Source organism: Poecile atricapillus, chromosome 9, assembly GCF_030490865.1.
Source record: "Poecile atricapillus isolate bPoeAtr1 chromosome 9, bPoeAtr1.hap1, whole genome shotgun sequence".
NCBI classification, from domain to species: domain Eukaryota; kingdom Metazoa; phylum Chordata; class Aves; order Passeriformes; family Paridae; genus Poecile; species Poecile atricapillus.
The window spans coordinates 18,417,690-18,704,407 of record NC_081257.1 but is presented as its reverse complement, the minus strand read 5'-3'; the positions used below and the strand labels follow the sequence as shown (position 1 = coordinate 18,704,407).

The 286,718-nt window shown below is 44.8% G+C and overlaps 2 protein-coding genes across 2 annotated transcripts; one reads left to right on the top strand and one right to left on the bottom strand.

Annotated features, from left to right (window-relative positions):
• The first annotated feature begins 100,045 nt into the window (after positions 1 to 100,045).
• Positions 100,046 to 191,163, top strand: LRIG1 (leucine rich repeats and immunoglobulin like domains 1). The gene is made up of 19 exons (XM_058844676.1): positions 100,046 to 100,528; positions 134,953 to 135,024; positions 139,644 to 139,718; positions 157,316 to 157,453; positions 158,408 to 158,551; positions 160,784 to 160,927; positions 161,738 to 161,881; positions 166,365 to 166,508; positions 170,129 to 170,209; positions 175,172 to 175,243; positions 176,427 to 176,498; positions 178,505 to 178,668; positions 180,584 to 180,904; positions 181,519 to 181,800; positions 182,743 to 183,162; positions 184,460 to 184,582; positions 185,159 to 185,305; positions 186,468 to 186,776; positions 187,016 to 191,163. Exons 1-19 carry the CDS (start codon positions 100,362 to 100,364, stop codon positions 187,246 to 187,248), a joined length of 3,252 nt encoding a protein of 1,083 aa, XP_058700659.1. The 5' UTR covers positions 100,046 to 100,361; the 3' UTR covers positions 187,249 to 191,163.
• Positions 191,164 to 194,329: 3,166 nt separating this feature from the next.
• On the bottom strand, positions 194,330 to 277,595 carry SLC25A26 (solute carrier family 25 member 26). Its single transcript, XM_058844677.1, has 10 exons — positions 277,493 to 277,595; positions 273,583 to 273,739; positions 271,921 to 272,030; positions 258,576 to 258,680; positions 257,384 to 257,431; positions 220,063 to 220,107; positions 208,971 to 209,040; positions 200,913 to 200,977; positions 199,456 to 199,529; positions 194,330 to 194,782 (listed from the first exon to the last, which is right to left on the bottom strand). Exons 1-10 carry the CDS (start codon positions 277,523 to 277,525, stop codon positions 194,686 to 194,688), a joined length of 804 nt encoding a protein of 267 aa, XP_058700660.1. The 5' UTR covers positions 277,526 to 277,595; the 3' UTR covers positions 194,330 to 194,685.
• Between the last annotated feature and the right edge of the window lie 9,123 nt (positions 277,596 to 286,718).

Below are 286,718 nucleotides of genomic sequence, written 5' to 3'. Positions count from 1 at the left end.
GCACCATGTAGCATTCCCATGGAGGTCTGGGGAGCTCGATTTTTCACCCAGTTCTGCATACTATTCCCTGGAACTCTGAAACACGTCCCTGAGTGAGCTGTGTTGCCTGTGCAAGCTGCTCTGACATCCATAACAGTCACACAGCATATAAATGGCATTTGCATTACATACAAATATTTGAGCCTTTTGTTTCAGAAATTATCAGATGCTTAAAGAATTCTATCTCCCTTCTGCTGCATCATTTTCTTTCTCCTGTCGTTGTTTTGTCTGTAAAGTGATGCAGGCCCATGTTTGAGTGTAGAAGTGAAAAACTGGATTCTTAGCTTGATGCTGCCACAAATTTCTTCATGCTGTTGATCAAATAATTTGATTTCATGAATTCTGGCTTCCCAGGTGACAATGGGGAGCTGTAAATAGATATTTTAATGTAAATCCTTTTATCTTATAGTAGTTTTTGGTATGTATTTTAATAATTTTTGAACTTCTTTTTTTTAGTTCTTCTGGCAGCAATGCACTGAAACCTATTTTAGGATTTTGCAAGAATTCAAAGTCCTTGTTATTGAGGGACTGGGATGCTTTCACTTGTGCTTTAATTTCACACCTAATTTGTTATTCCTGGAGATAGAGCTTGAAAACATACACTTGGTGGTGAAATTTTCTCATTTGATATTCCAAAGGTTCAGAATAAAAATGAAATTATGTCAACTGACAAGGAACACACAGTCTATGTATGTCTTTTATAAGTTACCAGAGAGATCAGACTCCTTCACAAAATGTACTGTGTGTTCTGGGATTCTGGCCTTCAGAATAAAATTGTCTTTGTCATGAGCTCAAGAGAGAAGAGGAAAAGGAAAAAGTTTCATGAGAAAGTGGACAAAATACAAAATTTTTCAGATATTTGAGAACTTAGAAATATCCATAAAAAGAGTTTGAGCAAACAATGAAGTTATTGAGAAGGTTTTCCTTTGTCGTTGCACCTGCAGAACAAGTTAATTAGAAAACTGGTTCATCTGGTTGCCTTCAACATAGGGACAGGGAGAACATCATATCTATGAAATGGTTGGTTTGGGTCACCTGGAAGGACCCTGCCCCAGATTCTACTGCACAAGAGAGGGTGCACAGAGCACTTTTGGAACAAGCATCTCTTGCTACACAGTATTAGGTGTGTAGGAAACTTCCCATGTTTTCTCCTGTCAGCAAAAAGAAGATAAGAAATGCAACTGGACCAAAATTCAAAGAAAGCTTTAAAAGGGAATGAATTTTAATCTACATGAATATTCCCATTTTCATTTTAGATATCATATTTACTTTAAAGTTGTAGGAAGAGGTCACTGTATCCTGTTTTCCTTTTTTTCTTTGCCCTTTTCTTTTTTTTCCACTGAAAAGAGGGCATCATGAAAGGAAGGCACAGCCTATCCCCACATGTGCTATATAGCCCAAAAAGAGGAAACCAGGGGCTGCAGAAGCTCTTTAGTTTTTCATGACAACATTATGAATGGTGACATTTTTTCATGACTCTTGAGTTTAAACAAGCAAACAAAAATCCCACCAAAATAACCCCACTGGGATTTCCAGCAAAATTGTTTACTTATAAAATTTAAATACAAACTAGTAAAAAAACCCAAAAAACAGTATTACTTGCTAACTCCCAAATATGTCTCAATTACTATTTACAGTTCTTCAGTTATTTGTACCTGTTAATTTGCACTGTGACACTGTGAGAAGCAACAGAGCTGATGCAGCTCCGAAAACCCCTCATATTTTAATTGGAAAAATCTTGATATTCACTGTGGAACAATTTAACCTTGAAAAACAATCTCTTACTAGGTTGTCTTTAATGCATAAAACACTGCTCATTTTCTGCAATTCTGTCACCAAGGGGCACATTAATTTAGTTGCACAATAATTTAATACATCGATCCACTGATTGGAGCAGAGAGGTTTTTGTTCAGCGGTTCCAAGAAATCACACATTTCTTGCAGAATCCGTAAAAAGACAGTTGTGGCTGCGGTTTAAGTAGGGGGAATTGCGGATCATGGGGGAAAGTTGTCCTTCAAAGCCGATCGATCCCGCCCCACTGAGCACAGTGGGTGTTACATCAGGAGAGAGGCAGACTGGCAGGGGGCAATTAATGGGGCAGATATCGGAGTGCTTCCCTGATTACCCCATGCCGGACAGTGGGTTCGGCCGTGCTGAGCCAGGCTGGTAGAAACAAGAACCCTGATGAGATATGGTTCTGCTAATGTCAAGAAGTGCCACTTCCTAGCAGCAGGAGCAACTTTATTGAAACCATCTGTTGTTTTGGAAGACACATGTGCATGCACACACGTACTTCCTTCTCCCAAAGTCTTTAACCTTTCTCTTAAGGCTGACTGAAATGGCAGAGCTAATCCCTCCTTAATCTCAGAATGACAGGCTCTGCTGCGGTCAGCAAGTCCCAGCAGCTACTGCAAACCGGGGTGACTGGCGCCATTTAGGTGACGTGATAGTGATGGATCCTGGAGCAGTCATTGCAGAACAAAATAGCCATTCTTCCACTGTCAAAATAAAGTTTGGCAGGAGTAGTGTGTGATTACCAGGAAGCACAAAGAGAAGGCTGGGGTACCTGCACCAAGACAAGAACTCAGCACTCAGCTGGATCTCACTGCTCTGTGCAACACAGGGAACAGGAAGAAGAGACTGAGTAAGTCTGGTACACGTGAAAACCTCATTTTTCAGCAGGTGTAACCCAAAGGCATCTGAAAAGACACAGCCCTCTTCCAGCTTGTCAGGTCTCTAATCATCAGTTTTATGGTGATCCTTCCTTAAGACACCAGGACCCTTAAGCTTCTCATGTTAGAGGTGAGCATCAGAGCCCAGGTTGCCAGCAGAAAATGTGGCACTACCAGAGCATCCCCTGAGACTGAATTACCTCCAGCCTTTTAACAATAAAGTCTTTTTGTTAGTGTTTCATGCATATCTGCACCCTTCTTATTTCTTATTCCTACAAATGGTGTTTAAAAGCACCACTTGAAAAATAACCAGCTCCCAGCTCTTTGGAACAAACACTGTATATCAGACCTGGTATCTCCAAAATCCCTCTTGCCAGCAAACATGACCCATATCCCGTGGGCTTCCTGGTCACTCTGTAAAACAAACCACACACAGATGTCAAATAATGCCCCATCCAGAGCAGGAAAAGGTGTGTTTCTGTCCTTGGCTCCAGGATTTGAACAAGTGGTTCAATCTCATCTCCAAGCCCTTCTGGCTATGTCCTCTCTACTTCCAGACAGCCCAGATCAAACAGACCCTTGCAATTATGGAAGAGGTAAGAACAGAGAAGAGCAATGTCTTGCTGCCCCTTCTTTCCTCCATCCATTTTTGCTTCTGCCTGCATGTGTGTTACTGAAACTCTGCAGCAGGCATGGACAAACCCACAGCAGCCTGCACAGAAATATGTCACTGCTGGCATGACCAGTGACAGGAAAGGGGACTTCAGTGCACTGCTGTGGGTGCAAACTGATCTCGCTATGGTCAGAATGTGATTCGGCTGTGGGAAAGGTGCAGCCACTTCCCAAAGTGCACAGATGGATAGAGAAAGGTGAGAGCAAAAACAAAGTGCCAGTTTTGCCTGGAATAAGCCAAGAGAGGCAAGAGCAAACTAGTTTTCCTCCTTAATTGTGGGAGCCAGTGAAGCCAGAGGGATCTTTTAGCAGAAAGTAAACTTGAATTACTCAACACCATCCTGTACCCCTGGGCTATTCTGAAGTCATCACTCAGAGCTGGTGTGGTTTTGAGTTCTTCCTCTCTTCAGTATTTTTTTTTTTTGCATTTTGAAGAATTTGAATATAAAACATACAATCCCCAGAGCTGCAATAGGAAGGAATGTAGCATTCTCCTTCATCCTTTCAGCCTAAAGAAAACTGGAAGCTTAATACACTGGAGTTCTTTTTATATCTCAAAAGTCCTGTAGCTTGAAAACAAATATCTCAGACTTCTAACTTTTAATGGCTATTTTTGAGTCAGTACTATCTGAAAAGATGGGGCAGTGTGGTGTTACTCAGAATGCAGAAAGGTAACAACCAGAAACAATATTAATATCCTGGAGAAGGTAATGGATAGAGTGCTCATTTTGATAACAGACAAAAGCCCCGTGTGTCAGCTTCCATAAGAGACTAATTTTAATACAGGACATTAGTTTATTTTTTTAAAAATAATGAAATAATTGGTGTGTTACAGGTACCCCAACAGCTTCCCTTATTTACTTTTGTTATCCAAATTCAATTGCACAATTTATATTCAATGGACTATGATTATATTCAATTTGGCATATTTGACTGTAAAGCTTCAGTTTAAATATTTCAGTTTATTGGCATTTGTTACTTCTCCTTGTGGTCAGTATTTTATTATTGAATGGAAGGACACTGAGCTGAGGTCCAGAATGAATGGCTGGATTCCTAGAAATCATGTGCAAAGACTGCATCAGAATATACAAAAAGGAAGATGACTGATTCTGAAATCAGAAGCAGGAAGATGGATAATGGGGTTTTCCATCACTTGACCCCCACCCACAAATAAGGTCACACAGGTTTTGCTCACTCATTCTTTTCCCAGATAAGGCTGTGTCTAACTGCAGGCTGAGTGTCTTCAGCCTGAGCCAGGGAGATTCCAGCAGCAGTGGAGCTGTGATGATGCCAGCTGGGATCCAGACCTGCCACCCAGTTCAGCCTCTAAAGCCTCAGTGACTAAACTGCTCTTCAGTCCGTGGGCTTGTCAGAGTACCTGGCTTCACTTCCCCACACACCTCTGAAGCAGAGGAGCCCTTCCAAACTGAATTCTTTTCAGTGTTTTCATTTCTCCTGTACAAGTCTGTCTTAATGATCTATGGGAGATAATTGCCAGTTTAAAAGGCCATTTGGAAAACTGCCTTTTTGAAGGTCCTGCCACAGCACAGCTTTAAAGCCTGGAACTGTGTTCCACATACAGGAGGCCTTGAATCCTCTCTGGGCCAGAACTCTCATATGCTCTTGGATGGAACACTTTCATATCCTCTGAGCTTACCTATTTCATGGTAATGAGCTGTGGGATTTAACTGTGCTGAGACAACATGCCTGCTCCTTGACCTAGTAGAATAAAGAAGAATTTTCCAAATAAAAATAATTAAGATGAAATGGTTTATATGATACTTAGACCTGGAAGAGCATTCAGTTTTTGCTGTTGGGTGGTAAGGGGGAGGCTGTCCAAGGTTTCAATTCTGACATTTTAAAAATTACACTGAATACCACTACCTTGACTACTGAACATCCCTAAGGTGTTTAGATAAACTGACATATAAATAAAAATAAAAATTAATATATAGATATCTGTATTATCCTGCTGTAACATCCATTACTATTTAAACTTAATTATTTTGGTCTGCTACACAAGTTTAAGAGCAAACACTGAAGGCTGCATTGGAATTGAAGATCAGGATTCTCATTTATTAATTTGCCCCAAGTCACATGCCAGGAAGCACAGGACATACAATCCCCACAGTCACATTAGGGATCAGGAAAGCACCCACCCTGGAGGATCCATCGCTGCTACATCTGCACTTTTTTTACAGCCTGATTGTGGCTCCAGAACTAAACCTGCTGATCAGCCAGAGAGCCAGGGTACAGACTGGTCTGGCTGGGCCAGCCAGGGCCTTGTGTTCCCATGGGCTCCTTGTGAAATCCTCAGCCACTGCAGCAGCTCCTCAGCAGGATCAGCCTTCCCTGCCCACACCTGGCTTGGGAAGCACTCCTGCCCCTGAGAGAAATGACCTTTCTCTCCTGCTGCCCCAAACAAGCAGGAAGGGAAAACTTGTCAGCCACATGAGGAGCCTGGGAATTGAAGGGCAGGGAAAAAGGAAAGAAAGTCTTAACTCATTTTCAGATTTGTCATAGACGTGAAAAACTCGGAGTTTGGTTCTTTTTACTAATAGTAGCAATTGTACAAATGCTAAAAGGGAAAGTCATTTTACTGCCACTTCCTTCTTGCAGAGACTGTTCTCATTTCAAGCATGCACTGTGCAGGCAAGATCTCAAGGCAGTCCCTCTTATTCACCACTCTTTTTACATTTCAAATCAGGGGAAATTAAAATTTTCTTCTATTTGCCAAAGATGGCAATTGCACTTTGGGGACCTGGTAATAAGACAATTAAGTACATTTTTAGCAGCCAACATAGCCACTTATCTAAAAGATTCAAGTCTTTCTAAATAAGGATTTTATAAATTCAGATCTGAATTAAGGTTCATCTTTTTATCATTAAAAAAATTTAAACTCAGTTCTGTCATAGTCAATATAAATGTCCCTTGGAGGCAAAGGAAATGCTGTGAGAAAATTCACTATAAGCCAGTCATTTCTCCACAGAGTAGTGAAGATGAAACTTGAGACAGAACTTAATTCTTTCAGTGACTGAAATATCAACAGCTGGGAAAACAAAAGCATTTGCATGTTGAGAAGGGCTCCTGTGTGCTAATGGCAGCAGTCCTCTATGCCTTCCTGAATTTATATGCAGACTATTGATCCTGGCATTGCAGCTTTTATGTCAGGAGTAATGGACCAAAGCATATGCACATTAAACATGATATACATAATTTGGGCATATATATAATACATTATGTATTGTATCTGCTTTCCATGAAATATGTAGGCCTGTCATTCAGCTAAACAGAGATAGACCTGGAATTAGATACAACACACATTCTTAAGTGTAAAGCATCTGTTTCAACTAATATATTAAACCCTTTACCTTCGAGCCAGGGGCCAGGCTCAGCTCCTGCCTCATTGTTCTCCTCTCGAGCTGAAATGTGGGATTAGTTCCACTCCCTGAATTCAATGCATAGCTAAGCTTACCTGATGTGACTTGAGGACAGCTCCTCAGCAGGGAGGTTTGAAACCTAATAGTGGAACAGGAACAGAGAAACTCCCCAGCAGCTCCAGCGCAGCAGCGTGTGAAAGCCAGAGCTGTCACTCCAGCCACAAGCCAGGTGGGAGCTGCGGGCTGCTCCTGGCAAACACAGGGCAGAGCAGGATGCAGCTCCAGGAGAAGAGGCTGTATCAGTGAGGGAAGGAGGAGAAACTCAGTGTCAGCATTTTGGAAAATTAGCTTGATTGGAAAGTTCGAATTGCAAAGTTTGGGATTTAACGCAGGAGTCTCTTCCAAAAGCCATTTGGTTTTTCAAGAGCATCCTGGTTTTCCTTCTTAAATGTTACGGTATAGAGAGGGAAACAAAGGAATTAGCAATGGCAAAAATGATATGAGCCAACTCTGAGTGTCAGAGGAAGGTGTGAATGTCACACCACAGCAGTCCACACTCAACAGCTGTGGCCGTGTCCTGATTTCTGCCACCTCATTCCCTGCCAGACCTTACCTGGTGTGTCAGATGAAAATTCAGAGTGAAAGAATGAGCATAGAAAATATAGGGAACACACAAAGCAGTGGAGAGCAGAGATGCCTTGCAGAGACAGGGAATTTGTGTCCTGTAGCAGTGATCTCACTCCAACCTCTGCTTCACCAAATCTGTCCACAGAGCGTTGCACATATCAGCATTTCTGTGTGAAATCTGTCAGCACCACAGCCCAAACACTGTCCCCTTCAGTGACTCCTGCCAGCAGGACTTGGCTGCTGCTGCATGTCAGTGATTTTAGTTTGCTCAGACATAAAGGGCTGGAGCAGATCCACAGACAAAGGGGATGTGTCACCAGTTTAGTGACTTCTGGGTCAGGAGCAGCTCCCAGACAAGAGGCCAGGGCAGGGCTGCCTGCTATCATCATCCAACCAGCCAGTGTATGGCAAACCCCCTGGGTTACCTCTGCTGGCCTCCTTCCATGGGGAATACAGGATGGATGCTTAATGGTATCCCTAATTCAAATTTTCACTTTTAATTTACACAAACAAAATAGCCAAAACCAAAAAACCAAAGACTATTTTGCATGACTCTCAGGTGGAAGCAAAGAAAGCACACCCCAACCCTGTATTTGCCCAGGCTGGCATTTCCCCCTCACTTTGCTTTGAGCCAGACCCTTAACTTTTACCTCCATTCTGTCAATTTTGAGGCTGAGTATTTCTGAACTGCAGCTGTGCAGCTCAGCTTCACTTCAGAACCTAACAGAGCTTTGCTGTTTTACAGCAGTGGAGCATCCTTAATCGAAGAAAAAGCTCAGGAGAACAGCAGCATGTAATGAATGCAGCCCAATTTCCAACCAGCAATATTCATTTCAAGGCCAGGATCTTTCAGCCTCCCTGCACTGCCACACATTACCTGCCAAACCTTCCCACACTTGTGGACTGGAACAATACCAGAAATGTTGATTAGAGTTAGTCAGTAAATAACATAGGATGAAAACAAATTAGGTAGTAAAAGGACCCTTGAGAAATTAGGAAAAAAGCTCTCTAGCCTTTCAGCTTATTCTTGATTTACCAGAAAGTTGTATAATGTAGCAGGCTTAAGAGCCAGCTAAAATACTTCTAAGACCAAAATATCCCAGTTTGAATTGTTATGGTACCTACTGAAAGCCTGGGGAAGTGTTTTAAGTAAGTTAAAAAGAAAACTGACACTCTCCCTTCCCCCCACCCCAAGCCTTTGATTAAAAAAAAAAAAAAAAACAACAACAAAAATGCTAATCTTCTGTGGTTAAGCAGAAAGGCTTAAGAAGTGGCTGACAAACAACATGAATTATTCAGGAGCAAGGTTACTGCTATTCCACACACATTGCTCCAGAATGCCAGCGCAAAGCCACACAAGCACAATAATTTCTACGAGTGTTACAGTGATAAAATAGTTTTGAGTAACCTCCTTTAATTGCATCAACATAATATAGCCTTTCTGGATCTTTAATGATCCATAAAAGACTCTCTAAAAATGAAGGGCTTGATCCCAGCTGAAATTGAAAAAGTTTAATATGTTATGGGACTTGAGGAAGGCAAGTATTCCACTGTGTTGAATGGGTATGGTCAGAAGCTGTCCTATTCTTCCATCTGTTATTGTGACTCAGCTTTAAGAGTTTCCACATTCATCATCATTGCCATCTTCCCTAAGTCCACAAGAAACCTTGTCCTGTTGCAGACTGCAGTCACATCTCTATATCTGTACCCAGGTACATTTCTTTAGCAAGAGAAGGGGAGGAGGAGCAGGCGGTTCGGTTTTAGAGAGGAATGACCAGAGCAATTGCCCAGACCTCAAAGCACAGGAGGGAACCTGTGCAATACACTTGCTGCACGTGTTTGGGAGGAGGCATTAACAGCCCCCACAAGCCTACTCTTGGGGGGTCCTGAGAGAAGCACTGGGACACCTTTGTCTCTGTTGAATCTCACTTTGTGACTCACCTGCAGATCTTCAAACCCTTTGGTCTGCTGCCCCACAGAACTCATTAAGTAAACAAATTGAGGTCTGGTTGGGGGAATCAGAATAAGTGACTTACTAATTAGCTTTTCTAAAGGGGGCTGCACATGGCCCAGCATCTCCAAAGCACAAATCACGGTCAAGTCTGTGAATATATCTCTGACCAAACACCTAGAGAAGCAAAGGCCAGTCAGAACCATCCCTGCAGTCCTGTAAGGAGCCCCTCAGACCAGAAAGACCCTTTACTGCCACTCATCTCTACACAGCTGTGGTGACACTCTCGAGGGACACAGCCTGGTGCTGGTGTCACAAGGAAGATCATCTGATGCTGCAACACCTCAGGTTGATGAGGAAGCCAGTGTGGTTGCAAACAGCAATGCTGTTGACTGCACAGATGTATGGAATGATTTGTCTTCTGTCAGTGGGTTTTGGAAGAGGATGGAAAGTAGAAAAAGAGTCAGAGAAGCTCAGTTACAAAAAAAAAAAAACCCAAAGGTAAAGCTTCCAATTAAACACATAGCAGTCAAGTTAAAATTATAGGTGACAATTACTGTAACTTGATTAGGCACAATAGCAAATTCACTTCCCTAAATCACTTTCACAACTCTCCTAGGAGGTCTGAAAGATGTAGTATATGAGGTTCATTTAATTTCTAATGTAGTAATTATCACTACTGAAAAAAAAAATAGCGGTGACAGACCCAGGAAATAAATTTAGCACTTGAGGTTTTAATAAAATTTTTATGTGCAACCCCGTTGCTTAGAAATTGTTTAATCAATCTTATCTGGTTCACAGACTTTCTGCTGAGCTTTTGCTTCATGTTATTACAAGGCAATATGCTGCAGCACCTTCTCAGCATCCCAAGTTGCAAAGCCACAACACTTTTGTATCCAAAGCTGGTGCAAGCTCCTCTTTTGGTTGTGAACAGCCAGAGTTTTGTTCATGTGCCACCAGTTGTTTTCATGTTATAGAGCTGGTTTAAGAGCTGGTAACTCCAGAGTAGGGTCCAGTCACTCTGCTGGAAGGGGTCTCTGCTGTAGATGATAAGAGGTATCTAGTGAGCTGAATCAGGTTTCCATGATAGCAGTGTGTAGGACACACACACTGCCAGTCCTGTCTGAAGGGGCTTTATGTTCCACACTCTGATACAGCACCTTGAGAGGAATTCATCCCAGCCTCTCCTGGCCCCTCCAGGCTCATCCCATGGGCACACCTGGACACCAGTCCAGTGGTTTGCTCAGGGTAGTGGAGACAGATAAAAGAAATTAAGCCTGCAATCCAGAATTAGTGGATTTTCTAAGGTTTTCCTGACTCCAGAGTTTTTTCCTTAAATTTGAATTTTCCCAAGCTCCTGGGCACAGGTAAAGAGAATACTGAGCACAGGTCTCCTATCCTGCTACTTGCAGGGTCACTGCCCTGCATAAATTAAGCTGTAATGGTTTGTTTCTGTTTGCAAACCAGGTCAGTGGGAGTAGCAGAGAAGTTAAAATGCAGTAATTAGTATCTAGAAGGAAAAACCCAGCAGGATTCCTGGACTATATCAGTATTTCTCTTATTTAACCTAAAAAAGTCCAGCTCCTCTGTTGAACCAAATGATTCTCACTGCTGAGCTGCTTAAAAGTGTTTTAAAGTGTGCCAGTGTGAATTACTTAGCACCACTTTAGCTGCTTTTGGTACCATTCTGAAATCTGAGGAATGAGCATGGCACTTACTGGGCTTTCTCCATTTTTGTCCATCACTTTTGGTCTCCCTCAGTCAGTGGGATTTAGCTCTGTTCTTTCTCTTTGCTGGAACTCTCTGCCCCAACACACAGAACAATCAATCATCCAAGCTGGGTATTCTCTTTTCCTCTTTGCAGTTAGTACAGTAATAATTTCTGGAGTGGCTAACAGGTAAATTGATAGCCCCCAGAACAATTTTAAAAATTCAATAAATATTTGGGCATCATCATAAACAAAATTCATTCAGGGCCCCATATTCCACTCCTGCAAAGGAGGTTTGTTAGGGGAGAGCTTCTTAAAAAGACATAGCCTGTGGCCACCTGGCCAAGCTTTTGGTTCTTTGCACAGTTTCAGTGCTGACCCCCCTGAGGGCTTGGCAGGCAGCAGTGGCAGTGCAGGATTGGTGCCAGGGTGTAATGGACAGGAGGCTTTAAAATGATGAAGCCAGAGCCATCCAACATCTTCCAAAACCTCTGAAATCGAGGGCCAAAGATTCAGGATGCAACAAATCCTCACTTACCCACTGGGAGCTCCTCAGATGGTCAGGTATCAATCACTTTAACCAGGCACCCCAAAATCCCCATGACCTTCAAAAATCCTGGTCTTTGCTCTCACTTGTCAGGGCACAAAATGATTAATTAAAGCATGCCTGAAGATAGGAATTCCCTTTCTTGACTTTCTAAGTTGGCCTCTGTGTCATGTTGACACACTAAATAACTACAGCATGTAGATACTCGGTGAAATTTTATTTTGACGGCCCGTGCAGGAGCTGATTGTGCTGAAGGAAAGTAAAGAGGGAAGCTATCCTCGAAAATGCTGTGATGCAGAGAAACATTTGCCGGCATTTTCACCCTGAGCTGGATGAGAAGGCCACTGCTGCCATCTGGTGTCACTGTCACCGATGAGGAGAGCTGGGATATCGCAGGCAGAAGCTGCTGCTGGGTGAGAAGTGACTTGATCCCAGACACTGAGGAAGGACAAAGACTTCTCTGGCAAAGGAGGGCTCTGCATATCCAAGCTACCTCACATCCATCTCCATCTCAAAGGAGCCAGTTTGTGTGCTTGAAGGTAACAGCAGGAGAAAGAAGAAAGAAGGGAAATTGATGACAGGACTTTTTGCTGACAGGAGACACAATCTGACAGTGTGAGTTCTCGATCAGCAGCTCTGGACATCCTGCTCCATGGAAGCCACCATGAAGTGCTCATGAAAGGAAGAGGTTTGCAAAGCTACAGAGCACAGCAAGGGCTTCAGGTCTTTGGGAGCTCAAACTGGGGAGGAGGAGGCAGTATCCCTGTCATGAGTCTGAGATCTTCAGGCCTTGGCCTTAAGTAGTTTTACATAAGAAGGCAACATCCTCTTAAGACTAAAATGCATCTCACGTTTCCCAGAGAGTGGTATCTAATTATGCACCCACTTCATTAGATGGGCTTATGGCTCCAGTGTTTTCCTTAAGTAACAGTTGTGGTGCACATCACTAAAAATCCCAAGGGGGATGGGTTTCAGAACTCATCAACAGGCAAGGGTCCCCAAAATGGCTCTGGGTTTGGACAGCTGAACATTAATCATAACCTGGGTTTTGATCCTCAAATCTCACCAGGGTTTGTCAGCCCCATAGCCACAGACACGTCTACATTTGCATAGGGAAAAATAAAGGGACAGAGCAGTTGTGGTTTGCTGCTGTAAATCCTACAAAGTTGTGAATCCTACAAGGATTTAGATGTGGACTTGACTTTACACACTGTGAAGAGCTCAGAAAAAGTTGCAAAAAGGATAAATGGGGATTGGAGTGTTGGCCACAGGAGGAGCTCTGTTCAATTCCCTGCTTTGGCAGAAATCTCCTGCTCTGCTTTAAGCAAATCGAGTAGGTTCGTCACCTCAAAGCCTCGTGGGAGTCATCCTTTTACATCCCTGGAGACTCAGTCCGAGAGCCACAGCTCTAAAATTAAATTCCCCTGCCTTCCAAAGGTGCCCTGAAACTAAATCTCATCATGGGACTGGGGTGTAAAGCTAATGGGGGAAGAGGGACTGTTAGTCAAGAGGCCTTGGGGAAGATTGGAAAGGCAAACAGACTGGACAGACCTTCATAGCCTGGTTAAACCATGAAACTGCTTTGGGAAAAGAAGGAAATCTCTTAGGAGAGTCTGTATGGGTAGAAATGTGATTTTGGGATCATTCCCTAGCTAGTTTCTGCATCCTCCCCAGTCTTGGTGTAGCCAGTTCCCTGCAGGATCTCCCTCTCAGGAGCCCAGGATCCCAGTGCTGGGGCAGGATGAGGACAGGAGCACTCACCCCTCCACTGTGCTCCCCGAGGTCTGAGTGAGCTCCAGCCTCCCCAGGCTCTCTTGGATACAGCAGAGCCAAAGAACCCCAAGAAATACATACAAAATTTTCCAAAAACCTTCCTTTTGCTGCAATTCCTGTTCTTCAGGCACTGTCCCATAAAAAATAAAAAATAAAATAATAATAATAAAAAAGATCCACAAGTTAAGCATGAAATAAAACCAGCAGTAAGGGAATAGTAATTATTTGATCAGCTCCCAGGGTATCAAACGGCAGTAAATTGAGCTTCAGTTTAAAAAGCAGACAATTTTCAGTGTCATACCACGACATTTTTCAAAGCTAATTTAACTATTCCATTAAAAAATGAAAACATATTCAAATTAAAACACCCATAAGATATGAAAGGTGGGAAAAAAGCCTTGTTGGAGAGAGGACATGAAATGCATCAGTAATTTCCCATCAGGCAACAGTTCCCTTAACTGACCATGACAGTCAAAGATGAAATAGAAATTTCTATATCAAACAGGAACACAAAGGAGAGCTGACCTTTGATCAAATGTCTGTTTGTAGTTTTGACAAGAAAATTTGCATTAAAATAATTTATGCTGGACACTTACAGGAGAAGTTAACTCCCAGCATGTAAAGGAAGAGAGAGGTCAAACCATCCTTAAACAGGCTGTCAGATGAAAGCCACACTCTCCCAGCTGCAGAGCTATGTGAAGTTTCCAGCCATTCAGGCTCTTCTTTTTCTAAAATCCCAATGCTGCAGGTTTTGTGATGCAATTTTTCAAAGTGCTATTTATGCAGGGGTGGGAAAAGCCTGTTTCAGGCAAACAAAGGCTTTCTCACACGAAGAAAACCCACTTTTAGCATAGCAGCAGAAGGCATATAAAAAAAATCAAAAAGCACCAATTAATTATAATATTTAAGCTATAGGCTTAGCTAATCCTCTTTGTCTCCCAGAAGGAAAAAGAAATTTAAAAAAAAAAGCAAACAAGCTGAGAAGGGAGATGTGGATCTGTTTGGACCCAAGCACAGCTTTGCCAGGGAGCTGCAGCGGGGTGAGCTCTGCCCCTTCCTGAAAGCAAATGTGAGTTCCCAACTTACAGCTCAACTCTGCTGTGAGGTGCAGGTGTTGAAATATGCAGCTGAGAAATATCAGTTGGATGAGGTATTTTGAGTTGGTTACATAAATAAGAGGAATTTATAGAAATCCATAAGAATAGGGAGATGTTTGGCTTATCTTGTCAGGAAAATTACTGTTGCTGCTTATTTGAATTCTTACTACAACTGCACAATAAGAAGCATTTTCCATAGAGGGTTTTACAGATGGTCCTACACGGTGCAGCTGAGAGATTTACCAGATTCCTTCAGGGAATGATGCCCTCTTAAATACATGTGATAACCTCTCAGATTTTCTCCTTTCTTATTAATACTTATTTAATACTTCCCAGGTTGCAGTTTCCTCACAGGCATCATTTTGCAGCCCTTAGTTTTAGCCCTAATGTTTCCCCAGTAAGGACTGCAGGACTGAGATGGATTTTTTGGATGCTTCCAGGTCTCCTTTGTCCCTATACTGGGATTTATGTCTGCAATAATAACTCACAATCACAGATGCTTTTAGTTTGGTAAAGATACCACGGAAGATCTCCTGCATGTCCCCAAAGGGTTGGTTTTACCTCTTTTGTCGCCTTTTAACTGTGAGTTAAAAGCAGCAGGAATATTTTCCCGGGAAGGAGTTGGGAGCAGCTGGCTGCGAGTTGCCTGGGTCTGGCCAGGAGAGGTCAGTGAATATCCACACACGGAGCCCAGGGTGTGCAAACCTGCTGGTGGCACTTCTGCACTCCAGGAAAATGAGCTTTTGGCTGGAGCTGCCGGCTCTGGAGGTGAGCATCTCAGCCCAGGCCTCCGGGTGCCCACGGAGAGAAAACACAACATCTCAAACTGATGTTTCCCATCGGTGTCTCTGCTTCCCTCTCTGCCTTCCAACCAAGTGACCTGCAAGAGCACATCCAGCCAGACAGGTGATGGGAACAGTGGTCTCTGTGCCAAGAGAGACATGGTGACACCAGGGATTTCCCTCCAGAGAGGGGTGGGAGTGGGAAGAGAAACTAAACTGGAATTTTACAGCAAGAGCTAAGTAACCAAGGTTTCTCTGCTCCGTCTGTTCCTTGGGAGTCACTACTTTCATTCCTGTTCAATTAATTTTATAGAGTTTGAGGGCTCTCCGTGAGCCCAAAACATCTATTTCCTGAACCTATTATGGTGTGCTGCTTATTTCAAATGTTCACACTCTTGGTGTTTCCTCTCACTGCGGTTTGGGATTTAATTAAAGATTTCTTCTATTTCTTAGTAAAAAAGTCCTTCAAAATTATGGTAGTTTTTTAATAAAGTCCAGTTTGATTCAAGCATCTGCAACACTGTCAACACAGGTCCTTCCTTCCATCATGAGGCCCTTTAAAGGACAGGGTCACAAATATCATGCTGACCCTTGAATACAGTTAGGTAATAGATAGTGGATACATGCTGATAGCAGGCACACACACTTGTCCTGGGGACTGCCAGGATATTAAATTTGTGCTTCGGAAGTGCAAGGAAATGCTTCTGCTGGGAACAGGTGCACAGCTCAAATGCTACCATGGCATTTAAGTCAGGAGAGGAAACCTCCTGGTGAAGCTTACAGACAATTTACAGCACCCACAAAGAGGGAGGTTGGGACTCATGACTGAATTAAAATGAATTAAATCTCAAAGGGTGGGATCAGGGCTGTGATCTCCAAGAGCAGCACAAGCAGATTTGCCTTCACCACCCTCTTTCTGCTGCTTGCTTAGTGCTCAAAAGGAAAGACTTCAGCTGAGCAACTTGAGCTGCTTTTCCTGCAGCTTGGAAATTAGAGCATCTCATTTCAAGCAGATATTATCTGACTTCATTTGAGCTGTAGCATTTCATGCCAGTGATGAATCTTGTTCTCTAAATCAGAGCTGCCATACAAGAAGGAGATTCTTTCCCTAATCCACCTGCTTCTTTACCCCAGGGCAGGAATTCTCATTCTGTGGCATCTCCACTGGGACCCCAGGGATGGTGTCAATAGTGCCTGGGAAAAAAAGTAGCCCATATTCAACCAAGAGAGAGCCTTCCAGAAACCCCAGGACCAAATCTGTGGTCACTGGAAATCACCCTCAGTGTGTCCTCCTGCTGGTGCTCCCTGCAAGTGTCCTGTTAGAGCCTGCTGAGCAGTGACAGGCATTGTACAGGTCAGCTGCAACAGAGGGAGAGCATCAAAAACCAAGGCAGATGGATTTGGTAAGGAAAACTGGCACGTTCCCTGTGCTGTGTGTGAAGTAGGTTCACCTGGAGGAGTGCAGAAAGCTGAACCCCTGCCAGAGGAATAATCTGGTAAACTTCCTAATGAATATTTCTGCAACACAAAGTCTCTTTGTGGATTTAAATTAATCTAAAGCACGTTCATTAATTCATAGCTAGGAATTGAATTATATTTTGTTGCTGACCTCCATGTTGTTTGTCTGTAACTAGATTTCCCCTTAAAGGCAGCAGCACTATTTAATCATAATGTCAACCTTTGGATCTACTTCAGCAGCAATTACCCTGAGCTTTGACTTTGATATAATTTATATTTCAGGATACATCATAAATAACTCTTTCTTCTCCTTTCAGTATGGCTGTGTGAATGTGCACAAGCCCATGGAAATATGAATCACAGCCTATTTATCTCATTCAGGCTGCTGCCCTGGCCACATGTCCCTGGCCACCCCTGTCTGTCCCATGGTGACATTTTCATGTTCTTGTGGAGTGAGAGCTGTGTGTGTTCGTCATGGAGCTCCAGCAGCAATACCAGAGGGTCCTGAAAGTGCCATGAGATGGACCAAAATGCCTTGCTTAGATTCAGAAGAAAGATGAATTCAGAGCAGGTGTCAGTTAGGAAGAGACTAAGAACAAAATTTGAAAGCCAGCAGTATGATATTCCCAACAACCCTAATAAAATTAACCCCAAATCATCAAAAATCCCATGAGATTTTTCTGCTGCTTTGGATCTGGTAGCTACAGAGCTGCAATTAGCAGGAGAGGCAACTCGTGCTAGAGAAAACTTGGTGGCAATGGGCACGTTTAGATGCTGTGTGTTTGCACCCACAAGGGAGTGTTAATCCTGATCCTGCTGACTAACACTCCAACTGTTGTGGAAACACCCTCTGAATGCTCAGGAGGGTTTGCAGGCCTGTGTTCATGAGGGAAAATAACAGTGAAGGTGCAGCACGAGCTCTGTCACGCTGCTTTTCCAGCTGCTGTCAGTAAAGTGCAGGATTTTAAATGTGTCTGTAAAAACTGGCAGGAAAGGGGGGAAAAGCTGCAGAAATCTTCAGTGTGTAATGAGCAGAGTTAGGTCTTCACAGAAGAAGGGGGTTTTCACTGTTCTTTGGTTTGTTCTGGATGAGTTTCACCCAAGAGGATGGCAGATTGCAAAAATCATTATGCATTGATTTTTAATTTTTTTTTCATTCTTATCCTAATGTGAAAATGAGACTACAATGTGCTTCTGCAGGAGTCCAGCGTAGCCTTGCAATTAAATTCAAGTTGCTTTCATCAAGAATGACAGCCCAGTGGTGGGAAGAAACCTGCAAAAACAATGTCTAAGTCTGTCAAAGCAATCAAATAACATCTGTTAACTTCTGCTCAGGAACAGAACTTCGGGCATCTCCAAAAACCTCCTTAATCTCAACAAACACACAATAAACCTGCATGATGAAGGCACAGCTTTCATTAATCCAGTAAAAACCCATGGTTTCCCAAATCCCAGAGTGTTGTTTGACAGAAATGTTTGTCACATCCCAGTGACTGGCTACAGACCCTGGCTTTTGGCTACCCTGGGGCTGCTGCTGCATCCCAGAGGAGGCAGCCCAAAGGGGAACCTGAAACCCCAAACTATCTAAGCCATAAATTTAGGTCTTTTTAAAGGATGAGAAATTCCCAAAAGTGTTTCAAGTTGCTCAGCCAGCACAAGGGAGGACCTAAAATGTGGGGGCAATGGAACATCACGATGCCCCTTGGCTTTACACTGATTTTTCAAGGCAGTTGCTGTCCATCATCTCTTTTCCACATTGACCAGGTGGGCCCAAAACAAACTCCCTGGCGGCAGCTGTGATTGTGACCAGCTTGTGTTGCCATCACTGTCTGGCCTCTGCCACCACTGGGAGAACTCAACCAGTGGCTTCTGTACCAAGTTGAGCTTTGTGCATCAGGCTGGTGGGTCAGGAACCCTCCCTGAAGGCTCCAAGTGGGAGAGACATTATTAATGTAATTAGTAATTACTAATGCTTGTCCTTTCAAAGTGAAACTCCTGTTCAAGTCCACTTTCTGCTTCTCAGCTTGAACAAGGTTCCTTCACCCTGTCAGAACATCAGTCCTGCCTTTCCTGGCCACAAATCTCCCAATGCCTGATACAGCTGCACAATCCTCTGCCACTTTTCGTTGTCTCTCAATAAAAAGCCTTAGAGGTAACAACCTGTGGTTTTTTTCTATCTGATTGTTCTTCATTGGGACGCTTATAAGTGAAGTGCCATCCAGAGACAGTGGCCATGGCCCATAAATTTAATTACTAACCTTTAATTCATGGGTGGCAGAAACAGTTCTTCAAGCATCTGAGTTAATCAGGCTTTGCTGACAGTGGCAATCAATTGTTCAGCAGCCTGTTTTTTGCTTAATTACTGTTGGACTACATTGCATTTTCAAAATGTCAAGAATCCTCTTTTAGAAATGCAATAAATCATTTCCATGTGGTGTTCCAAGCAGGGGTAGGAGACTATTATTCTCTCACACCTGACCTTGGTTACAAGGAACAGAAATTGATCATTTACTGTACCAGTGAAATATCATTTAAGGAAAAATGAGTATTAACTAAGAGCTTCAGCTGACTAAAAGTAAAGAGAGTTACTTTCTGGCCAAGGAAGATGCTGGCAAGGAGATGTGGCTCCATTAAAACTCTTCTGTTAATGAGGCACCATCTACACTGGGAATCAATATCAGAGTATCAATTTCATCAGGAATCCACAAAGCACTTGTGCCCAGGTTTTCACTGTGTCCCAGGCGGAGACACCCTGATTCTTGTTCTTCTGGTATGAGGCCAGGATATTTAAGTATCAACCAAGGAGTTATCCAGCCCTCTAAGTTTCAGAAGGTGAAGGCAATTTAGCCAGTTCGAACTTGTTGAAGAAAAAAACTTGAGTGTTGGGATTGTATTAATTAGAAAAATTAAGGCACTTCTCAGAACACATCTCTGGGGCCCACCAGCCTCAGCTGGAACATCTCACTGCTGGCACCAGGCTGCCACATGAACTCTGGGGGTGTGGGTGCAGGGAGCATGAGATGGAGCTGTGGCCTTCACAGCAAGGACCTGAGACAGGCAGAGAAGAGACAACTTTCCAGAGCCCAGCTCTGCTCCAGCACCTGGCCCTGGTTCTGCCCCAAGGGACTGTGCCAAGGTCTGTCCATTCCCCTCGGTCTTCATCTCTGAGAAGTAGTGAGCAATTTTTAATTGTGTGTATTTACATCAACTAACTCAGAAGAAACCTGCTCTCCACTCAGTCCCCAGAGCCCAGTGGGGTAGATGTAATAAATTACACCTTCCTGGCTGAGAAATGGGAGGTGTTTTCATCAGCAAGGTTGTGCTCAAGTATGTTGAGAGCAGTACATGGGTTGTGGCTGGAGTCAGCCAAGATGATATGAAGATAAAAGACATCCTCTGAGAATAAGAAAAAAGAAGGAAGAGGCTGTGTGGAATCATACAGATCAAATTTCCTTTCTCAATGTGTTTAATAGAAAAGCTTTTCACTTCCCAAGGATACAAATTAAATTTTTCTACAAACCAGAGGTAGGATGAGCTTTTGGGCTTTCTATTTTCATTAAACATACATGCATTCAGAAAAGAAAAACCTTTTTTCCATTCTAGAAAGCAGAGCTGATTAGAGCCAGGAGCCAACAGCAAACAAACTGTGATCAATAAATAAAAATGAAGCAATAAAATGTTCAAAACTTGCAAGACAATAAAAAACATTTCTTAGAGGAAAAAATAAAAGGAAGAACAATACAAAATAATTCTCCAGCTTAAATTAACATTGCTGTTTTCCCAATGCAAAACAGATTTAACTTTTCTCCCCATTTTTGCCGATGGCACCTGTCTCACCAGGAGTGTGACTGAGTGTCCTCACCTGTTGGTTGAGGTGGTGCTCTGGTGGCAGCAGGGTGTGACAGGCTGTGAAGGAGCTTCCCAGCAGGAGTGTGCCACAAGTTTGGAGTCCTTGCCACCAGACTGAGGACGTGAGGCACCACCAGGAGAGGACATCTCTGCAGACCCACCACCCATTATCTGTGTTCTTCCTGTGATTCCAGGGGGAAATCCCAGTGCCTAATGGGCTTTCCTGTGTGTCCCAGCTCTCCACAGTGTCCCAGTTTCTCCTCACCACTGGCTACCACGGCCACCACCAATGATGCTCCTGCAGGGAGAAGGGCAACCACAGCCACCTCATGCCCTGGATGCTGGCAGAGTTTAGGGATTTATTCCATCTGCCTGTGCTGTCAGCTCAGGCCAGAACTTTGCTCTCAGTTTTTCTTGTTATTTAACATTCCCAGCTTTGTCCAAAAGGCAGCAGCACTAGAGGGCACTGCCTGCACGTGTGAGAAAAGGGGACACATCTCCAGACATCTCCCAGGATGCCCAATTTTGGGTGTTTGCTGGCACCTTCCCTTCTCACCTGTGCCCTTTCTCTAGAGAAAAACATGGAGCCAGCTGGGGTCATTAATTTTCCTGGCTTCAGATGAGGTTGGCAGCACAAGGTGATGTAAAAGATCACTTCCAACAAACAGATTTGGGAAAGCCAAAGTGAGACATTATCAGGCAAGTTTGTTCCAGGCCCAAAGCAGGCAGTGAAACAGCTGCACACAGGTTTAGGCCAAAAGATAAAGTCATGCTGGGGGGTGTCCAGGAGCACAAGGAAGACAGAGGCTCACAGAGCCCCTTCCTGGGGTGTTCAGCTCTGCTGGGGGAATCTCACTGCTGCATCTCTGCTCCAAACCCCTCCTGTGCACAGAAATTCCCTTCTGGATCCAGCCACATGGGTAAAAACAGCCCATCCTCCTGCTGCAGCAGAAAAAGACTCATGTCTGGAGAAAGCTGCTAATTCAGATTAACCCAGAGTGTGTGAGCCAAAGCCTTCAAGCAGAGTTGAGCTCTGCAGGGCTGGTTACAGGGAGCTGCTATCAGCCCAGGTGACGGGAACTGAAGCCCTTCTGCTGCCAAAAGCCTCTCAGTGAGCCCAGAAGGAGCCAGGCTCTGCTCCCAGCACATGTCACACATTCAAAGTCCTCAGCAGCGTGGCTGGTGCTTTAGTCCCTCTTTCTCCATGCCACATCCAGCCTCACCTTGCCTCACAGGTCCTCACAGGCTCCCTGAATGTCACTGTCCACACCAAAAAGCCATCAGGCCTGGACAGTCTGCCGTGTTAGATGAAGTCCAGACAGAGCCAAACTCCTCCAATCTTTCCTCTGGGGCCCTGTGCAGCTGAATTGACACTCCCGTGACTGATTTCTTCCAGCCTGAACTATTTCCCTTGATGATCTGCCCTAATGGAAAAACAGCTTTTCCACCTTTCAAATGAAAGCAAGATAAAAAATGCCTTCCTGGTTCAAAAAGCATGTGGAAATGCTGCCAAAGAATATGCATGTTAATAACATATCCTTTGTATGAGAAGACAGTGCTGAAATTTCAAGTGATCTCCCTAGAATACAAACAATACCCAGAGAATGGCAAGGAGATTAAAATAATCCTTGGGATGCCTTTCAGTTTTCATGGCTTTTGTCAAATAAATAAATAAGTACAAATTAGCAGTGTATTACAGTCTTCCAAAAGCTGGCGTTTTCACCCCGAAGGATTTCTCTCTGCAGTTAATACAAACCACTTGCATAGATAGCAGGTCCCCAAGGCTGAGGTGTTATTTCTAAAATAAATTGCTTATTTGAAAAAATCACAGGGAAATCATTTTGTTTGGGATGTTTGAAGACTTTTCTAATTAATCCAGGAGCATGAGGGGAAGGCACAGATTCCCTTGTCAGAGCAGGGTTTCTCCAAGTGCTCACAGCGTAAAGCTGAGCCTGCAGCCCCAAGGAGTCTGGGGACTTGTTCCAGAGGAGAATGACTTGGTGATGCTGTTAAAACACTTTTTTCACCAAGCAGCAATCCACCCAGCTGTTTGGTTTGCTGGAATCAGGATCAGGGAATGCAGCACTGCAGCCACCTCCACACAGAAGATATTTCTGTAGAGAAGGACAAATCTGCCTTCTCTGGGGGAATGCCTGGGCTCTGCTGCAGGAGAGCATGTTTCCTTTTCCCACAGAGGGAAATGATGATGCCTTGACATCCCCTGAGCATTCCTTGGCTGGGAGCTGCAGGGCCAAAGCAGCTTCAGAAATCTGCACAAGCTTCATGAAGATTTTCTCTTTCTCCTGGTTAGAGAAAAAAAAGAAGCACTGGCATTCCCAAGACAGGGAGGTGACATCCTTACTCAGCAAAGTTATCTCCTGTGCTTTGTGAGAGTCCTTTCCACATGCTGGCACTTCCCTGTAGAGCTCCCCCATGGAATCTGCAGCCCAGTGCTCAGCTCAGCCCTGCAGGAGATCCCTGGATGCACTTGGATCTGTTCATCTCCCAGTTCCTGAAATTCCTGCTCAGCTCTGGGAGGCAGGCAGAGGGAGACCATGTTGGTCTGCCATGAATACATGTCATGAGAGAGGTGCAGGTGGACAGGATGTCCTCAGACCCCTTTTTATTAGATGGAAATCACACTGTTTTTCCCACTCATGTCTTATCCCAGACTCCAGGCCTTGCCCCTTTCCTGACTGGCTGGACGCAGCCATGGACAGGGCTGAGAATTTAAACCACCAACCTTCACCCATCCCATTCCACTGGCTGTGCTGGGAATTCCCAATAAGTGTTGGTGTACATGGAGGCAGAGAGAAGGGACAATGTGTGTGCAGCACTGAGGAAACCCATGGCTCCTTTGCTTAATGGCCCTTGCAGTGGGCAGCACAGTATATTTTCACTCATTAAATCAAAGTGGCTGCTCCTTGCCCTTCAAGTCCCCAGAGAGCAACTATTCCTGATAACAGTCAGTCCCCACAGACTCATTAAGCTTTCTGGAAGCTGTTTGCAGAGGCAGGGTGCTAATCTATGAAGATAAGAAGTCAAACCTTTCACTACGAGGACGTTTTTTACTACTTGTCTCCTGCTCTCCCTTGTAATTTCATCAAAGGCCAAGCCTAAAAACCTATCTAATCTGTCAGAAAGGCCAATCTAATCTATCATTATTAACCGCTTTTATGGAGAAAAATAGATTGCAACATTAGAGAACTTGTGATTTAGCACATGAAAGAGATGGAAAAAATGTCTCTGAAATGACAAACAATACAAAATCTGCTTTCCCAAAAGAACAGATTAGCTGGTGACACAAATAAATAAGTGCAGTTAAAACTGCTTAGGTTTATGGCAAGAGGTGTAGAAAATGCCTGAGACTTGCCAGTGATAGCCTTTTATGGCAGAAGTAGATTTTATTGGACTTGCATTGAAATGAACCTTCACCTACTCTGGGAGCTCTGGGAGCCAAGTGCCTTGAAAGGAGACCATGCAAGGTCTGTTCTGGGCTTGGAAAAACCATCAAAAGGTGGTGGGTGAAGAGAGGGGTGGTGTTTAATGTAGGAAGCATGATGGGGAGATTAGTACTCATATAGACTGTGGAGAAAAACGAGCTTTTCCAGAAGACAGTCAAAGATAGGGACAAAATCCAGCTCAAATGTCCTTGTGGAGAAATTCTCAACACTTCCCTCTCCAGGCAAAGACCTGGGAGACATGGGACTTTTCCCTGTAGACACAGAAGAATTGTTTGCTCCATCATTTCCACCTTAACAGGGAAAGAAGAGGCCTGGCTACAGGAATTTTGGATGCTCTGGAAAATTCTGAGTCTGAGCCCTCCTTGCAGCCCCAGCTGAGGTGCTCAGTGAGGTTCAGAGCTGTCCACAGCCAGCAGCAGGGCTCTGGCACTCTGGGTGCCATGCTGAGCCCAGGGCTTTCTGCTAGAACATGGAGTCTGGTTTCAACAAGGGGAAACTTGTCATCATTGCAGACAGATTAATTAGACTTGGCAGGTTTCTCACTAGTTGGAAATGAGATCTGTTGCCATGAAAATGAGTGGGGAAAAAGAGGTGGTTTGTACAGGGGATATGTTTGCCTTGCATGCCTGTGCAGCCTGGGCACTGGTTGGGAGCAGTCTCTGGAAGTCAGGGTCCATCCAAAGCTCTGTGTGTGCACTGCCAGGGCTGCAGATGGCATTGGGATGCAGCAGCAACCCCAACCCTTTCTTCCCCCAGCTCCTGCAGTGCTGGGGCAGGACAGGGGCTGGGGGTGACTTGGGTGTTCAGCCATTCCTTGCATTGCTCCAACATGTGCTGATCCAGGGATTGACTCCAGCTCTGCCACACGTGTGCCACCGGGCCACCAAACTGCAGCATGGGCCATGGCCAGCATCATCTCCCTGCAGAGCAAATGTCCCCACAGCAGGGGACGGATGCTGAGCCTGCCTGTGCCTGCAAAGGGTTGAGATCACGGTGATCCCACCTGCAAAGCAGGATGTGTGCCCCGACCCCTCCACTGACATTTAGGTTAGAAATCTGCTCTTTAACTGCTCTGAACACTTCCAGATTTCCAGCATTTCAAGGGAGATTTGGCAGGGATCGCTTGTGCTTGATTTTATTTCAGATGCCATAACATTTGGGCCTTTTTATGCAGCTTCTGGCTGGTGTTGAAGCAATTTCTGTCTGTTTCTTCTTTCTCTTCCTCCTCTCCCTTGCCATCCATGGTGGGAGGTTGACATAAAGTCAGTGACTCAGCCCTAGAAGAGAATGGAAAACTCCAACAGGGCTTTGAATTGAAATGCAGGCAAGGAAGGAGAGACCCAAAGGGAGGTTGGAGAAAGGGAAGGAAAGGGATTGTAATGAGAAAAAACATGAAGAGAGCAAATAAACACTCTATTTGAATAAGCAAGCAAGAATAACTTCTTACAGGAAAGTCACTTCAACTTCATGGGGAAAGATAAATTTTCACACAAATAATCCCAAATTATTTTAACAACCAAGGAATTTCAGAAGCTTTAGAACTATAGCCTGATTAAGCACAAATTTATGTCTTCTGTGCCCTCACCAGCACCTCCTTTCTCTGTGGCTCTTACCAGGCAAGAAAGAGGCTGTCTTAGAGCTAAAAATGTGAACAGAGGGACAAGCAGGAAAGAAAAGAAGTGCTCCTAAACTTCATGGGGTGCAGGAGACATCATATTAAAATCCAGGAGTGGGTTTGAATGCCAGCCCAAGCCTCAAGTACAGTCATCCAGCGAAGCTGTGCACCCCAGTGCATCCCAGTCTGCAGGGGCAAACACTACCCCCTGCCCAGCGAGTCAGGAAGGAGGCACCAGCCCCACAGACACAGATTTGTCCTGAGGACATCGAAGGACCTCTGTTCGCACTGGCAGGGTGCTGCATGTGCTCTCCCTGCAGCCCTGTGGGTACACAGCCTCCCCTCCAAATGCAGGTCTGTGCCTACAGCAGAAACAGGGGGCTGCTCCAAAGCTAAAGGCTTCTATCAGATCCCCACATATCACACAGGGGCTTTGCAAGTTTTTCAGTTTCTCAGAACAGCTTCTCTGCTCCCCCAGGCATTTGTGTACACCCCAAGCATGCATTGTGGTGGTTGTTAGGATATCCACGTCCTCCCAGGCTATCTCTGCTCCAAATTACTCAGCTCTGGGTCCTTGACATGTCTGTGCAACACACCATGGAAAAATTTCCAAGTCCAAATCTGCCATTTTGGGCTGTGGGTCTCCCTCAATGCCTCATTGTGCCATGGGGAGGGTGACAACCAGCACATTGTCCTGGCAAGCATTTCTCACTGCTCTGGGGCCCTGGGTGAGCTGAGCCCACTCTAAAGAGTTGTTGTCTTTTGCTTGCCACCACAGCACCATAACATATCTCACACATCCATGGCAGCCTACTCACTTCCCATTCACAAATTCCTGCCCTGAACAACTCCAAAGAGTTAAGGCTTTGTCAAAAGGTTGCGCTCTGGGAAGGGAAACTGGAGGGAAAATGGCTTTCAATGCAATGCGAGCATAGACAATACTGTTTTGTAACTGCGCCGTTTGATGTGCAATGACAGGAATTAATCATTTTACTTAACAGAATTACTCTTTGTTATGTAAACTTTGTAAAGTCAGTCTCATGTGACCTCTTTCAATTAGGAACAAATTGTTTAAAACTGTCGTCTTTCTGAAGACGCAGTATTCGTAAGAGTGACCTCGGGGATGGGTTGTCATTTCACCCTGGAGTACTCACAGCTGTGCAGTTCCACACCAAATGGAGACCAAAATGTGCAGAATTACTTTTTTCTCCTTTTTTTTCTGACAGAGCAAGCAATCCCTCTGTGCTTATTCTAATATGGGGTGAACATTTGTTTCCCATTTCATTTTCAGTTCTGACAGAGCTGGATATGTTTTTAGAGGTTTCTCATCACCTCAGTCTGCAAGCACCTCAATGGTGAGAACAGACGTGCATCCTGAGAGCCCCTTGGAGAAAAGGAAGAATTTTCCTTCTACCAAGAGAGAACCCAGACCAGAAAAGATGAAGGAACCCATCGTCAGCAAATGAAAATCATTTCTTCATGAAAAAAAGTAGAGCTAATGTCGTGCAGAAAGTCTGTAGCAGGGCCAAGAAGAGCCTCCAGAAGTCCATGATTTCACCCAACATCTCAGCCTTCTCTCCTGGTTCCCATAACGTTGAGAACTGCTGCAGTTCTCTTTGCTGCCAAACAGCTTCACACCAGCCATTTGACCTGGGAAGGCTGGAAATGTCCTCAGTTACACACAGGGGTGCTCAGACTTTGCTGTAGTGGCTGTGTTAAGGTACAAAGTGAGACTGCCAGGCTGGTGTGGGCACCACAGGTTTGCTTTCAAAGCTGCTTGAAGAAGTGGGGCAGCAGCAGCCTCAGGATGTGCATGCCCTGACAATGCTGGAGATAACTGAGCCACACCTGATGGGCTGTGAGTTCAGCCCTCTTTGGAGATCCCATTTCACCTCTGCTACCCATGGAGGCTGCCCATGTTCCCACTCCAGTCTTCTTTTTCCAAGTGGAAAACTCATTGCACCTCATAACCTCTCTCAGCAGGCCCAATTTTTGTCCTCTTAATGCTTTGTTCAGCTAATAACCAGCCCTGATTGCTCTGGGTGATAAAAGCATTTGCTCTGGTAATGCAAGGTTTATGCTGGGCCCGGGCTCTTTCAGAGGGTGGCTGTGCAGTTTGAGTTAAGAGCCCAATCAGAAGTTACTCTGCTGCTTCGCTTTGAAAGGCTTCAGCTGAACTTTGATCTCAATTCCCCGCCTGCCCTGCCCAGCAGCATTGGCTGCATTAAGAAAAACCAACCTGCCTTGTCCAGACAAGGAGAAGGATCACATCCAAGTGCCTTGAAGTCGAGTTGAGCTGTTATATACATCCCCTTGAAATCAAACATGGTCAGAGATTGCAGGAGCAGTGGCAGCGGCGCCTGGCAGCTGAGCCTGTCCCTCATATGGCACTGCCCTGCAGCTCCCTGAAAGGAGGCTGTGGACAGCTAAGTCTTTTCTTCCAGGTAACAAGCGACAGGACAAGAAGGAACAGCACCAGGAGAGGTTTAGATTGGATATTAGGAAATATTTCTTCACCGAAAGGGTGGTCAGGCCTTGGAACAGGCTGCCCAGGGAGGTTGTGGAATCTCTGGAAGTGTTTAAATAGCAGGTAGATGTCATGCTTAGGGACATGATTTAGTGTTGGGCTTGGCAGTGTTAGGTTAATGATTGGACTCAATAATCTCAGAGTTCTTCTCCAACTTTAATTATCCTGTAATTCTGTAGTGGCCCATATGGACTTCCCCAACCTGCAAATCACCAGCATGACTGGTATGGCCTAGGACTCACTTACTGCTTACCCCAACATAAAGTGAGGATTCTGTGGGGCCTACAAAACTGGATTAAAGCTGCAGCCACAGCCCTGTTAAACAGCCCAGGGCTGCTCCAGGAATTCAACCACTGCAGTAGGTTTTTCTCAGCATCTTCCCATGAAGAATGGGAACACAAGCCTCATCCCCTCCAGGTGAAAGGTGCAGAAGGATGAAGCCCGAGGAGATTAAGCAGGTGCATGAAGGGGTCTGTGGAGACTGCAGCAGGGCTCATATCACAGCTGACATCCCCAGGGACACCAGCCTGGACTTTGCAGGATGCTGTCACAGGATGGAAACCACGTGGGCTCACGCTCCACAATAAACCATACTGCAAACCAAACCCCACGAGTTTATTGAACAGGCAGGATTGCAAGGATCTGCAGGAACTAATAATAGTGTCTTCCTCTAACAAGCTCATTAGCTTCTGGAACAGTGAAATCATCTCTGGCATATCCCTCTTGATCACTGTGGTTGTATCTTGTGTTTCTATCAAGGCATTACTAATAGCTAATATTCATTGTGGTATTGCAGTATGGGATTTACTCCCACTCTGCAAAATAGCCCTGCTTCAGCCTCGGGGAATAAAAACAACAGCAGCTATCAGAAGTGTTAAGTAGTTGAGAATTTTTCTTCTCTGTTTTTGCCAGTCTTTTACATAATTTCATCAGTTCTTTGTGAAAAGGAGCCCTTCCTCCCAGGGACAGAGGCTGTGTGTGCTGGGCAGAGCCTGTCCCAGGGGAGCAGCTGGGCTTAGCTCAGTGCCCCAGCATCGAGGAGGGAGAAGTGCCTTGGCTGCATCATGGGTGGAGACAGGCTTGTATCTTGGCACTACCAGGAATGTATCCCTGCAAACAACAGCCAGTGCTTTTGACCCCCTCGAGCCAAGGAAATCAGCCAAATGGTGGGGAACCAAGCACTGATCCCATGAAAGAATAAGGCTTCATCCCACAAGACTGACCTACCTCACAACTGAAACACCAGACAAGAGGATGCCCACTCTACAAAACCATTCCTCAGCCTTTAGCGTCTTTCTCTGTCCTCTCCTGGTCTCTTTATGTGATGCTGCATTTACCCAACTTCATTCCAGTAATTCCAGTAATGCTCAGGTACTCCTATGGACCCAGACCACACACACTGCTCGCTGGAAGCCACCAGCACTGCTCACAAGCTGCACCATCTGACAGTGTTGCAGTTCCCTTCACCTGCAGCATGGTTTTTGATAGCATTAACAGAAAGTGTTGACACTCTCCAGTCCCTGCTTGGATCCTGTGGATGGAGCCAATGGTTATCTGCAGGGTTTGCCATCATCCCAGCCTCCTGCCATGTTTTCCATTCCTCCAGGGTTTTATTTTCACTAAGAATTCTTCACAATTTGTATTTATTTGCTCAGTGTCAGTTAGATGTCTGCTTTTCTGCATGGACTATCTTTAGCTTCCAAAATATTTTGCATTTCAGGGAAGTATTTGAGCAACTTTTCTGAGAAGAAGTAAGGCAGAGCATCAGCACACAGAAACCATCCTATTTGCTTTTTCTCTTTTCTATGTGGGGGCATCCACGACCTGTCCTGAAATGACTGAGTGAGGCTTGTACCCAAGGTAAGATTAGTGGGGCTCATGGAAATAGGGTGGGCATGGCAGCACACAGCCATGCACAGCACAGCTCACAGTTTTTCACTAAAGAAGGATCTCCATCTAATGCTCAGGGATGGAATGTGAATAAAACTGAACTCCCAGAAAACTTGCAGGATTAGTTTTCTCTTTTTGTTGTCACTGAGACAGTTGTTCGCCTGTAACACTTGGCATGTGGTTTGGGCCCTGGTTTTCCTTCTCAAGCATTTTCCTTTAAGAATCAGTGCCTGCATTATTTGCAGGCAATCATTAGCATGTTACCTTCTGTTTTGCATATGCAAATTAGCTATTTGCCTTTTCTATTTTAATTCTAGCAAATAGATTTAAAAATAACAGGTGAAGAAAATAACAGGAATATATTAGGTTATAAATACGTTATGCCATGTTATCATATAATATGGGATATTTTGGAAAGTGTTCTGCACACAAACTCAGGCATTAATGGTAGGAAGTCCTGTTTGAGATAAGTGAGCAGGAGAGGATTTACAGTGTCTGTCTAGGACTGGCACAGTCCCCAGTCACCCACCCTTCCCATGCAGGCTGTCACATTACAGAGCAGCTCTGGATAATGCAGTCTGGGGTCTGTTTGGACCATAAGCATCACTCAGGCTGGGGCTTAACCCATCCCAGTCACCTTCAGAGGCCTCTGCCACTTATGGCAACTGGCTGAGAGCTGGACCAGAGCTAGATCTTCTCAACCATCCCAGCACACACGGGTGGAGCTCACCACCGTGGGATTGCGCTGATGCCCAGCTCCATCCAGTGCCTGTTGCCGTGGTGATGCAGAGCTGGCAGGACCATGTTCCCCAAAGCCCTGCCTGTGTGTGAGGGGGATACACAGTGGGCTGCAGAGCGACCCAGCAGAGCTTGTCATCGTTAATGAGATTACACTGCCCTAAGCTCACAGCAAATCCAGTTGTCATGCTGTGCGCATTGATGGCGGAGGGTGCACACAGCGAGGCCGGGGCAGCGTGGAGTGGGGCTCAGCAGCACAGGGGAGCCCTGTTTGGTGTCTCCTGAAACCAGAGAGGAGGGGCTGGTGGATTTGCCCTGGACCCCCAGGACTGGGAGCGAGGGTCCCCACGCAGCAGAGGGTAAGGAAGCCCAACGGAGGCGCGCACCTCTGGCCGGGAGCAGAGCGCAGCTCTTGGCACGCCGGCCGGGACAAACAGCTGTGCTGTTTTCTGCAGGGTTATGCAACTGTTTTGTTCCCAAATAATATAACTAGTGTTATGTTTAAATTCATACCAAATCTTGTTTATCATGCTGCAGTTTCACAGAGAAATCATGTGTGAAATTTTAGCGGGGCCTGAGGATGGCTGGCCACAACCGCAGCGCTCGCTGCCTCGCGCGGATCCTTCCAGCAGCCTGGGGGCTCTTCCAGCCCTCCAGCCCCACACTGGGGAGTGGGTTCTGCTCCTGTGTGGGGACACAGCCTCCTGGCTGATCACAGCTTGTCCTGTCTCAATAAGGGCTTCAATCTCAGAGCAACATGCCGTGGTGAAGCCCCGCTGCCTGATCCGTGTGGACATGGAGCAGGAGATGGGATGAGGCCTGAGGGAAAGGGCCTCCCCAAAAAGACCCAGTAGGAAGAGCAAGTGCCCAAACCACAGAACATCCCTCAACCTAAAGGAGACCTTTCATCTCCTGGTAAGCTGAAAGCAACAATTACATCTACCACTGGCTGATCTGACAAAACAGCCACATTTCCTTTCATGCACTCATCAGAAACATGGTAAAATGCCAGAGTCCTGCTTCGAGTGAGGGAAAGAGGTTCCTGTAACCTCTCTGGGCTCCTGCTGCAGCCAAACCCACGCTCCTGTGAAATGCAAGTACAAACTCAGTGTTGGTGGCATCGCTGGAGGTGGGAGCAGCATCCCTGCATGTGCTGGGCAGAAGCTTCACGGGAAGTCATGTGTGTGCAGCTGAATTTTAGGAGTCCCAGCCCAACTGTTCAGCTACATATTTAGGACAAAGTTGCAATAACCAGAGAGGCTTTTGAACTTGGGAACAATAGGAGCTATTTTCAATGGGTGAATAATGTTGAAAATCTGTCCCTTAATGTCAGCTCACAGAATCTTCATTTTTCCCAGCAAATAATATAAAAGTTTATTTTTTTTTTCTCAATGGATTTCAATGCAACATTTACTCTGAGACTGTTTATTCCTCATCCAAGGATAACAGGGAGATGCGCTGAAAAGGGACAAGATGATCTTTATCATTTTAAATAGAGCAATTCCAATTTTTTTGAACTATCTCACTGTAGTTTTACATGCTTAAATGCATGCCATAAAAACAACTTTATGAAATAATTTCTTTTCATGTTTTGCATCACATGCCTTTGATGGGGAGAAATAAAACTGAAACGCACAGATACTGCTACTGTTGATGTAAAAAATAAAATAATTTGTTTTCTATGAGAAAATGGAGCATGTCCAAAGTAATGTACTTCAGGAGGCTGTTTTGATGTTTAAAGGAAAAGAAACATTATTCAACTGGATTTTTTTCCATGGTAATTATTTACAAATGTTCACTGAAGGCTTAAATATTGTAGGAGACACATTTTGACTGGCATAATATTTTGACACTGCTGAAAAAACCTTCTGAATAGACATATCTCAGAAATCCAACTTGGAATGGAAACTAATTTTGAAATACTGGAATCTCTCTGATTTCAAAGTAAGTCTCCTCATTACTCAGTGGAAGTATCTCTTCATAATTAAAAGAATACTTAGAAGCATTTTTCATAGCCTGGCAGCAGTATGCTGGGCAAATAATGAATCTTGCATTGTCTTTTTGGCAGTGTAGCCCTTTCCTGCAACAGCACTTGGACAGAAGTTTATCCCTGTATGAACTAGGAGCAGGCTCTGCTAAAATAAATTTCTGATGCGGATATATTACAAGGACTGAAATTTTATTGTCACAAAAGCAGCTTTGCACAGCAATTAGAAACTAGCAGCTTATTTAATCCTGTGCTTCATTAACATGGGTCTCATTTTGTCAGTTCAGAGATACCATCCTGCTCGTGTCAGACTGTGCTTGCAGTATTTGCTTTTTTGCTTCTTGTTGGACACATTTAAACATCTGTTTTCCACTAGTGACCCCCCGAAATGCAACTTGCCACTGCAGCAAAGGCAAAAGCATTGAGGATGGCCATGAAACCCCAGCTTTTGTTTAGAACAGAGTTGTCAGATAAGATTATTTAAACTGATAAAAGCCCATACAATCTCAGGGTCACTGATGTTGCCTTTCTGGCCCACTTCTCTTTATGGGACAGTTTTGGCCAAGGGGCTCCTGCTGATCTTGTGATTGTTGCTTGTAACCTTCCCAGTGATGATTTCAGCTGCTTCTTGACACCATTCTGCTGTGATTGGAGATGATCATCTGATAACAGGTCTGAGGCAGAGGGATGGGCAGAGCTCATGTCTCAAACAGATGTGGGTAGGGTTTTCTGATGCAATTACATGAGTGATCAGCTGTGACACCCATACCTGTGCTGCATCCTCTGACACCAGCTTGGTACAACAGGAGTGTCCCCATGGCAGTGTCCCACCCTGCATCACCTTCACCTCACTGCTGACCACAGGTTGTTGCTGATATAAGAGGGAGTAAGAAGGTGGCAGCAAGGGAACCAGCAGTGTCCTTTGGTGATGTTCTGCACGTGGAGGGGACTGGAAATCCTTTAAGTAAAGCAAAAGGCGAGGATGGGGATATTGGCTCCCTGCAATGTCCATCCCTTCAGGCCACAGCAAAGCAGAGCTGGAGCAAACTGCATTTTCCCCATAGTGACAAGAGCAGCTGCTTCCCCAAACTTCTGGATGGCTGCTGTCCTTAACAAGCACCTGCTGTAGCACAGCCCCGGGCTGGGCTCAGGGCACATCTGACATCTATGCACCCAGCAATTTCCTGCCAGATTTCCACTGCCATGAGAGAAGGTTATGAATGCCTGGATAGCTGCTCCTCTGCAGTAATTAATTCTGTAACCCTACACAGCCCCACTTTGGGCCAGTAATTTCTTACTCTTGGTAGCCCAAATGCTTTCCCTGCCTTGTTCCAGCACTTTCTTCTCTGACAGGACAGGGCAGAGTCCAGCGAGTAGTTTCCACCTCCCCTCAAGGCACTGACACATGGCAAGCAGGGAGAAGGTCCCTTGAGTTTAAACTTGAACAGAACTGACTGAATGTGGCTGACTTTTACCACAAGTTCAAGAACATGGAAATTTTTAATGCATGTTTTGATATGTCCTGGGATAATCTATGGCCTTTTGAGTCCTTTTATATCCAAAGCAAACTTCAGAACACAATCCTGGCAGATTTCTTGGAATCGTGACGCTGAGTGATTCTACAGATATCCCAAGTGATGCTCTGAGAGGAATGAAAATATTTTCAAATTATGTCCCATTTAGCCAGGGATGAAAGTGAACAGTAAATACTGAGTGCTCATTGCATGGGAAGCTGTCAGAGCAATCCCTTTGTATGTCTGTATTGTGTGTCCTAGTCCCAAAGGAATTCCTTGCATGTTTCTGTAAAATTTAAATAATGCCCACTCTTCAGAAAACAATTTGTTTCACAGTCTTCATGTGCTTTTTGCAGCATTTGGGGGTAGGGAGTTGTGCTCTTTCTCAGAGTTGCAGTTTATCTGAATTTTCCCATTTTACCAGCTCCCAGTGTCCCGAGGCACAGCTGCCTGGGCACAGCACAGTCAGGTGTCCCTGCATGACTGTCCCCCTGGCCAGAGCAATGTCTGCATCATGGCCTTCACCCAGAGCAAATAAACTGTCCCAAAAATGGGATGGGACTTGCTGGAGACAGCCCTGGCTGAGCAGGCTTTACTCAAGGACACCAAGACAGCAAGTTATGTGTTCAAAGCTGAGTTGTTCCCTGAGCATGCAGAGCATGAGGAACTCCTCTTTACTGTCTCATTGTAAAAGTCAATTTTTCCTAACCTATCTAAGCTCCTTGAGGAATTCTTCCTGCAACATTACCATGGAGCAGGGCAGACTTGGTAAAGAGACTGCAAATAAGAAGTTTTTTGCCCAGGATCTCACTGCTCCCCTGCACCAGGATCAGAATTTCTTTCACCCCTAAACTCTTGTGGCTGTATCTAACTCTACTGACAGCCAAGAGAAGATCATTCAGTGTTCCTCTAATGCCAAGAACCCATTTAACATGTGTTCCATTTTCAATACAACCCCTTCAGAAGCCCTGCAAACACCAACTAAATGGGTCACAGCTGAAACCCTGTCTCACATATTTTAAACAAATGCTTGACTATGTGTAGGCAGAGCTCAGCACCTTTCTCATTGATCCTGGTTTCTGGAGTGTTTAAAGGTTTATCTTAGACACCTGCAAGAAAATAATTTGGGTTGGATGAACCTTTCTTTAGCTGCTCCCCTCATCATTGCTAAGGGAAGTCCAAAGGTATTTGCCACAAAGAGGAAGAAGAGAGGACAATGACCTAAAACAACATAATGAAGATATAAACACAGTGGCATCTGTCAGGAGATGTTGTAGGAAACACAGTGTTTGTGTGTTTGTTTACTTCAAAATCACTTTGTTTAGCTGCCAGGAGGACATTGCATGAGGAACTTTCTTTCCAAACATCGTGTAGATGCCATCAGCCCCCACTCCTTCCTACTCCAGATGAGTTTGTTGCATGTGATTCCCAAGCAGAACGAGTGGTTGAAGCTCTCTATTGAACTTGTTCTCTTTCCCATAGTAAAAAACACACGGTCTTGATTCTGGAGAGGACAGCAGCATGTGTGAAAGTCCATCTTTGTTCATCAAAGCACTTAAGCTCATGCTTAAAGCTAAGAACACACTTAAGTGCTTTGATAAAAAGGGATGATCTGATGAATTGGGACTAAAGAGATGCTGCAGTTAATTGATTTCCTTTGAGAGCTGCCTGTATTTTACCCAAAGGGCTAACACTGTCGTTCTTCTATTTAATACTGTAGTTCTTCTATTCAACTCTAAATCTGTTCCAAAGCTGCAGCAAGTTTGATAGGGTTGGCATTTCTTAGAAGCTATTTATTCACCCATGACCAAAGTATTAAGACTCTCTCTCTGCAGTAAATATGCACAAGTGGACACACACTGGGAAATTCTTTGTCTTGTCCTGTTCTGCTGCTGAAGGAAGACACATGGTTTCAATGATGTCTTTGTTATCTGATCAAGCACTCAGTCCAATTTGCAATTTTAATGAAAATCAGACACCTGCACTGCAACTGATCTCCACTCCCAGGATTAACAACAACAAGGAAAAGAAGCAATCCCCCTTATCGGCAGAGCTGAAGCCACCAGTATCCTGTTACCAGAGCTCAGGCTGTGATTTCAGATGTTACCCAGAAGAAAGGAACCCTTTATCCCTCTTTGGGCAGTGATCTCCTCAGATGGAGAACCAGCCCGAAATGGCCAGCTATGGGTAACATTAGCCTGAGTTCAGAGCCACAGGCTGGGGAGCTCTGGCTGCTCCAAACCTCTGCAAGCTCCAGAGACAGGCCGTGCTGGCTGGCCCTGGAAACACAAGCACTGCACTGGCCACAGAGACAGCTCTCCTTTAAACATCATCTTCCCTCAGTTATTACCAGAACATGCAGCTTTTGCTGTTGATTCAAGATTTTTTTATCTCTTTTTAAGTCTGTACAGGTTCATTTTTAGTCTGTCTTGGATATGAAGATGCCAAACACTTTAGCACTGAGATAACCCCCGAAACTAAATTGGAAGAGGACTTGGAAATGGAACAGGTAACCTGGTTCCAATGCCACCAGGAGAGGTTCCCAGCACATCACCTTGTCACAGCTGAGCCTGAGCAATGCCCAGGAGGGAGAATGGGCAGAGGTTGCACAAGGGACATGCAAACATCAGGGCAGCAGCTCAGCACATGCCTGGTACCTGTTTGCAAAGCCACAGCTCCAAATGTGAGCTCCAAAAATCTCCACAGCTCTCTCAAATGGGAGAAGGATATGGTGTGTGCAAAAAAATGGGAAAGCATGTAACAGACTACAACAGAGTGTATCCTCCACTCCAAGACGTGAAGAAATCCACTTCCTCAGAGTTTTAGCCAATGTTTACTGAAGTGCTTTCCAAAATGCTTCCTGATTTCTCCTCTTGCCTGAAGCCCACTTCTTCTTGTCATCTGGGTTGTTTGTGTTTGTTGGTGTTTTTCACATAGGGAGAGAAGGATAAGAGAAGGAAAAGAGGAAGTAACAACAAAGGAGGAAATAACAACATTGAACATCTTCACTGAGTTCATAAACTTCAAAGATTACCCTAAATCAAGCACTTCTATTAAAATAGGCTTTTTTTCACACAGCCTTTGGTGTTAAAACTTGTTTCAATGGAAACCCTGCTCTGCTGTGGAGATGCTCAGGTAGATCTGATGAGATCAGGGGAGTTTCACATGCCAGAACTCTTGGGATCTTCCTTGTCCTGGGACAAAAGTTTTATCTGCAATAGGGCAAGAAGAAACGGCCTCAAATTGCACTGGGGGGGTGGGGTTTCGGTGATGAGTTAGGAAAATCTTCCCAGAAAGGGCTCTATTGGAAAGCATTGGAACAGGCTGCCTGGGGAAATGGTGGAGTCACCATTCCTGGAGGGATTTAAGAGATGTGTAGGTCACCACTATGGTTTAGTGGTGATCGTGGCAGTGCTCTTAGAGTCTTTTCCAGCCTGAAGGATTCCATGATTCCATGAGCTATTGCACAGATGTTGTCTCCTTTAACTTGAGCTCCCTCTTTTGCCCTGCTGAAGGTAAGTCAGGCAGCTCCAAAGAAAGGGCTTGTCAAATTGTTTCAAGCCGTGGCTGTCTTCCTGTCCTACAGCAAGGCAAACAATTTGGAGACCCCAGGTCACATGTATTGCTGAATTGAGCTCTTTATGTGCCTGGGCTTATGTTTCAGAGAGGCAATGATGATTTTTATAGCAAGACTATTTTCTATTCAGCTCTGAGTTGGGCTCTGCTTCCCTGATAAGGATTCTTCACCCCATTTTGCAAAGGAAATCGCACTATTTTGAAACAACATTTAGCCACCCCAGCCTCAGAACATATTCTTGAAAACACTGTGCACTTGAACCTACCACCCATGGAATAACAGAGGGAGCTTTCTCCCCGGGCTGTTTCACTTTCTGTGTGGTTTAGGGACAGCCACTCCACCATACAGTGGTTTGTGTCCTGTGGTAACACACCCAAGCCCAGCAGGCTGGTGCTGCTGCTGAGAACATGCACACTCATAATGTGATCCAGAGCTTATGTAAGTTGATGGAGAAATTTTGCTGCTGATTCCAGGAGAGCTGGACACCCCTATAGCATTCCTGTGTGGCATTTAGACATACCAGTGCAAGTGCTGCAGCACTTCTAATGCAAAGGAGCTCCTTAAGAGCCTGTTTGATGTCTTTCTACTCATCCGAATTACACCTCTCTCTCCCATCAGTTATCTCCCTGCCCCTTGTAAACACCAAGTCTGAAAAAGTTATTAAACAACCACAAAAAATGTTTAAACACCACGTTCAGGTCTCTGTAATGTCTCAGATCTCTTCTCCAAGTCCCACTGGCCCTGTGCATGTTGGTTAAGGAGCATTTAGGGAAGATAGTCAGGAACACAGTGGGACATTAACAGGCAACTAAGAGATGATGTTTGCAAACACCATCCACAGGTGGGCTTATGTGACCTAGTGCTGAACACTGGATGTTTGTGTCCTAAAGCTCAGGGCTGTGATTACCCCATGGCCAGGTCTACCCCGCACAGCAGTCCTAGGAGGAGTCTTGGAGGCAGTGCAGCTGTGTTGGCTCTTTATCCAGTGAGGAGCTGTTCTGATACAGCTACACTTTCTAACAACCAAAGCTGGATTTCTGACAGCTTCCAGAAGGATTTGAGCCCAAGATGAGCAGAAGTGCCAGTTTCAGTTGTGCCTAACTGATTACAGTGCCCAAAGTTGACCCTGTAATAAGGGAGCTTTAGGAAAATTCTATGCAAAAACTTCTACAAGCTGCCATGGAGGGGATGTCACAGGGCTGAACACAGCTCCTGGGAATGTTCCCCTGCTCTAGGAAGGGGCAAAACAGAAGCAAGCCTGTCTAAGAGCTGTGCACATGTCCTGGGCACCATCCCTGCCTACTTGCCACTGGCTGTGCTCAGCATGTCCCTGTGGGCACAGCATGGCCATCTGGGTATCTTCCACCAGAGCCTCGAGGGACCATCACAGTCCAAAACCAAATCAGCACCTTCAACTCTGCCTCCATCCAAGGCTGTTAGCAGTTGTGGTGTAACTCTTGGGAGGGAAAATTTAAAGCTTTGTTTTTATCTTCCTCTCTCTCTCTCTGCTCCTTTTTTCTCTCCTTTTGTTTTCTAAGCAGGCAAACATCTGCAGAGCACTTTGAGATAACCATAGCAATGACATGAGGACAGTTGGCAGGCACTCTCTGTGCTCCTCAGCTGTGATTCACTGGCCCAGCAAGGAGGGACCTCTCTGCATCGGGACCTTGCCCCGGGGTCAGAGATAGAGCAACGGGAACTTTCATTGGAGCAGAACAGGGGAATGCAGATATCAGGGGATTTTCAATGGAAATCACAGGTGTTTCTTCCCTGCCTCCTCCCTGTGAGAGGCCCCTCTATGTTCTGCTACGATTTGTTTTTCTGGCAGCCTGCGTGCTCTATTTTTCTTGCCTGTGTTTTTATGACTTATGTTTGGTTTCTGCTAAAACAACAGAAAACAGCACAGGGCCGGGGGTGGTTTTTTTTTTGAGTGGGTTATTGTCTTTTTCCTTTTCCTTTTAGGAACTATGCAAAGGGTCATTTGGAAGCCCCGATTCCAGTGAAACTTTGCAGAAGGATTGATGGAGGTTTCGGATCAGCTGAAGGTCACAGGTCAAATGGTTTCCCCCCAGGCGGGCGAGAAGATGAGATTTGCAGCCACGCAGCCACGGCTGAGCCCCGAAAGGGGACAGGGCTCCACGGGACACGCTCAGCAGCAGGAGGAGGACGAGCTTTTAGCAGTGGGCTTGCAAACAACTGTTTAAAAATGTCTCACTGAAGAGCCTCCCTTCCGCCCCATCTCAGCAGAGAAAGTGAATTGCAGCCGGCCAGAAATGAGGAATTGGAACGAAGCGGACACAAATTCGCACAAGAGCAGGAGAATAAATATCTCATATTTTAGAGGAAGAGATTTTTTTCTTTTTGGTGGAGGAGAAAGAGGTTTTTTTAAAATATCTGATACTATGTTTAAAAGCAGGATCAATTGTGATTCAGTGCAGACCTGAGCCAAAAATCAAGCAGGGAGTAAGAGCAAGTTAAAATAAATTTTTAGGGGAGTTGTTTTCAAAGGCATCTATGCATTGCTCTAGACAAGAAGCATTGGTGTTGGTAAAATGCATTATCCACACACTTCCATCTACCCAGTGAAGGATTTTGGCTGTTTCAAAGAAAAAAATCAGTGGCATATGGTCTGCATAAAGCATAAACATTGCTTGTTCTTTTGGCTGCTTTTGGCACCGGGGAGGTCACGAAATCATCTTTCAGAAACCCCAGCTGGACCGAGACAGAGCCTTCTCCCATTTTCCTACTTCTCCTACCAAGACCCTTATTCAGAACTGTGACTGTCATTGTCATGTCTTCCCAAAAATTTGCTGGTTTGAGTACAGAAGCATCTTGGTTTTTCACATGGAAGACAGGGATAGAGGTTTTTTAAAAAAACCCAAACAAACCAACAGTTATTATTCCCTTAGAAATGCATGCAATTCCTCTGCATCTTTCATTATCATTATCAGTAGGGTTGGAAAAGACCCCTGAGATCATCAAGTCTAACTGCTAACCAGGCATGACCAAGCTCATGATGTCTCTTAAGAAGTGTCCACGCTTCTTTTAAATACCTGCAGGGACTTCTAACATTTCAGGTTTTTCCCCCAGTGCATCTCCATTGCAGGGAGAGGAGTCCAGGCCCTCCACAGGGCTCAGGACCCAGCTCATGTTGCACATTCAATATTCACACAGTTGCTGCCAGCCCTGCATCCCCAGCCTGAGGTAATGAGCACCCCGAAGTTCCATGAGTCACCCTACCTGCAAGGCAGCTCTCAGGGGGAGGAGGACAGTGGAAAGTCTGGAAACAGGATATGGAAAGGAAAAATCCAAGGCCTCCATGTTATATGAGCTCATGAAGGCGAGCTGCACAGCTCTGTAAGCAAACCCAGCAGTGCTTGTTGGCATCAACAAGCATCCTTGCTCTGCCTGCACAAAAGGTTTGCAAAGCATTAAGGGTTTGGTTACTTGAGATCATGCAGAATGAACAAACCTTATTCCCGGGGTCCTTGAGATGGAAAGAAACGTGTTATCCCCCAGCCCAGCTGAGAAATGTGTTTGCAGGGTGGCCACAGCATTTACATAGCTGGGAGGTATTGCAGAGAGTTGGTTCCTCAAAGCAGAAAAAGAGGCTAGGCTGACTTTTTTCTCTACACAAAAGGTGATTTATTTAAAGCCAAAAGGTGTGAAGGATTATCTTTTGAACCTGCCAAACCGGCTGCAAACATCCTGAAGAGCAGATTTTATTGTTATTATTTTGCATTATTGTCTTTTTAAAAGAATGAAGGGAGCATTAGAAGCGGAGAGATGAAAACTGGCTGTCCCTTGACATATTTATTCCTCAGATTAAGTGTGTGTAACTGTGTGCTATCCACACAGCACTGCAGATAACAGAGGTGTGACTGTGGGACACTGCAACATCCGGGATGGAATTTATATCTCTCCCCACGTCTTCACTCTCAAACACATGTGGCTCATCACATTCGGCATTGCTGGACTCTGGCAGGCCCCAGCATTTCAGCAGTCACTGCTCTTGAGGGGCTGGTGTCAATAGCCATTTCTGCTGTGTTTACCCAGGAATTATTCAGCTTTGTACCACTGAGACAAGCTGGTTCACGCCGGTTCTGTTCCTCATATTGTTTATTCTCTGGCGTTTTTAACCTTTGAGTTCATCCATGAAACGAGTCCAAGCATTCTAGAAGCTGCTGGGAGGCTGCAGAGAGGACAGGGATAAGATGGATAGGATAGGATAGGATAGGATAGGATAGGATAGGATAGGATAGGATAGGATAGGATAGGATAGGATAGGATAGGATAGGATAGGATAGGATAGGATAGGATAGGATAGGATAGGATAGGATAGGATAGGATAGGATAGGATAGGATAGGATAGGATAGGATAGGATAGGAGATGATGTTGGAGAACATCAGTTAGAAAAAGATGAACTTGACATTTCTATTAAACTTGATGTCTGCACATTTAAAACACAACAGAGGCATCACTCCTCTGTCTCTAAACCTCCTGGCATGAAGGTCAATCACAGAAGGCACTTGGCTGACCTGTTGCCAATCCACTGAAGATAAGGCTGGGATATCTCAGGAAGGTATTTTCTTTCATTGTTTTACATTTAACAATCACAGATTTTATTTCAAGGGGAAATTCTGCCCTTTTCCCATTCCAGCCAAGTACAGTTCTGAGGAAAACTAAAGAGTCACAGTACACCAGGTAACTTTTGGAGCCCAACCCCTCTGCCCTCATGGAGCGTGACTCTGGAAGAGCATCTGGGGATGCCAGTGATGCTCCACCAAACCCAGCCTGCAACTGTGAACGTGTCTGCTCCACAAAGACCTCCAAGGACTTGGTCCAGACATTCTACAAGCCCAGTTTCAGAGGATGGATATTCCAAGCTTTCTGAAAACCAAGACCTTTAGAAGTTTCTTCAGCTGGACACCCAATAGCTGAGGCATCCCAAATCCCTGGCTATTTCTGATCATCTTGGCACACAGTGCTGAGCATAGGAAATGCATGAGATTAACGACTTCAGGTCACACATCTAACAGGATATGAAGGGCTACATGTGCTATGTGCACAATATGTCCCTTTTGCCAGTGTCAATCAAATTTTAAAGCACAAAAAAGACATTGTACCCACTTGGAGACCAAACATTTCACTTCTCTGGGTCAAAACTTAAGGGAAATATCCTCTTTCTCTTCATACTCCTGCCATCATCTGAGCTGGAGAATATAATTATCCAATACTAAAAATAAAATTAAATAGACCAGCAAGTTTACAAGCTAAAAATTCAGAGGGAACTTCTTCCTCTCTATGAACTCCTCGTGTTTTTGTTGCCTGAGAGAAGACTGAGGTTTTCCAAAGGTGTATCCAAGGATCTTGCACAAACCTGCTCTGCAGCAGCAGACATTCCTTATCAGCCTGGGACTGTGAAAGCCGTGATAGGAAATGTGCTGTTCATTCACAGGGCTGCTGCTGCTGGGGATCTGAGGCATATCTTGAGCGTGTTATCACACGCTTTGTATTGTCTGCTCCATCCTGAGAAAGAAACTCTGTAATCAGCCCGACATTTTCTCCTTCTGGAAATCACCAGCTCATTTCTGTGCCTTTTGCAGTGATTAAACACCTTCCTGTTAAAACAGTAACTGGACAACTGCAATAGCAGCAAAAAAAAAATAAAATAAAATACTTGGAAACTCGGTATCAGCTTCCCAGATACCTGTTCTCTTTCACATGAGAACAGAGTTATTCTGAATGCACAGGCAGGGAATATGTGGGGAAGGACTGGAAGAAGAAATTTGGGTGCTTGGTTTAATAATGCTCACCTCCTAGTGCTACCCTGTAGCTGTGTACAAATGGCCTGGATTTGGTTCATTTGGGTTTGGATAGTGCTCCCATGCATGATCCTCAGGAAAGGATGTGGGGAAGATCTGCTGCTGCTGCTGCTGAACTCAGGGAGATTTCTTCCATGAACAAATTCATACCTACTTGAAACACTGAGGCCAGAAAATTGAAATTTGACACCACCCAGAAATTCTGGGAAATTTTACAGTTCACTAATTGAAACCAAGTCTGAATTTCTTCCAGCAGAATGTTTTTCCATTTTACTATGGAAAAAGGTTTTCCCACTTTTCTGTCAAAAAGGTTTTCCCTTGCATCAGCTACACTCCCCATTTAGAGATGCTCATTCTGATAAATTTCAGCTTTCCAAATACTTTTAACTGCACTTCCCAGCATGGGATACTTTTGCTGTGTCCTTTTACTTTAGCTGGGGTATAAAAGGATATTTTCTAAAAGGAAGGAGAACTCAGTCATTAAAAATGTACACACACAAGGCTCTGAGGCGGTGCACATGTAAGAGTAACATTTATCTAATCACACCAATATCAACCTGCTGTGACATTGCCTCCCAGAAAGGGAAAAAATTGCACTAAAGTTAACATTGCAGTAAGATAAAGGGGATTTTAAAAGTAATTATGCCTTTCTATTAGCTTTTAGCACTTATGCTTGTAGGCTGCCCTCTTTACAATTGTCCTTTCCTTAAAGGCTGTTTTTAACTTTTTACTTCATGAAAATCCCGTGGAGGAAAACCAAAACTGTTTATCTTTTTTCCTGCACCAGCTAGCACCTAGATCTCAGGCTGCCTCTGGGAATATCCAAGAAAAAAATGCAAAAATGTAACATCCTGTCTATACGGGAAATTAAACATTCTGTGGATAACAAAATATTGCCTGTATTACAATTATTATCAGCAGAAAGAAGAGAAATAATACATTCCAGAAATCATTTTTATTTCAGAAAGCCCACAGCAAAATTCTAACTGCACAGGGAGAATCCTTAACCCTCTCTTGTTATGTCTGTATAATGACCAAGCTGAGCACTTTCTCTCCTTTGCAGGCAAATCCTGCACTGAGGTTGAAGATGCTGCACTGGTTTTGTGTCAGCTGCAGCTCTCTGATAGGGGAACCTGAGTTAAATGGGGTGCAGGTACTTTGGGAGTTTGCAAGACAGTGATATGCAGAAAAAAGGCTGGGTAGAGAAATAATCACATGAAAATGAAAAGGCAATCCCAACATGTTTCCCCAGACAGTGCTGAACTCCATGTGGACATTCAATTGTCCTGGTAAGGAGAGATCCCAAACCCAAGTTCCTCCAGACTTCATCTCAGCTGTGATCTGGATCTCTTCTTTGTTCTCTGCTCATGTTTCTTTAACCCTTATTCCCACCAGCTGAAGGTTTTTCTCATGGTTACAACAGCACTTATTCTGGTATTCTTTAAATGACAATTTGGGATTAGTATCTTTAGCTTGAGCACTGCCAAATATGAAATATATCAAAAAGTCAAAATAGCCCATTGCTCCACTCAGTGCATCACACACTGATGAAAAATAGCAAATAACAAACTGTTTCTTGGTTGAAAACTTATTAGCAGGCACTTAAAACCCTTACAAAATTCACCTTATACCAGAACTCTGCTGAAATTACTTATCAAATTCCACTTAAATCTGAGGAAAATAGTTGCCTAAGCTTTGTCTGGAAGGATGCTGAGCAGGAAGATGGAGCTGACTGCTGCATGCACATGTACACAGATATCCAGGGAAGATTTAAGAGCCACCTTCTGCTGCAGCTGTTTTCATAATTTAGACCCAATGTTCTCACTCATTGCACGTAGTTGAATCAGTCAGGCTTACAGGCATGAGGAGAACCTAAAGATGAGTTCAAATCTAAGCCCTCCTCATCCATCTTAGTCATTTTACAGGCTTACAGCAGGAGTTTGTCCTCAGAAGAGCACATACAAGCCTTTCCTCGGTCAGACCAGGGCTGTAATTTATTGCAATCCAGCCACTTTGGGAGGATGACAGTGTGATGACAGCAAGCCTGTACCATCAGTCTTTCTGGGAGCACCATGGTGATAACATCTTTGATGTCTCATGAAATTCAAAGCTTCTACAGAGTATGTTGGAGTAGCAGTTTAAAAAGGGGATGAAAGTTTAGGCCAGTGAGAATAATCCAACCTTCTGAATTAATGGGACCTTGTTATCTGTATAATTCCTGCCATAATTTGCCTGTCCTGTGACCAGTCCTAAGCAGACTTTGCATCAGTTCTTGCATTCTTAACCAAACTAGACACCCACTTTATAGTGAACACTTACCAAATTATCTATTGTTTCTGATTTCTTTACCTCCCACAGGTGCTGAGTTCCCTCAGAGCAGAGGCTGGGGGTGGGGGGTAACTGCTGTGCACAAGTCAAAGCCCACTGACAAGAAATTATGCCTTTGATCCAATATTTAAGATCACTCCCTAATATTACTGATAAGCTGAGATATCGTTTTGAGACAGACAAAACAACACCACAAGAAGAGATGGAGAACCACTTAGAAAAGAGCCTTAGGCATGAGAGTGAAACTGTCTTTGGTCTGATCCATTTCCATTTAAAATTGCTGTTTTTTTCTGGGAAATCCTGACCCTTGAGACATCAGCATAAGAACTAATTCCTTGTTTTATTTCTATACAAAGCTCCCTCCTCTTAATCTTTCTTTGTAAACTGTGATATCTTCTTCTTTTATAGTTGCTTCCAAATGAAATCTTTATTGCTCTGGGTTTTTTTGCATTTGGGTTTCTGTCTATTTGTCCACAGACCTTTGCACAAATATTGAGTATAATTCAGGTTTAACCATAAGGGATGAGTCATTCCTAGAGAGTTTGCTTTCATGTAGCAGTCCACTTTTCTGTCAAAGAATATCTGAGGTGGCTGCAGCTGAGCACATCCTCTGTAAATTCAGTCCTGGCTCTGGCAGGAGAAGCCAGGCTACAAGGCTGGGTCTCATTTCTTGTTTAGATCACATACAGCAAAAAGTTGCATTATTGCTGCATGTCCCAATTACTTCTGCAGTTTTCCTGGGTTCTGCTGGCCTGTAAATCAATCTGTTGGATATGTGCAGGATGCATCAATTCCCTGCAGCATCTCCTCTTCCTTCAGCAAGAGGAGGCTTTGTCCGAATGCCAAAATTCCATGGCTGGATTTCCAAAAGCACCATTTCTACAGCTTTGTCCTACTGACTGCCCAGTGAACTATTAAAACACCAACCTGCAGGTCTAGAAAACTGAATGCTGGGTGATTTCTTGGGAAAGATCTGGCTTTCAATGTGGGAAAATTCACAGGCTCAGTGTTTGGACTCTGAAGGCTGCTCCTCCATTCCCATCAGAGACCTGGACCTGCTTCCTCATTCACTGGCTGCAGGAGCAGGAGGGACAGAATCCCTAATTTAACACACCAGCATTGGCTGACCACGTCTCTCCAGAGGGCATGGGGCGTGCCATGGTGTGTGCCATGCTGAAAATCCTCACCAAGGACAGTAGCACATCCTGCTCTTTTTACAGCTGTCAATTTTTTTCTTCCTAAAATGGAAGCAAACCTTTGCAGACAAACTCATCCCTGGTGTAAGTACAGTGAAGCCAAGTCCAGTATCAATAAATCAGTGCCCTCATCAGGAAAGCAATCACATGGTTGTTTTTATCTGCTATTATCTGTAAGTTTAATTGGAGTACAAAAAGTAAGTAAATTTTTAATGACAGCTGCATTCCCCATCACAGCCTGTTGTATGACCTTCAGATATTGAAAACAAATGAATAATTGAAAACAATTCGATCATGCAACTTTTAGGTGTTTTTGAAGCTTGCCTAAGAGACCTCAAAAGACTCCTTGCTCCTACCAGAAAGCAAATACTTCAATCAACTCTGATATTAACCATTTCTCTTTTAAAAATAATTAAAATCTATTTCTGTACTTCTCTGATATAGGAAAAAAAAAATCTATATAGAAGCTATGTTCTGCTGGTTTTCCTGTGGCTTAAGGCAAATAAATTGCTGCAGATTTACATGAAGAATTCACTGTCTTTATGTTGGGGGATTTCAGCTTTAGTACTCATAAAGTCAATCTAAATTTCATGTAGAAACACTGAATTTTCTTGCAGAAAGAGGAGAAATTTATTTTTCCATGAATAAATTAGACAGGTCAGAGGTTCTGAACCAGCTCTGGACTATTTTAGCTGAGACTCTGTGTGTCTCTCCCAGGGTGACTCAGGCTGCCCCAGGAATGAAGCTGCAGGAGGAGCATCGGGGCCACACAGGGAGAGCCTGGAGATGTGGTGACAGTCAGGAGACACCACACACCCATTCCTAAGCACTGGATGTGAAAACCAAACTAACATCCAGCTTGTAGCCCTGGGACTACACTGGGAAATGAAGGAAAATGTCAGTGGGAAATGCAGGCAAAAAATGGTTTGTATCCAGTGACCACTTCAAGTGACAGGGGACCAGGAAAGCACCAGTCCAGCAGGATGACAAGAGTTCTTCCATCACATGCCAAGCCATCACACCTGGCAAAGTGATGCCTTGTCTCACTGCAGCACTGCCTGGGGCTGGATTCTGCCCAAACCCTCTTTGTTCAGGGGTGCAGGGTGTAGGAGCAACAACTCTGCCCATGAGTTGTTTCCTTGCAGGAAAAGGAGCGCACAACCAGGAAGTTCACCTTCTATATGCATCCAAAAAACAAAATCCCTCACTTATATAGAAACCCTCCTTTCCTCTGTCTGTGAGTCTCACCCCAGCATGGCCCATCCCAGCTGCTCCCCAGCTGCTGCCTGAGAGGTTGGGGCACATTTTCCAGTGATGAGGCTGAGCTGGTGTGAAATGCTGCACATTGCAGCCAGGCCCAGGGCACTCACCAGCAGTTTACAAGAAGCCCCTGAGATTTCCTTAGTTGGAAGAAAAAACATTCTCTGAATTCCCTGCTTGGGCTTTCTTTTGCTTTGTCTTAAAGGAAAATAGCAGGGGGCAGGGAGGGAGAGCATCCTGCCCGCGCTGGCGTGAGGGAGAGAAATTACTCCTGGAATTGTAAATAATCACCTGTGCATGAAGCACAGAGTGACAGGCAAGTGCTGCCTTCAGCAAGACCTGGGCCTGGTGACAGATGAGCAGGGAGAACAGGCTGTTGACAGCAGCATGAACGAGTGCTTTAATACAAGTGCAGTGGCTCATTGCAGATAAACCCCCCTTAGCTGTCGTCCTTACGCTCCATTCAGTGCTCACAGGTGTCATCGCCCTGCCTGGGCATCCTGCTCATCCCTCTCAGAATCCCTCACTGTTCCTGGAGTTTTCTCAGTTTTAAAAGCCTCTTAGAGAGGCTGTTATATCCTGCAGGACACGTCTTTCCCAGTGCTGCACAGCTGAAAGTTGCCCTGGGCAAAATACAACTGAAAAGATTTTTCTGGCAAAGCTGGAATTTTGTTTCCATTTTCTTTCTTTTAAATCTGAGGTGTTAGAAGAAAATGGTGCATGTAATAATGAGAAATGTGTAATATATATGTATGTGTGTGTGTGCACCATTTTATGTTTGATATTGGGTAAAAATTCAGTGTCATTGAGAAAATAATTCCTCAGGGCAAAACAGTCAGTAACTATTAATTTCCCAGTGTGGCAGGAGATACTTCTAATATCAGATTGAAGCACTTTTACTAGTGAGTCTCATGTAATTGTCTTGTCCTATTTTATGCCAGCAAGTGCCAATTCATTATTGGATTAATCATTATCCTTGGCAAGGAGGTATGGGGTTTTACTGGAAAAAAAGTATGAAACTGATAAGGAGGGTTATTTAAAGTTTAGTGGATTTTAAACTGACTAAACAACTGGTGTTCTAGTTATTAGAAAGGAATATATTCTCATTTTTACCTACATGATCTCCCTGGAAAGAAAATTATCTTTGTTTAAATAGCTAAATCAAGCAGCATTTATTCAAAAAGGAAAATGCTGCATGCAGGATGTGAGTGATCAACAGCTTTAGAAATGAACAGGAACTGAGCATTGTATCCCTAAAACATCTTTGCAAACCTCATACTGAAACCATATTAATAAACCTTGACCCCATTCTGAATGAGGCTTCCAGCTGAGATTTCTCCCCTTACCCTGATTTTTGTTTTTAATGTACCTTTTACCTTTAAGAAATTAATCTTCTAAATATGAATTGCTCTTCTGAGATGCCTGGCTATGATGAAAGTCTCCAGACACTGCCAGGAATGAGATTACGATGAATATTGGTATTTGTCATGATTTACTGCCTCTTTTCCATTTTATTTTATGCTTTGAACAGGAATAATCTGGACCATGCATATTAAGCACCTGTGGATTCTGCATTCATAGGCATGCAGAGAGAAAAAAGGACAAGTTTTGTTTCAGAGTGCTGGGCTGCACCCCCAGCCCATAGCTATGGGAGTAGTCATTTCCATCTGCTCAGCAGGAGATGACTCCCTCCTTTGTCAGATTTTGAGGAAACTTGGAATTCCTGATTTTGAGCGCAGCTGGCCAAAATTCACCCTGCCCATTGTGAGGTTCCAGCCTGGTTTGGGGACAGTGTTGCCAAAGCAGGCATTGCAGCTGTAATTCAGGCCAGGAGCAGCTGGCAGCACTGCTCTGTGCCGAGCAGGAATCACAGCCTGGAGCAGGCAGCAGCTCCCAGGGCAGCCCAGGAGGCACCTGGCACCTCAATCTGGCACGATACCGCAGGCTCAGGGTGAGGAAATGAGTTTCTCTGAGTTTCTCTGAGTTTCTCTGAGTTTCTCTGAGTTTCAGCTGGCTGAAGACTGATGGAGCAGCAGCTGGGGGCTCCTCCTTGCCCACCCCATCCCCATCCATTCCCCAGCCCCTGGGGCACCAACCTGCCCAAACCATTGCTCCCACCAGCTGTGCCCACAATATTCAGAAACGGGCAAGCCAAAGGAAATTGTCTTTTGCCTTCAGTAAGAGTTTCTCAGGCCTTGTTGGCAAAGACAGTATCTATTTTTTTTGGAAAGTAGATGTGTAAAGCCCTATGTAGTGCCCCTCCTTCCTTCCTGCTTGCTGGCCCTTGTGAATTTGGGCAGTAGTGTTTGTACACATTTGGTCTGTTCCCCATTCACTGTGATTTCTGTTGACTGAATAAAGCTTTAATAAGATAATCAAAACAAATACCACTCTTTGTCCCTTAAGCATGCCTGAAGCTACATAAATCATTTGACATGATTGCTGGAAAATGGGAATGGTGTAAAACTGTGCACACTTTGCCATATGGCTTCCATGCAGTTTCACCATCAATCAGCATCAAATTAAAAGCAGGAATTATTATTGAAGTTGAAATGAAGTACAGATAGAGAATGTGAGTGCTTACAACTTCTGGGTCACGCTTGAGCAAGGAAATGATGCTAAGAGCTATAATTGGTTCTTTTTCAAAGGAGCCTTTAATAAGAGCTCAAAACCCTTTGAGAAGGAAAAGAGTCCTGTGGTTTATCCCCAAAGAGCAGCAGAAGGCAGTGAGCTGAGGGGGTGAAAGCTGGAGCCTGGCTTTCCCCACCTGAGCCACCTTTTCTGGTGCTGCCTCAGTTCCTGAAACCTGTAAAATGGGCTGGTATTCCCAGCAGCCTTGAGGGTGGATCGAAGCAAGACACTGGAAAGCGCAGACAGAGCCTTCACACTGCCCAGGGAGTGAAGCATGGCCCACTTTTGAGCACTGGAAGGAGCCTGGAGCTCCTGAACCTGACCCTGGGCCATGCAGCCTCTTCTCAGCAGCCCAGGGAGAGGCTGGAGGGAGCTGCCACAGCTGGGCTATGTTGCATTTCTCCTCTCCACTCTTCCAGTGAACAGCGTTGTTCCCACCCCAGCCCCTGCCTTGCATTGTGCTGGAGAGTTGATTTCATTAGAGATTTTCCAGGAAATCTTCTTTCCAGCAGATTAGCAGCTCCCTCTCCCCACCCTCCACACCCTCTTTAGCCCAGGAATCCTGGAGCAGTAAGAAGTTTTGGTGTGCAGGGTGACGTGTGGTCCTGCTGTTAATTTAACCCACTTTTCCCTCTGCACCAGAGCCCATGAGACACCAAGGGCTGCAGCATGGCCAGATGCCCACTCTCACTTATTTTATTAAAATTTGAGGAATTTTTCTCATCAATTCAAATGGTACCTTTGGGCAATGCCATAAAAAATAAAACAGGTCTCTTTTGAAAAGCAAGAGAGGCAAAGCTAGAGATGTGGGGCTCAGAGGACATTGGGATGTTTTGAGGGTTTGGAGTTTCTTCCAGTCTTTCAGACTGAACTAAATTGAATTGGGGTAAAATGAGGATGAATCTTTTGCCAGGAAAATGACCTTTTTTATACAACTCTTTTAAAGGGACAGTTCTGCCCACAGGCTCTTTTCTGAGACCTCATCAATGCAAAGATAGGCAGAAAAACATATTGACATTTTGAGCTATGGAGATATGGAGCTTTTGAATTTTATCCTCTCACACTGAAATTTTTTTTGTATTTCAAGAAGCTCTTCAGTTGTTCCATCACACTGGGGGAACCGAAGGAGGAAGAAAGAAAGAAAGGCAAAGCAAACCAAGTCCACTTTTGCTCTGTTTTTAAAGGAGAAATCCACCCAACACGCCCACCACTGACTCAGGCAAAAATGCCAGCACGGGGATTCAGTGAATTGTCACCTTTTTTGCAGAGCTGAAAAAGAAATGTTTCCTTATTGAATGGGTAGCTCTGCAAGGGCCAGACCCATCCAAAGAGCTCTGGGAAGAGAGAGCCCCAGGGAAGGGACACCCCATGTGGTGTCCCCACAGGGACACAAAGCCACCAAGGGACCACGGCTTCTTCTGCTTCCCCATCTACATCCAAAGGTGGCTTGGGACTGGGGCAGGGCGGGAAGGAAGAGTGGTTTTTAAGTAATAAATGTATAAATAAAGAATAAAACAAACATTGCTAAAGGCCCCAAGTAAAAAAAACAAAAAACAAAAACCAAAAAACCAACCCAGAGTGAGCTGGAATGCGATGTAATCCAGGGAACATCTGGGAGCACTTCCTTCACTGTTTGCATTACAACCGACACCCAAAAAAGTTCACACCTGTGCTGGGAACCTTGCCTAGAAAAAGCCCAGCCAAATATTTGAAACAAACACATTTTCAGACTTTTCTAACCCCAAGGCATTTTTGCAGGCATTGCCAAGGCTCCAAGTCATAGCATGGAGAGGAGAACAAACAAAACATCCCTCAGCCAAGCCCAGCTCTCCTGCCTTGTGCAAAGCCCCCCCAGTGGGATGACCACAGCCAGGTTGGGAGCTGGATTGGGCTGGGATGGGTTTCCTAAAGAAAAGGCTTCTCCAGCTTCCAGTCCCACCTTCCACCATGGGCATTTTAGGGAGGAACATTTATCAGCTCAGTATCTTCAGGAGGAAGGGAAGAGCCGCCTGATTCCAAGAGTGTCTGAAGCTAAGGAGGACCAGATAAAGCCACTGCAGTACGTTGCCATAAAAGAAAAACAGGTTCAAAATGACAAGAGGCGAGTTCAACAAGCGTGCTGTGCTCAGGGAGGTGTTCTGCTTGCTCTCCCAGGGAGGTTTGACAGTAGCTTAGTAACTCGGTGTCACCAAAATATTGCTGGGGTTTCCAACCTGGCAGAGCCTGCGGGCTGCATGGAGACCAACTGTGTCAACAAACAAAGCAACCCCTCGGTGCTGCTCTCTGTTTAGCTAAGCACATCTTCCTGAGAGAAAGAGAAAGGTAATTCCTCAGCTATTTATAGGGGAATTTACAGCACAAGTCGCTCTCCCTTGCCATGTCCTGCAGATGCCTGGGCTGTATGCTGGAGCCCACCTTGCTCCGTGTGCAGGGGTGGCTCCTGCCAAGCAGTAGCCAGACAGCCGGGCAGACACAAATAATTAGCAGTCCCTCGGATGACCAGACTGTCTGTGTGGTCCTGCTCTTCAAAGCACCGAGCCTCCAGCCCAGCCCCAGCGTAGGAAACGCTCAGAGGTGGTTTGTGGAGAGGACAAACTCTGCGCTGGCCGTGCCTGGAGGAGCTGGGCTGTGCTGCAAGCGGCTCTGTGCGTTTTCTGCCTCACTTGGGAAGGGCACAGGGAAGGGGAGCTGGCCCTGCCACCGCTCATCCTGCCAGGCATGGGGTGGGACATTGACTCAGCCACAAACAAATGTTCCCTGTGGATGAGCACAGGGGTCACTGAGCCAGGCAGCTCCAGCAGATAAAGCTGAGGCTCAGAGTCATCCCTGTGAGGCATTGATGGATGGCAGAGCCACCGAGGCTGGATGTCCCATGCCTGGGAGGGAGGCTTTAGGTCCAGGTCTGTCCTGCTGGGGTGACAGAGCCCCACCAAGAGCTCTGTGAGGGTCGCTGGCCTCATGATGTCAGTGCCACTGCCAGGAGCCCTTGGAGGGGATGTGTCTAACAGTGACATCAGCCCCATTCCCCCTCAGGTGATGCCAAGTGAGAAGCCTCTTGTCAGTACCAATTTCGTGCTTCTTTTTAACACAGAACACCAGGCTCCCTGGGTAGAACTAATGCTTAAGTTACAAACTTTGGATTTAAGGACAAAGAACTGGAAAATACCTCTGAACCTGTCTCCTTCCATCACAAAAAAAAGCTCATAAGATCTCTTTCTAAGCCAAAAAAGCTCCTTTTGGAAAACAGAAAGGTTTTAGCTGTCATTGTTTGTCCCAGGCTTGTAAGAGAGGAGGGTTTCCAAAGGCAGGGTTCAGCCCACAAGCATCCCCCTTCCAGTTAAGGAGAAAAATAAATATACCAAAAGCTCCAAAAGAAGGTGGAACAGGCAGCTCCTGGACTGGCATAAGCCAACAAAGAGATCTTTCTCCTGGGATATCTTATGTCAGCCAAAGAACTGACTCAGAGGTCTACAGGTGAGTAGTGAAGAAGCAAACATCCTCATCTCCTGCTATGACAGGAAAGAAGCAGCAATACCCCACTGCACCTCCAATTTCCAGTTATCTGGAAGAGGATTCAAAACCCTGCTGGAATCTGTCCAATCTGTGAGTATCCAGACCCCATGTTCTCCTTTCAGTGGCTAAAATCTGAATTCCTGACAGGAAGAGCAGAAAGAGACAGCAAGGAAATTAAAGGCACTTTACAAATGTTCCCTTGCAGGGTGGATTTGCTCCCATGGTAGCCCTGCAGCTTGTTCCTGAGCCTGGCCTGTCCTGGTTGGCAGTGTGAGAGGCTGACACAGTGCTCTCCACTGTTGGTGGCATGGAAATGACCTGAGCTGTGGGTCAATGGTGCCAGCATAGGTCTGACTCTGCATGTGCACCAATGTCCCCGTCCCCAGGGCAGCTCCCTGCACACAGCATCTGCTCTGTTTCTCTCTCTGCAGAGAGAGATGTAATGGCATGTTTGTGACTGCTGCACCCTTGCTGGAGTCTCAACAGCTCTGCTGGTGTCTGGGCTCCTGAGGGAATAAACACAGAGGGGAGAAAGAGCCAAAGCACCAGGGGAAACGAGAAAGAAGACAGGGAGCTGCCAACAAAGGCTGCCTCCTGCCTGTTCAGACAAAGCTTGTCTCACTGCCAAAGTGGCAGAAAAATGCTGCCCTGTAAAAGCAGGCAGGGAGAAGTAAAGCAAGAGGTGCCTCTCATTGCTGGCTGGTCACTGGGGTCTGTGTGCCAAGGCTGGCCCTGCATGCCAGGCTCCAGAGAAGGGCACACCAGGCTCCAGGGAATGGGCACACCAGGTTCCAGGGAAGGGCACACCAGGCTCCAGGGAAGGGCACACCGGGCTCCAGAGAAGGGCACACCAGGCTCCAGGGAATGGCACACCAGGCTCCATGGAATGGGCACACCGGGCTCCAGGGAATGGCACACCAGGCTCCAGGGAATGGCACACCAGGCTCCAGGGAATGGGCACACCAGGCTCCATGGAATGGCACACCAGGTTCCATGGAATGGGCACACCAGGCTCCAGAGAAGGGCACACCAGGCTCCAAGGAATGGCACACCAGGCTCCAGGGAATGGCACACCAGGCTCCAGGGAATGGCACACCAGGTTCCAGGGAATGGCACACCAGGCTCCAGGGAATGGGCACACCAGGCTCCAGAGAAGGGCACACCAGGTTCCAGGGAATGGCACACCAGGCTCTAGGGAATGGGCACACCAAGCTCCAGGGAAGGGCACACCAGGCTCCATGGAATGGGCACACCAGGTTCCAGGGAATGGCACACCAGGCTCCAGGGAATGGGCACACCAGGCTCCAGGGAATGGGCACACCAGGCTCCATGGAATGGCACACCAGGCTCCAGGGAATGGGCACACCAGGCTCCAGGGAATGGCACACCAGGTTCCAGGGAATGGGCACACCAGGCTCCATGGAATGGCACACCAGGTTCCATGGAATGGGCACACCAGGCTCCAGAGAAGGGCACACCAGGCTCCAAGGAATGGCACACCAGGCTCCAGGGAATGGCACACCAGGCTCCAGGGAATGGCACACCAGGTTCCAGGGAATGGCACACCAGGCTCCAGGGAATGGGCACACCAGGCTCCAGAGAAGGGCACACCAGGTTCCAGGGAATGGCACACCAGGCTCTAGGGAATGGGCACACCAAGCTCCAGGGAAGGGCACACCAGGCTCCATGGAATGGGCACACCAGGTTCCAGGGAATGGCACACCAGGCTCCAGAGAAGGGCACACCGGGCTCCAGGGAATGGGCACACCAGGCTCCATGGAATGGCACACCAGGCTCCAGGGAATGGGCACACCAGGTTCCAGGGAATGGCACACCAGGCTCCAGGGAATGGGCACACCAGGCTCCAGGGAATGACACACCAGGCTCTAGGGAATGGCACACCAGGCTCCAGGGAATGGGCACACCAGGCTCTAGGGAATGGCACACCAGGCTCCAGGGAATGGCACACCAGGCTCCAGGGAAGGGCACACCAGGCTCCAGGGAATGGCACACCAGGTTCCAGGGAATGGCACACCAGGCTCCAGGGAATGGCACACCAGGCTCCAGGGAATGGGCACACCAGGTTCCAGGGAATGGCACACCAGGCTCCATGGAATGGCACACCAGGCTCCAGGGAAGGGCACTGTCCCTGCTGTGTGCACAGCCACGGGGACACGTCTGCACCCTCCTGTGAGGGATGGGAGGGAGGAGCAGCAAGAGATACCAAACCTTCTGTCTCCTTAAAATGCCCCTCCTGGCACTAAAGCAGTAGGGAGCTTTATAAATTGCTCATTTTAGAGAACTTCTGTCTCCATCTTCTCTGGATTAAACTGTGCTGCCTGTCTCCAATCTGACTGCGAATTTGAATCGGCTACAACGTGTCTGCAGAAGCCGGAGTGGAGCCTGGGACACTGTCTGAGTTTGAAAATACTCCATTTGAAAATCCCCCAAGGCTTGAAGCTCCCGAAGCAGAGCCCACCAGAGCAGCTGATAGACATCCCTCTCCTTCCTGCAGGTTTTTGGCTCACTGCTGAGCCGGGACACAGCGGAGCTTTGACGACAGTCCAGCATTTTGGAGAAGAGCGGGGTGGCCAAGCAGAGGAGGAACCCAGCTGCAAGTCAGGAGACCCAGAATGAGCTACCAGCCCCATGATTCTGGACGTGCTGTGTCCTTTCCCCATTTATTGCTGACAGCTTGATAAAGCCTTTTGCAACATCAATCACCTTAAAACAATAAAACCCATAAAGCAGACCTAACGTATTTCTTCCAAACACACCAGCATTAGTGACTTCAGGTCTGCATCAGCTGTAAGAGTGACTTTATTATAATAAAATAGGTTCTATCAGTCCAATATTCTTTGCAAAGGCTACTTTAGTGGCCTGGAGTTTATTTTCCTGAGCTGCCACACACAGTTACCACTGAGGAAAACAGAGAGGGCTTGATGAGACTCCAGAGCACGCAGATATTTCTTTGCAGCCTTAAAACTGATTTACTGCTTGCACATATGCAACGCTTCTGGATGTTTTGGATTCTGACAAGTTGCACAGAGGGTTGTGCTTAAGGTGTCCAGAGGAAAGCTTTATGTGGGCAATTAAAACACAGAGACACCCCACCCTAACAAGCACAGGGATGCTGCTTGGCAAAGACTGAACTATTACTTGGTGGCTATTACCCTTTTTGTACTTGGCACCCCAGAAGCCATCACAAAGTCAACTTCAACTCAGAGAGTCCAATTTTCCTGGCAGCTGTTATTCAGCAATGTCTTGAATATTTCCTGATTCTTTTTATTTTTTTTTCTTTCTCTTTTTCCCTGCATGGGAAAGTAAAGCCCAGTTTCTACAAATACTTGTGGCAATGACATCCTGGTTTCTATGCTTGCCTGCTCCTGCCAGTAAAATCTGATGGATTGAGTATCAGTGAAAAGTGGATACAAAGGGTGTGATCACAGGCAAATTAATGTAAAAAACCCAATGAATATTCATTACATTTTTGTGGCATTAAACCATCAACAGCATTTTGGACTTCCCCCAGCAGCATCACAGCCAACTGTGGGGAAGGGGAAAAGCTTTGCTCTTCACACAGGGGTTATCAACCCTTCACTTCTAAATTAGGACCAACACAGCTTTACTTTCCAACACTTAGCACAGCCTGTAAACATCCTAAACACAACCCTCAATCCCAATACCCTCCAGTTATCCTTGATGTGCTTTACCCCCCACAGACTCAAAAAAGGACAAACATCAACCTCTCCAAATAATTTCAGAGCCACTGACTCCTCTGCTAAAGATCAGACAGCAAGTGGGGGACTGCCTTTCTCACAGAGCTTTGGAGATCATTTGGCACAGAGCAAGAGCCTGAGCTCAGCCAGGTCCTCTGGGTGCTGCTAGAAGGCTTGCTAGGAGTAATATTTTCCCTTATCAACAAAAATTTTAATAAAATCTTTCGTATATTTGCTCCTTGTTCATGGGAACCTTGTTGACTGAGAATCTGTTGTGGGTGAGGAATAGAAACACTTCCCTCTGGCAGCCTCAGCCACCTGGAATACCATCTCCAGAGAAACATCTTCATTAAGACAGATAGTGTTTGCTTGCTGCAGTGAACATGACAATAAATTATGTTTAAGCACACCATAAAAATTAAATAGTACATCCATTACATCACAGCTACCACATTACCAGGGTGTTTGGTTTGTTGGATCCACAAACCTTTAGCAGGAAAGGCTCTATAAATTCTGTCAGCTTGTGATATTGCAAGATGCCAGGTCACGTCCTTAAAATGTGTTGTTTCATTGTGAAAATTTGATTCACCAGAGGTTAATAAACCAGCTACTGCTGAAGGAAAGTGATGGTGTCTCTCAGTGCTTATTTGCACCAGTTATTTGTGGAATCCTGACCTGGCACAAGGGCAATGGTACCCAGTGAAGGATGTCAGTGGGAGCAGGAACCTCAACCCAAACATCTGAACACATCTGGGAAGCACTAACACATTTTTTGGGTCATAATTTGAGATTTCTTCCTGCCACCCCTCCCACTTCACCAAGTGCTCTAGCAGACCTTAAATCCAGTTTGAAACCCACCAGAGCCCTTTCCAGTCTCTTTGGAGGGATGTGATAAACTTGCACCAGTAGAACTGAAGGCAAATGGCTTCAGTCTGACCTGATGTAGCTCTGCTGGGATCAGTCTGACTTGGCCAAAGAAAAGACAAATATTCTCTCCACACACAAAATAAGACAAAGCTGCAGAAAGTTGCTCGACAGCCTTTTGTCATACAGAGGCACTTTCAGAGTTGTCAGGACATGAAAGCAAGCGCTACTAAATAATATTTGACTTGAGTATTATGTCACATGAAGTAAACATCATCTGTTGCCCTGATGGCTTGCTTCGGGTTGGAAAACAACTACCACTGCCAAGGCAGCCAGGCAAATTCCTAAAAGAGGCTCTTGCCCAAGTGCTCAGAGCAGAGCTTTTTGGCTCCACACTGCACTCGAGCTGGGGATGGACAGACAGATGCAGAGGACATCGGAGAATATTCAAATCCCGTGGGGCTCAGACAGATGAGTAGGATGTATCCTGCTCCTTGCCTGATTCCCAGATGTTCATGGGCAGCCTTTGAGGCTGGGGCTGGCTTTCTAGATATGGGAAAATCCCAAGGATTCATTCATTTGGAGACCAACAGCCATGAGAAAAGTTGAGCCAAGTGTGCAGAACCATGAGGGAAGGTAGAAGAGGTGTACAGAGATTTTGGCTGTGGTAAAGGTCAGGCTTATCTGGGGTTATCAGTTTAGAAATTAAAACAGCAGAGAAGACACTCCAAAATTCACACTGGAAACTAAACTGCTTGAAGGGTGAAAAAAGATGCAGGGGGAAGAGTCAAAACCAGAAGGAAGTGTCAGACCAATGGCTGGACTCGACCTTAGAGGTCCTTTCCAACTTAAACAATCCTATATTTTTGCTTGGGAGAGGAGCACCACCTGATGCATCAAGGAGAAATGAATCCCAGTCTGGAAAATGATGCTATAAAGAGCAACCTGGTACAAACCCAGAAAAGGGTTTTGTTTTCCTCTAAGTATGTCCCTAGAGACAGCAGGAGGTGCAGAGGGCCAGACACTGTCCCCCTCTCTCCAGCACAAGTTGGGATCATCAGGATGCAGCGAGGGTCTGTGCAGTGACACAGACGAGCCCTTGAGGAGATCAGGCCCTGGGCAGGTGATGAGCAGCACCCAAGGAACACCCACACATTGCAAAAAAACCCAGCACCTTCAACTCAGGGCAGTACAAAGAGCACCTGAAAAAACCAGTTTACCTGGGAAAATTCCAGCAAAGCACTGTGGAAGTGACTCCACCCCGTGGAGGTTTTGCACGTGTGGAATCACTCCTGCATGGAGAAGTCACAATTTTGGGGGCATGCATGGTTCCCCCAGAGATCCCTGCAGGAAAACTCCTGCAGGAAATCTGCTGGAGAGTCTGAGCTGAGCCCAAGACAATGGGGTTGGCTTGGGAATGGCTGTGATTTTTACAGCCCTAAATTTGATAGATTACCAAGATTTCTTCTGTTTGTTTTTTTAAGGGAAACGTTTTATGGAACCCAAAAGTATTTTGCTAACGAAAATAAAAAAGCCACTTACAGAAGGCTTTGTGAGCCACCACACAGACAAATGTTACTAAACACAGTATTTAACTGGGATTAGAGACATGGACATTAAATACCAACAGGCAACCTCTGGTGTGGGAAGTCCCCAAGCCATCGATTGCTGTGGATCAAAACAATGCTGAGGGTGGTACCAGGACCCTTTTGCTTTGTCCTTAGGCTTTTTCTCTCAGCATCTGCTCCATAGTCCCAAACACGAGGCAGGACTAAGCTCTGGTCTGACCCACAGAGGGATCCTAACACCCACCACATACAAGATCCCATTTTGTGGTCAGATTGCAAACATCTCCTGGATATCCTGGGGATTTTTCCTTTGGATTGAGTACAAAGGCCTGCTGGAGGTTTACAAACAAATGCCTTAAAGATAAATGCATTACATTTTTTTTGCAGGAAAAGATGTTCTTTCAGGAAGAAAAGGAAAAGAAAATGTGAGCTAATCAGCACAAGGACAGAACAAATGAGTTCAAGGCCAAAAACCTCCTAAATTCATTGCCATAAAAGATAAAAACTGAATGAGTAATGAGAGCACAGCTCCATCACACTGGGAGGAAACTGCATAAAGATGCAGAGGTCCTTTCACCAAACAAATCTTTTCTACAGAAGGAAAAATGAGAAAACATAAGAAACACAATTATCCATCAACTGCTTAGATAATTTTCTCTTAGTGTCTGGTATAATAAGTGCAATTCAACACTTTGGGAATACAAAGTGACAATTATGTACTGGACCTGACAAGCACATGATGGACATTTATAATGGAAATTCAAGTCTTCCCAGCCAGGCAGACATGCCCTGGGAAGGGGCCACACTGTTACCAATGAGGAAAATGGAGAAAAATAGCACAGAAAGATGAGCAAAGGAAGTCATCAATGAAGTTGGGGTAATAGAAAAAAATCCCCAAACTTAAATTAGGTCCAAGCAGTCTCCCTTGATGTCTTGGTGCTGGTCCAGAGGGTCCTGGGAAGTCTGAGCATCTCTCCTAGATGTGCCTAAATATGTCAGGTCAGTGTCAAACCACAGCCCAGAAGGTCTCCCCTGGCTGGGGTCAACCTCTGCCAGTGCCCAGCCTGCCCTTGCTGCAGCCCCTGGACGTGCACAACTCCACATCTGCAGCTGGGTTGGTTTTATGGGAATTGCTGTTTTGAAGGAAGATGAGGAGAAGCGAGTGGCTGCTACCCCAGCAGAGATGGAGCACAGGGATGCTGGCCAGGCCAAGGTCGGGCTGTGCATCACTGCGAGCTCTGTAACACTTCCCTGAATAACAAGAGCGTGGCTTGGTTGCAGCTGGGCTGTCCCAGTGGTCCCCTGCCCCATTGGCCAGTGGGAGACTGTACTCAGTCCAAAATCCAGGAGAAAACCACATGCCTGAAGATATCCTTCCCCATTCATTCATCTGCATAGCCTCCCCTGCACACTAAATGATTTCCCTGCGTTTATTTTATGTTGCACTTTTCAATGGTTACGGTTGTCAGATGCTTTCAGTGAGAAGACACTGGTTTTTCAGATGCTTTTGCCAAAATTCCACTATCGGGGCTTAAATTTTCCAAGCAAGCATCTGCTACAGTCTAAGTCTTGGGGGGAAAACACTTGAAATATGTCTCGTGTTTCGTAGAATGAGCTCATGGAAAACAGAGTTGTTTTGTCTACGTTTACAAAAAATAAAATATAAAAGAATCATCAATGTTTCACAGAGCAACACAAACATTTCCATACAATAGAGTGAAACATTAAAGTCTGCTGGAGGAGAGAGGAGTTTGCAAGTTCAAAGCCACGAGAAGGAAAATATCGCTGCTGGGGAGGCTGAGCCATGGCCAGGACATTTTCTCCGTCTCTCCAAATGGGAATCTGCCATGGGACAGAGCTGCTCCTGGGACAAACCCCAGCAGGAGCAGTTGGAGCAGTCAGTAGACCCTGGGTGGATGGAGCCATTGCTCTGAAGATATTCCAGCACTGTCTGGGTGCAATCCTGTGCCATGTGCTCTGGGACACCCCTGCTTGAGCAGAGAGGTTGGACCTGATGACCCACTGTGGTCCTTTCCAGCCTAATCCATTCTGGGATTCTGGGATTCTGTGTCCACAAGTGCATCTGAGAGGGTCTCCCATGGATGCTTGGCCTGAGCATGTGGTTTTTTGCAGGGCAAACACAACGTGGTCCTGTCTGGAGAGCACTGCTGAGGTATTTTCCAGCTACTTCAAGATGCAGCTGTGATTACAACACTCATTAATTTGTGGTAGAGACAAGTATCCCATAACTCAAGACCAAGAGAGATTTCTAGGGCTTTGACACTAGAGATTAAACAGAAATAAACATCAGTATCAGTAAAAGTGACTGCAAAATAGCAGAAAGGGTAAGTGGTTAAGAACAGATAAAGATCAGTTGTGTTAGCCTATAACAAGGATTTAACTGCAGGGAGGAGAAGGGCACATAGAGACCGTGACAAATTGACAAGTTCTTCACTGTTTATGGATAAAGGAAGTATTTAAAAGAATAAATAGAGAGTTTCTAGAGATGGGAGGTGTGTGCAGGCATGGAGTTGTGCACAGTCCACTAAGCTGAGTGTGCTGCATTTCAGACTTGCCTGGCTTGAAAAATGGCTCCAAGGTACCTCATGGGCTGCTGATCTTAACAGACTAATTAATACCTGTTTGTCCAAACCTAGTTGTCTCTAAGGGACAGTGGTGTTTCTACTGGACTCAGCAGCTGCCTCTGAGGCACACACATATCAGTCATGAAATCCTACTCTTTCTAGATGTTTTGGAAAGAATACATTCTTCTGGATCTTTATAGCCTGTTTGGGATCAGTCATGTGGGCTCTGCCCTGCACTCCACAAGGGATCAAATCCTGTGTTAAGCAATGCCAAAGCCTTCCTAAAACCTCCCTTTGTTCAAGGTGCCTTCCAGGGATTCACCCACCTCCATCCCTTTAGCAGGTCCCTGGGACCATCACAGCTCTGCCCTGGCAATTGTGGCCAGCAGGATTTGGTCACTATGAGCCCTCACCCTGCTCTGCCCTTCACACCTCTTTTGTCTTTTTAAGATCCAAGATTTCAGATGTACTTGACAACAACCCAGTTGTTTTCTGTTTGTGCTGCACATACCTGGACCTTCATAATTTCACCATCATAATTTAAGGATCAAACAGAGGATGGCATGATGCTGTTTCAGGAAGAGAGTCAAGAAAATCAAAACACTTTAAAGTCAATGACTGATTAAACAAAATAAGTTAAATATACCTATTAATGTTAAACCAAAAGGAATGTTTCAGGAAAGCACTCTCATCTCCTCCCTACCCTTTGAAAAACTTCAGATAAAGTCTTCAACACATAATGTGTTTTCTTCAATCAAAATAAAATAGTCTGCATCACTTTTGACTTACTCCAGATTATTTTTAAAAAACTCTTCTGTTTTCAAAATTATGAAATACACTCAAATTTGAAGGATGATAGGTGAGGGTTTTTAAAGAGCTTTAGCAGAAAAATCAAAGACTCAGCAAGTTCAGCCTCAGTTCACAAGAGCTCCACATTTCCAAAACCTGATTTTAAAACCACGTCCTGCCAGGTCCTTTGCAGCACTCTGTGTGTAACCTGATGGAAACAAGACTCAGAGAAGGTGCTCAGGCACATCAGTTTGGGCACTGTCCATGTCCTCCTTGCACCTACAGGACAACATCTTCTTGCTGAGGGACACTGGTGACACGGGAGCAGTGCACAAGTGACTGCCAGCCTTGACATCCTGCAACATCTTGCCCCAACCAAGACAGCCCTTGCCCACAGCCAGAAACACATGCTTAAAAATCTCCAGGATTATGAAAAGAACCCCATAAAGGCACATAATCATGAGCAGCTTCCCTGAACAAACTGGGCACATTCATGTGAATGAACTTCTGCAGGTTCTTCTGTGAGTGTAAAGAAATGACAGGAACTCTCTGTTGTGTAGGGAAGGGCTCCATTTCTTGCAGTTCCTCAGGCTCTGCATCCTGAAAAGCTCAGAATGGACCAGGCTGCAAGGAGGACAGGGACGATTCCCCAGACTGTTCTTAAAGGGTATTTTAAAAATATGGCCAGCACGTGGAAAATATTTGGAACAGCCTTCATAAAAAAGGTTTTGTTCTATCTGTTCGAGTGAAGATATTTATGGTGTCTGCTGTGTCATTCCAGATTTGTCATGGGCCATTAAATATCCACCTGGATATTGCATCATTTAACTACTGGAATGCGTAAGCATTTCTGCTGCCTGTGAAAGAGCAGCTCTGAGCTGTGCTGAGCATTAAGTGCACTGCTCTGCTTTAACAAATAAATCAGAAAGTGGAGCAGATAATACAACTGTGTTCAGTTGTGGTGGACTAACTGTTATGTATATTTATTTCTTTTAACTGCTCATGACAAGAATGTGAGTAGGGACTGCATATATTATTTCTGGCCTTTCCTTCAGTTTGTTAATGTTCTCTGGGTGTCAGCAGCATTTTGGTGATCCATCTGAGAAGGTCTCTTTTCAAACCAGACCCTGCACAAACACAGTCAGAAGCCTCACACACAGCAGATGCCTGGCATAGATGAAAAAAGCTCATCTTGATTCAAGACCATGCTCCAAACTTTGTGCACCTGAGGGTGGAAAACCATCGCTCAGCCCAGGTGGCTCCAGCCTGTCAAGATCTGGAACAGGATTTTGAAACAGCATCTCAAATTCTGCTTTAGTGCAGGAAATGTCCACACAAACACTGAAGTTTTTGGCATGCAATGCCTCTGAGGTGCGTCCAGCCTCAAGCAATGTTCTTCAGACTTGTCCCCATGCCTGCTGGTCCAGCTGCCTCACATTTGTGTTCTAGTACCATCCACCTCTTTCAAGTGTAGCTGGTGACACAGGTGACACACAGGAGGGACTTTGGGGTCATCCAACTCACTACAAACACCAGCACAACATCTAAGGTGGTAAAAAAGCTCCATGGTTACACAAGGCACTGAAATGGATACTCCTCAAGAGAAAGCATCTAATGCCATATGACTGCAGACCTCCTTGGTGGTCCTGGTTTATCCCAGACTTTTAAAAAATATCTCATGCTGAACTGATGGAAACAAGGTGACGTTGTGGTTTGACTGCTGTTAGATGTTGGCACCTGGGGTACAAACAGGGACAGCGCTGGAAAGAGCTGATTCTGCCAAAGCTAGGGGTTTTAAAATACATCTATTTCTTTTCCAACCCTCACTGGGGATGGTGGACAGGAACCTAAACCCTCTCCAAAATCAAAATGTAGTTATAGACGGTTATTAAGGAAATAAAGTGGTTTCAGTGGGAGTGATTTAGCCAGGCTGGGGTGGGAAACTGGATTTTGGGGCTGGCTCTCCTGGGGCAGCCTGTGAGCTGAGTGCCTGCTTGAGGGCCAGCAGCCCCACGGCCTTTGGCCTTGGCACACATCATCTCACAGAGTCCCTGGGGGATGTGGATATTGGGAGCATGTCAAAGAGGTCAGAAAATCTGGCAGGTCTCTGCCCAGATGACATCAGCTTTGGAAGAACTTTGTAGGAATCAGAGTCCTGCTGGGGAGAAAGCAAATGTCTGCAGATCCTCAGCTGCAGGGGAAAGAGCAGCTCTTTCTGCAGAAGGGTTTTCTGGTTCTCTGCAGGCTGCCCAGCATGCCCAGGCTCCACCACATATCCAGTTAATGTCTCCTGGTTGTCACTGGAGTGGCAGCAGCAGCTGCAGAGTTGGTCTCAAGTAGGATGCTGCTCCCTTCCAGAGCAGCAGAATGTTTTCTTTTGTAATTTCAAGGGATTGGACTCTAAACCTGATGTGTTTCCTCTGATAAGATGCTCACAACAGAGGCCCCCACCCTCCTTCTCTGATACCAGCAGCATGGAGCAAGGAGCAGGCGGAGGAAGGAAACTCAGCAAGATCAAGTCCTCTCACAGAACAATTTTATCAACAATTTCTAAGCTCCTCAGCTCTTCCCAAGCCCTGCAGAGGCAGGTGTTCCCAGTTTATTGTAAACCACCAGAGAAGTGTGAAACAACTCTTACTGCACTGGCCCATATGGATAGGAAATCTGCCTCCAGGACAAATGTCTTTCAATAAACCCGTACTCGAGACACACTCTAAGTTTAGCCTATAAAGTAAACTCTGCAGCACTCATTTTGGAGGGGAGAAGGGAACTGTTTTCCTTGGCATTTCCCATCTCTTTCTGCCTCAGCTGCAGACAGAAGGAAAGCAAAACACACATGTGGTCCCTAGGACGGGAGAGGAGAGGGAGATTTTGCAGGGCTTGGCGTTAGGATGTCGTGGTGCTCTGGAGAGCCCCTCTAGTGCCACCCAGCATGAAACCAGCAGCTCACTGTGATCAACCAGAACGAGGAGCCCTGGAGCACCCTTACTGCAGTGAACAGAAAAGGAAAGCCTGGCTAAAATGTGCAAACACAGCCTGTCAATGCAAGGCAGAGGGCAGGCAAACAAATAATGACAGCAGGTAGAAAAGCGAATACAAAATTTCCATCCTAAAAAAATAGTCTTCCTGTTGCTTTGGCCGCTTAGATTCCATTACCTGGATTTCACCAACCACCCCAAAATCCACAGGGTGCTTCAAATTGGTCATTCCTCTAGCTTAAATACAGGAAAACTCCACATGACCAGTCATTACAGAGGAAGCAGGAACCTTGGCAGTGGAACCCATTATAGAGCAACCTGTCCTGATAGCTGTGAGCAAACAGCAACAGGTAAGATCCAGGTTGATATCTGATTTGCTTCTTTCCCAGACTAAGACCTGACTAGTAACAGCTGCCTACTTTGTGTCTGTCTCCTTTTATTACTTTATTTGCCCCTATGCCCCCCAAAAAGGGAGGGGAGGGAAAAGAATGGCTAAAATGTATGGCTAGAAGAAACCGATTACTGTTGGCAAGTGAACTGAAGGGATCAATTGTTCCATACGGCAAAAGCCAAAGAACTCAGGGCTCTATTCACAAGAAAAGACTGATGTGCTAAAGGGCATGGAAATGCCACTTTTATTGTGTGGCAGAGAATTTTCACATTTGAATCCAAATTCCATAGGAAAGCGTGGAATGTGAGAGAGCCAGCTCGGAGGGCTGGCCAGACGGCTGAGTGTGTGAGCAGGGAGCATGTGCACGGGAAAAGCACAATGCCCTGAGCACAAAGGTTCTGTGTTCACAGCCTCCAGCACAGCGTCAGGCTCTCACACAGGCAGGGAATTGTGTGCAAAATGCCTGGAAGTCAGCACCAAGTGTGCTAGAAACAGGCAAAGCCAGAGCAATGTGTTCCCCTTCCCCAGCCAGCGTGGACTGTTAGATCTGTTGCTGGTGGTGGTGTGAGAAATCTTGGTCAAACTCATGAGAATTCCTGTTTTAGGGGTGGGAGAACAAGCTCCTCATGTTTCTGTGCTTCAGGAGAAGGAGCAGCAATTCCCAAGCTGAGCAGGCTGGGGCCAGGTGCCTGCAGGTGGGAGCAGGGATGCGGGACAGAGTGAGCACAGCATCGTTTACAGCATTTCAGGAGAAACCTTTAGAGTTAGGATGGGAAGAAATTCGAGAGCCTTGGCTGCAGGACAGACATGCAAACTGCTTTTGTGTCTGTGGAGAGGGGCATGTTGACAGAGCAGTTAAGCACGATGGGTCTGAAGAAGCCAATCCAAGCTGTATTTTTGGATGTGCATCAAAGGCAGCCCCAGTGAGGAAGAGGAGGGTTTGAGGCACAGCCCTGTAATCTCAACCCCACATGCTGGGCTCACTGGGGTGAAGTTCCCAAAGGTTTTGATGCTGGGTGCTGCAAAGAAAGTGGGAACAGATGGTTCCTGCTCAACACTGGGGACAGCAATTAATTACCAGCTGATTTGGTGTTTTCCCATAGACAGCTGTACAACAGCAGGAAGGAATTTTGATTTTCAGTTTTACAAGCAGAAAATGGGAGCTGGGCACACATTTAATAAATCCCCCAATGATGGCTAGGTACCTCACTCCCCAAAGAACCTTGGAAATCACAGTCCTTGCTCAATTAAGTGAAAAACAAAAAAGTTCTCAGAGCAGCCAAGTACAAATTCTTCTAAAGCAAATGCCAGCGTCGAGATTTCCCAGGTTTTGTTTTGGGATGCTCTGTCTGCCGGTATCTGAAACCCAGGACACACAAGTGTTTATGCATTTTGAAGGAGGCTCGTGGCTAAATTTGGGCAAAGTTTGTGAACTGGAGGAAGGGGAAAGGCTTTGGGGGGGGCTGCAGCAGTTGTTCTGCTAGTGCAGCCCCGCAGATGGGCGTTGGAGCACAGCTCCTGTCGGGCGGGATCGATGGCTCTCTGGAAGGCTGACAGCACAGATGTACTGCAGCTTAGCCTGTGACTAATTTTAACAAGCTGCTTGCACGGTTACAAAAGCCAGATCTGCTGGCATTTTTACTTTCAACCACCTGGTCTTGACAAACATTTTCTGCAAATAGCACATATGTCATGAGGCTGGGCTTGGGGAGGCGTGCAAGGCAGGGAGGAGTTTACATCCTGAGGATGGAGGCAGGGGATGGAAGTGGTGATGGCCAGGATGTCTCACCAAACAGTCCAGGTCAGCAGAACCAACTGTGGCCAACAGGCTGAAGGAGAGCAACACTCATGGGAAGAAGTGAAATATTTATAAGACAAACGAGGCAGTTGGACAGGTCTGTCACTCATGATGGACAAGAAACTCTGTCCAGGCATGGGCTGGGGCAGATTTCCTGCTCAGCATCATCTACAGTGCATTGACGTAAGCCTTGCAGCAGTTCCTGTCCTTGCTGGGTCCATCACTCTTGAATGCCAGAGAGAGAGAGAGACAGCTCGAGGGAAAATGCCCAGAAGATGACAGAGGTTTGATCCTTTGAAGAAGAACATGTTGAACAGTTTTCATAGAAGGTTTTGACTTAAAATAGGTCACTCTGCGTTTGTGCCAGCAAGGGAGGACACAACTACAGAGATTTGGTGATTTCAGGGATAATCCTGGATCAGTTTGCACCCTCAGGCAAGGCTGTTCTTTTTGCAAGAGATCCAGAGCACAGGCTGATCTGGTGCACCTAAACATGCAGCAGTGACCTCCACAGTTCTCCTTTTCCCACCCCACAGGAACATCCACTGCCAAAATTCAGGTGTGAATTTGTGTTAGAGATGAACATCCTCCAATTCAAGCATCATGACTAAGCATAAAGATAACAAAGGAGCTACTAACAGTCTCCATCCCTTGGTGGGACTGGCAGGCCATTTTGGCATAAGAGTTATTGGGCTCATTGCCAGTGTGACTGGTAAATCCTATGATTCATGAAAGGTAAACTTCCAGTTGTTGTTCTTGCAATACTCTCTTGCCCTTAAAACTAACCCAGCTGTTCACAGAAGTGTTCTCTGCTTTCCTGGAGCCTGGCACAATGAGGGAGAGGAAATGCAGGAGAACAAAAGAGTGAAATGACAAACTAGTGGGGCCATGACTCAACTGCTTCATAGGCTTCTTTTTGAGGTGGGGATGGGGAGGGACTGCTGACAAGCTGGGCTTTGATCAGACCAGGGAAGGGAGGAGGACACCAAGTGATGCAGAAACTATCACAGAGAAATGGCTTTTTCTTCTACAAGGATGAAGCTGGCTCTACTCTCTGCACCTAGAATTAATTTACTTTGGGTTGGGTGAGGAGCAGAGAAGTAAGAGAGCCCTGAAAATCTGCTGTGCCTTTCCCCTATTAAAACATGTCCTGGCTCACAAACATGACCTGTTGTTCCAGCTCATTTTCAAGCTACGCTGGAGCCATTTTCAGACTTCAGAGTCAATCAAAAAGTAAACCAAACAAACAACAATCCAAGAGTTTATGTGTCAGATCAGCTGAAAAGCTCTCCTCTGCAGAAAGTGGTTCATATTTTTACTGCAGCATTACCAAACCAGGTCTCTGCTGGCCTATTATATAAAGCTCATAGTCAAAACCACCAAAACCCTTCTGCACACAGCCTTACCCCCAAAAAGGGTCAGTCAGGAGCCTCCACAGCTGGTAAAACACACATTTTCAGTTGCCTGCCCCACACACAAACTTTCATTTCTTGCTCTGCAATAGTCGTGGGACAGAGGAGAGGAATGAGAAGGAAGTTGAAAAGATGGAGATTTAGGAACAAATGATAATTTATGTCTTTCAGAATATGCAAGTCAAACCTTGCCTGCTCTGGCCCTTCAGCACTCCTGATTGGAACAGGATATGTGTTTAGCATATCTTCAAGGTATTCTCATATGAGGAGTTTGACAACCAGGTGCCTACTGCGAGGACAGCTATAACAAATCACCCACATTCTTGTCAAGCCAACGCTGCAATTGTTCTCCTCAGATCATCTGGCTTCAGTGTGGGCTCCCTTCAATTTCTAACAAGGAAAGTATTTCCAATAGTTGACAGATGTCTTTCCTCGCTTTACACTCCTTTCTTACCCTCTTCAGTGTCAGCCTTGCAGGAAATACCGAGTTAATTGGAAAGATTAGGGAAGGTCTCCTACAGCTATTGCAGGAGAAAGTGGGAGCAGACAGAATTCAGTCATGAGAGAATAATTCATTTAATGCTTTATTTTAGTATTAAATTTTAAATGATAACAGCCAGAGGAAGGAAAGGCTCTAAAATTCTGTTAGATATTTGTTATCACTCAGCACAAAGCAAAGCGATCCCTCTCATAATAATTTTAAACTGCTAGGTTAATTTCTTCTTCACTTATGGCAGTTTCCAAGAAGCAAGCATTTGTAAACAGTTTCTAGAAATACAGCTTGATTTTTCTCTGCAGTACTAGAGTGTATGGTCATGCTGACTGGTTTATCCCACACACAGACCTCGGGTTTTTTGCCTATAAATTTCTCTCCTGTGGAAGATGAAATGCTCATTCTCAGCAGATAAAAAAATAAAAAAAAAAAAAAAAATAAACACAGAAAAGAAATTTTTTGAGCATGTAGATAATGAGAATTTCTATAGAAATTGTCTATCATGAACTCATTGAATTCGAGTCAGGGTTTGATGCCAAGATTTTTAAAGGACGAGAAGTCCTTCTGAAGGATCCAGGAGTAGAACTCAGGTTTTCACCTCCACCCCTTCAGAGGCAAAAAGGATATTCTCACACGGGTATCAGCTCAAACTGATAAATCAGTTATACTCTGATTTACAGGCCATATTCAAGTGTGAGAGGTTACAAAGAATTTTCTTCCTAAAAGGACGCAAAACAGAACCTAATTATGTCCCTCAGTGTACAGGAGCCATCTCAGCTGTTTGGAGCCTACAGCTGTAAGGAAGATATGTAAGCATCTCAATTTATTTCTGCTTTGTAATGCTGTTCTTGCAACAAGACAAGCACCATCCTCCTCAAAAAAAGAGTTTTGTAATGAGAGGGAGAGGAGGGAAAGAACATTTCTAAGCTGCAGGGACCAGCTGCACAATCCCTGCATGAGGAAAGTCAAGCAAAGGAAAAAGTTCTGCACGAGCAATGCTGAACATGCAGCACTCAGCTCCTCAGGACCAGCGCAGGAGGACAGAGACTGCCCATGGCTGAGCAGGGATATATGAACAGATAATAAATTAAAGATGAGTTTTGTGTTTAGACCTCCTGAGGAAACAGGGACAATTAGCAGAGACATGGTAATTCAAGGTACGGGTCGGTGACAGTCACTGCAGGGCTCTACTGGCAGGAAATCACGCTCTGAGGGCCAGTCCCAGAGCTGTTACCACCATTACAACCAGTGGGGATAATTTGAGATAATTTTCAAGATTGGTATTATTTGTGTCATGCCAGCCAGCATTTATCCTGCAGGTCAAAACTCAGCACTCATTTAAAACACATTTCAAAGCATTACCTGCTCAGGCATCTGGAAGTGCTTAGTCACATGAACCTGCTTGCTATTTACACTGCTTAACTGTTCCCATGTTAGACTGTGGTGGAAAGTTGGGTGACAGCAAAGAAAACAGCAAACAGCAAGAGCCAGATCCTTTTCCAAGGCGAAAGGATGATAAAAATCCACTGGTAGCTTTGTTTGCTCTTTGGCTTCCCCTTATCTCATGCCTTGAGAGCCCTGGGGAGCAAGTAAAAGGACAAGGGTAAGAAAATGAAAAGTGGCCATGACTTCAGATGAGGAGCCACCCCAATGACATCAGGATGAAAGCTGCCAAAGTCTGATGGAGAACAGGAGCATCCAGAAGGGAATGTGCAGGGAAGAAGACCTGAACAAAGATTGCCTCAGCTGGGACACTGAACAGATGGGATCCAGTGAGGAAGGATTTTCTGCCAGGAGCCATAAAGCAGAAGGAAAGCCCATGAGAACTGCAATGAAGGGCTGCAAGAACACTTCATGAGCACTACTGTACTGCCAGAAAGGCCTAGGCCTAGGCCTGCAAGTCACAGAAAAACTGCCCACAGCGCACCCTGGGTGATGCTGACAAAGCTCAGTGCAGGTTTGTGCTAATGGATCACACCTCCACGTGCCAAATGAGGTGGCTGGCAGGAGAAAAGAGCAAGATTACAGCAGAATGCAGGCCAGGATGTTTAAAACCTTCCAAATAGTCACAGTCCAGAGGCAGGACTATCTCCTTGGGCACACAGGGCAACAGCAGTGGAAGTTCAGTGCTGAGAGAGGCAGTGCTGGAAGGTGCTCACAGCACGGGGCACAGAGTAACCACAGCAGCAGAGGGGCAGGGAACAGCTCAGCTGGATGGGGAACACCCTCCAGCCAAACTCCATCCAGGACAGCAATTCAGACAGGCAGGGATTGCCACTCTGCCACAGGACACTCCATCCCTGCAGGACACATGGCAAAGAAGGATTCAGAGAAGCTGAGCAAACACTGAGGTAAGAAGTTCCCCTCTGAAGAGCCACAACCAGTTACCTTAAAAGGAATCAAAAAAGGAGGAGATAAAGGAATCCACTTTCTATTATTTGAAGAAAGCTGATGAGGAATTCCGGTCTTCCTCCTCCCATGACTCCAGAACTACCAAAGCAAGACCAGAGAACAGTAAAAGGCACAGATATTTTCAGTCTCATCACTGGGACGTGGAGGCCACTGCTGTAAGATGTCACTGAAGTCCCCATTAGCTTCAGGAGACACCTGAAACTGAGACAGGTATGAATATCCCAAATTACCAGGCTGGGCACATGCTACATCTCAGAATTATTCTGTGGAGCAGTTTTAGAGAAGCTGTGCATATTTGCCTGCTGCACAGTTTGAATGCCTTCCCCAGCAGCAGGATGAGCCCCCAGAGCAGAGGCAAGGGCAGGCAGCAGATGTGGCAGTGCTCAGTGCCAGGTGACACACGTGCAGCAACCTGAGGACAGGCTCCTGCCAGCTCCCAAAGCCAACAAATTCCTGAGCCAGCAGCAGGAAAACAAACACAACAATGACTTGCCCCAACAGCAGCTTGAGGCTGCAGTTGCAGCTTGTCTGAAGTATCAATAAATTGTTCCTTGTAAAAGTGTGAGGTTTATTTGCTCTGAGAACGCTGGTGCAAATATTCAGGTGTATTTCTCCTGAGCTCGGGGGTTATTTTAAATCTACCCTGCCAGTCTGCACTGCTTTGCATGCCACAGTGTGCCCATGGGATCTTCCAGCCCAAGTGCCCATCATCCCACATCCAGATTCCAGCCTGGGAATGGATGAAAGGTGCAGCCACAGCCCAGGATATCTTGCACCATGCTGATCTCCACATTGTGAGACCAGGCTGAAAAAAATATTATTTCACCCCTTAATGCACATAAAGATATTCAAAAAAATTGATGACAAAGTCTCAGATTTTTTTCTTTTTCTCTCCTCAATCACTCCACAGGATAGTTGGCAACAAATTTCCTTCATCAGGTCAGTTCTTTCCCTCTTGCTCTGCCAAGGCTCATACTCAAATTCCAACTTTCCTTTGAATCCCACCTTCTAATTGTCATTGTTATCTAATTATTTTTCAAGAGAAAGGAATGCCCCTTGGTCTTTCAATCAGCTCATATTTGTGACCTGACTTTAAATACATTCAGCTGAAAGCCATTAGCAATTATTAAATTGCCTTTCCTGTAAAATGGCTGAAATTACTTGACATTAGTCCCTTATTTGAAGAAAAAATATCAATTAAACCTTCAGGATTAAAGAACTTACATTTATACATTAGAGGCATTTAACAGTATTTTGATTCTAAATTTTTTCCACCAGTTTTGTTCAGAGCACAGTTGTGCCTCACACGAGTTCTGTTGCCACCTGAGGTGATGCTGGTGAGGCTTGGAGCAGCATTGTCTCAGGGCTGGGTCCAAGTGTGCCACACACCTGGGATGGTGCTGGGTCCAAGAGCACACCTGGGACCGTGGCTGAGCTGTGGAGAACATCCCCCTGCTCCCTGCCAGTGACCTACCATACTGAATACTTTGTCCCAACAGTGTTGGCAGCACAATTTGCTCTGATGCCAAGGAGAAGGAATAAAACAAGAGCAAAAGAAGGAAAGAGTAGGAAAGAGTGAAGTGAAGAGTTTGGTGGCAGTGCTGACCAGAGCATCATTCTGTGTCTGCCTGTCCTCCCTGCTGCCTCTTAGCAGTGAATGGAGCTAAATTTTCTCCCCTTCTGCTCTGAGCTTGACTCTTTTTCAGGGCCTGGGATGCTGAAACACTCAGGTCTTGGCCATTAGAATCATCAGCTGTACTCAGCACACCCCTCTGGCATTGTTCCCAAGAAAGAGTAGCTACAATTGTAACTAGAATTTTAATGAAATTGATTTCATTTCAGAAATTCAGTTTTTCCCTAAGAAACCCCGAACTGTGTTTTATTTCTCCAACCCATAGGAAAATACACCAAAATTTTCCAAAAGAGGGAGCTGACAAAGACCTACAGCCAGACTATGTACTCCATCCTGTTTCTTCTGCAAGGCACCAGGTCATCACCCCACTCAGGAGCAAACAGCAAAGCAAGCTCTGACAGCTGGGTTAGGTTTGAGGGGACAGACTGGCCTGGGGACCACAGCATGCTTCTGCCACCCTGATGGAGACACACAGGTGAAAGTTCACCCTTCAGGGGCAGCTGGAGCTGGGTACAACTGCTTGGGGCAGTTGTCAGGTGGCAACATGGGGTGGATATGGGGCAGGGGATGACTGCCTGCATGAGGTTTTGGGTCAATAGCATCTTCTCTCAGTTACTCTGGAACCACACTGTTTAGATGGTCCCTGGATCCATCTTCAATGCACTCTGAAGGCAGAAATGGTCAGTATTGTGATACAGGCAGGTGTTAAACCTCTTCAAATGGAAGAAGACAAGTTCAGGTATGATACCATTACTGATGCTGTGACTGAGGCTGCTGCAGAGAACTTGTTTCTCCAGTGTCCAAATCAGGACAAATTCAGACGTGGCTTCTAAGTGGCACAGATCAAAAGACATTTCATTAATTGTTCGGAAAGAAGGAATGAAAGTTTGCAACGCACAAACCTCCCCCCAGTCCATTCCTCTGATTCCCTCTCAGTTGTTTCCTTAGCAGCATTCTCTGAGGCTGACAGTCCCTGCTGCAGAGGAGGCCAGCATGGATCCCTGTACTGCAGTGGTGGTTTGGCAGCTTTACGATGTTTTACATCACTTTTGCAGAGAACACCAGAGCTATAAAATTTGTAGTTTTCCTAAACCCCCAGAATCCATTTAATCAAAACAGTCCGGTGGCCACACCAGGGCATTATGCAAGTGCATGGCTGCTGCTCCTTCAGCTGCTGGAGGAGGAATTTGCTGACAAGTCAAGATTATACTTTCAGTTCCTTCTGCTCTCTGCACTCATTACGGGCTGCTAAGAAATTTCAAGTTAATTAATTCAACCTCAGGAGAGGAAAATACTTGTAGGATTTAACATGGTGCAGCTATGGAAAGGAAAGGATGAGTGTGTTTGCAGCTGAGCAGAAAACAGTCCTTGTTCCTTGAAACCCTTCTCATCCTCCGCTGCACTGGGTGTTGTCATGGGGTAGCCTCGTTGGAAATCATTTCACATGAAATTAATTTTGTAGCACCTAAACGGATTTGCACCACAAAACCCCTTGGTTTCTGAGCCACTTCTTGTCATGCATTTTGTTTTCTTCCTAGAAACTGCCCGTGTTCACAGCCCATAACTTGGCACGAGCACCAGCAGCCGCACCTCGCCTCCTTCCAAGCCAGAAACTGGTAGGCAGGTGATACAACCCTATAAAACACAATTAACCTTTTCATTAAACAACAGCTCCCCAAGTGAGAACCAGGCCATACTGAAAGGAATGAGACTGCTTTATGTTAACGGTGTGTCTCAAGCCTTAAAATAAAATATTTGTGCTTGAATAAATAGTTGGAAAGGTAGAAGTGTCATAACACTGTGTGTTTGTTATTGGAGTGGGAGCTTGCCTCCTGCCTGCAACAAAATGTCATAACAAAGCCCGCGTGGGGCTCGCTGCGTTTACTCCTCGCTGCAGTGTTTAAATTCTGCTACAAACCCCAGCTATAAACAGATTGTGAGACAATTCACGCACGGGCTCCTGTCAAAGTGGGCTTATTTTAGCATGCCACGGACCCAGCATCATCTCAGGGGATGCAAAGTTTGTTCTGCGAGCTTTGCACGCCCTGAGATGACACCAGGCCCAATGGATTGAGGCGATGGTGTGTCCAAGCACGGGCCCAACACCTCTGCAAAGCTTTGCTCACCACCTGAGCTGATGTCAGGTCTGAAGAATGGGTGGGGTCCTGGGCAGCTGGGAACCTGGAACCACCATCATCTCAGGTTCCTGGCGTGCTTGGACCCAGGATCACATCAGGCATGGTTGGACCCACCACCATCGGGGGTCCATAGAACACTTGTGCTCAGTGTCATCTCACCTGCACGAAGGTTTGTGCCCCCTGACATGACACATGGCAATCTTGAGCCTGTGGCTAGGTTGCCAGCTGCAGAGCACCCTGCTGCTCCCAAAAGTCTGCCCCAAAATCCCCAACAGAGAGCTGACTTCAGCCCATCATGCCCTAAAATCTGCTTTATACAGAGTGCCTTCATCCCTAGTGCAAACTAAGCCAGGCCTTCCATCCCAGCCCGGGGGGGGGCTGGAGGGAGACTTTTATCACACTTGGCCAACAGCAGCATCTTCCCAGCTGCTCACAGCACCAGAGAAGCCAGCACTGGGAGCTGTGAGCACTCCTTGCAGCTCCTCCTCGCCAGCGGGGCCCACTGCTGCAGCAGGATGGTTTGGCAGCCTTTCAGCCTTGGAGTCTATTGATCCCATGGCTGGGAGAGGTTTCAGCTGCAGAGGAACCAGAGTGGTTCTGGTGTGCTGCAGAGTGGAACAGGGGGTTCTGTTGGCTCTTTGGGGATGGTTGCTGTGCCCCCATGCCTTGAAGGAAGAGCAATTGGCAGCAGTGAACTGCACAGGGCTCCCATGAGCAGCTTTGAAGTAGCTCTTCTCTGCTGTTGTTCCAAAGCAAGGACCACTCCCAGCAGTTCTCTGACATTCTCCTGCCTCCACTAACTACTCGTAAACGCTGGAGTCACATAGGTGTCTGTGCCACCCTGGTCATTCAAAACCTGGATGAGGAGAAAGGGGAGATTCAATCCTATATAATTAAGGCAGGAAAACCCAGCACGCATTCTGGCACAGTGTGACTGGGCAGAGGGCAGGAAAAGTAAAAGACAGCTATATCTGAGAAATTACCATGTAATTTCTCTTTTAATGCCATAGGTAACATACAATTTACAACCTGCTTTGCTAGCACAGATCAGTACAGGTTGCTGTCTGGTGTAAGCTGTGTGCAATGGTCTTGGGGAGCAAGTGGCACTTTCCATGAAGCCCAAGGCAGGGACAGCCCACATGGCTGTGCCATACCAGGCAACAGAACCCGTCCTTAGGACCGTGCCTGGCTGATATGTTTCTGCAGCTGTGAGCAGCCAAGAATTAACATTGAGCATAAAGCAGCATGATTCCCCCACAACAGCTGTAGAAATGCTTAGCCTAAATTAAATAAGCATTACCATAGCAGCTAGATGCTTATTTACAAATGAAGGCCTGGAAGCTGCAGCCAGATCTGCTTCCCCTGGTCCCCACAGGCCCCAGAGTCAGCACAGGCAGCTTGCAGGGTTTGCACAGGCATAGGACTGGATGGTTGATTGGAGGAGCAGGGCTGTGGGCTGCACTGCCCTGTCTGCAGGTCTCAGAGGTCATTCAAGAGGTGGAGGTCTCCAGAGGTTGGGGGATCTTTCCCTGAAGGGCTGAGCCTGTGACAGAAGCCACCCTGCTGCTTGGAGGTTGATGCTCTGGGCAGGGCTGATGGCTGTACCTGAGCAGCCCCAGGGAAAGGGATGTCCTCCTTGAGCTGAGGCATCTCTCCATCACCCACCAGCCACTCTCTCTGCCAGCCAAGGAAGTCACCTGCATCCAGAACTGTGCCCTTGCCAGTTCCATCTGGCTCAGGGACCCCGCTCTGACACAGCAGCCTCAGACCAACCCAACCTCACAGATACTTTCCCACGTCCTGCACCCAACTGGTGCCCTTGGCACATATTTTCAGAAGCAGGTGTCTGTCTGGGGGCTCTTCAATCCACACAAAAGCTCCTTAAATTGCCTGATTTCCTGAGCCCCTGCCCACTCAGCAAACTTCTCCAGTCCCCAGAGAGGCATCAATCATGGGCAGCGAGCATCCACAGCAGAGCGAGACCCCGCGGCTGCATTCCGTCCCTCAGGAAAGCCCCAGATTGTTTATTTGCCTGGTGTGGGCTGCAGCTGCCCCACACAGAGCCATTTTCTGCCCCCCTGCTCATGTGGGGAGCAGCTGCAGCCTTGTCCCTGGCCGGGGTGAAGGCCGGCAGGAGCGGACAGACAGCAGTGAGCAGAGCGTGGTTGCAGGACCCCAGGGGAACAGGGGGAGGTTTCTCTTGCCCTATCCCACCCTGCAGGAATCTGGGGTCACATCGTTCCCACCGGGAGAGGACTGCACAGCTGTCCTCCCATGGGGCTTCCCTGGTCCCAAAAACCTGACTTGCTGCAGCAGAACTTCAAAGGGCTTCACTCCTCTCGAGGAACAGAAGATCTGGGAGCCAGCAATCCCAGGCTCTGAGTCTTCATTAAAAGTCCCTGAAAGATGGAGGGAAATCCAGATGCATGGGAACAGGGATGGGTGAAGGCCTTTGGTGTTTACTGAGCTCAGCTCCCTCCTCCCTGCTGCATCACCTGGTGCCTGGAGGTTTGGTCGGTGCAGAGCTCCTGGCACAGCACCGGGGGCTCGGGGAGAGCCGCGGGCCAGGCACAGGTGGGCAGCACAGGTGGGGCTGGGGGGTGCCAGCAGGGCAGGGAGCCATTGCCACTATCACTCTGCAATCAAACCCTCCTCTGTGAAACGCCTGGGCTCCAGCAGGCTGGCACCCTCCTATGGAAAAATGTGCCTGGAAGCTCTCCAGCCACCCCTGCTGCAAGGATAACCCTGCTGCCAGCCAGGTACCCTGGGATCGTTTCTTCCTCCCCCCCTGTGGAAGGACATTTCAGATCCCATCCTCTCCCTGCCTCGCCTTTCAGTGCCTGCCATTTCTCAAAAGAAATTCCTGCGCAGCCAGAAGATTTTACCACTTTGTTCTCAGAGTATCATAATATTTTCTTTTTTAATTAAATCGCATTCCCCATCTGCCTTGCGTACATGTTTTGAGTAGTCTACTTTTGCCAAACATAAGGTCAACATCCCTGCTACTAACTTTCAATAAAAGCTCACTAGTGCTAGAACTCTGTTTCATCTGAACCCGATGTCTGCTCACAATTTTGACCGCACCCAGACTAGGGCTATGTGACTTCACTGCCCCGGATTCCCATCAAGAGCCTTTTAACATGAGTACACTCATTTAGCAGCAGGCATTGTCTTGCTTTCTTCATTAGCAAACTGAAAACTCACAAGAATGATTTACAATATTTCTGTAACAATGATGAACTTGTGGAGAAGAGTGGCCGTGTTTGATTTGAGCTGCAGGCAAATTAGCAGAGATGTCCTGGTTCTTAGTTTTAAAGCTCAAAAATGGACTGAACTCAAGGGAATTCAAGAGAAAAAAAGCTAAAGCAAGGGCATTAATAAGGGAGGCTGAAGGGGAGAGAGCCAGGAAAAGCAAATCCCAACCTGCTGCATACAGTCTAAAAAAAATAAAGTCACAAAAATATAGGTATAGCAGGGTTTCTCTGATAGATGAACTAAAATGAAAAAATAGCCTCACACAACTACTACAGTTTTTTTTTTTTTGCCAGAGTTTCCAAACTTTTCCAAGGGAGGTTGCAACCTCAAACTCTCTCATTTGACAGAACAGAAGCACAAAGATTAATAATTCATAGCAGCTTCCATCTATATCCTGCAGTATGGAAAGGAGAGAAAGGAGCACAGACCGGACCATGCATTACCCAAGTCCAGAAGCTCTATTGAATTCACAGGAGAAGGACTTTGGACATGAGCTCACTCATTCACGTGTTATTGGGAAGCACAGTGCTTTCCCTCCCCGTGCTGAAGCTGAAGTCTGCACTCAGCAATAAATCTGGACTAAGATCTGCAAGGCCAAATCAAGATAAGCACAAAGCAGAATGCCTGCAAGTACAAACTCATCTTCTTCAAAGCATTTCAGGCCCCAGCTGCAAATTGGTTTATTCTGAGAACAAATTGTTGCTCAACTACTTGGAAGAGTCTTCACAAAACTTCAGGCAAAGTATCTTTGATCGAAAAGAACTTAATATCAGTGATAAATAATATCAGGTGAGAACACAGGAGGCCTTAACCTCCCCCAAAAGTGAGATGAGTGACATCAGACATGTTCTATCATTTGCTGCTCCAAACCAGCCAATAAGTTGCCCAAGAGCCTTCCCAGGAATATTGTACAGAATGTCCTTTTTCCCCTGTGCAACTCCTAACAACCTTCTTCCACCAAGAAGAACTCACAGTAAAAAAGGACAAATAATCCCTCTCTGTTAACAAAGAGTTGGCTGGTTTGGGAACTTTGGGTGAACTTCAAGGATGCCCAGAAATAAAAAATCTGATACCCTGTTAATATAAACTCCTGTCCTTGCCAAGGGGAGCACAAACACATCTCAAGTACCTAATGTGCTTTAAGATGTTACACAAGAACAATTCAGGTCATCTGCGAGTTCACCCTCCTTGTGCAGCTGGTGGCACTCTGGATTCAGCATCAGAAGCACCAAGGGGTTCATGCACTCTCCACCTGCACAGTTATGATTCTGCTTGGATAGGAGGAAAGGGGGAGACCAAGTCTCTTCTCTATTGTCCCGCTTGCTGTTGTCCACTGGCATCATTTGAACACGTGTGGGGCTGTAGAGGCAGATGGCATGATACTCTCACCGATTATAGCTTTATCTTTCCTTTTGTTTTCTCCTACAGACTGAGAATTGCAAGAAGAGCATTTTACCTCCAATGTGTTCTGGTTTTTAAGGTGAACAAACAAATGTCAAACTTGTTCCTGAAAACCAGCCATCTCTTTCTTTCTCTTCTACTCCATGTGGGGAAGAGTGCACTAGAAGGAGGGACAGAAAATGTGGGAGAAGAAGGTAGCAGTGAAGGAGGACCAGGAGAAACAGCATGAGAAGGCAAGAAAATAAATAGAAACAAAAGAGGTAAACCAACCCTGATTTAATCATTCAGCTCAGCAGGGTCACAGATAACATGAGCAACAAGCCCAGCAACCTCAAGGAAATATTGTCCAGGTCATGTTAAGACAAGATACTTTCCCCTGGAGCCCATCATAATTTGGGTTTGCCACGATGTTGGGTTGGTCAGAGGAGGTGCTGCTGCTTGGGAGGTGTCTCAGTGGTACCTGTCCCCCACAGAATGGAGCACAGAGCAGATACCTGTGTTGGCAGGGAGTCAGTGAGCTCAGGTACCCCTCAGGTGCCCTCAGATCCTGCACCAGGACTATGTGCACACAGCTCGACACCTGGGCTTGGCCCAGTGACCAGGGCTGTGCAGCAGGGACCCACCTTGCAGCAAACGTGCAAGATAAGCCAGGCAGAACTGCAGCAGAATGAGGAGCCCCAGATCTTTAGGGATCAGGCTATGGGAGCTCTCTGGAGCAGCAGAGCATCATCTCCCTGAAATTACTTTGTTGTTTCTCAGAGAAATGACAGACAGCGGAGCTGCATGGTCCACAGCCTCTCTCCACTTGGTGGCCACATGAGACTGGTGACCACATCTGGGGAAGAGCATCCACCTGCACTGGATTATTCTTCTGTATGTCAACCTCATTTTGGCTCTCTTGCTCAGTGTTTGAAGTTCCTCTGCAGAATCAAATTTAGCAAGGTCCATACCTAGGCTGAAAAATAAATGTCCTGGGGGCACTTCCTCGGTCATCCTGGCTTTCATTAACCCAGCTTCTCCACTGTCCTTCTTTCACACCCTTTAAACAGCACCAAAGGGAGCTGGCAATACGTTTTCCTTTGCCCTTCTCCTTTGTGCTCCTCCTTGATGAATGGCTAAAGCAGATGCACAGTTGCCTTTGAAGGCTCTGGCCCATGAGCATGTTGAATCAATGATGGATTGGACCAAATGAATCACAGTGTGGGAGAAAGCACAAGGCAATGATTTCTAAGTGGCCTTCACATCTTTACACTTCAGAACTTGCTTTAAAAGCCTGTTTTCTTCTTTTTATCTGGTTCCAGTTTCTGCAGTGCCTTTTGCATATGTTGAGGGAGGTAGGGGGGAAGGAGGGGAACCTTTACATATAAACAGAAGAATCCACTTCTCCGTTAGACAATAATGAAGCATTGTCATTTAGGGAGTTCAAATAGCTGGGAAACCACTTCAAGGCCATGCAGAACAACTGGGTAGCATCAGAAAGAACAGCAGTTGGCAAACTGAGCAAGAGAGTTCAAAACTCCAATAAGCAAGCTCGCAAAAAACCCACAGCTGGTTCAGTAGCCTACTTCCCTTTACTGGGACACGAGAGCTGCTTCAGCAAGAAGCTTCAATGAAACTATATTTTTAGGATATGGTGAATTGCCAGGAATAACTTGATATATTACTGCTGCTGCTCGATCCCAACTGGAACCCTGTGTGCTCAGCCGAATCCCGCGTGTCCCTTCCCACAGTGAGTGGGAGGTCTCCAAAACCCATTCAGACCATCAGCTGCTTCCAGCTTGGCTGCTCTTGGGCCCTCCCTGTGACTGAGGACACAACTGTGCTCATCAGGAGGATATCCTTCCCCCCACAGGTTCACCAGGGTGGATGTAGGAAACCAAAGCCACCCATTTTGCAGTGCTGCTTGGAAGAGCGATGCCTTGGTGGGCACAGGCCTTCCTGGGCACGTCTGTGAGTTTGTGAGAAAAGGAAATTGTCTTTTTGGGCTGACAGTAGACTAGAGGGAGAACAACATGTGTGCAGACACACAAGTTTTCAGGCTCAGACATCTGAAAAAAATCCCAGCAAAAGCCATCCCCCAGGCTGGGTATTGGTTTTTATGGTTAAGCAACATGCCACACACGTTCGCCCCCAGGTCTCTCCACCCCAGGCTGCACAGGCACTTTGTGCCCAGACAGCACTGCCAGAAGGAGGACACGGGTGGCTGATCCCTGCCTGGGCAGAGGTCTTCCCACACACGAGCCTCTGTGGGATCTGCTTTATGTTACAGCTCGGGACCATGCCGCATGTGGAAATACAAGTGGAAGCTTGTTCAGACCACAGAATTTGCAAAGCCTGTTTGCTTAACCAGAGCTAAACACGAGCCAAGGACAGCTTGGTTTGAGCTCCTTTCTTCTGGATACCCCACATGAAGCACTGTGGCTCCTGCAGTAGCTGTGCCATTGCTGGGCTGGGCCCATCAGGGAGATCCAGGCTTGGCACACACAGGAGGACAAACTCAAAGCTGCCCCAAGGTCCTTCTTGGAGACCCAGTCTCAGTAGAAAGCAGGGAAAAACTGCCTGGGGCACATGAATGGTTTCTTCCTCCAGCACCCTCTTCCCAGGGCCGTCATTGCTCACTCAGTTGCATCCACACAGGAATTGTTCATCCACTCACAGCACCAGCACCACCATGCACCTCACTGCCTGCCTCCGTGCCAGCCCAGCGAGGGACAAATCCCTCTGCTCCAGAGATAATGGACTTGGATGCATAAACTCCTCTGGAAGTCTCAGGCTTGCCCCAAGCTTGCCTTGACTCCTGCTCCACAGCAAACAGCCATTGCCAGCACTTGGGTAGGGACAGATCCAGCCCAGCTTCCCAATAAATATTCAAAATCTCCAGGCCTGGCAACAGAGCTCTGGAAAGGGCCTCCTGCTCTCCACACAGGCAGTGATATTTATGAAGTGCTGTGAGGTTTGGAAGTATTATTTTATCCATGAACAATGGAAGTAGGGACGAGCTGAAACATGATTAGCTCGAGACTTTTCCAGCCTGACACCAAGTGTACAATTAAACAGTGGAAAGGGCTGAACAAGCCTGTCTGTGGCCAGGGGATGGTACTGCAGGAGGGAAATGTGTGAAATAGAGGTGGCTGGGACAAAGGGAAGTCTGTTAAAGTAAGAAAAGCCTGAATAAACAGGGTTGGTTTTTTTCCCCAATACCACTTTCAGCTTCATCCAGCCAGAGCTTAAAGATAAAAGGAAAAGGAGCTGCTGATTTTCCAGTGGGGGAAACACAGCTGGGGGCTTCAGGGCTGTGTTTATTAAGCACTGTGATCACACAACTGATCTGATGAGGACTCGAACTTGGAAGCCAAGTGCTCATGGGAGCTGAATCTTCCTTGCCTTACAGACCCCTCCCATTTTAAGAGAAGTGAAAGTTCTGCAGCTGGACACCCCCAGGAGCACAGTTTCCCCCAGGCACAGAGACCAGTGTTGGGACAAGCAGGGGATGCTGTGAGCTGCACGTCTCTGGTGAAGCCCTGTAAAACACAACATCCCTGTCCAAAGGCAGCATTTATAGCCACCCCCATCACATTTGTCACTGTTTTTCAGTGCTCTGAGATGCACAGACTGTACCCTGTGGGACACAGCCTCAGCTCAGCAATGCCCTGTGCATCTGCAGGGCTGCAGAGCACCACAGGCTTTGAAGTTTTGCTCCTCCAACAAGAACACTGTTTGGTATCGGAGCTCACATTCTTATTAGGAGGTGAGGATGATTAATTGCCTCTCCCTCCCTGCCCCTCTGAGGGGGGCTCCTCAACGTTGTCTCACTGACAGTGATTTTTCAGGACCATATGGCACTTCCCCATCCCATTAGTAACGCCCCTGCAGCCCCCCTCCACCTCACACCGAGGCTCAGCTTTCACTGGGTTGGGGAACATGAAATACCAAAACTCTGGCTGGAAACTCCAAGGTCAGAAAGAAGTTTAGGGAAATACGTTCTGTGAAGAACTAAATGTATTTTTGCTGCCATCAGTGGTGCTGGTGTCACACAGCAGAGGGTGACCAACTTCACCCAGAGGGGGGTTCCCCCTTCAAAGGGATCTCAGGTGGGTGCAGCACTGAGTCTCTGCTGTTACCTTGCACTTTCATAAAAGCAACTGAAACCCTCTCTTCCCTTTCCTCCACACTGTGGGCTTCCTCTGGGGCACATGGGGCTGTGTTTGCTCTTTCTGGGACTGGCAGCAATTGCAGGGAATGTCCCCAGATGCCCACAGTCCCAGGGAGCAGGGAACCTGCAACTTTGTGACCAGACATAGTATGGTAAGGCAGTGCCAAGGTGCACGATGCTGCAAACCTATAGCTGTATAACAGGTAAATCTGAATTAAAATGGCCTCAGGTTGTCAGGTTGTTGCTTTTTAGTTGGTTGGTTTTGTACTCCATGAAATCCACTGTTTTATGTCTGTGAGCCCCTCTAACAGTGCAGCACTGTGCTCAGACCTGCTTGGAATGGCTGCATCTCTCTGACCATGGATCTTATAAAGGGCACATGTGAGGGCAAATTCACAGCAGAAGCAATTCCCACTCCCTGCTACTCCTCAGCAGTGCCCAAGCACACCATGGGGACCTCTCCCAGCTCACTGGTGGCACAGCAAAGACCACTCTGCAGCTAGGCACCTGCAGAGAATAATGTGGGTGCTCGTGTCCCAGCAGCCTGACAAAAGCCAAATTCCCCAGAGTGCCGGCTGTGCTCACATTCAGTCACTAATCCCCAGTGCACAGCCCCCCTTGGCAGGCAGCATGGAAAATGCCAGTGCTCATAGATATGGTCTCCAAGGAGGACAGTTTCCATAACCCACAGCAAAGCAGGAGAGCCTGAGCCAGGGGCCAGGGTGGCCAGGGGCCAGCACCCACCTCCCAAGGTGGCACAGAGCTGTGACACCTGGCAAGCACTTGCCCTGCAAGGATTCGATTGCTTACCCCATCTCTGGTTGCTGTTTTCACTGGAGAAAGAGTCCAGCCAACAAAAAAAAATTTAAAAAAATAAAAACAATACAAAAGCCAAGAAGAGAACAGCTTCCAAATCACATTATTTTACTTGGTCATTGAATTCCCATCACAGAAAGCAGCTGTTTTTTTCCAGAAAGAAAAGATGGTTGTTCACCTCAGTCCCCCGTGTGGGAGCTGAACAGAGACACCGGCAGCAGCTGCCACCACCTCTGGGACTCAAAGGGGCTCAGAGACCATCCCTGCAACCCCAGCAAGGCCTGCAGGGGCTGGGGACTGCTGTGCCAACGCTGGCTAAAGGATCTGAGCTGGGATCAGCACTGGGATTTCTGCCCCACAGCCATTAGGAAGCTGCTGGGTTCCTCTTTCAGTGAACAGGGACCTGGGGTCCTTCTCCTGCCTGCCCCCAGCAGTGGGCTCTGATGCTTCAGCTCCCTCCCTGGGAAGGCTGGGAAAACCCTCCCTCAAAGACCTTCTGAGCCATGTAAGGGGAAAAAGAGAGGAAGAGGGCAAGGGGAAAGCAGATCCCCACGGATGAGCCCCTGTGCCCACAGCACATGTACCTTCCCAGCCCCACGAGCATGCCAGCAAACCTTCCTGCTGCCTAATGTATTCCATGTGGAGCCTGCACCTCCAAAACATTACTTAAAATGGGAATAAATCGTTCATGAGACCTCTGCATGACAGATACCACTTGATTGAATTGCCAAGCAAGGAACTTTTATTTTAAGGAAAAGTCTACATTTAACCTATTGTCACTCTGCAGCAGGGGGAAGCAATAAACTGTATATGTCTGCTTTCCAGCCAAGTCCAAAAGGTTTATCCACAGGCCCTTCTTAGCAAATCTCCTCCGCAAGTTCTTTTGATACCTTGTGGATTTGCTAAACATTTATAACATGAAAGTGAGAATATTATACACACTGCCCTGGCATAAATCACAGGTCTGATCCTCTGTGTACACTAGCAATGGAAAGGGGACCTGGAAGGAGAAAGAGGGTTCTAGGCTGCAAGGTGAGGAATTGGAAAGGTTTCCCTCATCCCTCCACCAGCACTAAATGCACTCCAAGGTATTGAGAGAAGCTGCTTCTCCCCCAGCCCCTCCAGTTATTCAAGTTTTACACCTGGGGAAAGAAGAATGAACAGCCCCTGCTAGACATCGGCGAGGTGAGTGTACAGGACATTTAAGAAGTGGAAAAACATCTGTTTGGTCCAGATAGAAACCAGATGGAGGCAGGGGGAGGTGGAGGATGGAGAAGCAGTCGAGAGGAAAAACAGAAACCTGGTCAGGAAGAAGGCTGCAGGAGGAGAGATGCTTCCAGGAGGAACAAGCATCACCCACCGAGACCTGCACGTCCTTCTGGGGTGGTGGGCAAACAGCAGGGCACAGCCCTTGCTCACAGGATGAGGCACAGGGGACAGTCAAAGCAGCTGATTTTGGAAACTCAGATGATGCCTGACCCCTTGGGTCACCAAAACTGGGAATGGCTAAGGAAAAGTCAGTGGGAAGAATGGTGATGTGATGTTTCCAGATGTCAGAGCCACACACCTCCCTGGAGGTCTCCAGCCCCTCAACTTTGACCTCTAAAATGCCCCAGCGGTGCCTGGACCTGAAACACTTCCTACAAGGAACATAGAAAACCCTCCAATTGCGGCAGAAAGTGTTTTTTAAAGGCTCATTTGGCACTATTCCCCAGTGCTCTTTATCCTCACATTCAGCACAGCGATCAGGCTCTTCTGCCACAGCACAGCTCACTGTGAGGCTTCCAGCATGGAGCTGGGACAGACCTAGCAGGGACACTCAGTGACAGTGGTGCCTGGCAGACAGGGTGCAGCAGGCAAAATCCCACAGGCTATGGCATACACACACTCTTGGTTGTGGTGCCTGCAGGCAGAGAACAGCGAGGAACTGCAGCAAGAGGGCTGGAAATTCCCCGGAGCTGAACCTGGATCCTGGGGAGAAACACTGCAACACCAGGGACACGTTTTCTGTGCGTGCTTTTGCAGTGCTGCCAGCCAGGTTGGAAAGATCACTAAAGCAGGACAGTGAGATGTAAAACTCACCCCTAGTCTCATAAACTGCTTCCTCCTGGTTTTGTGTCTGACTTCAGTCTCAGATTCCACTTTGGCTGGCAGAGTGAATAAAAAAAAAAAAAAAAGCAATATTTTTTTTTAAACTGTAAAAGACTTCTCCAATAGTATCAAATGATAGAACTAATGAGCAGTTTCCTCACTATATAATATTTTCCCACGGAAAAAAAAAAAAAAAAGTTTTTTCACATTGAAGATTTTTGCAGGAAATGTTTAATTTTGAGGCCATTTTGATCTATTTCTTAAATCCAGGTGAAGTGTCCCATTTCACATGAGTGCCAAAATTGAAGGTCTTTTTTATGTTGCTGTTCAAAATGTGTCTGTTCCCTACATTGCAAGTAGGAAAAGGATCAAAATGACTTTTCCCTCGTCCCCAAACAAAACCCAAGTGTTTGAACATGGTCACTATGTAATCTGAAAAACATGGATCAAAAGGTGTCTGAAATATTCCCAGTTTGGGAAAATTCTTTCCTACTCCATTTTAAAGAAATGAATTACAAATGGACCCAAGCTACCTCTTAACTTGATTAACACTGCATAAAAGGTGATCTCAGATGTCCAGAAATCATTTGCAAAGAGAGTGAGAGTAAATCAGCCCTTTTTTGACCAGGTCCTGTAGGGAATAAGTGGGGAATACAGGACAGAATAAGGGACAAGGAAGGATTGGAGGTTGTAGCAGCAAAAATAGAGAGAGAGAGAAGGAAGGGAAATGTAGAGGTTACCACCCTCCCCACCCCACCCAAAAAAAAAAAAAATCACAAAATAGTTTGGGTTAGAAGGAAGGTTTAAAGTCCATCTAGTCCAACACCTCTGCAACAAGCAAGGACATCTTCAACCAGATCTGGCTGCTCAGAGCCTTGTCCAAGCTGATCTGGAATGTTTCCAAGGACAGCACATCCACCACTTCTCTGTGCAACCTGTGCCAGTGTTTTACCACTCACTGTAAAAAAACATCAGCAGACCATGTCCATTCAACATTTACTTGCAGCCCCTGCAGCCCCTGGTGTCCCTGCAGGCAGGACAGGCAGAGAGGTGGCAATGAGGCTGGGCTTCGGGACCATGAGCTGGGCAGGTGAAATCAGAATTCTTCAATTTTTAACCTCTAACAGGAGTTCCCCCTACCCAACCACAGCAGGTCCCTACCCTTGAGTCCTTCACTGCAGACACTGTGCAGCTGGGCATTTATAGCTTTCTTACCAGAGGCACATCACTACGGTCTCATCTCTGCCCTGATGACTATTTCAACAAAACTTTTGGAAGCTCAGCTGTCCTGGAGCCCCATACATGCACAAAGCTGTTCTCCTGCCAGCTTCCTCTCCGGCCGGCTCCCAATTTGTCTGCAAACCACAAGTTTAATTGGAGCTGGCAAGTGTTTTGACTTCAAAAACGTCTGTAACACCTGGAAGACAACGCTCAGGTTTAAGGGGGAGGAAATGGGATGATATCCAAGTGCTATTGTCACGCTCTCAGCTGCCTGCACGAGAAGGAATGAGTAGCTGCAGGGTCTGGTGCATGCAGGCGATACCAGGCACGCACACAGCTCTGCCTTCCTCCAGCCCCACACTGCAGCAGGCTTCTGGGGCCACCTTAAAGCTAGGTAAAAACCCCTTCTGCAAAAACAAATAAATCAATAAAAACCAGACACACCCTATATAATGCTTGTGGAAAATTAATTGCAAGAACTAGGAAGAGATGGTGATGTGCCATTCCTGGAGCCCACAAAGCAGACAAATGATCTAGCAGAGAAGGCAGAGGATGGGAAAGAGTGCTCTGATGAGGGACATTGTGGAGGGGACTCTCAGCATGGGCTCTGTCAGCACCCTTATGGGCTGACAATCAGTCTGGATTGAATGCACCACCATGCAAATCTGCACACTCCATTATCCCAAAGATGTGACTCCCAGCTGTCCAGACTCCACTTTTATGATGCTCCCCATTAGGGTGTGCAGGGTTTTAGGAGAGGCATTCAGAAGAGCCCCATGGCTCCTTGGCTGGAGCTATGCCCTGGGCTGCCCTCCTGGTTTTTGGAAACTCTGAAAGTCTTCAGTGCCCACTGCTTGTTTGACCTGCTGCAGAAAGAGAAGGAATGGAGCCAGTTCCTGTTGGAGCTGCCCTGGTGGTGCTGGTGGACCTGTGAGTGAAGAGTAGGACCAGAACTACTTTTTATGCAAGAAACAGTTAGGGACAAGCCTTGCTGAGACTTTCAAAGACCAGGTTAGGAGGAAAGATTTATTTCCTGTGACTTTACATCAATGAAGGGTGGAGGAGATCTCTCCTCATTGTGGGTTCTGGCAAGTTCAACCAGTAATGCCTTGCTATTTGCAGTGGCCTTTCTCTAAAATGAGGAGAATTTTGAGAATTTCTCTAAAATAAGGAGCTGAAAACCCCTTCCTCTCCCACAGGTTTGAGGGTGAAAAACATTAACCCTTAGAGGAGATTTAAAACAGGATAAAACTGCTATGACACAGAAAAATCCTGCAGTGACACCAGGTCTTAGAATGTGATATAAACCTGAGAAAAGCGTAACATCAATTTGTCAGCTTCTCCCACCAAGTTTCACCTTTTATTTTTGTATATTACTTTGTTGAAAGCCCCACTTGTTTCTTGGGGTTTTTTTCAGAAGGTCAGTTTTTCTTAATTAATATCTGGATAGTGAGTAAACAAAGTTTCAAAGGGGTCAATTGGTTATTTCTGCAAGTTTTTTATTCAAACCATTTATCAAACCTTTAACAACAGCCACTAACATATGAGAAAAGTTAACAGAGAATGAATGCTAAGAAAAAAATTAAATGTTTTGCAAGGTGCTCCAGCCACAGCCCCAGAGATCAGTGTGATTTGTGTAACAGATTTTCCTGTCTCTCAGGGAACCAGTATGCTGCAAAAGGACACAGGGGGCTTCTGACACATTCTTGGTGTGAAAGCAAAGCATGCAACTAGAAATCAAGTAGCTGTTTTATTTTCATCCCATGCCTGTACATGCTTCATCCTGTCTTTTATTTTCTTGTAACACACAGATGCTTTTCAGAATCATGTTCGGTGACTTCCTTAAACCTGAGCAAATTCTTCTGAGCCAGAATTTGGAAACAATCCCATCTGGAAAATTTGAGTGATAATTAAGGTTGTGACACTGGCACAATTGCCATGTGAAGGGGTAGATAGTTCTGTTCATAAAAAAAAAAAAAAATCCCAAGAACTTTTGCAAGCAAGAGCAAGCATAACAAAAGCATGCAGTGAGTTGTCTCCCATTAACAGCACAGATCAAATGAGCCAATGCAACTTCTCCAGCTTTGCCTAAATAAACGCCTGGATCAGTCATCAAAGTAGAATTGTTTTCCACAATACACTTCCTTGAGCAACCCAGATAGCCTTTGTGCTGGCCCCCATAGTGATGTAATGGGAAAAACTCACAGGCATTCTGTCAGAGCCCTGCAGATTGCTCAAATGCTGTTTCCCAAGGCTGCAGCCTCGCAGGTGCGCACTCAGCAGCCACCGGCCCTCGCCGTGATTAATGGCTTTTTCCAACGTGCTGCCTCGAGTTAATACAGAGAGCCAACTTTTATCAAATTATGGATGATCTATGGGAGGATTCCAGTCACCTGGAGGCTGCCATGTGTAAGGAAGCTGCCCCAGCCTAGACAATCTGGGTATCTTGGAGGGGAGCCAGGCAAAGCCCGGCACTGCCTGTGGTACACACGCATCTCCTCTCTTCTTGCACTCTGCCAGAGGAAGACATTTAATGAGGCTGGTGAGGGAACACAAACCCTATGAGGAAAGGCTGAGGGAGCTGGGGTTGTTTAGCCTGGAGAAAAGGAGACTCAGAGGTGACCTTATCACCCTCTACAACCTCCTGAAAGGTGGTTGTGTCAGGTGGGGTTGGTCTCTTTCTCCAGGCAGCAACTGACAGAACAAGAGGACACAGTCTCAAGGTGTGCCAAGGGAAATATAGGCTGGATATTAGGAAAAAGAATAATAAAGTACTGGAATGGTCTGCCCGGGGAGGTGGTGGAGTCACCATCCCTGGATGTGTTTAAAAAAAGACTGGATGTGGCACTCGGTGCTGTGGTCTAGTTGAGGTGTTAGGGCATGGTTGGACTCAATGATTTTGGAGGTCTCTTCCAACCTAGCCATTTTGTTGTTGAATTCTGTTGAATTTAGGAGAACTTCTGCCCAAGCCTCAAAGCCCTCAGACAAAGAGCTAAGGGAAACCATCAGTCCTGATGGAAACAATCTGAAAATGCTCCCAAGCTGGAACCAGCAACCCCTCCTGACCACATCCAAGTGTGGGCTCTGGACAGAAGCAGAGAAGGCAAATGAAACAGTTGTTCTGCATCCCTGGAAGTTCCCATGGTCATTCACATCTTGTGGGAGATGAAGGCGTGTGCTGAGATATGGGAGTTGCTGAAGACACACTGAGCTTATGCACAAATTCCAAACATCCATCACTGGATCTGTGCACAAAATTGTCCAGCTACTGCAATGATGGTGTGGTATTGCCAGAGACTCATTCATGTGCCATGGCAGACTCTGAGAGAAGTTTGAGATATTTTCCATTTACTTGCTTCCTCTGTTTTTAATTAGTTATGGTATTGGCATAAATTGGGATCTGCGTCTACTAAGCCTTCATCTGCTCTGCCTTATTCCCACATGAAGTCATAATCCTTCATGTCATCCCAACTGGGCACTATGGGAGTGATTTAGGGTGTCTCAAACCAGAGGATAATACCTCAGGTACTGAACAAATAGAATAACTGTGGAAGAAACAAGGCCTTGTGTCACACGCTGCTGGTAAGAACACATGTGTTGGCACAGGGAGACCAGTAGAGGAATGGAGGAGAGGCTGATGCATCCACAGAAGAATCTGAAGAACAATCATGAGATTTGACACATGGCAGATGTCTAAGATATTTTGAGAGATTCTTCTCAGAGCCTCTAAGCCACAGCAGGGCCCTGCCACATATTTTGTTCTTCATATGATGATGCTGTGGCATTTGTATTGCAGTATTGAGGCACTCCTGGGTGGTACCAGCAGGATAAGAAGTGTGGTTAGTAGTTGGCTTCAAGGGCCAAACAGAAATATCAGCCTGCAGTTCAATCCCTAGCCAAGAATGAGGCACTCAAGCAAGGAAACAGATTTCTTTCCTAAACAAGGGATCAAAGTATGATGAAGCAGTGGACAAATCTTAATATCTTCCAGCCAGATGAAGCAACAAAAGACAGTTTGGTAGTAACAGCCCATAGTAATCACAGAGGCAGTAATTGAGTCCCAATAAAAGCTGTCACAAGGTATCTTGCCCCACTTCCAGTATGGATAAAGATCAAGGACACAAGTTGGGAAAAACTAGCTCTGACCTGTAAGGCAGTGCTTGCTTGCCAGATGCTTCCAAAGTCTGGCTGCTGTGGTCATTCTGCAATCATCTTCCTTTAATTGTTGTATGGGATCTGGACCTCTGAGAACAGCCCTAACTTGTGCAACCCTCAACTAAACTTGCCTTGAAAACCCTGCCAGGCAGAGACCACCCCTGCTGATGATGTCCTTCATCTGCAGAATAAAGACTGGACAGTGAGCTAGTAAATAAATATGTTTATTAATTCTATATTTAAATATGCTTATTAATTATTAATATAAATACTCAGCTTGGCAGGTTTTTTTTCAGAGGGCACCCAGCATTTACTTCATGTGGGTTTTTCCTCATCTGGGCCCACAGAGAGGTTGGGGTTGTTTTGGGGAAGGGTGAGTTACCTTTTTTTGCCGTGAAAGTCACTGGAAGTCAAGTCAACAGCCATCAGCAAGGAGATACAAACTTTACTCTGGAAACACTTTGGAGCCCACTACTTTCATTAAGCGAGCTCGTGGCTCATTTTCCCACTTACACAGAGGCAAGAGCTCAGAGTAAATAAAGCATCTACTGCTTTTCAGCTGCACATGGAGTCTCTAGCCCTTTCTAGAGACTTATCCAGAATGAAGAAATAGTCTTGATTTAGAGGATCCCTATCTGAAAGGGATTAAACTCCTCCCCCAATATTTCTAATTTTTTTTCTGTTCTCTGAGCAGGGGCAGGTGACTCCAATTTTATCTGCAGCAGGATTCCAGCTCCCTTGCTCCACTTGCATCTTTTCATCTAACACATTCCTCTGGGGCTGCAAGAACTTCACGCTTCCCTCTCAGCCTAGAGGTGAGAGCAACGAGCAGAAGTTACACCATGTAATTATGGTTATTATGTCAGTTAATAGAGCTCCTCATAGCACAAACACTGTTAGCACTACTCACTGCTGGGAACAGCTGTGGCTCCAGCTCTGCTCTTGCTGTTGGAGGCTTGGCACAGATCTGAGCCCAAGTCCAGATCTGAAGAGCAAAGCCCAAATCCTGCCAGCTTGCACATGGGGCCAAATCATTCCCTGGGCTTGGGGAAACCTCTGGGTTTTGGAGTTCAAGCGTGATTAGTGTAATGTTATGCTGAAATGTGTGATCCAAGCAGACAGTGTTCAGACTTCAGGTCTACCAGCTTTCCTCCTGGAGCCAGTCCATTGCCTTGTCTACCAAAAAAACAAAAAAAGCTTTTAAGCAATTGAGTGTAATCTCCAGGTTTGAGTACTACAGGTTTACATTCAAACCCTCACTCTTATCATGTATTTTGCCCATCCAAATGGCAGGAGATATTCTAGTGCTGTCTCTTTCTCTCTCCCTTCTGTCTTGACAAAAAACTGCTGTCATTCTATTTTGATAGTCTGCTTTTAGAAAGATGAGATAAATACACACACATTTATACAGTAGTTTTAAGAGAAGTCCTTCAGTATAAGGAAAAAAAAAAAGAACCAGAGGTGGCAAAGTTGTGACAGAACTTGGATTTAGTTAATTGGATCTACTTATTTGCACCATTTTTTACTAACTGCCTGTGTCAGTCCTGGGCTGAGAAAGCAATTTAACTCATTGCCTGTGAAAAATGAAATGACAGCAGTTACTCGAGTGAACTTTCACATTAATGAAGCATGATCTGGTCTTGATCAAAGACCTTATGCTCTTGGAGGACCAGAGTTCAAGCACCAGCCTCTAATTTCAAGAGAAGAAAAAGTTTATGTGTCATTGCAAAGTAAACTTCAGAGTTTGAGGCCAAGGTAAATTTTCATGTCAGCACTGTTAGTGACCCTATACTGAAGCTTGATTTGATCATCTCTTCCTTTAATTCTCACTGTCATATGCTGCCTCCTGCTAAACTGAACTGGCTTCATGCATTTAAGCAGTGAGAAGTGATGTTATCACCAATCATTGCTGCCAGGAACTTGTGGATCACGTCATGCATCTTGCATGTTGTACCAACAAAACAAGCTCTGAGGAGCAGGGTTGGGATCCAAGAGAGGCAAGACACCAGCCTTGGGTGGCAACAAGCCATAAAATTGTCCTTGCAGATCTGGTGTAACCAGAACAACTAATAAACCTCTGGAATGCTGATGCTGTGGTTGATCTGGTCATACCAGAGAAACCATCTCTTGCAACTGGGATGTCAGGAGGCAAATCATGAGCAGCTAATACCAGAGGCCACTGCTAGAGCTGTATTAATGTGGCTGTTGCTGTGCTGAATAATCACTGTGACTTTGTACACTTGGTACACTGTCTCCACAACACACCTGCTGGAAACCTTTTAAGCGTTTGGCATCATGAAAATATTGCTTGACACCTCAATGCATCAGGTTGACAATACAAGGGATTGTAGCCACGGCAGCTGTCATTTTGCAAACCTCAACACCATTGGTGTTGGGTGTAAAGCCACCATGAAAGTTATTAGAAGACGACAAATGTTGCTACAAATGGATTTGTAGCCCTGCAAATAGAAGTGAGTGGAGGAGTGAATGAAAAATGTCAAATGCATGGATGGTAAAAAAGAGCAAAGGTCCATCCTTTTCTGTTTTGCTGCCTCCAACCTTCAGCGTGCCCCAGAAGTCAAAACCATCCTTCCCAAAGCCTGACATTGTTGTCCATCCAGTGTGTCACCTCTGGGGTGCTCTGCAGATCACCAGGGCTCCTCCTCAATGCTGGTTCTTGCTCTGAAAGCCAAGGCATCTGTGTAAAGCAGCTGTAGATCCTGGGTGGTTAGAAGTTAATTGGAAGGTCTAGCCTGCAAATCAATTCATAGAGAGATACTTTTGCAGGAAGCAGGAGACAGAAACTCAGCTGACGCTGAAGATGAAGGGTGCCCTGAGCCCAGGGCTCGTGTGAGTTCCTGGCTGTGCCCCAGGAGCGTGGGGTCACCTGAGGTGAATCATCTGGGGCTGCTTCCCCAGCTGTAAAGCAGGATAATACTTCTGTTCTCACCTCAGTTTGTCTTCTCTGTTTAGATTTCAAGCTCCTCAGGGCTGTGTCTGATACATGTATGTACAGTTCCTAGCTTAATAGAGTCATGATCCAAACTGAAGCCTCCAGGCACTCCTGGATATTATATCATTGCTAATTTCACAAGAGGCTGCAATCAAATTCCTGTATAGGAAAAAAAAAAAAACCCTGAAAAATCCCAGAAAGGAATAAAGGAAGCTATTAAAAACTAAGGAACATCTTTGCTGAAGTGGAAATAATGGTACTTTGTCCCAAAATGTATAAAATATGTATTGCAATTAAATTTTCTATTGGCAAATTGCTCTACAATTAAAAAACACAGAAGCTTGAGTGAGGCAATTAGAATAATAGTAGAGTGTTAATTACAGCTTGATGGATTCTGCATGCTGTCAGCAATTAGCTTCCAAGTGTGCACTTCTGAACCAACTCCAAATCCACAAAAAGACACCGGCAGAATTAGAAGTATCTTCCGTGTTGGCATGCCTTTGCCGTTTTAAAATTTGTTTTCATAAATACTTTTATAAGCTATTTAATTAGATTTAATGAGGTTTGAGGAAGAAACATCCTCCATGCTGCACACGGACTCCAGCACAGGCATTGACTTGGAGACGAGGGAGAGCACAACTGAGAAGAGTCTCATTTCCTTCCAGCTGCCCTTTTTCTTTGGGCAAGGATATCTTGTGCACATCTGAGGTGACTGGACCCAGGTTCCAGCAGAGTTGCTTCTAGATTTCTGTTTTATAAAGGTTATATAAAGCTTTTGGATCTCCCTCTCTCTCCCCCCATGGGAAACCCCATACTTACCCTCTTACCCTAATATTAAAAAAATATTAACATGAATTGTTAAAGTTAATTGAAAAGCCTGGTTGTCAAATCGGAAAACACTGTAAAAGGTCTCTTTATTTCTATGATACCATCCCTACTGAGCAGAACTCCTGTCCATAAAAGTGCTTTTGGTTCCAGCAGAAGACTTGGCTGCTGTGTCAGGCAGCTGGCTGAGTAAGCTAGAAAATCCCTGGACATTGTGTCAAATAAAACTCATGGTTCCATTGACCAACTTGTAAGAAATCTAGAAGAAAGGGAGAATGGGCAGGGGGTGAGAATGTCCTCATCCAGAGTGATAGCTTCCCAAAAGTGTGTCTCCTCTCACACCTTCCCTCACATCATCTAGGTAGCATTTTATCACCATGATCACTGATGCTGATGGTCTAGAAAGACCTTGCAAGATTTTTGCCCAGTTTTGGGACTACTGGCAGGAATGCTGAAGCCCAGGCTCCAAAAGCCAAATTTGTCATCACTCTAAAGGCTGGCTTGTCACCTGCCTTCCTCCTCTGTCAGTTGCTGATACTGCTCCAGTGTGCAGCTTTTTCTTACTGCTGGCTCTTACACATGGCTATGGAGACCAGATGTGCCTTCATCCTCCTCGTGAGACTTGTGAGGCCGCCAAAACTCCACGTCCTGCATGAGGAAAAGACACTAAGGCTTTGACACGGGACTTTCACAACCCGTGGGCCAAATGGACTTTCTTTGGTTTGGCTTACCAGCAAATTCAACATCATACCTGTTTATCTGGTGCAGCTAAGCCTATTCTCTATGTGACACCAATCCAGCTTTGATGCCTTTCATGAGTTTGTAGAGCCTAGGACCCGCTCTGAGCAGCCTGAAATGCCATCGCCCTTGTGCAGACTGTTTTTTGGGAAGAGATGCATGTGATGAGCAGCATGATTGGAGCATCCTGCAGTGCAGTGCCCTGTTCTGTTACAGGAGGGAAATATGGCTCTGTCCCGCACTCAGGAGGAATCTGCAGTACAAGTTTGCAAATTTAATCAGAGGTAGTGGAAGCAGGATTGGCCTGTGATGTGTGTTTCTCTCCCTAAAATATCCCCCTATTCCCCACGTAACTGCTTTTGTAAGGGGTTAAATCACACTCCCGCCCGCCGTGGGTGCGCTGAACACTCCAAGAGCATCCTTCCCTAAATGCTGTGTTGGGCCACATCCAAACTTGGCCAAAGCCAGTTGGATGCTGTCCTTGGTGCAGCTCCCTGGTGAGTCACACTTCGACCCGCTTTGGGCTGCCTGCTCCTCTGCATCTGCCCCGTGCTGGGCTTCCACACCTAAGGGCATATTTGGGAAGAGCAGCCTCTGCTTAGGTGTGCTCCGGAACACGCGTGAATAACTGATCCGCTCCTGCCACGGGACACACGTGTCCCTGCGGAGTGCAGCCCCACGGCGGTTTCTGGAGTCCGCAGAAGGACATCCCGGGCTGCAGGGATGCCCCCAGGCCCTGGTGTTCCCGCAGGCTGTCCGGATTTGCGGGAAGGAGCTTTGGGAGCGCGGGGAGCGAGCGCCGGGCGCGGTCCCTTTAAGAGGGGCAGCACGGGGGGGCGGCGGCGCCCGCGTTCACACCTGGAGTGGGAAAGGAGGGCGGGCCCCTGCGCCCGTGATTGACGGGCCGCACCCACCAATAGGACGGCGCGAAGCCGCGGCCGGGGGGGCTCCTGGCCAATGGCGGCGCGGCGGGGGCCGCCCGGCAGCCAATGGGCGGGCGCGCGAGGGGCGGCGCGGCTACATGTTGCGGTGTCGCCAACGTGGGTCCGCGGCGAGCGGCGCTCGGGCCGGGCGGCAGCGGCTCCGACCCCGCGGGAGCGCACCGGGACCGGCCGGAGCCCGCCGAGCCCGAACCGAGCGGCGCGGAGCAGGAGGAGCAGGAGGCGCTTCCCGCGGCGGGGACGCGGACTCGACCCGCCCGGCAGTGCCCGGTGGATGCCGGTGCCGTAGCGCCCCGCGGGGCCGGCGGCCGAGGCGATGCTGCGGGCGGCGGAGCGGCGCTGAGCGGCCGCGGCGTGAGCGCTCCTGCCGCCTCCTCCCGGCGCGGACGTTCCCCGGTGCCGGATACAAAATGGCGCTGCCGTCACGGGCGGCGGCGGCGCTGCTGCTGCTGGGGCTGCTGGGCTCGGGCGCCGCCGGCTGCCCCGCGGGCTGTGCCTGCGGCGGGGACGCGCTGAGCTGCGGCGGGCTGGCACTGCCCGCCCTGCCCCGGGACCTGCCCCGCTGGCCGCGCCACCTGTGAGTACCGGGGAACCCGCGGGGACGGGCCGGGGGTGCGCTAAGGGCTTCGGGCAGCCGCACCGGCGCTCTCTGGCTTGTTGTCAAGCGCAGGGAAACTTGAAACAAAAATCCCCGCGAAACTCCGGTTTATTTATTTAAGTGAAGTGGCCGCTACCGCCTTGCAGGCGCGGGGCTGCGCCGTGCGAGCCTTGTCCCGGGAGCCGGTGTCCCCTCTGGCGCCCACCCGGTGCGGGGATGGGGGTGATGGAGGCGGCGGGTGCGATGCTGGTCCCGGGTGAAAAGCTGGGGCTCGGCGCTCCCCCCATCTCGGTCCCATGCAGGGCTGGCCTCCGGGTGTCCCGGAGAAAAGGGAGCCTGGTCTCTTAGCGATGGGATCTGCTGGAGATAACGGCCAGCTTGGGCTTCCGAATCCTTATTAGGACATCGTCCGTCCATCCATCCATCCGTTTATCCGTCCGTCCATCCGCGCCGTCCCGGGGCCGCGGAGCGGGGCGCGCCCGAATCCGGACCCCAAAGCCGCGCCCGCACTTCTGGCTTTTAATGCTGCCAACTTTTTAGGCTGTGAACTTCGGGGGATCGAAAGGGAGTCAAGGGCTTCTGGGGGGTTTCGGTAAAGTCCAGGTGTTTTCCAGTAAAGGCTGGCTGCGCTCCCTCAGTGGTTGCGTGTGTAGCGCAGTTCCTAAGCTGCGGTGTATATGGTGTGTCCTGGGGGGCAGCTGAGCTTACAGCCCCGCACCTGGTGGTTGCTGTAGCACCGTGCGATGCTTTTTTGTCCCTTGAAGGGTGTTTTAAGGTGCTCAGGTTCCTGTCCAAGCGCAGGACGGTGTCACTGCCGTTTCCCGGGAAGTGCAGCGGGTCCGCTCCCGTTGTGTGACCGCTGCTCTGGGCTCTGAAATAAAGATAAGCTGAAATAAAGCATCAGTCACTTGAAACTCAGGAGATTCAGGGGGGAAAGTGTGCTCAGCATTGACAGTTCGAGTCGTTTAATAGCCCAGGAGGACTGAGAGTATGTGTGCGCGCTCACAAACTTGTAAAAATAAGTGTCCTGAGTTATTAGTTAACTTCGGGAAATCAGTGTCCAGAAAGGGAGAGGGAAATAGCGCTTCTGTTGTGGGGCCTTTCTGCTGTTTGAACAGATCTTAGATTATCGAATCTGTAAAACCCCTGGATGTAATAGATACTCCTCAGCTCCGCCAGGAGAGAGGATGGTCACTGAAGTGTTGCTGGAGACAATCCAGCTCCTTATTAAGAAGAGTTATTAGAGATTTGTCGGGTTCTCCTGATGGTGGTGTTCACTTTTAGCTGCAGAAATGCCTTGTTTTACATGAAATTGTCGTGTCTCATAGAGAGGAGTGTGTGGCCTTTGCATTAAAGCCCTGACTCATCCCATTCACCTGTTGCTCTGAAGGATCTTTCCCTCACCTTTCAGAGCAAGCTTTTAATAATTCTAGCATTCCCATGCACCTCTTAAAACAGGACAGTGTATCTTTGTTAGGGCAAGAAAGTGCGTTAATAACCCAGACAGAACAAATTTATTATGGTGTGGTTTTTCCCGGAGTGCTAATACCCAGGGGTGTCTTTTTTTAAATGCAGCAGGTTTTGGAGTGTCTTGTGTTCAATTCCAATTTTATTGGTGAAGTAGGAGCATGAATAAATCTTCTGCTATGGACCTTTTATACACCTAGAATACTGTTTGTAACTTTGTATGTTACAAAGTAACCAGTGGTTGGTTAAAATGATTGCTTTTGTATCTGAAAATACAACATTTAAGGCTTTTTCCTTCTCCATTGCTAGTGTAAAAAGATGTTGAAGCTATTGCAAATACTTTTGTTTCTAGAGTAATGCTGTTTCTAATTACTAAAAATTACTTTAAATTACCTATTTCAGTTTAGGAGCACAAGGATGAAGCATGCTTTTCAGGCTTAGTGGCATCCTAAATGTTCCTTTTTTGTGCAGAGTTGATAACTCACTTTAGTGGTTTAACGTTCTTTAGAAAAGCACCGTGCGCTAGCGGAAAGTTACCTCTGTGCAAGTATCTCTGTTACTTTTTGGATCGATTTATTTATTTTAGCGTGCCCTTTTAAAGAAAAAGAAGGCAAATGTGAAGGTGTTGCAGTGGTCCGTGGATGGTGGGGGTTCTGCAGCCATAAACTGGGGAGAGACAGGCGATGCAGGAGCTGAGCATCCCTCGCCTCCATCCCTGGGCAGGCTGTGTCCCGCCGGAGGTGTCTGCTCCCCGCGGTGATAAGCTCGGGCATGTTCGATCGCTAATAGGAGACGAGATAAATCCAGTTTCCAGAGGCTCTGGTGGCAGTGCTTTAACTTCATTAAGGCGCTGTTGAACAATCCCTCCTTAGCAGTTTATCTTTATTCCTAACGAGTGCCACAATGCTGAGGCAGTGCTTGGAGTCGGTTTTCAGTGTGTTGGAGATAAAGCTTTTGTTTGTCGGGTTGGAAATGCGGCTCGGCAGCCGGGGAGGGTTCTGGAACAGACTTAATCACTCCGCGTATTTTGTCAACAGGACTATCAGTACCGAGAAAAAGCACTGAGGCTTTTTGAAACTATTGTTATTTCTCTGCTGGCAGCAGAACTCGGAGTTGTAATTTTTCTCCAAGCATTCAGAAGGAATAGCTGATAAACAGAGGGGCTGTAGTCGCTCAGATTTAATGTAGTGTGGCATGGATGTTTTTCAGGGTTTTTTTGTTTGGGGTTTTTATTTATGTATTTCATAAAAGCAACAGGCAGCTCAGCACTGTGTACCAGTTATATAAGTGTTCTTGACTTTCTGCACAGGGCACGTTGCAACACTGCCATGACCCATCCCGTGCTCTCACCAGCTGCAGCTGGGAAGGGTTCCTGATCCAAGGGGAAAGCCAGGAGAGTCAAACTCTGCTGGGCAGCTGATGTGCACAGAGCTCCTTTGGAGCTGCCGGAGGTGCTTCATGTCTTGTGGTGTTTTAAGTCTGAAGTTTGGTTTTTACGGTAGAATGTTAAGTGTGGCATAAAGTTTAGGGCTGAGCTTAAGTGCAGAATGCCTCGTGCCCCAAAAAAAACCAGGGCTCCAGCAGTGTTAGTGATGTGGCACATCCCCTGTGACCTCTGCTTTGGTCTCTCCCTGCATCTCAATTTTTGAGGAGTGACAGAAGAGTTATTTCCTTTAGGCATCATGTGTGAGTGAGGGTTTTTTCCTATTTAGTGATAAAGCAACAGTATTTTAGGAACAGCTTTTAGTGAGAAGATTTAGGGACAGTGAGGCTGTGGTAGGGTAGTTAATTCATTGCTAGCATGGTCTGCAGAAAAGAAAGTTTATTTTAAACAGAAGTATTGTGCAGTTTTGACCCAAATGACTAGGGGATATTTTGGGGGGTACAGACCATTCGTGCACAGACCCTTCTGCCTCTGGGTCAGTGTGCATGTGCCTGGCACATCTGGGAAAAGGCAGAGCTGGGCTAAGAGCTGCTCCCTGTTTCCCAGGGAGGCTCTAGGGTTTGGTATATGGATAAGTTGCCCCGAGGCAGCAGCTGTGTGCGTGTTGGCTCTTTGCACGGTGCTGCTGCTCTCTGGAGAGATCAAGGCAAAGTGTCTGAATGCTTTTTAAAGTCCTGTGGGTGCCTGTCAGTGGTTTCAGGGTCTGGAAGTGCATTTGAAACTAGGAGTTAGGAACAGTCTCTTTCTGTGCTCAAGTGTATACACACAGATTTTGTTCAATGAAACTTAATGTTTGTGTTCAAAATTACCTATAAATTTCTTGTCAAACTGGGGTTTTCATATGTCAGATCCTGTTGCTTTGCTTCTTTCACATGTTAGGGTAGATTCTTTGCTTGCTAAGGGGCTCTGGTGATGGTTGAATGGGATTTTTTTGGGAGAAGGGCATTGCTCTCTGGCTCTGGAGTAAGTCTGCTCCTGCAGATGCTGGAAGAGGAGGTGGTGGTGTGGGGGACTCTCCTGCTGACAGGAGGCGGGGGGGGTGCTGCTGGCAGTACCTCTCCTGCATGTCCTGCTTCCAGGCCTGCTGAAATAATGGAACAAAGATTAAGTAATGGTCACCCTGGGCTCCTGGCCCCGCGCAGCTGTGGAGCTCCCAGCGTGTGCCGGCTGCCCGGGGGGGCTGCAGCCCTTGGAAAGATGGCCTGGGACAGGGATGTGGCTTGGTGCAGGGTGGCAGGTCCCTCCCTCCCCCTGGGGCAGCAGTGGAAACCCGAAGATGCGCTGCGAAGCCAGCGGCTCCCTGCTGGATGGGGCTCCAAGGAGCTTGTCCTGCTCAGGTGGGACAGCGCTGGGAGCTGGTGGCAGTTCTTGTAACACAACTGTGTGCCTTGCAGTGCCACACGGATCTGGTGCTCGCTGCAGCGCTGTCCTTGCCGGTGGCCCTGCTCCGGACAGTCCCCAGGGCTGCAGGATGGCTCCGCACCCATGTGCTGGAGCCTGGCCCCGGTGGGGAACAGCAGAGCCCCTCCTTGCAGAGCACTGCCTCTCCGGGCCTGCTGCTTAAGCATAAATAAATACATGTGCTTGCAAGTAAATCCACCCTTCCTGTGCGAACATGTGTCGGTGGATTCGCTGACCACCCTCAGCACGCCGCAGTATTTATTTATCAGCTCCTCCAGGAGGGCAGCAGTTAACAGCAAGCCCTCTGCATCTGCTGTCTGAGCTTCTCATCTCCATCCCACACTGAGCCGGGGCACAAACTGGCTCATCGGACTAGGATTAAAAGTAAATACGAGACTGATAACAAAGGAAAAAATACCCCCATTTAAGAAACCCTTCTGGCTCTCTCGCAGAATCCCCTGGCTTCTCGTGAAAGGCTTTAGGACCCCCTCAGCCTCCTCTGCATATTCCTCTCTCCTTTTGAGAAACTTCACGGCATTTAATCACTTGGAGACTTTTCCTCTCTGCAGTGACTGCAATTTGAAACGCAGGGGTCCCATACAAAAGAAGCAAGTGCTCAATGGGCTGTGTTAATATTCAGTGCCATTTACAATGGGTGCAGTTTGAAAAGGGGAGAATGGATGGTCTGGGAGCTGGGGGAGGAGGAACTGCAGAGGGAAAATTCCCAGGACAGGGGAACCAGCGTCTCAGTAGGCAGTCGAAAAAAACCCGAACACACCGTCAAGTGTTCTCTGGAAAAATCAACTATTATGTGTTAGGTACAGCTTCATATTTTCTTTCTTTGTGCAAAGTGCTTTACAGTTTTCTGGATGTAAGGTTTGGGGGTGGCTGAGCTTTGCAGGATTTCCTGCTTGGAATTTAAGGAGCAAATGTGAGGTTGATTGTCTTATCCCTTTGCTTGTCGGCATCAAGAAGCTAAAGGTGGTAAACGAATACGTTTGGGACTCCAGACACTTCAACAAAGCACTTCAGGTAGTTAAATGCTTCCTCGAGCGTGGGTGAGATTTCACTTGCCTGCTTAAGCTGCTGCTGGGGTCCTGTCTCTGATGGGGATTTAGGCTGATGTAGAAGCGTTTCCAAGTGGGGTTTATGTGGTGTGTGAGCCTCACCTGGTGCAGGGAAGTCCGAGAGCACTGGAAGGATGGTCTCAGACTGCAGCTTCAGGAGAGTGCTGGGAGGGCTCAAGGAGGTTTCATGTTGAGGCAAATCCCCCAAGAATTGTCCCTGAAATGCCCTTGTGACTCTGTGCTTGCACCTGGGCTCATGAATATACGAGCATCTCGAAGCTGTGTGCAGGGCAGCTGGGAGCTGCTGAGTGCCACCCTGGGCATGCCCAAGCAGTGCCTGCCTTTGGGTGCTTTGATCCATCCAAGAGGGGTTCGGGTTCTGTCTTGAAGTTTGAGTGGCTGCAAATTGGGATGATGGCTCTCATTCCTCAGTAGCCACCTCTGCTCAGGATTTGTGTATTGGCCATGATTTGTGTATTGGCCCTGACTGGTATGTTAGCCGCACCCAGAAACTCTCAATTAGGGCTGCAGGGCTTTTAATTGATCTCGTTGGCTGCCCTGCCAGACACCTTGGATTGAGTTAGCTCAGCTCATCAGCTTTTAACACAATCATTTTGTGCTGCTAACCTAATCACCCGGTGTGACTCCCTTGTCTTGCAGTGTGGAGCTGGATGGGGTCATGTGGATGAATGCAGCAGAGATAATTCAGACTAATGTTGCTTCCAAGAGCCATCTGTGGAAAATCCAGGCTTCAGGTTGATCAGCTCTGCAGGACCTGGGCTGGGCAGGAATTAGCACCTCATGCAGGGTCAGGGGAATGATCTAACACAGAATTTAGCTTTGGTGAATAACAGTAAATAAATAAAGCACCTTGGTCTGGATTGTGGTTTCATGCAAACCTGGGTGCCCCCTAACAGTTCTTCCTTGCTGTTTTTTAGTGGCATTTGGAGAAAAAAGCAGTGTGAGGCTCCAGGTTGTGCAGGAAGAAACAAAGGGTTTTTTTTTTTCCTGCACACCCTGAAAAATACCTGTTTCCTGGTACATCCAGCTATTAAATGATGTACTACAATATATTTTTTTTTCCTGGCATGCATAGAGGCCTAAGTCAAGGACCGTGGTGCCGTTGTGCTAATGCACCACATGAAATACCTATTATTGTTGTAGCTGAGTCATGCATTAATAGTTAACCAAGTCCTGTGCTGCAGCCCAACTCCTACAACCCCAGCCTCCTCTGGCTTCAGAGCAGGATCACAACATATGTAGTATCTTACACTCCCTCATTATGTTTTCAGCACGTTGTCTCTCAGGCCACAACCATATAATTTTGGAGATGTCTAGAAGCAGGCCCTGCTATTTTGGGGACACCTCTCAGGATGTGATGATGTGTCACATCCAATTCCAGGAGCATGGTTCACTTCCACGTGGTTCAATTTTCAGTTTAAGAACTGAGGGACAGGTCTCAAACTGCAGCTGTCTGTGTAGCCTTTATTAACCATACACTGGATATGCAAACAGAATGGTTGGTTTTTTGCACCTGCCATGGCAGTTTTGTAGCTTCCCACAGTGGTTTTGAGTGGATTTCAGAAGGAAAAGTATAGGTGACTTAATAATTGAACAATTTGGATAAGCTACAGGTTCTTAAAATGTTACACACAAATTCAATTTGAAAATGCATTATCTGCCTAAAGCTTTGTTCTGGAGATAAAAGTTCTATATGCAAGAGAATTTGTCTTTTTGTTGTTTTTAATTTCCAGGGTGGGAGGCATGGTTTGGGTAGTGTTGATATTGCTGCTCATAGTGGGGCAGTAACTTGTGTGAATTTTCCTTTGGTGTCTTTTTTGGACATACTGGGGCAGTGTCATTATTTTTTTGAAATTAGAGGTGCAGTCTTAAATGTAATTCTTGTAAATCCTACTCAACTGTACGTGGTTGCATATTGCAAAAGTTTCCCCTTTGAGGGTGCCTGTTTTTTGATGGATTCTTTTAGATTAGAGAACACACCCTCCTGAGTTCTGTGGCAATTTGGCTGTAAAATCTTGAATTGAAATGCTTTTTCCTAGACCACCTCCTCCAACTTTTAGTTTTTTTTCTTCCTGTAGGAAGGCAAACAAACCATCAGGTGCAAGGAGGAAATGAGAAATTCAGAATGCCAAGTCTGGGCAGTGCTGCTTCCCACTTGCCCACACACAGGGACAGGGATTCATCCTCACCACTTACACGTTTCTCTGGTTGCCCATAGCCTGTGATTTTGGGATGGGTACGTTCCAGGATAGAGCCCTGTTGTCTTTCAATGCTGTGAATACTCCTCTACTCACAAGCCTCCAAAATACTAACCTGCAGGTTCCAGATACACTTTGCCTAGCTGGTATTCAGGCTGCTTTATAACTTCACTTAGAGTGTGTTTTAGCCTGCTGCATGCCAGTATAAACACAAGTTTTCTAAGTTATCTGTCATCTAAAAAATACTCCTAAGAAGTGATGGCTGTCCAGCAGGGCAGTGTGGCAGTGCTCAGCTGATCCCCAGTGCAGATGGGTGCTGGGGTTGAACTGGTGGAAGATGGCTGGAGCTGGCAGGTTTGGTGGATGTTGATTTGTGGCTGAGTTTACAGGCACAGGTGTCCTGTGTGTGTCGGTGCCCCTTGGGCTCGCTGTGGGTGATGTCCATGCAGGACTGGGGCGGTGGGAGACTTTGTGGGTGGGGGAGCTCCTGGTCTGTGGGTTGTGTCCTGGGTAATAAAACAGTGATTGTAGGAAATGGCCTGGCTGGAGGCCCTGTGAAAAATTGCCCCCTAAATGTGTTCCAGTTGTCCAAACAGCAGTGCCTCTCCTGGCTGTGCTGTGCGCAGGGGGAGCCTGGAGCTCACATCGCTGCCACCTCAGGAGCAGCCCCAGGCACCCTTTGCTTGCTTTTTGCCGTGGCTCTGCCATCCACACAGGTTTCAGAGCTGTGGAAAAGCACCCGAAACTGTCCTTTTAGCACAGGTTTAAAAAATGTCCTCTAGCATAGGCTCTTCTGCAGCAGCCCAGTCTGTGGGCAGGCAGCCCGAATTTGGCTGTTTCCCAGCACAAGGTGGTTGCTTTGAGATGGAGCTGGAAGGTGCACGGGGCCATGGGATTTTTTCCTCTCTCAGGAGACTTTGCAGCCTGTTGTTTGCAAGGGGTGAGGAGGTATATATTGATCCTGGATGTTCTACTTCTCTCATGCCCAGTTCATCGCTCACCCACCTGCCTGGTGATGGCAGAAATGCCAGGGGCTGTGACATGGGGCAGTTGGCTGGTGCTGCAGGTTTTGCTGCCTGTGGTCTGGCCTTGCTGGGAGCCAGGAGAGCATCCCGTGCTCTGTTTGTGCATGTAACTCACTGTAAACCTTTGTCCCCTTCTGAACTGCGGCAGAGTCACATCCACACTTGTATTTCATTTGTTTTGGCAATATGGGGAGACTTCTCCTGTTTTAGGAGATTTAAACAAACCATGTGATGTTTTATTTTGAAAGGTGTCATAATAGTTTGTGCTTTTTCTTTGCTAAGTGTATTTTTGTGCTGTTCCTGTCTGTTGGTCTGTAAACAACTCTGTTCATTCTTTTTCCTCCTTAAACAAGTCCTCTAAGACAGAATTCCTGGCTTTCAAACACCTTTGGATTCTTTTTGAGTACATTTTGTATATAAGTCAGCAAATAAAGGATAGTGTTTTTTTTTTTTTTTTTTTTTTTGACTTCTCTGAATTGGAAGGGTTTGTTAGAGTTGTGCCATCTTTATTATTTCACATGGTTGTAAACCTCTTGTATATCTCCTCCCCTGCTAGCCAAGCTTTGTTATTGAGGTGGTGACCACTCAAAAGCTGTTGAGGTTGATTAAATTAAGGGGGTTGAATGACTCTGTTCATAAGAGTGGATAAATAAACATTTTCTTTTACAGTAGGTTAGAAAATAATATTAAAATGGGTATCTAGGCAGACTCCACCTTTGCTGTGTGAGTGGGCAAGGAGAAGTTTTCTGGTCTGGGAGGAGATCTGCAGAGCTGATGCTTCACCCCTGATCTCTGAGCACTTTTATCCAGATTTGTCACTTGTTTTGCCTGCTGGACAAGGAGCTGGCAGCCTGTCCCTCCAGCCCAGGGGGATGCAGTGGGACTCCTTCAGCTCCTGCAGTTTCAGTAAAAGCCTCTGTTTATCTCTGTGAGGCTGAGTCCAGCTCCCCAGTGAAGTTGCTTGGCTTCTGACTCCTTGGTGAGCTGAAGCTCTTCCAGGAGCTCTGGTTTCATCCTTGCTGACCTTACCAGCAGAGACATGTACTGGTCTTTGAGTTAATCTCCCTAGACAGAAACTTGTACAGATCTAATAGGATGTGTTTGGCTTACACTGTCTACTTAAAACAACAGTTGGATTTGCTCCTCCCTGGTGCAGTGATCTCTGAGGCAGGTACTGCTGTTTACCCAGGTTTCCTGAGAAAGGAGGTTGTGCAATGGTCCCTCTGTCTGTTCTCCTTCCCCGGAGCTTTTGATGCTGTTGGCCAACTTCACTTTAAGAGGTGAACTCAAATTTGGAATGCCTGCCTCTCCCATAGGCAGCAGGCTGAGGAGAGTGGCTGTATCCCCACGGAGGGAAGGGAAGCAGCATGAGATTATCCTGTATGAGAAATCAAAGAATCTCTGTGGGAGACAGCAGTGCTATTTAACTATCCCTGCAGAAGTGGATAACAGAGTCCCAGCTGTGAGACAGGGCTGTGCTTACCTCTGTTATGAGGTTGCTGAAGGAGGTGTTCAGAGTCTTGCTGGAGTGGTGCTGGTGTTAATATCTGATAATACCTGATTATTACAGTGTCTGATGTCCACAGGCAGGACCAGAGGATTTGGTGCTGGGTTACCCCTTGCATTGTTCCTGTGAACAGGAGATCCATGGCATGGAGAAAGCACCCAAATCCTGGCCTCTTTGGGGACCAGCATGTTTCCTCTGTGTCCAAAGTGATGTCACCAGTGCAGTGGAGGAGCATCGCAGCCAGAGCAGTGAGCTCTTGTGACTGCTATGGCCTCCATTGGGTTTGGTGACTTGCTGCTCCTCTTGAAGCAGAATTTCCAGGAGGAAGGTGCCTTCAGGGCCTGTTGGGCATGGGGCTGTCAGCTGTGGGTGAGAAGGAATAGCCCTGGGTGTCTGCATCCCTCTGGCAGCGCTGGGGAAGGGAAGGGACTGCTGCCTGGGGCTCCTGCCCTCGCTGGCCACTCAAGGGATTTACAGCCCTGTGGGGAGAAGGCAGAGCCATGCAGCTGGGCAGCATCCTTGGGAGATGCCAAATCACAGCCCAGACTGTTTATTACAGTATTCTCTCACAGTTCCTAGTGCTTGTCTCAAGTGTTACCGCTTTGTGGTCTGCTTCACAGGAGCCTGGGCTGTCCTTTCAGCTGGCAGGGACACTGGGACTGTGCTGCATCCCTCTGTGTGTCCCAGGCTCTCCTTTATTCGGGCTGCAGAGGCTTTTCCCAGCACATTCCCTGCATGTCCCTGTGCCCAGCCAGTGCTTGGTGACTGTCCCTCTGGCAGCTGTGGTGTGCTCAGGCTGCCCTGGCTCTGTGTCCTGCTGTTTACTTTGTTTGCTTCTCTCTCCAGCTGGGAATACTCGAGCCAGCTCGAGGCAGGGCTCGAAGCACCCCGTGTCCAAGTTGTAATGCCATCGTGGAGCTTGCTGGGAACAGGCTGTGCACCTTTAAGCAGTCTAGGCTTGTCATAGATGACTTTTTCTTCAAGTCACAAACCACAGATCCATCCTTTTGGAGAAGGACGAGGTGGCAGCTGAACACTTTTGGGGCTGTGTTAATTAATGTTGCTTTGTTTGCGAGATGAGTGGTTAAAAGAAGAGGAATTCAGCACAGACTTACAGATCTGTGCATTTGGAAGCAAAATGGGGAAGTTTCCCTGTCCAAAAAGTTCCAATTGCTTCCTCTATGGTTTCCTGAGTAATTCTGACTGCTGGTTATAAAACAGTCTCTCTTGCCATTGCAGGGTGCATCATTCATTAAAATTCCCTTTGGACCACCACCCACCTACCCTCCCATCCCTGCTGGTTCCCTGGGCTGCCAGGGAAATTTCCAATCCTCTGGGAAGTCAGTTACCTGAACATGGCTGTGTGATAGACAATAACAGCAACAGCCCTCGTGAGACTGAGAGTGAATTGAAAACTTGCATTGAAATATTTTGGGGAGGTTATGGTCTGTCATAACTGAAAAGCCTTTTGATGCTTTTCCTGCTTTTTAGGTTTGAAATGCAGAATTCCTCTTTGGTGCTTGTGGATAGGGGGATAGGGGGGCATCAACATGTGAGTGCATCTCCTGTCTGGGAGAAGAGACTTTCTTCCCAGAGCTTTTTCACAGCATGATCATCTCTGTAAAGGCCAAGAAAACTTGATCTGGAAGCCTGTTTTATTTATTCATTCCTAACTCCAGCCCTGCTTTGAGGGGAGCACATGGAGCCCATCAGCCTTGCTAGGCATGCAGGCTGTCCTGGCACAGCCACGTTCCCCTCCTGGAAGAATGGGTTTAGGGTAATATTTGAAAAGCAACAGAAAACCCACACTTCTTTCAGAGTTTTGACTCTTGAATTTTTCTTCTTGGGCAGGGTTTAAAGTTTTCTGCAGTATTCAAGGAAAGTTTTGGTTTCCCTTTGCCCACATGTCAAGCATTCCTGAACAAAGCAGCCTCAAAATTTGTGGAACAAATTCTTGAAATTCTGCAAATGTTTTGAGCCAGAAAATGTTTCTCCAGAAACTGCCTGACCTAAGAAAGAGTTGGTAGGACCTAGGCATGGCTTAGGAAAAACGAATAAGGTATTTTTATCCCTCTAAATTAGCATCATTCTGACCAAAACCACCATTCCCAGTCTTGAGAGCTGCTGCGCTCTGCCACCTTGTTGTTCTTAAACCACAGCTGCACTTATTTGAATAAACCAGATAAAAAAGATACAGATTTTAAAACTGAGGTTTTCCCTGTTCTTGTGCTGACTTCCCCAGTGATCTTAGTGTCATTTAAATCTGAAAAGGATTTGCTTAAAAGTAGAGTTAAAAGAAAGGGAAATAAGGGTGTATGGCAACTTCTGTACCTGAAGGCACTGCAAACCTGCTTAAGGCTCCTGGGAATGTTCTTCTCTGAATGTTCACCTCTGAATGTTCCTCTAGAGGTGATCCAGGGGTGTGTGTGCTCTGCTGCACCCCTGTTGCTGTTGTGGTCTGTTATGGATGCTCCAAACACTGGGTTCATGCACTGGATGTTTCTTGCCATGAGCTCTTTATGGATGGTTTTTATCTGATGGTTTGTTTTAGAGGCATGCCTGTGAGTGGCTGGGAAGGGGATTGGGAGGCAGGGAGAATCCTGTGTCTGGAACCACTGACTTGTGTATCACATAACCTTGTTCCTAAAAGGGAAACCCCAGAGCAGACCCACTGCTGTTTTGGCCCAAGTATAGGTTTTGTTTTAGTTTTCTTGTTGTTGTTTTTGTGAGCACATTCATGGTTCTGGGGGGTTGAGGTATGAAACATCTCTTCAGAGAAGAGGTTTGACTCAGACTGAAATTGCCGATTGATTCCCTTTTTTGCCCTCCCCCTTTTTTCCGGTCAAAGTCAAAAAAAACACTTCAAAGGCTCAGATGTGTTGGTGCCAGACGCCACACAGTTATTGTTAGAAGAATTTGAAATATAATTGAAAACAAACCTTTGTTCAGCCAGGCATATCTGGCTGTTGACTTTCACAAAAGAGGTGGGTGCTCAGTCTCTTCAGCTAGATTTGATGTCTACACACTTGTCATGGCAGATGAATTGCCCATGAATTTACATCTGGTAAATGTTTGCAAAATCCAGAAAATGTGCATTTTTAAGGAGGTTTTTTCCTACCTAGGAACCCACACTGATGCTCAAAAGTTGCCAGCATATTTGTGGAATTCCTTGCAGTAATAAAACACATCAAAATGGTCTTGGCAGACTGATTTCAACAGAGATGCTCCAAGTCCAGGTTTCTGAGCTTGGCAAGCAGAGTTGTCCCACTTCCTTTTACGACTCATCTCTTCTGCAGGATATAAGGATATTGTTTAATGTAATATCAAAAACATTTGTAGAAGCATGGCTAATACAGACGTCGGCGCTCATTTCAGCTTTATTTGCTGAGAAAGCAGAGGCTGGTGTAGGAGGTGTGCAGTCCAGCTCAGTTCTCATGGTGAAGTCCAGGAGGCTGGAGACTTCCAAAGGAGCCCAGCAAACCTTTGCCCATAGCAGCCCTTGCTTGCCTGGTGCTGAGTACAAGCTGTTGTTTTCATACCCCGTAAGATTACATTTGCAAACACAGTACCTGTTTGCAAGGTGCACAGTGTGTTTTAGGTTCCTGTTTCTGGTAGTTATTTCCTGTATAAATTTAGAGGAGCGCACCAGGTCTGTCTTGGGTCAGAATTTTAACTGTGCTTCTGCACATTAACCCAGAGCACTGCCCCAGAATCATGTGCCACTCCATGCTGTGTTATGCACCTGCCTGCTGTGACCACCTGGACATCATTTAGTCCCTCCTTGCTGCAGATACCTGGATTTGGCCTTCCCTTGTGCCAGGATGATGGTCTGAGACCTAAAAGCCTTAGCACAGTGGGGTACAGGGAGCTGGGTCCCTGCTGGAGGTTACTCCTGCAGCCAAATTTGGACAAAAGGACCCCTCTGGAGTTTAATAGGTCCTTTAGTTGTGATTAGGTTGCTGGATTTGGTGTTTCTTCTCTTTTTAATTTGTCTCCCCTACCAAAAAACACCAGTCTCATTGCATATGGCTGCCTGTCTGTTGTTTATTATCTTTGCTACACTGTGGTTAGTGCTCACACATGATATTTCTTTGGTTTCAGTACAGACTGAGCGGGTTGTCCGCCCCTGGATCCAAAAAATGTAAACTATTTATAAATGAAAAATACTCTTCAGTTTGAAAGTGCTGTGTTGTCCCCTTTCCATCCAGCATGTGCACATTTGTCTGTTCTCCTGTAATCCCACTGATGTAAGTCCAGACTTCTAACAATTTATGGGACTGGGGGCCGTCTGAGAAATTTTGATGTGACTTTCTGCTCACGAGGGAGAACACGAAACAATAGTGATAAAAAATAATGGAAAAATGTTATTTGGCTGTGCTGCATTCAGTGCAGATATGGCCCCAAACTCAGATAAGCCTTCCTGCAGAGTTCAGGGATTCTTGATTTTGATTTTCCAGTTGGGCTCATCTCCATAATAAGCAACTCTTGAAGAACTGGGACAAAAACTTATTAGTGTGGCTTAAAATGACCAGAGTGCTTTTTCTGGTACTCCTTGCAATTAAACTGTTTGATCTGTTTTGAGCATGTACTTAGTTTTATATTGAGCTAAGAGCCTATGTTTAGTCTCCTAGGGAAGAAAAATAAGACAGGATTTAAAAACCTATTATGGGAGGCTGGGTGGGTTTTCTGTGCCTGTTTGGACAGCAGGGCAGGAGGGGATGGGCTGGACCAGAGGCTGAAACAGTCAAGCCCAGGGGCAGGAGAAGAGGAGGCTGTGAAGGAAATACAAGGTGTTTAATTGAGGAGCTTGTTAGCCAGCAGCTGATGGGTTATTTTTGTAGAGAACTACAGGGGAACTTGAGCTGTGGTGGATTCCTGGTTGAAATGAGCGTTGCTCAGTGATGGAGCTGCTGGTAGGAGTGAGGCATGTGGGGAGCAGAGCCCTTCAGAAAATGCTCCCAGAAGAGCAGGAATTATTTTGATCTATGGTGACATGGTTTTCCATGTAGCCACAGTGATGGTAAATGAGGTAGGGCTGTCCTGCTTCCTGCTCAGATCTGGAAGATTAGCGGATAGCTGAAAAAACAGGTGGTGTTTTTTGGAAGACTCTTCACAGCATCCCATCGATTCATCATTCAAATGCAAATGGTGGAAACTTTCTCACTGCCAAGTGTGTTCAGGCAGCCTTTGCCATGAAGCTACGATCAGTCAGTCTGGAAATGGTGCAGAACATCAGTAGTGTGAGCAGTGCATGGAGTGAAGCATAATGAGTGTAAATTCAATATCACTTCCAGGTTTTATCTGGACACTCTTGGCACTGATGGTGATGATTCCTTGTTCTGTGAAACAGCAATTGGTGGGAATACAGGGCTTGGGGTTTTAATTTTGACTGTTTGGGAGCACCTAAATGCATTTGCACATCTGTCCTGCACAAGACAGCACTTGCTGGAAAAGGCTGTTGCAGCCTGGCTGGGCCTGTGGAATGAAGCCTTTAATGTACTGATTGCATATTAATGAGCAGCCAAGAAGGGGAGGGATGGTGCCAAAAAAGCAGGGAGCAAGAAAGCCAACAATATCAGCACGAACTTTGCACTCTAGAAAGTGTGAAGTGATGTTGGTGAAAGGAGTTTACTGCACAAGTGGAACACTGTGGTCCTCTTTGATGCCCAAATTTCTGTGCTAGTAAACCGAGGAAGGATAATTGGCCAGTGGAGCTCAGTGGGTTCCTCTTAACCCATTCTGCACCCCTTGGAATGCTCACCACTCCTGAGTGTGATTTAGCCCTGTGGGTTCTTGCTCTGCGGTGTTTGACGTGCTGTGTCTGACGTATGGAGCTGTAACACCTCTCGGAACACATGGGGTTACCATCCACATCTGGTTTCTATCACCTTCAGTGGTTTTATTGCAAGCTGTACTGCTCCATCTGCACCCTTTCCCTTGCCCAGTTCTGTCCCGCAGCATCGGGAAAGTGAAATCCCAGCCTGGAAAAAGCTACAAAATAGGCTGGTGTACGAATTAATTAATATAATGGCTACTGATAGCAGTGTGCTTTTCCTGGTATTTGGCAGAAATCGGATATCTTGGCTCTTACCTCTTCATTAGCCTGGTTTCCAAATCCCCAGCTCATTACCAAGCCCCGGGGATGTGGGTTTTGGGGTTTTTTTTTGAGCTCCCCACCTGCTGGAAGGGGGAGGCTGGTCCCTGCCAGGCTCCCACAGAGGCTTCCCTCAGGCTCTGCTGTGGGTGATGCTGGTGGTGGCACTGTCCCCATGGAGTGCTGGGGACAGACTGGCAGCTTGTGGATTGTCTCCCTGCTCCACAGCTCCCTCCAGGAATGTGCAGTATTCAGCGTGGGTCCACTGTGCAGCTGGGGACTTTTCTGTCAGGAACATTGGGAGTATTTAAGATGATCTTGCGAATATTTTTGACATTTTTTTGGGTTTCTTTTGGCCCTGGGCCAATTTTTGCTTGTCTCTGATGCATAAAGTGGGTTTGAAAAAATGTTGTTTCTCTCTTTCCTCATTTAAACATTTCAGGAATGTCAAGTCTTGTCAGCCTTAGCTTTGCTGGGAAAAAAAAGAAATCCCTTGAGGAGCTTGGGGATGTGTTTTATATGTGATCTCAAAACCCTGAGGGGAAGGTACGTGAGGGAGGGAAAGAGGAGGTCATTAACAAAAGCTTCCTTTATCCCACATTTTAATGAGGCATTGCCATTAAATAGCAGCAACCACACAAAAATTCAGCCAACCTGACTTTTCCCCAGTGTTTAGCCCCTCGGTTTAAATCATGTTCTCACTTTGCTGGTTCCCTGCTATGACCAGAGTTTTCCGAGGAAGCTAAACTCCAAATTTGTAACACAAACCTGTTTGGTAACATGGCAAATTAAGAGAAGACTTCTCATAGAATTTTTCTGCTGCAGTTACTTGTACCCTCAGTGATATACATGAAGATGGACACAAGAAGTCCTGTTTCCTGAGGATTTGTGTCTCCAGGGCTAAGGTTTTAATTGACTTGTGCAGAGTGTTCCTGTTATCTCTGGATGTCTTATTATTGTCCTCCATTCCCACCTTTGCTGTCTGTGGTGTATTTTGGGAGGGTGGGGGGCTCCTCTTTTCTGTGGTGATGAGCCCAGACCATTCAAGGGCGAAGGATTTGTGCTGGCTGCTCTCCCTCCCTTGCCTGCCCCGGTCCTGCAGCCTGGCAGGAGCTCCCTTACCCTTCCCAGCTCCGTCTTATTCCAATTTTAAACTTATTGGGGAAGAGGACAGACATCCATGGCCTTGTTCCTTTCTGAGCATAGCTACAAACAAGTTCCCCCCACTGATGATGCAAAATGAGGAATGGGGAGATTCGGTGGCTTTGGTGCCTTTATTCTCCCTTAGTGGAGCATTGGGATGGGTTTGACAGAGACCCTCTCCTGTTTTTTGGGCAGTTTTTTGTGGGAGGATCCAATGGACATCTGCCCACCCCAGATTTCCTGCTGCTTTTCCCAGTGCTAGGGCATTGTGTGCTCCATCACCAGCCCCAGCCACCCCTCGGGTGCTTTTTGGGGTCTGTGGGATGTTGAGGAGCTCGCTGACCTCTCAGAGCTCAATCAATCCCGTGCCTGCTGCACTTGGGAGCTGAGCTCTGGATGGGGCTGGGGGAAATCCCGGGGAAGGAGGAAATGTTTGTTTAATTCCTGGCCTGGTGTAAGGTTCAGAACAAGCAGATTGTGAAAGAGCGTGGACAGAGCAGGGCACGGTTTTCCCTGCGGTTTGCAGATAACATGTGCGGAGCAGGCAGCCAGCGTGGGGCTGGTGGGGGGAAAGACAGTGAGGTTTATTTGTTTGTGTGGCTTGTGTTTAATTTAAATAACCTTTATAATTTCCCCTCCCTCTGAACAGTGATTCCTTATTTATAAAGGCCTCGCCTTATTATTCAGCCTGAAATACAGGCTGCACTCCAGCTTTTACAGTCGGGATTAATTTTTAAGATGGGTAGAGGCAGGGGGGCAGGCAGGGTGAGCCCCCTGTGTTTGCATTTCCTCTGCTGTTGGAGGGTCTGTGCTTCTCTCAGTGCAGAGCTGGAGCCAGCTGCCCCTGCAGCTCTGGCTCTAAATGAAACAGCAATGTGTTCCCAGCTGGAATGGGGCCGGATAATTGCTCTGGGCAGGTTTATGGTGGGGAGGTGCGAAGTGCCCGCTGTCTGTCTGCCCCCCTGGAAGGGTCTGCAGATGGGCTGGGAGAGAGGGGATATGGGGGCAGGGGGACCTGCCCAGGGAAAATGTGCTGTGTTTTCCATCTCCAGAGTCATCAATCGTTGGAATCACAGAAAGGCTTGGGTTGGAAGGGGCTTTAAAACCCACCTAGTTCCAACCCCTTTGGCCTGTGCAGGGAAGCCACCCACCAGACCAGGTTGCTCAGGGTCCCACAGGATCATCCCTTCTCCATAGGGATCCAAGTCAGAGTGTGGGGCTCTGCTGCCCAAGCCGAGTCCTCAGGGAGTGCTTGGAGAAGAAAGCCATGCTGGGATTTCAGAGTGCATCTCTGGATTTCAGACTGAGTTTGACTTATTAAGGGGGCAGGGGATGGGGGAAGATGTCTGAGGAGCCATTTGCCAGCTTTTCATAAATATCCTAGGGATTTCACAGCAAAGCACAGAGACTATTGAAGCTGGCTGGGCATTCCAGAAACTTTGTGAAATAGCTGGATTTGATCAACACTTGGCCAAGCAGCCTGACTGTGATTGAGTCTGGCTCACCCTCTCCCAGTCCCAGAGGAGGCAGAGGGTGCTGGGCTTGTCCCCGTGCCCCTGCTGTCACCTGCATGTCTGTGAGGTGGCTGATGGCACACGGGGACATCTGTCAGTGCCACAGCTGGGCAGCATCAAGTGACTGCTGTCCCCTTGGGTACAGGGCAGAGAACTGAAATGCTGTCTGCCCTCCTCCACTGTGGTGTGTGGAGCATTGCTAGAGAGCTCTTACAGGTAGCCTTGTGGAGATTTTCTAACCTGGCTCGTTCAGGGGCTGCAGGCACCCACCAGTGTGGCAGGTGAAGGTAGAGGGCTCAATCCAGTGAGTGCAATGACCTTAATTTTAATTAAGATTTTAATGCTAATAAGATTTTTGGGTGTTTACTGTCCTAGAATCCCTTGCTAATGCTTCCTGTTTGTCCTGCTCATGTGAACAGCTTCCCTGCTCCTGGCTGTCCAGGCTTATGGAGATTCCTAGGGACTTTTTCTCCTCGGGTTCAGAGGAGCTCTGTCTCTGCAGGCAAACACACTCTCACGTATTTCCTTCAACCTAAGTCTTTCCCAGCCTGGATTTGTACTGCTCTTGCATTGCCTTATGGGCTAGCATCCAAATTCAAGCACAAGATATTTGAGGTTGATTCTTTGCTGAAAACCAGCTTGCTTTTTTCCCCCCTACACGAGCTAAGCAGAAAACTTCAGATATGGGTGGGAGTTTTCAATTAATTTTATGAAGTTATTAGTAAACAGAAACAGAACGTTTTCAGCAGCAGCAATGTTTTTCAAAAGTTTGCCTATGAGCAGTTTATTGATTTAGCAAATAGGTGGATAACACAAGCCTGGAGGTGTATGATGGTTAATGTGTAACCATTAAATAGACTTATTTGGGCACTTTTTATGAGTTCTCATAGCAATTAAAGCTTATAAACCTGTGGAGAGTGTTTTTATGTGGAGCAGAATGAGAACCTTTATCGCAGTGAAGGTGTTCATGGAAAAGGTACAGTTTATGTAATTGTATTCACGTGACTTGACGTAAGTGTAGGGCTGCAGGAAAAGAAACAACCTACTAGAGCTAATTCCCAAGGCTGATTGCAATATTCCTGTGTACTGGCTTCCCTCCCAGTGGCTGTTTCAGTATATTGAATTCAGTGTCATTCTATGGGGGGCATTTTATTGTGAGCCTCCCTTGCTCTGGACTGATTTTTTGGCTCTATCCCCTATGGGTGTGGTTTTTTGGTGTGTTTTTTATGTGTCTTGGAGCAACTTTGGTGGTGGTGTCAAATTTGCTGAAAAAAAGAGCATGAAATGGTTTCCTGCTGGCTAATGTGATCAAGCAGTGTTCTGCAGCTCTTGAAGCTCTGTCCTGGTTAAAGCAGTTACACAGGACCCAAGCTTTGTGGGGATATGGAAAAGCCTTGGTTTCTTGGATTTTTATTTTTTCCCTCAATACAGTATATTTAATGGAAAGTGAAGACTGAATGAGATGTTGGGGTTTTAATAGATGTGTGTGTATATATATGTGTGTGTGTACCTATGCATGTATAAAGCTGTAGCTCTTCCTTTTTAACTAAAAGAAATGAAGGCTGAAAACCAGACTTATTTCCTGTGTTTGCAGCAGCACCTTCTCCACTCTGGAGCATGTGGATGGTGGGGGAGAAAGGATGGGGAGGGCAGCTTGGCTCAGTTTGTGGAATGGTGTGATTACAGAGCTCCAGGCAAGCCTGACACCAGGTTTCTTGGCAGATGTGCCCTTCCTGAGATGCCTTGGGAGCAAAAGATCCTTCCCTGGCACTTGCTGCAGCCCTTCTTGGGGTGGTGAGTGAAGGGAGAGAAGCTCAGTGAGTGTAAGTGATGGGTGCTAAAAGAGCTTTCACCCACAAATACTCAGATATCACATGATGAGATCTCTAACAAAGGGGTGGATGTCTGGCAGATGTGCAGAGGGATGGGGCACCCTTGGTGTGTCAGCACTGCCAGCCTGGCACAGGTCTGAATGCAGGGCATGCAGGCATCTGCTCTGCTTTTTGCACCACGTCTTTAAAAAACAAAATAAAACCCAATTGCCAGCCAGAGAAAGGGAAAACTGTAAAACGCTGTTTTTCATCAGCAGTTGGCTGCCTGGGCTTTGTGCCGTGGCAAGGGTGAGCATGTGTGAGATAACCTGCAGCTTTCTCTGCTGCAGTTCTAGAGAATACACCAGAGGATTGTTAACATCAGCCAGATACCTCTGTGGTGTGGCTCTGTAGTGCACACTGGACAAAAGGTTAAATTGGGCAGTCATTTTTGCAGTTACTTCCTATACAACACTCTGGAGAAAGTTCAGTATCACTTAGTTAACTTTTGCAGAGCCATTTCCTGTAGGTTTTGTTAGAGAAAAGCAAGGTTGTGTTTCCAGTTGCAGTAGAATTATTTTCCCCTATAAACACACTGCAATTTATTTTTACACAATTTTGATTGGTTTGCAAAGACTGGAAGATCTGGAATTTTTTTTTTTTTTTATTTCATACCTCACTTGCTGTGACAAATTGAGGAAAATGTGTTTTTTTTAATGTGGCATTGCTGAAGTCTGGCCAGGCTGGGAATAGGGAGTGTGCACAGCATGTGCTCTCCCACACTGCTGGTCTGAGCCAGGGTCCTGCTCCTGGCAATGCCCAGTTTTGGGAAGCACTGAGGAAGCCTTTCTCCTTCAGGCAGGTCACAGCTATCTGCTCTTCATGGCTGCACAGATGTGGTGATGAATTGCACAGGGGTTCCTTTCCTGTGTTTTCGTGGCCATGTGAGGTGCTGTCACCCTCTGGTCTCCTTGGGCCTTGCCCACTTTCATCTCTCCCATGTCCCTTCTTGTGGGGTGCTTTGGCTTCTCCATCATGGTTCATCTCAGGATTTCTTCATCTTTTCATGTGAATTGCTGCACTTCTTCCCATTGCTGTCTGTGCTTAGAGCAGCAGTGCTTTCCACAAGCCCTAACTTTTCTTTCTCTGATTTCCTTGAATCGGTGACATTTTTTATTATTTTCATAGACACTAATCTGACTGCTTTCAAAAGGACATGGTTTGAATTCTCCAAGCAATGAGTGCACCTGTGTCCCTGACTGTGCAGAACAAACCTTGGGAGCACCTTCTGCATCCATGTTTCCCAAATAATCACGTTTTGGAGCAGGAGTTGGTGTAAAGCCAAGGAGCCCTGTGAGAACTGCAGGTCGTGTAGAGAATGGTGAGCCCCTGGCACGGTGCCTGGGCTCACAAGGACCACTCCTAAGAGGGAAAGGGTATTTCTGTTCCTGGCCAAATTGCAGTGTTAGCTTTTCTATTTTCAGGGCAGCCAGGTGGCCACCCACATGGAGCTTCATTATGGGTCTTTAAAAAAATATTAGAGGCCATTAGGTAAGTCTAAGATGGTATCTACTTTGGATTATGCCTGAATGAGGTGGGCTCAAAGCAAGAGGGAGGGAACTGTCTGCCTTTTAGCATCTTTGTGCAGAATTTGTTGCTTGACTGCAGCATCCCTTCAGATGAAGGGGTTCCCTGTCCTTGGAGCTGGGACTGGAGCTCCTGTGACAAATACACATCCTCTGGTGAGCGACAACTTAAGATAGTTATAACAAAAAATCTTATCTGAAATGCCAAGTGGAGCAGAATGATTCCAGTATATTAAGTATATTATTCCAGTAATAATACTTAAAAGAAGAAACTAGTTTATCCAAGTACCTTCTGAATCCAGCAATTTTGCAGGAGAGTGAGTTCTTTATTGTTTCCCATTGTTTCCCCTCCCCATCCCTCTGCAATGTGGAAAGGATAAAAATCTATAGAAGGGAAAGTTTCTTTGACTGAACCGTAAGCATCTACATTCCCTTTGAATTAGCTGTGATGCTTTTAGCTGAGAAACTGCAAATCCAAGGGAATTCATTGAATAATAAATCAAAGCATCCAACCAGCAAAGTACATCAGAGCCCTTTGAAGTAGATGAAAAAATACCTTTCTGATCTGAAAGCATTGTGTGCTCAGCTTTGGTGCCTGACTGATGCTAATGCAGGGTTCAAACTCAGCTCCAGTGCCCCCAGCACAGAGGTGGGGAGCAGGAGCAAATTGGGCTCATGAGCAGCTTCCCCTTGGCTCTGCCTGGAGCCCTGTTTGCCCTGAGACTCCTGAGAGTTTAAGCGACCCAAAGAGCAAAAAAACTGCAGCCACTGAAATAATGACTGATTCTTAACCCTGCAAAGTTCTGAGATAGCAGACTTGGGGAAGAGCAAGCTCATTTGAAGGACCTTCTAAAATTTAATTGCCTATAACTTTTTCTCCTTCTGAGACTTTCTGCAGTCTGGGTTGCACTAATACAGAAATCTGGCTTTGTAAGTGGAAGAAGCTGAAAAACATCACCAATAAAAACTGTAAAGCTCTCAAAGATTTTTAAAATAGTGCTTCTGTAAAAGATGTGACATTATATGCCGGGGCAGAGCGTAATAAAGATTTTTTACTAGCGCTCTTCACTATTTAGTTTTAAGTTGTACAGCTGTCCCAGACTCCCCTGATAAAGCCTTCCTAGCTGTGTACATCACTGGGGTTGTATTGCCTCATGCATACATGTATGGATACTTGTGTTTAGAGCTGCCTTTGTGGCTGTAAATGCTCAGGTGAAGGTACATGTGCAAGTTAATCATGAATGTTCACATGTGAGATTCTGCTGTGTGTAAGGATTGTTAAGGCTGGCAGTAAAGCAGCAGTAGGTTTAATTGTTCTCTCAGTGATTTTGTGGCATTCCTTGGGCAGAGACTTGAGCTTCAGCTCCATCTGCTTTGACATTGCTGCTGTCCCAGAGGCAAAAACTAATACAGCAGTTATGCCAAAAAAGTTTGAATGTTTGTTCTGACAGCTTACCCTGATGTTAACATCGAGGTAGGAAAGAACCATTTATAGAGCACACTCACAGACACTCACACTTTTATTATTCTTGATCTAGGTGGAAATGGCTTGTTTTAAACGCAGTCTTTCCATCTTGAAGGTCAATTAAACCAAGTTGGAGGTCAGATAAAAGGGACAGAACATTTGCTTCTTGGTGTATCTATTTCTGTAATGTTATCAGTGCATGTGGTTTTATTTCTAGCATTTTGTTCCCGGGGCTTCCTCTAAGGCTGAACAAATTGAAGCAGTTGGATGTAGTACAGCTTCCAATTTGGGGTTAGAAATCCATTAAATTGCTTGGTGCTTTGTTGGCAGTACCAAAGTGCTTGGAGTGGAAGTGCATTATGATTGGACATTGATTACTCGAAAGGAAGGGGGAGTGGATGCTTGTGTGAACCACACACCTCCAGCCAGGATTGCCAGCTTAGGGGTTTTTAAGCTTAAAATCTTCAGGTTTTGCCCTTAAAATGCTGCTCTTTATTACAGAGAAGAGCTATTTTTAAACTGGAAATGGAGAGCTGTCTGCCATGTGTTCCTCACACCTCTGGGGGATTAGAGCTGGCCCTGCACCACGCAGCGCTGCCAGCCATAGACAGCCCATGGGTACCTAGTCCTTGAGATGGTTTGAGGTTATATACATCATTCCTTTCCACACACAAGATGTTTGGATTTGAATAACCTCTCAGTTTCGGCCCATGGCATTGGAAAGTGCCAGGAATGTCCTTGTTCTGGTAGATTTCAAGCTGAGTGAGTTTATGGTGGATATAGCAAGGAGTCCAGTGTTATAATTCCACTTGGTGCTGCTGGGATCAGATTATTATTATTATATTCGTATATCAGATTATTTCCACTGTGCAAAGCTGCAGAGTTGCCTGGGTGTTCTGTGAGGTTGGAGTCCCTGCTGCCAGGGGAAGAGAGGAGCAGGGCTGGGAGGGGTGGCCTCTGTCCTGGCTGGTCCAGCTGGGTGGGCTGGCTCTGGTCCCTGGGCATGTTAAACTTCACAGCACATCTAAGGAGGCAGAGCTTCACCTCAGTCTGTGCTGAGAGCTGTCCTGGATGGCAGCTCAGCAGATGCACTGAGTGGCTGGGGAGGAGCAGCCAGCAGTGGAACAGCTGTGTGTTGTGGCCAGCCAGGTGCAGGATAGGACAGCAGTGGTTCTTTCTGGGAAAAGCCTCTAAAAACACTTGGGTGCCATCACTGTATGAGAGCAGGAGGTGATGCAGCCCCTTCATGTGGGTGAAAAGCAGCATCAAGTGCAGGAGAAGCTGGAGTGAGCCCCCATGCCTGCGCCACAGGAAAAACCTGCACACTGTTTAGAGCTTTTCCCCCAGCTCTTTGCCTGACTGGTTTCAACCAGTGCACAAATACTCCTTTGTGCCACCCCTAACCATTTTTTGGGGGGAGAGATCAGTCCTTCCTGATTAACCATTGATGAGAGCCATGAGAGAGCAAAACACTGAGCAAACACAGTGTGAGAGAGTTGGGTGCCCTGTCCCCACCACTGATGAGTGACTGGGCAGGTCTTGCTCATGGTGGGCTCTGCAAAGGGGTGGTTCCTTCTTCCTCAGGGCTTGGGGATCCCCCATCCTGCTGTGCAGTAATGCAGAAGTGGTGCTGCTGCAGAGCAGCACCCAGAGTGTTGTGTCAGGCTGTGCATTTGCAAAATTAATATTTCTGATAAAAAGTGGTGTTGGAGCAGTGGAAAAATATCATTTTGGCTAGTTAAGGTATCTGAGCTTACTAGGAACACTTACAGACGCGATTGAAACCATTTGAATCCCTAAAGAGAGCCCATTACAATTCTGTGTTTTCTGAGAAAACTTAGCTTGAAATAGGGATTATTCACTATTAATGAATGATTGACCCTGGAAGTTTTCTATAAATCATGGAAATTTTGAAAAGTGTTTGAGGAATTTCTGAATTCTCTCTCTCTTCTCTCTGCACTCAGTTTCTAACTCACAGCTGGATTTTGCAAAGTCACGTGGTGGGAGGGTTTGATTGCCAGCAGTCAAACATGCTGCTGTGGGTCTTCCCAAACATCTGAAAAAGCCAAAGGTTTAACATGGTTTATCTGCTGTGAGTACTTGTGAAGAGTTGCACAACTTTCAGATGAAAATATTTGCTTTGCAGAAGGAGCCATTTTTGAAACAGTAAATAGCACTTTTAATGCTGATTTATCAATGTAGTCTGTTATTGTTAATGGAGGCTGAGCAGATATGTATAGTAAATTATATAGTTTTTAATCCTCAATAAATTGGTTTAATATGTTGAATACACAGTGGGGAACCTTAATTGAAAATGTTAGTGAAGAAGTCATGGCCTTTATTGATTTAGCAAAGAAACACAGTGGTGATGGAAGCAGGAGCAATTTCTTTGGTGAGTATTTTGTTTATGAGCTGGGCTATCCAGCCCTTGCTTCAGTGGTTTAAGACACAATGTGATTTGCTTTGTGGACGCAAAATCACCAAGAAAGAGAAATTCGCTATCAAATTAGAAAAAGGTGAGTTTGTTCATATACAGTCGAGCAGCCAACTTGCAGGGTTTTTGTTTTAGGGATATGTCTTTCTCATGGCAGTAGTTAGCACTTTAATTAAAGCAATAAACCCAGAACAAACCCTATGGGTGTCAGGGCAGATGATGGGTGGAGTTTTATTTGTGGGTTAAAAAACCTTCCACATCCTGCTTTTCCTTCCAACTGCTTACCTGTCACAGGTGGCAAAGCAGGATTGCTTTACGTGAAATTAAATACAGTTATTCTTATTTAGATGCTCATGCCCTCTTTGAAAGTGCTTTTGCTTTGATGCAATCCTTGGAGCTGATGCCTGAGTGTGTTTTGGAGAGGATCATTCTCCTTCAGGCAGTGAAGCTTAATAGAAGAGGCAAATATAGAGAAAGATTGCTGCAATTAAATCCTGCCTGCCCTAACCCCTGCAGCATCCCCTGTTCCCTGCATACAATGCTGCCTTTCACTGGGCTCTCTTGCTGGGAGCAGAGGAAAGTGTGGCCCCCACAAGAGGGTTTGCAGCCTCAGAGGCTGTGTGCCTGTGGCTAATGCTCTTCTCAGAAGAGCAGAAAAAGCCTTGTTGAATACCTTGTCATTCGTGCTCCCTTTGCCCTGCTGTCCTCGGTTGGTTTGAGTCCCTGAGTAGCTGCTGGGAAGGGCTGTGCATGTCCCCAGGAAACAGAGGGGCTGTTCATGCCCCAGCCACGAGCACTGCTGGGTCTGGGGGATCTCACTGCAGGGACAGGGGCTCACAGTCCTACCCCTGCCACTGAGACCACTGGATGACTTTCAAATTACTTCACTTCTTGAAATCTCACTTTTTTTGAAATGTGGCACAATTGAAATACTGAGAAAACCTGTTGAGTGGGCCAGGATGAAACTTTGGTGAAATGAGTATCCTCATGTCTCTTCTGATGGTGCAGAGTTGTAGCATGAGGTCCATGAGTACCTGAGTCACCCAGGTGCTTTGTACATGTGTTATGGAGTATTTGTATATGTGTGTGATTATATAGATTAAGTTGCATCTAAGCCTTCTGTCTTAAGAAATAAAACAGGGGTGTTTGGTGGAAATTATCTTCCAAGAAAAATAAAAGAAAAAAGCAGACAAGAACTCTACTGAGTTTTGCTAAGGTTATTAAAATAGGAGGAAATGGGATCCTAGGTTTTGTCAAAACACATTTGTGTAAGCCAAACAGGGCCTAAAATAACCTGACACTGCCCTGTTGAAAGAGACAATAAGCCTGTAAAAATTCTTGGTGTAGGAGATGTGGAAGCCCCAGCAGCAGTGCAGCGTTACCCAGTGCTCCTGCACAGGACTCCTGCCTCTCCTCAGCCCTGAGAGTGTGGCTGCTCATCCTGTGCTGCCTGTTGGGGTCTGGCAGTCCACAGTGATAGAGATTTTCATGTTTACATCCCTGTGTGAGCTGACCAGCTGTGGTGGGTGCTCACCAGGCACCTCTGTGCCAGATGTGTGTGCACCCAAAGTTGTCAGTGCAGAGTGGCAGAGCAGGAGGAAGGGCCAAGGCTGAGTTCCTGGAAGTCACTTGAAGGTAAGATCATTCCCAAGTTTCTCAAACCATACCAACCACATGCTACATTAAACTGTAGTCTGGCACAACACTTCTCAGTGATGTGGTTTTAATTAGTATTCTTTGCGTTAATGGCTGCACACGTCCACTGGAATCGGTGTGGTATTGATTCTTTGGGGATCATGCTGCAGGAATTTCCTTTACACTGTATCATTGGTCATGACTGAGAGTGATTCATGGTGCAGTTTTCTTGGTGTCTGGATGACCTCTCAAAGTTTGTCTTCACTGTCAAATTAGCTCATATTATGGCTTGAGGGCTGCCCTTAAGTTGACTCCCTCCTGCACATAAAGCTCCTTATGTGAGCAGGCTGTTAACCCAAGCCAATGTGATGCTGCTGCTGCTGCTAATTTGAACAAGGGCATAAGTAAAGCCTGAGTGAGCACATCAGCTGAGCCACTAATAGAACCTCTCAGTGGTGGGGCACAGCTTCACCCATGTGGGTGCTGTGTAGCCTCTCTGTGTCCTGCAGAGTCCCCTTCTCTCCAGAGCACTTAGAGCAGCAAGCTGGGACATCCACCTCTCTGGTGCCTGGTATTTTGGTGCTCTTATCTCCTCCTAGGAGGTAACTCATTCCCATGCTTGATGTGGGCCATTTCTGTGCTCCATTTCAGAGTCTCTTGTAAGCTGGATGCTTTGCACTTGGAGGCAGCACAAACCAGAGATCACAAGGGGCTCAGCTTGGGGCACAGTGGCTGGAAAGCTGCCTGGTGAAAAAGGAGCAGGAGGATGCTGGTTGGCAGCTCTCTGGGCATGAGCCAGTGAGTGCCCAGGTGACCAAGAAGGCCAGTGGCACCCTGGCTAGTATCAGCAGTAGAGTGGCCAGCAGGACTGGGCCATGATCATCTTCAGCTGGTGAGGCCATGCATCCTGGGTCTGGTTCTGGGCCCCTCACTACAGAACACACTGAGGTGCTCGAGCATGTCCAGAGCAAGGGACGGGATGACAAGAGGTTGCAGCAGCTGTTTGGCTGTTCTTGCCTCATGGGAGTAGACTTTGGACTTGTCCTGTGCACAGGAATAAAAAAATGGGCCAAAACTACTTTTTCTGCCCTGACAATCCAGACAACCACCCGAATCCATGCTATCTCTTTGATGGCTTTGTGCTTCAGCATTAAGGCTCACCTGTCACTGCTTACAAGGACCCTGCCATCTCTCTTGGCACCTCACAAGCTTGTTTAAAAGAGACATTTGAGTGTGCTTTCTTCCTGCACAGCTGTACACTTTTAGCATGGGCAGTGTGCTCCCTCTCTTGGTCCCCTGGCCCCCATCCCCAAGCTAATTCAGCTGCAGCCATGCTTTTCATACCCACTCAAGTGTGCATGGGGCCTCCATTCCAGCTCTGTAAAGCCATCCACAAACATGTGGGAAGAGGATGGTGCCTATTCAGTAAGCTGCAGACTAGGCAGCTATCTTTCGACAGATGAGCCAGAGGAATTTCCACTGCAGGGCTCAATTGTTCTGGGCCCTCGGCTCCCTTTTGTGCAGGAGCAATGAAAAGTTGTGTTATGACAACGGTTGACAAAGTGTTTAATGAAAGCCACAGTTGGCAGTGACAGAATTTCAAGCCATCCTCCTTTTCTCCTGTCATCAAAAGGTGCAGAAACACTTTTGACATAATCTTCTGCACTGACAGATAAATGGTTTTGATGTAAGGGTCGGAAACTTTCACCTTGCAGAACAGAATTCAGCCATCATCGTGGTGAGCAGAGACCAGGAGCCATATATGTCTCTGTTCCTTTGTCTGGTGAGCCAGACAGGCACCTCTCTTTTCAACAGAGAGGTGGTTTTTCTCTGCACTGCTCAAGGTTCCAAAGCAGAGCCAAAACTTGTACATAAACTCCTGGTCTAGCCTGCACCTTGCCCAAGGAGGCGTGGTTGGCTTCTCCCAGGTCAAGGAGCTGGCTGATCCCTCCTCACTGGCAGGCAGGACTCTTTCTGTGGCAGCATTATTTCTTTTGGGAGGTAGTTTGAACATAGCCAGTTATTTAACAAGACTTTCAGTTCAGTCTCTGCAGTGTTCAGTGATCCACAGTGCCACTTTCACAATGCCAACTGAAGGCAAACACTGCTTTCTTATTTAGAGACTGGAATGGTTGAAAAGACAGAACAGGGCCCTTCCCATATTGATTTAACAGGCTCTCAGTTCCTGATCATGGCCATCTTAGTGACAAGAGGGGAAACCCCTGCATTGTTGGATTAGCCAATACAAGGAAGACTTGAAGCCTGCAATGGATAAAAAATATGCAGGGCACTTCTCATGCCAGTAAATCAGAATAAAGTTTAAAAATATCTACCAACTTTTCCTGTTCAACAGAAGTTGATATGTAAAAAACAATCTGAATGTTAGGGGCCGCTCAGGTTGGTCATTCTGCTCTTTCTCCTCTGTCAGCTGTAAAACTTCTAACCATCGGCTGCTTCCCTGAACTTACAGCCCAGGCTCTTGTCCTGAATTTTTATTAGTTGACTTCTGTTTTCTTTCCACAGTTGCCCTGGAGGGACCAAAATATCTTTCCACGAGTAATTCAACAGAAACACGTACCCATGCAGAGAAGCAGGCCCAGGGCACTGGGCAGTCTGTGGGCAGTCCCACGTTTGGGCTCAGCTAACCTCACCTTTAGGTGCCAGGAAATGGACAGAATGCTCACCAAAGACATGGGCTCTTGGAACTGGCATAAAACACCGTAGGAGATGCTTTATAAATGCCTTTGAAGAGATGCCCAGGGTGAGAGATGCCTCAGAGCATTGGGAAAATGCTGATTTGGGAAGGGACAGGGTTTTAGTGTTGGGAGTTGATGGCTTGTTTATTTGAGGAAGACAGGTTGGAAAACTGATGGCAGAAGCATTTGTTCAGTGCACCACTGGGTGACTGTGCCATCATCCCCAGGGCTCCTCGAGAGGGGGAATGTGTTCTGTGCTACAGAGGAGCAGGAAATGTGACAGCTTTCCATGGTGGGACAGCTGTGCCCCCAGGCTTGGCATCTCCAGTCAGCCTGCACTGCTGCTCTGCTCGGCTCAGAGAGGCTGACCTGGTGGGGACATTAAAGCCCTGCTTCGTTCTTTGCTGGACACTTGGGACCCACATTTAGGGGTGGAGAGCATCGGGTGCACCCATGACCTCAAGTTTTGAGTTCCCTTCTTTATTTGCATTACTGGAGCCCAACCAAGTTGAGGCCTCATTTCATCAGCATCAGGCAAACCAAGACAATACCTACCTCAATTTTATTTACAGTCTAAATAGACAAGACAGACAAAGGGTGGCTGTGGAAACAAAAGCTCTGGAGAGGTGATGTGACATGACCCGGTCACACAGCAGGAGATTAAGAGAGCCAGGAATAGACAGAGGTTTGCTGACTCCCAGTCCCAATGATCTATCTATTGGAGCACGTTAATTCTTTCTCTCACTTAAACCCTGTGACTGGCATGCCAAATACTGCCTAGTGAGGGGATCAGAGTTCTGGGAAACACATCCTTTGATTGCTAGTGCTTCAGGCTAGAAATTCTTGGGTATTTTAATATAAGTTAAAATACAGCTAGTGCCGGAAACTCAGTAAACTTTATTTTGGCATATCTATGTAACTTCAAGTCTCCTGTTTATTTTGTACTGAGTGTATTTCTAGCTCTCATTTCCCCACTGCTTTTTGAGCAGTGTATTGTGCATTTAATGAGGATACTTGGTGGTTGGAGTGAGTAGTGTGGGGAGAACTGAAGACTTTGGTGTGCAAGAGGATGGAGTTCACCTGCATTTCTGCAGCAACTATTGGAAAGTCTTTCTGTTGCTAGAGCAGCAAAATCTATCTGTGCTATCTGAAGAGCCAGCTACTTGTGCAGTGATTTTGATGTTCAAATGTCCTGAATGGCAGCAGCAGTAATCAGAAAGTCACTTTGGGTGGCATTAAACTGTGGCCACGAAATCCTTTAATTTATGGAGATCTTTGTTTTTTCACTTGTGAACTTTGGAGTTTCACATCAGTGTCACTCAGTGCTTGAGTACAGGCTAAGCCAGGGATCTGGTCCCTCTGGCAAGTGTAGGGATGATCAGTTTTGGTGCGTGTGTTCTTGTTTCTTGCTTCATAAAATAACCTCTTAGCCTCTTGCAGAGGAATGCATTGAGGAGCAATACATTACCTTAAAAAATGTAAATTTTGGCTGCAGTGAAAGGCATAGAAATACATGGAAACAGATGGATTCATACACCATTGTGTCTGGCTGTATTTCCCCTTTCTAGTTTGTCACTGGTATTTCTGTGTTGGCTTTATTGTGCTGAGCCTGTAGGATGTTACCTGTTGTATTTTCTCTTTTTGCCTGTAGATCAGGCAGGGACAAGCTCCAACCTGATCTTACTGTGTGGTTTAAAGAAAAAAAAAAAAGTAGTAATGTAATCTGTGGGCAAATTGCGCTTTAATTCGTAATTGTGCTATGAATATGGACTTGGCTTTCAAACACACTCTGAGTTTAAACTGCAGTTTGACTTTTATTTAGATAAATGCCTTTGAGTTCATAGTGAAATGGATATCTGCTGTAGGCTGGTATTGATTTAAAGGTCTCTTGAGTGTTTTAAAAGACAGTAGGGGCTTACAGGACAGCATATTTTAAACTGAGATGCTTGGTTAGGTTTTACACTCCTGTATAGCTTCAGTTCTAGGCTCTGTTAAGAGCCAGCCTGTTGATTTGTAGTGCATTCTTCCACAGCACATATTGGCAAAAAATGGAACATTTAAGGCACGATGCAGGGAGCTGCCTTCAGAGCTGAAATGGTGGGGAATGGTGTGATGTGCCATCAAATGATTCATGCAGGGGAACGCTTTGAGGACTTCCCATAAATGCATTACAAGAGGGCAGGTGATCAATATCTGGTTTTTAGCTTGAAAGAGGTGTTTATCACTTCCTGCTAATCTCGAAAAGTTGGTAAGCTTTGTAGTCTTTCAAGGCTTGGTGTTTGTAAGGCTGCTGTGAGCCTGGGTTTTTCTCTGCATTGCCACAGAGTGCAGTGTTTTAGTGTGAGCACTTCAAGAGGTATTTTCCATCAATGCTCTTCTGGCAGCTGCCTTTTCTTTGTGTGTGCCTCAGCCCATGGGTGATGGAGCATTGGTAAAAGTTCAGTAGGTGCCTCGGTGACTTAGGTCCTGTTCACCTGTTTGGGTTCCAGACCTGCTTGCTTTCTGTGGGCACAGTTTTAAGGCAAAGAAAAGCCCAAACCATGGAAGATTGGCCAGTTTTCTAGTCAGACTGGCTTGGTGGTTTGAATAAGCAGCTCAGTGTTTGAGGGCTTATCTGAAATCAGGCCATGAATCTTTTGGGTTGTGTTCAGAGGTGCAGTAAGAGGGTGTAACCTCCCTGCAGAGGAGGCAGGAGGGTTGAATTTTACCCAGGGTAATATCTGAGAGCAGGGCGTGGAGCAAAGTAAAATTAAAGAAGTCCCCCTCACAATTTCCTTACAATTTACTGTGGTTGCTTTTCTGCTACCACCCATCAATTTGCCTCCTCCCTCTTTAGATTACACACTCACAGAAACATGCCAGCACTGCATACAGAATGGTAATTAAAGCACTTGTTACTTTCTGCATCATTAGTCACTTGGTCTTAATTGATCTGGTTAGTCCCTGGCTGCAGGTTTGACCTGTCCTGTGTGGTGTGCTGAGAGTGCACATCTGGGAGGGAAGACTCTGCTGTTGCACTGCCTGATTCTACAGCAGAGCATGGCAAAGCTCTTGTGTTTCCTGGGGTTGGCACTTAATTTGCATTGTTTTGCCTCTTTGCTGTCCCTAGCAATCCTTGCAGTGTGTTCCTTCCTGAAGAATGTTGAGCTCTGGATGTGTTTCTGGATGTGCTGTGAGGCAAATCTGCTCTCCCACCAGGCTGCTTTCAGATAATACAGCACAACCTATTTGTCATCCATCAGTGCTAGAATACGATTTAGATTTAGATTTGGGCTGTTGGATAGTTGGAAAACGTCAGCTGGGTTTGTTGAGGACCAAAGTGTGTACTACTGTGTGGCTTGAAAACTATTCACTGATTAAAAAAAAACATTTAGTGATAGACTAGTTATATCATCTTGTTAGAAAATGTAGAATATATTTTATGTTTACACATAGTAAGTGTACATACCTATAAATATGTATTTTGTATGTAACACACAGTGGTGTAAAAAATACTCCATGTGAATATAGCTATAAAATATTTAGTGGAAGGTTTGTTGATTGTTTCAGTTCAGATTTTAATTTGTCAGGAAATATCCTATTCATCTGTGATTAGTTTTGTGGTTGTGAATAACCAATAGTAGAATAATAAATGTAATTGTGTAATATGAAGACAAATTAAAACCACACTAATCTAATGCAAAAGAGCAAGAACCTTGGGGAGAGCTAGATAACGTTTTTGTCATGAAATAAACTCACTCATGTATTCAGCAGAAAAGTGCTGCTCTCCTGTTTAAGTTCTTTTAAAAAAACCAAAACTCAAACCCTCCTAGTGCAATCCAGAATAATTAGGATGATTGTTTTGCTGAGCAGGATGACTGCAGTTTGCTGATCCCACTCTCTTTTATTTTAACAGAAACCTGAGCTACAACAAGTTGGCAGAGATTGATCCTTCTGCCTTTGCAGAGATGTCGAACCTGCAGGAAGTGTAAGTATTCCTTCAGAGGTTTTAATTGTATTTTGCCAGGGCTGTGAGGAAATTATATCTCGTTTCCTAAGACAGAACCTTCCTTTAGCTAAGTTGAATGAGCGGGTCTGACTTGGTGTGGAGGTTTTTTCTCCTCCATATTGTACCTGGGCTGTTTTTTTAAAGCTAATCAATTAGCAGAACACAACATCCAATTAAAACAGCAGAGCTGTTATTGGAAATCATTGGAGTTTGCCTCCCTGTGTTGTGCAATGCTTGGAGGGAGCAGTTCGGCACACCTGAACATACACACAAAGCTCCTTGCTGAAAGCATAACCCTGAAGCAAGGCAGAACAGCCTGGATTGTGATACCTGATGCCAACCTAGCCCAAATCTCCCAGGAAACAAAGGTGTAGTGTAGTGGATAACAAAGCACTTAACTGTGTCTCCTCCTCTCTGACATTTGTGCTCCTTTTGGAACCAGAACAAATTCTGTTGGAAGTCTTGCTAGAAGAGGCTAAACCAACAGAGCTGTCTTCTGCTCTGGTGGGCAAAAGAGGAGCTGGTGAAGGTTTGAGTGGCTGTGCCAGACCCTCCTTGCTGGTAAAAGAAACCTATTTGAGGGAACTGCAGGTTTTCCAAGCTCCTGATCTCTTAAGGAAGATGAGGAACCTGTGAAGGTTCAGCAGTTTCACTCAGAGAGGGGCTGCATTGTCAGCCCTTCACAGGGGTTCCTGGAGCTCTGATTCTGGGCTTTAAAAACCGAAAGTGACTGAAATTGCAGGCGGTGGGCTGAGGTAATGAGCTCGTGTTTGCCTGCTGAATCGCTGGCATACTTGAGGTTTGGGCTCTGTTTGAAGAGCTACTGATGCCTCATGGGAAAATGAAGAAACATTTCCTTTCAGAAACAATACTGTGCTCTATCAAGCATTTTCTCTTGTCCTCTGTCTGTTTTCATTAAGTGTTGGCTCTGGGACACATGGAGGGGCCAGATCCTGTGGTTCTTAAACAGGCAAAAAGTGGAATTCTCTCTGACTGATGCCTGCTGGATTGGACTGTGGGGCTTAACGTAGCATCTCTCTCCTGGCCTCATTGCCCCTGGCTCCTCTGTTTACATGAATAGCAGGGACTTGCTGGGAATCATGATTAAGCGAGGAATGTATATCAGAAGTGACTGCAGTGCTCTGAAATCAGCTCTTCACGATGTTTAGAGAGAAAGTGATGTGGGTCAGAAGAACACTGTCTGTAGGATCTGTTTTCTCAGCTTCCCTTTTAATTGTGGAAAGCCTTAAATTGCTCTGTGCTTAAAGAAGAGAATTGCAGCCCTGATCCCAAGAGACTTTAAAATTATCCTAACATGACTGTGGCTTAACTTTTATTCATGGAAGTGCCTGGAGGCGTGTGACATCAGGGAGCATGGGGTGGGAAATGTGTGTGGCTTCTGATTCCCCAGGTAGGGAACTCCCTTGAGCAAAGTGCTGCACGTGTGTAGAGCAGGACAAGCCCTGCACCAACAATTAAATGTTGTAAAAAGGTGTCAGAGTTTCTGGGGAGATAAGTAATGCAGCCCACAAACCAATGGGCAGATAAGAGTTGCTTGCTGTGTCAGAAAGACAGGGTTAGGGAATAGGGAGAGAGCAGAAGAGTGAGTAGGAGGGAAAGGGAGCAGTCAGAAATGGGAGACTGGAGGGGAGGCAGAGGTCTGGAGCAGAGCCTGGAAGGCAGGCTCTGGGAAGTGTGAGGGAGAAGCTCTATTAAAAGCCCTATCTACTAATCTTGGTTGCTTTTGAGTAACAGCTAAACCACAGACCACTGAAATAAACTTCATTTCACAAGGAGAACCACATCTATATTGCCAGAACATCTTCTTTCTGAGGGCTTTTTTAAAGCACTTCACAAACATTCATGAAATAAGCATCATGCTGTGGCATGTCTCGAGAGCAAGTCAGTGTTTCTCTGTGCATGCTGTGCTGGGCAAACCAAGGCACCCTCAGGGAAAGAGATTGCCCCAAATAATAGATGCATTGATAAGACCTGAAACCTCCCATGATGCTTCAAACGTGGTGTCTGTGGTTCCTGAGCATTACACAAGGCTTAAAACTTTTTGTGTGTGTCTCTCCATGTGAATAATTAGTGTGGTGTATTTTTCAAACATTTTGTTTTCCCTTGATTTAAAGAAAATATTTGCAGACCAAAAGATTTTTTAAACTTCGTACCTTATCTTTGATGCTCTGCTTTGCTCTACGGAGATTGTGATAAAGTCATAGCAGAATTTACCCTAGACTCTTCCCTTCCCCTGAGTTTAGGCAGTAGTTTGTGTGGTTTGTTTTGGTGGCCTTTATGAGAAGCTTTTAAGAGAAGTTGTAAGTCTGTGTAAGATGAAATTTAGTGGCTCAAAGTGATGCAAAGCCCTGTGATCCCACTTGCTCTGGAATAAGTGGTGGAGGGGAAGCCAGGGTTGGGGCTGGACCTGGAACATTACATTCCTTCAGGACACTTGATCTTTCCCTCATCCCCTTTGGTGCCTTCATCTGATGACAATCCCATGGTGTCCATCCATTCTCAGTCCTTGGTTGGAAGGATGGATGGAGAGTGCTGCTGTGGCTTTCCTCGGGTCATATGGCTCATGGAATCCACCAAACTGATGGTTTTGTGGCTCTCAGGCTTTCCAAGCTCATTGGTAGCAAACAAAGTAGTAACCACGCTAAAATTCCTCTCCAAACAACTCACCTTTTATTTTCTAAAGTGCCTTTCACTGAAAGCTCTGGAGAGCTGTGCTATTTTTGAGCAGGCTCCATTTCAGCTTGACACTAGCCTGGCAACTGGACTGTAAATATTTTATATGGGTGGCCCCCCCTCCTCCTCTGCCTCAGCATCCAGAGGGTTTGTGTAGTCAAAGGTGAGGGCTGGGGAAGGAGACTGAAAGTTTAAAGTTGTTGAGCCCAGTTGTTCTGTTTTGAGGGGCTTTTCCCCTTTTTTATTTATATATATATTTTTTTTCCTTTTTCAATTCCTTTGCATAGGGAAAATCCCAGGCAAATACAGAGCTTGGCTGTCTCCTCTGTGTCAGCAAATGGTGCCTGTGAGCCAAGAGAGAAAATGAGGTGGGAGAACCACTTCTGACTGATTCCTGACATGACAGGAGGCTGATACATGAACATCACACTTATGTCAGAGGAGGGTTTGACCAGTTGTTAGATGCTGGTTGGTGTCAGAGCTGCTTAACCAGAGCTGACCCAGGCTTCTTATCCAGAAGATGCTCAGTTAGATGTTAATGGCAACATGTTCAAATAAGCATTTTAATGCTCTTTCCAGCTTTCTCTGTACCTTTGGAAGCTCTAGACCATATTGTAATATGAGAAACAGTGAGCTTTTAGTTGCAGAGTGGAGCTGCTTGCTGAATTGCAATGCATCTGGCTTTTTTCCCTTACATTTTAAGGCATGGCTTTAATGTCAGAGGCAGAGGAAAGCTTTTATCCCAGCAGTGCTTGGAACTCCTCGTGAAATCAAATATCTTGCCTCCTCTCAGAGGAGCCAGAAGGGAAGTTCTGGGATGAATGTGCCACTGCCCTCTCCCACCTGCCAAAAACAGTGTTAAAGGAAAGAAGAGGGGGGGGAATAAACCCCCAACATAATTTAGGAGTGCCCCTACTCGTGCCTGTGGCTCAGCCCCCTCAGCTGTGCAGCTCTGGGATGCTGTGTTTTGCACCCAGATGCTGATCTGCTCACGATTCCCTGCAGAAGAGAAGCGCTTGGAAGGCCCAAAGTGACCCAGCAAGGCTCTGCCTGGAGCAGGAGCAATGTGATCAGAGGTGGTTTGGGGGTCCTGGGGAGCCTGGCCAGGGCTTGGCTGTGATCACTGCAGCACGAGAGGGGAGTGGGCAGGAAAGGCTGAGAAATTCAGTAATTTTTCAAGCAGCCAGACGAGTGACTGTTACAGTAATTAATTGACTAATTCACCGTACAAACAAGGGCCCTTTAAAGCAAGGAAGAGCCAGTCACATGGCAAGGATCTGTTTTCAGTCAGAAAAAGACTTCAAGCATTAGGCCCTTGCAGGGGACGTCTCTGTGCTGGTGGTTGCAGGAGCGGGGGGCCTGCGGTTCCATTAACCCGGGGGCTCTCTGTGCTCCCCAGCTGCCTGGAGCAGGGCCCCTGTGTCTGGTGACATTGCTGTGCCCAGCACTGCCTGCTGCTGCCTTTGTGGGGAAACCCCTCTGGGATTTCCAGAGCTGGTCCTGGTATGAAGAGGATGCCACCGAGTTGTGCCCCCAGGCCCTGAGCTGGTGTGGAAGGGGGTGAGCAGGGGCTGCAGCTTGGGGAAGGGGGTTAAATTCCTTACACTTGGCCTTAAGGTGCAAAAATCTCCTGTCTCAGGCTTTACTCTGCGAAACACAGGCTTGTGGAGGGCTGTGGCACAACGCTTTCCTGCCTGGCACTTTAGGGAGAGGATGACAGGGGGGGAAAAAAGCCTTGCTCTTGTAAAGACAATATGGTGGAACCAGTGATGGTGGCTCTCATGTGTGGCCATCAGAGGTCCAGACAAAGCCCTTGAGATGGAGCCCAGTGTCAGCCCTCCCCTGCTGCTGTGTGTTTGGGTACAGGCTGCTTGGCTTTAACCCTCATTTTCTGTTTCTTGCAGGCGACTGGACAACAATGAGCTGACTGCCATTCCTTCCCTGGGATCCGCCGCTTCCAGCGTCCGCTCCCTCCACCTGTAAGTCACTGTCCCTCCTTTGGCTCTGGGCTCTCTGTGAGGTGGCTTTAGCTGCCTCTCAGAGTTTCATGAGTGTCACACTCGTTCCTGCTGACTGTAGATTTTGGTTTTTGGCTTGTTGGCACCTTAATTAAGAAACATCATCTGGAGTGGTGTTGTGTGAGGTTGTGTGTTGTGCTTATGGTCAGTGGTAACTTACATCAGTAAATTCCACAGGTTGAATAAGACTTCTTTTTTCTCATCTGCCTTTGGGTTTCAACCATTAGCTCATACTTGTGCTATTAAATTTTACCTTTTCTTTATTGTTCTTTTTTTCCCTGGCCCTGTTCTGGTCATTTCTTCTTCCCTCCTAAAGCCGGAGACTATTCATATCTTAATCTTCCTGGGAACTCATTCTAGACCTGTTTTTATGGTCTCTTTCAACTTCTTTGTAACACTTTCTTTTGAGAGAGCAGTGATTGTAAAACAGGATCTGCAGAAGGTTTGAAGTTCCTAACTTTGGTAGTTTAGATGACCACAGAAGCATTAGACACCTGAAAGCCCTTGTGTACCAGCCACCAAGGATCTTGGGTCGATGCTGCTGCTGAAGGGAATAAAATATTAAACTATTTAGTACCTAAAGAGTGTGGATTTCTAAAATTATTTTTGCAAGTGTCTGCTTGTAATGTGCACTGAGAAGGAATTTTGCTGAGGTATGCATGATACCTCCCAGGTTCCTGGGAAGTATTTGTAGCTAACAGGGACTCCAGCAAAGTGCTGGAGCAGTTCAGGTGGTGGCTTCCAGCCTGCATGGCCCTGCAGTACACCTGCAGGCAGGTATCTGTATTTTCCATGGATTTGGTACTTCTTGTGGTGGAAAATGCCTGTGACCACACCACCAGCTGATTGGGCTCTCTTGCTCCAAAGGCTCTCACTTTACTCTGAGGCAGCCTTGATCTGTTGACTTACTGCTCTGCCACATCGGTGCTGTGCACCAGGGTTTGAAAAAGACCTCCAGAAATCTGATTCATGGCTGGAAAGCTTGTATAGAATTTGCCATCCAGGGTATAGTTTTAGGCCCCCCAGATCGGCTTCTCTTTCTCATGAAGTCTATAAATGCGCAGAGTTCCACAAGCCCCTGTTGTTATTTTTGCTATTAATTTAGCTGCTGGCAAAGAACCAAATTGCTGGAGCTTTGGGCTTTTTATTCCTGAAATGAAATAAGCAGTTTGGAAAGGGGGAATAATGACTGGTGGAAGGCAGTAGATTTACAACTCCTCTGAAATTTCAGAGTGGTGCAGAAGGAAGGAGAAGCTACAAAGCCAAATGATAAAAGGATGGTATTCTGAACAAACCTGCTTAGTATCACTTTCCAGAAATCTGAATTGCTCTCCTCAGCTGCTACACATAAATAACTCTGATAGCAGGATTTGTAATGCTGCTGTCATACTTCTGCAAGAAGGGTCTCTTTGTTTAGCTTGTATTAGAGAATGCCACTTCTTTTCCCCCCTTGCATTTCCTTTTAATTTTTATCAGAGATAAAAATAACCTGAAAGATGTTTTAAAGTACCCGCTTCAATCGATATTGCTGACTCACACTGGAATGATTTGCTGAGGAAGTGAAGTTTTCTCCCTCTTTGGGAGTCTTTAATCAATTGGTTTGCTTCCTAAAAGATGGTCCTTTAGTTCAACACTAGGTTAATGGGCTTGATAGGCAAATTGGTGATAAAGTTACTTAGCCTTGTGTGATGTAAGGAATCAGATTATATGGTCATATTGGTTTCTTCTGGCCTTCCAATCTGTGAAGTAATAATTGGGGAAGCTGCCAAACCAAACCCAGGGTGAAGACTCATAATGAAGACTTGTGTACTGAGAAACTAGTTTATGTTTAAGTGTATAGTGTTACAGTGTATTCTTAATGCTAAAGAAAAATAAATACATTTCCTTTTTTTTTTCAGTGTTTAGAAATGTGTGAAGTGTGTTTACCTCACAAACCTCTGAAGTAGGTTTTGTATATTGCATGTGGTTAAGTATTTCCAAAGGACTGTTAATGTATTATAAAAGCAAGGGTTGTGTATTTGTCACTCAGAACAGCCCTTCTGAATGAGTTACTTCATCTCCTACTCTTCCTAAACAGGAGAACACACTTTTGGAGCTGGGAGAAAGAATACTGCTGAACTCAAATTTCCCATAAAGTTTGTTGGGGTTTTTTTGTTTGTTTTCTTTTTTGTTGTTTATTTTTTTGGTGTGTCATTTTGTGTTTGTTTTTTGTTTTTGTTTGATTGTTCGTTTTTTAAATGAGCTTCGCTTTGCATTCCCTGCTTTTGGGTTTTCTATATCTGTCTCCATCACCCAAAACTTGCCTGACTCCACGTGGTGTGAGAACCACAGGCCAGTTAAGTATATATGTAAGCATGTGAGAATCTGTTGAAGAGAAAATTCTCAAAGCTTTCTGCAAGCCCTTGGATGTCCCAGGCTGCAGACATATGTATCAAAAATGCTTTGTCCTAATATACTGCCATGAAGTTTGGTTCAGTTTAGTTATTCCTCGAAGAATCAGTTTGTTTGCCTTGCACACTGAAAATATTGCCAAAGTCGTTCGTTTCAGCAAGAGCAAACATAAGGGACTTGATAAGGCTTTTAATAGAACAGAAGGGAAAAATAATCTATGTACGGGTTACCAAATAAAGACAGACATTAAATGCAAACATCTGTTAGTGCAAACAAAAGCCAGGAAATTCAGCTGGGAGGGGGAGAGACTGAATCTGGATTCATTCCGAAATTACATCGGAATAGCTGAGAGGAGAACCTTGCCTGAAATTCCCACAGCATTTGTAATTTAGTTACAGTTCCTAGACTTGGACATTTGGGAGTTGATGGCAGGATGTTTTCACTGACATGCCCTTGGCCGAGGATTTCCCATCCCAGTGCAGCTACAGTGTGTTAACTCTGAAGGCTCTCTAAGACCCTGTTACCTGATCTGGTAGGGAAAGGGATGATGGAAGAAACCATTTATTTGCAGAACTTAGTCTGTTTATATCCAACTTCCTCACTAACTTGTGTGGAAGAACTCTTAGGCTTGCTAGGTTAAAGGAGCTGCAATCAGCCCTGCACTGGTCAGTTATTGTCAGTTTCTACAAACCCCTGAGCAGGCACCAGCTCAGCTCTTACTCTGGGGCCTGTCTTCTCTGCATGTGGGTAACTGCATCCTGGAGGGGTTTTGGGGCATTTGGACAGGATGCTGGAGATGGATCCTTGTCCTCTGCCCTGGCTCCAAGCCTGATTCAGTCAGCATCCTCTGACACAGGCTGTTGGGCAGCTGTAGGGCTCAGTGGAGAGTGCTAACCAGACCTGGAGCAAGCATGGTAAACAGACCACACTCTGCCACATCCTTAGCTGGCTGGGAATTAAGGAAGTTAACAGATTAAGCACTTAAAAATGACTTTCATTTCTTTCACTGTAAGTCTTTTAAGCCTCCAGCCATTTAGGAACAAAGGAGACAGTGACCCACGCAGTCAGCTGTGTGTTAGCAACAGGCAGAGCTGTCTGAGATGCTTTGGCCCCATCATCTTGCTCTGAATAAGAACCAATAACAAGGAACTCAGAACAGGGATTTTTAGAGTAAAGGAGTGTGAAATAGGATTAGCTGATTCACAAGAAGATGCAGTGACACTGCCGTGTATTTGCTGGGGAAAGCGAAATCAATAGGACTACTCTGCCGCCAAACTGAGCAGAAAAGTCTCTTGCAGAAAATCAATCTTCTTTACAGACTCATTAATGTAAAGATCAATTCACATTAAACTGTAATTAAACAGAGAGCTAATAAGAGAAGGGTAAGTGATCTACTGTGCCTCAGGCAAAATATATAATGTAAAATTTGAAAACTAAATACATGGATAATTGGAAACTGGGAGTGTCAGGGAGCATGCTGGGACTGCTTGAAAAAGAGCTGATGAGCTCAGATGCTGGTTGGGGCAGCATGATCCTCGTGGAAAGGAGGGTACTGTATGCTATTCCAGCTGGATGTCAGGTAAGACAGGTCAAAGACTTCAGCCAGTCTCCTCCATTTGACTTGCATGGTTTCTTGTAGAGCTTTTCCTCGTAAGTGCCAGGGATTTTTTTATAATTCTGGTTAAATTAGCCACATTGTGACCCTTGTTTCTTGTCTTTGATTTTCTTTGACTCTCATTAGACCTTTGCACTAGGTTAAAGTTGACTGGTCTTGGAGGTTCATAATGTGGCAGAATCAGGATCACACTATTGAGCTGTTGCCTCATTCTTTTGCAGTGAAGGCTTGGGAAAGCAGCTGTTATTTTAGTGCTGTTTGCACTGCTTCACTTGTGTTGTCAGATGGGGTTTGCAGACACTCCTTCTGAAAACCCATGTGGTCCATTAGATTCTTTGAGCTGCTGTTTTGCTTTCACCCAAGGCAAAGGTGTCTTGCTTTGTGAGCTGGAACAACGCAAGCAGTCTGTGCTCTGCTGCTCTGAGCAGGATCTCACAAATACACCTTCCTTTCTGCAAGATTTCCCAGGAGCTGGGGTGGTGGGCTGAGACCTGGGACTTCACCTCATCTTTGCTTTGCAAGTTAAGATGGTGCAGACTTGGTTGAGCATTGCAGCTCTGTCCATGGCAGCCTCTCAGGGTGACCATTGTTAGAGGGAAGAGCTCAAAATTGCTCAAAACTGCTGCCATCTGTGCTGTTCGGAGAGCGCAGCTCAAGCCTGAGCTGGTCCCTACACGAGGTGTGAGCTCACTCTGTGCTCTCCTGGCTAGGCCAGAGTAAAAACCTCTGTGTAGGCGGTGTTGAGAGCTGGGAAGTTTGGCTTACAGGAAGAATGAGGTTTGAGCTAACTCGACAGTACAGACGTAGCCTTGGAGGCCATTTGTGGCCTGGGATCCTGCTGTGCTAATTGCTGTACAAACAGAACAACTGCCTTGACCCCCAAGGGGTTTAATCTGCAAGTCATCTTTGCTGGAGTTAAAAAGGGATGATCTAACAATTAGAAATAAGGAGACTACTCTGTTAATTCCATCTGGGTCACAGCAAGAGGTTTTGTGCTCATAAGCACAAAATCCAGATGACTCAGACGCAGCCGTGCGCGGGGTCTGGTTGAAGTCAGCAGGCTCTGCTTGTGTGCAGGACGTGCCTTGGGCAGCTCAGAAAACCACACTGCCTTCCACTCTTCCTAATTATTGGCCCAAAGAAAACTTTCTCTGGGAACTAAGGCAAAGTGGTGTAGGCATGTGTAGATACATAAGTGGGAGCAGATTCACCCCCAGCCCCTGCCTGCATCACCTATGAGCTGTAATGTCTGCAGGGGCCAGTTCTCCAGGGTTTGCTTAGACAATTCCCCTTGGAGATGGAGAGAGTTGCTTTCTGAGAGCTTGGTCCACATTACAGGCTATACTACTGAGCTTCTAGGTTGGAATGTGAAATATATTAATATGGAAAGAGAAAATTAAAAGAATGCTGACAGGCTGTTCAGTGTGCAGCAATGTACAGGCATAAGATATTCTGAAACCCACCTCTTAAGTTTGTTTTGCTCAGAGTTCATATTAAGGCTGTGGTGTGTAAAGTCTGCAAGTTTTTGAGGCCAAAGACTGCAGGAGCCTTTCCCAGTAAAGGAAACTCTCATTAATCATGTGCTCCCAAGCACCAGAAGAGATGCTGTTTTGACTTCTCTTTTGGGCTGTTGGAACTGTTCTAATCATTTGCATGTCCTCTTTGAGCTTTTAGATATAACATGAGCACATGGAAATGGCAAAGGATCTGAGGCTATTCCAGGGAAATGAGTAATCATTTCTTTTAGAAAAGCAACAGCAGTAAAGCACACAGTTATCAGACTCAACAAAAGAGCATCAGAAAGTAATCTGGGCACATACAGCAGAGTGTAAAAATTGGCCAGAGGATAAAGATAGTGAAAGTTGGTGGCAGCTCATGAAATACCAGTTACCCCTGGAGGCTGCTCTATTATGTATTTAATAACAAGGATAAGCATTTTGTGCAGCCGTGGCAGCTGCTTCTGTGAGTAGAGAATTGCTCTGAGCTAGGTCAGATCTGCTCTGGGGTGTGTGTGTGTCTGGAGGAAAGAGAGGACACCAGTGGTCTTGTGGGACAGAACACAAGGTTAGGAGCTGGAATACTGGAAGAGGATCTTTTGTGCATGAACCATGGATTCATTACACCCCAAAGTAAATTCCCCTTTGGGGGGAATCTGCTTCCTCCGAGCTGAAGCGGATCTACCTCGGGGCAGATGGAACTCCTGGGTGTAAAGCATCTCCAAGGGCAGGTGCATATTTTATGTACAATTCACAAAGTGGTTTCTAAGTTCTGTTGCTCTGCAGATCAAACCTAGATCAGTTGTTAGGGTCATTTGCAACCATGATCTTTTGTTAAGGTCAGTATGAAAAATAGCTTCATATTTGAGCCTTAGAATAGCCCAAACTTGCTACTATTAATATCTGTGGTAGATTGACTGTCTCATTTAATGGCATATGGCAAATAAAGCACACATCTACAAAAGCAATTCCTTTGTTAGTCTTCACAGACCAAGCAGCTTTCAAATATAAATAACTTGCTGAGTTGGAAGTTTTTTTAGTGTATTGGAGTTTCCTGCCTAAAAACTGCTAGCAATGGCAATTAAGTTTGCTCAGAGGTGAGTAAATGTGAAGTTGAGGCTACAGTAAAAGGAAGTTGAATTATTTTGGGGTAAAATTCTCTGTCCATTTTCCTCTCTGAAAGCTTGGCCAATTCAGTTTTTTAACAAAATTGCACAATATCAGGAAGCTCTCAGTATGTGTTCCCGCTTCCCTGCTGAGATTGACCAGTTAGTCCTCAGTTATCCTGTTGTATCCTGGTGCTTGCTCAGAGCATGAAATAGAACCCAGAGAGGAGTAAGAACAGGGGTTGGGTTAGAATTGTGGGGTTTAAGTTGGGTGACATAAAACACTGGCACCGTTAGGAATAGTGTAGGGTGAAGAAAGTGTTCACTTGAATGTGATCCTTCTATGTGCAGGTTGGAAGAGATTAGCAAAAATAGTCCACAGAAAGCTCATTTCTAACTGAATAAAAGCCAGCTATGTGCTGGATTTTCTCTTATTTTTAACCCATGTCAAATTCCCCAATTAATTGCGGAAGTGAACAATGGAGATGGTGTCAAAAGTGATTATCTTGCAAAAGCAGCCCTGCTGGGGGTGTGCAGCGTAGAAAATGTGATTGCTGGTTAAGATAAATGAGAAAGTGATCTGTCACACCTTCAGATGAAGTGATCACTTGAGAGGCCACCCTCCCTTACGTTTGTGTGCATAACTCCTGCTTGTTAACAGGAATTCCACATGAATATTGATTGGGAATAAGTGGTTGGGTGAGTACATGTTCTGCCTGTCAAACTATTTAATGTTCAATTGCACATCAGGGAAAATAGCAAAGGTAGCTGGAAAATGAAACAGGAGTGCAGGGCTGTCCAAGTGAAAACTGTGTTAGTGGTCAGATCTAAGCAGATAAAAATGAGTTGGAGGGAGGTGTAGAATTAAGAGTTGATGACAAAAGAAAGAATCTGTAAATGTCTCTTGGATTTTAGACTTAAATATAATTTCCTGTCTAGTCCATCTACTGTAGATCACACACTCTGTGCAAGCAGTTGCTGGACAGGGTGGTGATTAGCATGAGCAATCAGGCCGAGGGATTGGACTTCCTGTAATCCCTCAGGTGACCTGGAAAAGGAGCACCTTTTGGTCATATTACCAATATACTTTTTGTTTTCTTGAAAGAGCAGTCAGCTTTTCAAAATAGGAGGAACTGAAGAAGTAAATGGTTTTACTAAAGGAGCTTGGAGAATTACTAAGTGGTGGTGAGTGGTTACACTTGACTTTACAGGATCTTTACCAGGGAAGATTGAACAGCCTGTGCTACACCAACCTGGCTTAGTACAGAGGCAGTTCTACTCTAAAACACAAATTTCCTGTTCCCTGAATGTTTTGACACCCTATTCTGGGGTTTCCCAAAGCCACCCTTCCTCCTTGGTGAGCTTTATTAGCAGCAGGGTGCCTGGTCTTGTGAAGAGCAGCTCACTTTTCCACACAGGAGCTATTCCTTCCTGCAGGCTGAGCAGTGTGAGCCGAACAGAGCTCAGTGAGGTCTGCCCAGAGGCAATCCCTGTTCCTGTGACCTTGCTGACAAGACAGATAAGGCCTTTCAACAGAGCACAAGTGTGTGTCATGTTGGAGCAGATGGAACGCCAGCCTATCTACATCTCTCAAGTGTTAACAGGAGTTTGACTGGCCAGTCAAAAATGTGTTTCTTCAAATGCTGCCTTTTTCAAGAGGCAGGTCTTTTAGCAGCTTCCACTGCAAGTTCCATGAGACGGAGAGTTTGATGGTCTGGAAGATGAATTCAAGTGTGTTGTCCTTTCTATACCTCCCTTATCATCAGTGTAGTTAAATCCACCTGTTTTCATTGTGTTCCTGTCAAAGGTGGGAAAAGCCTCTGTGTCACATTGTGGCTTCGGGACACAGTGCAAACTTATCAAGAAGAGTTCTGCTTGCAGTTACAATTTGGATTAAAATTGCAGCATCATGGGCAGAGCCATTGCGTTTGGTTTGCACTTGAATTGCTTCTCTGCTTGTGTTATTTTCCCCTCCTCACTCCCGTGGAGAGACAAAAGCAAAACAAAACCACCCACAAAACACATGCACTCTCTAGGCTGTGGTGGATCTTATTTACTTTGATCACGTATTACACAAAGAGAAACTAGAATCAGTATCAGGATTTAAGGATAAAGTATCTCCATGCCCTGTGCTTTTGGACCTTCTTGGCTTTCAAATGGAAATGCCATCCTTGTTGATTAGAAGCACAAAACTTGCAGGCAATGAAATGAAAGGAAGCTGCTGTCTCTGCTCCTGCCCCTGCTCTGTGCTAGCTCAGTTGACATTTGGGCTGGATCTGATTTTTAGATGTCTGTTCTTCCTTATCACAAACCTGACTCATCTTTGGGCCAGTGATAAGGTGGGGTGTGTTGGCAGCAGCCCTGACACGGGCAATGTGCAAGTGTGGGGCTGTGGAGAGCAGGAACTCCTCAGAGCAGCAAACTGGAGGGGTGAAGCTGGCCTCTTTCTTGGCTTCAAGGAGTTGCTTACACATTTAATTTGTGATAGAAGATTGAGTTTGGCTGGCACATAGCAGCAGCAGAAGAAAGCCCTTCAGGGAGAAGCACAAGAGGAAAAGCCAGTGGTGGAGCAGGAGAGTAGCAGACCAAAGATATGAGATGTAGAGCATGGAAACACTGACCTGACTGTCATCTGCCAGCAACTGAATGACCCCTTTCAAATACTGATGCAACCCTTCTTTCAAAGAGGCTCTGCTGAGCACCACAGCCCCATTCAGACAGCTGGTGCAGAGAGCCCTGTGGTTTCCTGCATTCTTGTATGAAAACTGCCCTTACATGACTCTCTTCCTTCTATTCCTATAGGACAATTCTCCTCCTTAGCAGAGTTCAGCACTCAGAAGAGCCTCTCCTCTCCTTTGCAGCCTTTCCCAGTGCTTGCTCCAGATGGGTCAGGGAATGTCAGAAGTGACAGGAGCGGTGGTTTGGGCAGAGAGCTGGAGGAGGAGGTGGAAGGCTTGGGCAGCTGTTAGTGCTCACAAACTGCCCCTTTCCAAACCAGCAGTGATGGTGTTCGGTGGCTTAGTGATCCTGTCCCTCCCTTGTGCCTTTGGCCAAAGTGCATCACAGGTTGGGCAGCCCCCGCTGAAGATACCTGGCCCCAACCCTTGCAGGTGCATCCTCCATGGAGGGAAGCACCCAGGGCTCTGCAGATAATCACTGAGATGGTTTGGGGTTAAGCTGCACATGGGGCCATAAGGTTGTGCTCTGGCACTGAGTTAATAAAAGTTCAGGGAGGCTTGTTACAGAGAAGCTGTGCCAGACAATGAGAGATGCTTTGCACAGCCTGTTTAATGGATCTGTGCCCTTTGTGAACACATCATTTTAAAAGCTGCTGCAGAGCACAATCTTGATGAAACATCCAGTGTAACCAGAAGAGAGCTGGTCTTCTTAGAACCACCCAGTTGCTGATGGGGGGACTATGCCCATAACAGTCTTGTCTTTAGGAATCTTAATTTGCTTTGATGCCATAGCAGGTTGTGTAATCTGCTGAAGAGATAAGACAGCCTCTGTTTTAAAGATGACTAACTTCTAATCCTGCCTGTCCCACACATTTTGTTCTCTTAATGAAATGAAATGCTGAAGGAGTAGGAAGTTGTATGTTGCAAAAAATAACCAAAATCATACCGTGGCAAGTCAAGGTCCAGTGAAAGGAAATGCAGATCAAAGTGAGGGAGAGCACTTTGGAAAATGACATGACTTACCTCAGTGGATCTAGCACACAGTGTAAGGTCATGTAAGAAGTTAGAAAGTTAATTACATAAACAATGCTAGTGCAGAAATATTCAAAGAGAATATGTATCTCACTGGCTATGTGGTGGTTTTGGTTACAATAGAAGGAAGGCTTTCCTTCATGACCCAGCAAAACCCGTTAATGATTGTTCATCAGATCCAGGCCTTTGCTTATGTCCAGCTGATATGAAAGATTCTGAAGAAAATACTTGATCCCTGCCTTTTATCCATGTGGCTGCCTTTATGAAAGAGCTGTGAGAATGTGCCTGGCAGCAGGATAACATCTGCCCATGGTTGGGTACCCTGGGCACAAGGATGCTCTGAGGCCACTGGGAGTGCACCAGGGTCAGTGGTTGCAGTCCATCAGTGTGAGAGGCAGATGAGCTTGGTCCCGTGAGTGGCCACAGAGTGGCCTTTAATAGACAGTGCAAACATAGCCCCTGGGTCACACTGGGCTCACATGAATAGTCCTGTTGACTGCAGTGGGTGAGTAAGAGTTTGCTTGTGGGAATAGAGTTCATAGCACAGCCCTCTGCAGGTGGCTGCTGTTCCCAGGCCCAAAGGGGTGAATTAGCAAATCTCATCTTCCCAGACTGATTTCTCCCTTTAAACATCCATGACCTGGAACAGAGACACAGTCACTTCACTGTGAAAGGATGCATTTTTTTCCATCCCCTCCACCTTCAAAAAAACCCCAAAACCCAGGTTGTTTCTTAACCCCCCTGTCTTGTCCCAGCTGTGTGTATCTGGGGGTAGTTTGCTTCATGCTTCTTCATCCTAAACCACAAAACAGGGTGAGAACATGACCTGATAAATAAAAGCCCCCTGGAATATATCTGGTTTGAAGTTGATGTACAGCAGATGAAGAAACTGTCTTCAGATTTTCTGTTGTAGTTAGATATAGTTGGAATAGCTCCATCAGCTTGTTCCTGCATTATTCCTATATATGATTTTAAGTGAAAAGCAGTATAAAATTGTCGTGGATTTTGTTTGCTGCATCTTAGACTTTTCCTGAAGGATTGCTAAGGAGAGGGAAGATCCTGACTTATGGTCATAAATAGAGTATATAAACCTTTAAGGGAAAGTTTGGATATTCATAAAAAAATTACACAAATGGATTTTTTCAGTGGTTTGGGGTTTGTTTTTCTTGGTTTTGGGCTTTTTGGGGGTGGTGTTTTTTGGTTTTTTAGGTTGGCTTGTTTTGTGTGGCTGACCCTAAGATGCAGTGGCTGCCTGCACTGCTCTGCTCTTGTGTGTGCAGCCAGCACCTGAACAAACAGAGCTGTATCTCTGACAGCCTGGGAATCTGCCAGGATTCCTCAGGGAAGGAGTGATTCAGAGCATCTGAGAAAAGTGGGGGCTGCTTCCATGCATCCTTGCTTCCTGTCCAAACAGCACCCCATGCAGCCTTACTCTGAAAGGACAGTGGGGCAGTTCCCATCAGCAAATACAGTTTTGGTGTTGGATAAAACTACACATTCTCGTGACAGTACAGAATCTTGTGCCTCATAGATTATTGTGGAAAGGCTGATATGACAACACAAAGTATCAGACAGCTAGTGGGGCTTTCCAGGGCACTTTGGAAGTGTGAGGGCTTGGGCACATCAGGCAGTTTTTCTGGGAAGGTCTGATGTGAAGAACTAGAGGATGGTGTGACATGGACTTCCAGCATGTCACCTGCTTGTTTACTTCATCTTCTTCACTCTTAAGAGGTTCTACACTGATAAATTGTTTGAACTTCGAGTCAAAGCTGATGTGCAGGTCCCAATGACATTCTTCCCCTCCCTGCTTTCCACACATTAATAAAAATCACTTAGGAGATCTTTGCTTATTGAATGTAAGAAGGTGACCAGGAAAAGCAGAAACCTTTATTTTGCTTCTGTTATAAACAAAAATTCATCTTCCAGATTATCAGTTACCTTTGTTGCCTTGTTAGGAAAATTACTCAGGCATTGAACTCTACTCTCAAACCATGATTTTATTTATTACTTTTTGTGTTTGTGTAGTGAGTGGCAGGCTAAAATCAAATAGCAAATCATGTAAGGTGAAAGCTTAGGAACCCGTGTCTTTGATCTTCTTCAGTGTTTCTAGAAGGATCAGCACTGGGTCTCCATCTCCTCTGAGCTGAGGAGGAGGAGGGCAGGTAGTTCCAGGCAAGTGTTAGTCACAGTGAATGTGATCCATCTCTGGTTACGCTGCCTTTGATCTCCCTCTCTTTGCACAGCCAGTCTCCGACACCAAACCTTGCCTGTCCTCCAGTAGCAAACCCCATAACTCTTTCTGGCTCCAGCATTTTGTTTCTTCAATACTTCATCAGGATGGAAATACTAACCAAACCCTGAACTTTTAAAATCTCTCTCTTTCTAGTCCTGTGATCTCCCTCGTACGCTAATTTTGAAAATGTGCTGGCATATTAATAGAACCCTGCCCGAGGTGTGGAGCCGCTCTTTAGAAGCTCGATTTTATTTTTGATGCCTATAACAGGTGCTGGTTTAATAGGTTTGCTGTATTACAGCTTTCCTTTTTCTCTGGTGAGCCCAGCCAGATCTGTAAGCTGACACTACATGAAGGCCAGGCGTGTGACTTCTCCCTGCCTTTAGCCTGGCTTCACACTGAACATTTACGCTGCAGACTCACAGCACCCACGGCAGCCTTAACTCAAGCTTTGTCTGAACCAGGAGGTTTTGTGCTGATTGTATTTAAATCAGCCCAAGCAAAGCCCCTTGTGCATTCCTGTCTGAGGGTCTGCTTGCTTTGATTTTCCACTGTCAGCTTTTGAGTGGGCAGCTGTTGTGGGGAGAGAATGTGGCTCAAACAACAAAGGAATGTGTTTGTGCTGCTCTTTGCATCCATTTCACACGAGGAGTTTGAAGCTAAGGTATAAATTAAACTGAGTGGTGTTCTCCTTGCTCGCTGCAAAGAGGAAGGTGAATTCTTCCCCTATTAGGTCTGGTGGAAAATGTTTCACAGCCTGTTTATCAAATAAATATTCACAAAGACTCTTCAAATGAGGAAACGCACCGGGATTAAAGTGTAACTTTACCTCTAAAATACAAGCTGAGATTCCTGGAAATGCTGCAAGCCTTTGACTTTGCGCCACCTGTTATTTTCCTGCCACCCCCTTCAGCTCCCTCCCGACTCAGAGCAAACCCAAACACGCTTTGGCCTCGCTGGAACATTCTGCTTGTTTTTCTCAGCCCGGAGGAGCAGAGAGCACGCGTTTGTTTCCTTGCGGGGTCCTCCTGGGCTTGGTTCAGCAAGGAGCTGGCTGAGGTTACTCCAAATCTCCTGTAAGCCCAAGGGGTCTGTGCAAGGGCTGAGAGGCTGCGCTGCCTCGGGGTGCTGAAGTGGGATTCAGGCAGGTTAAACTGGGGCTGGAGGGTGGATTTGCCTATCTCTCCTCTCCCTCTGTGGCTGTAGCTGGTGCTGACCCGAGGGTGAAGTTCCTGAACAAGTGCCATGGGAATGGAGTGATCAGGAGGGATCATTGCTGACTCCGAGTTACCTTGGCTTGGCACAGGGGTGTTTGCTGCAGATGAGGTGTCTCTGGGAACGACGTTGGGTATGAACTTGGACGTTCAGTTGTTTCAGCCAGATCCTCCCCTATTCATAAACAAGCCTAAATGGACTTGGATGGGCTCCTTAGTACCTACGATTTCTTTTTCACTTCAGCTGCTTCCACTTCGGATTTTCAGTCCTCAGCAAAGGCTGCATCATCCTAGCTGGATAGTCCTTTTCCATGCACATTGGAAAGCCAGAGCTAGAGAGGGGTTAAGGAACTTGCCCAAGGCAGATGAGTCAGTGCCAGAGCTGGGAATAGAAACCAAGAGACTTGGCTCCCACTCCAGGCTCTAATTGCACAATCTCACATTGAAGCCCTGTCATTGTATACTCCTGAGGTAACACTGGCTGAAGTGAGGCAGGGAAAGCTTTTTCCAGGCTGTGATACCTAAGGAGTGGGGAGAGGAAAGGATACCTGGAGGTGTTGGTGGTGCAAGCACCAATTATTTGTGCTTTAACGCCTGGTTTCGGCAATTGGTGCTAAAATCTGATCTGTCACATTTGAAGCCAACCCAGTGTGAAGTGGTTGGGAAAAATCCAGCCCTTTTCCAGTCAGTGATAAAGGGGAGAGGCAAATTCATAACATGTCTTTTTTTTTCTGTAAAACACCCTTATGATGAACAGGGGAACAAAGGCAAGAGAGCTGAGAGGATCCAAGCAGTAACAGCAAGGGTTAAATCACATTTGGGCTCTTACCAAAAGAATGAAAAATAAATTGTAATCAAGCTAGTAAAAGGTTTGGGCTATGTTGCCTTCATATCACATGCTGTGTATGGGAGAAGTCCCAGGCTTTGTTTGAAGTGCAGTGCTTGGAGAGGGTGCAGTGCTTTGCAGCGAACTGTCTGACATTCCCCAGCTGGGACTGGCCCGGGATGGTGTTTGGAGCTGAGAGTTACATTTGGAGTCGGCCCATGTTTGAAGGAGATGGGGAGAGGAAGGAGCCAGTTTTTCTGCCTGTGTAAAATAATGTATCCATCTCATCTGCCAGCTGCAGCACATGAAAAGCAAGAGGCGAACAGACAGGAGTCACCTGGAAACTGCGAACATGGCTCAAACAAAATAGTTCTTTCCTGTCCTTTCCTTCCCTTCTTCGAGTCTGTCTTCTGGGATGGGTTGGGAGATCTGGCAGGCGGGCAGAGTGGATATATGTTAAGCAACCAAAGCCCAAAAATATTAATACTCAAAAAAAAAACAACAACCTAAAACCAAAAAACATTGGCTTCTGAAGAGCATTTTGTGTCCAAATTCACTCTGTGCTCTCAAGTCCCTTGCAGACTTAACTGCCCTGCGTAGGGATTGTCAGGTGATTTATAGATTCTCCATGTTCGTTTGTACAAGCCTTCATTTCCTGTTAATTTACAGCCAGATTCATCTCAGCCATCGCAGCTTAGATGAGATCAGAGCTGAACTCGCAGCCCCTGCTTCAGGAGAGCTCCAGAAAATGTGCTCTTGGTTTGCCTTCAGTTATGTCTGTGTTGAGGTACTTTCCTGAATCAGGCTTGGACACACATTTAAAGGGTGCTCTTCTTTTAAGGAGGAAAAAAAAGATTAAAATTTCTGAGCCTTATGATTCTACCGATCAAGTTAATTGCAAAAAAACCCAAAACCCTAGTCCTAGGGGGAAAGACATTCCCCTTGCCCATGTGTTTAGTTAACAGAGGTCACAAAATTCTGGGTATAGTGATTTTTCCTGTGTTTTAGTCTCACTATACTGTAAATTCAGTGCACCTCTGTCCTGCTAGATGTGTAAGTATTGAATTTTCATGGATATGAAAATTCAGAATGTGAATATTGAATCTTCATGGATGTGAAAATTCAGACTTTATTCCGAGCTGTAAATGAATATTGGTCCTTTGGACAGCAGCCATGTCACTGCCTTTGAAACAGTTGTGGTTGTGGAGACCTGTGTGCTGGTAACCCATGGAATAACCAGTTTGGAGACATAAATTATGATTTTCCTTTGATTTTTCTTGGCACCTTGTTGCATTGTATTAGCAGCACACTGCTATAGTGCTGTAAAATTTGTCCTTGATGTTTTCTGAGCCTGCACTGAATTAATTATCATTTAAACTCTTCAATCAAAGTAATGTTTCTGTGCCTCTTTCCCCAGTGTTAAGCAAGGGCCTTGTGCTGGCTGTTTAAAGGCTGAGTCTCCCAAAAGCGAACTGTTGTAGGCTTGCAGATTTTACACTCTTCCTGTTGTGGACACCAGCAAGTGCTGTGGTGAAACAATCTGGTTTTAATAACAGGGAGAGTAAAGGAGCAGATCCCAGTGTGGGGAGCAGGTCCCCAGCCTTGTGCTGCTGGCATTTTCTGTCAAAGGGAGGAAGTTTTTGTCAAGAGGGGCTTGTCTAAACCCCTGGGAGAGCCTGAAGTGGGGGAGAAGCTGGAGGTGATGGGCTCCTAGATATCTGTAAGCTTCAGTGCCTGAACAGCTGTGTCAGCCATCCCTCAGTTTTTTGTTTCAAAGAGCTGATGTTTTGTCAGGGGAGCTGGGGCTTGCATTCAGGGGTGCTTTCCCTGGCTGCTCTCCCCTCCTCTGCTCACCCAGTAGGGATCTGGATGGATTGAGGCACAGGACTTGTCTGAACTCTCTTTACTATCTCTTATTATTCAGCAAGTTCCCAAGTGTCTGGTGAGCGTCTGTTTGGAGTGCCTCACTCACAGCCTTGCCAGTAATATCAGTGACTGGTCTAAATTCACATCAGGCTCTGCCTCTTGTGACTAATGCACAATGTATTTTTTTAATTCATTACTGTTCTCTACTGACTCAGGCCAGAAAAGAGTCAGAGGAAAGGATTTGGTAGGGGGGTGATTTTTACTTAGACCTTGCTGAGTACAGATGAGGTCTAAAGGTATTTTAACTGTTTGGTGGCTGTGGAAACACTGAGGGCTGTTGTAGGACTTTCTCTAAAGAAAAACCTTGGATTGAATCCCTCAGGCTGTCCTGGTAATGCAGCAATCACAGGTGATCAGTGCAGGGTCTGATCCTGCAGCTTGTGCTTGGGCAGGCACTGGCACTGCAGAGTTGTCCTAATCCTACAATGGGACAAAAATAGCAAAAGATAAGGAAATATCTGCAAGAATATTTGTAAGCATTCTTATTTCTTTGTGTTACAAATCATTGTAGTACAGTGCAAAGCTCAGAATTTTCAGAGGAATCCTTGGGAACTGAGAACGTTATGTAACTTTTATTGAGTTTGTATTTACTTATTTGTTTCCTTCTCTGAAAGTCACATTCTCTGGATCAAGCCTTGGCAGGCTGGCTAAGCCACTGATCTGCACTCCTTGCCTTTGGGATTCAAATCCAGCCCTGCAGTCCTTGCACGTAACAAATCCAGTTTGGAAGTGCAGGCTTGTAGGAGAGCCCAGATTAATGGAAGAAAAACTGATGAGTGGAGTCAATAGCTCTGCAGAAGAAAAAAAGTGTCTGGAAGCCTGCAGATAGATACCTGTGAGCTGGTGTCCAGCCAGAGGAGCAGCGAGGGGATTAGGGAATGTCTCCCTGGAATGGGTTTCTCCTCGAACAGCTGCTGAAAAGTCACCATAACTGAGCGTACAAACTCAGGGCCAGCCCGGGGGCCTGCTGCAGCCTCTGATATTCTTTCTGTTTTTCCAGGAGAACTAAACAGTCTCTTTTTCTCCTCCTGCCTGTTTCAGGCATCACAACAGGATCCGCAGCATTGAAGGCAGTCAGCTGCAGCCCTACGTTACCCTGGAAACGTTGGACCTGAGCTTCAATGACATCACGGAAATCCGAAACGGCTGCTTTCCACAGGGACTTCACATAAAGGAGCTGTGAGTTTGTCTTCTTGGGAACTGCTTTTGTTGAGTTACCACAGCAGAGAAAAGGGCCTCAAACCTTTAAAAAACAGAAGTAATGACCATAAGAAGTATAGGATTATTTGTCAGGATTTTAAGTGCAAAGGAGAGTTAGAAGGAAGCACATTGTCACTTTTGTCAGGTTATTTTTTGAGTTCTGTCTGGTTTCTGATGTAGCTATAAAGAATGCAGATATTATTACTTGTGTTGCAGAGAGAAGGTTTTCTCAGGTATCCTACATCCTTCCTGTGTAGGTGTCTTTACAACTGCAAACCCATGTGCATCTAAAAGAGTGGAGAGAGAACAACTATTTCATCATTAAAGTGGCTTTCTGAATATTGAGAACAAAAATGTCTCTGATTATTTGAAGAAAATGGGGTCAAGCAGAGTAACACCGTCCCAACAGGGTATTTGCCTACTCAGAGAAACATGAAACAATCTGTATTTTAGGTACCTTTGAAGAGGTGCAGGCAAATAGTCTGTATTAAAGTTTACACCAAAGTTTGTGTTCCTCGTTGCAAGAGTGTGTAAGAGAGTGGTGTTGTGACTGATAATTGCCTGTTGTCCTGCAAAAACAGCCCCCTGTGGCTGACTGGGATCCAAGTAAGAAAGACCTCTGGTACAGATACTGAGGGAAAAATGGGGAATGAATAGCATCATCCTGCACTGGAATAGTCTGCAGTTTCTGGCTTCCACTCCTGATTGCCTTGTTCAAGTAGGAGGATGTCAGGGAGCTCTTTGGAAGTGCCCAGCAATTCTCCACATTCATCACAGGCTCTGGGAAGGGCCCTGTGCCCTTTGTGCAGCCAGAAATTCAGCTGATTTGAAGCCATCTCCATAGCTTCACCAGCTTGTCTGCAGACCAAGTAAATGCTGATAAAAGGTGATTTCTGACAGAACTGTTCATTTTTCTGCTGTGATTTATTGCAGCTACCTGGGGAGCAACAGAATCAGCACCCTGGAGCCTGGTGCTTTTGATAGCCTGTCACGGTCCCTGCTAACACTTCGTCTGAGTAAAAACAGGATCACTCAGCTTCCTGTCAAGGCTTTCAGGCTGCCCAGGCTAATGCAACTGTGAGTACAAATGTCCACTTTAATTAAGCTCAGCCACACTTTATGGATAAAATGACCCTGGGGGTGTGCATGTCACCAAATGTCACCCCTCCTCACCTACTATCTGTAAAATGTAGACTCCACTATGCAGGAGTCCTCTGCCACCTCCTAGGAAGACACACTGGCAGAGGGTCCTTTTTGTCTTGTAACTCTTGGCTTTTCAGGCTATTATTTGGATCAGGTGGGGAGAGAGGGATGCTGTAACAGACATCAGCATCTTTTGCACTTGACAGAGTGGGACAAATCCATTCCTTCACAAGCTGCTGGTGTCTGCAGTGCAAGAGAGGTTTGCAAGATGTTTCTATTGAGAGTGACAGAACTCAGCTGCCATGTTAGTGTTTCAAGGCCACACAGGTATCTTGATGTGGCAATAAAAAGCAGTGAGGGAAGGCTGTTAAACTGTGAGGTAATATTTGGGCAGAGAAAACTGCAGCTCAGATGAGTTAACATGCACATGGTTGTTGTTCTGCCTGCAAGGGAACACAGCAGCTAGAAATATGCTTTACGTGTAAAAATGAAGCACCAATGGTTGAGCTTTTTCTTTCTGCTGCAGTTAGAGAAATGGGCCCAGCCTAAGGCTTCTTTCAGTCTTTCCATCAATTTTGATAGGCAAAAGGTTCACCTCTGTTAACATAAAGTCCACAAATGCTGTTGGAGTTTGCACCTCTAAGTGTCAACCTCTTGACTGAGAGACAAATCCTCAAGCCAGGGTGTGCCCAAGGAGTGTGTGTGCATTTGTGTCTGCATACATGCAGAATTTATAGCCAGTTTGGATGGGACAGGGGGACACATTAGCATATCCATCTGAAAAGTCTGTTGCCTCTCAGTTGGAAGTTGCTGTCCATTGAATGAGTGCTTCTAATTCACTGTGTTTGACTGCATCATGTGTAGAACCATAATGAAAACAACTCCATCTGTTTAGGAACACAGTTTGCACTGAGAGAGGGAGTAATTGGTACTCTTAATGACAGCCTCAGAGCTGGTTGTTTAACTCTACAGATAAACATGAATGAATTGCAAGTTATCCAGACTGGTGTGTTGTAGAATTTGTGTACAGTTCTTTTTCTGGCAAAGCCTGTTTCACTAATAGCCCAGGAAGTGCAGTACAACAAGGGACTTCAGGCCTGCAAAATCTTTATTGCTTACTTGACTTTAATCATGCTCAACTTGAGCACAAGTTCAACATTGTTTTTTTAGGCAGTTGAAAAGTAAGCTTAAAGTCTCTATGGCTTCTTCATCTTTTCCAAAACAAGTTCAGATGTTGTAACCACCATTTTCCTCAGCACAAACAATGAATAGGGAACTATCCTTAGCTTAGTCTTTATATGTGTGGAAAAGTATCAGTTTTAAAAGCTCTAAGTTCAGCTTTTAGTGCATTGTGTTGAAGTTTTCAGTGGACTTTACAGAACAGGATTTTCAGCTGGCATGTCTGGGTGAAGCAATCCATAAGACTGATGTAGGTTGGCAAAGAGTGCTGTGATGATGTTCATATTGCTATTCAGAAAAAAAGATATTGCTAAAATTTAGGGATCCTTCCCCACCTGAGGAAACTAAAACAAATTTAATGAACCAGGCTGGAAACCTTTGTATACATGAATACTAAGACTACATTATTATTGGAAAAAAACTTCTTTCACTCTTTGTTAGTTTCTGATAGTAGGGAAAAAAAAAAGTGGCATTTGTCAGAGGAACTGAAAGCTTTCCTTTCAGACTTGGCCATAAAGTTTCCTCTTGGGCCCACACTTTTGGAGCACCTGCATGTTTCAGAGCACATTTTTACTGGGCAATTACAAGTCCTGTAAAAACAATGGATTGTAAGGGAAATAATGCCCACGTTTGACTGTACTGGTTCACATGGTGTCTGCGCTTGAGGGAGAATGGAGTGTGAAAATTGATGAGAAGGATCAGTGGTTTAAAATAAATGCAGAGAGAGGAGGGATGAAGAGGAATTGCTGCACTCTGTCATTTCTCTGTAGTGAAAGTCTGTCCTGGGGTGAGTTTGTTTAAGGCAGCACCCAGCTGCCTTCCCTGGACAGCTCTGGGATTGAAAGTTTCCGGTGCTCTTCTGCTGTCTCCTGGGAAGCACTGACAGAGGGGTTTGTGGGCATTGCTGCCCCCATTGTGTGCTGCACAGATGACTTTGTGAGAAAGGACTGGGCTTTAATAAACTTTGTATGGCCTTGGTGATTTTAGGGAGCTGAACCGAAATCGCATCCGCCTGATTGAAGGCCTGACGTTCCAGGGACTGGACAGCTTGGAAGTCCTGAAACTCCAGCGCAACAACATCAGCAAACTGACTGATGGGGCCTTCTGGGGTCTAGCCAAAATGCAAGTTCTGTAAGTTGGAGAAATGGGCTCTTTTTCCTTAAACAGCCTCAACTGCTGTCACATCCTTCTCTGTATTTTAGCAGAGACCCGTGGGTACCTGTGCCACCTCCTGTGCTTCTTTCTTTGTCCTGCATGCCCAGAGCTGCTGCAGCAGCTTCTATTTAGCTCACAGTTTATAAAAGCTCACTGCTTCAACGGGTATTCAATAAAAACAGCACTGTTTTTTAAGCTGTGGCACTATTCCTTTGAAAGTTTGACAATTTGAGCGTGCAGCATTTATCTGAATTGGTCTTTAAATATTTGACTTCTGCAAATTTGTTTTGACTGACAGATGGAAACTCTATCTATTGATGCAGACAATATTATTCTACGTCATGGGATACCTAGAAACCAAGCTGGCCATTCTTGGTGATGTTTTCTTTCCATACCAGAGAATAAATTGATTACTCATTGCAGAGAAATACATGAACAACACACTTGGCTTCCAGGTGTGTTTGTGAGGTCCCAGGTGATGAAGGCAGCATGTTTCTGGGTGCTTCTGTCACACAGCTGGGACTCTGCAAATACAAACTTGAATGGGATGCTTTAAGCCCAGTTTACTTGCAGTGGAGTTTCTCTCTGCAGTCACATCTCCTCCAGGGCACTTCCTTTGTGTTGTGCTTGAATTTCTGTCTTTGTTTGATAAGAAATGCCCATGTGTCCACATGGCTATGTAGAAAAGTGTCTAGGAATGGCTAAAATACCAGTTATTTTTGGAAATTCTTTCAGCATTTGACCAGTGCTGCTGATCTGTCAATTCCTTCTGATTTTTCTCCACAGCCACCTGGAATATAACAGCCTGACAGAAGTGAACAGTGGCTCTCTCTATGGCCTTTCTTCTCTGCACCAGCTTCACCTCAGCAATAACTCCATATCCCGCATCAACCCCGATGGCTGGAGCTTCTGCCAGAAGCTGCATGAGCTGTAAGTTGGTTTCTGTTGTGTTGTGTAATGTTGGCAGGAGACAGGGGAGTCAGGAATTTTCTCAAGGCTTACAGCTCCCACTGTATCAACCTGTAGAAAAGCAGGAACTGCAGGCTCCTGAGTGATGCCCTTGTTATTTATGATGTTAGGGCCTTCAGAGCACCTGGTTAAAACATTTGCACCAGAAACAAAGGCTAGAACCCACTAAAGGTGCACAGTGCCAGAAGACCTGGAGAGTTTGTGAGCTGTGGCTTGCTAACATTTTTAGCTAGTGAGTTACAAGACTTGTAACTTGCTGTATAATAACTGTACAGCCTGAAGGAAGCTTTGCTTTATCCTCTGTATTTACAAAGAACAATCATGCTTTCAACCAGCAGAGATTTGGTCTTTTAAAGGTAGTTCTCCTTGTTTCTCCTGTTTACAGTTTATCCTTCCTGTAGGGTTCAGTTGTTGAAAGGTAAATACATTGGCTTTGCTCTCCTGAGGTTTCCAGCTGGGAATACAGCCTGACAAATGAAGGAAAGCCTTGCTGCTGAGGGCAGCCCCACAAGGGTGTCTTTTGGGTCCATGGCACTGCTTTAATGCCTTTTTGAAGACTCTCACAGGGGTGCTTGCAGTATTTACAGAAGTAGCTGCCATTCCCTCAGTGGGACTGTGGGAAGCTTCACTTTTTTCATTGGCAGAACTTGACACGTCGTCAGTGGAACTGGAATTCATTCTGCTTGGTGCAGGGAAATGTTAAACATTGTTAGGGATTCTCCTATGCACCTAAAAGCAGTATGGTAAAGCAGCTTCCTGCTGCCAGAGGCCTCACTCTGCTCTCACACCAGAGGTTGGTATCTGCCCACCCAGCTGTGAGTCCTGAAACCTTTGGCCTGTGGGATTCAGAGACGGGTAGACATGACACATGTAATTTATTTATCTTTAGAATTAACGTGCTAGCCCTGTGATCTTCCGTTGAATCCTAATTATTTGTTCAGATGTTGGTTATTTTTTGGGGGCACAAGGAAGTACTTTATTTTTGGTTTTAGTTAAATATACAAATGATTGTTTAATTACCTAATTTTTCAAATTGCTGCAGAACTGCCCATGTCTGGCACAGTTCTGTGGGCAGCTGCAGCTCCTTCATGTGTAGATCCTCACATGATATTTTGCTAGATGAAGGCAGTGTTAATGGAGAGATCTTCAAGGCAGCAGATCAGAACTGGAACTGTGCTCTGCCTCTGGTCTTCTGAAGCATCAAAAAAAGGGGAACTTGCCTTGCCAAGGCACTCACAGTTGAATCCTTGGAACAGCCAAATGCAGATCACTGCACAGCTCTGAGAGATTTCTGCTCTCAGCACCAAATATCTGGTGCCTGTGCTGAGCTTTATTTCAGCCTGGGTTGTTTGGGATGGGTAAGGCCCATCTGCAGCTCGCAGGGCTAATGTCAGAACTCTTTCAGGGAGAGCTGAGCTTGTCTTCTCCACATGACACTGTCTTGCAAACCCTCAAGGTTTAGGTTGGAGGTTGCTTGTCATGCTGAGTCCTTTTTCTCAGGTAAGGATTAGGATCTCACCCAACAAGCAGTTCTAGCAGTGAGCTGTGCTGCCTTAGAAGCAGTAATTGCAGAAACTCAGGTGCAGGAGTCATGCTGGTGCAGGATGGTGTAGATTTGGAAAATGCCCAGTGGTGTGAGGTGGTGTGAGCCACTGGGGCGTGCCTGGCCTAACAGGCAGGATTGTGCTGGAGTGTAAGGCCAGAGACACAGTCAGTGATGGGAAAGGTGATCCTGTGGGTGTTAGCACATCCCTGCAGAGTACTACAAGCTCTTTCAGGTGCTGCCTTTAGGGTAAGGCTGCTGCAGGGAGCCATCAGATCTCCACACTGAAACTCCCACAGCCAGAGAGTACCTGTAGGAGAGGGCTGTGCTGAAATTCAAGGGTGAGGAAAGGAAGCCATAGATACATCTAGGCTGACTTAGGAGCTTTGTTAATTGTGTGTATTTCATTCCTGATTGAAAGATCCTTGCCCACCTCCACTGTTGCTAAATCTTCTGGGTTTCAGTTACCTGAAAACACTGTGGTTGTACAGGGAATGAATTTTAAAGTTTTCTAATGAGAGAGTTGGTCATCTGAAGGAGGAGTTATCTCTCATTCAGCTGCTGGGAGAAAAAAGCGTGACCCCCAAGGCTCTGGTCTGATGTAAAAGCTGACAAGGAAAGAAAGCTCTTGCCTTGTTGTGAGCATGAGAAAGGGCTGATTGTATTCACCAGTCAGGTGCTAGGACATCATGGAAAAACCCACAGTGGGAGCACAGGATTTCATCAGAGGTAAATGGTGGCTTGGCTGCTGGGTCTTTCCTTTCCCTTTTTACTTGCAGTGGGAATGAAGTATGTCAGATGTACCTGGTCCAGAGCAGGCTGGCAGCAGCAGCTCCAGTTGCACAACAGGGTTCTGGTTAACCCCTTTCTGTACCAATTTTGGCATGGAGCTCAAAATCTCCTACTTCTTGCCAGGCTAGAAGGGCTGTGCAGACAAATGTTGCCATTTATTCATTCCAGTGATTTCTCACTAGTAGAGAGGATGCCAGGGTCAAGGAAGCAGCAGAGATCTTCTGGCTCCTCTCAACCAGATAATCCACACTGCTGAGCTGAGGGGGAAACCTGATGTTTTGCCAATTGGCCTGTCCTGTGGCAGGAAGCAGAGCCTTGCATGCTGAAGAAGCCACTACTGGGTGCAATGGCTCCTGAAGCCTTCCATGTGGGACACCACTGAGAGCCTCCATGTCCTGCTGCTGTCTGTCCATCTTGGGGTGACATCCATGCAAACAGAGGCAACATGCCTTCACCAGTTGTGGCAGGAACTCTTATGTGTGGAATCAAAAGGAACTATTTATTTTCTCAGCCAGGTTTAGGATTACTTTTGAAAAAAAAAATTCTTTTAAAGCCAAATTCTTTAATAGCAGGTGAGGACATAATTTTGATCAGATGCCAATTCTTCCTAACTAACACTATAGCTTCTTTAGGAATGAAAGTATGTTGTCCCATACCTTCAAACTCATTAATCTTTGCTGAATTTTTTCCACAGCTTGCCCTCTGCCCACTAGCTGAAAGATAGCACCTTTGCCAAGTAAATTACTTTGGAGTAGATGTCTGTTTGGACTTAGGTTTTGGCTTTGCAGTGAATTTCATGCAAGCCCTAGACACATTTTTAAGCAGACTCGTTAACAGGCAGTACTAGAAGAGGAATGTGGAGGTTTGGCACTAGTGAAATTTTTTTTTTCTTGCCTGTACAGTGGAGGATTTCAAGCTTGTTCAAAGCTGTCACTTTTTCAAAAGTTGAGCAGCCCAAACCCTTACATCTTTTGAAGTGAGCTGTACTCCCAGGTCACTTAAGAAGGTGGTTTCAAAAATCTGGTGCCTGCTGCTACTCTGAGAGGTCCCTCATTTAACAATCCAAGCTGGTCTTCCACAGCAGGTTTTATTCTGGATAGAAGGTGGTTGCACAGTGTGTGAGGTAGCTTCCCAAGGCCTGCCCTCTGTGTCAAAACTCCATCTTGCACCTTGCTGGGAGAGAAAAGCAGCTGCCTTCCTGCCAACTTCCAAACTGCAACAGGAGCAGTGCTTAAAACAAAAATCTCCCAGACCAGAGATAATACAGGCAACGGGAAGAGATAGATGGAAAACTAAGAAAAAAAACAACCCTCCAACAGTCTCTTGTAAGTGGAGAGGATTTAAGGCAAACTATGCTCCTTGACAAAGGGGAGTGGGAGGAAGGAAAGGTGGCTGGTTTACAACAGACACCTCCTTTCTGTGAGTGAAAGGAAGCATTCAATTGCCTTGTGGTGAAATGCTTTTGGCTCTGGACTGGGGTGGAGCAGAGGCACCCACACCCAGAGCCTGGGGCTGGCTGTGCACAAGTGCAGAATGATAAGACAGCTCCTGAGCACAGCAGCCTGGACGCTGCCAAGAGCGTGTGTGAACTCTGAAATCCATCCGTGTGACATCACTCTGCACCTCGCAGGGAACAGGGGCTGCTTCTCCCTGTGAGCCTGGGAGGGAGCCCAGATGGCAGTGAGGATTGAACACAGCCATCTGAGCTCTGCCTGTACCTGTGGGACACAGGGGTGGTGCTCCCAGACCCTCACCCAGCTGCGTGGGAGCAGGAGCAGCTCTCCCTGCCGTAGCTGACAGAGTGTGTGTGTGTGTGTGTGTTGGGTTCAGTCACTTCTGGGCAGCCTCTCTCTGTAGCCTGCACAGAAAATTTCCCCACAGCTGGGTACCAGCTGCCTCCTGCTCCCTTGGTGTCACCCAGCTTCCCCATGGGTGGTGTCTCCTGGCAATAACTGCAGGCTGCAATCTCATTTCCTAATCCAGTTGTTACATATCCATGCATACATCACCTCCTGTCAGGTGGCTGTGGGAGGCAAGCACTGGTTGGCACAGAGGAGTTTGGAAAATACCAGGTGGGTTGACAAGAGCTGTTACATTTTTTCCCCTCAGGATTCTCTCCTACAACAACCTGACAAGGCTGGACGAGGGAAGCCTGGCAGACCTTGGGGGACTGCACGTGCTACGGCTGAGCCACAACTCCATCAATCATATTGCAGAAGGTGCTTTCAGGGGACTCAAAAACCTACGTGTCCTGTAAGTTGCTCTCAGCTTTTGTCAGATCCCACCCATATTCCCTCCAAAGTTTGTGTTCTGCAGGTGGTTCTGTTTGAAGATTCTTTGGGTGCCCATGTCTGGCAGCTTCAGGTTCCTGAAGCCACCTCAGCTGACCAAAAATCCCTAAGGTCTCATTCCTGCAGCTAATAGCAGTATTTCTCTTGCTATCATATTGACTTAAATTGCAATTCTTAGAAAAGCTTAGTTTCTTTTGGGTCATTCTGCACTCAGAATGAGCAGGGAATGATTCCTTCCACTGACAACACTGGAAATTTGAATATCCTCTTAAATGTGCTATTGAGCACTTCTGTGTTGTTGGTTTTGTTTTTTTTTTTTTTTTTAACTGAATATTAAATATAAAATTATAAGCTAAGATGATGTCAAGAAAAAAAAACAATGGGAAAACAAAGAAATGTAGAGGTTGGGCTTAGGATCTGACTGTACAACAAGTATAACAACACGAAACTTCACCCAGCCTTCAGTCCAGGCACAGAAATAAGAAGCTTTTGCAGGTACCATGCAAATAACCAGAAGTCTTTCTCTTTAGTGCCCATGAAACATTCTGTGCTCTGATTTTCATGGTAAATGCTGAAACACCAGAAAGTTGCCAAGGGCAAAGTTTCACGAGCCCTAGTACTGAATTGCAAAAATGATTCACCCAGTGCTGGCTGTGGCCATTTACCACAGACTTTTATTTTAAAACCACTGACGCAATATAATACCTGGAAATGTGATAGTCCAAATTTGCCTGGTCCAAATACCAGCTTGTAAGGTTTCAGGAGCAGTAGAGCCCATTAGACACGTCAGTGTGACCCCTGTGGGATGCAGTTGTAGCACTGTTCCATTATACACTGTTGAGTGCTGTTTTAGACTGAAGTCCATCTGGGCTTGTCTTATGAACATCAGAAGATGGGGAATCCAGTTCCATTCCTGCTGCTGAGTTGCCTCTGTCTCCTTACTGGAACCTGCAGGGCTGCTGGCTGTTCTCCTCTCTCTGGGAGCTGCAGGCTCAGCACCTTCATCTGGCACACCACAAAATTCTCACAGTCCTTGTGACAGCACCAGACATGTTCCCAGGCTGGTTGGGTTCAGCAAACTGATTTAATTCCTCTTTCAAAAGAAAAAAAAAAAAAATCACACTTTGATACTTTTATGCCTCTTCAGAAGCCCATTGTGGCCTGAGTCATTAAAAGGAAATGGGAACAGAAAAATCTCCTGCCTTTACAGTACTTTTTGCATCTTACTCTTTTCTTTATTGAAGTTCATAGTGAAGGAAGTGACTGGAAAGTGAGTTTGGGTTTTGTTTGCTTTTTTTAAACTTAAGCCAAAGCCTTTCAGCCACTGGGCATTCAGAAAGGGACCTCTCTGAGGCAGCTGTCAAGACCGGAACTAAAGGTTTCCAAAGAAAAATGGAGGGGAAGGGAAGCTGGTCCCTCTCTTTGCTCTGCAGTGAATGTGGAGCCTCTTTTATGTCCAGGGCAGAGGGGGGAGGCAGAGAGGGAGTGTGTGAGCGAGCTCTAATTTAATAAAGAGAAAGGCCTATTGGGTCCTGCACCTGGTGAAAAAGAGCTGAGCATGCTTTAATTATGGGCTATTGTTGGGGAGCCTTTGGTGGGTGTGAAACTGCTGAAATGTGGAGCTATTCAAATAGAGGTCAGGCCCGGAGACCTCTGAGCACAATGATTAACAAGGCTTCGAGCATTCAAGCTCAGCCAGCCAGAAAGAATAGGAAATTGGCAACAGGGGCTGGGAGAGGAGTTGGAATACAAAGAGAGCTGGGCCAAAATACCCCACTCTTTTTTTTTTCTCCCTCTCTCTATTTTCACTCATTTGTTAAAAAGGTTTTTATTCCTCCTTTCTAACACTAAACCTTTGAGTTGCCACTGGATGAACAAGCAATACCATTTTCTTTCCCTTTTTCAAGAAAACACAATGTGTGGCAGTCAATTAATAAAAGTGTGTGTCAGAGCTCCTACAGGCTGTTCCCACTTGTCAGTCTCTGCCATGGGAAAGGGCTTGCTGCTCCAAAGACCAGTAGCCTGTGGTGAAACTGAAGAGGAGAAGTGTCTGAGAAGGGATTTTCCCTTAAAAAGCAAACAGAACAAGGGACCTTGGCTTGGCAACTATAAGGAAGATGTAGAAACTGAGCTCCAGGAGGATTTATTTGCTCCTGTCCCACTAGGATAGTGCTGGAAATGCCAGCAGATCAAAGCATTCTTCTGGACTTGTCTCTTTGGGCACCACAGCATTATGTGCACCCACATCCCACGGGGAGGCTGAGATTTTGTCCATGCCTTTGGCACAGAGCAGCCCACAGAGATCACCCTGACATCCACAGTGATGCTGGCTAAGGCCAGGGATGTGAGATTCAGGTCCCAGGCTTCAGCCAGCTGAGAAACAGGAATTGTGGCTTTTGGCCATCTCCCTTCACATCTTTAGCTCACCCTAAAGCAGAGAAAGGAGCAAAGACTGAGGCAGCTGCGGGAAAACCATTTCCATATTGAAACTGGGGCTTTCTTTTAACTGTGTTTAACTGTGTTTTCCCTTCCTGTGAGTTGCTGTGTATTTGTGCTGCCCAGAAGCCACACTGTGATGCCCGTATCTGGAGTGTTGGAAAATGCAGGGGGACTTGGTTTTTCTTTCTTTGGTCTTAATATTTTTTTTATCTGGAAACCTTCAGATAATCATCTTCAAAAGGTGCGAAAGGAGTACCTGAGGGCTCAGGGGTTATCTGGATGGTGAAGTTTGCTTTGGTGTTGTGTTTTGCCAGGTTTTAAATCAGAGTGATGTAGCAAAACCAACAAAGCCCTATTTAGTTTTTCTTTAACATTGGAAATGATGAATTTCTGTCTGTGTTGCTGGGTATTCATTGCTAGCTGGATTTAAAAGCTGGGAGGGAAGGATTTTTAAACAGACTGTTTAAACAGCTTTTGTGGATCTCTGTGTTTGTTCTGTGTGCTTGTTTTTCTTCAGACCTCTTTGACTCTTGTAATTGATGGTCAATTTGAAAGCCAAAAGAAGCTAACTCTGAAAAAGGAATTCTCTTGTTTTTTTTCAAATGATTATACAGAGTTAGGCTGGTGTAGTGATGCTGGCGCTTTCCTTTGTTGAGTTTTCAAGTTCATTGCCAGAAAAAATGCAGCTTTGTAGAAAATACACCAAATCATCTTCCTAAGATTCAGCTATAGACAAATACATGCATACACTGGAATACCCAAAGTGATCTTATTTCATGGCAGTAGCATTTAAGGACAGCCGTTTCTTTCAGTTTAATTTTGGCACTTCATTTTAATTTTTCTCCTTCTGTTTGGATGCACAGAACTAGAAAAGGGCAGAAACCTACTTGGTAAAAAAAAGCTGTCTCGGAGGGTTTCAGCTAGGAACAAGCCAGAGCTCTTTCTGGAATGCACCATCCCACCACATGTCAGTGCAGGAGAAGTGATTGATGCTGCTTTGCTTCAGGACTCTGCATTTTCTGATAACTGTCAGGAGAAAATGAGAACCTCTCATGTGGCACTCTCCAGCTTCCTCCACTTGTTTGTAACAGTGACACTGGGACTAAGGCGCTGATTCTGAACTCTCTCTTGTCCTCCCCCCAGGGAACTGGACCACAATGACATCTCAGGCACAATAGAAGATACCAATGGAGCCTTTACAGGCCTGGAAAACCTGAGCAAGCTGTGAGTATCCCTGGGCTTGAATTCTGCAAGACAGTTTTGTTGTGTGCCTGTGTGGGGCTGGGTCTGTCCCTTTTTATGCAGCCTCCCTTACCTTGGAACAAGACAAAAATCAAGAGAAAATCTGAGTTGTAACAGTTTTGCAGGCTTACTGCAAGAGCACAAATGTGGTTTTCAACACTGATGTTTTTAAGCAGGTATGAGGCAATTATTTCCTTTCTAAATGGTGAACAGACAGTGCCACATACTGCAGTTCAGACACAGAGAGAAACTTAAGCTCTTTTCGTGTATAAAATTCAGCACAACCATTCCTCACTTCTAAAAGCAAACAAGCGACAAAAATGACCCCTTGCAGTCTTCAGCGAGGCACTGATTGATGCAGCAAATAACAATAAACAGAGAGAAAAATCACCCCACTTCCTGTTACAACAGAGGATTGAAACAGGATTCATTTCTGTGGGATACTCTTTCTGAGAGTGATCTTTTGGGCTCAGTTCCATGTGCAGTGACAATAAAAGGCACCATGGGGCACAGGCTCTTGAAGAGATAAAAAGAAACCCAAGGCAAGCATGCGCCTTGCAAATGTTTATGGCTTGTTTGGCCTTCGCAAGGATTTTCACATTGCTCCGTACAAGTCCCTGTTCCATTTGAAATGGGTGATATAAATCAGCCGTGTCAGAGGAGTCTCTGATGGCTTGTGACAAATCAAGAGTCTCTAATCATTACCTCTTGCCTTTGTTGAAGTTCTCAGCACCCCCCCATGCCGCTGTCTGTGATGCTGGGATGGCACAGCCAGAGGTGCAGTAAAAGTACCTCGATGGATAGCAGATGGCTGGGATGAATCCTGGCAGGAGGGATATTGTCACGCTCTCATCAGAGACTCCTCGGGGAGTGGGATGAGCCATGGCAGGGTCTGTGGAGATGGAGTGCTTAGAGGAGAAAAATCTGAAATCACAGAGATGGCATTTGATGGTTGCTGAGGGGAGTCACTGCGTCCATGTGGAGGGGACCAAGTTGCAGCTGCAAGTAAAGCGGGACAGAAGGCAGAGGAGGATTTAAGGACAGGGAGAGCCAGGCAGGGAAGCAGAAGTGTGGGAGTGAGAGAGAAGTCAGTAAGAATTGCTGTGCGTGCAGAGTCAGGGGATCTTCCCATGACTGCCAGAAAAAAGGCAGAGGAGCAGATGTGGTGGGTAGAAGAGTCCTTGGCTGCCTGACTGAGTGTTTGGTTTGTCTGAAGAACCCAGTGAGACCATGTGAGCAGCTGGAAGGGTGATGGGAGCAGAGACTTTGCCCAGTGGGATTTGCAGGCTGTAGGGATTATGATGAGCCTGCAGTGCTGCTTTGACAAGGGAGAGAAGGTGGTGGAGAGGAGCAGAGAGAGCTGTCCTGGTGGTACATCCACTGCTGGTGGTACATCCCTCCAACACGGGCACAGGAGCAAAAGTAGTGGTCCCAAGTGATTAGGATATGTTAGAAATGCTGGGTGCAGATAACAGGAGAGTGGTGAAAAAACCCAGAGGAGACAGCATGGAAGGAAAGAGTTCAGCAAAAGGACTGACTTGGAAAGCAGGAGCAGGGAGCCCTGAGGAGCTGTGGGGGTCAGGCAGAGGCCAGGAGGAACAGCAAGGAGCGGGAGGAGGAAGGAAGAGGGAGCAGGGGCAGCCTGTGGGGTTATGTGCTGGGACCTCTGGGCAGAGCAGCTATTGCTGTCCCCTGTGAAATGCCTGATGAGATGTTTGTCACCAAGCACAAGGAACACCTCCAAAAGATTGCTGGTTTGAGTTGCTGGTACACAAAGATGCACTATGGGCTTGTGCAAGTCTAAGGAAGTTTGGTTTATTATTATCTTTCTTCCTTTGTTGACTGATGCCTGTCATTGCACATGGACTCGGGCCAGCTCTGAGTCTGGCTGAGGAACATGTGCAGGGAAGGTTTGTGCAGGGAATTGTAGCATATTTCATAGCCTGGAAGAGCATGAGGATCAGGTTAGTTTCGGGCAGACAGGAGTGGTTTGATTACTTAACAGAGTGAACTGCTGTGGGACAGACAGCTTGCTTGTCACCCAGTGTGTAAGGCTAAAAAACACTCAGAAAACGAAATAATTTTATTATTACTCCTTGAGGCATTTTGAGAATACTTGTGAGTGGTCACTTTTAAAGGCATCTCCTCAGAACTGTTTTAGCTTATCAACACATAAATCCCAAACTAGTGATTTCTAGGGCTGAAGTGAGTACCAGGATATTTTTGTAAATAGAAGATCAGCCCTTAACAGCAAACATTTCACTGTGTGATTTAGGGCTCCTGTTTAAACCGTCAACCACTTTAAATGCATTAGCATACAAAAAATAAATGGGCACTTCAGAGGAGACCTTCCAATGAATTAATAATCACCTCAGCTCTGTGGAGATTGCCTTAAAAGCCATTCCCCTTTGATCTGGCACAGATTAGCCTCTGAAAGGATTTAGCACAGAGAGGGTTGTTCGCTGACATGAAGGTGTTAAACAGAGATGGAGAGGCCAGTCACTTTAGCCTTCTCTGAATTATATATGAAGCTCTCCAGGATGGAGAGCACAGGCCTAAATTAAAATGTTGCTTGAAGAAAGAGGGAGTCGAGAAGCACTGAAGCATAAAAAGCACCGGTGGAATCGCTGCAGAGCAAGGAGGTTCCTAATTATTCAAGCTGCTAAATGTAACTGGCTTTTTGATGGCTCACTCAGTGAGATCTTCCTGCAGGTGTAAACTGTCTGGAGGAGAAAACACTGCAGTGAATTGTGTGCCACAATTACACTGGTGAAGTCTCCAGGAGAGCTTGTGCTTGGCTCTGCCCTGTGGAGGAGGTTTTGGCCAGCAGTGGAATGGCTGATTGTGGCTGTGTTCTGCTGCCTTCACATTCCAGCCTTCCACAGCCCTTTGATGGGGGCTGCTAGGTTCAAACTCTCAGATTTGTAGAGGCACTTAATTGAAATTAGTTGCAAGGAGTAATTATTAATGAGTTTGCTGAGGCCTGACGTGTCATGTGTGTTAGGTATTCCTCATGTCCAGGCATCAAGCTTTGTGCACCTACACAAGTGATGTAGCTGTGTATTCCCTTCCCAAAAGTACTGTACTCTGCACAGATAACTAAACAGATATCAGCACTATCTCCAATTTTCAAAGTCCAGAATCCACTGAACTATAAGAGAAATCTGCAGCTATCAAACCCAAGCTCAACATAATTTTTTCAACAGCAGTTGCCCATTTAACTTCCATTAGAATTGTAAATCTTTAGGATCATCAAGTCCAATCATTAACCTAGCACCATCACCATTTTCATCACTAAAACCATGTCCTGGAGTGCCACATCCACAAGGTTTTTGAACACTTCCAAGGATGGTGACTCTGACACTTCCCTGGGAAGCCTGTTCAATGCTTACAACACTCTCTCTGAAGAAATTTTTCTTAAAATCTAGTCTAAACCTCCCCTGGCACAGCTTGAGGCCATTTCCTTTAGTCCTTATTTTATCCTTATCTTGTCCTTATAACACACTTATTTAGGAATATGGCTCCAGAAATCAGTGTGTATGGATGCAGCCATTTTACCAGAGTTTACATATAGTAAATTATTTACTGTATTAATCATTCTAATGGATTTTTCAAAGCCTTCATTAATGCAACATCCCTTTTACCAAATGATGGCACACATGATTGCACACATCCTTTGGAGCTGGGGGTATTTGAAACTGGGCTTTCTGGGAGCCAGTATATAACCAAATTATCCTGACATTTGAAAAGTGCTTTGTGGAAAGCCTTGACAAGTTCTTGGGAATGTATCTGCTCATGGAATGGCTGCACACGTTCCATCTTGTACTCCTCTCCTTTCCCTGGACAGTAAGCAAGCAGTGGGACCATTATAGTTGTCATTTTGGGGTGCAGATACAGGTCACACCCTATGCTGAAGGACAGCTCTTGAATGAAAACTCAAAATCAAATGCAGCACCAGATGTGCCTTTTTTTCACCTGAGCTGTGGGTGATGACTTGCCCTGGACACCACGTGGTGATAACAGCTGCACCTGGAGGATAAACCTTAGAAGGGAGCCTGGGGAAGGAAAGCAGCTCCTAATTAATGACACTGGTTGATGTTTTATTAAAACAGGTGGAGAGACTGTCCATTTGGCATGAACCCTGCCCCTGGCCATTAGCACTGGTCAATATTTATGGAGAACTGTTGCTCTGGAGATGGCAGCTGGGCTGGGATCTCTCCAGCTGGCTGTCTTCTGCTGATAGTCCTCTCATGCCACTGCTGATTCAGAGGAATGCTCTCTGATCACAGATGCAAGCAAGCCCCCTCCTCAGCTCTGAACATTACCTGTTCTGCCTTTTGCTCCTTGAAATTATCCCTGGCTATGATCTGTTGCATGATGCTGCTTTGCTGTTGTATTTACAAGGGAGGAATGAGCAGTGCCTGCAGTCAGCTGCCCTGTGGATGTGCAGCCCAGGGACAGCCCTCAGCTCTGTGTGCTGATAGCTCAGGCCAAGCACCAGTGAATAAATTACCACTCTTTTTCCTGTCTGAGAAGAAGTCAGAAATGAAAAGTGCTGTGGGGGAGAGACCAATATCTTGTTAAACTGTCACTGCACTTAATCCTGTCCACAGCCTGCCTGTGAAGAACAGAGGGGACCTTCTGTTACTCAGCAAGCTGGTTCCCAAGCATGGGAGCAAACCTGCCTGTTTACATGATATGGCACATTCCCTTTTGCGCTGTCATCACTATTAAATTCAAATACAGATAAAAGGATTTAATTTCAGGAGCAGGAAAGCGAGTGTGCTTCAGCCCTCTTAATCTCTGTGCAGTTCAGATTTCCTGCGACTTACACTGAGTGTATATATCAGATAAAGCCACACTAATTGTGTTCCTTTTTTTTTTTGCCCCCCCTCTCCCCATTTTCTTTCTGTTTATCTGGCACTGGATGTTTGGAAACTGCAGAACTCTGTTTGGAAACAAGATCAAGTCAGTGGCCAAGAAAGCGTTCTCAGGGTTGGAGGCTCTGGAGCACCTGTGAGTAACCCACCATGCCTCAGAGGTTGGGAAGGGGGGGTCTGCCAAAAGTAGCTGCTTGAGAAATCTGCTAGCAATTTAATAGTGTCTTTGTAAACTGAGAAGCCTGTCCATTTGTGGGGGCCACCTGCTTCCTTCTCATTATAAGTCCGCCTCAACTTTGGCCTTTTTTTGTGCCAGGAACAAAGTCATAGAACATATGGGAAATTTGCATGCTCTTAATTTTGGAGTATCACCTTGACTTGCACATTACTGCTTTGCAGGCTGTTAGCAATGAAAATAGGCTGGTTCAGATAGAACACTCTCTCCTCTTTTGCCCCAACTTCCCCCTAAACCTGGGCTCTGGCAGTGACATGTGCTGCAGATGACTGATTTCAATGCATCCCCACTGAACATCTCCATTCAGCACAACCCCCTCAGAACCATTTGCAAGAAGTCAATTTTGGCTGTCTCTGTGTAATTTTTTTCTGTGTCCCAAGGCTGATGACTCCAGCAGTGATTCATGAATAACCTCCTTTCTTGGATTAAGACAAGTTAAAGTATATGTGACTGTGCTCTACATGTTTTATTGGCTGTTGATTGTATGAAATGTTATGGCCATTGAGAACATGCTGAAAGATTTGGGCTGCCTGATTGGGAGAACATTCCCAAATAAAGGTGCCCTTAATTCTCTACTGAGATTGTCCTCTTTAAGCAGTGCTTGTCTGCCCTACATGTCACTTAGTAAACTTCAGCCCTAAATCTGACACTGCTTTTTCAGAGAACAAATTATTTTTTTAATTAGTGATATTTGTGAGGGAAGCCTTTAACCCCTTCCTTTGGAAATACTGGGATTTTTTGAACCCAATAGTATCCTCTCCAAGTTATTTTCAAATAATTCCTCAGATGCTGCTTAGTGCAAATATTTGCCTTCTTTTATGTGGGGTACCACATTCCTGACTATCTTTAGTTATCAAGGGAGCTGAGGAATTTCTGAGCTACGGATGATGGATGTAGCTCAGACTGAGAAAGTGTAGTGAGAAGACTGGGTAGGGAATGACCTAGTGATTTAATTAAATGTAATTTTTGTTGGCTGGCTAATGTTGATTCCTGCTACTGGAGTCAGTGCTGAAATCAATGTGGAGAGGCTCTGTTCCAGCCATGGCATCCCCTTTGTTCAGACTGCCTGTGGTTGTGCCTGCAGGAACCTCGGGGACAACGCCATCCGCTCCATCCAAGCCGATGCCTTTGCCAGGATGAAGAGCCTGCGGCAGCTGTAAGTGATTGCCCTGCTCACACCCTCAGGCAGGAGGGCTCCTCCTGGCCCTAGATATGAGCAGCAGCACGGGTGTTGCCCACATTACCACTCACTCATTTCCCCCTCCCCTTCATCCTCCTCTGTGGGGTATTTTTTACACATGAGAAGCTGTCACGGGAACGTCTTGAATAGTAATAGTGAGTGAAATTAGATCACTGGCATAGGTTCTTCCAGCAGCTTTGTGCCTGTGCAATTATTCATCTCTGTTCAGGAAGTCCAGCTCTGGTCCTGTTAGCTTCTCCTGCTCACACCACCATGGATTTAATTCCCAGTGGCCCATCTGCTCCCTCGCTGTACACCTGTGTTTAGGGTTCACACACAGGACTGATACTGCAGTGATAAGCACCATTTGAACTGCATCCACTTGTCATTCAGCCTTCTGGTGTAAAAATACAGATGTGTTATCAGAACTGCTGCTTGTGCTCCAGGATGGGGCTCTGCACTGTTATCAGACACTGTTTCTACTCTTGCCTGGTTTCCTTTTCTCTTCTTCCCCATAAATATTTAATCTACTGTCAGTGCATTGCTATGCCCCGGAGTAGTGCAGTGTCTGTGGAACACAAAATCATTTATTTGGTATTTGGGCAGGTGCAGGTTCTTGCTCCTGACATTGGAAATGGGAATCAGATGGTCACTGTTGGCAGTGACACCTGATACCAGTGGCTGGGAATGAAGAAGATAAACACCATGCATCTCTTGTGTGATTACACAAACTTTGACTTCTGCACTGGCACTTGAAACAAAATTGAGATGAAAGATTGATCTTATTAGGAAGAGACAGTGAGATCCCAGATATTGTGAATGAATGTTTATAAAACGGAGAAGTTCAGATAGAGGACATTTAGATGCAGAATGCCTTGTGCTGAAGGATCTTGTGACTTGTCCCAAGTAGCCAGGAGGGATTTATGCCATCATATGTGTTAGAGGCTACACATCTTTCTAGAACAGCAGAACTTTGAAAAATCAAATCCCTGTATTCCCTCCCTCTCCAGTCAATTTCTTTCTTTTTCCCTTTCCTGCTCATTTCAAACTTCAGGATTTCCTGAGGTAGAAAAATAGCAGGAGATTCACATCTTATAGTGCAGTGCTGGAGTTGGAATTCTGCTGTGTTCTTGATACCCTGCTCTTTCATAGCTTGTAGTATTACAGGACAGAAGTTCTCTTTGGGGCATTCTCCCAGTCTCTGAGGCATCCTCACATTCAATTCCAAGGATCAGACTGAGTTTTTCAAACCAGACCAAAGTATGAATGCCCTGTTTATGTAAATTTACAGTTTTTCACTGGCCTTAGAGCTATGCTGAGCCATAATTTGGCCCAGAATATTAAAAAAACCCCCACATTAATCCCCTTGTTCTTTATCCCTTTTTCACACTCTTGCTAACAGAAGGTGCTAAGCTAGTATTGGATCAAAATACTACAGTGGTGGGGTTGGAACTCAGGATGCTGAGAAATGTTTATGTGTTTTGTTTTCCAGACTAGTTACTGTTTCTGTGGGGTTTACACAAATATCTTTGGTCATTTCTCCTCTAACTGCTTCTGTTAAGCAGTAAACACAACTCCAGGGTCACCTTATGGAAGGCAGGGTCTCTCTCTGGTCAGTAGTTAAGTGCTGAATTTGGTCCCCACCAAAGATGCTCAAACCACAGGGGCAGAGCAGGAACTCATTGACATTTCTTGTCTGTTCCTGGGGATCACTCTGGGAGCTGGTTCATAATTACAAGGTGCTGCAATGTCACTGCAGTACAGGAGGGAGTTTCCCTACATGGAGATGAAATACTATTTAAATGTGTCACATCTATAACATTTTTAGTGCCTCGAGGACATCCCTGCAGTCCTTTTTTCTTCCTTCCACCCATGCTAGGGGGGCAGGAGGAAAGTGTTTAACATGAAAGGACTGGGAGCCTCCCAGCCTTCCCTCCGTGCAGGACTCACAGCAGGCTCGTGTTGGTTTTGTTTCCCTGCAGCCACATTAACAGTGACAGCTTCCTCTGCGACTGCCAGCTGAAGTGGCTGCCCCAGTGGTTGGTGGAGAAGGAGCTGCAGTCCTTTGTGGTGGCCACCTGTGCCCATCCTGAGTCACTGAAAAGCAAGAGCATTTTTGCCATCCAGCCAGAGAGTTTTGTGTGTGGTAAGTCTCGCCTGCGTGTTTTGAGGTTGTATGAAGGGTAGGAGTCACTTGGGAAACATTTTCTTTGAGTACCAGCATGTTATTATGAGAGGGTTTCTGTTTTGTTTTGTTATTCGGCGGGATCAAAGGAAGCCCAAGCCTGCATTTAAAAAATTTGTCATTGGCTACAATTTATTTCCCACTAAAACCACACAGCGCATTGCTTGCATCCAGAGTATTCCTTACAGGGCTCCCTGACTATTAAATCAAAAGGGACTAAGGCCTGTTCCACTTCCAGATGGGGCTGCACAGACACTTCCCCAGTCCTCTCAGTTTGATAGTATCAAGGCTGCAGCTGTAATTTTTTCCCTTCTGCAGTGTTCAGAGCTCTTCTGTGGATTTGTGTTCTTCACTCACCTTTTCTCCCTCTTGGAGACAACAATGAGTTAAAAACAAAACCCAGAGGAGAATCCCTCCACCACAGCTGGTTCTTTGGGGGCAGTAAGGCCCACCCAAATACTGCAGTTGACTCTGCACCTGAGCCACGGTTTCAAAGCAGCTTTACTTAATACCCAGCACACATAAACATCTACCGCCTTTCTCATAAAGAAAAAGAAATTCAAATCATCAGAGCAGGCCAAATCAATGCTGTTGAGGCATTCAGGTTTTGGGGAAAAGAAAGGCCTGGTTTGGGAGCCAAACCCTGTGCAGTGGAGCCAAGCAGTGAGGATCCTGGGTGGAGCTGCACATGGCTGTTTGAAGGAAAAATGAGCTTTTGCAAACACTATTTAACTGAGCTGAATGCATGACTTGCACTGAACACAGAGCAGAAGCTTTGTTCCCGTGTCCCTCCTGATCCCCCAGTGACATGCTCTGCCTAGGTGGCCTCTGTCTGAGCAGGCTGGGAGGGAGGCTTGCTGTGCTCATCTGGAAGAAGAGATCCTGAAGGCTCCATCCCCACAGCAACATCACAAAGCAAAAGCAGCTTTGCTTCCTGGTGCCTGCCAAGTCCTCCAGGCACTAGTAGTCCTGGTTCCAGAGGCCTGGCTGTTTAATTAAACCTTAGTCAAATATTAAATTACACCATTTGTAGAAACCTAATAAATGAATCTGCTTGGAACCTTGCTAAAACCAACAGTCTTCAGGGCAGAGAGAGAGTGTGCAAAGCTTTCCAGCCTGGTCGGGTGACAGGCAAATACAGCTGCTTCTGCTTTGGCAGCATGGGCTGCGTAGAGTCCTTTAGGTTGAAAAAGACCTCTAAGACCTTTGAATCCAACCATTAACTTACTACAGCCAGATGCACCACTAAACCATGGCCCTGAGTGCCACATCTCTTGAATACTTCCAGGGATGGCGACTCCACCATGTCCCTGGGCAGCCCATTCTGGTGCTTGACAGCCCTTTGGGGAAGAAATGTTTCTTATTAGCTGATCTAAACCTCTCCTGGCACAACTTGAGGCCATTGCCTCTTGTCCTATTGCCTGGGAGAAAGAAGAGACCAATCTCCACCTCAGTAAAACCTCCTGTGGGTGATTTTCCCTGGAGGTGACACTTGCAGCCCTTTGTGCCCTCTCCCCTCCTATTTCATGCCAATACAGGTCTGGAGCTGAGGTTCTAAGTTTAGTTATGCTCTTCATGCATGGTTTGTACACGGAAGGACAACCTGAATATGGCCTGAATATCTTCTTCACACCACAGTATCCTAGATTCAGTTGGTGAAGGAGCTGCCTGTCTTTTAGGTGTCTGAGGTCACTTGGTGACCATCTCAGCCCACTGAAGGAACCAGAGCAACAACAATCCCATGTAAACCAAAGACTCAATGGAGCTGTGTGTGGCACACCTGCTCTACAGAGCACCATTTATTTCTCATTTCACCTCTTGCTTTGCTCTAGTCTGCCCTCAGAGTCCAGCACTGACTATCGCTGTTTCCTCCCAGACGATTTCCCCAAGCCACAGATCATCATCCAGCCCGAGACGACGGTGGCTGTCCTGGGCAAGGACATCCGCTTCACCTGCCTGGCCGCCAGCAGCAGCAGCTCCCCCATGATGTTTGCCTGGAAGAAGGACAACGAGATGCTGCACAACGCCGAGATTGAGAACTTTGCCCACGTGCGGGCCAAGGACGGGGAGGTGATGGAGTGCACCACCATCCTGCACCTGCGGCACGTCACCTTCGCGCACGAGGGCCGCTACCAGTGCGTCATCACCAACCACTTCGGCTCCACCTACTCCAACAAGGCACGGCTCACCGTTAATGGTGAGTGGGAACTGCTTCCTCTTCCTCAGCCTGAGCTCCTACGTGGTACAATTCCTTGGGATCCACTTAGTTTCTCCCAAGGGTCTGTTCCTGATGGTGAGCTCTTAACCTCTGTACAGCAGCTGTTTGTATCTCGGTGGGTGCTGGGAAATGCCCTGTGAGGAGCACACACCATTTTGTGTTGGTTGCCATCCAGCCAAGCACTTCAGCATGAATGTTCTTAACAGCTTGAGCTGCTGCTCTTTGGCTGCTCAGGTAGATTCTTAGCCCAATGAAAATGAAAATACAAAGGGATGCAAAGAAAAGGGATGTAACAGTTGGAAGTTCTCTGTAGGAGAGATAGATTTTTTCCCAGGTTTTCACAGAAAAAATTAGCTTTGATCCCAGCTCTATAGTTTGGGGTGTCATGGACTCTGCAGACAGGGTGTGTTCTGTAGAAACACAAGGTCAGTCCCCAGCAGTTCAGAGACACCCTGCTAAAGCACGTGGACATCCTCCTGCCAGTGGGTAATTGCCACTTCAATCCCCTCTGTGGGAAGGCAAACAGACCTGCCCAGAAGATGGTGTTTCCCCACGGAATCGCTCACGCCCTTTTCTCATTTCTCCTTTATCAGTGCTGCCATCCTTTATCAAAACCCCCCACGACATCACGAGCCGGACGGGGACGACGGCGCGCTTGGAGTGCGCGGCCGAGGGCCACCCCACGCCCCAGATCGCGTGGCAGAAGGACGGCGGCACCGACTTCCCCGCGGCCCGCGAGCGCCGCATGCACGTCATGCCCGACGACGACGTCTTCTTCATCACCGACGTGAAGATCGAGGACATGGGCGTCTACAGCTGCACAGCCCAGAACTCTGCAGGCTCCGTGCTCGCCAATGCCACCCTCACCGTGCTGGGTAAGATGCCTTAGGATCTTAGCTTTTATGCTTCTTCATGTATTTGTAATCCTGCAATTCTTCAGTGTGCAACTCCAAACTCAGTAGGGAGTGTTAGCTACTGTTCTCCCATTTTGGTCAGACAAAACAATTCCTCTCTAGGCCTGGGAATAAAGGATACCTCACTGTCTCAGACCCCAAGAAAACAAAAGTGAGTTGGTGGGGAAGCAAACTTCAAGTAAATTACTTACCTCAATATGGAAATGGACCAAACTTATGAAAGTATGAAAACCCATCATCCATTTTTGGGTGTAGTCCCTGGGCAGGCTTTGTCTGCCCTAAATGTACCTGAAGGCCCTTCAATAAATATAACTGCTTTTATTCCCTTATTTTTTCTGGCCTCTGTTTTTAGGTAGTGCCAAAAAGGCATCACTGGTGCCCCAGGAGGCCCAGTGCAAGTGGGAACTGGGAGGGGTGGCCATTCAAGCTCTTTACCAGTTGCAGATAAAAGAGAGACAGAGTCAAATGGTCTGCTTAGTCTTGTTTCATTGTTTTGCACTGTAATTCACTAATGAAAAATACCTGTTAAGTAAGAGAAGGAGCTGTAAGTCACATCTTCTCTTGTGCCAAGGAAGCCCCTCCAACCAGCCTATTTGTCTGGGAAAATTACTTCAAAAGGAAATTGTACTTCATCTCTTTTGCCCTATAAAATAATTCATGTGTCAGCTGTTGACCCATGTCCTCAGAAGTTTCTTGTTGGGAAAACTTAACAGTAATTGGTTGTGAGAAGTGAGGCCTTGACTGTGCTTGTTAGATCAGTTGTGGTGGGCAGCTGACACACTCCTGAGCATGTGCCTGCTTCATGCATTGCTGTATCTGCAGGAACACGAGGAATATTCAGTGCTGTTAAATCTGTTGTTACACTGTCCCTATGAATTAATTTCTGTGTTTGTTCTCCTGCAGAGACTCCATCTTTGGTCCATCCACTAGAAGATCACGTGGTGTCCGTGGGTGAGACCGTGGCTCTCCAGTGCAAAGCCACGGGGAGCCCCCCGCCCCGCATCACCTGGCTGAAAGGTGACCAGCCCCTGGTGGTGACAGAAAGGCACCACTTCACCTCAGGCAACCAGCTGCTGATCGTCAGGAACGTGGTCCTGGAGGACGCGGGGAAGTACACGTGTGAGATGTCCAACACGCTGGGCACGGAGCGCGCGCACAGCCACGTCAGCATCCTGCAGTCGCTGGGCTGCCGCAAGGACCGCACCACCGTGGGCATCATCACCATCGCCGTGGTCTGCAGCATCGTGCTCACCTCCCTGGTCTGGGTCTGCATCATCTACCAGACCAGGAAGAAGAGTGAGGAGTACAGCGTCACCAACACAGGTAGCTCCGGTGTCCTGAGGCCCCCTCTAACCTCTCGTGCTGCAGACATCCCACCAAGGCTGAGCCTGCTCGTCAGGGAGCCTCACAATCCACTGGAACTGCAGCTGGCTTATCTCTCTGGTTCTCTTGGCTCACAGGGCTGGAACCAGCTTTCACTTGCTGCTGAAGCATGTTCAGAGCTGCATTTCTCCCCTTGGCTTGCTCTTCAGGAAGGTCTTTTCCACTTGGCAGTAGTTCCAGCCATTGCTTTGCTACTTTGGTTTTCCATGACCATAAATGATAACTTTTGAGACAGTCTGGATGATGTCCATGATGCTGGGAACCTGTCTTACTTTTTGGATATCTGTGTTTTTAAAGACTTTGAAGTCAAAACTTGAAAAAATAGACTTTGAAGCTGGAATCCATTTTCCATGTTGGCTATAAGAGCCTGCCCTGCTGATGGGGAGGGTGGGGGTATCTGCTACTTTTTAGAGGAAAAATTAGTGTTTATTGCTTTCTCCTGATATTCAGAAGGGATAATTTGGTGCTGAAGTAAGTGCTGCAGTAAGAATAGTCTCCTGCCCTCCTTATGCAGCCTCTGAACAAAACAGAAGTATGAAAGAACCAGCCTAAGAATTTCCCAGCCTGCTTGGAATTTCCAGCCTTCCTACATTATGTTTAGCTGTAGATAGAGTACAAAAGGATTTTTGAAGACACGGGCTAGGTAGGAAGTCTTGGATAGATTATTAGCAGTGTGATGTACTAGTGGGATTCTTTCATAACTCCTTTTTATAGTCCTGAAAATCCAGGGCTTCGTGCCTGATATAATTGAGTTTCACTTGGTTTTGTGTGGCAAAGGAAACTGAAATTGCCTGATAGAAAATGGAGAAAGCTAAGGACAGCTAACAGGCTTAACACTTATTTCCTGCTTAAGATAACCAAATACCCTGTTCTGCAGAATGCTTTTACTCCTGACTTCAGGGGGCAGAAGACTTGAGTTGAAGGAGGGACTGAATTTCAGGAGAAAGAGAAGGATTTACTTATTCTGAATAAATAGTTCTACTCCACCTACTATGTACTGACCATGCCACATGCAAATACTCAAAGTGCCTTTATCAGCACTCTGTCTCACAGCTTTAAGCTTTGAAAAATCAGGAATGGGGTTTCCGAGGGGAAAGGAATATTTAGGCAGTTCAGTTTCCAGTGCACCTATAGAAAATAGCCAGTTCTAGATCTGGTCCCAAATACCCCTTGAAAATGCAAATTTACTTTGAAAATCCTGCTGGGAACTGACTTTTCCCTGTTCCCATTGCTCTAGATGAGACTATTGTGCCTCCTGATGTGCCAAGCTACTTGTCCTCCCAAGGGACTCTCTCGGAGCGCCAGGAAGTGGCCATTGGAGTGGACACCCAGCAGCCCAATGGGCACATTGACAGCAACGGTGAGAAATGGTTTAATTATTCTGTAATGCCGAATCTGAACTTGATATGGGAGGTAGAAATCTCAGCCCAGAGTGCTTCTGTGTTTGTGTTTGTTCTGAGTTATCTGAGAGATCTTCATAATGTAATTCCTGCATTTATGCAGGGCAGGGATGTGTGTTTGACTTCACAGAGCTCTCCTCTCCCAGGAGTAAGTGTTCCTACAAGCTGACTGCCCCAGAAACTGCTCAGTCAGGCCCTAAGGACTGTTTTTTTGCTAATTTTGGATTCTTTTTTTTGGCAGCAGAGTTACCCATAGTTATACTAGAAAATGCATTAGCATTGCCTGTCCCTGCCTTCAGGCTTTGAAATTAAATGTTGGGGTTTTATACTATTTAAACACAGCACATTAAGAAGGAGAAGAGTTCTGAACTAAGATCCTCCTGAGATTGTGCAGCATTTATTCTGTTAAATGTTAGCTGAAAATTATCTATTATCTCCCCTGCTATTTTTCCTCCCTTTTCTAGTGTAAGACAAGCAAGTCATCTAACTGTGAGCAGATGGCTGTGATCTTTACCCAGATGGTTTGTTTGTTACAGGGATGTGTCAGGCTGATGCTGGAAGGTGTCCAGATGTTGAAGCTCCTGCTGTAGGTTGTAGACAGCCTAAGCTGTGTATCAGCTATAATAAAGACACTTGGAAAACTGAGGACATGGCCAATGGAATGCTTGTTCCAGATAAGACAGGTACAAACCCCATTAATCTGGGAAGGTATTTCGTGTTTGTACAGATCACAAAACCCTCCAAGTCAGACAGCATTAACACAAGAAATAGTTACCTTCAGAGAAAAAAAAGTTCAGAATGATTCTCAGGTGCAAGCACAGAGAATTTACTTTCTTCTGCTTGCTTTGATCCTCTCTCAAGCTTGGGTAGCTGGAATTTGAGGAACTGTCAGAAAGAGGAAGAGTAAAGTTCCCAGTTGCCACCCTGTGCAAATCATCTGGCTGATGGGAATTTTGTGATATATATTGAATATTTTAGGAATATTCCTAATATTCCTAAAATATTATGATTTTTGTATGAGAAGATATGAGAGCACTTTCAAAACGGAAAGTGTTACATTTTTTCATGCTCTTTTAAAAGCACTGTTGACTTCAAAGCTCAGCTTTTTAATTTATTTTCAAAATTTAAAGGTTGTTTTGGGCCCTACACCTGCCTCTGCTCTTTGCCAATTTCTTGGCTGTTACACTCGTAGTTTTCTATTTTTAGGATGTGCATTCTGTTCTCACACTGTATTGTACAAGCCAATGAAACATTGACAAAGAAAATCAGCCAATGAAACAATTTCTCTCTAGTAGAAACTAATGTAAAGTTTAATAATGGAAAGTTGTTGAGTGCACTAAGGAAATTAACTTTCAACATTTAGGAATTCCTTGCTGCTTTGAATTCTGGTCATCTGTAGTTCCCTACAGTAATAACGTATCATGAAATAAGAGTGTGGGCTGATGGTGATCCCTGTAAAGCAGCAGCACAAAAATAAGAAAGGCAGCTAAAGCAGCTACAGGGAAGTTCCACTTTGCATTTCTACCCTGATTAGAAGATCTGGAAAAGGAAATACATAGTTTATTTAAAAAACCAGAAAGCTACAAGTTCTTTGGAGTGAAAAAGAATCCCTGACTAACTAAAGCTGTTAACTGGAACTACCTTTAGTGATGGAGACTACAGAGTTCTGAAAACTGGGTGTGTAATAGCCCTGTGTAAGACCATGAAGTGTCCACTTTATTTAGTGAGAGATTCCCCCACTGAACTACACAGAACTGCCCTTTCCTTCCATGATTTGTGTGCTCCAGTGGTGAGCACTTGCAGCTGCTCATCTTCCCTTGTTGATTTTCCTTTCTTGCCCCAAAGGCTTTGGGCTGCCCGTGGTGTGCACGGAGTGCAGCAGCAGCACAGACAGCATGAACGTCCACATCTACCCCAGGGACTCCGAGTGCTACTCCGAGAGCCTAAAGACTGTGGAAAACACCCACCCCAGTGCACTGAGCAGCAAGGAGCGCCATAGGAAGAGGGGTGCAGGCACCAGCCTTCTTCATGCTCAGCCCTGCAACGGGATTGCCAGTGGCAAGAGGGTGGAAACAGACGGGACCCTGTACCCCAGTAACCACGACAGGATAAGGCTGGAGGGCACGGCCGGCGCGCTGCTCGCAGACACGCACGGTATGTCCTTCCTCGGGGTCACCTCTGATCCTCAGGGGCACCAGCGGGGTTGGAGCACAGCCCCATGTGCTCCCCTCAGCCTTTTCAACTAGCTCACAGGCGTGGATGGCAGCGGTGGGGTTGGTTTGAGCACGGAACAGAATTATGAAGCTTGGGAAAAATCTCCAGGGTCATGGAGGGTGAGAGTGATTGGCAGGCTGAGCATCACCTAACCACGCTGCTCCTTTGGGGTTTTGCAGGCTCTTCACAAGCAGCAGCAAAGCCTTCAAAGCTTAACAACCTTAATTTGGTGAGAGCTTCACCTGCAGGAGGGTCATTAAAGCAACTGAACGTGCTTCCCGAAATAACCCCAGCACTACTGGATCTGCAGAGGGAAGCAGAGGTGGAGCAGGCTCTCCTGCCCAACAGCACCACAGCCCAACGCCACGACTCCACTCACGAGCCCAAGCTACCCAACAGATCTCTGGACTGAGAGCACAGACTGACTGCCACGTGCAAATTAACAAACACACTATTACTTTTTTTAATTTTTTTTTTTTTTTTTTTGCACAGAGTATATAGGCTACTTACTTCTACCTCGAATTTTGAACTGATGGCCTGGCAAAGGCAACCAACTGAGGTATGAGAAACAAGCTTGTATGGGGCACAAACTCCTGTTCGAGCGTCATCTGATTGTACATAGTTTAAAACTTCCCTGAGAAGTATGAAGTGTTCAAAAGTCAACTTGCATATGAAGCACATAAATGCAAGGGATTATTGTGTAAAGAGAAAAGTATTTGATACAATTGTACATAAGAGTTTTCATATATAAATATATATATAAAAAATATATATATATCTTTTACAGAGGCTATTTTAATCTTTAGTGCATGGAAAACTGAGTGAAATTTTACAGTTTTGGCAATATTGTTTTCAGTATCAGGTTGCTGTTAAACTTTGTGAGAAAAATAATTCTGGTGCCTTAAATGCATAAACAGAAATTTTAAAAGCCAGACTGTTCCAAAGGGATTGTCCTATTTTCAGTGGAAGTTCCTTTACACCATGTACACCAGGGCTGGGGCAATCCCAGGTACTGGCTGGCTGGAGAAGTGACCAGGAGCAGCCTCATCTGTGGAGAGGGACTTGGGGCTGTTGGTGGATCAGAGGCTGGACATGCCCTGGCCATGTGTGCTCACAGCCCAGAAATCCAACCATGTCCTGGCCTGCATCCAGAGCATTGTGGGCAGCAGATTCTCCTCCTGTGCTCCACTCAGGTGAGACCCCACCCAGGCGTCTGCACACAGTTCTGGTGCCCTCAGTATAAGGAGGACTGTAGGGACGAGACAAAGAGTAATGAGTTCAAACTGAAAAAGTGGAAATTTAGGTTAGATACAGAAGAAACTGAAATTCTTCCCTGTGAGGGTGGTGAGACACTGGTACAGGTTGCCAAAGAAACTGCAGATGTCCCATCCCTGTTGGTGTTCAGGCTGGATGGACCTCTGAGCAACCTGGACCACTGAAAGGTTTCCCTGCCCATGGTAGGGGGTTGGAACATCACCTTTAAGGTCAGGGCAGGATGGACAGATGGGCTGAGTCCAACCACTTGAAGTTTAACAAGTCCAAGTGCCGGGTCCTGCACTTTGGCCACAGCAACCCCAGCAGCGCTACAGGCTGGGGACAGTGGCTGGGGACAGTGGCCAGAGAGAAAGGGCCCTGGGGGTACTGGTGACAGCAGCTGGACATGAGCCAGCAGTGTGCCCAGGTGGCCAAGAAGGCCAATGGCCCCTGGCCTGGATCAGGAATGGTGTGGCCAGCAGGAGCAGGGAGGTCATTCCTCCCCTGCACTCGGCACTGCTGAGGCCACACCTCGAGTGCTGTGTCCAGTTCTGGGCCCTCAGTTTGGGAAGGACCTTGAGACGCTTGAGTGCAACCAGAGGAGGCAACGAGGCTGGTGAGGGGCTGGGAACACAAACCCTGTGAGGAACGGCTGAGGGAGCTGGGGTTGTTTAGCCTGGAGAAAAGGAGACTCAGAGGAGACCTCATCACTCTACAACCTCCTGAAAGGTGTTTGTGGTCAGATGGGGGTCAGGCTCTTCTCCCAGCAACCAGTGACAGGACAAGAGGACACAGCCTTAAGCCAGGGGAAATTTAGCCTGGACATTATGAAAAAATTCTTCACAAAAAATGACTGGGCATTGGAATGGGCTGCCTGGGGAGGTGGTGGAGTCACTGTCCCTGGAGCTGTTTAAAAAAAGACTGGATCTGGCACTTAGCCATGGTTTAGATGATACAGTGGTGTTAGGTCATAGGTTGGACTTTATCATCTCAAAGGTCTCTTCCAACCTAGTTAATCCTGTGATTCTGTCCCTTCCAACCCAAGACATTCTGTGATTCAATTGGGTTTCTCAGCACAAATTTCCTTCCCCTTGAAAATTTACTGTACTTAACACATTCAATAACAGAGATCTTCAACTGTGTCAAATTTATGAAGAAAAAAAGCAGTGAGCAATTACATAGCAACCTGATATTTTCCTGTTGGTGGAAGAACTTAAATTCCACTATTTTTCAAAACTTTATACAATTTGCATTTGAACTGTGACTGTGTGAGACTTTAGCATGGACCACACAGGAGGCACTAAATAACTCTTCAACAGTGCAGAGCCCCAAGACAACCAGAGGAAAAGGCTGTTTTGACTGGGAAGAAGTTGTTACCAAAATAAATAACTTGTGCAGTAAACCAGGGGTGGTCTCCTAAGAGTGCACCTCTCAAACACGTCATGGCAGGAGGTGTTACCTGCCATGTGTGCTGGCACAGCACTGAGCACCACAGGCCCTTCCCCTCCCAAAGGGACCCAGCTCTACCTGTCTGAGGTGTGTGCAGCAAATCCAGCCTTGCCCTGCTTAGAGTAAATAACCTCTGCCAGTATAATGCATCTTCACACCCAAAAAACACATCTGCTCCAGTGGGGGCTGAAACCATAGAGCTGTTTTGACAACAAAACTAAACTGCACTCCTAAGGGGACAGCTGTATCACTAATTCATCCAATACTTTTTTTTTTTCCCCTTGCAACACAATATTATACTTTGTAGCTGAACAGCCAGACTCTCTATATGATAATACCACCTTCAAGTGAGTTATGCTGCATTGTGTAGCAATTCTGGGCTAGTTAGAAAAACTTGTTTTGTAAGGAAAACTGTGGATTCATGGTTGAACAGACTTTTAAATGGAAATGCCCCAAATGTTTTTATGTGGTCTTTCAAGTTCCTCTATTAATGGGGGGGTATAAAGAAATGCCCACCTCAGTCAAGCAGATCTTTGTCACTTCTGACTTCACAATGACACTTTTTATTTATAGAAAGGTTGCTCTCTGTTGGTGTTTGCTGGTACCTGTGGATGGAGGACTCCCAGTTCTTTGTGATTTGAGTTCTGCTAACATGAGGTTGCTAACTCTGGTGATGACTACTTTGGGGCAGGTTTATCACAGGGGGAGGGTGGGGTTGTTACTTTTTTCCTTAGGAGCAACTCTAATACCAGTTCCACTGAGGCTGAGTCTGGGAATCCACCTCTGCCAGGACTGTGGTTCGGAACAAGCAGCAGAGATAAGGGCAGAAACGCTTCACCTTCACCTGAGATCCATCACTGAGGGAGCTGCCCCAGCGCTGCTGCACCTGTGGGGTTTCAGGGAGTGGCTGCAAGCTGCCCCTTGGTTTTATCACAAGCTGCTCCTACCCAGCCTTAGCTTGAGGAGCCATCAGCTCCTCCTCTAAGGGAAGGACCTCAGGGTCAGGGAGAGCAGCAGCTGCCCCTGGATGAAGCCAGGCATAATTCAGCCAGTACCTGTCTGTCCCAGTCCCTGACTATTGACACATTTGCACTTTGAGACAGGTGGTGAATTATGTTGAGTGCCAAGTTTATTCAAAGCAAAGGAAAAGGGTGTTATAAAATTATAAACCAAGCAGAGTTTTCCTTTCACTGAAAGGAAAAGTGCTCCAGAACCAACTCATGGAACCAGGGACACGGGGAAGATGGGAATGATCCAATGGGCTCATTTTGCTGGCAGAAATGTCATCACCAGTGCAGATACAAAGCATATTTGCCATGTTAACATTGAAAGTAATGTTTCTGAATAAAATTAACTGCCTAATGACTTCCACTAAATATGTGAATTTGCTGCTTCTAAGAGGCAATGTGAAAGAGGAAGTATTACTTTGGTGTACAAATTTATTTATTTATTAGAAAATTTGGTACAATGTTGTACATTGAAAAACATGTAAGATATTGAAGTGTCTAACAAACGGCATTGAAGTGTCTTTAATAAAGGTTCATTTATAATATTACGGCTGATTTGTTGAGAGTGAGCTTTTGGGAGTTTCAGTTGAAAATTAAATAAAATTCTAATCCATTGCTATATCTCTTTTTTTTTTATTTTTCATGAAAATGGAGATTAACTGCCAAAGGACCTGCTCTTAAAATTGGGCCACGAGATCCTGGGGTACAGCATGAGGCTCTGACAGCCTGACATGTGGATGGGGTGGAATTTGAGGCTGGATTGAAAAATACAATACAGAACTTTCAAGAAATACACTTCATACATATATATATATATACATATATATATATATATGTTCAGTTTGCATTACAATCTGGCAAGTCCCCCCTATCTTGGCAGTGAGAACACAACAGATGAGGGGTGTGTGCACGTGTGCAAGTAAAAACAGGGCCAGGACAACACCAGGCCCAGCTGCAATATTGAACACCTCTGGTGTTCCCAAACCTCAACCCCACCCTAGATGGAAATTCCAGAGGTAGCTTTGGAGATAAGCCTGAATTCCTGCTTTAACTAAAAATCTCAATTCAGTTTCTGTATATTTTTTAAAAATTAAAAACTATGTCCCCCTTGAAATTTTCATTTTAGGTATAAAGCAGGTTGTTTGAGAACACTTCAAATTTCTTAACAGATCTGGGAGTTAACATTTTTCAAAATTGGGAGAGGTTTTAAGCAGCTTGTTATAAACGAGACTTTCTGATGGAGAAGAAAAGTCTGGCTCGTTTATTAAATGTGAACAATGGCCAAAGGGAGACCAAGCTAAGCTTGTGTACCCCACCCTACGAGCCAGGATAACAACAAACACCACAAGCACCCTTCTCCAATGAAATAACCTCAGCTCTTAGCCCACACCCTGATTTATTCCCTTCCCCAAGTCCTGGATTGGCCCGTTTTGGATGCTCTTTGGGATTGGCCGCTTTCCCGGGCCATGATTGGTCTGTAACAGCATTCATCCTGTTCCAATCGTTTTCTCAAGGCATCGTGTGATTGGTGGATGCTTCTTCCAATCATCGCTTAAGGTGTTGATAACCCCTTCATTACCTCATGTTCTGGAATGTTCTTTTCTTCTACCAGTCCAGGCCCTTACAAACCCCGATATTTTTTACTAATCCACCATATTCCAATCACCAGATCCCAGCCCAGTCTCAATCCCAAATAAGCCAAAGTCATTAGCAATAATACCAACCATCATCTTGACAACTTTATATCATAATCAGACATAATTAACATTTACCTCTTGTAACTTTGTAACCCATTAATTAACACTTCAGTAATAGCAACTTCAATTAACCTCCCAGGCTTAATAAAAAGGTTACTTATAACAGGCTGGTGCCTGGCCTGAAATTTGTTACCCCACTTCATCCTAGTAATGGGCTACAATTAGATTTTTTATTTTATTTTGGTAAACTTGAAATAAAACATTGCTAAAACTTAAAGCAAACTGTCATAGGGGAACCCAGGCATTTTTTGGTCTATTTTTCTCCCCATACTCCCCAAACTAAAAATGTTCTTTACACCCTTATTAGATAAACCAGCCACCTGCTGCTCTCCCTTGCCTGCTGCCATTCCCAGGTACCTTTAGCCTTCTTGTGCTGCAGAGCTGCTCCACTGGCACAGAGGAAAGGTAATCACTTGAGGTCTGTCCACTCCCACCATTTGGTTGGTTAAAACAATTTGGCTGCTTGGTTGGGTTTTGTTGGGTTTTGGTTGGGGTTTTTTATTTTAATTAAAAAAAAAAAAAAGTGATGACAAAAACTGATTCTGCAATATTAAATAAAAACAACAAAAAATGCACCATTTGGACCCAATGACATAAAGATGGTTATTTACAGCTCAAGTAATTAAATGCATCAACTGCACTACTAACCCCCTCACCATGTTTAAAGAGCTTCAAGAGAAAATGTGATAGATTTTGAGACTGAGTAATAAATCTCCCTCCCCCCAGCCCCTAAAATTGGATGTGATACACATATATATAGAATGTCATAAAACAGCCTCCAAGTGGCAGGAAGCACAGCTACACCAAGCCATGGTAACGAGTAGCATTACCCACCAGCCAATACGGGACTTGGCTGAATTCTGCATTTTAATTGAAGATTATTTTTAAGAATTATGTCCTTTGTTCTGTATGTTTTACTTGTCTGCCAATTATTTTCTAAGTTTTGGCCTCTAAAAAGTCTTCCTGCTCTGTCATGGCCAGCAGTGTAATAAAACATCCAGCCTGTGCTGTTGGTGCTCTGGGCAGAGGCTCTGGTGTCACTCGTGTCCCCTGGTCAGGCCACTGACCTGCTCTGACATTTGTTCTGCCTTTCCCCAGACTCCAAACACCTGGACGTTGTCCTGATGAGGGGACAGCCTCACAGGTAAATTACAGCACCCTAGGGCAGCACAGCAGCCCTGGCACATCACGGTGTTGGGATGATAGGGATGGAGCGTGCAGGAAGCAGCCAGAGCACGCATGGTGCCACCAGGACGAGTGACATGGCACAGCTCAGTCACAGGGCCCTGTGGCACCCACTCCTCTCCCCCTGTGTGAGGAGCTTCCCACTGCAGGAAATCATCACCCACCACAGGCTTTGCCTGCCCACACAAAAAACACCCTCCACAGAAACACCTCCTCAACCACCACTCAGCCAAGCTGGTGCTGTAAACCTGGCCCCAGCACCAACTCTGGTGATAATTTTGAGTAATTCCAATAAGGTCTTTTCATCACACTCATCCCCACACCATTTTGGCTGCTGCAGCTTCTGTTTCCTACATGACAACAGCACCAGAATTTTGCTCTGACTGCCAGCAGCCCCCCGCAAGCCCTCAGGATCCACCCCTACATCAGCAGAACTCTGATGTTCTCCCTGCCTTGCCCTCCCAGCTTCCCTCCCAGGCTTCAGCACTTCCATCCTCCTGCTGCTTCAGCAGCTGAGGGATGAAGACCAAAAGAAGGCAGAGCTCCATGTCTTTGCACAAGCACAGCTGTAAAATAATACAAGCCTGTGCTTTTACTGGAGAAATATGAGTGTGATTAATAAAGCTGCACTGGCTCCCACACAGAAATGCTTGCTGAGCACCTGTAGGTATAAACAGGAATATAAACTTCCACAAATACAGCTCGAATCAGAAACAAATGGATTATTGTCTTTTACAAAGAGCTCTCCCAAGCCGGAATCCTTTCGGTGCTGTTGGAGGGCAGCAGGCTGTAACTCTATCAGCCCCTTCCCCTCCCCTGTTACGAAGCAGGTGCCACTGAATGATGAAAACTTGCTTTATTTCAGCCTTCCCACTCAGCCCCCAAGCCAGAGCTTTCCAAAACACTTTCCCTGCAGGAGTTCTAATAATGCCTTTTGCAGCCATCGTAATTAGCTGTTTACCCCCCAAACATTGCTTTTTTGGCACAATTCTTCACAATGACTTCACCCACTTTCCATGGAGGAAAATTTCATGTTTGGGAAACTGGATTATTGGAGGATTTACTTTTCTCTAGCAGGGAGAGTGGCTCAGCCTGCGGGACAGCTGCTGTGAGGGGTGCGGGAGGAAGGCGCTGCTCCCAGCCCGACTCCTCCTCCGGCTCGGTGGCTTCTCCCCCAGCAGGAGCGGCAGGGCTGGCTCACAGCAGCAGCTGCCGAGTCTTCTCGTATGTCCCCAGGAAGATGAAGCCTCCCAGGCTGATGGCTGCCATCCGTGGGACAACACCTGCGAACAAGCTGAAAGCAAAGGAAAGGCAGTTGGAGAGGATGAGCGGGGAGTGGAGGTAGGGGCTTGGGAAAACAAAGCCAAGAAAAACTCTCTCTTGCTGGTTTCTTAAATCCCACTCCGCTGCTCACTGAAGGAATCTGTCTGGACTTCCCCAACACAGCACTCCCAAGGCTTGCTGTTTTTAACCCCTCTCCACACCCCTCGGGAAAGGGCTGAGGCAGAAGGAAAAGGCAGGAGGCCATTATGGGCCAATGCAAAGGGGAGCTCAGGCTCATGCCCACCAAGAGCTGCAGACAGGTGGGAACATCCTGTCCTCCACTGCCCCCACCAGCCTCTCTGGGCCAGGGGCTCCCCCTTGCAGAGACAGCCCTGCTCACTGCAGTGTCTCCTTCCCAGGAACACACAACAGCCATGAGGAGCAGAAATACTCCATTTGTGGCGCCTTCAGCTGCCACCCATTTCATGATCTTCATCGTCCTTTGAAACTGACAGGAAACTTATGCAAAGCCAATTGTTTGACACATCTAAACTCACAGATGGTTTAACAACTTCAGGACAGGCCAGTGTATCCTCCCAGAGGATTACAGGCTTCCTTTGTGGAGAAACCCCCTTCCAGATCTATGGCACTCAGCCTGGCTGAGCTCCACAGAGATCCTGTCCTTGGCTTTCCCAAACACTTTCTGGTCCCTGGGAGGAGTGTGTCCACAGTGGGACACGCTGTAATTCCTGTGAGACCTGGCTGCTCAGGAGCTCCCTGCTCCTGCTGCACAGGGAAACCTCTGGCAGTAATGAGCTCTGCTAAGGAGCCTGGAGCACACAGGCAGATGGAAACATTTTATGGCTTTACTAGACAGCAATTGGGCCTATTACCATAATGACAGCTTTAAAACAGAGTAATTTGTACAAGGCATGTATGGACAGAGCACTGATAGGGCAAATCCTAGGGAGCAGCACACAGCATCCCTCTCCTGCGGAATTAGGGAGCCTCATTACGGGAGCAGGGGCAGACATTCGTTTCCAGAACAGCCCACTCGAGACACAGCTATTACACAAACAGGGGCCCATAACTGAGTTACCCAGAAGCTGCATCCCTGGCAACCCCTGTTACTAACCATCACTTCCAAGAATCCTGGCCCTGCTTCTCCCCGTTTCCTGCTCCCACCTGCCACCTGTGGCCTCTCCAATCCATGCTTCCCCCATGGGCTCCCTTTCTGTGTGAGGGCAGAGCTGAACAGCTGCAGAAAGGTCCCAAATCCAAAGAGCAGAGCTCTGTGGCGGGTCTGATCCAAACTGGTCTCTGCTGGGCCACGCCTGCCTCCATCAGCAGATGAGACAAATTTGGTTTATTTCTGCTGGCCCCATCAGAAACCGCTCTGGTGGGCAGAGGTCTGCTGTCTAGTTGGATTTGGTCTGTCTGGAGATTTCACCTGGCACTCTGCCACTCCTCAGCTCCTAACGGGAAACTAACAGGACCCCTGCAGTTACCCTTCACATCATTGAATCATCTAGGTTGAAAAAGGACAAGTGCAAAACAACCCAGCACTACCCAGCCCACCACTAACCCATGTCCCCAAGCACCACAGTTACACACGTTTTGAACACTTCCAGGGGTGCTGATCCTACCACTTCCCTGGGAAAGAGGGAGAGGACACTGAGCAGGACTGCATGGAGAGGACACTGAGCAGGACTGCATGGAGAGGACACTGAGCAGGACTGCAAGGAGAGGACACTGAGCAGGATGAGCACAGGCTGGGCAGGAGAGGGAAGACAGGGCCTAGGCCCAGCCACAAGGCCTGTCCAGGGCTCAGGGGAGGCCTTGGGCAGCTGATAAATGGCACACAGCGAGCTTCAGCAAGGCAGTTTATAGTGGCTTTTATACCCAATAGCTCCTCCCATAGCTCTTTGATGGGCTCACGAGTCTCCCCCTGCAGCAGGGTTACCCCACAGCTCAACCTGCAGCTCGGTGCTGGAAGCTTCTTCCCTCTGCTTGGCTGCCAGGTGAAATTCCCCCGAAGACAGGACCTTTCTCTACTTCCCAAAGAGAATTCTCTCTGATGGGGGTGCCCAGCAACAGAGACTTTCTCTGTGCATGTGCCATTACTGCTGAGGCATGTGCCCTTCTGGTATTTTTCCACTGAAATCGAGATTCATAATCCATACTTCAACAAATAAAACTAAACTATGTCGAGGGAGTATTATTTCAAAATTAAATCAGTACCTCACACGTGCCAATTCCACTCTGACCAGGAAGCTCATGGGAGGAACAGGACATCTGGTGCAATACTACCGGCTCCATCCCCAACTCCACACAGGCCACCTCACCAAGAGCATTACCACTCAAATAACCCTCGTGTTCCTCAACAAGAAGCTTCAGCCATGGCTTTCAAACACCACTGTCTCCTTGTGTGAAAAGCTGTCAGACAAGATGCAAACTCCCTCTCTTGTGAATGACTCCTCTACCCTGCTGGCAAGAGCAAAGAGGTTCACAGATCCTCTCACCCCATGCCTATCCCAACCCCTGCCACAGTCCTAGCTCTCCCTGGACAGAAAGGGATGTGGAATTTCTTGGCGTGAAGCAGAGGGATTTACTAGGTGCAGACCAGGAAGCTGAGCCCTGTGCTCTGGTTTTAATAAGGTGGCAATAAGCAATGCGTCTTTCTGCCCTCAGAATTCCTCCTCTTCAAGTACGAGATTTATTAGAGGAGCCATAAATCATGTCATGTTGTAACTGGCCAAAAAAGCCCGACATTTTTATTGGTTTTGATTAATAGATTTATAATTGGCAGCAGGCATGGCAGCCTCTGCGTTTATTTTTCCCAAGACTTTCTTCCTTTTCCTTGCAGCTGACGCAGCTTGGCCTCCTTTACATGTTACTTTTTCTCCAGATCTCTTATTGTTTTGATTTCAACTAAATTGTGTTCCCTTTGGTCCTCGTCCATTGGTGCTATCTTTGGGCAGAGATTAATTCTGGGTTGTTTAGAAAAGGGCATTGCTGAAACACCCTGAAAAAAAGACAAACATACATTTTTACTTTCTGCTGGTGGCTGGGGGATGGGGGAAGTTTCCTCAGTCAAATCCATGCCTCTTCACACCCTTCAGAGCTCAACTTCCACTAACAGCAGACATGGCCTCACTTCTTCCAGTCCCTTTCAAAACATGCCTTAAGGGTCCACAAAGCCATGCAGGACCAAAATTCATCTGCTGCCACATCACCTTGTCTCAGGCAAACCTGAGACAGCCCATCCCTGAGTGCTGCTGGGGGGCACAGCTGGATGCCTTCCTGGAATCAGTGTTCAGGAACTTCCTGCAATTTGTTTTGAATTATTTCCCACATGTGTAGAAAGAGGGTTGAACTTTTATTATCTGGGCAAGCAGAGATCAGATGTTCAGAGAAAGCTGTCCCCTGCAAAGCTGCGTTGTGCACAGTGCTTTGGGCAACAAAGGTTAGAACAGTGCCCTGAAAGACTGGGAGGGTTAAAAACATAGAGAAAAATACAAGAAAAAGCCCCAAGCTTCCAAAAATCCTTCCATTTCTCTTCCAGGCCAAAGGCAGGAGCCCTATTGAAGGAAGCACAGGCTGAACTTCATGGACTGGTGAAGTTAAGACATATACTCACTTTCAGAGGTCAACTACTGGTATAAGACATGCACTCAAAGAGGACAAGGTGGTGTAAACGAAGCAGTGTCAGTAAAACTGTAAATATTGACACCTCAAAACATTCTAGAAACACTAGCAGAAGACTCCGTGTTCCCACACTTCTCCAAGGCCAGGAGAGCAATTCTCTGTCTCAGAACTGGACAAAGTGAGGCACTTAAGAGACTAGATGGACATCACCTCAGACTTCCACAGCTGGTCAGAGGAAAGCCCAGAACATTTCCACATTCTGGCTACAGCAGGAAAGCCCTGGAGAACTGCTCTGTGGCTGCTCAGACCTACTCTTAGTACTCAAGCCTGGCTCAGAAAACTTGCACTTTTGCAATGGGTTCCACACTGCAAAAATCCAGGGGCACATACTCAAGGCCAGACCCAAGAGGAAATTCAAAGCACATGGCTCCCTCCCTCTGCTTCAGCTTCTCCCCACTGCTGGCACCACTCTGGCATTGCCTGCTCACATTGTACTTCACAACAAGAATGGGGAATTGAAAGGAACAGAAGAGACCTTGCTGGTGCTTTCAAATCTGCAAGAAATTGCCAGGAGGAGGAAAAACTGTCCATAAGGGGCTTGTGGGCCCTATGCTGACCTTCCCTGGCACCTCAGGAGAGGGGATTCACACCCTTCAAATGAAACTGCTGTCTCCACTGCCACGAGATGTGCCTGAATTTAAATGGTACAAATCACAAATGCACGTGTTCACAGGGAAAAGTCCACGAGTTATTAACACAAAGCCACACTCGCCCCTGACACAGGGAGCTGGGTTTAGAGGTTGGATATACTCCCAACAATGCCCTTTTCTGTGCTCTTCCCTGGACATTGCCCTCAGCCAGGGCTAAGGTGAGGACACTCAACCTCCCTGAGGGACTTGTTCATGGCTACCCAACTGTTGCTCCCTGCCCAGGTGTGCAGCAATCAAAAGGCTTTTCTGTGTGCCAGTATTTAAATGTAAACAGATCCCATCCCATCCTCTCACACCCCCTAAAACACACAGACAACACAACCCCTGAGGTGCAGCACGTCCTTACCCTGACAGGCCTTGTGTCCTCCAGATGCCACCAAGGGCAGCCAGAACGTTCCCGCTGGCGTTGCTGGAACCAGCCTGCACCACAGAGAGAGATTGGAAAGTGTTGGCAGAGGTTTAGTTATTTACTGAGCTCCTGTCCCTGGTTAGTACTACATGACAGGAATTCCAGATATCCTAATGATCTCCTTACCCCAAGCACAGGCAAAAGCTTCTCGTCTCCAGGAATGAAAAAAAGGGTGGAAAGTGAAACAGAGGCACAGAAGAACAAAACAATCAAGGTCACAGAGCTGGTTAGTTCAGAACTGGGCACCCAGTCCCTTCAGCTCTACATCTACCAGCTGATACTGTAAGACCTTAATAAAAACCCACTCTCAAAGCACCAAGTGATTTTGCTGCTTCTTTAGATTTAAAAACCAAAAAAAATCCCTGAGTAGTGTATTGCATGTGAAAATTGTCTTGAGTGCAAAACAGAGGACAAACAGCAGGACTAGAGATACTTAAATTCCATGTGTGACCTAGTTAATGTGAAATGACTAATATAAACTGAATGGTCTCAAAGCACCCTCATTTCTTTACCTGGTTGCTCAGGAGAGAGGCAGAGATAAATGAAACACAGTTTTTACAGGTTTATCACTGATGCTACCCAAAGACAAAGAAACTGCAACAGACACAACCCAGCAATGACAGATAACACAGCAACATGGTGAGCACAGATGTAACTCTGCTGGGGAGGTGCATGTTAGCAACAAGAAACACCCCAAAATGAGAGACATGAGCAACAGGGTAGAAAACACCCACAGAAGCTCCAGAATGCCCATCCTTCACCAACACAACTGCTCTTTTCAGGGCTGGGAAAGGTTTTAGGAACATCTACCTGCTGTGGGCTCTTAGCTCAGTAGCTGTCAGTTCTGCCCTGGCTCAGTGAGATGATGATGGGAACACCAGACTCACTATAAATTTCTAAACTTATTAAACTTACTGCTCTTATAAGCAATCTTCCTTCTGCCCTCATTGGCAGATGTTGGCCATCACAATCTATAGTTTAAAATTTTATGTCAGAAAATCCAGTACCAAGCCCTCCTCAGAAAAGACATACACAGACAGTCAGAATTATCAAAACAGCAGAATAAATCCCTGATGGGCAGTTTAACTTTGGGTGTCTGACTGTACAAGGCTTTTCTCCTAAAGACACTGCATGAGACTCTGGAAGCTGAGCACAAGCCCAAGTCTGTTTCAGACAGCTCCTTTGGGAAAGGACCAGACAAGCATTCAAGGAAAGGAGCACAACAATTTCATTAGTTCTGCATGCAGTGCCTGTTTACCTCTACTCTTGCCTTCTAGGACAAGAACAGAAATGATTATTAATAGGTGCTGGATTTCATTCTGTAACGACCCTACAGAAAGCCTGGAATACCCAGGCCATTCACCAGCCTGTCTGGTGGCCTCCTTCCCTCTTACCTTTGCCAACATAATTCTTGTTTTTGCTACGTCGAGCGGTGTGGTGACTGCAGCTGCAAATCCACCTGAGAAAATTAAAATACCAAGCACAAGTGAGACATTGTTGTGTGAATATGAATGCCACACTGCCTATAATTCCCAGGGCTGTGGTCAACACTGCTCTGTTATTAATGCCTACAGCACGTTCCCTCACGTCAGAGCCCAGGTACGCCTGTCCAAGGTCTGTACACAGATCTTTTGTTACTGTGTATTGATTTTAGAAAACAGCTGTCTATTGCTTAACTGTAAATCCAAACATCCCCAGGGACGTTACTGTCTTTTTGTTCTAGACTCTGTACATATATGAACATAGGAATGTTGTAAGGATAACAGATTCCACTTCCAACATCTACAGCAATTTCGGAAAGAAAAAACTGCTTACTCATTTGCAGAGATGGGAAAATAAACCAGTCCCACTGTGCTCTGCATAGAGAATTAAAGTCTGACCATTTAAATGCTAGAAAGATAGAAACATGCTCTGTATCTGTAAGACATATGCTTGGGCTTCTCACTAGATACACACAGACTGGATCTGGGACTGTTTCAAGGAAAAAAGACAAGTTAGTGTTTGGGATGGAGCTCATCTCCAGCAGATTAAATCAGCTCCACTTTGGATAATAACAATGTGAAGCTGCCCAAGGGTCTTAGGAAATTGTCAGAAGTCTGTGGTCACAAGTGCCATCTTACCCTCAGGGGCATTTTTATTCTCTGCTCTCTCCCAAACTTCACCCTTGGAGCTCATTATTGTCACTTGCCACAGCCAGCTCAGCTGTGACTTTCCTCCTGCAAGCCAGAAATCTTCAGTTTATCCATCTGCATGTCTCACCCCCAAACATGTGTGTGTCTGGCTTTGTATTTTAACCCTGTGACTACAGCCTGGCCTCTTGTGCTATCTAGGGACCATCTCTGCTGCTTTTCCTCCCAGGATTTTATTCCTTTTACCTTGTTTCCCCATCCTAAAATCAATTCTAATCTTTCCCTCATCTGTTCAAAGTATTTCAAGAGAGTAATTCATGTTGAGAAGAGCCAAAGTGAAGGAAACCTCTAAAATGCAGGAACAGCAGTAAGTGAAGAATGAAAGGGGAAGAAGGGAGAGAAAAGAGCAAGAGACTTGTTCTGAAATCTTTCTTCCTCCTCCTAATTTTTTCTCTTCTCTGGAGTTTGTATAAATCCTGTATCTGCTACAGCCGGGAACAAAGTGACTCCAAAGACTGAAGCCTACACAGTACCCAGGGAATAAGCTAAAAATAATCTATTTTCTGTTCCAAGTTTTATGGAATGTAGAAAAATTGATCTCTTTTCTTGGGATGGGTGAAGGGAAAAAAACATTTCTTCAAAAATCTGTAAAGTAATGGAAAAAAACCAAAAAAACACAAACATTTTCCCTGCTGGCTTGTGTTTTTACCTGCATCTCTCTCTCAACCACCTTAACTTGAACATATTAAACCCCTGTTTTATGACAGAGGAGACTGGGCCAGCTGGCACCCTACTTGACTTCTTACAGCTAATTAAGGAATGTCCCATGACAGTTCAGGAGATGCAGTAAGGCACATGTGCAGTCCCCTGGATCTCAAACAAGAATAGCCAGAAAGCTGAGTTAGTGAGCAGCCCGAAATGCCTGGTTTTAGGAGCAGCCTCCACTCCCATAAGGTTGGCCCATGTGGTTCACCCTGCCGGAAGCTTTCTAGCAGTGATACCTCACTGAAAAGCAGAAAAATGGGCTGTATTCAAGAAGTCAACACAGAAACTATGAGCAAGTTAAACTAAATTCCAGTCCATTCTTGGACCTTCTTTAAGGTCAGAAAATCTTTTTATTGTGAGCCAGTTTTTGCGTAAGTGACCAAAAGACTTTGAGAGAATGGTCTGGATAGAAACTTTGGTACTCATGTCAGCAATGTATTTTTAGAATGGTAAAAATAATCTCCATGGAAAATAGTGCCTTTACAAGTCTGGATGTAGAAGCCCTTCCTTTGCCCACAGACCAAGCTAAAATTAAACAGTGAACCACATGGCTGTCAGGCCTGTATCAAGCAAAGAAATCTCAAAGCATCACCCAGCTCTGATGGCAACACTTTAATCAGACTAACTTATGTCCCTTATCAGATCCCTGTAACTTTTTTTATGCATTTATTCCTGAGAGTTTCTTATTGGCAGCGGCTTAAGTCTTGGCTGATATAGTGGTTAGAACAAACACAATTTATCCTGACATGATGTTCCCAAATTCTTATCTGAAAAGTTTAATCAAGGCTGATTGGTTTTCATTTTTTCCCCAGCTGACATCTGGATCTTCCCTACTCTTTCGTTATTAACATTTCAGTGTTTCTTTTTCCATCACTGGGAAGTATTTGGTACAGATTTACCAATCAATTCAGAATGGCAACAGCAACAATAAAATGCTTCATAAGCACAACAAGCAGCAGGATAGCGGCTAAATTAAAAGCAAGTTTGTATATGCTTGACAAAAACATGAGATTAAAGCTAGCATTTTTGGGGACTGCTTTTTATTGAAGGCAGAGAGTCTGACAAAATGAATGTTCTCCAGCCTTAACTCTGAATGTCCAAGATAGTTTTAGAGTGACCTCTTAAAGCTTAGTACACAGGTATCCAGGAAGAGGATAAAGGAACTTAAAACTTGACAGCTTCCAATCACCAGATTGATACAAGACACAAACTGTTAAAGCCAGTCTATTCATTGAAAATAGGAGGGCCGTGCACTGCACCCAGCTGTTCTTTAAATCACGTACTTATTTAATAATCATTCAGTTCTTGCTCACCAAGAGCTGCCACATGAGGCTGGAGTCTGCTCCACTAATCAGCAACCAGAGTATCAGGTGGATGAGAAAGGCCCAGACACCTCAAGCCGCCCTCTCCTAAATCACCCTGGTTTCTCTGCAGAGCTGATGGAGAAAAAGGCACCTTTGCAGGCAGTCTGTGTCCAGGCTCGCTCACCAACTCACTCTTGAAGAAGGTTCTTTTCTCCCTTGCCCTAGACAGAGCTGGGGATGACTTGGATTTTCACATGGGAGAAGGCTCTTGGCTTGTTAATAATTCCAGCAGAGTGACAAATTCCTCTATTGGGAAAATAAAACTTCACGCAGTAGTGGAAAATTCATCACCCATCTCCCAAGAAGTTACAGTGGTCACTGTATATTCACACATCAGCTGAGCAGCCAAACTTTACCAAGTCAGGGTGTTAAACAGAAAATCCCCCTGCTACTCACACTTTCCCAGTGACCAGTCCTTTATGGAAGTGCTGATGACAGACAAAATGTCTACATAGAATGATTTACCTTTATTTGGCAATAAGAATAAAAAGACTTGAGGATTTAAAATATTCTCCATGGTTGCTGCTGACATTTTCTACCATTTTAGCTGTTATACACAAATAAAAGCATCAGAACTGAGTGAAATGCTTTACCTGGGAACAACACATAACCCTAGGTTCTTGCAGCCTGTAGAATTTGCTGCTACAGGAAAATGTTTCACAGGTACTTAGACACAATCCTCAAATAAGATCCTATGAAGGAAGACAAGTTCTTTGGTTTTGGTCATCTTGCTTTTTTGTACTATGTTAACTTCTCCTCACCTTTTCTAAAGGGGCCAGGGAATCCTTCTGGCCATTACAGGCCCTGATTCTGAGTTCCTGTTATATGGCCAGACCTGCGCTCTCTTCTGTAACACCAGCCCTGTTCCGTAGGTCAAGCTCATTTCAAGAGACAGGAATTTGTTCCTTGTTGGAATTAGCCCATCACAGGAAAAGAAAAAAAAATTAGGTCAAACTGTTCTATTGGCTTTCTTCATTATTATTTTCTGTGTTGACACCTGGAGGTTACCCAGGACCTTATTTTTTGTTAATAAACAGGTTTTTTTTAACTTTCACCCTAGTATTCATTTCTCTCATTGCCAAAAAGGGATTACTGGAGCCCTTCTCTTTAGAGGAAATATTCATTCCAGGGAGTTTTCTCCTGAAATTTGTCTGGAACCCGAGACAAGGGTTAAAAACCTGAGAGGCTCAGGTTCAACGCTAAACCTAATAGCATCCTCTTACATTGACTGATTTCCAAGTTCACAACTGGTCTTTTTCAGAACTCTTCAATCAATAAGTTCTTATTTGAACTTTTATTTTATTGGTATCATGTTAAAATTTTTAAGAGGAGGTTTATTCTGGTCCTTCATCAGTGTGGGAATGACACCTGCCTATAGTGGAGCAAAGTGATCCGAGAACCTCTTTGGATCTCAGCAGAAATACCAAGACAAAGCACTGCTTCCTCCAGAGATTTAACCAATTCAGGGTTAGGAGCATGTTCCAAGCAGACTCTGCAGGGAAATCTTGAGAACTGCTCAAAAATTTATTCAGAGCTATAGAGTTAAAGAGGCTTTTAGACACAGTGTGTAATCTTGTCAGAGCCGATTAGATGAAAACAAAAGTGATGGGAAATCCTCCCTGTTAATGTGCAAAAAGCTCTCGTTAGTGCATTATGACTCACTGGACTTGCACCTCCATTCTTGGTGACTTTGTCACCACAGAGCATTAATTATTAATGTTAAGCCACACTTTTTCTTTGGCAGTAAGAAAGAAGGCATCTTACCAGGGGCTATTTTCAGTCACACTAAATGGACATTCAGGTCCTTTGACAAGCTGGGGATCACCTCGCTGCTCAAGAGCAGTACTTTTCTTTCCCAACAACTAATACCCAAAGGTAGGATTTCCTTGCCACTGTCCCACTTGCATGAAGAATACAGGAATCCCACACAGAAGCTCTCCTGGGACAGCCTGCCTTGGTGCACAGCAGGGCTGGGGCGGTCCAGCCAGGCAGTCTAAGTCCAGAGAAGACTTGAGCATGGGGTGAAACCAAAATCATGCCTGTATGGGGACATGTTTCCTTCCTCTGCCTCCATGCCCTGCCCAGATCTGGGGTGGTGTCCAAACAGTTCAGACAAGAGGCAAGGTTTGGTTCAAACACAACCTCAGGCTTAAAATCTCATTTAGATCTACCCTTGGGTTCTTCCCCACTGCCTGCTCAGGTATCACCTTTTCCCACTCCCCAAATACTCCAAACATCTCTGTTAAAACAACAAAGATGATGATAAAGCTGGACAAGGCCTTGAGGGATTAAATTATTAACAGATGAGTCAGAGAGTATTCCAAATCTCTAATATTTGTGTTCATGCCTGTTACATTTCCATAAAAAGCCCATGGATCACATACATCCTTCTTACATATGAGGGCTGAAACTGCTGCCATTTCACAGGCACTGGGGATGGAATTCAACAGATTGTTGCTCTTGGTTCTGTCTTCACCAAATAGTTATAACCAACTCATACAGACACACACGTGTGTGTGTGCCATAAAGGGAAGCTAAACAGGACTTTTCTTTCAGTTTTTTTTCAGCTTATTACCCTGCCCCTCAGGACCTTTAACATATTTTTAGAAAGTATTGAATTCAAGCAAAGAACACAGGAGAAAAGCCTGTCTGTGTGATTTCACCATCCCACCACCACCATGGTAGCATTTGACAGCTGATCTGTGTGCAAAGGTTGTTTTTTGGATAACATTCTCCTTTTAAGGTTTATAACACAATGATTTTAAATCACTTCTATGCACACATCCATCTTGTTTTATTCCCAGGGTACTGGTGAGGTTTTATTTTTTTTGTTTGTTTGTTTGTTTTGTTTTGGGGTTTTAATTTTTTTTGTTTTGGAATAGAAAGAAAGGGATATAGAGTTTTAAAGAGCTCATCTGATGCTACATGTAGGTAGTTAATAATTTTTAACTCTGGAATCTATTGTTCAGAATGCAGGAAATTATTTTTCCACTGCCTCCCCTCAGCAAGAAGGCTAAATATTTTCAGTGAAATAGAATGGATGCAGTACCAGAATAGATCAGCATCAGGGCCAACTTGTTACGTATTTCAGAGGGAGGCAATGGAGACAGAGGGGAAGGTTCTGATCCAAAAAGAGCTCAAGCTCCTGAGCTTTGAAGCAGGTCCTCAAAGGACACATGGGAAGGGAAGATTACAATACTGCTGGTGAAAAGGAAATAATAGAGAGACAAAAAACAGAGAAAGAAAACCGGGCTGGAGGAAGGGCAACCCAATTTATCCTCACCAATTACAACAGGATCTACAAAATAAGACTTCAGCTCTGTAAAGATTTGTCCTTGGGGAATAGAGCCTATGAAGACAACCAGGCTGAAGTGTCTCATCTACCACCATATGGACCTGGAAGTCTCTGTGCTGCTCCAGGACCTGGTGTCTCCTCCAACACGAAGTGTTGGTGTCCCCAGAGTGTGCCAAAGGACAGTGAGCACGTGTCCATGCACAGCTGTGCCTCTGGAAGCTCCTTCTGCAAGATTTCTGCTAAAAAAGGAGCAGAGACTGCTGAACATCTATTAAACAGTAGCAAATCTAAGCACAACTGGTCAGAATCAGGACATACAGAGAAGGACTTAGAGGCACTGGGCTAAATTTCCAACTGAGGCACCAAATTTGACCTCAGGAAATTACTCTGTAAGGCTTTGGGTAAATCAGATAACCTTTCCAGCTCTCTGAACATGCCTGAACACAGTTTTTGTATCAATCCAACTGTAAAGAAATCAACAGTGGTAAATTAATGATCCCCATCACACCTGCAGACATATATATTGCATTTTAAAGCATTTTTAGTCTGTTAGTTTGATTTGTTTCAAAACAGAAATGAACGATCTGCTTCATTCACTCTTATTTTGTTTGATGAAGGCAGTGTAAAATCCAACAGCAGGATCTTAGACAGAATAAAACTCCCTTCCCATCAACATAAACAGAAAAAATACAGCTGGAGAAGACTACAAGAGGTCACCTAAAATATTCCCTCAGCCCCAAAATGGAATCAGTTCTACCTAAACCATTCCCTCATTGCTCACACACCCAATCTACTTAACTCTGCAGCTACAGCCACACTGCCTCCCCTCAGCTGTGCAGTTTCAGTGCCTTTCAAAATGAAGCCTCAGTCTCTGCTGAAATTCTGCTGCTATTAATACTACACTTCCCCTAACAGAACTTATTTTTAAAAAATTACATACAATGTAATGGCTCTGATTTTTTTAAGTTATCAAAGAACAAGCTTTGCTTTTGATAATCTCTATTTCAAGAAATGCTATAATTTCTCTTTAAACAGGATTTATTTTTTCCACATATTCTGTTACTGGTTTGGAATCTCGAAATGTATTTTAGCTCTGTGGGGAAAAAGCTCTGCCTATCCATCCCTTTACTATTAATCTGTTTTTTCTATTAAGACAGCTGAATCTCTCCTCCCTCAAACTTGTCAGCTATACTGATGAGTCATTAATTGACTTTTTTTTCCCCCTTCTTTTTGTTTTCTTGGAAACAAGTACAGTAGGCTAAAATCAAGCAAGAAGCCTACTGAAGAATTCAATTAACTTCTGGCTTGTTTGGTAATAAATAGTGCAGTATTGTATTCTGCCACTCTTTATTCTTGCTGTAGTGTCTGGAGATTGCCCAGATGTTTCATCCTCTGGGTTTTTTTGCTGCGGAAGGCTTTTGCCTGCAGGCTGAGCAGTGCTGGCCCTCTGCTCTCCTGCCTCCAGTTAATCTACGTGGCTGTCAGAGCTGTCACAGGAATGGTGAATCACGGCCTCTGCAATCACTTCAGCCCCTGGGGAAGTGCTTGGAGCGAACAGCTGCACAAACCCCCACCCAAACTAAGTTTCTCCTGGATGAGGATTTTACAAATCAACTTTGAAATAATCACAAAGCCTGACTGACAGGCCCACAGTTTTTAAATAACAGAAATTTGTCAAAAACAAATTGGTTGTCTTTCAAACAGACACCCTGGTTGAGTCTTTTTTTTTCTTCCTCTCTTTCCTTTGCTGACTTTCCTATTTCCAAACAACAACTGGATCCGTTTTCTTCTAAACAAACTTGAATTACAAAGGAATGTTGTTCTGCTATACTTAATAGATTTGCACATTTTTCCCTTTCTTCTTTAGTCTTTCCCAGTATAACATATAATCCTTTGCACCTGCAAAAGCTCCACAGACTGCTGACTGCCAAGAATCCACCACGTGACCCTGCTTCCATGACCAGAGTTCCTGTGTTTAAAGAGAAAGGAAAATAAAAAGTTATTAAATGTTTGAATCTATCTGATCCCCATGCGAGTTAACTCTGAGGATGGGAACTTAAGTGAAAAGCTATTTTTGTGGCATTTTTGAGTGATGTAATAAGTGATTTTTCCCAAGGAACTTGTGTACTTGAACAAGCAGATGGAGTGAGAAAGACGTCTGGAACTGAGGAGGGCTTGAAGCAAATTGCTTTCAGGGAATTCATATGTATGTATTTAAGCCTGTGACCATGCAACTTTGCAAATATTTTGTGAATTTATTTTCTTTTTGGCAGATAAAACAGCACAAAGCAAAACACTGAGCGGGAGGGCGGCATGCGAGAACCAGTATCAGCTCAGCCCCGATGCACAAAAGGCTCCCATTTAAAATGAACAGCTCCCAGTTCCACAAGATACAAGTCCTGTTTGTTCCCCTACATTTCTTAAACCAATCCTTCCTCTCACACTACCCCAAAAAACCCCATCATTAAGAAATTACTCTTATCACTCCCATTATACCCCAAAGCAGGTGTGTCTCTGTTTTTGACTTGGCGTCTTTAGGGACCACACACCCTCCTCTCCATGGCTCCCACACACCCTGCTCCCATCCATTAACTCACAGCAGCGTTTAAACACACACATTTAAAGCCCCAACAAATACAGTGCCTTCCAAAACCACCTCTCACATCACATCACACAGCCTGACGGGCCTGGGCGGTATCAGCAGCAAAGGCCAGTGTCTGCTGGGAGGGGTTTGCCGTGGCAGCTACAGTCACTGTGTCCTCTCCTCCTTCACCCTGCTCCATCACCCCTTTCTCATCTCCTGAAACACTTCACACTGCAGGCTCCCTGGAGGAGAGCCTTCTGGTTTATGATGTGAGGATCAGTACTGAGCAAAAAGCAATGGGATCCACGGCCCTTCTGAGGCCCACCACAGAGAAATCGGCAATTTTATTTTATAGCTGTGGCATTCTCCTTCTTTTTAAAATCGTATTACTTCTGTACTATAAAATTTTCTTATGAGCAACTGGATAGCAGTGCTAGGCTGAGATTACTGCTCTTGGGCTCCTGGTCTGCAGTACAGCCACTTTCCACTGGAGCAGGAGAACTCTGCTCTCGTTTGCTGACTCTTCATTTAACATGCCGTCCTCGTGACTCGCTTCTTCCAACTTGGCTGGTGGTTATATTTCAGTTGAATGTTTTAAAAATCAAACTGTTCAAGCAACAATGGCCAGCCACAATGTTGTTTGGTACCCTGCCACAGCTAAATAGCTGCAGCTCTGCTGTACGAAAGCACTAAAGGGGTTCCAGCCTCTCTAATGCTAGCCATTCTTTTCCTGGTGTTTTCGGTATGGGCTGCTATTCTGCCGTCACCCACAGCAGAAACCGATTTTCATCTCATAAATAAATAAATAGAGATTCATAATTCTTCAAAACCATAATATGCTTTTCTGGAATAACTTAAACTCTTTGGACACACAGTTCTCTTGCAACTCAGTCCTGATGGAAGAAGGACACACTCCCTTAGAAAAACTACCTTCCAGAGTGTCTGGGTGCTATCAAAGCATAAATCCCACCTTCAGCACCCTTCAGCAAAATAATTTGGGTACTTAGGAAACCTTGAATTGAAAGTCAGGGTTTAAAAACTGAGCTGCCAGAGCCACAACTTTCTTTTGATAAAAACAGAATTATTGTATTTTTTAATTAAATGTTCTCCAAACATCTGTACATCTACAGCTAAACCTGAGAACTCAGAACAGTTACTGCTGCCATGTAAAAATGCGCTGTGGAAGACCTGTTGGAGGACTAAGGAAAAGCAGCCCATTAATACAGATGTTCATGGCTTTGCCAGAAGCACAGCCTATTCTCAGTCATGATGGGGTTTTATGTTAATGTCATTGTCTGAAGAAGAAGGAAAAGGTCATTCTGATTTCTTGGCATGTAGCTCTAAAATCTAGTTTCTGATAAAGCCTGGCTGCCCAGTGCAGCTCTGCACAAAGAGCCTCTGCCAAGCAAGGCACACGGTGATGAATTCTCATCCATTACGCCTGCAAATTGACAACAGGTATTTGCAACAGTCATGCAATACGGAAAATGGTTTAAAAGGGTGGAGCCAGGAACAGTTCAATTAAATTAGGGAAAAGAAGAATTGAGGCTGGAGAACAGGAAGCAAATTCCCCAACAGTGAGGTCTACTGAACCGTGGAGCCAGCCTCCCCAGGGAGGAGAGGAAAGCCCTCTCCTTTGAGTCATTTAAAAATAGATTGGAGAAGGCACTCAAGACTGTACTGTGGGGAATAATCCTGCGCTGGCAAGGGCAGGATGGGATGACTTCATGTGTTTCTTTACGTCTCCAATTTCGGTGATTCACCCAGAGCTCCAAACCTGAACATGCAGAAGAGCAAGAGGGAAGCAGGGCATGAGGACACGATCCTGGAGGAAGCCAAGAAGAACAAGTGTCACAGGGCCAAGAGGACCAGCAGGACTCTGGTCCAAATTCTTTCTAACCACACGATGCTGTGGGCCAGGATGACGTGCTGGAGGTCACACATGTTTTCTCTCATAGTCCATGGACCAACTAATTGACAGGGCTTTGTGGTAAGTCAGGCCTGTAAGTTCTTCAAAGACACTCACCCTCTGAGCAGGTTTTAATACCATTAAGACAGGGCAAAGCACAGAAGCTGTTAGGGGTTTGTAGATTACTATAAAAACCAGGGCCTTGTTCCTGGAAAGAAACATAGGATCCATATACATATCTCCCCAAAACACTGACTTTGAACAAAATTGCTGAGATACAGTACTTAAAGCACACTGCCATCCTAGATGCTGCACAGAAGCAGAAAAGCCTTCTACTCAGGGGGGATAATGGTGAGAGCTCAGAGCCCAAGGGGCACAGCTCAGAGGCTCCAAAAAAGGGCAGAAGTGCCCATGTAATGCCTGCAGAAGCCCCAGTGACACTGCCCTCTCTCCACATGCTCCTGCAACATGAAACACAACCTGGGAATTACGAGCAACACGACTGCAGCAGTTGGCTAAGCCTGGGTCCGTCCCCCACCACCATCACCAAAAAGGCTTCTACCTGCTCACACTGTGCTCCTGCAGCAGAAGGCTGCAGGGGATAACCTGACTTTTCCAGGGCAATACCCATTCCCACTAGCATTCACAGCCTAGGAAAGCAAAATGACAAGGAGCACATAACATGAAAGCGGCCGCCATGCCAAGCCTGTGTCATGTGTATTCTATTAAGCTGAAGGCTGAATAGAAGACTTTGTTTTCCACTTCAAAGGACCCCATCCCAATCTCTCTCTCTCTTCCCTTATGAATAACAAATTGGAAATAAATCTTCTGGCTGAAGTGCATGGAAACTCATACAGTTGGGGCCCTCTGCAGCTTCCCAGCTCAATCACATGGTAATTTTTTTTGTAAACACTTTTCTGTGATATATATGTAAATCTCACTGTGCATTGCTGCACCATGTAAAGCAATACAGCGGGTGTGGCCTCAGGGGATGGGACACAGCGGGAAGCCTGGCTGCATATTTCCAATTATTCACAGGGATAATGTTCACAGAGAAGGGTCAAGTTTTATACGTGGACAGAGCCCTACTTTTCTTCCTAGCGATCCCATTTCATCCTGCTCCATAGGCCAGTGTCCCCTAATTCTCACCACAAATGTTTTTTAGCTCTTTTGATACTGAGAAAACAAGGACATCCCATTTTGTTGGGCAGAGGGAGCGTTGGAAAAGTCACTCTCAAGATACACCAAAAGCCCTTCAACCTAAAAACAAACAGAAAAGGAAAATATTACCTCTGCTTTTAAATACTGGGGGGAAGTATTTGGTGCCCACAAATATGGACTCCTCAGTGGTCAGGACACCTGGCCTCCAGATGGCAAATGACCTTTGACCAGTGCACACAACTCCTACCTGTGCATGCCTGTCACTTTTGCCACACATTCATGGTAAAAGTTTGTGGCAAAAATCAGCTGTCAGCTTTGTGTTCTCAACACAGCCAGGTCATGGTCTGTTTTCAGGACATCTAAGATTTGGTAATCCAGGAAAACACAACACTCACACATCTCTCAAACCTGATGACCAGCCCAACACCACCAATGCTGCAGGAAGCATTGCAGATAATAAGACATCTCTGTCTTGGCCTTGCTATTCTTCAAGCCAGCAGAACTCATGGCATTCACTACACTTGAGGCCTGCAGCTGAATAAATATTACAATTCACTCCAATGATAAGCATCTATAGTATCTCTGTGTACCCCTCTGTTCACAACAGTGTTCAACTTCATGATAACGGGGGAGAAAAAGTCAGTACAAATGAATCACATGGATCTGTGTGCATGTGTGGTCCTGCAGACTGAGGAAAGAAAAGCAATTTTCATGTTTGCCTTTCCTACTGGGGATTTTACTCACAACGTGGTATTCTGCATGGCTGACCCTTACAGATGCATGGCACATTAGCTACAGGAGAAGCAAAAAATTCACAAGTTGATTGCAGTTTCTATACATAAAGTCAACATGGAGCAAAGAGCCAAACGCCCTCCTCAGTGGATTTTTATGTGCATATGTGCAGCATATGGGCAAGTACATGTGTATATTATCTTGCAGGAAACATGCAAGCCCAAACATGGGAAAAATTCAGTGATCTAAGTTCACTGTTGATATAAATGCTGAGACTCCATTTGCACTAATGGAGTTGTGCTCACTTATGCCAGTAGTGAATTCAGTTCTAGAATTAAACCCACCCAAATCCTAGATAAATTGAAAGAGAACAAAAGTTGGCCTATATGCAAGAGCATATTTTTCATGTTAAAAGCATTTCATTCCCTTTTTCTGCCCATATAATACTGCATTGATGTCTGTGACCCATTTGGATGTAAATCAAAATGGATGTGCTAAAAGCCTGGTTAAAGGAAATGTTCTTCGAAATAGTGTTCCCATGGCAAGGCAGAACAGCTACACTCAGTTTCCACGGCACAAAGGGACATATAGGGAAGGAAAATGCACTTCTGAAAAATCACTTTAAAGCCAGCAGGGTTTTTTCCTTGAGCACCTGCACTGCTCTTACCTAATAGAACTGCTTCATAGGTCTGTGTGAATAAATTACATGGAAGAATTATATAAATCCACTAAGATTCTTCAGCAAATAGCCAGTGTCCAAATCAAATCTTCAATATTCAAACATCCCCAGATGTCACTGGCAAGCTTAGCAACTTCTAGAGAACCTCTTGTGGCCTGGGCATGACCAAGAGCATCACAATCTGGCTCTGTATCTATAGACTGTGTGAGCCTGTTTTCCTCTGCTCTGTTTAAATGCTGTATTGATGATCCAAGGCCATCTGACTTTTCCCAAACGTGCCTGCAGTGCTGTGAGCAAGGGTTGCATTTGTTTCTCTCCCTTTGGTGCAGATGGTGTGCAGCATTCCTCGGGCTGTGCCCCAGGACGGCGTGAATGACACTTATTGTGGCAGCAATAAAGCCAGGGCTGTTTGCTCAACAGCTGCTGGGTGCATTGTTCCTTTGTGAGAAAAATGCAGCCGCCCTGCTCATGGCATGGACACGCTACATCCCGCCCCCAACGCCCCATGCAAAGCTGTTTTCCTGATTCAGCACCTAAGCAAATGGCAGACAGTGTTATTTAACCATTAGGACTTAATCCCAAAATCAGCCCAAGCGTTCCTCCAAGAGGGAGCGAGGCATGGTAGAACACTTACTGCACTGCCTGCGAGGAAATGGCTTTAAAGCTGCGCCTGGGTTTCATTTACTCTTGACTTACATGCAGCTGAGCACAGAGGAAAGAAATACTAGACTGCTTCTCCAGGAAAAAAAGAAAATGGTCACCTACCTGTAGAGCAGGGAAAGAGCCATTTAAGGCCCAGTTTGGCTACATGCCTCTATTTTCTACTTGCCCTGTTAAGCAGCAACAGATTTAACTGTAAATTCTAGGAGGGAAATAGCATGTGGTTTATTGATTCAATGGTGGAGTTATAAACACATATTACTGCTGGGAACCCCAGCTGCCTGGGCAGAAGGATTCTGTAAACTTTTCATTCTTGCTAACTTTAAAAATCAGGTGCAATGAGCTTCAACCAAGGTTGGAGTCTTCACTCTCCACAGAAAGCCATCAAGCAGTCCTTGCGCAGCAAGCTTCAAGATGTATCTCAAAATCTGTCTGCACTGATGATGACCAAGAACAAGGCTGAGCCAGACCTAAAATCAGTTCACACCCTATACTGCCTATCCCAACCCCCAGGAGCTGAGTTCTCTGGAGGGAGACCCAAGAGAGCCAAGCAAATGAGCATGTGCCATTGCTCTCTAGATCTATGGTTCAGTTCACCAGCACATTCCCCTCAACACAAGTTCCTCATGCCTATGGTGACAGCTGCACCTGAACAGAAAACAAAGGACTTAAATCCAGTCCCAGACCTGTTCTCCATTATGTGGGCAAAAACCAGCTTAGAACCAGCCCATGGAACTCCTGTTTGGACCCAACCAATTTTCTGATCCTGCTCAGCCTCACAGGGGAATGGCTGAACTCTCCCCATTCTCTTATTGTATTACACCTGTTAATTTGTGAGACCTACAGATTTGAGAAAATTATTTTATTGCTAAAACCAGTGACAAAAAAAACTGTGGTCTCACTAGATCCTTGGGAGGTCTAAGAGCTCTAAATTTTGCTCAGCACTGAGACAAAGAGGGAAATCCTGGCCTCACTGAGTGCCAGAAGAGTCAGACATCACCTCAAGCATGGTCAGTTGAAGATTTTTATCTTTCTTTGAAGCTCCTGGGCCAGCAGAGCAGCACAATGTGTGCCAGCCCTCCCAGAGAGGTTGGGTTTATAGGGGCAGGATTGGCTGACCCTGATGTTCCACAGTCTCAGCAATGTCCAAGTGTCTCATCTTAAGGGTCAGACCTGTCTAATGAAAAAGACAAAAGGTTCCCAGGATAGTAGGTTTGTTTTCCTTAAAAAAATCCACCAACTAAACAAACAAAAAACCCCTTGTTTTTCAAATAAACTCATTTGAGACCTGTGTCCTCCTGTCCTGCCTGCTCCTTTCCTCCTCACTGGCTACCAAAGCCTTTTCTCCAGACATACAATACATTTGGTCTATAAAGAGACCATTCTCCCTGTACAGCTGCATTTGGGTAACTCTCAGAGGCTCTGAAGCGCAGCCAACATGCAGAAATATAAAACCCAAGAGGACTGAGTCTTGTTTCACCTGAGAAGGGTTTCTCTTACACACAGCACTGTTCTCCAAGGGATCTGACCATTTCCACTGAGCTTTAAGAAACAGACATTTTTGACAAGTTGTTTCTGGACTCAAACCTAAGCAGAGGCTCTTGATTTTCTGTAGAGTTTTAAAATACTATTTTATTGAAAAAACACAAACTGATGCCCTGTATTTCTGTAATACCCTGCCAGCAGAAATGAAAGTTGTCTTTTTTCTCAGTTAGTTCTAAAAGAGAAGGATTAAAACATTAAACAAATGATAAATCATTTATGCGCTGCTGGTAGGAACTCAGATATGATGATTATAAATAAAATGTCTGAACAGAAGAGAATAAAAGATAAGACAGAAGGAATGGGCTCCACAGAGCCACAGTCATCTGAGCTGAGACTGCACAGCCCTGGCAGCAGGGTGAACACAGGAGCTGCACCAGGCTTCATGTAACCCACAACAATTTCATGCCAAATACAGAGCCCACAGTGTGAAATTCCCACAGTAAGAAACACACATATAGTATTTCCAAAGCAACTCACTGAAGCACCCTGGAAATTCCAGGGTAATACAAGGGGACTGTATCTTACAACATTAATTCCAAAACCTGAACTAATATGGAAGTCTCTGTGCTTGGCTGGTATTTGGGAAGCACACCACATCTATGCTCTGTTGCCTTTCTTCAAGGCCACCTGGCTTTGAGATGGGAGCAAAAGTATTAATCCCACATAAAAAAAAAGCCTAAATCTGATCAAACTGTCACAGTAATATTCAACCATGGTGTTCTCCTGAGGGTTGGTGCAGCAGAAAGTGAATAAAATTTGTAACATCCTTTCTTTTCCTAAACTCTGAGAAGAATTCAAGACTGTTTTACTTGTAAGGCTTGGACTAAAGAGACAGAAAAGAGCCACAGTAGCTCACCCTAGCTGGGAATTACAAGGTCCTGAAGTCTGATACACCATAGCAGTTTCCTTCTCCCTTTTGGTTTAAAGTAATAATCTGTGCCTCAAACAAAATGGAAAAATGGAGAATTGGGAAGAGAAAGGACATTAAGCACACCTTATAACAGTGCATGCTACATAAATTAAAAAAAAAAAAAATTAAAAATACTTTTTTTTTTTTAATTAAAAGCACCATAATTTCCTTACTGTTGCTTCTTGAGTCATTGTGAACTTAGAAAGGAGTCTATTACCTGTTCCTTCCTTGTGTGTTCACCTGAGTCACTATCTGTAAGACTTGTATTTGAAGCAGTATCTGTTTCTTGCTAATTACTTCAGTCCTCCCTTTGCCAGCACCCACAGCCAATGTAACCTTATAGTTCAGTAATCTATACAATGCTCTCTCTTCTTTTAGCATAGTTCAGTGCATGGCATGCAAGTTTGCTCTCACAGGGGACAGCTGGTGCACATTCATAGGCAGGACAAAACTGTGCATGTAAACTCTGTAACTAAAGCAGAAGGAATAACCAGAGCAGCTTGGAGTAGAGCAGATAGAGAAAATGAGATCTAGAAACACACCATTTGCTACCTATGACAAGCCTTTATTAGGCTTCTTTAAGCTTAACACCCTGCTGCTGGCTGCAGTCAGCACATATCTCAAGGAAAAGGAATATCTCTTCTTCTTCCATGTGTCTCCCTAATGTCCTTTCACAGTGGAAAGATCTTCCTCATTTTTATGGTGATTAGCTTGTTCATGGAATCATGAGACTCATAAGACTGAGTCTATCTTCCATCAGCTTATGTGAGTTGGTAATAACAGTTTTAAAAATGACACAGCCACAGCACTTGTTCTGTTCTCTCAGTGAGATGGCCCACACACATCATACACAACTGCTCCTACAATTACTTTCTCGAGTAATCCTATTAATACAGTGGAGAATAGTCCCTCAGGCATCATCTCAATAACTCTTTTCTGTTCAGGCTTTGTGCCATTTTTTTCTTGTCCTTTACATTTCTATTTCTTTGTAATTACTGTCTGTTCATGCTCCCTTTGTGCACCCATGAGGAGCCCTTCACCCTCAGCCACACTCCCAGTGATGCTACTGGCCACATCCATCCTCTTGATGGGACCATAATGATTTTTGTCCTTTGTTAGGCTGTCAGGACAATTTTTTAAGAGCTTCCCTCAGATAAACAAAATGTATTCTGCTTTCACTGCCTGGCTTTGATATGACAAACCCTGAGCTCTCTCCCTGTGCTGAGCCAAAGTGCCTGAGTAAGCCAGACTGATTTTTGCAGTTTTCTACTCTTGAGTTCACATCAGAAGAATATAATGCAACAGGTTTGTGGAACAAACTGACACAAGCTTTGTTTCTCTTCAGATCTGCACTGACCTCTTTAGATTAAACATGATGCCTCATCCTGAGTGACTCACTCCTGTAGTTAGCTAAATTCAAACTGTCTTCTTTAAAGCCTGTAATGTAAACAACACATTTTACTGTCACAGCTATGTGGACGTTAGTTAAAACAACTTTACATTCTGCAAACAGCTACACAATGTTGCTGGTTTATGTGGTTTTGGCATGAGCACCACACTTTTGCCCTTCAAGCATTGTCACCTCTTGCTCCCAAACACGGCTGCTGCAGTAACCATTAGCAGGTTGGGCCAGTACCACTGCTGAAGAGTTTACAGAAAGCCATTCCTGGATATTGGCAGGGAAACAGATTCCTAATAAGGCAGCCCAAGCTCCCCTGTGCAGTGGGATGATACCCAGACCCCACAGCAGGCTGAGCTCATGAAGCACCTACAGAATCCACCACAAACACAGTTCAGTTCTGCAAAAGCTCTTGATGATTTTCATGCTCCTCTTGCCAGTGGATTCACCTTTAAATCAAACTCCCTGAAGCCTCTACGTGCAGATATTCACACTGTGGGCTCGTCCCTCCCAACAGCCCTAGTTACAGACACACAGCAAGAGGACAAAATCCAACATACAAGGAGCCAGTTTGGGTCTCCGTGCTGAGCTTGCTCAGAAGTCCTACAAAGAAGTCCTACTCGGAAGTCCAGCACTCCTACAAAGAAGTTTCTCTCTCCAGCTCCTCTTTTATAAATACATTTTGCTAATATGTTTTTAATGATCTATAATAATTCTCCGTGCTTCCACCCCATGACCTCCAAGTACTTGAAAAACCTTTCATTTAATCTTTTGCAGTCAGTTCAAGGAAATACAGAGGGATGGAGAAATTACATCTTCAAATCCAACCTTCCACTCACAAATCTATATCCTGACTCTGACCATGATAAACAGAGCAACCAGCTGCTGGTGGGAGAACAGCATATCATTCCAAACAACTGCACTGTTAAAACATCATCCATTGACACCTCTTTAAATGACCTTAAAAAAAAGTACATGCAGACAATCAAAATATCTTTTCAGTGATGTTTACAAAACCCAGGCTGAAACAGTTTTCTCATTCGCAATTTCCTTTTGCAATGAAGAGCAAAACACTAAAAAAATTTAAATAAAATTAAATTAAAAAAAAAAGAAAGTCACACAACACAAGGTGATTCCCACTCTGTTTAAGCAGTAAAAAAAGTTAGAACCGAAGATAAAATTTCTGGCATGCTGGGAGTAAAATCTAGCCTGCATGCCACAGATCAGTGGTTAGATATTCCCTGTTATTTTTCAGATATTCAAACATACGATCTTCACATGCACAGGTAAGTTGGCACAGAATTACTGATTCTTGAACATATCTATAATTGCAATAATGGAGTTAGATAAGTTACCATGGAAGGCCTTTGCAAAATGTATAACTTCTATTTCCATCAGTAAAAAGAACTTACCTTTAAGGACTCCCAGAGGGGAAACTGTACCAGAGAGAAAGGAATCTGGAGAGGTGGGAAAAGAAAAAAAAAAAAAAAGAAAAACAACATAATGTTACAAAAGTAAATTGGGTTAGCATGTTCCTCAACTGGCTAAATTAGGAACAGTTATTGTTCTCTCAGTGAACTGCAGCTTATTACACTTACAAATCTTTACGGACACTTTATGTATGCTGCCATTAAATGACTGGTTTCACTAAAGCAGTTTTACTTTGTTTATCACATTCCCTGCTGAGAGGTTAATGTATTGTTACCAGGGTGGCCTAGAAGAGCAATAAGCAGTGTGATCTAGTGCAGGGACATTCTTGGTTTGTCAGTCAGCCAAGAAAGCCATAAGGATGGTTCAAGAAACAAGTTCCCAAGGCCAGGAACACAGCTTGGCAAAAAACATCTTCAGAAGTGCAGACTCTCACAGATGCTGAGCTTTTGTGCTGCAACCAGGGCTCTGCAGTTGGGCATCAGCTGCAAAAACGTTCCTGAACACGTCCCAAGGTCTCCCATGAACCAGCTCCCCTGAGAATTAAAAGCAGGTCGTGAGGAGCTACCACAACCCAAATAAAAGGGAGAAGCTTGGTGGTTCTCTTCTTACTGCCTGTACCTGGGGCTCTTCTGTCCACAACAGCCTGTATTTCTGTCTAGGCTCATTCCTGCTGCCACCCGCCCCAGGAGTGACCGTGCAGTTCCATGTCCTTCACAGATTTTGACCTGGTAGAAACCCCAAATCAGTCAGTTTTCATTGTGAACACACTGAAACACTTTGCAACAAGAGACATCACTTTCCAAGGCTATGCCTTCTATCATATTTCTTCCTCTGCAAAGCCCTCCCTCCACTAAATTCTTCCTTGTCCTTCACCTCTCAGAGAAGCCCTGTCTAATGCCAACCTCTGGTGCCAGCTCTGCCCTTGCTATCTCCAGGCTGAATATCTGTCTCAAGATATCTCAGAGAAAAGGGTCTCCAGGAAAGCACTGGCCTGCCCTAGGATCACCCTGCAGCTGTATCTGCAGGTCTGCTCTGCCCCTTCCTAAAGCTCCATTATCTCCTTCATTTTGTTAGCCAGTCAACCCCAGGCTCAAATCTTCCTCCAACTACCTATTTTCTTCTACTTTTATCTTCCTTAATTTTCCCCCTTGTTTAGGCTGATTTGGCAGTTCATATATCAAATTATTTAGTCTCAGAAAGCACTTACGCATCTTTTACCACGAAAAGGAGTAGATACTCAAAATGGATCATGCTTATTTAATGCAGATATCTTTGCTCTGAGTAATGTCAGGTTAAAAACATTCACTAAAGATATGAATAGCTTATTAAACTCGAATTCAAGCTACACAAAGGAATCTGAACTGGAACATCCATTCAACATCACAGGAGTCAAAGAGTATTGTCTGCTACCCTGTGCTGCAAGTAATGATTAATAAATGAGTCTATTAAGTTAATCTGCCAGGCAAAACTAAACTTGACAGACACCTGCCACAGAAAATTTGTTATCTATTCAGGCAGGAAATGGTAGTGAGAAGAAATCAATGTCACTGCTGTACATTGAGCTGACAAACTGAAATCTCAGAGGAAGTTTGTCATCTTGGACAACGAGCAATATCCCTGGTGGCATCTCAGAGCCTCACAATAAAGGTCAGACATGGCTCTTATTTACCAGGGTCTTGAAACTCTAGTGTAGCAATTAAATTTCATTTTTAATACTAGGTGAAAAAGCCCAGCTCTTTGACAGTAATGTGTGGTAATATATTTACAAGAAGATTTATACACACGCACGTGCTACTGCAGCATTTTTTGAATTGAAATTACATGGAAAGATTTCTTTGCAATGTAAAACAAAAAGCAACATAATCTTCTATTATCTAGGCCAAAAATATAGGGGAAAATAAGTAACAATAACCAATACATTTGCTTCAAATTCATTAAAAAAGAGAAAAGGAAACGCTCTGTATCCAGCTGTACACCAAACAAAACAAGCTTTCAGATACAGCCTCCAAGTTTTGCTTTTTTATGCTCGTGAATGAGTGGTAAAATTAAGCAGCTGTTAATAAGGCAACAAGGGAACCTTGTGACATAATCCCCTTTATATCGCCTAGCTAGAAGCATTTCAATCAAAGGGGAAACTTGTTCACAAGAGTTGTTTGATTTTCAGTGTTAGTGGTGTTTGCTTTCTGTGTCCTGCTCAGGGGGAGCCCGGGCTGGATGGGGATTATGGGTTTCCCTTTTCCCCACGTGCCCCATGGGATGCAGCCTGGGAAGATTCAGGATGTCTCTCAGGGGGACCTGCCCAGCCACTGGGCTCCCTCCTCTTTAGGAGAGCTGCAGGATAAGGCTCTAAACATTCATAAGTCACGCTTTACTAGAGTTTAAAAACTTGCAAAACCCAAACAAAATAGGAAGCACCACCAAGCAGAGCAGCAGCATCTTTGCTGCAGTAAGAAGATCCTAAGGAGATGTCCTACATTTACTGCAGTCACCCATTGGATCCTGTCTGACATCCTAAAAACAAAACCCACACAAGCAATTTCATGGGTATTAGAATGAAAGAGACTCTGTCTTCCTGCAGATTTGGGTTCTGTCATCAGATTCTCTGAAGCCAAATCATTTCCAAGCTGCCTCCGGCAATCTTCCCATGACAGGGACCTCCATCACATTTCTCCTCGAGATCTATTCCACAGCCCTTGCTAAAAGTTCAGCTCCTGTTGAAAGCCTTCCCTCAAACCCTTTACTCACCTTTATTATTCCTTCACACACACATTTTCAAGAAAGTTATCAGAACTCCTGTTTATCTTTGCAGCCTCTGCCCTTCCGCCACATTTCTGCAGTCAAGATGTGAAGGGCTGCGCAGGCTGCTGTGTGTCCGTGTGTGCAAACACCCTGCTTGCATAAGCCTTGTCTCCCTAAGAGACCAGACTAAACAGCCCACACCCAAAAGTACCATTAATATATGCAAAAAAAAAGAAATAGCTCTGCGAGGGTAGCTCATCTGACCATGAAAAAGCCTTTTGATGGCTTATTGCCCTTTATTCTTCCACCACGGCAGGCGTGACAAAATCTTGCAGTCTGGGGACACTTCTTAATTTGAACACTTAGAGCATTTCGTTCCTTTTTGTATTTTGCTTCTTAAAAGAAAAGCTCTTCAGCAATGAACAGAATCACACCCTTGTAGGCAGAGATATTTCTGCCTGAAATAGGCTAAGGCAACAATAAAAATGTGGTCCACACATGTGGGTAACTTGCTGCCAGCAAATATGAAACCCTGGCAAGCTCCACCAACCTCTCATTCAACATTAATATAAAATAGACAGAGAGTACCAGTTCTCATGTCTGGCCTTATGTTATATAACTATGCTGTTTGTTCATCAGAGTCAACCCTTAAACACACACAAAAGGCAAATTTAAAGCCCCCAGACAGCTGCAAATAATTATTCTAAAATGTTTTATAGGTTAGTGAAATTATCGTTTACTCTGGTCCCTGTAGTTCTTAGCACCTGATGCCTAACTTAAGGTAATGAACTTTGCAGATGCTTATTTCTACACATCTACTTAATTCCCTTGATACAAAGTATTTTAAATTATTATGTTTAAAAAGTTACTTTTAGAAATAGCTGTGCTCCCCTGCCAGAGCAGCAGATACACACATCTTGCTTCTAAAGAAAAATACCAACCTGAAACTACTGAAGATTGATGACAGAGCAAAAGTCCTCCCACCAAATACTGTTTAATTAAATAAAAGAAATTTAAGGAGGAACTTAATAATGCTCTTTGTAACTACAACACAATGCTTTAAAGTACCTCACAATTCACCCGTGTGATATCTGATGGTAAACTGCAAGCCGACATTGTCCCTGTAAACAGCAGCCAGAGCAAGGGCAGCATGCTGAAGGAGTGGCAAAGAATGGGGGAAAGAACCAAAAGAAAAAAAATCAGAACCTCATCAGCCCCTTCAGAACTGGGATTCCCTTCCAAATATGAGAATTCTTTCACACAAAGAGGAAACAGATGTCCATGGCTGGAATTTGCATGTGGCTTTATTCTCTTCTAAGATACAATAAAACTACTCTTCTTCTCATCCTCCGAGCTAGAAATTAAACAGTGGCATGTCATGCAGAGTCCAGCTGTGCTTTCTACCTCCAACCTTTATTAGCAATATATTTAAAAAGAAGAAGAAAAGAGAGAGAGAGAAAGAAAGGGAGAAACTAAGAAAGCATAAGAAATGAAAAACTGTGGTATGTGTTCTCAAAACAATATAAAACCTACAGATGTTCTTACTAATCTGTGGCACATGTTTGTTTATTCAGGTTTTCCCTGTCCCCAGTTCAGCAGGCCTTGCTCTCCAGAAGACTTATCTGTTTTTCTAAATGTTAGAGTAAATACTGGAGGAGAGATTGGCATAAACAGGCAGAGGAGGAACAGGCTCACCTTGTAGGAGCTTTCTCAGTGTCCCTGAAAATGCACCTCCATCCCAGGAATTGCTCTCACCCACACCCCCACTTTTCCCTACATTAGCAGCAATGAGAGAAAAGCAAACATTTATTAAGAGGATTTTGAGAGTATGAATGTCACAAAGGCCAGCAGCAAGAACATCTGCCTGCTTCAGGGAGAATCTATTTCATCCTCATGGGGCTCATCTCAAACTTGCACCCAACCTGTCACCTGCACTCACTGTGAAAGGACAGAGAGGCCATCACTGTCCAAGCCTGTATTTATGAGGAGTACTGAGCTGCTGTGCCAAACTGTGCCTTCTCCATTGTGTTGCAAAGAAAAGTCTAATAACCTGCTTCTGAATAGCAAAAATACACTGTTTTCTAAGGATACATAAACAGCAAGTTTCAAGAGAACAAGTCCCTTTTACAATCCCTTTTTTCCCTAGCTTCTTTATAAAGGATAGAAGGGTTTTTTAACAGGTTCAAGTTAAAGCAGAATAAAACAACCATGTCAGCCTACTGTAGTTGAACATCTCTGTAAATAATCCCAGCAAATTTGGTTCAGTGTTGCCCTCCTAAAATTCTTCACATTTGCCCAATACATCTGGATTACAATAAACTGATATTCTAGCTATAAATATACTTTCCCCAGGATGTGCTTTGAAAAGACAGCATGAAATGAGGCAAGCCTGGCCCCTGGTCACATCAGAGGTCATAGCAATAGCCACCATCAAGAAGATTTGGAGGTTTCACAGCTTTTCTATGGACTGAAAGTGAAGGTGTTTAAAACCCATCATTGATGGGATACCCTAAAGCTGACAAAGTAGACTTATTTTCTTGCAAAGCTTCAATTAATATTGTCTCCCAGGCCTGGCTTGAAAAACTGCAGACTCCAGAAGGAAGCGAATTACAAGAAGGTAATTTGTAATCTTAACATGAGTGAAAGACTGTCAAAGCCATCAGCCGTGTTCCTGCAGCTCTGCAAGATGGAAGGTTGGGAGAGTGCTGCAAGAGTGGACAAGTTTATATGTTAAACAAATGATGGAGGGCTTTGTTAATAAACACTGGTGCAAAAACAAACAAAGCTTTTCAGGCAAGTTTAACAACGCTGGCATAGCAATGACCAGGGAAGAGCTCTTGGCTTCGCTCCTGAAGGAAAACAGCGAAGGACCAAGTTCACACACAGCACCTTCCTATAACAGTGCATGAAGCCAGAGAGGTGGAACCCACGGGAAGCTCAGCCATCATATCGAGTTGCATTTGCAACAAACAACTTTTCACAACCCTTCAGTGCTGAACACTCAGCTCTGCAGCACTGCCAGAGGCAAAGGAATGGCATTTAGGGTGGTAGAAACATCAATCTCAACAATGCCGAGAGTATAATTAAAACAAAGGTTTCAGATCATGCACCAGCAGCCACCTGAAGTAATCAGCAATTCCCTCATTTTCAAGCAAATAACATTAACTGTGTGTGAGCTGGGAGAAAACTGCAAGCCATAAATGGGAAGAAATACAAAATTGCTGAATTATAGTAATTTTTCTGGTTCAGGCATCTGCTAACTTTCAAATAAATATTTGCACCTTCCTTCCTCCCTTTCCCCAGCTCTAACCCCAAAGTATTTCCACTTGTCACCTGGCATATGTGAATGGTTGGAAATAAATTCCTTTCCAAGACAAAACATGTGCCCCACAGGGTTGCTTAATTTGGTTACAAGCCATTCTCACAGATGTCCTTTGGACTTGTGTGGCAGAAATTCACATCCACATTTCCTCTTAAATAGCATCACACACTCATTATAAAAGCAACTTATATGGCATATTATGTAGTTAAGATAGATAAAAGGAAAATTCAGTTTATCCTCTATGAGAAAAAGGTTCTGTGATTAAAAAAGGAAAGAAAAATAAAGGAAAAAATGTTTTTCTACAGAGGCAATATTGACCAGCAAAGGGGAAAGACACAGTCAGAGATCCAGCACGACTGCATGTTTCTAAAACATGGGAAAAAGAGAGGCACTGAGGCAGATGCACAAACTCAATGCAGGCTGGATTGATTTAAGAGATCCTGATGATCACAGAGCCCTAACTTTGCACACGCGTGAGACAGACCATCATTGAGTTACTGAAGGCTCTTTCTTCAAAGGAACAACATTAACAGCCTCTAATTCCACCCCCAACCCCTTCCTGAACCAGCCTCTTCTTACTCTGCTGGGAGAACAGAATAACTATTAGAGATTGTATAATGTCAGCCACAAAAGTCAATTTTATTGGATTTCAAACATGAGCTGGACTGACCAGCCCCTAATTACACAAATAATATCCATGTTCTCCCGTTTTCCAACAAATAAACATTAAAAGAGACGCCTGTTTTGCTATCAATTTTCAACAACGTATTAAAAAAACCTCTCAGCAAGTAAATGAATATGCTGACACTGATTCATACATGCTGTTTTCAGGGTGCAGATAAAAATCTTGTAGGATAAAAGATGAGTTTAGCAGCTCCAGAAGAATGAAGGTATTGTTTAACAGGAAGCAGATGTATGTCAGATGGCAAACTCATTAAAGTGTCCCATCGTTAAAGGAAACGGGATAACAACAAGCCATCTGAAAAAACCTGAACTGATCAGGAAATACACAAGCCGCAGCTAATCTCCTATTTATTGGTAGGTAATGCCTTTAAGTCATGCACATGCATTGAGTTTAGGACCATGAAGGACTAATCTTTGTTCTCATGAAAGAAACAGGAGCAGAACCCAAGAGCATGGAGAGCAGCATTTCTGGAAGAAGTCTTCTGAGGAAAAACTCCCAACATTTGGAGGAGCTATCACATCAGCCCCTGGGTGCACACACACTCTGTCTGGGCAGCACCTCAGTTCCCTGACTCTGAGAGCGTTTAATGGACACTTTACATATACATAAATGTAAATATAATTTTAAAAATGCCTATCAAGGAATAGCCTCTAAATACAAACTTGGAAACTCTCATCAAAAAAACATTCACTAGTGGACACTGGACCGATGGATTTGCAGCATCAGAGTTGAACAATTCCTCAAGTGACAATTTTGCAGGTTATGAAAGGACCTAAACACTTGGAATTAAACAAGCAGCACAGATTCACAAAATCATAGAATCATTTAGATTGGACAAGACCACTATGATCATTGAGTCCAACTGTTAACCCAGCACTGCCAAGCACATCACTAAAGCACATCCACAAGTGCCACGCCTCCATGGCCTTTAAATCCCTCCAGGGATGGTAACTCAACCAATTCCCTGGGTAGCCTCTTCCAATGCTTGACAACTCTTTTAGTGAAGAAATTTTTCCTACTATCCAATCTGAAACTCCCCTGGTGCAGTTTGGGGCCTTTTATTCTCACCCTGGCACTTGTTACCTGGGAGAAGAGACTGATCCCAGCCTGGCTGCTCCTTTCAGCAGAGAGTGAGAAGGTCCCACCTGAGCCTCCTTTTCTCCAAGCTGAGCACCCCCAGCTCCCTCAGCCACTCCTTGTGCTCCAGACCCTTCCCCAGCTCCATTCCCTTCTCTGGACATGCTTCAGCCCCTCGATGTCTTTCTTGTAGTGAGACGCCCAAAACTGAACCCAGGATTCGAATCAAAGACAGCATGTTTGATTCACAAGGCAGGTGGATCTGTGAAGAGGAGTGAGAAAATTGTTTCATCCAGCAAATATTCAGTCTAAAAAACTGGAAAACAGTGCAGCTATAATTGCACTGACATCAGCAAAGGAACTCTTGTACTCAGAGTAACAGCCACAAGAAAAAAAAAGCCAAAAAACCAGACTGGGAAGAAACATGTGTTTCTCCCATCCTGGATATATCTCAACCTATACTAGTTTTGTTACAAATGTCTTGTTACTACATTATGATTACAAATATAACACAGCAGCTCTCGCCATAAAAATTAAATACACGTCCTGCCAGGAGTATCACTAAAAAAATTTCCAAGAGGAAATCCATCTCTGCCTTTGCATATTGGCCTGATTCAAAGGCCGCTGAAATCTCTGGGAATTTTGCCCACGTGGCTTCAACAGCTTCTAGATCAGTATTGATTCTAAAGATGGAGAAAAGAGAAGAGGGTGGATGCAAAGGTTCTACAGTACAAAACAAAGAGCAACTAATCTGGATTCTACCATGTCCTTCCCATGATGCACAGATCCCACTCGTGGCGAGAGCAGGCTCTAGGATGTGTTTTTTTTTAACTTGCTAAACAGGAACTGCTGCAAATTCTGTGCTTTTACAGAACATACACAACAGCCTTACTTACATCTGAGCTCAAACCATTAACATTTAAGTACAATTTTAAGTCCCAATATAGTTAATGTAAGCTAATCAAGTTCTTTTGAACGTTTTACCAAATACAGACTTAGGTATTTTGCTGCATCGCAACCCTCGGTTATTTGGTAAGGGAATTTCTGCTTCTTTGCCCTTGTGGACAAAAAAAAAGAAAACCCAAACCATACCAAAAAGCACAAGTAAGCACACATTGTTTTAAACAAAACACACCATGGATACTATTGAGAAAACTACTCCATCAATGCTTGTGCAAAACCAACATTAATGGAACAACTACTATGAGCCAAGTTGAAATTTCTTTCCCTGAAGTGTAAGGCCTGTGTAGTACTGTTTATGTATCTTACATCATTATCTCCATCATGTGGCAGAGAGAAAGAATGCAGACCAATGTCAAATGTAGCAAATACTGTTCATGTAAAGGTATTTTACTTCAGATTCAGAATTTTGTATCTCACAAAATTACTAAGTTTCCTCCTGTGGGTGCTATTTTCAGCTGTTTTAATAAACAGTTGCAGTGCTTTTGCCCAACCACAGGACATGGTCTTGCAGAAGTGAAATTACCTACTACCTTATGACAAAGATTTCCCTTAGCTTTGACCTATTAAAACTTTCCAGCTACAATTCCACAAACTTTAATCTGATTCTGCATTACAAAAGACCTAATCTAAAGCTCATTACAGTGAATTGAAAAATCCCAGCAAGCGTTTGGTTGATCCCAAAGGAGCAGTTAGACAATGCACGTACAGATACAGGAAGGATGGTTCCTTTATTATTTTTTTTTTCACCCTCTATAATTCTTTTCTGACAGTTTAACCAATTCTGCAGACTCTGTAACTATTTAAACAGGAAGCCCCCTGGACCCAGCAGACCTCCCTGCCGATGCAGCTGGAGAGTTACTCTGCTCCTAATGGAGCATTTCTTCCACCCCCACCCCAAGGTAGCAGCTGTAGGATATCGGGTCGGACACTGCTGGGCCACCTGGGACTCGCTGCCCTCCCAGGTGTGGACGTGCAGCCTGGTCCAGGGCAATCCAGCCCTTGGGAAAGCCGTCTCACTGCTGCATCCCCCAACTTCCTGCCTGTCAGCAAGCTGGGAAAAGACTTCAGCGAGGCTGGGAGGCTGGCTGCACGCACAAATCCAGCGTGCACAGAGCAGGGAGGGTTTGCTCTCTGGAACCTCTTGCAGGCTGCCTCAAAGGAACCTAAACTCTCCTTGTACAATGGCATCACCGCTGTAAGAACTGTGGAAATAAATACCATGACTCTTAATGATTGGTTTTAATCCAGTTAGGGAGAAGATTTCTTTCATCATAAGCCTTTGAGCTCCTTTGCATGACTTTATGCAGGCACCTCATTTCTGTCTGCCTTGAGAATCTCTCATAACCACAATGTTTAACCATGAAGTTAAACCAGAACAATTTCTCACACTTGGTTACCCAGCTGGGATGGGAGGAAAGCGTGCTACAAAAGCCTGGGAATAAGATCAGGGGGAACAACGGTGCTTTGGTGGGCGAGACAACCAAACAACTGGAACATCCCAGCACACACAAACTCTTATTTTCTTCATTTGCTCATTCTGCAGTCCTGCTTGCACAGCCCAGGAGTAGCTTTGGGCCTGAGGGAACTTAAATGCAGAGCATGACAGCAGCTCATGCTTCTTCTGTGAAATCCTGCTTAGAGCTGTGATCACCAAAGTAGACGCTACCAAGTTTCCACTTTACCAGTATAAATCATCCCCTCCATGTTTGGCAAAGCACTTAAGCACATGCTTAGCTGTGCTAGAGCTAATTTTCTTCACAGCAGCCAGTATGGGGCTGTGTTTTGGATTTGTGCTGGAATGGTGTTGATAACTCAGAGATGTTTTAGTTGTTGCTGGGCAGGGCTCACACAGAGACAAGGCCTTTGCTGCTCCTAACCCCACCCTACCAGAGAGTGGGATGTGGGGCACAAGGAGTTAGGGGACACAGCAGAGACAGCTGAGCCCAGCCATCCCAGAGACACCCCAGGCCATGTGGTGTCATGCTGGGGAAGAAGAAGGAAGGGGGCACGTCTGGAGCGATGGCGTTTGCCTTCTAAGTCCCCATTACGTGTGATGGAGCCCTGCTGTCCAGGGGATGCTTGATCACCTGCCTGTCCTTGCAGTGAATGAATGCCTTGTGCTGCTTTGCTTGGCTTTTGCTTTACCTGATCAGCTGTCTGTATCTCAACTCACAAGTTTTCTCAATTTCCCTCTTCCAATCCTTCCCCCATCCCAGTGGTGGCCGTGTGGGGATGAGCTGGCAGCTGGGGTTAAACCACAACAACAGCTTTCACTATTGCTGAATGGGAACAAGATTAAGCTGTAAAGATATTAAAGACCAAACACAAGTTCTCAAAACTCCATGCTCTTCTTCATATTCCCAACTTCCCATTAATCTAAAAGCTCTTCCAGAGCTGGAGCTGGGCCAAAGTGTTTTGTAGAAATGATGCCTGAACAGTGTTCTGCTAATTTGAGGCTGCACCCAACATGGTGACTGATGAGAAAAGCCAGCTAACACAGTCTAATCTTTTCTGTTTGTTACTTTAGATATAGTGAGGAGCTCAGAGTGATCTCAAACACCCAAGGGAGGACAAGCCAAGGGAAAAACACGACCAAAGCTCCACCAAGAAGCTTCAGCATCACAGCCAAGCAGTGCCTTGCCAGGGCCCCACGATGGGATCAGATCCCACCATTGCCAGCACGTTCCTCTCTCACACAGCAGGTCTGAGCACAGCATCTGCTGCACTGATGGTCCCTTTAAGAAACCTCCTTCTGTGGAAAACATTGACACCAAAAGGAGAAAGCCAAGCTGCACGCCCACTGCAGCATGGCCTCCAGAGGGAACGGGATGGGAAATGCCACGGGATGGGAAATGCCACTCTCACAGCTTAAATTCATTTAAAGGATGTTCTGCACCCAGAAGGTTTGACTGAGATGATTTCTTTTCCTCACTGGTTTTGCAACCACGTCAAATGCCCATCACAGCAGATTTGCCAGTTCCCTGCTGTCACAGGTACATTCACAAAACTCACAGTGCAATGGCTCAAGTTGTGTGGGTAGGTACAGGATCCTGACTGCAATACACAGACAGAATCAATGGGATTTACATATATATGATTTGAACCACAGTCTTCCCAACTGTTTTCCAGCTGGGAAGCACTCAGCAATGAAATAATTTTCATACTAAGAGGAATTACTTGAGAGGAAAGAAAATTGAACGCAAAAATGCTGCTTGGAGAAATAGTCAGACATTCCCTAGCCATGAGGAATCTCCTGAAATTTTACCTTTTCACTGGACAGTAGGGTAGAAACTGCTTGGAAAACCTGCCCTTAGGTCTCTAGAACTGTTTCTATTCCTGCAGCCTCATTAATGGATTGGCTGCCTTATTCTGGGTGCTACTCAGTCCCCACAATGCACTGATAATGCTCCTTATCATTAGGACTGATAATTAACTGATAATGCTCCTGAGCCTGGCTGGCATATATCTGCCCAAATTAGTTCAACTAAACTGTGAAGCAGCATCTGGAATAAAAAATATTGATCCTGATCAAAGACATGGTGTCCCAGAGGTTGCAGTGCAACTTGGACTCAGGGAACTGGGCACCAGGCAGTGCAGTAAAAAAAAAAAATTACCAAGCAAATTAAGAACCAAAGAGAAAAGGAAGGAAAGCAATGCTACTGCCTAATACACTTGCTTTGCTGATGTCAAAGCAAGTGCTTTTTATGTCCAATTTTGTAACTTTTTGGGCTGAAAAGGAGAAGGCTGGTGTTAGCAGAATACAATACAACCAGGTGACTTAAACTAGGATTTTTTCTAATGAGATTAGCAAGCTATACATTACAATTTCCATAATGTTTCAACCTCAAGGCATTTTAATTACATTTTTCATTTATCTTCCCTGGGATTTTCTGACTCATGCCAGAATCCTTTCTTCACTTAAAAAGCAGTTTTTATCTCAGGGCAAGTGCTAATAGACCACTTCAGACAAAACAACCAAAATCTGCAGAACTCATACAAGAGCAAAAATCAACTGTGGCTTTCAATCAAAGGATATAATTCCATTAACGCCTTTCTTTAAATAGTATCACCATGTGCTCGTAGTGGGCTTTGGGATCATGAAAAGAATTAAGAAACCTGCAGAACTGTGCAGATTCTGTGTCCTCACATGCAATTTTTAAAAATTCAGCTGACCTGATACCAGTGATCGAGCTGAGTTTGTCTGAAAGTCACAGACTCATAGAATAGTTTGGGTTGGAAGTGATCTTGAAGATCATCTCATTCCAATCCCCCTGCCATGGGCATGGAATTTCCATTATCATTGTCACAGGCCCAGGACTAATCATGGGTGGAAAGGAGGTTCCCAAATTCATTCTGAAATGCTGATGGACATGGTGAAAACAGCCTGTTATGCTGGAAATTTCCCACAGTCAGAAAAAGCCCTGACATGATGGTTTGTGCCCACAGACCAGCAGAAGACTGCCCAGCTGGGAAGCACAGAACACTGGGGAGATCCTACCCTGAACAAGAGCCTTTACAAGATGTGCTGATTAAAAAACAACAAAAAAGTAAAAAAACTCATGCTTTTGCTTTGCAACACAGAGAAACTCAGTCAGATAAGTTCCAAAAGCCTTTACTGTGGTAGAATAGTTAAACAGGATCACAATAAAATTCCACCTGTCAGCTCCAAAAGCACCCCACATGTAGAATTTACACAAGCTGAACCAGAGCTGGCTCAGGGCATGTCATAACAGCCATTTCTGCACTGAGCACTGTTAAAATTGGCCTCAAGATGAATTGAGTGCCTGGAAAGGGCAACCATATTTCAAGCAAACCAGGACATGCTCAGGGTGATTGGACTGCCCCTTCAGCTGCATTCCTGAGCGTTTAATTTTTGCCACTTAGTTTGTATGAAAAATATTTCCAGTACACTTCCAAAAACCTCTGCAATACAGCAAAAATACCTTGTGGTAAAACTTAAAAGAAGAAACGTTCTAGTTTATATTGAAAGGATTTTGCAGAGCATTATTCCAACTCACACCCCGAAGTGAAGAGTCAGCACCACAAGTATTTTTTGCTCACACGAGTTGTTTGCAATCTGTCAGTTCTCACAGCTACAATATGGCATTGCCAATCTAATCACATCACAGGGGCTTTTTGTGAATGGCACCCTGGTTTTGTTTGTGTTTGTGATGCTTCGCAGCAGAAGTCACTTCTGTGCAGGAAATGACACGACTAAAATGTAAATCAAAAGGGCACCGTAACTGATTTCACCCTTGCTCCAGTTTCTTCTCAAGGGGTTTTAACTCAAGAAATCTCACTGTGTGCAGAACTTTTGAATCAAGCCAGTGATGCTGAGCACCCTCACCCCTTTTTCAAGTCAACTCAATTGCAAGCAAACAAGTATGGGAGAAATAATGAGGCAGGGCCCTTCCCTGGAGCTGTGCATTAGAGAAGCCAGTCTGACACGAATGAATAGAAATCCTCCTGGGCTTTTTCAGAAATAAATGCACCACTAATGTAAGATTAATATGTAATAATGAGACAATTTTCTTCCATGTCCCACAGACTACATGCACTGTATGCCCTTTGAAGCCAGCCAATTACACTGTCAGCAACAAATACATTTCAGCTGTAGCAACTAGAACAGTTGTTAGTGGCAATTTTGCAGGGAAGGCTGCAGTGAAGCCCATGTCCCCTTTGCACATGCAGCTAAAATAAGTCTTCAGATGCTCTGGTGCACAGTGAGACACTTTGGTAACACATTTTTGAAAGGGTATTTTTGAAGGTAAATATTTTTGTAAAGTATTTGTTTTTAAAATGTTACTGTTCTCACATTGACCTTGATTTTGTTGGTTTTTTTAAAAAAATTGCTCTCTCCCAACCTACATCTTTAAGCCTCTATCACAAAAAAAAAAAAAAAAAAAAGAGAGAGAATCAGGTATCTTGGATTTCCTCTTATTCCAGGTAACTTATTCCATATGCAATCCAGCCCACTAGTTAAAACTTCCTCCCCTTTCTATTTCCTGTTGCTACCAACATCCAGCTCACAAAATCCACCATTTGGAGAGATAATGAGAAATCCAAATGGCCAGCTGGGCTGCACAAGTTGTGGTGAGGCCAGAGGCTCTTCAGTGGATAAGGCATCCAGCAGGGATTGATGGGGCAGCAAGAAGTGATCACACATTAAAGAAATGGAACGTTGGAAAGGCAGCTATAATATTGCTACAGGTCACTTTTGTACGACTGAAGATTTGCACCAAGACCTGCAAATATGGGAAGGAAGGCAAATGTTATTGCTTAATTCACCTAAAAGAAATGCAGCACAGACACTGCAAGCTAAGTGCCACTTTGGTGACAGTTTATTCTTGATAAATAAATCATTTATACACCTGACACAGCTCATTTCTCTCTTTCGTGATAATTATAGTTTTAGAAGCCTCATTTAAAGGCTGCAAATTAATTTCCAAATTCCACCTACTGTCAAAGAGTGTGTTTTATTAGGTGATTAATTACCTGCAGGAGCACTTCAGGAGACACCTTGGGGGCAAAAGAGGATTGCTGTGACAGTTCCTTTAAGATACGGCTCCGCTCCTAAGGCCCGATGAGCCCAGAGATAAAATAACTGCATACAGGTGTTATCATCTGCAGGACCTTGGGATGTTTGTGCCTCAGAGAAGTGCATTTCCCTTCTGGAACATGCAAGTATTTGCCTGGATGCTACAGCCCTTGCTTTGTGAGAAGTCCCACAAACTGCCTGGGGTTGGATCCACTTCCACAGAGAGGCAGAAAGCAGGAACAGCTGTTGGAACTGCTCTTCCCTCAGCCTCAGTGTGTTCCTGAAACCTTCTGAACCCCCAAAACACACATCACGTGGCCTTCCCCAGCTTATATGCCTGGATGTTTCAAAATTCTGGGCCAAGAACACTTTTTGTAAGTTTTACTTAAGTCAGCTACATAAAAAGTTGCAGGATTTACAGCAAATTTTACCATGAAAAATACCAGAAATGACAGGTTTTGTGCTGTCATTTCTAACCTCTACACTGACCAGAGTTTCCAGAAGACCTACATTCACATAGCTCCTCCTTGCAAGCAAGTTTGGTGCCCCAAGATGACTGAGAAGAAGCCAAGGCAGCCCAGCACAGCTTATATACACCAATATACCTATGCACCACGTTCAGGGACCTCAACACTCACAGGGACACTGAAAGAAGACTGAAAAAAACTCCCAGAGAAAAACAACTCTTCCAATAACACAACTGGAGAAACATGGAATTTCACAAACTCTAAAGGCTTTATCCACCTCTTTTACCTAAGTCCCTTACTGTACACAACACCTTAAGTACAGCAGTCAGAGGAATTGCTGGCATTTCTTTTTCTCTTACAACTGCACCTGTCTTTCACAGGAATTACAGTCTGATAGAAAATAAGATCTGAAGGCCACTGAGCAAGGGCAGGGCTGTTCCCAGCTAGTCTGTCTAACCTGCATTAGCAGCCTCTCCTGATGGATGATCAGAAGATGCACAGGTGATCAGCTCAGGTGCTGCTTGGTTGGATGGTTCCCCAGAGCAATTTAAGTCATTACTTCTTCACCTCCTCATCATGGGCATAGGAACAGATTTTATTTCTCCTCCTTACAGAAAATTTTCAAGTACGTGTCTTTATTTATCATTTTTACCTTCCTGTGGCTTTTCCATTGCTCTTCCCCCCCTTTCCTGCACAAGGACATCAAAGACTGCCAAAGGCAATTCTCACTGTGCTTTTCATCAGCAAGCTTAAGTCAGATTGTTAGAAAAAGTTAGTTTAAGTCTAAACCAACATTAACTCTTCAAGTCTGGGAGCAAAAGAAAACATATATTCAGAATAGTCTGAGAGATTCGTCTGACAGCAACAAATTTCTTCTGATCTCAGGGCAGTGGGATGTAAACCTCCCTTCAGTAATGCATGAAAGAGCTTTACATGTCCATCATCAGAGATGGACATGTCTGAGATGGGAAAAGAGAACAGAAAAGCAGAGTTTGAAAATCTGAGAATTTATTTCACTGTAACAAAATAATAATGAGGGACACAAAGTCTTTTTCAGAAGCATTTTGCAAAGCTGAGGACAGGTAGCAAAGAGAGGATTGCTCTGCATTCTGAAAAGAGCACCTGTAGCCATGATGGATCTACAAGTTGTAGTTTTCAAGATGTGGAAGCATAAGCCCTTGACATAACTCTCAGCAAAACACGATCAGAAAACTACTTGCTGCACTTTCTTTCTTTCTTTCTCTCTCTCAAAAAGCCAAAACTTCCAACAACTATCAACAACAGCAGCCAACCAAAAAAGCCAAAAAACCAACAACATGACACATACTTCCCAGAAAAACAATCAGATCCCAGTAAAGATCAAGCTGGAGATTATTGCTCCAAATCTGCCCTTAATTAAGCATAGTCTTCCACCACTCAACAGTTGTTACAAGGTTAGAGAGAAAAGTATCATCTAAAATATCATCTAACCCAAAGTAATTAACCAACTCTGACAACACTGTACTACAAACCTACTTCGATTTTAACCCATGGTGTGTGCTGGAAACTTCCAGTCAAACATTCTGTATTTTCTCATTTGCCCACATACGCTTGTTATTAAAACCACATGCGGGCACTGAATCATTTCATGGTTCGTTTAGAGACAAACACGCAGAAAATTGTGGGAAACAAGTACAGCCCTAAGAGTCTGTGCAAGCCTGTGTAGTGTGAGGCACGCTGTGGTGCTGGAGCCTGAGCTATGGGGCTTTGTTATGCCTCAAAAGTGAACAGGAGAGAAGTCCCCCACACGTATACACTGAATTTCAGAGAAGATCATTAGCAGAGTCAGCCAGTGTGACAGTTTCACCCTCAGCGCCCTGCAAAATGCCACGTGTGTGCTCAACTGTTAGTCCACAACAAAAACCCTTAAGTGAGGCAGCAGGATGGTCTTTCATTTCTAAAACTGCTCTGGCAATGAGGAGAATTCCCCAACTGCATAGGAAGTTCACAGCATAACCTCAGGCAAAGCACTCAATCTCTCTGGATCTGACATCTGGGAAAAATGGTAGCCCTTCGTCTTGTCCATTGGACTAGAAGGTCATCAGCTCAAAGATGACCTTTTGCTGAGAGGACAGTCAGTTAACAGTAAGGCTTCGCTTTTGATCAGGTTTCTGTGGATTATTCACATTACAGCAGTGGCTAAAGGACCCAAACATAATGTGCCAGCTCAGATGTGCAATGAGAACACACATGAAGTTCACCTGGGAACACAACCCCCCTCCGTTCACAATTACTGCTGCATTCAGAAGCATAAATTCCCTGAAGGAAAAAACTTTCTGGATAAGCATTTTCTTTAAGAATACATCTCACCTGTGGATCTTATTTGCCCGCAACACAGGGAACATTCATATTATGTCTGCAAATTTCCAGTTTGGTTTTGAAGCCCAAAACAGCAAGTATGTGATCCAGGTTTCTTGTTGAGCCCTCTGTCAGGATGGTAAAAGGTCAGATCCTGACACTGTAGCACAAACATCTTTAATAACTGCAAACCCTCAGCTTTCCTCTAACAGGGGTGTATGTACACACATACCAGAGATTTTCCATGCAACCCAAATGCTCCAGGATAAAATTAAACCATTAAATTATGATGTCTTCCAGGAGTTCTAGGGGAGACCTCACAAAGTTAACTCTGATCAAACAGCTCTCTACTGGAAAGCTTTAGAAAGAGGTTATTTGTGAAGAAAGACGAGGAAGATGATAACTGATGAATCTAAAGCTCTATAAACCTTCTGGCCAGATCTGGGGCACTCAGCTCTCCCAAGAACCCTGCAGATTTACAGAGACAGGAACAACACTCAAAAGCACTAATGAAACCTCAGCCCTCAGCCCAAGTGTTGCCACTCGTGTTTCCACCTTGCTTCTGTTGATGTAATGCTGTAAAGCAGGACCTCGAGCTGGTACTAATGAGGCAGTAAAACATTCCCTTTCAGAAAAGGGTGCTGTAGTTTCACACAGCTGCATATGTAAAACTCCATCTCCTTCTAAATAGCTGATTCCTGGAGAGGGAAAACAAAGAAACCCAGCCAGGTTCCTATAACTGGGACTTCTGATGGATGGCTGGAAAGGTGGAGGAGAGCAGGGAGGAAAGGTCACGAGATTAACAAGCGTGTCACAAACACAGAGCAACACTGCAGTCATCTCAGAACTATGGAAAGAGATGGCTTTAGTACCAAAAGTCTAAAACACAGACTAAATTTGTTTTCCTGACCAAACTTTGGAGGTAATAGGACCCTTTACTGACTGCTCTTTACAGCTCTAGGAATAACTATTCATTCCCACCCCACTTGCAATGCCAGAGAGCTGCAGACATAAGACAGTCCTTTTCTCCTTGTGTTTCTGAACAGAAACAAAGCTTTTTCCATGAGGAAAATCCATATCTTTGAAGGAAAGAACTTTATAGTGCAATCGAAATATTCATCAAAGCTCTACTTGTAACAGCAGGAACTTTGCACATGGAAGCAGGTGGGGTGAATAAGAATTTATGGGATGTCTGTAGACATATTAAATATCTGAAGCTCTTCAAAGCACAGGTAACACTGAATGGAGTTTACAGACACAGTTGATTTAAAATATGCACAGTCTCAATCCATACTCATATTAAAACACAGTCAGAAGATACCATCTGCTCTTTATAGGCACTGGTAATCAAAGGTTTTCTGTTAGTCTGAGCACAGGCATTAAAGGATATATAGGGGTAAAGCTCAGGCTAAAAAGGAAGCAACGCTTAATGCTGCATTCTTTCATCCAAAAATACACCTGTATCCTTGATCAAGAAGTTTATTCAAGCTGTGGCATCTGGGCATTTGCACTGTGTCCATATTCGTGATACTTCAGTTCTTTAAACTGGAAAAATACTTTTGGTCAACAGGATTTTCTAATGCTGTAACTTCTTTACTGTCAAAGGACTATTTAATTTCTTTGCTAAGCAACAAACTTCTTTTATCTCCTGATTATTCTCATGGAAAAATACAAGAAGGAGAGAGAGAGAGACAAGGTACTAGTAACTTCCTGATAATTCAACATGCTGCATCAAGTAAGGAAACCAGGATATCTTCCATCTCCATGCCTGGAAGCAGCCTGACCCTGCAAACATCTCAGTCAAGCAGTTCACACTTAAGTTAACAGGAGCTTGGTGAGCAGAACAGCTCTTCATACACAGAAATGCCAACAGTTCTGTTTCATTGTGATTTTTTTTTTTTCCTCAATGTATTAAAACACTTCAAAACCTGACTGTACAAAAATCTTTTCCAACCCAGTGACATGGAATGTCAAGGTGTGATTGAACAGAAAAACTTTAGGGTCACAAAACACTATCCGATTTTACTGTCCCTGATTTAAACTCTAGCCTGGGTATCCATTTTCAAATAGAATTAAAACACATCAGAAGCTTTATGTTCTCTGAACTGTTATTAAGCTGCACCATAAATTTAATTACAGAAACACCTTTGACAGAATTAAATAGTAGTGCTTGCAGTCAGAAATAAGATCACCAGTGGTGGAAATGACGTTGACAGATTCACATAAAACCCCACTGACTGTGCTAAAGTTTAAAAGCAGCAAAGTACCAGCTATCTCTTAAAAAAAAAAAATCTAATCCCATTCAAGTACCTGTGACTGTTATCTGGCATTGATGCAATTAATTGTAAATAAAACCAAAAATTAAAAACTCCACCTGTGCAAGCACCCAGCCTTTGCAAGTCTGATTCACAGAGGGTAAAGGCAACGACCCAATGTACACAACACCATGCAATTCCAATATCTTGGTTTTAATCTTTAAACTCTCTGATCCTCCTCATAGGCTTTTTTTTTTTTTTTTTTTTTTTTTTTTTTTTGCTGTTTCAGGCATTTCACTATAATAAACTATGGAATTCTGCTCATACAGACAAAATTCCTTAACTAAATCTTCAATTAAAGTCTCATATTTAGCAGGAAAAGGAAAGTGGTGCCTCAGATGTGCATCATGCTATGGTTACTCACAGACTATCTATAACAACTCCTGAAAGGACACCAGCACTGATGAAGTCTGAGGACATTTTGTACCAACAAGTATTCCTCATTTTTCATACCTTAGTGGTTCCAGGAGGGCCCTGAACTAAACTTCAACTTGTTAATCTCCACAGGTATTTGGACTGCAGCTCATGTATTTCAATGGATACCTGACACACGATAAATGACAATATTTGGTTCATACAGTAAAACCCAATGCCTTTGCCAATTAGTTATACTATTACATGGTCCTGATCCAAATTTCATTGGCCTTGTTGAGCTTTGCTTTCTATCAGCTGCAATGATACACAATGTCTGGATGGTAAACTTCTAGTTAATCACTTGGATAATAATACTTAATCAGTACTAAGGTTTCCATCTCTACCATATGCTTATAATCTTGTCCTAAAAATTAATTATTTCACTGCTGTACCAGTAAGTAATGGAACATGAGCCATTCAATGGAATATTTACTGGCATCTTTCTCTGACTCTATAGAGCTCCATTTTTAGACTGCTTTGCTATTGAATTCCCTTCTTTTGCCCTCCTCCTTAGCTTTTGAACTCATCATCTGGTTTTAGGCAAATAGGACAGCGGCAAACACAGAGCTCCTAAAACTTAGGTGAACATTGAAGAAACATCTCAAACCCATCTGTAGGCATCTTGGTAGAGCCAAGAGACTCAATTTGGCAACCCCACTTTGCAGGAAAGACTGCAGAAGGAGTCAACAGCTGTCGGTGCTGCTGGCCAGGCAACCAGCACTGGGGAAGTGGCCAGCACCTGGTACCATCTGCTCAGCCAACAGTTCAGGGCTAGAGGAGGGAGTTCTGGGGCCACAAAAGCACAGCTTGAGTCAGCACAACAGGGAAGTAGAGGTGCTGTGGGTACAGGTGCACAGGGACCTGTGGCTGTGCTGTTTGCAGAACTCCACCAGTAGAGAAAAGGGAGCGTGGCTTTGGGAGCAGGATGCTGGTCCTGTGCTCCACCATGGGCAGAGCTGATAAGGTGGATGCACAGGGAGGCTGCGTGCAGGCAGCTAAACAAAATTCCAGAATTTCCCACACAATACAGAACCATCCAAAACACAGCGGGGGAGAGGGGGGAAACTACAGATGAAACAACAAAGAAAACAAAAAGCTGCTGCAGACCTGTGTAAATAAATGGTGAAGCTGCTTAAACCCCGAGGATTTCTGGTTTGTGGTGCTGGATTAAAGAGAAAAGCAGGAGCCGAAGAGATTCTGCCTGCATTCTGCTCTCAAAGGAAACATAATGCACAAAAGAAAGATTGGCAGCAGAAAGAAGATCCAGTGTTTGGGGATCAGTGTACAACTATTAAGGCTGAAGTGCTCTTTAGCAGGGTTCTCTAACACACAGCCTTCTGTGGGGAAGCTCTGGAGACCATTTACAGAGTGCTTTCCTTAGCTCAGGGCACCACTGAGTCTTTCTTGGCCAGAAAATGTTATCTCTGGCTGTTTAGGATGTTCAGAGTCCTCAGTTCTCCCAAGGAGATGGGGAAATCTGTGAGGCCAACAGGCCACGAGACATCTGAGGAACAGCTGCTGAAAACTTCAGAGGTTCCAGGGACCTTAAAGTTGATTAAAAATAGAAATAATTTAATCAAGGTCACATTTCTTCTCAAAAAGAAGGAATTCTCTTTAAATACATAGTATTTTGTTACAGTAAAAGTACTCCTTATGTTGGCAATTCATGGAAGAATTGCCAAAAGAAATACATTAAGTCATTCTATGCCATCTTCTTTCAAGACCATCACTTCCAAGGGGACTAAGAGGTCAAACATGAACCTCAGCAAGAAGTCCCATGGTTCAGTGTCTGCCCCATAACCCACGAAAGATCTTCCAGCTAGCCTCTTAGGACAAAGTTTAAATAGGATCCTTGGTTGGCTTCTTCCTACCACTACTACTCAGCTCTGCTCCCCTTCTAACTTCAAAATGGGGGGGAAATCCAGAGAAAGGAAATCCTTTTGTTAGGAAAAAAAATAAGAGTAGTTCCCTTACACACACAAGATCCATTTCCAACTCATACACTTGAGCTTTATTTGTTTCTGGAAGTTCTAAGCTCCTTCCTCACTGTTACTGGGGTTTCTGTGTGTCTGATGGGGTTTGGGAAAGCATGAAGGTAAAATAAAATCACAGATGAAAGGACACATTCTTTTCAGGTCACTTAGTAATGCACAAGATTCCTGTGGCCTGAATTACTTAATTCCTAAACAGCTGGGACTGTCAAGAAAACCATGCTTTTGCATTCCCTTCTTTATGCTCCCTTCTGCTGAAGTATATTAACAAAAGAGGTTAATTTGTCAAACCACTGATATTCATATGCTGAACTGAGATTCATCACACTTGGTGGTCTGGAAATCTTTTATAGGACACAGAACTAAACACGAGCTGGAGAAAACAAGGACAGGTACCTTGAGTCACTCTGAGCACAAATGGACAGATTGAATTTTCCTAGCATTAGCAACAATAAATACATCCCAGGGCATGAGGGGTGACAGGACAGTGGAACAAAGAGGTATTCTTGGCTGATTTTGAAGCTTTTGTTTGTGCCCAATGGCTTAGGAAATTTGTTCATCCTTCCTTGAAGACTACATTTGTAATGCTGTACCACTGCTGGGGTGAGTCAGAGGTTAACTTAATGCCCAGATAAATTCCAACTGCACAATTTATGTTCACCTGACCCGTGGATCTGTGCCACACATCGACTCAAATATTAGAGTAAAACAAAGAACTAAAGATCTTTTGCATCTTGCCTTTCACCCCTCTGAACAAGGCACAGCCCAGTGGGAACTTGGGCGGAATTCTCTCCCCATGGTTTGCCAACCGGAAGGATTTAGATTCCTGTGTCTTCAAAACTCTTCTCAAATTGTTTTTCCTCATTTACTTTCTCTCACAGGCATCTGGACTACCTAGGCAAGGAGAGTTTGCCTTCAGTCACAGAGGGTATGGTGGTTCAGCCTCTTAAGTCACACAACTACACTGCCTTCTTCAAACACCCTCCTAAAATTCTGAATCAAGCCTCAACAATCATGAAATAGGCTCTCAAAAGTACAGGAATGAAAACAAACACACCAGGGTTCTTTGGTTGGCTGGTGTTTGAAACTTAACCACAGCATCCAGTTCACGCCTCAGACATTTCTTCCATGGTTGTTAGATGTATACACACTTCTGTTTTTTCAAAGCAGCTCAAACTTCACATACAACATCAGTCTGAGAGATGTGGATCATAAAAGGTGAGAAAAACCAGTAGCATCCAAGTTTACCCAGAGAATATTTATCCAGCAGACACATTCATACTGTCTCTCAACAGAGTGTTTGACCTGTATCATAACATCAGGGAAGGGGATGCTTCAGTGATCTGCAGAGGTACTGTGAGCTTTATTCTTCTTCCAGTCAATGGCAACTGAGGCCAGAAGTGCCTGACCTGCCACAGAAATTCCTGGGCTTAGATTCTAATTGCATTTCTTCAGACACTACATCCTCTCAAAATAACAGTTAGTACCATTAAATATTCAGAATAAGCATCTCTCAACCATCTAAAATTCAAAATTAACAAAATAAACACACATTTAGAGCAAAGTGAAAAAACAGTAAGAGAACATTTGCAGTTACAATAAGAGGTGATAGAGTTGTGAATACAAAATGGAATTCCTACTCATTACTTTAGGATGGAGTGTAAGCACTCAGAAAACATATTTTTTAGAGCACTAAAAAGGTAAATACTCTGGGAAATATCACACTATACCTACATAACTCAGGGGGTTTTGGATGTGTACAGCTTTTTTACCTGCCCTTTTACAGAAGTGAAAACCTCTGCCAAGCACAGCAGGTGTGGGATGAAGCTGTGCCAAAGCTGCCAAGAATTTTCATGGTGAGAATTTCTGAAACATCTTCTCTGCCCACAGCTTTGTTGGATGTTCTTCTGGTTATTATTTCTGGACAATGAGCTGTGATTTTCAAAAGATTCTGCAACAAGGGTAAGAGACCATCATGCAGCCACCCTGCAGAAGCCCCTGCCACACAGGGCTTGTATTTTGACCCAATTTATCAAGCCACAGCTCTGAGAGGGAAGTCACCAGGAGAACACTGATGGGAGCATGATTTGGCTCTCAGAGATTCAAAGTTTATCTGTGTAAGATGATGTTTTGCAAGGCAGGATACAGAAATAAATGCTTTGGAGCAGAGTGTTGAAAGGAAAGAGAGATGGGGAATAACCAGGAAGGATAATTTGTTTTCCCATATAATAAATATAAGCTGCCTCCCCTTCAAAATATCAATCATTGGTGTAAGGAGACTCTAAGCCAGCTGCATCCATTTAAAAGGGTTAATGTGAAAGTCTAGGATTTGTAGTACCTATTTCTACAGTAATTTTTGTCAGGGGTGCTGGTAAGAACAAGGACTCACTGAAGGGAGGTCGAATGCTTGTCTTGTTACAGCTGCCAGCTGTGAGCCTGAAACACAGCAGGGCACCTTTCCTACCTCCTGTCTTCCCTGAGGATTCCACATCTGGTCACAAGGAGAGACAAGATACTGGACAGAACATGGGGCTAAAATCTAACCTGTCTTCTTGGGTTTTGTCTCCTGCCACCCACAGAAATAAAATAATAAAAGCTCCATGTGTGAGGTATCAAGGAATTATAACCAGAAAAGGGACAGGGCTTTGTATTTCAATGACAAGAAGCTTGTATTTCAGCTAAGTTTCAAGCTTATGATTTTTTGGGGGGGGCTGAAGGCTTGCACTGAATTTTCACTGAGTTGTATATTAAGGTTTGTATAGGAGAAGTTTCTACCTCAGTAGACCCCAAACCCTACACTCCTCTGTTTGTGTGGAACTCGAGCCATTTCAGGACTCTGGAGCAGAAAAATCCCATTGCACTCCTCTGAATGCTGAACTTTTCTAAGCCAGACTGGGAGTCAAATTAGAGGAATGGAGTTCCTCAGCTGGAAAGCTGATGGTAAAACACAGAGAAGCCATAATTCCCCACATTCCTTTGCTACCAAGAAATCACACAGCTCTTTTATAACCAGCTGAAAAGCCCAGGTAGGGCAGTTACCCAACTTCTGAAAGGCAGTGACTCTTACTGAACTAAGGCAACACCTGAGTGTATCTACAAGGAGTAGCAAATAGACCTGACTGGTCACTTGTCCGCTGGCTGGCACAGCACAGTTCAAACCCCCAAAAAAGCTCAGAACTAGCAAAAACACTGGTCTGTACAAGATACAGCAGGGAAATGAGATTACCACATGGCACAGCGAAAATAAACCCTTGGGTCACTTGTTTTAGCTGCAAGAGGAGAGGAAAACATGCACTGGCAACAGGCTGTAGAGGATCTGCACTACAGGAAATGCTCACTTTGGATTTCACAAAGCATCTGTTGATGTCATTTGGGGTGCACATCACAACAGAGAAGTCTCTGCTGCTTTTCTTAAAATATAAAGAATGAGAAGAGCTATCTTTGGTAGCTTTCTCTAGGAAATCTCAAAACATGAACAGTTTTATTAGTCTGATCCAAAACTGTAACTAGAAGTCAGATCTACATGTAAAAGCAAAAGTCATGAATGTGTTTGATGTATTTTAAGTAAGACACTGAACCACAGTTGTTATTTACAGATCAAAGAAGCTCCAGCAGTGTCCTTAAACAATCTAAGTGAGAAATGCCAAAATCTGATTTCATCCATGTCCATGTGTTGCTTTGAACTCGTAATTCACAGAATTGGTCACTATATTGAATTAATTATCAAGCTTAACGCTTGCCAATTTTGATGGCTGTGCTCCCTTATAAAAAAGTCAGGTTTGAAGGGAAATGGAATGATATATTGGAAGATGTGCATATTGAAATCTGGGGAAGAAAAACAATCAATATAACAAAAACATCCCTTCTTGCCAAAGCCCAAACATAATTTACTTTTCTAATTAGTTACTGCGACACAGATTAGAAAAATAAATAGGTTTGCATTAACCAATACATTAAAAAAAATAAAGTGGTTAATTCTTCATCCCTCCCAGGAAAAGTTTCTTGTAATGGTTAAGTGAAAAAATATCTACACTATCTAAAAATCTAATGAAGCTACATATTGTAAGTGGAAGTAAAACAATCATTTCACAGCAGAGCCTAATACATTTAAATTGAAATACTAGCAGCAGTGAAAAGAAACACTGATAAAGTATTTCTGCAGACAGGAATATGGAAGCAAAGAGAGTCTGTTGAGATATCACAAAAGACTTAAAAACTACTTTTTTTTTGCCAGTTACTTAGTGTGCTTGGAAATGATCACAAACACTGGTTTGCCAAAGAAGTGATTTCAGGAATCACACAGCTTAGGCTATAATTAAAAAGCAATCTTTGGGAAATAGGTTATTACCAGTATTTAGTAGCTAATTTGTTCGTTAATGCCTTAACAAAGCTCTCCTCTGATTGCAGTGGAGGGGGAACAACTTCAAGAGGATTATTTGCTATTAGGACTTGTACTCAATTATTGAGAGTGCTGCTGTGCTGCAATTACAATGGCAGAGCAGTCATCAGGAAAGCTGGATGGATCCAGCCTGTGCTGCAGCCAGCAATTCCCACATGGTGGGGCTCTGAATTTTAAGGACAATTTGCAGAATACCCTTACAAATTTGAGTGCTTGCTGATTAAGAGAGGTGCAATCTCAGTGTTCCTTAATACCAACTACACATTTTATTTTATGTGGATTTTTCTCCCTATATTAATTTAATTTGTCTCTAGATAACATTTTTCACCAAGATAATATGATACTAATTTGGTTTTCCTTGTGACAATACTTCAGAAAGCATCTTCTGTCAAATTCTATGAATACCATTTTTAAGTCACATTATGGGTGATAAACATAACAGTAACTTAGAGATATATGCCAAGTATTGACAGGTTATAATTGACTCAAAGCTACCAGCATTTGTCACAATCCCCTGTAATAGTTCCTGTCCTGCTGATCAGGACAAGGAATTCAACACCTCCCTTACGCCAGATTTAACTTCTGTCTTGGGAACCATAACAAACAAACCTCTAGGTAACAGGACTGAGTTAAGAAATCCAAACTCTCCCATATTTATGAAATGCTTTTCCTGCCAATAATACAACTTCAGTCTCTTATTACTGTATCTCAGTAGCAAAGACTTTCCTACAGCAAATTCAGGCAATACCTTTATCAACATAATTGAACCTGAGACATTCTTTCTTTGTAAAGATTGGTTTGGGGAACTGTTGCCCAGCTGACACAGAATCTCAGGAAGCCTTCAGCTACAGAGCAAAGCAGAGAGGCCCATTAATCATATTTATCAAGATTGTCTACCCTGGCTTCCATGCAGTTAGGGGAAATGTGCTATTCTACTTCAGCAACAAGGAGTGAGGCTAAAACAAACTGACCTAGCTGCATGGGTCATTTCCAGAAATAGAAAGGATATCAGCAGCACAGCTGCACAGGCCAGGAGGCAAAATGCTGGGAAGGTTGGAGAAAAAGGAGTAAGAAACATCCACCCAAAACTTCTGAGGTATGTAGCCAGTGGCAAAATTAATAATGGGCTAAATATTGCTTTAATTGGCATTCAGTATACTAAAGTCAGTGAGACAAGATTTAGTTAAATGCCTTATGGTCTTGTATTTCATGAGCCTCCTAAAACGTTTTATTGCACTTCAGGATTTCATATCAGCAAAAGCAAGAAGGGAGCAGATAACCTCCCACTGAGGTACGAGCATATTATTTATTCTGACACTCATGGAACCTTCTTTAATTGCCCCTCTCTTTCACATTAAGAGACTGTACAATGCCAAATGCAAACACAGAATGCAATGTACTGGCTGCTCTCGCATGGGAAAGCAGGGGTAGTATCCTGGCTTATGAGTCTCGCTCTTTTTGAGGCTTTGCTCTGTCTGAAGGAGCACTGAGATGCCTCAGACTCCTCAGGACAGAGCTCTATCCATGTCACACACTGTGCCTTTAACTGGGAAAGATTCAAGCCTGGGATAGCCAGATCTGGCAGAAGGACCCCAGCACTGCAGAGTGCCAAAACATTCAGGCCAAACTCTAGACCTGCTGGCTTTGCAATGCAAGAACACAGTTTTCACATATTCAACCAACATAAAAAGAAAATGTGCAGAGCTTATGCTTTATTGGCTTCCATAAAATTAACAGAAAAATAAAAGTGAGATAAGAGCCTGGATTAATAGCACTATTTCCATCTGCAGTGCACACACCAGGCCTGCTTTACCTAAGTTTCTGTAAAAATTATGGAAATCATGTTACCACCCTGCTCCACCTCCCACATGCATTTACAACTATATTGTCATTAAGGAGTGACATGAGATTTTCAAATTAAGGTGCACACCACATTATCCCAAAGATTATAATGTAGCTGTATTTTCTTAGAAACAGATAAACTAAAGAAATGCAGAATACTAACAGAAAGTGATGCTGAAGTAAAATTTGAAATAGATGATTACACAGGTGTTGGGATCAGACATCCTCCTTTCTCTTCATGGCACATGGGCATTATTCCATGGGGCGAGAATACATGGAGAATGCTACAGACCTTACATAATCCATTCATATCAAATGAAAACCCCGTCAAAGCTAAAAAACAGGAGCCCATAAAATCATTCCCAAGCTAAACCTCATTCTATTTCCTCACACAAACCAGTCTCTAGAAATCCAGCAGGGCTGATTCCCAGGATAAAAAGAACATTTCACCCCAAGCTCTCCCGGGGTGCTGCCGCCCTCTGCTGCCTGCACCCCCCGAGCGCCCATCACCGCCTCCTCCGGCCCCAAACGTCAGGATTTGCAAGGATGCAAGGAGGGATTCCTACCGTGCTCCCTGAGATTCCCCTTTGACCAAGCTAAGAAAGCTGTTTCATTTATTCCATCTGCTAAAACCGGCCAATTCTGGCTCTTAAAATATCCTGAAGCGAGGTATGGCTTTCGGTATTTTCTCTTTTGAGGGGCACTTCTCCGGCACTCAAAATAGTGGGATCAATTCCTATTTCCTGCTAGATAATAAGCAGGTAGTCTTTCAGAATAATGGAAGTATGATGTGTGTTAAGCACTTGGAAGGACTGTTCTTGTAGCACATGTGCTTCTCTAACCATTCTTCCAATCATTAGCATAATTGATAAATTACATAAGCTCTCTGCCATAGATCTGGTTTCTTTTTCACACCTTCACCATAATCTTTGGGTTACAGATTCAATTCTTGGATTGCCGATTCTTTTAACTGTGCTTCTGTTTTTAGCAGGTGCAGAGAAACCAGAAAATAGTAGCCTGAGTATGAAAAACCAGATAAATACTATTAATATTGACAGCAGAGTGATCCTGCAAGTGGAAGTCTTCCACTGTAAAATCATGATTTTGGTCTACTTCAGGCAAGAATTTCATCCTTGAAAAACAGTCCTGTACTTTCAGGAAATTGCTAAATTGCTTGCTGTTCCAGACCAACCACACACATTTACAGGACTAGTTGCTTCAGAGAGTCCAAGACCCTTGACAAGAAATTATTAAAAGCAATAGCGTATTTTACATATAGAAGTATCCACGTGTATATTTGTACATATTTTATATAAACATATGCCCTACACACAGATATCTTTCTGGGGTTAGAGAATTACCCACTTCAGCACACAAATACAGAAGTTCCTTCACCCACCAACGAAATGTGGCCTTAACCAAAAACAGCTCAGCAACCCTCCAGCCATCAGCAGGATTACTCTACAACTTAGCAAAACAGGAACTGAGACCTACAGAATGTATTTAGACAGACAAAATACAGTTGTCCATGTTGGAATGCAGATGAGGAATTGAAGCTAAAAGCCACCACTCAGCCAAAAATTCAAACCATTGTGAAACATGTAGAAATCAAAGCAATCAGTGTAACAAATAGAGTTCCTAGGTTATTTAAAAGACAAAAACAAATCAACAAAATAATCAACAAAAGAAACAAAAATATCACAGCACAAAGAAAACCAGAACTTTTTCTTTGTAGTATTATTTTCTTCCCAACTCGTTCTTGCCCACAGTGCTGCTACCCACCCACAAAACACATTCCTACACCATGAATGCTGCATTTGCAGAAACACTTTAGTAAGCTGCTTTGAGAATGTATGGAAATGGTATCTTTGTTGGAAGCCTGGAGCAGGACACGCTTCCTGCAAGACTCTGCTTGCACACACATTCAGCTGGAAAGAATCTGCATTATCAAATCACACACCATGCTTTGAGTGCAAATGGCTTTCCAAGTGTTTTTCTGTTCAAAGACCCCAGCTGCACGGCTGTAGCTTTCAAAATACAGAAATACTCTACATATATGGAATTCTTTTCATCTGAATATCCCCCCTGATGTCAGAGAGATGCAGTAGCTGTGTGCTCCATTGGTAAACAGCACATCCATGGCACCAAGGATGGCTGAATTCTGTTTCTGGCCAGTCTGTATGGATATTGCACCTGGCCTGAGCAAGAGAGTGTTCAACCAGAACATCTTGGTTATAAATGTGCTTGACCAAAAAAAAAGCCAAAAACCCCTCACTCCTCCCTCTCAAACGACAAGGAATTTGCTTTAGGATTCTGTCCACCATCCAGGCGTGTCACAAAACCTATTTCCCACAGCTGGTAATTTAGGAAAACCAGGGTTACTTTGTAGTCTGTAAAAGTCATTTACAACTGCTTTGTGAGATCTCCATTTTCATCTCCAAGTACTATTCCAGCATTTGCAGGGAGAAGGTAATGAGCACAACTTAGAGCAGCAGAGTTATTAATTTTATCCATTTACTGGTGTTCCAGGTCACAAGCTAGGGTGTGCCTGAGGCCTTATCCCAGAGCATAGACTTGTCTTCTGCTCCCACCCCTCACCTTTAACCCTCCAAATGAAAATCCCTTGAATATTGATACCTAGGATGATACACTGATACAGCAGCTGATACAACTCCAGTGATGGACTTTCCAAGACCAAGTGATGCTAGAGTGGGAACAGGGACTTGTTTTTTAACTTCCTCCCATTAATCCTGGAGTCACATAAGCTCTGCACAATTTTCCAGCCCCACTCCCTTTCATGAGGCTGCTGATGCTCTACATGGAAACATCCAAGCCAAAGAAATACTGGCTGCTCAATAAAAGTCAAAAACCAGTGTTACAGCTCCTGCCTAGCAAATTCCTTGTTAAACTTAACCTATCTAGAGTCACAAAATAACATAACACCAGCTCGGTTTTCCAGAAGGTAACAAAAGACAGATACTGCACATATTTCACTAAGGAGGATGTTTATTTTTCCAAATATTGTACTAAGATAGTGTCCTGTTTGCCTGTTTCTATCGACATCTGCTCTGTAATACACAGAAAATGACAAAAGATCAAAGTTTTAATTGTGCAAGTGAAAGAATGTATTAATAACATTCTTTCTGTCCTACAGCAACAGAGATAAACTTAAAAAAAATCCCTCTTTAACAGCTCAGGGAACAGGATATTTATATAAAGATGTCCTAACAAAAGGAAAGCATGCAAAACTACCTTAAATGGATAAACAAACTCCCTGTTTGCAATGTGCCCTATCAAGCTCAGCCCTCAGAAATCCCCTCCAACCCTCAGTCAACAGGGTCAACATATCACAGCTGGGTTTTACATTTTTGTACAAACCCGCCTCAGCATCCTTTGTTCACCAACCCTTTAAAATTAGGAAAATGCAAGCAGGTGTGCCTTTAAGGCCCATTTTGCTGCTAGTTGCTTTAGCTTCCCTCTCCCAGGCAGTAAGTTGTCTAAGAGGGTTTTTTGTTGTGGGTTTTTTTGGGGGTTTTTGTTTGTTTGTGTTTAGTTTTTTGGGTTTTTTTTTCTTTTTACTTTTTTTTTTTTTCACTTCTAGCTCCTTCCTCATCTGCAAAGGCTGTGCTGCAGGTCCTCCACAGCCCTTTTGGGACACACCTTGTGAAAGGACAGCAGCTCTGTGGAACAGGTACAACAAGCAGTACCTCCTCCTCCTCAGGAGGTGTTATTTCTCCTTGGCTCTCTGGAATTTGCTGTTGTTTGTCACACTGCTGCCTCTCACTAATGCAACAGCACACTCTGAGCTGGCTGCCCCTCTCCTCCCAAAGCTATTCTATCACTCCCTCCCCCCCAAGACAGCAGCAACTGCCTTTATCCACTCAGGGCTCTGCCTTGCATATACTAAAGGGAAAAACACAAACACACAAAGCCCAAAGCAACCCACAGCTGCACTAAAAGAGCTGGGAGTGCCCAAAGTGATAACTCAGCTCTCTCACCTAAAGCCAGGCCAATGGCGTGTGGTACCCAAGTGGGGTCAGGTTTGTCAGGGGTTTCCCTTCAAAACCAGAGCTCTGAGATCTGAAACAACATCAACAGGTAAAGCATCACTGCCACCTCCACCTGAATGGAGGCCAACACAAGCAGAGTCTGAATTGTCTCAGAAAAGTCCAAGAGGACAAGCTCAGCCAGGGCTACCTGCACAGCAAAGACTGACATTTGAAAGTGACTCTGAGTCTCCTTCCAGGACATCTGTAAGTTACAGAGAGCCAATCATTTGCCATCCCCTTTGTCTTTAAGAAAGTTTAATATTAATTTAGCTCCTTTTGAATCTATTTCCAAGCTAGAGGCCAGTCCATCTGCAGTATTTTTACAAGTGACGAACTGGATTAAAAGCTCACGGAACACCCACTCTGGACTCGCTCACTTCTTCCAAACCATGGTAATTCAGGACAGAAGGGACACAGGATTTACTGTGAAGCTGCAACCTGCACACAGAAATGCCAGTGAAGTAACTCACTGTACACAGAGAAACTGGACAAAGCACTTCCTTTTCTTTTGTGTTCTCCCCTCATTTATAAGAACATCCTCTAAGACATCTGCTGGAATCCTGTAACATGAACGGAAATGGAAGAGCTCCAATGGGAACTCGGGGGTTTCTTTCTTTTTCCCATGAACTGAACATTATGGAATTTTAACAGATGTTCTACTTGGTCATAGTTAATAAAATGAATTATACAGGAATTAAAAATCTGGCTCCGTTTGCTTATGTAAGATCTCAGCAGCAGAACTCCATTCCCATTTAGGAATTTGCAGTGGATTTATAGTCTGCTTCTGCCTTATTATGAGATAGCTGGAAACCAGTTAACTTTTCTCTGTTGTGGAAAACCTGAATGAATTTACCTGTTCATTGACTGATCTTAGTAGCATGATCCAGTTTCCACAGTGGTGCATACAGGTACACTGCTGCCATAGGAAGGGGCAATTCTCACTCAGATTTGCTTTGGAAATGACATCATGGGAATTCCACATCATTTCACAGCCTCTGATCTCTGCCATTTATTCACAGTCTCATTGAGCAACCTAATAACCATACTCCCACTTTGTGCTTTATTACAAAAGCCTTCCTCTTGGAGCACAGATGTCTCTTTCAGGCTTCTACTGCCAACAGAATGATGCACTGTACCTCACCTTCCTTTCCATTTTAGGATTAGTTCAGTGTAACCACATCAAAGAAAGATGTAAAGACCAAAATGTAATGGAGACGTGAGAGAAGAGGAACCAAAAAGGTGAAAAAAGTCACGGCCTAAACTTTCAAGGCTGGAGGTTCACTCAACGTTATTTCCAAAAGCATTACGTATTTAGCCATCTTCTCTTCTAATACCCATCTGCTCAGAAAGCATTCTGAGATGATAAAGGGGATAAGTCAGAGTGAGAAGAAAAACTGAAGGATATAACAACTGCACCAGCACAGCAGCTAAAGCCAATTACATAGAGTAGAATAAGGCTGTCCTGAAGAGATCTGCTATGCTAAAGCAAGAGGAGGCCTCCACACCACACTCCATTCATAAACAGATTTATTTTCATTGAAATTCAATCAACTGGCAAGCAGATCTCTGTCCAGAAATCTGCTTGATATAATACACAAAATTTTATCCCAATGCAACAGCTAAAATTAACCTTTCTTAAACTCTAGCTCAAGAACCTTGCCAGCTCAACAACATAATCATCTGAAAAGCATCAATATTCCCAGCCTCTTCCAATTTTTTTTAAATGAAAAATCGTGTATTGAAGACCCTCTATCCAAAAATTCCCACCCCATTATAACTAAACAAAGGGCTTTGTGTAGGTAGAGAACCAAAGCATGTAAACAAACCTTGTAAGTATAAAAGTCAGCTGGAATTAAGTACCAGCTGATATATGCTATGTAGCTACCAGGATGTGTCAAATAATGAATTAATACAGATTTTTATCTGAAAATAAAGACCCTAAAGGAAGAAGTCTACTCAAAGGGAAGGAAAAATACCAAGTTTAAATGTCAGGCTTACAACAGCTCCAGCTGAGGTCCAAAAAGCTGTTTTTACTCGCGTGGACATTGCTTTACAAAATTTAGTGTCAGAAAAATGCATTAGTCTTAACAGTGTTAAATTCAAAGATTTTTTTTTTTCTTTTTAAACATCACCTATGATTTCTTTCATTTTGAAGGGAAAGCCCATTTCATTTGGTAATCATTTATTTCTCATTCCGTTGGACAGATTCTTCCAAAAAGCAATACTTCAACTGAAATCAGTTCTGAAGGATCTTTTATGAATATACATAATGGAGAGGACTCCCATTAAATTTCCAACAAAGTGTTGCCATTTTGAGTAAACAAAGTTATCTCAGCAGGGTCATACACTGTGCCATGAATATGGTCTGCAAATTAATTACCACCCTGACATATGTCAAAACAAATTTTAAGGAGAATAGCACACAGTAGCAACCATGTGCTTTATCTACCTGTTAGTATGCAAAATCTGTACTCAATGGGATCCAAATTTATTCATTTATTCAGAACTCCTCTGAGAAATCAAAATGATTCGTATTCATTCGCCTTTTGCGCCCATCTGCAAATGAAATCTGAGTGAATAACATGTTTAGTGAGCCAGAAAATAAGTACAGGACAAAGGTATGGTGGGGGTTACATTTCAGAAAAGCAGATGTCATCTTTGCACAAATAACTAATTTTTTAAACACTCAAAACTGCTAAAATAAAATGCAGTGCATTAGCATTTGTCTGCACTTTAAGGAACACTAAGTTTGGTGCTACTTATTTAAGGTAATATCTATCTTTATTCTGTACCTGTAACAAGAGCTGGCCAACATAACTGTCCTGAAAACAGTTTTCAGCATGAAGAAAGGCTTTAAAAAGCAGAGCTATTGAATGAAGATTAAAAATCCTGCCTTTATTATCAATGGCAACACAGACGACAGGTATGAGCTTGTGTTTAGAACAAAAGCAGGAAGATCCAAACTTACTTTATTCACTTGAGTTACATAAGGAGAAGACAAACCCACCCACACCACATCAAAAATGTCACATGGAGAGCCCTCCCTGGACTCCAGTGGCTGTGTCCAGACAGGTGCCAGGAAAGAATTCCTCCCTGGGAGGGTGGGGAGGCCCTGGCAGATGCTGCCTGGAGAAGCTGGGGCTGCTCCATCCCTGGAAGTGTCCAAGGCCAGGTTGGACAGGACTTGGAGCAACCTGAGGTAGTAGAAGGTGGGGGAGTGGAACAAGATGGGTTTTAAGTCCCTTCCAACCCAAACCTTTCTGTGATTTTATGTTTTCCTAGGAAATAAGCCTGGTCTCTCTATTTGAGGTACACATACATCATGCAACTTCTGTTTTGTCAAAAGATGATCTCCTGGGATCTGATACTGAAACAATTTTAGCCTGGGAGTTCGTCAGTAGGTTTTTCTACTTCTGTTATAATCTGCCCTCGGTTCACACAGCACATCAAGCACTTCCATGACACTAATCCTGGAATTCACAGTACATTTATGAAAAGATTTTAGCTTAGGAACTATTTTCTTCTGAGTGGGTCAAACATATTTTTAGCCCTATTTCTTTTCTAACAGTGAAATACTTCTGATTTAGAGTTAAGTAATGCCACATCAAATCTACAGACTGGGTGACTAAATGCATTTCTTTCACACATTAAAAAAAAAAAAACTTATAAAAAAAGAGAGAGCACAATCCTTTCTATATACAGATGACAAATAATCCCTTGGCATCTGCTGACAAATATATTTAAAGAAAGCCTAAATCTATCTGTGCTAAACTTGGCCTGATGCCACCAGTTCACCATTGATGGCACACATAGTTCACATGATGCAATCACAAGACTTGAGAAAGTTTCCAGTACTTTAGTTCATGGTTTTCTCATGTTAATATATACCTTTCCATCCTTTTTCAGTTTAGCAGCAACAGAACTGGGAGATAGGATGGCAAATGAATTTTTGCATGTATCAAAGGTTTTCTTAGTGCTCATTATCAGTATTCTATTTAAATTACATGTTGGTAAGTTACCTAGAATGAAATATGCTGGGATTTAGGGTTTAGGTTAGAGCAACTGATCTCAATTGTACTATTATCTCTTGTTAGAAAGCTAAGTGAGGCAAAGGAGGCAATTGAAAAAAAAAAAAAATAAACAAAAAAAAGACAAGTGTTTTACCTCTCTTAATACTGTGCTTTTATAACCCCGATAAAGTCCTTGAATACCCTGTAAACCAAGAAAAGAAAGCATCATCCAGGGGGAATGAGTTTGTCAAAGACCACAATTTATTGGTGATTATGAGGCAAGCATTACAGCCCTAAAGTGTCACACCTCAGCTTCAAATTGACTGTATTGATTATAGCACTGTATACTGTATTCCATTATTTACAGTGCCAGAGGGTCCTTAGCCTTTATCAAGACAAATGTTTTATATTTTTAACCAGCTGAAAATACTCAAAACAATTAAAACTTATTTTATAAGTGTGTATAAAATTATGTTGTTTATTATTATAGGGCACTTAATTCAAGTGTTTGGCAAGGCTTATGGTTCTCTGGCCAGCTATATGGAAAGGGAAAAACATATGGCATTGACAGAATCAGCTTTTTAAGCAGAATCAAGTCACAGAGAGAAGTTCCAGTGACCCTCTTGTGCAGGGTTATCACAATAGTTTCCATTTGAAAGCAAATAAAAATCAAGTGGATCATTTAAAGGTCATATTTATGTCTTCCTTTCCCTGGGGTTTACACTCAGAAACTGTGTTATAATATTTTTCCCCACGCTGTTTTTAGGAGCTGTTTTCTCTTATGGAACACAGCTTGAAAATCCCCCCTTGTGAAACTCTGCTAAAACAGACGTGAACAGGTTTTCACAGGAGGGAACAGCATAACTCCTGAAAAGAAGACAAAGGCCCTTATTTTTCAAAAGTAACCAATACTGGATAAGCACTCATTTCCAGAGCTCCTCCTGGCTCCTCCAGAGCCTCTCTGAAATGTTGCCTTTTGGACATCCCCTCCAAAGCCTGCTTCAAAAACTGGGAACTCAACGTCCTGCTCCCCAGACAAGGACTGTTTGCATAAATACAAGCAGAGCTTTGGAATCTGGAAGCTAAATCCCTTTTTTTTCCTCTCCTCATCTTTAAATGTAGGTACCCCATGTAAAAAGAGAAGAAAAAAGAGTTGCTCCAGGATGATGCCCTGGGGGGAGGTGGTGGTTTGGTTTCCTCAATCATAACATGCCAATCACTTTTAAGAACAGAAGAATAGATGGAAAAAGTGCTGGGAAAGCACAGAACTGCAATAAAGTTGTAGGAATGCTTCTGGACATGTATGGCACTAAGTGGGAAAGAGGAAAATTTTGCTCTGAACTCACCTCATGGTACAAGGTGTGGGAGAGAATCCGGAGAGTGCTCGAGGAAGGAGAAACCTGGGCCCTTTGCTTGACAACCTCGGATGGAACCCGTATGAGACAGGCAACCTGCAAAAGAACCAGAGGTTCAGGCAGCAATTGCTGGCTTCCTCTTCATAGAGCAAACATTTCTTCCAAGAACAGAAACCTGACAAATGAGGAAATCAGGTTGGTAATTATAGGACTTAAAAGCTATTCATGAGCAGCTTATGTATTTGTTCTCAATGTCATGTACTTTCTGATCTCAAAATTATACTAACAGGAGCATGGAAGCACCCTTGGAATTTTAAACTTTGAAAACAGAAGTAGATTGGAGAGGAGAAAATCAATGATAAAACCAAAATTTGAATCCATCCTTTTGGCAATCACAGGAATTTCCCCCCCCCACTTTCACAGATTTAAAGTGGAGATTCAGGACTGTAAGACCAACGAACTTATTTCTTTTGTAACTTCTTTGTGCCCTCTAGTGACCAAATAGCCGTTCTGGTCAGCTTTAGACACAACATATTCCAAGGTTTATCTCAAAATACACACCACACTTCATTCAAGGTAAAGCACTGGATTGATCCTTTCCTGCAGAATGAATTTACTAAACTCTGCAGCTGGATAATTTGGCTGCTGCCACAAAGCTCCAGCTTTGCTGAAAAAGCTAGGCTTGGATTTTAAATATTCACCTGCAACCTTGGCTTCAGGTAAGGGTTAAAGCTTGTGTGCACATCATTTCATAGAATGAGGATCCTGAAGTGTGAGAGTTATAAGCCTCTCATCTCTCTAGAAAATGTATTTTCATCAGCACTTCAAATTTCAAGCAGAGTTTGTCTTCACTTGGCTCCAGGGATACTTAAAGCAGTGATGGGACTGGTGGCAAAACACTGCAGACCCCACGGGCCTTTGCCAGATTTTCAGCCTGCCTTGAGACCATCCTGTGCTGGGCTCAGGAACACACTGTAGCTCCTGGACATGAAGGTGATCACAGAGGACTTGAAGGGCAGAGCAGCCCAGGTGAAAGCTGTCACCTGAAGTGGCAAACCAAGCAGCTAACTGGGAAATCCATGTGTGCCAGAGACAGTGCAGGGATTCACTGGAGATTGCACAGACACAGTAACTTGAGTGGTCATTTGTGGCGAACACAGTACAAGGTTTAAGTTTCATTTTCACAAAGACACCAAGAAAAAAAAATCTGTTATCCTGTTACATTCCTACAGGTTTACTGGACAACAACATCCAAAAGTCATTACAAACAGATCTAACTCCATGTGCTCTTCAATTCTCAGGGTCAAAAATAACAAGTGACCCCAATCTGTCAAGAAAATAAGAACTGTCAAGTTTTTTTGATAGTTCAGCATAAATATTTATAGAACTTCATGCTTCATAACACTCCATGTCCTTATATTAGCTTTTTATTCCTTAAAAATATGGAGGCAGGAGGAAAGCTTTAAAAAGGCTGGGATGAAAACAATCTAGTCAATCAAGACCAGACAAAGAGCACAGCGTGGCTTCCTGACATCTGGGGTGCTGCAGTTTTGGCAGGAGAAGGGTGGCTACAAAGTAATGTCTCCATTTCCCCCGGACTACTTGGGGTGCATTTCATTTCAAATTAACTTTGATGTTTCTTCCATTTGAATTTGCGCTTACAAGGGAGTCTGTGGCTGCACAAGAACAAAAACAATGATTACATTGTGCTGTTCTGAAAGGAAATAAAGGCTCATGTCACCCGGGCAGTGCTGTCAGATTGGCTCCATAGGGCACTTCTGGTATTCAAAAAGCCACGAGTTGCAGCTGCCAACATCAGACTGCACGGTGACATTTTCGCTGTGCACCTGAACTTACAACGTGTTACCTTGTTTGTTCCTACACATACACCTTCCTATCAATAATAACCCCAGCAGCCTTTTGATGTGGAGAACAGGTCTCTAAAGGGAAGTATGCAAGATTAAGTTCACATGTATCTTATTAAAAAAGTAACAGCCTGGACGGGAGGGTGCAGAAAAATCTCAACTCTATCACGCTCTGCTCCCAATCACTGCAGCGCCTTCCAGGTAAAAGAACACAATGCACATCTCCAGGCTTTGCTTTCTGGGACAAGAATGTTCAAGCAGCACCAGTATGGTAACACTGCCCCAAGAGAGTCCACACTTCCATTTTCAGAGGTGAAAGCTATAAGCAAATGGCACAGGAAGGGTGAAAGCTGCAGGTGTGCAGCTGTACCACAGCACCTGCCCATGTTCACCTGCACCCACCATGGGAGTATCAGACACGGAACACAGACAACAACGTGGCCCCACACGGGGGGCCAATTCAGCTCCCTGATCACCAAGGTCCCAGGAAGAAATTGCTTTTTAATCTCTTGGCTGTTCACACAGATGTAGCTTGCTGCTTGACACACAAGAGCACAATACAGCCCACCAAGCTCGGGCCATTCCTGGTGCATCCTACCGGATTTGGGGATGACCTGGTGACAAATTAGCTCTGTGCTGAACATCTGCAGAGCCAGCCATGGAGAGGGTCCAGCAGTGAGCCCTCAGCCACCTCAGCTGACATTAAGCATCAGACAACAGCACTCTGGTGATAGAGGCCACACTCATTTTCCCAAGCAAGCTCTGGAGCCAGGGGCCATTCCCATCTTTTGATGAGAGCAAAAAGACAGAGTCAAGATCCTGGGAAAATTCAGGTGCTGCCCTATGAGCTCCCTCCTTATTTACCAGGTCAGGTAACACAATGTCTATGGTCAGGTTTACATATCATAAGGGCAGGAAGACACTAATATGGAAACAAAAGGCTCAAGAATTTTCAAATTTAAGCTTTAGGAAAACCTGATTTTACAGCTACAAGCAAAGCTATTAATAGTTTACAGAGCAGGTACGCAGAAATGACAATGTTAGCACCTATTACCTTTCCAGATTTTTAATGCTATGACCACTTCTGAGCAAGAGGGTACTGAATTTCAAAATCCTTGTCTCATACTGGAGTCAAAGGGTGACTCCAGTATCTAGACAAAAACCTATGTGCATTTTTAATTTACTGACTTGCATAAGCCAGTCAGGAACAAAAGCTAAAACCAGGTCTATTTCATTAACATTTATCTATGTATTGCTAAGACGTGTATGTTCTAATTAAATTAAGGTAATTTCTTTCCTCTGTCAGTGGAGGGAAAATCGTTCTAACTTTCGGGTTCTCCTTGCACGAACCAACGCTGCCATCTCCTGGTCGGATTTATGTCAGAACCGGACTGTCCTGGCTCTTGTGAAGAATGACCAGTGCAAATAAACTCTCAAAAGTGCCATGACATTTTATATATGCACCAATTTAAACAATTTTTTTTTCAGTAAAAAAGTGGCTGTAGCAAACAGAAAATCAGATCTGCTGTAAAAAGCACTAGGAACCTGCCCAAAGCCTTTCCTATGGGCTCACCTAAGTTTACTGGAAACACCTGATCTTAAAAGTGTAACTTCTGCATAGGGGCCAATCCCACCTAAAGCTGGAGCAGCTGTTCAGAATCAGGCAGATTCATCTAATTCAGCACAGGGGCACCCAGCACTTCTCTTTATACACAATATACACAAGATACATAATGAAAAAGGACAAAGGGGGCATAGTCCAGCTTACACTCAGTGCAAACAGAGGCAATGCCAACATCTTTAGAAGAGAACACAACAAATCCTGGTCTTCAGTGCTGTATTATGATCCAAATATTAACATATCTTATTTGGATTAACAGCCTTTTCCTTCCACCCTTTGTGCTACAGGCAAAGCATTTTCTCCCTGGCTGGATTTGTAGGGTTTGGTAGAGAATCAAAGATAACACATACATTTGTTTTTAGGCACCTCCACTACAGTTTGACCACTAACCTTGTGAACTGTACACGAGGTGTATCCAGGATCATTAGGAAGGGGACAGAGCAGGTGTCATAATTGCAATTAAGGGCTTAGGCTGGGCATTTAAGCTGGGCTGGTGCACAGGTTTCCTCAGAACCAGGGACACAGCTGGTACAACACACTCAGCTTTGTAAAGACAGCAGCTTGAGAAAGCATTTATCTCCTCTTGCAGCAGCCTGCACAGCTGATGATCTGACTCACTCCTAAAAGCTCCCACAGCCATAGGGGCTGAGCACTTGTTATCTTTAATAAGAGACAGATATTCCCCCTGCTGGAAGACAGCTCCCTGAAGTAAGAGCCCAATTTCTGGCACCTGATGAGCTCCTGGCTAATGAGCTGAACTATTCTCTGCACTAACCTGGGCTTAGGTGAGCATCAAGACCAAATATTTTTCCACTTATTAATTAGCCAGCCATTCTGCTCCACAGTAGGAGAAGGGTAGTCTGAGGGCAAAGGACTGATACAGAATTTGTGAGTGGCTGGTGATTTAGGAGCCTGCACCCAGTGACTCTGAGCAAATCTCTGGCTTGCATAGATAAGCAGAATTTAGTACAGAAACATGGAGTAAGCTCCAGAAACCTTTTCTTTTGTTGCAGCTTTGAACCCTTTAGAGCTCTTTCTAAAGGATTCTAATACTTCAATTTCTCAAGCAGGAAGTTAGTTTTAAGGACTTTATCTGTCTGAGTAGGCTGGGAAGCTTTAATTGATGTTCACCATATAAATATAGTTCAATATTTAACACAAAACTAAAGAACATGCCTGGGAACAGTTTCTCTTAAATGTCATTTGCATAAATTTATTCTTAAATAAGAATATAATTTATGACACTATAAAACTTAGTATCCAGAGAGCAGAGACTTTGGGCTAAACCTCACAATACCTGTTCAAGATAATAACTAACCCATTAGGGAGGAAAAGCTGCTGCACAAAAATGACAACAACAAAGATGCTATGATTTATCAAAGGACATATGTTTAGGCTGCAGTCAATCTGCTAACAAAATCCTAATCTCTCACCCCATTTTTGAAGGTCAGAAGGATTGCCTGCTGCAACAGAATGTAAAATAAACAAGAAAAACAGAACAACTCTAAACCCCGTTCAAGGAGAAGCAGCAATAAATTGGGGTTTTTGGGGTTTTTAAGTGTGGCCTGCATTAGCCCTGACCATACTGCTGCAGCCAAAAGCTACCTTGGAGCTCAAGATTGCTTTGTTGCTCATTTTCTGCTTGGTTGGGGGTTTTTTACTATAAAAAAATGCTGCTTCCCAAAATAGGTTAATATGTCATAATCTGAGTGTCTCTGTTTCTATTCAAATGTTCCCTTCTAAGTAGGAAGTTATTATTTTTAATCTGAAATGTGAAAAATGTCATTTTCCCGTTCTCAGATAACTGAATTATTAAAATAATTGGCAAGTTTAAAATTGAAAGCTCTTAAATTGCACTGATATCCTTTGGATCTGGAGAATAAAGGGGAAATTTCCCTCTTGGTTCAAGTCAAAGGCTCTCAACAAAACTTGAATTCAGCACTGCAGCTTTCCATTCCTCTCCAAACCCTGTAGATTTATGCTTGGTTCTTCAGATCTCCCTGGGCTGCACCTCTTCAACAGAAGGGGAAAATGAATGCCATATTATGAGATTAGCAAAGTATTTCATCCTCCAAATAACTGCTTCTAAGTGTGGTCACAGCTCTTGGGTTGGAAATATTAGCTAGCAGGGAATATGAGATGTGAGATGCAGATGGAAGATGAACTGCCTCACCCTTCCCAGCACTAGGAAAATGAGCAGAAAAGAAGAGGAACATGCAATATCCTCATAATTATATATATGGTTACATATATTCCTTGGACAGAGCACCTGAACTGCTGCAATCACAGACCCGAAACATTTCAAACACCAATAAACCTTCATCTAAATAACTGCTGCCTTTTTACCCAAGACAGAACAAAAATACAAGTTCCTCAGGTCAGTAATTCACTGTGGGTCACAAATGCAGTTGTGAACAAGTCCTTCCACATGTGCTTGTCAGCAGGCTGTGCTACCTGCTAGAGCACAGAGAATACAGAATGGAAGTGTTAACTCCTATTTTAACAAGGGAATTGTCTCCAGGGATGACAGCAACTGCTCCGTACATGTACTGCCCACTGTCTTTACATGCCAGGCCCAGGGAAAGTGTTCACCTCCAGCACAAGCCTCAGAATGTGCTAAATCTTATCTTTCCTCCCTTCCAGCACGGTGAAATTCAGTCCTGTGTGAAGCTGCTGGGGTCAAGAACAGGTGACTCCACTCCTAATTTAAACCCCGTGGAGAGAACAAGTTTTGACTAATGGGCTCTGGATGGGAAAGTTTAGACAATGCCAAGCTCTTTGTCCCATCTTTTCCTCTGATTGATACAAGGCCTTCATTAATTTAACTGCAGTTCCCCTGTATGCTGGTAGGAAACATTTCTTCAAAGAACAATCTTCCCAGCAAGACCCCTCAGATCTCAGCACCTCCCAGAGCTTAAAAACACATTATTTCAGAGATGAGACCATTCATAGGGATGAATGTCACAAGCATTTGGAAATCTGGAGTTTCTGCACAAACATTTTCAACTTCCTCCACATTCCCACCTTAGATGACTTTACCTGGAATCTGCAGAGCTGTTTTGCAGATTTATTTCATGCTGTCATTTTCAAATCCATGACAGCTCTGTTTTATTACTTTCCAGAGCTCCCTCCTGCCTGCTTCAGAGCATCATCTGTACGACCACACCCTTGTTCCTTCACAATGGCCATCTTGGCTGAGCCTTTTCACCCCAGCTGGCTCCTCATCCATCATTTCAGGAGCCCTCAGGGCTACTGCCCCTCTCAGATTTCCTTCCCCACACATGGCTCTTCAATTGCCCAGAAACCTTCCCAAAAAATCCTGCTGTGGGTTCCCTGCCTACCTTTCCTTGTCAGACCTCAGAAAACTGTCCTCCAGCAGTGGGAATTTGTGCCAAGATCTGTTCACAGCAAGGAGAAACTTTGACTCCAGTTACATCAGATAACAGGCAGAGAACAGGGAGAGTTTGTGAAGAGGACAAGGCTGTCACTAATCACTTCTTTGCAGAAGTATTTCTCCCTGCAGATGTTTTGAAAGTTTGTGTGCTTTGCATAAATCAATTGGTCTTTTAACATTTAGGCAATGTAGAGTTTTGTTCATTTTTAAAACTAGACCTAAAACTTACCAAAAGTAGCCTGATGTTACACACCTCTTGTACTCTAGCACAAACTGTGTCCCAGAGATTTTGAAGTTCCTCAGTACAATCACAAGCAGTTGGTTTAAAATCAAACAGCAAAATCAAGCAGGTGAATAACTTGAAAAAAATCTTCCTTAATCTGGTTGATGCTTGAATCATAAATTACTACTACTTTGAAAGACAGAAATCCTTAAAGCCTAAGAAAAGTAGACCCTTAATTCAATGTACAGAATCATCTGCATGATCCAATCTATTCCAGCAACACTTTCACCATGAAAGTCTGTTAAACTTATTTTAAAAGGCTTAAGAAACTCATTAAATCCACCAGCCAAGCCCTTCTTTCGACAAAAGTAGCATGGTGCATCCCATCCAGCATAAAACTGTTTCCAAGGAGCCAAGTGGGGTCAGGCTGTGTTACAGGAGGACAGATGGTAATGAGATTCCAGGCAAGAGAGCACAGGCAGTATTTTCTGAAAACACATTAAGTCTCCTGTTGAAAGAGGACCAGTATTTTGCAATTTGCTCACTCTCTTGGGGTTACATTGGCCCAGAACATGGAAATTTCAACTACATTGTATTTTTATTAAGTATTTTCCTTTAATTGATCCCTTACTCTTTCCTTTATGGGCTTGTCCACATATGGAGCTATTCATAGTTATTCTTGACAAATCCTGCATAGAACATTAGTTTAAGGTAAGTTTAATCCAAAGTGTCTCAAACATTTCCAAAGCTGACTGGTACAGTTAATCACAAATCCATCAGGAAGTACTTTAAAATTATTTATTTCTTGCTTATAACTTTTTAATCCAAATTTGCTTTCCTCTGTAGACACTCTGAGCTACAAATCCTTCTAAATTAACAGAGTGTCAGCCCTGTGATCAAAAGACATGACAACCATTAAGCTTCACTGCAAAGCAGCATGTTCTCTAAGCCCTTAACTGAGCAGGTTACACAAAGCAGTTTGGGGGAGAGCAGCTGATGATGAAGAAGATGCACTACATGCAGTTAGCATGGAGCATACAAGGGAAGATCAGCATGGGTGGCTGGCTAGGCATTTGACAGTTCTTAATTTGCTGTTTCAGCCTCTAATTGTATGATGAATTTGTGGATTCATGCCACCATTCATCTTTATTTACAACCAATTCCCAGCCACTGCTCTCCGTTTCCATCCGCTCTCTGTTCTTTCTCCACTACCTCTCAAAGGCAGCAGTCTCACCTTCCCAGCCATCTCCTAACCACTGATTCTGCATAAGGATTTGGCAAAAATCATACAGCATATGTATTGCAGACCTGACTTCACATAGATTAATTTATGAATATTTCAAACTATGATTAATTCAAAAGACCACCTACGTTGTTGCATTCCCCACCACTGCTCCTCTTGCCAGGGTCAGAGTATTCCCTTTCTCAAAGCCTGGGTGCAGCCAGATTTGCAAGCACAAAAGGCACAATCACAGCTAAAATGACACTGATCAATGGCACTGATCAATGAAAACAGAAAAAAGTTTCAGCATTGTGGAAAAGGTCCCATCACATTTTGCTGTCATTTGCACGCTACTTTGAATACTCTGATCTGCCAGCACATACTACACTGGTTCAGAGGAGCTAGAATGCAAAGCACAAAATGCAAATAGTTTTATCCATTTATTAGTTGAGTTTTAAGAAAAAGGATAGCTAAAATATTCAAAGCCATTAGCCCCAAGTCTAGACACAAGTACCTCACTGCTTCTTTGCTGAACTAAAATCAGCACTCCCTAGAGTGTCCAACTTTCCTGTTGAGCTGAAAAGTCACATCTTCCAACACTGCAAGTTTTGGAGGGTGAAATACCTAAAATCTTAACTTCATGTTTGATGTGAGCGGCTGTCTCATCTCTGTTAGATTGGGCTCCTGCAAGCTGATTTTCTAGAGCTTACCATGCTGCAAAGCCCTGGCCAATTATCCTGCTGGAGACTTTCATTCCATTACTCTGAGGATTTGTCTGACTCATACTTCTGCTTTTTCCTCAGAACAGGTATTAATAACAACTTTCTTCTCTGACCTAGCCAGTTACTTTCATGGAATTCACACCAATACACTTTTGGAGATTCTTGCTCTTCTATTAAACTGAAACTAGTTAACTGTTTCAAACAATGTTGCCAGGGCAGAGGGAAAAGTGTCTGATTTGTGGACAGCAACAGACAACGGTGTTGGCCCTCAGGTCCAGAATGCCTCTTTTTATGCAGAAACCCCCCAAGCATAAAATAAAACATACACTTTCCTCTTTTATTTGAAATAAAAGCACACTTAAAATGTCATTCTACAGAATCATGATTTGTAAAACTGTAAACTTGCTTGCATTTGAGCTTGCTTCTACTAAGAAACAAGTTCATACTAGTAGTGAAAGGTAAATGAACTCCCCAGAAAGATAATTCCTGCATTAAGTTTTCGTATTTGACACATCCCAACAGGAGATAAAAAAATTCCAAAGTTATTAATATGAAGGGTCAGATGCTAATCACAGATGAACCACACACTTTGCTCTTATCACAGAAGTACCTCAAGTGGTAATGCACTGGAATTCCAAGTGAGTTTGGAATTTCACCTTGAAATACCTGTCCTCACCTTGCCCTGTGGAGTCACATGATCCCCTCTCCCCAATGAAGTGACAAATTTTTGAACTTTTCAGATCTCCAGACTTCTAAAGTACTCTAGATACTTGCACAAGGACAAAAGCAGCTCAATTACTTCAGCTGGTGAAGGTCCAGAGCATGGTCATTACCATCAGCTGCCAAAAGAACAGGAGATCTCCCTCTCATGCTGGTCCTCAGTCCTCCCCTACACTTTCTCTCTGAAAGTCAAGGTGGTTTGCTGTCTTGCAAAGTAGGGAAAAAAAAGAAAGACAATGTCATTAAAAAGCGCCAATCAAGAACAAAAGGTCAGGAAGATAAGTGTGAAACCACAGTTTACAGGCAACAACCCAAAGCTTTCACTAATATGTTGCAAAGCTCAGATCACAACCATAACAATATCTAAATATTAAATGGGAAAGGGCGGTTGTCAGCTCCCTTCTCTGAAAAGTGAGCCAAACAACTTTATCCTCACCTCCATGGAAAAGCCAGTGGGATGTAAAATTACCTGTGCTCAATCCAAATTAGCTGTGCTGAACCCAACCACTTGGGCACTCCTGAGGGAAACCTCATTGGTCAAATGGGACAATCTTAAACCTGTCCCATGAAATCACATTTGCAGGAGCTTGGTGGGAGAGGCTCAGTATTTAGCAAGGTATTTCATAATTAATACACATCCTCATATTAAGCTGACATTAAAAAAATCTGTACAAATCAATCTGGAGCTATAGTTAACTCTGGGCCTGCAAGACTAGGAACACCTGGTTACTATTGAAAATGGGCACTAGGAGCTTAAAAATGCTGCTCCTTCTTGGAGTTACTTATACCACCTTAGAATATTAAAAGTAAATTTCAGAACATCTGGTTTTCCTTTCCACTCCCTATGATGATATCATGTTTTCCAAGCACATTTGGCAGCTCACTGTAAAGATACACGCAGACTAAACATACAGGGCAAAGCAGAGTCAAGACAAAAAAATTCCAGAGTCCTGGATGCAGTGTGTTTTTTCTATCTCCAGATTTTGGTTGCACAAGTGGTACAATAAGAGCTTTTCCCCCATTGGCAACTCACGTATTCTTCAACCTTTGCCTTCCTTGATGAGATGATACACCATGTATCTGCCCTCTAGAGTTTTGGATGTGCCTTTGTAAGCAGTTTTTGATGTACTGTGGGATATTCAGAGTCCCTACACAGCAAGATTCAGCTGTAGGAAAAAATAATTACACTTAACAGGGTCAGATTTTGTATGTACTTTTCTTTATCTCAGCCTGGGAGATGAGATTAGCTTTCTATATTCCTCCTGCCTAAAAGGAAAAAAAAAAAAAAAACCAAAAAAACAAAATGCTGCTACAACCTCTGCCTTTTTATTGCTTGGCTTTGTCTCTCCCAGCCTGGAACTGGAAAAAATGGAGCAAACCAGTTCCAGGGGACTGTTTCTCCCATGAATTTCCACAGACTGTAAACAATACAAGAGAGTGGCTGTTATAAAAACTAAAAGTTCCTATTTGACTGATTTCTCACATATATTTTATCATATCTTGAAGCAACCTTTGTATCTCTTCCTCTTTACATATTTTATTATTTTTAGAAGGTCACATTCAAAACACAGATTAGTCAGCACAAACACATGTTTTAAGTTTTGCACATACATTTTATTAATGCACAAGAAGGTATCTGACTCATACCAGTGAAGGAACAGCAAACCTAAAAATCCATCAACACTTTCTTGCTCTAAATCCTAATTTCTCTGTTTTGTAAAAAAACAGTGTGGAAATGCAAAGATATGCCTTAAGAATCCTAACGTGAGTGTCTTTGGCTTTAATGCTTCACATTTAAAAGCAATTTAAATCAGAAATTCTAAAATAGAAGTACACATTATCAAAAAAACTACTGACAAAATAATAGTCCCAGTGGTTATGCCCTGATTAAAACTTAATGATTAATCAATAAAACTGTAATTATAACTTTTGCCCTGATGCAATTTGGACTAGTTTATATATTTCTATTGATCAACTAAAACTTTATATAAAACATAGATGAGAAGGTCTTGCTTTGTGCTATTTTATTACAGATTCGTTGTAGCAATCTCTAAATACCTATCTCAGTTATTTTAGAGCTTTGTTCTCTCCTCACACCCATCACTCCAAGAAGAGAAGAAAAGCTAGCAAAAACAGGAAAGTGAGGTGGAAAATAGCTGTTACAACATCAGAGTTCCCACACCATAATGCCACTGCCATTTCAGTGGCCACCATATGCATTTCTCTGGCCTTAGAGCAGTAGAGCCAAGCACGTGAGACAGCCCTGAGCAACTCCTTTAACTGTGCTGCACCATCTCTGCCAGCCCCAGCATGAAAGCAGCAAGTGCCTGGGTTGTAAAGGTGACAGACCAGCCCAGGGAATAAATGGCAACAGGTTCTGAAAGGAGTCATCTGCAGCCAGCTGGGCTTTGGCTACTGCTGATTCAATTACTTGGTAATTTTCTCACAGGAGCCTCACAGGCACAGGGAGTGTACCATAAATAATCTATTGCAGACTAAGAAACCTTTTCTTCTGGTGGATCTTATTGCAAAGCACTGGCACCTCTTCACGAGCCCGATTGTTATCTTGCTTGGTTCTACAATAGCACTTGAGAAGCTCAGAACACCTCCTGGATCTGCTGTCCCATGACACATCAGGCAAACAAGGAGGTTTAGGGCTGTGCATTGGTGGTAAATAACCTCATACTGATTTCTAACAGCCTTTAGAGAATCTTCATGGAAATAAATTCTGTGCATTGCCTTAAGTTAGAAGTTAAAATCTGACAGCACAGGCACTAACCAAGCTCAGAAAGAATCCACCTGAGGCAACAACACAAACAAATCCCACCCAGCCCTACATCTATCACCTTCTATCTACCCCTACCAGAGTGGTTATACGTGCTGCACTCATCTGTCTTCATGTACTTGGTTAAATTAAGTTTTCTGGCTAAATCTCACTCAATCTAATCTGTAGCATTTCCATGGAAGAATAAAAATTGTTTGGGTGTCAAAGTTGATCCCACAGAGAGCAGGGAGAGCTGAGCTGTTTCCCATGGGAATTAGCCAGAGTGTGCTGCTGTATGAGTGAGGCAGCTGGTGTTGAGCTGAAATAAATGGCATCTCCACACTCCTGGTAGCTTGGGAACAACATACACCTAAGCTAAGCCCCCATGGGAAAGAAAAGAAAGAAGTCAGTTAATAAAAGCAGAATATGGAACCACAGATACAACAGATTTTTTTTGTCCCATGCCATCAGTTAAGTTTAAGTTGCAAAAGAGCCAGAAAAAGCCTATTTGTTTCCATACAGCCCATTTCCTTACCTCAGACCTGCAGGAACAATCTGCACCCCATCTTATCAGTGCAGTGCCAGGACACACTGTGTCAAAAACAGGAGAGCAGAGGTAGCCAGTGCTGGCAGGAACAGGATGGCGTGTTCAGAGCTCACCACCCAGCCCCAAGGCACTGTGCCAACAGTGAGAAACCAGCCTGTTGTAAGAACTGTCACAAGATACGACACCAAACCCGAGTTTCCATAACTGAATGGTTTCCTCTCCTCCCCTGGACACACAATAGATGAACTTCCTTCTTACCACTTCCCCAAGGGAGGCAGCCACCATGTGTGTTGCAGGGGACAAGTATGATGAAGATCCATGAGGCAGCACAGATTTCACATTCTCATAGGTGATAAAAAAAGCAGCAGCTGAAATTCAAGAATACACACAATCATTGCACTCTTCCTCCATCACAGGGCTGTACTTAAAACCAGGATATTTTTGCACTAAAACAGTACAACAGTATCAACAGAATCTGTGAGATAATTCCTTCAGAAGTTTACACTTCTGGCTAGCCCTGGCAAACCTCCCATTAATATCCAAGGTGTCAGGACTCCAGGCCACACTTAGTAGTGAGCTACAGAAAGATGTGTTAATTAGCCAGGAATGTCCAGCACATTCTGAAAAACAGTATTTTCCACATCCATAGATAGAGTAGAGGGACTGTCTCTTGTTTGAATTGAACAGATGGTTCTTTTTTGAGGGGGGGAGGAAGGGAAAAACAAACAAGTCAGTTGATTAATTGAAAAGAAAAACAAACCCCAAAAGCATAAATTGATACAATTCTGCTATCCTGCAATGTGCAAAACTGTTTCAGTAGCAGTTTATTAGTAACTTCTTCCTAGTTATTGTCAGGTAAGTATTTTGAATTTAGCTCCATAAATTTTTTTCCAAGCTTCTGAAGGATTTGTAAAAGTTCTGTGCAGTTAACAAGAAATGCACAAAACTAAACTGAGCACAGCAATATGAGCTGTGTTTATTCACTGCAACAGTCAACTACAAAGGCACTTACACCTTAAGGGTTATTCCTTTTCCTAAAGATAATTTCAGTTTTCAGTCATATGTTGGAAAGATAAAACTACAGTGCAGATTTTGGAGATGTAAATACTGAAAAAAATGTCATGTCTTGCAGGGGAACAGATTTTAATTGTAAAGAAGGGCTGTGTGAATTGCCTTCTACTAATCAAAAGATGCTTATCACCTCAAAAGGAGATAACAGAGCAGCCAAGATAAAGAACTGAATTTTTTTATATCACCTTATGAAGGACATCAAACATCTGAAGGTGTCAGTGGATTTGTCAGCAAAGTTCTCCTAACATTTACATCCGACAGCACAGATTGCTGTTTTTTCATCCCTCCCTACAAAGACAAAATGGGCAAAGGCATCAGGAATTTCAAACGCCTTTTCTCTGCAGGGACTAAAAGTATCTAGTTTTTTTAAGCCTTAGTTTCAAAGTATTCCTGATGTTTTTACAATTTAAGCGTTATTGTTTCAGGGAGATGGGCAGAGCATCCCCAGGGCAATTAACTCAAACACCTGCAGTGCTCAAGCACTTTGAAATTCCACTCATTTCCAATGCCAAGAAAGAGTGGGTCATGACAAAATCGTCCAGGATAAGCAAGACTCAAGCCCTTCTCGGCACCCAGAAATGTGTTACTGTGTCCTGTAAGTAAAGACAGGCTTATATCCAAGATTGCTTGCAAGGAATTGGGGTTGCTTTTCAGAGCAAACATGCAGCAGCCTTCACTGCAGTCTTGCTCAAGTTTGCTCAATGCTGGAATTCTAGAAACTGCTCTTCACAGCTGGACATGGACTCACAGAATCCAGGCACCCACAGGAGAGGAAGCCACAGACATGAATGTCCTATGTAACATAAATTACTACTTACAGAAAACAAAGCATAATCCAAGAAAATTTACCATTTGGAAAGGATCCTATTGCAGTAGAAGGAACACCAGCATAGATGCCACGAAAACCACCAGCTTTCCTAAATCCTTGAGGACTCTGAAGTCTCGTTTTTACAGTATCCAGGGGGAAAAGGATCAAGTCAACACACACACCAGCAATTCCACCAGCCTTCAAGACAAAACCATGGAGAAAAGCCCATTAGTATTCTCAGGGGTGAAGCTGTGGTGCTTATGTGAGTAACTGAGGCACGAGTAACCCAAAGCACTGCAGACTGTATCCTTCCTGAGGTCAGCTTATAAACTGCCAGTCTTACACACAACTCAACAGCTTCCACAGCTTTAACAAGGAGGCTTCAACAAAAGTAACAAATATCACAACTTTTAAACCACATTGGTGTTTTGAATAGTGCAATGCAACACTTCCCCATTCCACAGAAAAGCCAGACAGTGAATGTCACTTCTCAAGAGACAACACAGAATGGCCAACACCTCCAGCAGCTGTGATAAAATCAAGGAAAGACTGAAGCAATTCTTCTTCCCCTCTTAGGCATCTCTAGAAAGCACATTCACATTTTTCCAGCAAACCATTTAAAGTGTTCACACTTCCTCATTGCCTTTGAGGAACAAAGCCTAAAGTAAGCTTGTGGGGTTTTTGGGTGGTTTTTTTTGTTGTTGTTTTTGGGCTTTAGTTGTTGTTTGTTTGTATTTTTGTTTTCATTTTGTTTGTTTTTTGTTTTGTTCTGTTTTTTTATTTGTTTGTGTTTGTTTTTGGTGGTTCTTTTGCAATAAAAGCCTATAGAAAAAAAATGGTCAAATCATTGAAAGGTTTAGATTGGAAGGGACCTCAAAGTTTCAGCCCCCATGGGCAGAGACACCTTCCACTATCCCAGGTTGTCCCAAGCCCCATCCAACCTGGCCTTGGACACTTCCAGGGGTGGGGCAGCCACAGCTTCTCTGGGCACCCTGTGCCAGGGCCTCACCACCCTCACAGTAAATAATATTTCTGTAATATCTAATCTAAACCTACTCTGTCAGTTTGAAGTCATTCACCCTTGCCCTGTCACCATGTGCTCTCTCTCCACCTTTTCTGTAGACTCCCTCAAGGCACTGGAAATCATGTTAAATAAAGGTGTTTTCAAAATCATAAAGAAAAGGGGCAGGTTTTCATCCAAACAATTCATAAAACAAAAGTCTAAAAAATTGATTCAACTAGGGCTCAATCTTCTTCCATGGTCTGTGTGCCAACCCAGATAACTGGGTTTTTGGGTTTTTTTAATTGCCCCATGACATGGCTGATTGTAGAAAATAATTATTTTGCAAAAACACGAGGAAAAGGCTGAAATAAACAGGAAAATTGATTTAGAATAAAACACCATCAGAAGTTAACATTTATCCATTATGAGACATTATTTAGATGCAGTGCTATTCACAAAACACAGTTTGAAGGCTACCTCATATAGATCAGCACACAAGAAACAGCTGGACAGGTTTTTAACTGTGCTTGAAAACAAAGCACATGTGTGTTACTCCAATAATTTTTTCAGGGTAACAGAGGATTCAGAGAGGTGTTCACTATCTACTGCTAAAGGTTTAATCAATAAGTTAATTACTCTTTTAATCTAGTTGGCTATTTTGAATGCATTGATTTTTCTTCACTCTTTTTCATCAAAATCCTTATCTGCTCAAAATAGCATTGATCAGATTTAATCAGATTTAATCTAGCCATCTGTTAAAACATGAATCAAAGTTACTAATTGCTTCTTTAAGTTCTCAAAGTTCTGTATCTTAAATGTCATTTAAATTCATGAGGTAGCTAACAGAGCACCTGCCAGTGGGTGACAATAGCTGTGTGTTTGCAACAACTGCAGAAAAATGACTTTTGGTTCACAAAACACCTCGAACACAACTTCTCTCCCACCTGTCAGTAACAGCAGTGTTATCAAAAGAACCTTCACCAGGAGCTGGGGGAGGATCAGACCTCACTGGGATCTGCAGTTTCCTCACAAGGGCAGTGCAGGAACAGCTCCAATCTCTGCTCTCCATGACATGGGATGGCTGGGATCTGTGCCAGGGGAGCTTTAGGTTGGAGATCAGGGAAAGGTTCTTCCCCCAGAGGGTGCTGGGCACTGCCCAGACTCCCCAGGGAATGGGCACAGCCCCAGGGCTGCCAGAGCTCCAGGAGAGCTTGGACACCACTCAGGCACAGGGTGGGACTGTTGGGCTGTCCTGGGCAGGGCCAGGAGCTGGAATGGATGATTCTTGTGGCTCCCTTCCAACTCAGGATATAAACTATAAACTCCAACACAATGATTAAGCAAAACCAGGACCTAATTCCAACACACTGAGCCACGACCTCACTGCTCACATCTGTGTGCCTCAGAGCTTCTGGGGCAGGCAGCTGCAGTCTCCTCTCCTGCAGCTTTCCCCACATCAGCCAAGGCACCACATCCCTGATTTTCCACACAGAACCGACAGGGTGGGTGTTTCCAAGGCAGCCCCTAGCTGTGGTGTCTGGGGCTCCATCCCCTTGCTGAGACCACACATGGAAAAGCAGCTTTTAAAGTGGGAAATGTTTCACAGACAGGGTCAGGGGCTCCCTGTGGTTCTGGAGTGGCTGCTGAAGCCACAAACTGTGGCCACCCCTCAGCTCAGCTCATCACCTTGCCAGTGGTCAGGCAGGCCATCTGCAAAATGTGGAATATGTAAAATGTTTCCTCAGACAGGATGTTCTTTGATGTTAGAGCCTGTAACTTTCAAACCTAATCAACAAGAAAGGAGATTTAATTGTTGAAACAGAGAGTAACCAACAGGCTCCACGTGATGTCCATGTGTTAGAAAGCCAAAACGCTTGGCAGTGAAACTGCTGAAGTTTAGGGCTGCATGTTTCAATAATGTCAGACCTAGAGGGAGGTAAACAAATGCTGGGAAGAAGGATGCACCACTAACAGCGATCACAAGGGATGCAGAATTTATGGGCCACAAGGGCATTTGGCAGAACCCCAAAGAAAGGGGAGAAACTAATAAAGACAGCTCGTCAAATGAGCTGAGCCAGCTCCAATTGGGAACAGGTAATTCTGGCAGGGGCACATCACAGCCACCAATGAAGGAAATCCACCCACCCAAAGGAAGAGAAAGATTGAGCATTTGGATTAATTACCATGGGAAGCCAGAGAATCATTAACCAATAGAAGAGACTAATTAATAAGAGGACATATGTAACCTGCAGCCAATGAACATGAATGCTTTTATTTGGTCAAGAGCAGAAATAGTGAAAAGTTTTGGTGGTTGCAGTGCTGGCTTTGTGGATTTACCACTCAGTGCCCCTTTCTGCACAAAGAATTATATAGAAACTAATTACATATGAATCAATAATATACATAGATATATATTATTAATGATAAACTAATAGATATAATGTAAATCTATATAATATATAATACATATATTATATAGAAACGAATACATATAATTTATACAAATAATATATAATGTATAAATATTATATATTTATATATAATATACAAATAAAATCTATATAATGTATATTCATAGTATACATTATGTATTATATAAACTGATAATTATTCATAAGATTATGATTATATTTTTATAGAATTTATAATATATAATTAAATATAATACAAAATATATAGAGTATTTATTATATATATTTATATATCCATATATATAATAATTATATAAATAAAATATACAAATATATTAGTATTTTATGCATTATATATATATTATATGTATATATATGTGTGTGTGTGTGTATATATATAGAAATTACATAGAAATGTGTATCTATCTATCTATATAAAAAATTTATATTCTGTAAATATATCTCTATTCTGCTCTGCTTGTGGACCGGGCTCTTGCACACACCGGGTGAAAACGTATTTTGTGCCCTCTCACTCACCGCCAAGGCCGCCCAGGACTCCCGCGGCTCCATGAAGGGGTGGCGGCCCGGGCCGGGCTCGGCGGGACCGGGCTCGGGCTCGGCGGGACCGGGCTCGGGCTCAGCGGGACCGGGCTCGGGCTCAGCGGGACCGGGCTCGGGCTCGGGCTCGGGCTCGGGCTCGGCGGGACCGGGCTCAGCGGAGCTCGGGGCGCTCCCCGTGCGCTCACATGGGCGCAGCCATCTTGCCGGCCCCGGTCCGGCGGTCACGTGACCGCGCCTCTCTCAGCGCGCCTGCGCGCGGCCCGGCGCCTGCGCACGGCAGGCAGCGCTGGCAATTAGCGCCGAGTGTTAATTAGTTAATTAGTTAATTGTGGTTAGCGGCACAACGGGTTACCGTGCAGTACCGACACTGCCACTTCCGACTCTTCCTGGCGCCCCTGAGGTGCTGGTGGGTGCGCGTCTGGGATCCGTTTGGAAAGCAGTTTTTCCGTGTGCCCTGGAGAAAAATGACATCCTGAGGGAAGAGTCCTGAAATCCTGAAACTGAGGGGTTTCCTCAGTTGATGTTGATGTCTTCAAGCTGAATTTTCTGTGTCCAGGATGAATTTTCTCACCTTTTGTGAACGTGACTGATGATTCAGATAACTTCTACAATAAAACTTTGTGTTTCCAGCGCTGTGTAAAATCACATTGCCCAAATAAATATGCATTAGAGAGGTGGGGAATATGTGTTAGGCGGATTCATGTAAATTTTACTATATAATAGATGTAACATTTTATCCCTTGGGGTGCGCTTGATTTGTGGAAACTTTCACCTTGCACCCTGTGCAGAATAAGCAGTATCTCCTTTTCCAAATAAAAGTGGTTCTCACAGCATCCACGGGATCTTCCAGCCAGGAATGATCCCCTGAGCCAGAGCAGTTCACAGCAAAAGTAACAAACCCTCCCGGCCAGGGTCATCGCTCCTGCCTCTTCCCAAGAGCTCGGCTGCCTCTCCTGGAATGGAAAATGCCATTTTTCACCAGTATCCCAAAGGCTTTTACATTTTGCATTTGTGTCCCGCTGGCTCTCCCCCTTTCTGCAAGGGGCATTCAATTAATCAGTGGCTCCAAAGGTTGCAGAGAGGATTTTGGCACAGAGTCCTCACAAAATCCTCACCCAGCAGGAAACCACACTTGGAATTACGGGAAATGTGATTCTAGAGGAGGAAGAAAGGGTGAATGTTGGCGAGCACTGCAGTGTGTGCAGAACCAGAAAATTCAGGCGGGCTCCAATTCCAAGATTTCCTTGGCTGCAAGTGCGTCACTTGGGATGAGTTTTGGATGTAGCTGCTGGGAATGTGATGGTGCCTCACATCCAGCTCAGCTCCTCTCCATCAGACTGCTTGGGGTGTTTGCAGGTGGGAAGCACTGTGCAGAGCTGGGCTGTAACTTCTGCCCACAGCAAGCACCGTGACTGGCACCAAAGTGCCATTGCCAATTCCAGCAAATTCTTTACAGCTCTCCTACAACTCTGTGATTTTTTTCCTGAGCTGCCTCAGCCACCAGAGAAAGGTGATGTTTGAGCAGTTTTCATTTCATTTAGTCTTCATTTTCGTTTTGAGTGAAAAGCTCAAAGCTCTGCAGGCAAAAATAGAAAGAATACAAGTGTGTTGCATTTCTCAACTTCTTTATATTTTTAAGGCAGCTCCTTGGTTTTCTGTCTCCAGCTTACAATTTTTACGGTAGTCTGGTGGGTTATCAGTACTTTGCTTTAGTTTGGGCTGTATTGTGCTTATTATGAAACAGACACTTGTTTGTTTCATAGTCTAAGACAGGCCGGTTTTCTCTCCTAGGAATTAATCCCTGAAAATTCCCGTGGCAAGGGGGTTAGAACTGGATATTTAAGGTCTCTTCCAACCCAAATCATTCTGTGATTCTACAAAAACTTTGATCCTGGTTCCTGGAAGAAGTAGGTGCCGCAATTACATATTCCAGCTGTAATACAGGGATGACAGGACTGTGAGCAGTTATTACAGTAACACTCGTCAGAGCACCTGGCTCTCTGAAAGAACCCTGCTATTTTTACAGAAATAAAAAGAATGTGAAATCTACCATTTCCAGATGGTTTTCTGTTTAGTGGCTAAATAAACTCAAAAGCTGAAAGTTCCTCACTTTCCAGGTCCATGTCTGTCATTAAATTAAGCACATTGGAGCCATATTGAGGGAAAAAATCAGACATCTGCAGTAAATGAAGCAGGCTTTTGGACTCACTGCTATCCCCCAGAACCCAGCCATGGCAGCACTTAAAACAAGACCTTTTTACCCCCATGTGCCCAGGAGGTTTCTTGATGTAAAGGTTCTTGGGGTCATGGCAGGCATTCTTCACATTGCTCAGTGCAAAGCTTTCAGATACACTCTGTGGCACTGACTCTTTTATTTATCACCTTCTGTCAGGAGAACTGCTGCTGCATCAGAGAGGTCACAACCTTCTATTCTTCCAAGCCACTGTCCTGTCTTAAATGAACAAGTTCTGCTTAATGCCATAGGCCAAACATCAATCTTTGTGCCAAGTCCTTCAGCGGACTCCCCCGGGCTTGGAAAGTAAATTGAGTGAAGAAAGAGATCTGGTTTCTCACATCCTTTCTTCCCTGCAAGAAAATGCTGTGGGTGCTCTCCAGCATCTCTCCAGTGCAAGGGAAGAAGATGGGCCCAGCAGAACTTTGCACAGGTAGCATCTGACTGCACCTGAACAGCAGATGTTCATGGTCAGCCCTATTTTCAGCTTCTCCCAAGCCCAAGTCCAGCTGTGGGGCTGGAGAGCAAGCTGGGGAGGCTGAGGAGCAGCCACGTGGGGCTTGTCTCAGGCACTGCAGGGGCAATACCCTGAAGCAGAGGAGAGAACAAACACTTGTGTTCATCCTGCTGCATGTGTAGACTCTGCCAGCACCACAGCAGCTTGCTGGCCAAAATTTTTTTGCTCAGCTCCTCCTTTAATCTTCTTTTCTGTTCCCTGCTTTTCTTTCTCTGCCCTTCCTTGCCGATGGCTGCAGGTTGGTAAGAATGCTTTTTAAAAATGGCCATTATGCCTACACTACTTCACCTTCTTCCCTCAGCCTTTGCAGCACATAAAAGCCTTGGCAAGAGATGAAAAGCCTTTTAATTGTGGTAGGATAAGGAACAAACTGCATCTCTGGAATCACTGAGTGGGATATGAGCTGCCAGCAGCACTGCAACCTTCTAGGTTATGTTCTGAAGAGAAAAAGATTGCAGGGAGTGAGTATCAGCCACTCGTGGCTCCTCTTTGTCAGGGCTACTTCAGCACCATTTTGCATTGATTTCACATTAATCCTTCCACCAGTACAACAATGCACATGCACAGAAATGCCTGTATGTGTGGATCTGTGAATATGTAAGCATGTTATATTCTTTGTGAGCATTTCCTCCCCACTCTCTGGCTGCTGTTGGATGTCTGACACCAGCAGCAGAAGATTTATTGATCTGGTCATAACATATTAAGGCTGCTGAAGAGCAGATGTTAAAAACAGACTTCTTGGCATATATCAGCCCCCAGTGGTATTGGTCTCATTCACATTCCAGTTTATTTATTGAAGCAATTTCTCTCCTCATTCTCTTCATTATCTTCCTTCTGGGCTATTCAGGCACACCAGAGCCGACCCCTTCCAGTCAGTCAATCCTTCTTGGATCACCATTTTTGCTTTAGCTTGGGCAACACCCAACAACTTTTCCTTCCTAAGAAGGAAAAGCCCATCCTCCTGTTCATAAAAGCAGATGGAAATTTATCAGCTGCAAAAATTTATCCTGGCATAAATACAGTGAAAATAAAGACTCAGGGATCCCCCTAATTTGATAATAAGCAGGTGCATAATGAGGCCAGGGAAGCCATCTGAAGGGGGAACTTCAATGATATGACAACATGGAGCACCCAAGAGGCTGTGATGCACCACAGGAGCATATCGTGGCAGATGAGGAACAAAACACAACCCTTTGACCATAAAAATGTTCTTTGTCCCATTTTATTGCAAACAGCCACAGACATGTGAAATTCATGGGGTTCTTCCTGTGCAGGAGAGCAGCGTGGCTCCATGCACCACAAAGGTGTGACCCTGATCCTTCTCCAGGAAGTTGTCACCAGCCTCCCCAAACACCTGGTGTGCACACTCTAAGGTGAGGGCTCCTTCCAGACTCTTGCAGAAGCACAGGTTTATATTCTGCAGTTTATCTTTGCCAGGGATAGGGCAGCAATGCTCCTGGCCACAGCTTTAGTGTAGTCAAATCTGAGAAACCTCCTGACACCAGGGCTCTGGCACAAGGCAGCACCATCCTGTTCCCAGTAATTCCTCCCAGGACTGGTATTTGCTGCCACACCAGTGCCCCATGGCCCCTCCAGGTGCTCAGCAGCTTTGCTGCAAACCTCTGCCCACATGTTTCTGGAATTGCCTGCTTCAGAAAAATGAAAATGAACTAAATATTTTCCTAATATGTTGCCAGCAGTGGACAGCTGGACCTGGATGGGCAGGATTTTTTCTAGCTCTCCTAATTTTGTCAGTCTTCCTTTTCCTGCCTTAACCCTCATGCAAACTATGGGCAAGGCCAGTTTAATCTGGATTTTAAGTGATTTTTTTTTGCCACTCATATGCCATTAGCTCCCCCTCATGTTTACAGTAGCATTCCCTGTTCTTAAGTCTGGCAGGGTTTAGAAATTCTGCTGAAATAATAATTGCAGTAAATTTTTATGGAAACAGATGGGGGAACCAGACAGCCATAAATTTAATAACTCCTTTGAGTACTTAGTAGCAGAAACACGAGTCCCCAAGTTCATTAAGAAAAAAATTGATTAATGATGATATAGATTTTGCATAATGATAGAAAGCCTTAAACTGTACAACTTTTGAATGCTTCTCATTTATTCTGCTTTATTGGCTGCCTGGACAATTGGAGATGAAAGGCCTGGGAAAGACAGAAAACATGCATTTTAACTACTGGGTAAAGTAAGTAAAATAACGATCCAGTGGCAATGCAGTGCCCTTTACACGTGAGCACATCTTTCAGACTCTCTGCAGTTACTCTTATAGCACAGCTGAGTTAATCTAATATTTCCATTTCCATCTCTCATAAGAGAAATGAAGGAAAATCTTAATTATGCCTGTAGCTGTGGTTATAATCCAGCCCCCTGACACAGGAATTACTCACATCTGTTCTCAACTCATTTTGTGGGCCAATGCAATGACTTAGTTGACTCAGGAAGCAGAGCTAAGAAAAAGTTTACAACAGAATGGCCCTAAGCTGCCCAAATAATTGTGCATTTCCAAATTGTCCCAGAGGAGCAATCCCTGACATTCCCATAGAGTGGCTGGAACCAGGAAACACAGTTTCTTCAGCCACTGGTTTGCTTCAGTCATTCTGGTGATTTGGTGATTTTCTGGTACTTCTTCTTTTTAATAAAGAGCATTAACAGACCTGGTCTCTTCCAAAGGCTGTTGCTGGAGTTAGTGAAACGTGACATGGGCTGTCCCTCCTAGGAGAAGGAGAGGATGCAACATTAGTGCCAGACTCACTTTCCCTCCTCTTCCAACCAGTATGGACCAGCACAAGATCAAGGCCATCCTGGTACAAGCTCAGCATGACCCCTTGGGCTATTTTGATAGACCTTTGTAAGAAAAGACTCAAGTAGAAAGGGAGTTTCTTGATTTTCATGGGTTTGGAGAACTGGACTCCTCCCTGTTCCATGGGGTTGGATGAGTCCTCCATCCCAATGATGTGGCCCAGCAGTGTTTTGCAGAGATGACTGACTCCTGGAGAGGCTCCAAATCAAGGGTGACCCTCACGTCCACTGCTCAGCTCCATCAGGGAGAAATGAACTCTAATTGTTTCTGGACAGACAAGGAGCAGTATTTTAAAAAATTAGTCCACTGCCAGCTGTTTGCTCAGCTCAGAGTTTTTATCAGCTAAATCCAATCTCCAGCTCCCAGGGAGTGGATGGAAGGTGCTTGGAGTGACATATAGAACAGCCACCATGGCTTAAACAATCCACCTATTGGGAGATGTCAATGAAGAAAGGAGCTAAGGGGTTTATTTGAACAGCTGAACTTTGGCATGCAAGCTACAGCTCTCCTTTTAACATAAACTGTAAAAATAATACAGTTTGCTTTAAGAAAAATGAGCTTTGTGTTTGGCACTCTGGACTTGATATAATTCACTTTTAGTATCATTTAATTCAAAGAAAAGAGTTTCTCAATCTGCTTAGGCTATTCAGAGAAGGACAACGAAACCAAAGGACATGAGTGGCAGGGTAGGGACAGGGAGCAGAGGGCTGGAGGGAGCACAGACTCTCATAGCTACTGGGGCACATGTTGACTCCCAGAACTCCTGCACATCCCTTTTTGCCATCACTCCTGTCACTGCTGCCTATGTCCTGTAAGACCTCATGAAATCCTGCTCCATATTCCCTTCTAAAGAGCTGGGGACAGGAGTGGGCTGGATGGAGATGACTGCTCCGAAAGAGGAGGTCAGGGAGGAAGATTATCTAACTTCAGTTTTCCTTTTCCATTTCCTGTTAACTGCAGGTCAAACCCAAAGCAAAGCCCCTGAAGATCAGAGAGTGTGTCTTTGTCCACACCCAGCTGCATCTGTCAGGCTGTCCCTACACCACCATCAAACCCAAACTAAACTGCTTTATGGCTACAGGTGAGTGGCTTTGACACAGTGGCTCCTCTGGCTGGTTCCAGAAGACTCAGAGTGTCTCCAGCAAGCTGAGCTCTCAAAGAGAGAACCCTGACCCCCTTGCTTGTTTTCTCTGACATTGTGGAGCACAACCCTTTGGTGAGAGGCAGCTGAGGGGTCCTTCCCAGGAGCAGCGGAAGGAGGCTGGTGACAAGAAGCTTTTATTCACCTTCCTGTGACTTTCCAGGGCCCTTTCCCTTTTCCTCCTGTTTTGCAGAGAGAAACTTGCCAGTTCTTCTCCTCTCAGCAGGATTATCAGAGCTGGCTCCCGATGTGAAGTTTCCCATTGCTGAAAGTTCCTGATGGTCCCTTCCTGCGGTGCCGTTGTGAGGCGCGTTGCGGTTCCCAGCCGATAACCCATGGGCCGGGTTCTGCTGCAGAAAAGTCATTATCTAAGGGAAACAAAAAGCCGTGGGAACAGGGGCTCTTTGTACATGGGCAAGGAGCAGCACACGACATGTGAACTTGCCAGATGTTACCACTCTGAATCTTAATAAAATATGCCCTGAGCGCAGCTGCTTTATCGGCGTGGAAGGAGTTGGGAGATAAGAGGTGTTTTTACTGACAGCGCTGTAATGGCCTGACCAGGCAGCCTGGGAGCAGTTCCCTGACACGGCATCACAATTCCTTGCAATTGTGCCAAATGTTGGATTTTGTGTGGTCCTCACCAGTGCTTTGTTTTACAGTATCATTCCTTCATGCCTATTCAGACTGAGACTGTTTTCCAGAAAATTGCATTGTCTTCCAATGTGTACATTTAGTTTATAAAGGACCTTGACTTTTTTTGCAGGTCAGTTGATGCCTCAAGGCCTGTTTTAATGCTCTTCTGACATTGTCTTGTGTTTGTCTGATTGGAAATATTCCAGGTAATTAAAAAATTACACACCAACTGCTGCTTAAAAATCTATTGTGTGTACATTTATTTTGCATATTTTGGCTTTGGAGGAGGCTGTTTCAATTCTCCATTCCCCCTTTCTGAATCTCCCATGTCAAGACTGGAGGCCAGGCTCTTCTGAATTCTGCAAAGCCAGAGGGTGCCTTTTAGTGATGCCTGCTTATTCCTTATTGCCTTTTATTCTTTACAGGAAACAATATGGGGAGGCTGTGCCAGAAATACAGATACTGTAATTATTATTTTTATTATTCCAGAGTATGCACAGGAACTTATTATTTTTAAGCCTGGTCCTCCCTGTATCCTGCAGTGCCTTAATTTGGAAGTTCACACTTGAAAGGAGAGAGAACTGTATCCATGCTCATTGTCTGTCCTTGTCACAGGCGTGGGGTTGCGCTGATGAGCTCTAATCACACACGTGAGTCCAAAACAGGGAGAGGCGGCATTTCTCTGTGCACAGAATAATCAACTCTGAGTTAAATGCAGTGCTTGAAAGTGATTTGTATCCATCCTCACCCCCACCTTCTCAGTCTAATTAACTCCTCTAATAGAATTAATCAGCACACTAAATATGAGACTCACTAACGACTGAAAAAAACCACACCACTATCTATTCCAAAATACAATTACACTGACAAACTCAATTACATGCCTCAGTCACTTCTGAAATTACTCACCAGCATTGGACTGTGCACAGTTTAAGTTCATTGTTGAAAGAAATCATAAACACTTTCTAAATAGTATGATGTTTACAGAAATACACAGAAGCACAGCTTTTATTACCCATGTGGCAAAATTAATTTGACACATTGAAAGCAAATGAATAGAGCTGGAGGACTTTATTCAGTCAGTATTCTTCCCACTGATAGAATTTACACTGGGGGAACATCTAACACATTAACCTTATTAAACTCTGATGTAGGTAAATAGCATTTCAAAAGGAAGGAGAAAGGATCCAAATCAAAATCCTTACTTCATTTGAATGAGCAACATCCAATTCTGCATTTCTAACTGTTCTTTTAGTTTACGAGCCCCTTTCACTAAAGTAGGCTTTTGCTTTGGAAGCTTTTGCAGCAGAAGCAGTCCACAATATGCAATTATGATTCTGGGTTTAGTCTTTTGAATCTGTGGTGAAAATCTACAGCTGAAAATAAACTCCCATCAGATTTGGTTATGTGAGTTTAGGTTAATTTGCAAGTCAAAAGAGGAAGATAAACATTGCTTGTGTTTTTAATAACCAGAGTTTATCTAAGTTTATCTTGATCTGAAGATACAGAAAGTCTTCCTGAACTTTTTGTTTGTCTGGTCATATGCAGCACCTGCTTCTCAATTTAATTTATCTTCAAACTCTGATATCAGTCAAACAGTAATATTTCTCACGGAAGGGATAGAGCTGCTCTTGCTTACAATTGGGCACAAATAGATAAAAATTTGAGCTCCAGGCTGACAAAGTCTGTGTTGAACTTGAAATACCCTCCTCTGACTGAAAGAAACGTCCTCCCATCCTTAGCAAGAGCCCACATCCATGCAGAACCAGTACAACAAACTACTTTTGAGCCTAAAGATTACAGTGGCACTTGCCTAGTAGGAATTTCTCAGGTAGGTAGAATAGGTTACTGAAGGAGATACAG

What these genes read in the sequence shown, in the direction of transcription:
- LRIG1 (XM_058844676.1), top strand. Translation starts at nt 100,362, where the DNA reads ATGGCGCTGCCGTCACGGGCGGCGGCGGCGCTGCTGCTGCTGGGGCTG. An exon ending in AGCGTCCGCTCCCTCCACCT is followed by an intron (nt 139,719 to 157,315) that starts GTAAGTCACTGT and finishes TGCCTGTTTCAG; the next exon opens with GCATCACAACAGGATCCGCA. An exon ending in GGACTTCACATAAAGGAGCT is followed by an intron (nt 157,454 to 158,407) that starts GTGAGTTTGTCT and finishes GATTTATTGCAG; the next exon opens with CTACCTGGGGAGCAACAGAA.
- SLC25A26 (XM_058844677.1), bottom strand. Translation starts at nt 277,525, where the DNA reads ATGGAGCCGCGGGAGTCCTGGGCGGCCTTGGCG. An exon ending in CAAGAATTATGTTGGCAAAG is followed by an intron (nt 199,530 to 200,912) that starts GTAAGAGGGAAG and finishes TCTGTGGTGCAG; the next exon opens with GCTGGTTCCAGCAACGCCAG. An exon ending in AGGACACAAGGCCTGTCAGG is followed by an intron (nt 194,783 to 199,455) that starts GTAAGGACGTGC and finishes CTTTGCTTTCAG; the next exon opens with CTTGTTCGCAGGTGTTGTCC.